The 282051-nt window shown below is 45.4% G+C and overlaps 3 protein-coding genes and 1 long non-coding RNA gene across 10 annotated transcripts; 1 reads left to right on the top strand and 3 right to left on the bottom strand.

Moving 5' to 3' along the window:
• Nucleotides 1–38877: 38877 nt before the first annotated feature.
• On the bottom strand, nucleotides 38878–152098 carry PSD3 (pleckstrin and Sec7 domain containing 3). 5 transcript variants are annotated; one of them, XM_040540102.1, is made up of 17 exons: nucleotides 148148–148305; nucleotides 134935–135043; nucleotides 121287–122352; nucleotides 120064–120456; nucleotides 106975–107178; nucleotides 106779–106859; nucleotides 103947–104059; nucleotides 101270–101328; nucleotides 97370–97459; nucleotides 75611–75654; nucleotides 68500–68693; nucleotides 65907–65977; nucleotides 59440–59597; nucleotides 58463–58607; nucleotides 55146–55289; nucleotides 48565–48705; nucleotides 38878–45333 (listed from the first exon to the last, which is right to left on the bottom strand). In XM_040540102.1, exons 1-17 carry the CDS (start codon nucleotides 148166–148168, stop codon nucleotides 45313–45315), a joined length of 3054 nt encoding a protein of 1017 aa, XP_040396036.1. In that variant the 5' UTR covers nucleotides 148169–148305; the 3' UTR covers nucleotides 38878–45312. The 5 variants fall into 5 exon arrangements, with proteins under 5 accessions (XP_040396036.1, XP_040396037.1, XP_040396034.1 ...); XM_040540103.1 differs by lacking the exon at nucleotides 148148–148305 and adding an exon at nucleotides 148617–152098 and having other exon boundaries at nucleotides 38878–48705; XM_040540100.1 differs by having other exon boundaries at nucleotides 38878–48705.
• Nucleotides 152099–153701: 1603 nt separating this feature from the next.
• Nucleotides 153702–168444, bottom strand: LOC121062168. The gene is made up of 3 exons (XR_005815442.1): nucleotides 168434–168444; nucleotides 157830–157833; nucleotides 153702–153924 (listed from the first exon to the last, which is right to left on the bottom strand). It is a non-coding gene; the product is annotated as an uncharacterized LOC121062168 (long non-coding RNA).
• A 796-nt stretch (nucleotides 168445–169240) lies between these two features.
• On the top strand, nucleotides 169241–175157 carry NIPSNAP3A (nipsnap homolog 3A). Of its 2 annotated transcripts, none has more exons than XM_040540136.1 (6): nucleotides 169241–169420; nucleotides 170670–170877; nucleotides 171896–172057; nucleotides 173578–173727; nucleotides 174147–174233; nucleotides 174336–175157. In XM_040540136.1, the coding sequence occupies exons 1-6, from the start codon at nucleotides 169256–169258 to the stop codon at nucleotides 174410–174412; spliced, it is 849 nt and encodes a 282-aa protein (XP_040396070.1). In that variant the 5' UTR covers nucleotides 169241–169255; the 3' UTR covers nucleotides 174413–175157. The 2 variants fall into 2 exon arrangements, with proteins under 2 accessions (XP_040396070.1, XP_040396071.1); XM_040540137.1 differs by lacking the exon at nucleotides 169241–169420 and adding an exon at nucleotides 170436–170483.
• A 1681-nt stretch (nucleotides 175158–176838) lies between these two features.
• On the bottom strand, nucleotides 176839–269815 carry ABCA1 (ATP binding cassette subfamily A member 1). Of its 2 annotated transcripts, none has more exons than XM_040540133.1 (50): nucleotides 269678–269815; nucleotides 254264–254418; nucleotides 249084–249177; nucleotides 245022–245163; nucleotides 244054–244175; nucleotides 225364–225485; nucleotides 221564–221755; nucleotides 214842–214928; nucleotides 210021–210261; nucleotides 209267–209406; nucleotides 208467–208583; nucleotides 204931–205119; nucleotides 203832–204037; nucleotides 203564–203740; nucleotides 202731–202953; nucleotides 202160–202381; nucleotides 201375–201579; nucleotides 200698–200811; nucleotides 200079–200250; nucleotides 199410–199541; nucleotides 198740–198879; nucleotides 197497–197634; nucleotides 196733–196953; nucleotides 196210–196282; nucleotides 195504–195706; nucleotides 194730–194778; nucleotides 193692–193805; nucleotides 193204–193355; nucleotides 192619–192743; nucleotides 192145–192243; nucleotides 191256–191442; nucleotides 191009–191103; nucleotides 190542–190574; nucleotides 189847–189952; nucleotides 189047–189121; nucleotides 188431–188600; nucleotides 187094–187271; nucleotides 186447–186562; nucleotides 186215–186359; nucleotides 185134–185257; nucleotides 184368–184497; nucleotides 184114–184234; nucleotides 183876–183938; nucleotides 183303–183409; nucleotides 182752–182893; nucleotides 181840–181974; nucleotides 180971–181074; nucleotides 180751–180843; nucleotides 180326–180569; nucleotides 176839–180128 (listed from the first exon to the last, which is right to left on the bottom strand). In XM_040540133.1, exons 2-50 carry the CDS (start codon nucleotides 254327–254329, stop codon nucleotides 179988–179990), a joined length of 6786 nt encoding a protein of 2261 aa, XP_040396067.1. In that variant the 5' UTR covers nucleotides 254330–254418; nucleotides 269678–269815; the 3' UTR covers nucleotides 176839–179987. The 2 variants fall into 2 exon arrangements, with proteins under 2 accessions (XP_040396067.1, XP_040396069.1); XM_040540135.1 differs by having other exon boundaries at nucleotides 193204–193352.
• Nucleotides 269816–282051: the final 12236 nt, after the last annotated feature.

Raw genomic sequence — 282051 nt, 5'->3', positions numbered from 1 at the left:
ATTTTGAAAGCATCGCACTGACTTTATGTATTCTAACTCAATATAAATGCATGGTTACACACTAATCAAGAGAAGTCATCCTCAAATTTGCTTCATGAGAAGCCTACAGCAACCCATCAACTGTTTTGGATGAAGGAAAGTACCAATGGTCAGCTGGGTGGAAAATGTGAGTTTGAAGATATATCAGCATCTGGAATGTGAATCATAAAATAAACTGCCAGCATCAGATGCAGGATGCAAAATATAGTAACAATACACGTGCAAGAATCAGTGCATCTGAACTACAGTTTAAACAGGAATCTTTGGTAAACAACAATTTCCTGGTGTTGTGTACACAGAAGTGGGAATACTACTAGCTGGGTGCAAAGATCACTAGAAGTCGTACTGCTAGCCTGAGTAAACTTAAGTCCACGCACACATACAGAGGCAAACATCTGCACACAACATCAAACATTTACACAACCTGCTGGAGTTAACTGGAACTCATCCTCCACCTGATAACCAGCACCGGGATAAGGCATCCATCAGTCACACTGAGTCCCTAAAAGCGCTCTGAAGCACACTGATGGTCAGCTGTGCTACATCCCCAAGTACGATTGTTTAATTGTAGCTACACTATAAACTGAAAGCAGACTACTGCACGTTGCAATCCGACAAAGCCTACCCCGTAAGTCAGGTTACTGTTTAACTTTGCTGTGAAAGAAATTCCATCTCCCATTCTGTGAGTTTCCTCATGGCAGAACCCTGAGGTTAAGTCCTCCCTCGCTTCTCAATGGGAAGAGCAACACCTCTGAAGCCCAGCTTGGCCAGAGAGCAGATACTGAGCATGGCCCTGGATTGCTCAAGCCCTGCAGCTGGCGAGGTGAGGGCACACTGAGGCTCCCACGCTGTGCACACGGGTGCTCACCCCTCTCCGAGGCGCTCCCTGTCAAAGAGGTGCTTATTCAGCTGCAGCTGGCAGGCCTGTAACTCAATCCAGCAGCAGAGATCTTGCCATCCATTAGTCCCTCTGCAATATCTGCAATTAGCCCAAGACAATAAAATGCAATCACCGCCAAACTTTACAGTAATACAGAGGAAAGGGTACATGAGAAAGCCACACCATGCAAGTGCTTCCTGCACAGAAGAGGTTCCAGCAGACTTTCTTAGGAGTGCCAGTGCCCGTGCTATTCTACAGCACACTTGTGATGCCCAGGAGCCTCCTCCCCAGAAAGGCATTGTTTCTGGAAAGGCCATACCACAGCTGCCCTGGCAGGTCTGTCCAAACACAGCCACAGCAAACACCAGCAGGTCACATCACACAGAGGTGTAAATCTGGTGTAACCCCTGACTCTGGATTTACACTGGTAAAAATAGAGATCAGCATGCATTCCTAGTAGTGTATTATCTTTTCCTGGAACACCAATGTTATCTCCACCTACAATATCTTTTTCTATGTTGTTTATTAAATACTCTGAATTCCTGTAGGGATGGATCATGTATTTTCCATGGCTCCAAAACATCTTTTTACTGTGGTGTGGAAGAAATAGTGCAAGGCTCAAGACTGGGATAATTTTAGGATGATCACACAACCTGTTTACATATAACCTGTTCCTATGGAGAAATAATGCAATCAGTATGCCTAGGGCAAATCAATTCCTAGAGGGATGAAAGCTCTCTCTGGGAAGATAGTTATTTTACTGTATGAAATTTGGGTACTGTGATGGAAACTGCTTTTGATTGCCTCTGATGGCACAAGATTGGATTCAAAATGAGAACACATTCCTCTGGCTATGCTCTAGCACCCCATGCTCTTAGTTTCGAATACTTCCCTCCAGCTTCCTTACACACAAAGGAAATAACAAAGGCATCTGCAGTGGAAGAAAAAAAAAAAAAGTAGCATTATTCATTTTAGCTTCACCTAGCAGCTGTAGGAGATTCATCTAAATTTTCTTCTAAGGATATAGACTTTTAAAGGATACGCTAAACTCTCACACAATGTCTGAAAAGTAATGCCATGACAGGGCACCACTAAAAAGTTTAAAGAGTAGCGGTCTATTAAAACCAATCTCTTCGCTTGTCAAAGCTGTGATCATGTTGTGGCTTAAACAGGAGCACTAGGGAACATTGAGTAGTCAACACACACACGTGTCCTACTTTCCCTACCCTGGAGAGTGCCCACGCACAAATGTAAGTACAATAGGTGTGGTGTAAGTACAATTGTATGTGTATATATAGACACTGTGGGGGTACACTCCTCTGTTAACATTTTTCCTAACAGATTCCGTTACATTAACTGCAGCCCAAATGCATTGTTATGACAGTGATGAAATTCCGCCTTGCCTTAGACGAAACGGACCAAGAACTGCATCCAGCTGGGATGCGGGACTCCCACTGGACAGGTGAATGCCCTCAGAACAGAGGGTCCTGGTCCTGCACGGAGCTGAGGACCCTACCATGATGCTACGGCAGTGCCATCCTGCCTCCAGAAAGGGATTCTTAGGAGACACCTCGCTCCTGGGGGGAAAAAACCCAAGCACATCCCAAGCCTCCGCAGGCCATACCATCCCTGAGCTGAGACCCTGCCTGAGCTCCGAGCAAAGGAACCGTGCCCGGATCTGTCCCAGCAGGACGCAGGTCCTCCAGCAGCCCTCTCCAGCCCCCATTTCCCCCCGTGCAGCAGCAGTGCGCCCCGCAGCCCGCTCCCCATCGCACCGGGCATGCCCCGCGGCTCTCCCAGCCCGCCCCGTCCACGCTCCGGGCTCGGTCCAAGGCTCTCCCGCCCCGTGCCCCGCCCAGAGCCCCCTCCCCATGTCGGGACCGGTCGGGACTTACCGGGGTCATCGCCGACAGCGGCGGCCCATGGCAGGCAGAGGCAGAGCGCGGCCAGCAGCGCCTTCCTCCCCATCTCCCCTCCTCTCTGCGTGCGCGCTGCCGCGGCGGAAAAGTTTCTTTCGGCGAGGGAGCAAAACAAAAACAACCGGACGAATAGGAAGAAGAGTTAAGTTTTTGGGCTTGAAAAAAAAAAAAAATGAAGAAAGAAAGAAAAAAAGCTAAAAGGACGAAGTGTTGATGGGTCACTTGGGGAAGAAGCCCGCCGCAGGCACAGCCGCCCCCCTCTGCCGGCGCCGCTCCCTCCCGGCCCCTTATGTCCCCGCCAATATGCAAATATGCAAATGAGGCCCCACGCCCATTGGCGCACGCCGCGGGGCGGGGCCGATGCTGCCGGCCGGGGACGGGCGGAGGGGGGGCAGAGCAGCTCCCGCGGGGCCCCGCGACCCCCGCTGCCCCGGTACGGCCCGGTACGGCACGGCACGGCACGGCACGGCACGGCACGGCCCCCCCGCCCCAGCTCCGTCCCCTCCCCGAGGTCCCGCTCCGCTGTGCCGGCACCGCCGGGATGCCCTCGGTTTTCCCTGCCTCCCCCGTCCCTGCTCCCCGTTCCAAAGGGGATGAGATCTTCCTTCTTATCCATGCTTCTGCACCGAGAACCGACTCAACTGCTAATTGCGTTTTCGGTTCGGTGCCTGCAAGGCACCTTTCGCTGTTCCCTTGAAAGACCTCTGCCAAAACCTTGTTTTGCCAGCGCTCAAGGGGATGCAAGCTTGGAGCGCAAATTAATTTGCTGGAGATTGCATCCGTACTCTGGAGAAATGCAAAGTTGCCTTTTTGAGCTTTTCAGCTCTCTCTGCCCTTCTCTCAGCAATGGGGTTTGCAAGCAGCTAGGCTGTCATCGCCGGCCACGGGGTGAAAGATCAGTTATGTGAGGACATGTAACAGAAATATTAAATTAATAACAAGACCTGTTTTTATTTCGCAGCATGTTGTCAAAGGCCCAGCTTCATAAAGGGCTTCTGACGCTTACAGGGAATGAGGACTCCCTGTTTTTTGCGATGTGAAGCAAATGTTATTCACTTTGAGGGCAGCAGCTTCTTCTCAGACCAGGCACCTTAGGAGACTAAAATATACCTGGTTCATATTAGCGAGGCTATTCAGTAAGAGGTCGCTCAAGTGTAGCAGAACTGGGTCACCTTTGCAGACGTAGATTTCATAAAAAGTGAATTTCTAAATGTGAGAGCACATCTTCCCCGGGGCCCAACTTGAAGTTCCTTCGCTCCCAGCCCCTATTTATACCCAAAAGGCATCTCAGAAGAATCTAACGAGGGTGCAACTGATCATGCTGGGACTTTCTTTCCAGTTGAGACAACTGAGGCGGTGGGGTCGGGGGGGTGAAGCAGTATGTGAGCCGGTGGGAGTCAGAGGCAGGGCACAGGAGGTAGGGAGGCTGAGGGTAAGGAGAGAGAAAGGAAAGACACTGGAGGATGGAAGTGGTGTGAGCAGGGAAAAACATGGCTTGCACTCACGGCAGCTTGCTCTTGATAAGTATCAAGTATATCTTCTGTGTGTTTGAGACCCTCTCATCAAAACAATAGCAAGAATTTTCTCGTCTTTTTTTTTTTTTCTTTTTTTTTTCAAGTGTGGGCTAAACAATACATTTTCTCTTGATCTAATTTAGTTGAACCTCAATAGTGTAATTTCCCCCCTACAAATTAACCTGACTCCGTCTAGGTGCAGACATCCTTCCTAGAAAATTCCAGTCCCTGTAGCCAACATTTGGCAAACTAAAAGAACAAACAATTTAAAGCAAGCTGCCGTAACAGGGACTGTCAGGTTACCTTACTCACAGGTGATGCTACTGACCCAGTCAGAGCAAAAGAGGGCATGAAGGGTGTCTCTCTCCTGTTTTGCACAGCTACATCCATGGCTACTGCACCAAAAACTTATGTTAGAATACGACTGTGGGAAGACGACTGATGTAATTTTAGCATCTGGTGGATCAGGTACAAAAGAGCAGTTGCAACGCCTGGCAGGCTAGCCCTGGCAGACTGCTGGCCCCACTAACCTCTGCTAATCCGCAGGCTGTAATCAGAATTTCAGCTCATTCCCAGTACAGATCGTGGAACCTGTGAACAGCAAGGGCTGGCAGCGGATTTGAAGTCTATTTGGAATAAGATCTACTTTGCTACACTGAAAATGCTCGTTTGCATAATTTTTGGTGCCTTCTCATGCCCATGCAGCACTTGAAGACATAAACTGAGAGAGTTGTGCAAAGTTTCCACCTAAAAAAAAAAAAAAAAAGGAAAATTGCAAACAAAGCACTAAAAGAAAACTTTCATGTGATCAAAGAGAAGTTGTGGGGCAAGGGTTGGGGGGCAAGTAATTCTGTTTTCTCAGATCTTGAACAAGTTGCCTCAGTCTGTGATCTGTGTATACCCATCTGCAAAACAGCCTGAAATACATGGCCCTTCCTGAAGGCAGAATGTGTCCCTGACCACTAAGCAATGTGCAGTTGCACTACCCTGACACAGAACATCTTCTAGCACTTAAAATTGCTCTTCCCCTTGCAGGTAATCATGATCAGGCTGCGAAGAAGCTTCACAGCATCAACTCAACATGCTTCAGCGCAGTCATTAACCGGATTTAAGTTTCGCTTCCTCCGTAAAATACATAATCCTATAGGGGAAAGCAAAACTCCATCTGCAAAACGGAGCCTGATTTAACGTAGTCAGGGGTTCCAAACTGGGTGTAGGGTAACAGAGTGAGAGCTAAAACACATTATTTCCAACAGGGAAGGGTGGGGAGTCTGGAGGAACGGAGACAGGGGTTGCATAACAGGGCTGGTACTTGCACCCACAGACCATGTGCAAGGTTAAAGTCAAAGCAAGCCCACGAGTGTCCCCAGCACAACGTGGGCAGTGCTGGTCTGTGTGGTGCAGCTGTGTTAAACCCTGAGCAGATTCATTGGCCTCACACAATGGCAGGCAAGAGGAAGTCAACCCCAACATTTTATTTCCACTGCAATACTCCAAAGGGAGCTTGAAACACAGCACAGAAATGTGTTTGTGTGTGTGTGTAAGAGAGAGAGAGCTAACCCTGTAACTTTGAAAATTCCTGTGCCGCTTTCTTTCTCCTCATACAGGATGTTAGATAGCTGAGGACAAGAGGGCTTCCACCAAATATATATATATATATTCTTAGATACAAGAAAAAAAAAAACCTGTTCTGCTTTCCTCCTGGCTAGAAGATGCAAATAAGCAAGAGGTCTTTGTTTTTGCCCTATGGATATTTAAATTTTTGATGGAAGAGAAAAGGGGAAATTAAATTTAAAAAGTCAGAGTGAGCTTCCATGTGATTTCTCCTCTAGTAAATCCAAACAAACAAACAAATAGAATACTTTTCTCCTATGTTAAGTTTGTTCAAAGGTTGCAAAAGAGGTATTTTTGAAAACTGGCTGGCAGCAGGGACAGCCCAGTGACAGGCGGGCACGTGCTGCAGGTGGGAGCAAGGGGGAAGCCTGAACGTTGTGGCTCTCCCAAACCCCCTAAGTGTGCAGCAGTGGTAAAGGTGACGGCAGGAACTATGGGAGTGTCTGTTTGGCAACGCAGTCCTGGTGGCTGGAAGAGCTCAGCTGTAGGCACAGAGCTACAGGGAGCTGTGCAGTGTTTGCAGCTCTGGCTGCAACAGACAGGGCACCTGTTCTTCCTGCGACTCTCTGAACTGCAGGGAGGCTCCTTCAGTCCCCAGCGCCGCACATGCGACAGGAGAAGGGAGTCCTCCCTGTGTGAGACACCCTTTAGTAGCCTTCACTTGCTTACCCTCTCTGCTACTGTGGTACAACTTGCTGCTCCATTCGCAGGTTGCCTTGTCTTGCTAACGAGGTCCTCGCTCACTGATTAGCGCAAGGAGCCGTTCCTCTCCATCCCGCTCTCTTATTTTCGGAGCAAAATGCAGGCTGCCCACCCCCTCACACGAAGAGGTGTGGGCTCCAGCAAGATGCCACGCTCTGCCACAGAGCTGCAGGCCTGGCTGCGGGGTAAGCTTGCACTGTGATTTTCTCAACTGTGCTTTAATTAATTACCACGCTGCCGGCGATGCCTGCCAAAGTCAGCTCGCTGTCTCGCCAGACACATCTTTCAAAACGCAATGCCAGGGGAGAGACATTCCTGCAGCCCTTTTGGGGTGGCGGGCAGGGGAGTGTAGGCCAGCTCCCCACTCATTGGCCGTGGGGCTGGTGTGCTGACCACGTGCGGCCCCCCTCGCTGCCCCTCACGTGGCTCCCGAGCCCTGCCTGCAGTAGGTTAAAGATGACGTTGTCTGAAACTTTTGCAAGGTTACGAAAATGTGCAAGGGCAGGGGGGAGAAGGAGAGGGAAGAGATCTTGTCTGGGGGTAGTGCTCAGTCCCAGTGGCACTTGGGTGCCCGTAGGGACATGAGCAAGCCCACAGGTCTTGCCAGCAAGGTGCCTGTTGTTCCTCTCACGCTATTTCCTAAACCAGTCTCTTTAACCATGAGAACAGAGCCCTCTTGCTCAGGTCCCAGCACAGCAGTCTGCATCCCTGGCTCGCCACAGGGAGAGTGAGTAGGACAAGAGGGAATGCACGGCATAGCTAGTGGGAGTAAATGCGTGTGTCATGTCCGTCTCAAGAAGTGTAGCAGGGAAGAGAAGCCACTTCTCTGGCCTCTGGGCTCCCCAGCAAGGGAGAGGATAATTGCACACTTTCTGCTCTTCCTTTAGTTTGCTCTGCAACGCTGACAGATGGTGTGTGGTGCAGCCAAGGCTGGATTCCAGCTTGTATCTCCTTCGGTCGCTTGCAACTTACTCAGAACATATTCCTCCTTGGGCTGACATTTCCATCTCATCCCAAAGGGGATTTGTTTTAAATTTTCATTTAAAGTTTAGGCTGAGCTAGCATTGCTGCTCTGGGGTTTCGCAAGCAGTAAGTAAAAACTCCCTCCTGGCCCAACACCCCTGATGTGGACATCCAGCCCAAGCGCTTGTGGAGAGAGGAGTGTGCTCCCACAGGACAGGTCAGCCTGCCTGCAGTCACAGCACACTTGTGCAGTGCCTCTGGGGACTACAGAGGGATCTTTCAGTGTTTTTGTGCTCCCAGGTTTTATTTGCCTCAGTTCCAAGCCCGAAGTTACAGGGTTTTGTTCCTCCTTGCATGCATGTGTGGACACTTATGTTCATGCATGTGCTCTCCCCATTTTTCTGTGCCTGCAGGGTTTGCATATAACTAGCTCTAACTTGGTGTGGGCTTAGGGCTCTGATGTTGGCTCTCAGTTCCTCTGCTCAGTATCAGACTGTCAACAAGAATATGCCAAAGGAAGAGGGGGAGTTAAACATGAAAACTTTAGAAAACGTCCTCAGAGTTGTAGTGCAAAGCAGAGGAGAAAAGTGGCTGAGCACGTAGTTCTCCAGCTCCCCTCCAATTAGGTGAAATCAGGATTTAGCTCAGGGAAGCTTGGAGCTAAAACAGATACTGATACAAATTTTTAGGCCTTATGGAAATTTAAATGATTTCAAGCAAAGCTTAAACTCAGTGAGCTGTCTTCAAACTATTAGCAGGAAGCAAGCCAAGTTTGTATATGCAAAATTCCCTTGTCAGGTCTATTCTGTTTGTCACATGTAAGTAGCCAATAAATAGTATTTATTGCCACCCACTTCTTTATTCGCATTACTTCACTGTCGCAAGCATGCTGACACTCTGTAGGAATGCATACCGATCCCCGTACCAGAGGTATTCCTGCCAAAAGCCAGACATGGGAACAAAGAGGAGATACAAACAAGCCAGGGAAGGGGAGAGGAAGGGCAGGGGCTGCGATATCAAGATCCCACCACTCTTCAGGTGACCCCAGTCGCCATGCAGACTATGGGAGGAACATGAGAAATGGCAAACCTGGTTCCATTATCATGGAGGGTTTCAGACCCTGCAGACAGGTTCTCCAAGCTGGAAAGGGATATTTTCCCTAGGGACACTTCATTACGCGAGAACCTGTGAGAGAAGTATATCATCTTTGCCTTCACGGCACCAGATGATGCCAGCATTACCGTGTGCTGAAGGCAGCCACTAATCCAGGGGACCTCTGCCTGTTTTTAAAGCCTCAAAGGGCTCAGTCTGTCACTTTTTATGTGGAAGTCCTGTGCGTGTCACTGAAGGCACTGCCAGGTGGCACGCCAGAGAGGAGGCATGTTCCAGCTCCTTCTAGGGCCTGGGTCCTGAGGGCAGCCCCCAGAGCAGAAAACACAGCCAGGCCTCATCAAGGTGCTCTTCACCAGCCAGGTGAAGGACTCCTCACCAGCCAGCCACACAAAGCAGATGGAAATTTGGCTGTTTGAGGGTCTCCAACACCATCTCCCTCCTGACTCAATCCTTTTGTGTCCCAGTGCTGAGGCTTGTAGGAGACACCAGTGAGGCCCAGTTGCTGCTGCAGTGGAAACCACTGTCAGTGACCCCGCCACCTGGGCAACCCTTGTCCTCTGCAGCTCCTGAGGCCATGTGTGGCCTCACATCTCCCAGGGCATCCGTGAGGTCTGTGGGGGGATTTCTGTTTTCAAGGTCCAGTGTTAAAGAAAGTAGCCTTGTGTGTGTGTTTATACACAAGTTTGCAGTTGTGTGGCTGGAAGGATGCCAAACAAAAAATGGCTATTCTTACAAACCTTCCTGTTTACTTAGTATGGCAGCTACCTCAGTAAATGTTCCTGTGTTTAAAGCTATAAAGAGGCCATTCAAAGAACCACTAAAAGGCTTAGAAATCTCTGAGGATCAGACTCCAGGCATGAATTAGGTAATAGTGGTATTAGCATAGCCTGTTTCTCCAGGCAGCTGATAACATTGTAACTAACCAAACTATGACATAAATTTGCCCCAGGAAACAGGCAAAATAGCTTTGTGGGTTGTTTCAAATTACTTATCCTGCAGGAATCTTAAGAATTCCTGTTAAATAATTAGGGACATGTGAATTTGATTTCCAATAGTCCTGATGCTATGAGAACTCTGGGGGAAGGTGGCTTTTTTAAGGAATATCGGCTTCTTTGTTGTTAGGTGAACTTCTTCCTCTAATTTTCTGGGGTTGTGACGTTTAAACTCATTTACATCCTTAAGGACTATTTTGTGTTACAGTAAGAACTAAGGGCTACAGGCCTTCGTGTGTAGGAACATAACTAGAAGGCTTTTGACCAAAAATCTTGGGAAAATAAAATCAGCCAGAGAAGTTCCTAGCACATAAACCATTCTCAACTCACACAGACGAGGCAGGGATACGGATACAGTGAAAATTCCCTCTGGCAAGAGTAAAGGTCCCAGGAAGGTGTTTCCCTGGCTGGCAGCAGTGGGTCCCCATGCCAGCCAGCCAGCCGACTGTCCCCTGGCCACGGGACAGGCTGAGCTTCCTCTGGGCAGAGCTCACCATCAGCACGTCCATGCTGCACCAGGGCTCCAGGGAAAACAAATTATTAACGCTCCACAGCTGTTCTATATTTTCCTCAAGCACTGAGACTTTCCACAGGCCATTTTGATGACAAAAGCTGTTTTGGACAGCTGTTTTTTCCCACGCAGCACGGAAGGGCCTCAGTCTTGTGAGAGCTCAGCCTTGCCACCCAGCTCCTCCTGGCTGCCCTGCCTGCCTCCAGCTCAGGACCAAACAGCGCTTTTCCACCGAGCAGCTGTAGCACAGGCATGCAAAAGGCAGTTTCCATCTCTTCTGCATCCTCAGACTACTGGCTGAGATGCCTTTTCCCAAGGACATCTGCATTTACCGGTCATGGGCTGCTTCTGGACATGCTTGGCTGCATGGTGCTTAGGCACTCTGGAGGACAAAATGCAGGACTGTCTGTGGCAGCAGCCTTGAGCTTGGTGTGATCTTGGATTTAGGTCTTAGAAAAGCCACCTAAACCTGTCATAAGTGCCACTGTAGAAAGTATGAGGAGATGCTGTTGCTGCAGAGCCTGGTCATCCAATTGCATAGATATTTTTTAACCTTGTGGTTTTCTACAAATGATCTGGTTGAGGTACAGGGCTGAGGAGACAGCAGAAGCTGAGAAAGTACATGCAGCAGAAAAATGAACACTACTCAGCCTAGCTTAAAAAAATGCTAGGCTTTCTTTGTTTTGTTTCAAAAGACAAATGGTGAGGTATTTTTTATTTGCCTTCTGGTTTTTGAGGTTTAACATTCTCGTCCTCAAACTCTTCTCTGTGGCCATGAAGGCTAAACATTTACTCTTCTGTAATGCAAGCTGTGAGTCGTAGGCAATTGCAGGACTGGAGGGGGATCTTACATAAACTACCTGCTTCCACAAGGCTTGCCATCATTCCTGAGAGCTTCCAACCCTTTTGGGATTAGTTAACAAACTGTCCCTGGTTTTCTCTTGCTTGTTAATCTATAATCAGATTTACTGAATAATTCTTTTATCATTATTTATTTATGTTTGTCAACAAACTGATGAAAAGGCACTCTCCCATCTCCTTCAACAGCTCATATCTGAATGTTGAGGTTTGTCATCTCAGCCAAGCAAGAGTTTTGTTGTTACTGTTTTGGTCTGTGTATTTCTTTTCCTTAATATCCTGAAGAGAAGAAAGCTTTGTAAAGGAGAGAATCAGGCTCAAAGGAAGTTCCACCTGTGGACATGGAAAAAACAGCTCCTACTTAAAAATTTCCCTCACAGATGGGAGAGCTAAACAGATTTTTCCCTTGTGTTTTCAGGACTCTGATCAGAGGGGAGAACCACCCTGTGAGCTGCTTTGCAGGCAATCGAAGAGGACAGTCTCTGCCCTGTTTGGTGCTAGGCTGTCACCTTTATTCTCTCCCAAGATAAAGCAGAGACAGACAACAGAGCAAACAAAGCTAATGGGATAAGGCAAATTTGGGGCTGATTAGGCATGCTAAAGGAAGGAGTCAGTGCTCCATGGATAATTCACTAGGAAACAGCTGCAGGCTTCTCTTTCGAGGCAGAAGTAGAGCTCAGCAAAGTATTTCCAACCTAAGTAATTCTTGGCTTTGAAAACTTATGTTATGACTCAGTCACAATATTTTGCAGCTTTGTGCTGAATTAAACAAATTGCTGAGGATTAAAAAATAATGTCACCCAAACTTTCTGTTTTGACATTTTTAAAGCAAAACACTGCCTTTTAAAACTTTTGGGGCTGACACCTTTCAAATTTGTTTTAAAAAATGAAAAAAGGAAAACAACCACCCATCTCTTGAAAACAAATTTGAATATCGATCCTGGTTTCAGTGAGCAGTTGTGTTTGCCTCGGACAGCTATTTCATCTGCAAGTTTTTTTGTTTCTCTGTCTCCTCCTGCATGCAGCTACTTTCCATCCAAATATCCCATGTAAATCCACAAGGACAGACTCAGCTGTTTTGTGCCAGTTTCAGAGGTGTTAAGCAGCTATAAACTGTCCAGCTGGCAGGGCCAGAAATATAACATCTCCTTTGCTTCTGCTGGGACCACACTAGCCAGAGGAGTACACTACACACATGCCAGCTTGACTGACCCTGGCAGAAAAGTATAACTCAGTGATAACCCACTTCCATATTTCTTGGTCTGTGTTTTGGGGATCTCTGTGAAAGCTCAGTTGTGCTTATGCAGGGAAGCTCAGAATCACAACCATCATAAATCAGACATGATACCTGGGACCTGCTGCAGGCAGGACATGGCAGAGCTGCTACTGTTGGACTTGCCCCCACTGGCAGGTCTGGGTACAGATCTGTGCGTGTAGGTGTGTGATTCGTACTCTGAACAAACGCAGGACCAACCCTCCTGATTTGCCTTGCAATACACTAGAACAAAAAGTGTTCAGTTGTCCACTTTCCTACCAAGTGAGGCTAGAACGGATCTGTAAGAATATGATATATTTAGTCTTAAATTTACCCAGACATATTAAATATCTACTTCTGAGCTTCCAATTTCCTTTCCATTTCCAATTTCCATTTTTTTCTGGAGGAAAAAGACTTAACATTTTAAAATGACATTTTTTGTTCTAAATGAAACAATTCCACCCCCCCAAAAAAAGTAATTTTCAAAGCTTTGTAATTACAGCACAAATCTAAAAATCTGGAAACCGAATCTGAAAACATATGAAAAATACAGATGACTTTTTTGTAATTTGACATCTGTGTAATTGTTGGATTTGCTCTGGCTGGGAAGGTATTTTCTTCTGGAACAGCAGACTAGATGCTGTAAATAATCTCAAAGCAGCTACTAGAAACTTTGCAATAGCTGGCTGTCAAGTGTAAGGTTTCCTTACAGTGATACAAGACCTATTAGATGGTCGGATGACCCTCCTTCTGTGATGCAGGGTTTATGTATGTGGGAACAAAACCTGGTACCTCTTCAAGGAGCAGAGCCACTGTGTATCCCAACAGGGTTTGGGAAGGAACTGGCTCATTCTTGCCAGCACAACCCTGCTGGCAGATCTTGGTCCCATTGAGGCACAGGGCTGGGAGCACTGATTGACTTGAGCAGGGGACAGTATTATTTTCCTTCCAGGGAGCAGCTGAAGTATGTCGGCGTGTGTATCTGTGCTTAGTTACTCCTGCTGCTGCGCTCCCTGTCGCTCGGTGAGAAATCCCCTTCCCCAAGCTTTTTGCCATGGTTGGACGCCAGCATGGAGAGAGAGCTTTACAGCGATGATGTATTACCTTGCCACCTGTCATCTGATGATTGCGGTGTGCATTGCAAAAGAGTTTCCAAACCCCCTGCAGGCTGGCTCACCCCAGGCAGGGGGGCAAGGGAACAAGTTAGTAGGTTGGAGGAAGAGGAGTCTTGTAACCCAAAACTGCATATGAAGTTTGCATGTACAGACCTTGAGGAAGCCAAAGCATCAGGGAACAGTGTGCAGTGCCTAGCAGCTGATGAGTGCAGTAGGCAATGGCTGGATGCAGGTATTTCTCAGTGTCAGCTGGCTAACTGGCTTTAGTCACATGGACTGGTGTATCTGTCAGCCTTCCCTTAAGCACCTGTTGCTGAGGCAAAATCTGGAGCCAGAAGGACAGTGGTCTGGCCTGGTGCAGCCACTGGTGCACAATGCTTGTAGCACTGCTGTAAGATCCAACAAAAATTTCATCTAAAGGATGAAAGCCCTTATGAAAAGAGCTCTGAAAAGAGACTCTGAAGTTCCAGTAACTCTAGAGCCCCAGCAACTCAGCAAAAATGCTCCAGGTTCATACAGAAGTTTGCTATTTTCCATGTCAGGTAATACTTGCAGCTTCTGCATAGCATGAAGGAGGCCTCCCATTTACCTGATGTTAATTCAAGCAAAATCAGTTCACTAGCTTCGTGTGACTGCTTCTGGCCTTTCAAAACATTTAAGGTCCATGGTAAAGCAACAAGATGGAGTGTTTTCATGAAAATAAACTGTTTCTTACTGAAATCCAAAATCCTGCTGAGAATAAAAGCCTGTAAAATGCAATTTCCAGTTATTAATTTCTTTTTCTGACCAGTTCTTATTTTTATTCCTGCTCTTTGTTCTCACACCACTACCCACCTACCAAACACATTGGCAAACTGTAGAGCTGAAGTAGATTCAGCTAGTGCTTTTCTACTGGTAAGGTCTCATGTGACAATTCCCTTCTTTCAGCTCCCCTCATACAGCTCTGCATTGCATGAACACACCCTTTTTCTAAATATTTTTCCTGTGTTGATCAATTGTCTGTCTTGTTCTCACTTGAGGACGTAGCATTCTCTTTCACCCCACTGAAATCGAACCTGAGCCCAGGGGTCCTTCTTGCACTTGGGTAAACCATCTCAATAAATCAATGCCTAACAACCCAAGAGGAGAACCAGGCCTATTCCCCTCTAGCCTCAAACTTGCTTAAACCCCAGCCTGATGTTTTGTTCCAAGACCTTACACCATCCTTTCTCTCTCTACACCCACATGAACCCATTGGAAAATTAACCTCTTCCCCAAGGATAGAGAAGGGCAATCTAAGTCCCATGAGAGTCCAGCCATGACCTTTTTAAAACTTAGAGGCCCTTCCTGTCTGACACAATCCCCTGGAGGGAGTACACAGCTGAAATTGCATGAACTGAGCTTGCTTTCAAACTGCCCTAGCCAAGTGATTGCTAAATGCAACTCAACATCTACGGCTGATGGCTATCTACAACCTGCAAACACCATCTCTTTGCAGTTAATCTAGGGGTTAGTCCAGCTTTAGGGATAGTGCTTGATGCAAGGCTGCTGTGCACTGAGAACTGGAAACCCTCCTTGAACGCCAAATGTGTGGTGTCCTCAGCACCTTCTAGACTTCCCATTCATTACTTGGGTTTGTGCGTTTTGGTTTGCATCAGGTGCACATATCTCGCTACCCATATGAAAATATAAATGAAAGAGGGTGTTATGGTGGGAACTAATTTGGTTGAGGGCGACGAAGATGGTGAAGGGCCTAGAGGGGAAGACGTATGAGGAGCAGCTGAGGTCACTTGGCCTGTTCAGCCTGGAAAAGAGGGGGCTGAGGGGGGACCTCATCGCAGTCTACAACTTCCTCACGAGGGGGAGTGGAGAGGCAGGGGACCTATTCTCCTTAATCACCAGTGATAGGACCCATGGGAATGGTGTCAAGCTGAGGCAGGGGAGGTTTAGGCTAGACATCAGGAAGAGGTTCTTCACCGAGAGGGTGGTCGCACACTGGAATGGGCTCCCCAGTGAAGTAGTCACTGCACCAAGCCTGTCTGAATTTAAGAAGCAATTGGACTGTGGACTTAGTCACATGGTCTAAAACTTTGGGTAGACCTGTGTGGTGCCAGGAGTTCGACTCGATGATCTTTATGGGTCCCTTCCAACTTGGGATATTCTATGATTACACGATTCCATGGTTATCTGATACCTTCACTGTGAAACCTTATCATGGATTTCAAGCAGGGCCTCCAAGGTGCACTAAGCTTTTACATGGAAATGCCCTGATGCAGCATACAGTTCTCACAGTGAAGCATTTACCTGCATGCCAACTGCAAACTCATCACACTTGTAAGTAAGACTTTAGTTGACTAAAAACCCAGCACACAGTTTGGTCTGAGAGAAACAAGAAGGAAAAGAGAGTCTGAGTATCGCATCTTGTGTGGTTGCATGGTTCACTGTCCCCCTGGTAAAGGAGCAGTACTCACCACTTTAATCCCCGTCAGGCCCCAGAGAGTGCCATGGCAGACAGCCAGCTTTGCAGCCCTTCCCACTCACATGTTTAGCCCTGTAAACCCCAAGAGAGTCAAATCGAACAACTCTCTGGGACAAAGATGATACTGTTGCTATTCCTCCACCTACTCAAGTCCATACCACCAACTTGTGGCCATCACTTATTACATTTTCCCTTGCTCCTTATCCCTTGAGAATACAATTCGGCCCCCAGAAAGACAAACACGGGCTCTAAGAACTGTTCAGTTAATTCTGTCAGAGGAAAGTTCCAGTTATGTCTCTTGGATGACACATGACATTCAATGAACAAGAAAACAAAGCAATTTCAGGGCCCAGTCCAACTCAGAGAGTGCTCCTGCTGCATGAACAAGGGTGTCAAGACACAGATCTCATGCCATGGCCAAGAGATTTCAAATTTTCTTAGAGAGTCTGAACACTTAACATCCATTTATTGCAAAACTATTCACCTAAATATGTTAACCATTCTGGAAGAACTCAGCATTAGTAGACAATATCAGAAGCAGGCAACGACTCATTAAAGAGGGAACTGTCAGCAGGAAAAGTATTTGAGTCCCTTCACGTTCCAGGTTGGGTCTAAAGACATATGAGTTAAAAATACACACAGCTCTGGGAGATCCATTACTGATTTTCCATGCGCTCGACAAAGAGCCCAAGGATATTTCTGGTACATCAGGTGAAGTTGGGGGAAATGCTTAAAAAGGAAAAAGAATCTGCAGCTCCAACACACATATCATTTGATATGAAAGATAAAGGAGCAAGCCTCTTGGTTGCTACTGACAGGAAAGAGAAAGTCAAAATTAAGGAATTGGTGTTATTCCTGTAAGTCCCTATCACAAGCAGTGATGTGCAAAAAAGGAAGAAAAATCTCCAAGCAGAAGACCATCATTGTTCTGCAGAACTCTCCAAACTCATGAAAAATCAGGAAAGAACAGCATGAATTGGTTAATTATGCAATAGAACACAAATTTCTACCATTCATCCCTAGTGTACAGTTAGGAAAAAGACAATATTACGCAAATTATGAAACATATTGCTATTCCTGAGCTATTTTAAATTTTCTTCATTATTTGCTGAAATTAATGCAAGCTAAGAAGTTCAGAAATATTTCTTAATATGCTTTTGCCTCAGAAAAGGTCACTTGCTGCAGGAGAGCTTATTCCAATGGGGACAATCAATACCTTTAACCTGTACCTCTCCCTCAGCCACCAAGATCTCATCATCAGCCAACTAACTACAGACAGCTTATTATACTGGAGATAAAACACAGCTTAAGTCTTAAAGATACCTGAAGAAAGAAATCCCTATCTTAAAGCGAGTAACCCCCATTCCTACCTTTAGCTCAGACACCACATTCAATATTGAGATTGCAAACCTATCTGGAATAACTTTGTTTTATTTCTTTTCTCGGACACTTGCCATGCAGGCCTCAGGAACTGGCACATCAGGTCTGCAGGTCTGTGAGTCAATACCTATTTGTGGTGAGCTGTTAAAGAAATGGTGACCCCCAAATCTGAAATACAATTATGCAGTCCTAAATCGGTGCTATAAGGATTATACGATGTGACCCCTGGAAGAAGAAAGGAAAGCAGGGGACAGACCCCAATTTCAAACTTCATCCAGAAGACGTCAGTCACTCAAAACTCTGGTGCACTGAGGTCAGCTAGTATTTGTTATGGACAAAATATCTTGTAAGAGTTTCTCCTGTTCTGGTACTCTAAACACCCTTTTAAAAGCCTAAACAGTTTGCTATGCTTCAGTTTCATCCCTTGGGTCTTTCATCTGCCAAACACTGTAGAAGACACATTTTGGTCTGCAGCACTGCACAGCTGAGGATCTTGGCCAATTGTTTTTTCTAGGAGAGCAATCTCAGGGATATAACATGTGCACTCTCACACACCCCTGAAAGCACACAGCTCCTTGAAAAAGAGTGATGGCTACCCCTAACCAATAACTAACACGGTCTTGGAAAGATTCGCTCCTGAATTGAAGGAGAAAGCCCTGAAGCCCAATTTAAACCCATTCAAGGCATGGTTTGATAGGAAGCTGGGTGGCTGGTTTTGTGCCCAAGGAACACTGGGCTTCGTGCAGGCTGCAGAAGCCCTTCACTGCGTGCTGGGAACGTGCCTAGAAAGCAGGACCCCAGCCTCAGATGGCGCCTCCAGGTTCCAGCCCCACACAGCGAGCAGCATCCGGCACACCTCAGGCTGACGCCGGTGCTCGCTCACAGGATATAAATAGAAGAGCTCTGGGATTCATTGACTAGACCTGCAAGGAAACACACGGCCACTCTCTCTGTGGCCTGTTCCGACCAGCTTATTACTCTGTCTCCTCGTTAATGAAGAGATATCCGCTGGCTGCTAATCCAATTGTCGCACAGCGTTTCAGGGATGTGTGCAGAACATCTCAGAACAATTTGTCATTTTACGCCCTCTTGTGCTCCTGGGTTGTTTTTTTTGTTTGTTTTTGTTTGTTTGTTTGTTTGTTTTGTTTGTTTTTGCTTTTTGTTTTGTTTTGTTTTTGTTTTCACTGTCAGGTACCAAGCACAGTCCTAAAGTCCTGTATATCCTCAGTTCTTTCTCCTGCTCCTGGTGGTGCTTTGCAGGCAGCACAGTCACTTGGAAACAAATAAAGAGCCTGAAACTTGCTTACACACCTTCTCTCTCCTCATGGCAGGAAAGATGTTCAAGCCACAGCAAAGCACCAACAAGCCTCTCCAGCACTGCCATCCTTCAGAGGCTTTGCATTGCCAGTTCTTCCTCTGTGGCCTTCCTTTTCATGACAGTAACATGCTCCAACCACATCTGAGACACAATCCAAAATCTCCCAAAGCTTGTGGACAGGTGATCAGTTTTGACCCTAAATCCTAGGCTTAGTTTGTCTTGAACAGGAGGAAAGACTGCAGAGTGTATTTTTCTTTCAAAAAGTTATTTTTAATTTATTCAGGAAGAATCATTCTCTGAATTCACAAAACACAGGCTTGCACGGTATGAGCAAGTAAAGAGCCCTCTTTTCTTCCTTTGTTGTTATCTCCACCCTATACCACAGTCAACACAAACGTGGCTTCTGTTAGCAGAGGCTGACCACTACTAGAAGCTGTACAACTGGGGCTGCATGGTACACAACCAGGACTGGGATCTCCGCATGCTGCAGCAACTCAGCACTACGGCACCTGAACTCTTCTCAGCTCCTCACTACTTCAGGGCTAATTTTGTCCCAGCAAGTGTACATCACACCAGTGAAGACAGACCCTGCAAGACTAAAAGCTGAGTTGAGAAAGGGCTGCCAACAGCAGAGCAGGGCCCCAGACATGTCCATGGAGGAGGCGCCATGTGTTTTGTGCCTCCACAGCTGGTCTGTGCTCCCTGGAGGATGCTCTCAGTCAGAGGAACTGGCCAGCCAGGGTCAGTCTGACCTGTGAAATTTGCAGCCAAAGCCGTCATGGCCACAGGTGGAGGAGTGGAATTTCCTAATTGCAGGGAAGGGAGGGAGAAGGGGGGAGGAAGGGATGGAGGGGAGAAAGGAGAGGCAGAAAAAGAGAGAGAGGGGGAAGAATGCAGAGGTATCTTTTGGAAAAAAAAAAAAAAGTTCTGCTGAAGCATGGTCTGCCCTTTACTTGGCTGTCAGCTCCTTGATTGCACAAGTGAAACAGAGGTTTATGTTATTTCTTATTGTCAAAGCAGACAACATGTACATTCATTGATTTATTTAAACCAATTGTTTGTTTTTTGTTTTTTGGTTTTTTTGTTTTTTTGTTTTTTTTTTTTTTTTTACCATACAAGCCTTTCTTGTTCCCCGTTCTTCTTCTTATGCAAGTCCATCCTGGCTGAGATGCTGTGGGCATGACATGAGCTGACAATTAGCCCAAGGGACTAATTTCCACTAAGCTGTTCCAGTATTAGAGAACAACCCTGACACATGAATATGCAAGAAATAATCTGTATTGCATTGCAGAGGAGCCAGCTACTAAAGCCATGCCTTGCAGTCAGTAACTCATGAACCCTGTGGACCTATAGGTGCCGTACTAGACTTACCTGTTCTGGATAGAGGGTTTGAACACTCCAGAATATCTAAAATGGTGTTTGAGAACCTGAATCATCCTCATATTTTCCGTAAGATACTGCAACCAAAAATGGTAAAGCCGCTACGTGAGAAGACAACCTGACGCCCTCTGTGAGAACATCTCACATCTAGTCATACGTCACTTTCCAAGAAGAATAAGTTCCAGTGCTTTGCAGCAATTTAAAAATAAATCATGAAAGAGTAATCTAAGTAGGCTCTATAGAATTAATATACAATGGAATTGAAAGTCTTTTAATTCACAGTGAGCATTGTCTGATGCTAATTATATTCTTCATTCAGGAGTCTTCTGTCTGGGACAAAGGGATATTATGATACAAACTGAAAGGTATTTAGCAGAGGTCATCTGATCAGGAAATGTATTCTCCAGGCCTTGCTCTTGTTGCATAGCTGGTGTTCAGAGGCCAACATCTCCAGCTCCAGTCAGCAGCATGAGGGATGAGGTAGAACAGAAGACCTTTCAGATGTGGGTATTGAGAGAAGTGGCCTAGAGTCACTGTATGTGCCCTACGGTCTTGGCGATGGGGTGCTTTCCATGTGGCTCAGCCTCCTGCACCAGACAAACTCCACTCCTATGGCATCAAGGCCTAGGGTGGCCTCTCTTTGCTCCACCTGTACAGGAGGGACCATACAGGCTTTGGTCCATTATGTCTGTTCCAACTCCTGAAACAGTAGACCCTTCAACTAGTCTTTTCTAATCAGAAGATGGGTGCAGCACATGGTGGGAGAGGGAGATCACTACAGAACCAAGAGCAGCCTGTTTGCTTTGCCATGGCTAGCATGTTATGAGGCATCAAATGCATCCCATATTTGTGTCAGATGCCATGCATAGCTGAGAAAATAGTGGTCTGCCTGCCATGCAAAGAAAGGCAGAGTCATCTTGGTTACTGGAGCCAGATCAATGGTATGTGCAGTACATCATCCTGACAGCAAGAAGCAGAGAGCATTAACAGATAGCAAAACATTGGGCTTTGACCAGCTTGTCAAAATTTCCCCATGCCCCATGATTGTGCTGTTCTCCAGGGCTGACTTGAGCTTGTTTCCCTTTCTGCTACAGGCTGTTCTCTGCCCAGAGAGTCCCCTCAGAGCAAGCCAGTGAACTGCACAATCTCTCATCAGCACGTTCGAGGCACACCAGATGTTGCAATGGGATACCTTATCCTGTTGATCTGGGTGATGGTACAGACACAGTTGGTTAAAAAGTTGTGCTTTGACCGTCACTTCCCTGTGTCAGGATGAGAGACACAACAGTTAGCCCCTTGTTTCAGAGACGGGTGTCCAGGGCAATCTCAGGCATTACATTTAATGTATTCTGTCAACTTCAGTAGGCCCCTCATGCGTGGGCTGAGGATACATCTTCTGCTCATAAATCTAATCCAGTGGTGCTGGCTGCCGGTGAAGTCCTCCGGGATACTCCCTGCCAGCAAAGAGTCAGGAGACCCTGAAGCTTTCCCTGGAATAATGTATATGTCTGAGTGTTTTTTTCCTGGATGCGGGACAACAGTTGGAAGTTTCACCACTCCGACTTCCAATTGCCTTTGTGCTGCTTGCCTTTCTCCTCATATGCCCCTTCTCTCCCAACAGCCTGTAGACACTCGTCTCCTGCGATGGCACCATCGCCGTCCCTGCCCTGCCAAGTTCCCTTTCCTGGAGTGCTGATTCTCAGCAAAGTTGCGTTCGCAGTGTCAAAACCAGGAACTTTCAACATCCACTTGGAAACCTCCCCCTAGTCTATTTATGATAGAGAAACGGTGTCCTATGTGCTTTATTTCCAGGACAGGAAATGGCTGTCCATTGGGAAGAGAGATGGCACAGTCACATCTTTGGCAGTCTGTGCCATGGAGTAACACAGGACAGGATTGCAACCACAATTGCAGCCCAGCGCAGGACGGCGCTGTAATTGCTGGCACCCAGCTCCATTGAGCAGACTGCCTTCATTCTTAGTGAGCCACCATAGAAGTGACAAGGTCGTGGACTGCAGCTCTTTAACAACACAAGTAACCACACCATGCCACCCAAGTTCATAAGTTTACCTGCAGCATAAAACTACCTAGTTTTTCTGCCCCTGTAATTCCAGCAGGAAGATGCTCATGGGACTTCGTTCCTGGTGGTTAGAAACCAACCTGACATCCAGCTTGACTTCAGACATAGGGTTCCGATGCTGTTGCAGTGTTGGGAACGGCTGTATGACTTTCCAGCAAGGTACCTGCGAAGGCGAGGCCGAAAGTTTGCTAAACTTTTAGGCGTTTAAGAGAGTAAGCAATGCCACCTACTGGCACGGAAATGGAAGGCGTATCTGCTCCACTGGATTGGCGCGATGGAAAGGTCGTAAAGGAGATATCCTAAGTGAGATGCTGTCACTGTTCTTCAGATGGACTTTTGTGGCTTCAGAAGAAAGTGAGGTAGAGACAAACAGGCGCTTTTGTCCTCACAGGTGTTACTTGGCTGAGCTCTGTAGGAAACCCTGGGCAGCTAACTCACCACTGGAGAGTGAACAGCAAGGAAAGCAGCAGCTAGACCTGGTGTTGTTGATGTGCTATGTGCCAGGGTAGCACCTGAACTTCCCAGAAGGTGAATGTGCAGTGATGAGGTGAAATTAACACCCTTGCCCAGAAATATTTGTGGGTGCAGACTGCCTCTGAGAAAGGGAAGAGGATCAGACCTCCATTTCAGAACGAGCAGTCACCAACAGGGCTTACGGCTATGCCTCCAACACTGAATGGCTTGGTGGATGGGCAGCTGGGTGATTCCGCCTTCATAATAACACATGGGTGTGGAAACATTTGCAAATAATAGGCTTAAAGCACATAAAAGGAAATAACAAAGCCTGTAACCAAACTAAGGAAGTCCCTAGAACAGGATATTCTTGAGGCGACCGCCACTGTTTGTTTGGGTTCCCCTATCCCGTTTCCAAAGCTGGAGCGCACGCTGAGGTAAGTGCTTACACAAAAGGTAATGCATCAGCCGAGAGCTTTTCCAGGGTGTTGATCATTTATTTCCCAGCCCTGCTCCCTCAGCCGGTGAGTTTGCTCACCAGCCATTTCCAGCAGAGGGAATGCAGGGTGCTGCCCTTCAGCGCTGTCAGAGGGTAAGGCTTTCAGGAGGCAGATTGAAAGAGGGGATATTTGTGCTCTCTAGTAATAACCCTGACTGTGCCCTGTGCTCCAGCAGTGGCAGGCAGCAGTCTGCAGCTTCCAAGCACTTAAAACAGACAGAAGGAGAGACGGAGACCCCCAGAGCCACGACCCTGCTGTAGTGGAGGTGGCCACAGACACTGAGCAGCATCCTCCAGCTCCCAGCAGGACCAGCCTGCTGGATGCATTTGTGAGCCTCCTCCTTCCCAACAGTGGTCACCATCTTCCAGCCCCTTCTATTACCATCACCAGGAGGGTACCAGAGCCATGGGAACCCAAGGCAGCTGCTAAGAGGCAATGCAGTGTCATATCCCTGGTAATTTTCACTCGGGACTCACAGACTTACCAAGATTTCCTCCACTTTTAGTCCCCACTGTTCCTATGCTCATGATGGAGGCTTCTTCTAAGGCAACGTGACAATAACTGTGGGAAAGGTCTTAGGTGACAAGACTCCCTTGCGGCTGTGAGCAACTTTCTCATGTGCTTTCCATCAGAATCTACAAGTAGCACTCAGCTGGGAGAGAAGATAAAAGTCCTGTGCCCTTTTACAGTCAGCACTTCTGGAGGGGGTACAAAACTTCCTCACATACGTTAAACGCTGCTTCTGCTTTGAGCCCAGGACAAAGAAGGTGGTGGAAAGGGCCACAAAGGTTAAGATACGTCAGCAAAGTGCATTGGCAGTGAGAAATCTGTGTCCCAGTAAACATCATCAAGGATGTCTAAAATGGATGGACTAAGGCAGCAACCAACAATGGTGTACTACCACCAAGAGTGGGGTCTCACTCCCTAAACATTTTCCACATGGTGAGCACTGAAATCCCACGGACCGAATGCCAGTGCTGGTGAAACTTATGAATCACGTATCTTTCAGGTCTGCTCCATCTTTTAGATTATCTCCCCCACATACCCTCCTTGCCCCATTTTTGTGGCTAGTCATTAGTGCAGATAAAAAAATCAATAAAGGTGCTTCTAGGTCCTTGGAAAATTCTTCCTGTTACATTTAGGACATCTGTATAGAAGCACCAGCCCAGCAGCATCTCGAATGGTTGCTGGCATCCATACGTAGCAGGAAAAAACAGAGTTAATTGCAAGAAGAAAGACCAGAAATGCCCAAAGAAAGGTGCTGAGCAGTGGTGAGGAGGTAGTACCATGCAGGCAGAGCAGAGCAGAGCAGCACGTGTGGTACGTGAGACCTTACCAGGTGCTGTAAGTCCTTGTATCCAGTGTGTACATCTGACTGCCTGTGTCCCTTCTGAGCCCTGTCCTGCAAACCTAAGGACAGAATTAGACCCTGCTGGTTCATAGTTACATGTCTTCCTCCTCCAGGGCCCTGGCTGGATCCTGCCCTGTGCTTCTCCACGTTTTTCTGCCTGCCACTAGCACAAGAAATCAATACCTCACACCTGAGCTGTGAAGTGAAAATGGTCCCAAAAGAACAAAAAAATGGTCCCAAAAGTGAAAATGGTCCCAAAGAACAAAAAGGAAGTACAGAGAGTCCCCAGTGACAATAAAGCCAGAGTAAAATAGGTGAGGTCACATCAGTTTACATAGCAGAGTGTCTTCAAATTGTACTACCACTACAATCTAATAAGATGAATCAGCTGGGAGAGAAGTTCAATTAAAAGCATACAGATAGACTGTTGCCAATGAATTCCCTGTCCAGCTCTTATTAATATTTTGTGATACCAGACCCTGTACAAGTTAATAAATTAGGAGAGATTACAACTAATTGCTGCTTAAATGACTGAGATAGAACATGTCTCTACAGATGTATTCACCCTCTCCCCTACCACCTGTTCTTGGAATAATTAGCTGCACGGGAAGAAAAAAAATAACAAACAAACAAAACCATAATATCTGAAAGAGTACAAGTCAGAGCTTTGCTAAGATTTTTATATTTTATACTGGTCTCGGAATACATCCAGGCATAGGCTCCATAATTGTTTTTGCTTTGGCCAGTGCTAAAATTGCTTTGGAGCCAACGAAACTGAAATCACTCAAAATCAGTGCAGCTGACGCACTGTAATGAAATATTTTCTCTAAGAGAAAAGTGGATCTAGGCAGTGATTTGGAAGAGACTGGTTCATTTTCCTTCTCTGCCAAATACTTCCTGCATGATCTAACACTCCGGGACATAATAAGGTGTGTACCTGATAGCCTGGTTGTTTTAATGCAGCTTCAGGTGCGTCGGTGGTGCAAGCTGAACTGTGAATGCTCCAGTGAAATATGGATGTGCTGCGTCATTTCAGGTGTAGCAACTCCTCGTCAAGAGACAGGACAGGCAGCTGACTTCAGTGATATCTTAAGTCAGCTAAACAAACCACATCGTATCATCCAGAGATCACACAATAGCAAGGTGTTTGCATACTGCCACAATGAGGACTAAGCTAGTACTGTACAGGAAGATCCTCAGACCAAGACCTCCGTGGGCAATAGAGACAGCGCTGCACCTGAGAGGGAGCAGAAGCTCTCCCTGGACACAGGTGGGAGAGGAGCAGGATGACCCCCATTTTCACTCCCCACATTGCAGCCTAGAGGGGCTGCTGCTCACCTAAGCTACACCAAAGCGCTCCCAGCCACCAGCCGGCACCCGGTGTGATTTACACGTGGTGCACCTGTCCCAGCACAGGGACTGAATCTTACCTGCATTTAGACACAAGCTGCAGACACGTACGTGCTGTCTGCTTCATCAGAGCACCACGTGGATGAAAACCCAGGGTATTACCTCTGCGCAGCTGTCGCACTCAACAGCTTACTGCTCCCTGCTCACCGGTGAGACTTCCCAATAGATCACCTTGTTATGGGTACATTGTGCTGCTGCACTCTGAGCACAACGCCTACTGTGATCGCCCACGGTCCTGCCCAGCTTAGGAACTTGCTGTAGATGTGTCAACCCCTAATTACTTCCAGGAGGGCGATGGCATTAACTGCAAACTATCAAGGGTACACTGACCACAGAGAGACTGAAAACCATGCATGTAGAGAACTCTCCAGGCACAGCTGGCAAGGTGTGCTCCAGCGTGGCAGTGTTGTGGCTGGATGCGAGCAGCCTGTAGTGGTGCCAAGGGCAGTCAAAACCAATCATTTCATCACCAACTTGTTGAGCTCACTCCTCCTTTCTGGGCTTTCTCCTGTCTGTTTTGTCTTGTTTTCCAAGACAGCACGCGTCTCCCACAATACAATACAGTGTGGATGCTGGGAGCCCTGATTTTGGCCAGGGTCATTATGCTCTGCTATTAGGCAGATAATAAATGACACAGAGCGACTCGTCCAGTTTTTACAAACAGCCAAGTGTAGGCTTATACCAATTGTTTCACCACCGTGTTTTTCATGGGTTTGGGAGAAGATTTTGGCTACGATGCAAGAACCAGGTCTTCCTACAAGAACCAGACCTTCCACAGTGCTCGGGTGGCCAGCAGTGAACAACTTATTTCAACTTGGTGCCAGCAGAAATAACACAACCCCTTATCTTCATAGCCCGTGGTGAAAAGAACCTCAGGGAACTCAAAGTCCATCAGGCCATCCGTCCTTGGAGGTGTGGAGCCCACAAGAAGTGCAATCCTCTGTTCTGGCTGTGAAGGAAACCAAAGGTGTAATACTGCATCTGAGTTCACAGTCCTGTAAAGGTGATTGAAATGTCCCTGAGCAGGGACACTGAGAGAACTAGAAGGGACTTTTGATGCCAGGATCAGAGCAGATGCCCAGCACTGAGAGAAGTGGAGAGCTCAATCTGTGTAGCTGTTCAAGAAGGAACTAAAGAGGCCATGACTGCCGTGTAAAGCTGCCTCTCAGGGAGAGAAAACTCTGGATCCTGAAGGGCTGCTTAATCAAGCAGAGGAAGGTACAATGGGAACCAACAGCTATAAATTGAAGTCAGATGTTTACACCGAGATTAGAAAGATTTGTAAAATTAAAGGAGAATTAGCCATTTGGTTGGAGGTTCAACAGCAGCATCTTTAGATTCCTTCTGGGAGGGCAAAGCCTGGCTCTATCCACTGTGCTGACATGAACACTCCTGGGGCAGCACTGGGGAGCTTCCAGACGTAATGCAAAGCTAAATGGTATAACAGCACCTCCTGACACTGTGGATGGAGGTGAGTGAGGCTGTTCAGTACCACCGCTACCAGCAAGCCTTCGTCGGGCCACTCAGCCTGGTAGAAGACTTTTCGGTTATACCATGTTATCTCCTGGGGGAAATTTTTGTTTCTACATTCTCTCCTTTTTTTTTTTTTTTTAAACAAACAAAAACCAAACCAAACCAAACCAAACCAAAACCAAACCAACCAACCAAAAAAAAAAAAAACACATCCTGAAAGCACTGGAATCTTAGACTTATTTTTTCCTCACGGCTCTTACTATGCTCTCCACACTTCTGCCCTTAGGAGATCAAACCTTCATTCCCAATTCAGCCCTACAACATGAGAGAAGGACACCTTCAGCTAATTTACATCTAAGTGAGCATTTGTCAGAGTAAAGAATAAAGGTCTTACTGTGCAAAATGGCTCCTGTGGCAGTACTAATCAATACTTGTTTGATGGATTGCCTGCCAGGAGTCTTTCAGGCACATCATTTCAGCTGCTAGACTTTCTGCTTGCTCACTGCTTAACAAAATAAATAGAGATGAATCACGGTATTTAACATAAAACTCCAGCTCAGAATCAAAGCTGTTTAAAATGCACAGTGGTTTGCCCTGCTCCATCCTTCCTCTCCCTTTGCTCAGAATGCATGCTAAGTCCTGGCTCTTCTGGACCAGGCACAAGGCTTGAATGATAACCACTCCACCAAGGACTGCCCTTTCCTCTGCAATCAGTGATTGCAGTCCCGGCACAGAGCTTCATTCCTCATAGCCCCCTGAAGCAGGAGCTGGCTGGGAAAGAAAGAATCGAGATGTATTCCTGCGTGGCTGACGGGAGGGTGATATTTCACAGATGCCTTTCTTAGTTGCTGTGATGCAATGCACAACCTGTTCCCTCTGCTCCTGCGCCTATTGTGCTACTAATCCATGTGAAAGCTCCCACCACTGAACTGTCCCCACCTGCAACTGCATCAGACTCAGAACTACAAGCAGTAACAAAGAGGCAGGTTTTCAGAAGTACTTGGTTTCTCAGTAATAATAAATACATGTTTAGCTCGCCAAAAATTCACATTTCTATTCAGAAGCGTAGCTAGTTCCTGATTTCATTATCTGGCTTGAAAATGGATGATGCATTTCTTGAAGCCCTATATGCCTACAAGCCACTAATAGCCTGGGAAAGGGTGAATAATCCTAGCCACGACTTTTTTGGCCAAAGAGGAACACCAAGCTTCATCTAGCAGGTTCTGTGCCCTCTCATATTTTGCCAATGCCATCACCACACTGCAGGAAAACTCAGTCAACCACGTGAGGAGCCTGAAGGGGTGGGTGCAGGAGCTCTGCTACGGTGTGTATTGCCACTGCTCCCTCGTGGCTTCTGTGCCAGACAGGTGGTGCAGACGCCCAGATGGGACCTTAGCTGCCCCCTGCCTCTGGGTCATAACCTGGGGACTGGTATCTGGAGAAACAAGGAGGATGCACCCCAGTAATCCGGGCTCAGATGGGAGCAGGCAACCTCTTGTCAAGGGAGCACTGCAGAGATACACCATCAGAGAGTCCCAGCAGCCAGGAAAGCCAGGAGGCAAATGGCGAGGAGTGTGCCAGCAAGGAGGAGCAGCACTTTGTGCTCTCAGAGCAGTTACAGGACTGGGGTGCCATGGGATAGGAGGAGCACACAGGGCCTGGGGCTTCTTGGGGGCAAGGGTGCACAGAGCCAGGGCCAGGGGCATTTGGGGAGGAGTCAGAGAGGGTGCTTGACTTGGAGCAGCTGGTGGGTTTCAGATTTAGTGTAGCTGCAAGGAGGAGCAAGGGGAGCTTCGAGCTCGAAGGCTCTTCCTTTGCAGCCCCGCCCCATCGTCCTCTTCATCCTATGTGAGCTCTGGTGCTCTTTGTGACAACGGTACAATGGCACATTTTTTCCAAGCAAAAAGCAGTTTATTGAGGCACAAAGTGGAACCCTTCAGATCTTTCCATTGGGGCTTTCCTACCTCGAAGGTGTGGGAACCATGGGGTGACATTTTTGGGATCACCCTTGTATGAAGGCTGGGATGCACTGCATTAAAGCACAGGGAGGTCAGGCAGCTCACCTGGTGCAAGGACAGCCTCATGCCAGTAATAACAACCCCACCCAGGGCTTTGCAGACTGTCTCTAGCAAATTATCAACAAGGTCCTTTCTGGCCTTAAAATCAGGGACTAGTTCTTGTTTTCATTATCCAAGGAAAAATCTTCACTCAAAATATTTTGTTACAGTTTAGGTAACTCCTTCAGTTTTCAGTATCCTTCTCCCTCCTCCTTAGCTTTCTCATAATCTGACGTATCTATAGTTAATAATTTCTGCAGTAGTGAATTATTTGAATTATACATAAAGGATTCAAAAACAATCAGAGAAGAACTTGAATATTTCATACTAAAACTAAATGTTTTATGATTGCTTAGAGAGTGAAATTAATAAGGAGACTTGGCCAATGCTGTATAATTTATGCTGTGCTTAAGCAGGAAAACTACAGAATCGGAATCACAGAATAGTAAAAATTGGAGAGGATCTCTGGAGGTCACCTAGTCCAAGGACCATTTCCAGGTGGCTTCTGGAGATCTCCAAGGAGGGAGACCCCACAGCCTCTCTGGGCAGCCTGTGCCAGTGCTCCATCACCCACACAGCACAGACATGCTGCCTGGTGTTCAGAGGGAGCCTCCTGTGTTTCAGCTTGTGCCCCTCATCTCTCATCCTGTCACCTGACAGTACTGAAAAGAGCCTGGCTCCATCCTCTTTGCACTCCCCCTGCCCGTGCATTTGTACACATCGATGAGACCCTCTGAGCCTTCTCTTCTCCAAGATACACTGTCCCAGTTCTCTCAGCCTTTCCTCACAGGAGAGGTGCTCAAGTCCCTTCATCTACTTCAAGGACCTTTGCTGGACTCTCTCCAGTAGCTCCATGTCTCTCCTGTAGTGGAAAGCCCAGCACTGGCCCCAGCACTCCAAGTGTGAACTACCACAAGCTTACAAAAAATCTTTGATGTTCTTTCATGCTGGGCAGACGAATGTTTCTGTTAAGTGAGGGATGTCCTGCATCTGGATTTGTAATTAAAACTTTCTTCCAAGCTCACTGAAAAAAACAGAATTTGGATTCTTTTTTTTGTGTCTGTTTGTGTGTGAAATTGTGTTTTACTTCTCTCACCTGGAAGGTGAAAGTCACTGACAGGGCAGCACCAACCTCTACCCTCGACCCAAACTACTGCTATTTATGTTTATTGTCCATAACAAGAGCTTTAAGAACAGTTATCAATAACAGTGTCTGACCATGGGCAAAACGATCACAGTGTGCCTGTTTCTTTGTCTCTGTTATCTGTCTTTTCTAACTATTTTGTCTGCTAATCTTTATGCTCTGCAGCCAGCCAGTGCATCCTGACCCTATTAGCATTAACAGCACAAAGTCCAGTAAACCACTTACCTCTGAATTTCAGCTTGGATATAAATCTTTTGAGAGCAAACAGATCAAAGCCATAGTGTGGAGCCATGGGGGGGCTTACACATTGCTTAACATAAGAGTACTCTGAACTCGGGTGACGACTGCAGTACAAGCGACCATGAATAAATCTGTACAGTGCTACTGCTTGATCTTTAGCTGGCACTTTGCCCTGAGATAAGAGAGGTGCCGATATGGTGGAGGCATTGTAATGGCAGTGATTTTATGAGGTTTTCTCTACTGCGAATTCAGAATTAAACAAGCCAAGAGCAGCAATGAAGGGTAAGGCCAGGATGGGATGGTCTTTGTAAAGGAGGTGAAGCTGTCAAAGTACTCGAGGCAGCTGAAAAGGAAGAGTGACCCAGAAGTAGGAGATGGGAATTCACCTTTCATATAAGCTCACAAATTCCCAGGTGAGCAAATTGCTTGGGCTTTTTGTGTTTCATTTTCCACCTAGAGGCAATTGCATGAGGAGAAGATTAAAAATACAGTGCAGTCAGTTAGCACAACAATAAAAGCATTGAGGGGGGAAATATAAGCAAGGGATGACAAACTCCAGCAAGGAAATGCCACAGGTAACACAGGCAGCCAAAAAAATGCAGTGTTTCCTCACACCCATCACAGCCAAAACAGAAACAGCAATGGGCATAGTAGCCTTTCATCGTTCGATGTGGGACAGTCCAAGGGCTGCAGAAACCCACTGGGACTCAAAGCATACCTGCTGAGGAAATGTGGAATAAAAACTGTACTGCAACAGGAAGGATCTGAATGAATAAATAGGGACATTTTTCCCTTTCTCCTTAACCCTTGTAAAGTTCTTTGGCAAAATCAGAACTCCCAGGAGTGGAACGGTAAACCTGAAAAGCCCACTGCAGAGGGTTTGCTGGTGTTTTGTTTGCTTGTTTGGCTGTTTGTGTTTGGTTTTGTTCGGTTTTGTTTGTTTGCTTTTGAAAGCCATTTTGATGAAAGATCAGAGGAAATTTACAGAGTGAATTTTACATGTTTGGCACCCCAGCAAATCTGCACTTCATGGCCCACAAAGCTCAGTTCTTAGTGGAGGAAAGCCAAGGACATGTCCTCTACCTTTAGCACCTGAGTCATCTTTATTTGACCTTGCCAGAGCTAGGGTCAGTTACTGCAACTGTGGCTTCATTATCCAGAATTTTTCAAACTCCTTAAAGCTTGAGTCGAGTCAAGTGGATATTTAAACCCCTCAAATTCACGGAATCAGCCTCGGTGAGTCACAGGGAATGGACTGCTCCTTTGATTGATTGCATCTGTGACTCAAATCCAAGCATGCATTCGAATGAGTTAAACCATCCCCAGGGCTCACAAAACACTGTGCCAGGCCTTCTGTGTTTTGCATTAAAGTCATACCAGCCTCCAAAAGCCTCGCAGTTCGCAAATCATGGAGATTAATATTTATTACTATTGAACGTATGTGGTTGAGGTCCCTGCCCTGGAGGGTTTGCAGTTTAAATAGTACAGGAAGAACAGGCACACGCACTCAGCTCTGGTCTTCGTTCTGCTCCCAGGGAAGCTGGTGGTGAAACTTGCCTTGCTGCTGGGCACAGAGATCAGGGCTGGGGTGGGCTGGAGCCTGAGCTCGTAAGAGCAAAGAGCTCTTGCCTGGGGGAGAGGACTGTGCTCTGAAATGAGGCGAGGCTGAGCCCCAGACCTCACGGTGGGTCAGCATATGTGAGCCCCCGAAGGACTTCTGCAGCTCCTGATGCTTGGCAAGGAGGCCCTGTCAGTCAGGCTGCGCAACGAGCTAAACATCAAGAGACATCTGATGAATCACAAGCACAGCAACAGCCCGGAGGGCTGCAAAATACCTCTAGGGACTTGTTTGTGCCAGATCTCTTAGAAAGTTCAAGAGGAATTAGCTGAAGATGTGAATCAAATCGCTGAGGGGAACATGTTCAGGTTTAAAGGAGGCCCTCATGGGACTCCTATTGCCGCGCTCCAGAAGCTTGCCAGTGTCGAGGCCACCCTGCCTCTGGATCAGGATGCCCACACAGGTGTTTAATGCAGTGCATCCCACACATTTTGAAGCAGAGTTACCTCGCTTCAGATGTAGCTATCCAGTTAAGCCCTTTGTGGTGGCATCAGCTCCCATACAGTGAGTGTTACAGTGGAGCTCAGCCATTGTGTTCCTGAAAAGAGTATCCACACCACACATGCTACGGTCACAAAGGCTTCCTCATCTCATCTTACCTTTCTGACAGAGTGCAGACAAGTCCTAAGAGAAATGATGAGAGAACACACAAAAGGTTAGTGAATGAGCAAGCCTCTCTAAACCAGGGGATCCCACCTTGACAGATAGATAGATGTCCTGGGAACGGTGCAAAGGCTTCACACGCAAGGGTGTGGAAAAGCCACGGCTATGAGATGTACGCAGCGGAGAGACTACAAAGCTGATTTCCGAAATTCCCCAGCCCTAATGCTTCCAGGGCAGCTGCCTGTGGTGGCAGGGAGCCCAGGGCACTGGGATGGAGAAGGGCAGCGTAGCTCACCCAAGCACAACCACACTCCCATGCCAAGCCGCCTCCGCGCTCCTCAGAGGAGTCCTTGTGAATGGAGCTCCCCAGCAAGCTGAAGCTGGATCAGGAGCACAAGCACATGCCTTGCTGTTCAGATGGGCCATTTGCAGAAGGGAGTTCCCCATCCACCTGTAAAAATGTCCTTTATATTGCTGCAGTCTGGTATTTTGGGTCTCTCCAGCAGCTTCACTGCACTTGGAGGTTTACCTGCTCGCCTGCAGGTGGACAAACAGGCAGGGGTTATTAGCCATGAGCAGCTGCTGCTCTAGGTCCACGGTCCTCAACTCCCAAAGTCAGAGGTTCAAGACCCAAAGCAGAGCCAATGAGGGACGGTCAGAAAACTAGCCTGGAAGGAATGTAGAGAGAAGAAGAAAGCAGCAAGGAAAACAAAGCTCTCTGAGGTTTCACTGTACCAGGTCCCCATCATCTGCCTACATTTTGCCCACACACAGTTTAATCAGCGTGCCAGGGAGCCTGGCTCTCTGCCAACGGGAATGTGGATTCTGACAATTTGTCTAAAGTGCAGTCAGAAATTGCAGCTAAACAGAAAGAGCTCTTCTTTTTTCGTGTCTTTTCTTTTTTCTTTTTTTTTTTTCCTCCAGAAACAATTACAACCTCTAACTGCCACCCACACCTCAGTTGCCTGAGAAACGCAGCGTGGGTATGGTGGTGGTAATAGAGATTTGGGTTTTACACCATGCTTGCTATCACTGGCTAGCTGCAAGGCCCCCACAGAAGCGTCCCAGCAGGATGCTTTAGTCCATACAGAGAGAGCATTCCCACCCCAGGCACAGCCCACTGCAAGCACCTGCCATAGCAAGCACCACTCAGGGAGAAGCCAGGGGTGCAGTAACTGGTGTCTACGTTACTCTGGTAATTATTCTGGTAATGACCCTGGCTCCGTCCATCCCAGTTCAGTACTTCATGTACCAGCACAGTTCAGTTCTGGATGGGATGGAGGGCAGCGTGCACCAAGAGCTGGGTGTCATACGTGCACTTCTGCTTGACAGGAATGCTATCCGCAACCATCCTCAGTCATGCCCCAGTCATTATCCATAGAAATGGTTTGGGTTGGAAGGGACCTCAAAGATCACCCAGTTCCAGCCCCCTGCCATGGGCTCCTTGGACACCTCCCACCAGACCAGGTTGCCCAAAGCCCCATCCAGCCTGGCCTTGAACACCTCCAGGGATGGGGCATCCACAGCTTCTCTGGGCAGCCTGTGCCAGGGCCTCACCATCCTCTGAGTGAAGAATTTCCTCCTAACCTCTAGTCTAAATCTCCCCTCTTTTAGTTTAAAGCCATGCCCCCTTGTCCTGGCAAAGCACTTCTCAAGTGACAGGGCACATCATGTACCTATACTGCAGGCTGCATCTACTACAAGTTTTCAGAGACATGCATCCTTGCTAACAAGCCCTGATTGGAATTCACTTGAAAATTGAAAAGTTTTTTGGTGTTGTTGTTTTGTTTGTTTGTTTTTTTGTTCATTTACTCTAGACACCTGAGCAGAGGGAAGAAGCTTGTTCAAGCCAACGAAAAATATTCACCTTCCCAAAAAGATGACAGAGCATCTCTACTGAGCACTTCTGAGCTTAGAGTCACAAGGTGAGGAGATCAGAAAGATGATTTATTCCTGAACAAAGGCAGTTCCTTCAGGGAGAAAAACAAGCAAAAACCCCATACATTTTTAGTTTGAACAATCTCTGTATGTGATGGAGGGGGAAGGGGCTTCAGCTTGGCATTGGTTTTTTTTTTTTTTTTTTTTTTTTTTTTGCTTTTCTTCCTTGCAAAGCCATTCCCACTCCAGCAGACAGTGCACAGACACAAGGATGCTGCTGTCTTCCAGGCTACAAAGCATAGACAGAAGTATTTATCTTGGCTAACTGAGCAGTTTTCTCTGAAGGTCAGCACACAGCACCCTCTTCTGACCTCATGGCAGCCCTGACAGTGTTAAAATCTCCTCTGTAAACAATGGGGGAACATGAACTTTTCATCAAAAGACAAAGGAAGGTGTCACGCAACCTTCACAGGTGGCAGATCCTTTCTTATTAATTGATTTTTTTTCCAAGTGATAGCTGAGTCTGTATGCATTTCAGTCGCCTCCCATGCTTTTTCTTTACAGTTTTGCTCAGTTTTCTCCTTGCCTCCGGCTTTCAAACAGCTCTTTGTTGCTCTCCCCTCAGGCAAACTCTCCTTGCCATCTTCTTCTCCCCAGAGATTTCAGTCCCTGGTGCTATATTCTGCATTCTTCTGCAGTCTTCCAGCCATCTGTACAATACATTTCACCTACATTTCAATACTGCACAGATAATGGCCCACCAGTGCCTTTACATGTGCAGACAAGTAGTGTTTGTTCTTGCAGAAAACACGATGCTTCCACACTATAGATGTCTGTCCCTGAAATTTTAACTCACAGACCCTGCTTTCCTAAAATGTCCTTTTTTTACTGTTATTTTTGCATTCTCCAGACTCACCCTTCTTAGCTTGTGGTCACTGGCAGAGCTCCTGCATAATTCATTATTTTCAAATATTCTTACAAACATCCTTGCAGTTGTCTACGTCATTAAACTTGTTGTGACTGAACCAAGTTTAAATGAGGTAGGAACTGTCCTGAAGCCTTTCTTCGATGAAACTGTTATTTCAGGAACCAACTCTCTCCATTCAGACTGCAAGATCGAGATGCCACTGATTTAGGAAACTACAGTGTCTAGTGATTAAGTAAGCCATTACTAAGAAAATGGTCTATCTATTAAAGAATCAATATACTGAATACCCAGTAAACACACCCTCTTACTAATCTGCAATTATACCACTTTCCACATTATCACACAATTATAAAGCTGTTAATCAGCTCTTTTACATATCATGAATCACACAGCCATTATTTAGTTACTGATCCTCCACCTTTTCCTCTCCACATGACCTGTTACAAGCGTGCAAATCTGTCCCTCTGCAGCCTACCCTCTCACACCAAGTTTTTCAGACAGAGCTGATGAAGTCCAATGGGTTGTCCCACAGAACTCCCTCTGGTTTGGGTTTGTTAGTCAGTATCCCTATTATCTGCAGGCACCTGCACTCCTCCCTTCAGAACATTCCCCCATCCGTTGCTCTTCACCTGATTTTCTACCTTATTCATTATTGTTTCTATTTCTGGAACAACTTTTTTTGCCACCCTTTTGCCTCCCTTTCTCTACCCTAAATGATCTCTAAGACATGTCCCTTGTTAATTCTTTCTGGCTGGCCCAGTTCTGCTACCTCTATACCCAAGTCTGCTATTTCCAAAGTTGTTGCTGGGGCACTGTCAGCTTTATACAGTACTACTGATACACCTGTCTGGGCACAGGGCAACAAAACTCCCCTACAATTTTCCAGTTCACATTGTTAGCTTTGTATCTTCTCTATGACACATCAGTGTGCTTTGGCCTTGATTCCTCCACCTCAAGCAAGTTAAGCTCCTTGTTTTTGTCTTTTTACCATACGACCAACAAAACAAAGACACACACCATCTCTGTACCTGATCCACCCAAAAATTAGCTGTGTAATGGTGACTAGAAGAGAGACCCTAGAACAAATATGACCAAATAATCCTGGAGTGGTGGCAAGCTGCTGTGCAGTAGTTCATCTTCTCTAGGATGGCCCATTTTTTAGGGAAAGTGTTTATAATAGTGGGTGGCATAATTTTTTTCTGAAAAACATCTATTTAGCACCAAACAGACAGAGCTGGACACTGTGATGGCCTGACAAATGAAAACCTGGGCCATCATCATATCATTCCTCTTCATGATGTACCAGGCTCCGTGTTAAAAGCCACAAGGTGTTTTTGCCTTTGCCTTGCCATTTAGGAGGCCACTGCAATAAATCAATGTTCTGCTGGGTAAGAACTCTTCCAATTTCTAATCTAGAGATATCCATGACAACTTCAGACCAATGTGTGCTTTACTTTTGGGCTAAGTCACTCTGTCATGCTAGATTATTCGTAAATAGCCAGAGATGTGTAGTTTCTGTGCACTGTGGATATTTCACCTTTATATTCAAGCTAGCCCTTTCGGGCTCCCTTGGTAATTATAGTCCTTACTTGGAAATGTAAACTGAAAACGGACAATGAAGAATGCAGAGAATATAAATGCATCTGTCTTTCACTTCGCGGCTGTCCTGTCATTTTGTTCTAGTTTAGTGCATTGTGAGCAACGTGACGTGACTTACGATTCCAGGCAGAAAGGGATCACCAGAAGATGCTCGGAGTTGACTTTGTCAGCTCGGAAGACAAAATAGGAAAAGATGCGTCGAGCAGCACTGACCTTAACATTCACACATAGTTAAAGCATTCATCTGGGCATTAGAGGAAGCATTTAATATTTCTTCCTAAGTACAACTCCCACTCCTCACCATCGCTTTGTTTAGTCCTTTCATAAAAGAAATACTAATCCAGGAGCATGTACTGGAAACAAAAACTTCCAGTGCTTTGAAGTAACCAGGATGGCCAATCCACAGGAACAGCAAAGAAGAAGCTTGACTTCCCATAGCATAACGTGGAAAAGAAAGCAATCTCAAGTGCCAGAGGTCTTGCTGTTCATCTAAAAGTAACAAGCTGAGTTTCTAGGAGGAAGAAAAATGCAAAGAAACAATCATCTCAAGATGGTCAAACATTCAGAGATCTTGGTAAGAAAAAATATCTTCCCTACTATCGTTTCCAAATACAAGCTCCCAGCCCTGTTGTGTAGCTTCCCTGTGCCCTACCTGCTCTTAGAGACATCCTGTTAATTTGCCCTGTAACCCATTCAGCAGACAGCCTCCTACATTTCCACACTGAGCCACATCCAATGCAGGAAGAGCAAACACAAAGTTGTTTGCTTTCTGTGTATTGTGCAGTCTGTTTCCCTTCACTTAGCCACTGTTTCTTACCCACTCCCACCTCTTCTTTCTGTGCTTCCCCTTTTCTTTAGTGTCCCGCTTTTCTGTCTGTCATGGATCCTTGCTTCCTCCCATTCACTACGCCAGCAGCAATTCCCAACCTTGACAGTGCTCCCAAACGAACTGTCTTGTAAAAATGCTGAGGTCAACTCCCAATCGTTTCTGAATAGCTGATCGCTGCAGCCTCCCTCTACCAACCCATCTGCTGGCAAAACCATTTTTAATCAGTTAATTCTCTTCTTGGCGTCTCTTCACAGCTAAGCGGTGGTAACTTCACAGTCCTGTAACAGCCCATAGGTAAGGCCACCTCTTGCAGAGCTGCAAGGAGAGAGATGCTCCAGCTGTCCTCACACTGGACTAGTGTGCATGCCCAAACCATGCAGCCTGCTCAAGGTTTCTGTGATAAATAAGGAGTGTTTACTGTACATTTGTGTCGGGCCACACTGGTTTCTGCTCTGGCAGAGGTACGCTGGTCCAGGCTGTGTTTCTGTCTCTCTCCAGCTCAGGAAACTTTGAAGCCACTGACTGCCAGAGGTCAGCAACGTGCACTGGGAAAAGCGTTGTGCCAGCTAGTGGGTGCATATCTTCCCTGAGCAGGGCTGCAGACCCACCAGAGGCTGCTGTGAGCTGGTAGTGCCACCTTCATGTTCTTATGCATAAGAAATAAAAGTAAGGGCTCCAATAAAAAACATTCAGCTGCAGAAGATGAAATACATTTGGTTTATTTCTTTCTAAAGTTTGTACATATACATATATCATTATACATATGTGAGATCCTTCACTAGGGTTGCTTGAGTTCAATTACATAAAAATTATTGGGAAGCTTGCAGGCTCTCTGTTGCCCGTAAGCAACATTTATTCCAACTTATAAAAACACAGAGGAACAGAGTAATAGTCAGGAACATGGACACAAGAGAGAAGTCTACTTTATATCTCACAGTTTCAATACATCAAAGGCAAATTATTTGTCTGTATACCGTAGGCTTACTTTATCAGCAATGATAAAATAGAGGAAAATATTTATATACAGTCACCTCAAGTGAAAAATAAAGCAATGTAAACTTAAATTCCAAAATATTATTTTAAATGATATAACAATATCCCCAAAAGTCCTTCTTCCAAGGGGAAGAGGACTGATTAAGTGCCTTCATTTATCAGGAAATGATCATTCTAGTACCAGTTACATGAAGCAGAATAAGGGAGGGCATCCTGTGGTACCTGTAGAAAAGAGTGACAACTCTGCTTCAGGAAAGCATCTCTGTGTACGCAAGTATTTGTTTGAGTCCTTATGGACATCAGCAGCACGTGGAAACACCTCCCATGAACCAGGGTTTGATTTAAGTCGGCACAGCTCTGACTCTGACCACCGAGAAGCAATATGCTTTTCTGACCGTGCATGCACCCGGGGACAGGAAGGAGCGCCCTGGTGGTAGGACAGCCTCAGACATGAGACAATTACCACACCAAGAGTCAGAGCAGCAAGTTTCATGCTGCTGGAAAAGACTTAGTGATTACCTCAATGCTGCTTCAGAGCAGACCAAGAAGTTACCACAAAGCAGTGAGACCGGGACCGCGTCTCTAGTGTGTTGCATGAAAAACACTCCAGTGAGTCAGTGACGAGAATAAACTGAGTTCAAGGTTATTAGGAAGAAGGTTCCTACACTTGGCAAAAGGGACAGGAGGCTGCCCAGAGGAAAAGTCTTGCAAGGACTGCTGTTGGGCCCAGTAAGGTTAAGTCTGCACAGAAGAGATCCACAGGGTGTGTGTACACGCGTGTGCAAAATGGTTTTTGCACTGCTGCTGCCAGGGGCTACTATTCCCATAGGGGTACCACACAACAGTAACTGAAAATTCAGTGCTCTTTCTCAACCTAAGGGAAAACAACACTGCATCATCTCGGGCGGAGGGCAAGTGCCAGTTCCTAACTGCAACTCTGAACACAACAGTGCTGACCCTCATCTTCCCACTTTATCACCAAGGGAGGCAGGTAACCCAAGGGAGAAGCTCAGCGCCTGAAAAAGGATTACAAGACCACAACTGACCCAACGTAAGGTGATGGGGATGTCCCTCTTCATCTCACCCTGAGCTAAAGTCCACTTGCGTCTCAGTCTTCCAAGATGTGATCACTCTGGCCAGGGTCCAGTGAAGCACACAGCCTTGACTTCACTGAGGTTGCTCAAGTGCTTCAAGTTACCTGCAACCTTAAGCATTTTATGACTCCAGGTAAGAATTCCATCTTTAGGCTTTGCTCCCCCTTTCCTGGGATAATGCAGATAGTGCTAGTGTTGCACTAACTAGATAGAGCATAATAGGAAAACCCACTGGGCTTCCTCATCCCTTTACTTAGCACACCAACTTGTTAAAAGGTCGTTTAAACCTCACAAGGGAAACCTCCGGGAGGCAAACGAGACGCCCTATAGAGATATTCGTCCTGCTGCTCTTCTTTTCCACTCTGATGAGCCAAACATTCTTCTGGAAATCTGTGCAGTTGCAGAAAGAAACCCTCACTACTGCTGTACGGCTGTATCTGCAGGAGACATCACAGGCACCTGTCCTGCTTGGACACTTTTGGACATGATGTCCCCTTGCTGAATTTTCACAGAGCGAGGTCAACATTTTCAGAAGTAAAGCTGTATATTAGATCCCCAGAGTGATTTTCAGAAGAATCAGGCATGGATGCTCGTGGAGCAGGCATCAGCTGACACCACCAGGGAGACAGCCCAGTGTCGAGCTAGCAGAAAATACCACCCAGTGATCCTCGCTTAGACTCTCAGACACGTGCCTTTGCTTTCAACATGCAGAACAACAGGCAGCCCCTGGTGGACAACACACGGAGATCAAGGCAGCTCAAGGGATACCCTAAATCTGCAAAAGCTCTGATGACTGTTTAACCTAATTTGAGAACTAGAACAACAAGCATCCTAACAAAGTTTGCAGCTGTTTAAGTGCTTCGACAAAAATAAGCTTCAGAAAAGAATAGCAGGCTTTGGAGTGCTGAGCCACAGAAGCCATACTATACCTATGAAACACATACACACATCTATAGGCATCACTTAAACACGTTCACCAAGTACTGTAAGCCTCAGATTGTACCTCACGCAGAGAGTATTGATTTTAAAGTTTTCAAACTGCCAAAAAACTCTGTTCTTTTAGCCAAGGTTTTATCCTAGCCTCAAATAAGAGGACATAGTTGTCATGAATATGTACACACAAAACAAGAAACAACAACAAAAAAAGACCCATCCCTGTTCTCATCCTACAGTTTTTCAGAACTCAACAGCACTGAGCATGAGGTTTTCACAAGTGTGTAAGTGACTTCAGACTTTCACCATCGATAGCATTTGCCTGGTGAAGTGACAGACTGGGTACCGCAGACCGCCCTATTCCCAGCAAGAGGCTCCAGGGAGTCAGAGGACTTTATGTCAAACACATCTCCATAGCAGTTGGCTAGCTGCTACAAAGGATATTCATTCGGCACAAGGCAAAGCTGAAACCTTCCTTGCTTGCTTGAACAAAAGCTATCTTGTTGTGTTGGTTTAGTTTAGGTGAATTACACACAGGACCGTCACTGCAAAGTGACTGCTAATTGCAAAGGTTTATGTCAGAGAAAAGTCGTGCCCTTGTAATTTGTAGCACTTTTAGCACATGCACTGCTAAGTGATGTACTTCTCCTCAGTCCAAATAAACCTCAGGCCTGTACCCTAGCTGATTCCTGGCACAGACGTAACAGCAGATGCCATGGTAGGTCCCTCATTGTTTAAAAATTTATAACTTTTACAGAATACTTCACTGCTCAAAGGGGGATGACAGAAGCTCTGCGGGCTGACCTATATTTGCTCCTTTTGACCATGGCAGCAAAGTCAGGTCAACTGTGCAGCCTTTGGGAAAGCTGTTGCTTGCGCTTGTTAAGGAAGTGCTCTCATAAATAATTAACCTAAAGCCTCAGTGCAGCTCACACAACAAATGAGCAAGGTACCTCCACTCAGGCAGGGCTGAGCTGGCCTCCTTTCACTGCTCAGCTGGATGTTGCCAACGGGAGAGCCGACTTTCACAGAAGGCCTCCAGACACAGCTCCCCAGGACCACCTCTCCTCCTTGCTTGAATTTAAACGAGCCTCTTCACACTGAGGCCGTGACACCCCTGGATGAGGGTGCTGCAGTCGCAAGGGAGAGAAGCAGCTGGCGACACAGATCGGGGCTAGTTCCCTAAGCAGCAGAGCGTACGTGGAAAAGGAAGCTGGCATTTCTAATTTCCCCCAGCACTGAGGGCAATGATGGAGAACGCTATTGCCCAGGTCCCAGAAGGTGACCAGACATGGAGGGTGGCACTGGCTTTCCGAGTGTCTTCTTATGGTATCACTGGCCGTATGGGAGATGGCCCCATGCACTGGTGCTCAGCTTGGGGAATGTAGCTTCTCTGGAGGCTGACAAAGCCTCTTCTTGCCGGAGCAAATGCTCAGAAACTCCAAGTAAAGCAGTTCACTGTACTACACTTATGCTGCTGGGAGAGATCACAGAGAGAGGAGAGGAGAGGCCAGGCATACTGCGTGAGCATGCACTAAAAATACCCTCCATAAAGCACAAGCTGGCAACCAGCTCTTTCAAAGAAATTTCTGAGACAGCTTCTTTGGCTTGCCCCCCTCGGCAGCCTAGGCAGCTGACACCAGGACACAAGCTGAGGAGCTTCAGTCATGCTCTGGGGAGACTGGTGAAACGTGGACTGCAGAATTGCCCTCTCAGAGCAGACATGACACCCCAGAGCTCGGGGAGAGCCACACTGGGTAAAGTTCGAACAAGCAGCAACCTGTGAGACTGCTGCAGATAAGGTGTTTATACTGCCTATGCCTCTGCAAAAGCAGATGGTGTTTCTGGATACCATCTCTCTGTGCTTGGGGGGCACTGATTGAAAATGGCATCTTTTTTTTTTTTTTCTCCTTTTTTTACACAGCTCCCTGAAAGGTTGCAAAATGTATGATCTGATTTGGAAAGTACCCAAATCCTTGCAAAACAGCGTGTCAAAGTTTCCCCACAGCACAGCACAGGCTGCCTCTGCCTCTGAGATTTTTGGAAAGGAGACTAGGAATGTCACAAGTGTCTGGTCTGAGTGTGGGAGGAGGACCTTGCATCCATGCAGCACAACACACAAGGATCACAGAAGTCTGAAACTCTGTCTCACACTTCCCAGCTATAACCGTGGCTGGAAATACAAGCTACAAACGAGCAGAATGAGAAAGCTGTTCAAAAGGTTATCCATTCAACACAGTACTGCCTCGGAGCAGGTTTTCTCAAGGCAAGATGGGACAGTCAAATTTTCTGGATTTCTGCAAGCATGGAAGGAAAGAGACCTGTTACACAGAAGCAGCTGAGGTGCTAAGATGACAGACAGGAGCAGCTTGACAGAAAAGGAGGAGGAGCTGTCAGACTAACTGCGATAAGGCCAAAATTGATTTAGGGATGGAGAATGCAGACATGGGTAAGCTGTAAGCTGTCTGCAGAGAAAAGCCTTCCCCGCTTTCAAGAAGAACACTGCAGTGCAATCCCTCCAGAAAGGCAGTGATAATCCTGCCACCTCTGACTTTCTCCACTGCCGCAACAACCTCCTCACCAAAGAGATGCTCTAACCAAGTGGGAACCCAGCCCCACTCGGGTGAGACAAAAAAGCCTGATGGTTTCTAGGCAGAAGAACAACCGGCCTATTATGGGAAGGCACTGGAGCTGTGAAAAGTCACCCATCAATCCAGGTCACAAGGGGCCTCTGGAGGTCAGCTAGCTCAAACTGCTGCTTAGAGCAGGGCTCTGCTGCACACCGTGCTCCAGAAGAGCCCCTGAAGTTGGACAGGCTGCACCCTGGGAGCAGGCAGGATCAAAGAGAAAGCACCTAAGGGATGAGCTGTTACAGCCCTTAGAAAGCTTCTGGTAACCATTTACAAGTGGCTGGCTATAGATGAAAAAGTGTCTGAGTCGGAGTCACAGATGAACAGCGTTCCCCCACAGCTCCGCTACGTTAATCACCCGGCTGGCTGACTTATCTCTCTACATCAATTAAAGACACAACATAAATACTGGATTAAAAAGCTGCAGTCATGTTCACTGGTCCGTGCATGATTTATCTGCAAGACGCATACAAACACACAGCCAGCCCAGAGATTTTCTTTCACGATGCTGCTGAACAAAAATCCCAGCATCCTACCGGCTTACGAAGGAGAGCGCAGTTTTGGCATTGGGAGAGTATCTCACCTGCTTTGGTTGCTGAGCGGAGGGAGGGAAGGCATCTTTGTGCTTCTCCCTCCCCTCCCTGCTGTCATGTCCAGACCCTCCTGCCGCTCCTCCTTCAGCTGGGAGAGGAGTCCACACAGAAGGTGAGCAATCAGCAGTGCTTCGGAGCAGGACGGGTCTCTCCTGGCCCAGCCCAGCTCCCCTCCTCGCATCCCCCCTCTCAAGACGTGGGGGCAGAGCTTCTGCCTGAGCAGAGGCTTCCAGGTGCCAGGCTGCAGCAGGGAGGATGACAAGGAAGGGCGATACCTCCCCAGCAGCACCAACGCAAAGGCTGGCTTGGGGGCTGCATGCTCACACACACACTTGCAGTGGCCTGCCAGCTGCAGCTGAGCGAGCAGGCACTGCAAGATCTTATCACTGAGCATCCAGACACAGCTCTGCCTGGGCTGAAGGTGTCCCAAAACAAGCCTCAGGTAACTCCTGCTCACGTTTAGCATCCCCAGAAAGCCACAGGCTGCTCAGATGATACCAAGATCGGGTGCACGGTGGGGACAGCCAGGCATGCAGGGGTCCAGGGGAGGGCTGGAAATCAGCAGAGTATCCTTACACGCTGCAACGGGAGCTCCTGAGTCACTGAGGTCAAACACTGATCTCTAATAAAGGCAAACATTCGGCAAAGAAAGGCAGGGCACTGGGTACCATGCAAAGCCATCTGGCCAGACTCTCCGTGGCGCCACCCAACAAGATGCACCGCTGACACCCCTGGAGAATCTGCACCCACCCTTTACAATAGCATCGGGGAAAAAAAAAAAAAAAAACAAATGACAGTACTGCTCAGCAGATGATCCTGTTCCTAAGGGAGTCCAGGAGGCTTAGGCATTCACGACAGGATCTCCTTTTTCTCTTGGCCTCTGAAATGTGCATATTCACATGGGTGCCTGGGATGCCTAGAATTTGTAAAGCAATGGAGCAAAATGACATTAATTAAAACTTGAGCAGAACCTGACATTCTCAGTAAACTAATCTGCACGCCTCAACAGTCTCACCGAGGGTGCTCCAAGTTCAACAAATGTTTAATTGCTAAAAAATGCAGTGAAAAATTGCATTTGCTAAGCACAGATGAGACTTAAAAATTATACCCCAATCCATTTGCAAGTACACCTGGTAATGGAGAATAAATAACAAAAACTGAAAAAAAATCATTTTTGCAGCTTACTTTTTGACTTTTCCTGTTATTTCAAATCATCTCCTCTGCAGTGACTTTGAAAAGGAATTAACCAGTTTCTGTGTCAAAGCTGGGAAATGCATTTCACAGGAATTTTTTTTTTTTTTGAGTTCAGCAATTTAACTCCAGTCTACAGCAGCAGAGCGTTTTAAAAGCTGAGAAAAAAGTTAAATGTCACCTCTTCGCCTTTTAAAGCACTGCACTCAATATCACAAGAGGTTTGCTGGGTGTGTTCCAGGATGCCTCTGAAAAGCTCATCCAGACAACCCCGCCCTGACATCCAAGCAAGGCCCATTTACACATCTGCACCTTTTCTTTTTTTTTTTTTGTTTCTGCTGCATGCTTTCTGTGAAATGCCGTTATCTAAGACTGGACAAGTTTTCTTCTCAAATATGCACTCGGCATTCCCCATGTGTCTTTTTCCCTCCCAGTATAACCTCTCTCTTCTGATTGTTTGTTTAAAACCACCAGAGTACGATGAACAGCTGCAGGGATCTCCTGGCTCTGTTTCCCCTCCACGAGCTGTTTATCTACCACACACAATTAATTCAAACAATCCCCTCCGATAAGCACTGCCATGCACCTGTCTGCACGGAGTCTCCCAGTGCAGCATGCCCCAGTAAAAGAAGGCATCTCTCTCCTTCAGCAGGAGGACTGAAGGCTTGCTCCACCAAAACCACACGCAACTTCTAAAGCCGCAGCGCTTAGTAAGCGCTGACAGTTTCTGTTCAGATCTCTGCAGTTTTTAGGGTTAGGTGCTGGCCTCCTGACTCCAAGTGGCAGATGCCAAACGCATGTGCGTGTGTCCCATCACCACGCGCGGAATCAGTCCCATCCGATTCTGTTGCCGGGCTGCAACTGCAAGGATCGATTCGCTTCAACACCTCCTGGCATCTGAGTGCACGACATCTTTGTTACAGCCCGTGGTGAGCACAACATCGGGAGAGACGTTGCATGGTGGTCCTCAGCGGGGGAGGCAAGTCACGCGGTGCCTGTTCGGGTCCCTCTGTCTTTGATTGCTCCCTTTTCTGCCCACTGAGCTGGCAGTTCAATAAGCTAGACTAATTGACTTGGACCCTTTGGGAAGTCTGGCAGAGCACAAATCCCGTCAGATGGTAATTTTTTTTTGATGTGTGGCCCTATCAGGCTGGAAATACCAGCACATTTCTAAACAGTCCTTGCATTGATCTGGACATTTCTCTACACATTAAGAATTACTTCTATCAGGACGGCTACCCTGCACCAGGCCCAACAAAAATAATAGCAACAAACGTTTTTCAGTTGGCCCTGAACACCACCTCTCAAGGTGCTTTGTGAGAAAAGCCAGAATGCTTATACTATGCTGCAAAGGGGATGGGTGAGGCAAAGAGGGAGAGACCTGTCCGAGCTCACACAGCAGGCCAGTGTCAAATCAGAGATTAAAACTGAGCGTGGAAAGTACCAGGTGAGCCAGTGTTCTCTGCAGTGCCAAGCTGCCCCAAGTTGAGAGGGGCTGGGAAACAGAAAAACGATCTCTGCGTCATCTTTGTACTCCCCTGACCCCTGTGACTCAAGACTGCCAAACACCCCAAGGATCTGCGGACCAAGCACGGCTTTGAGGTATGGAAAGCTCTGCCCGTGGTGGCCTCTCCCTGGCCTCTGCCTCCCTCTGAAAGCCTGAAGTGGGACATGCTGGAGCTGCAGGGCAGGCTGGCTCCCCGCAGGTGGAGGATAGGATCTGCCAAAGCTGAGGCAGCCCTGTGCTGGCCTCCAGGCGTGGAGGAGCCAGGATGGCATCAAACCCTGGCCCAGAGCAACGACACGTCTATACCATTCTCCAGTCTGCACCAGCCTCTTCCACCTCTATACGAACTAAAGCAGAAAAACAAGTAGCTGAGGAGAATCCCTTTCTGAAGAGAAAAGGCAAAGTGCACTGTCACTATCAGAGAAATTGCATACATCTGCACATACCAACAAGGGAACTCCTGGAAAGGGGAGCATCGGGGGACAACGTATCATAAGGCTCTATATAGCAGCTAAGTGAAGAGTGTATAGTTAAAAACTACACAGAGGCCCTTTGTCTTTAAAACACAATGCTAGTGGCTGACACCCGCAGCAGCCACCTCTGCAACCCAGGTTCATCCCAACCGGGTAACTCCTCATCTCCCTGACCACAGAGACACGACAGGTTTGGATACCCCCCAGCCTGCTAACTCGGGAGAAGACTTTTTGCTTGGAAAGAAGCAAACAAATGATTCCAATGCTGTCATCCCAGCATTGCCAGAGATTTCCAGGTTGCATTCCTTTGCCTTTGTGGGTCCAGGGTCAACGTAGTAACAATAAGCAACAGCGACTATTTACCGTAGCACCCACTGCTAATTGCCAGTACCAACACGCTCTGCGTCGTCAGGAAACCAATGTTCCCAGCACCCTAGATTCTATCCAGCCTTCTGCAGCTGCCCGTTTGCACAAATTTCTCACAGCTACAGCTCACATTCACAACACCGCAGCATTTGTCCAGTTACTTTTCCCACCCACCACGTAAATAAAGTGACAAGTGACTTGAGAGATGAAAGCCACGTGCCGATGGGAGGAGATAAATGGGGAAGAGACAGAATATACGTCACAGCGCTCTACCCCTCCCCCAGCTCCTTTAAAAACAGAACACAAAAAAGTCCCGATGCTTCAATTGCTAAATGATAAATTAACAAAGCAAAGCAAAGCAGGAGCAAAGACATCTCCCACAATCTGCACAGAAACAGCAAAATATACAATAGAAAATGTCACTAACACCCCATTCAGGCAGATGCACTTAATTTTGTGAATGACAGGTTATTAAATGGAAAAATTTTGACCACCGGTACTTTGCTGCATGGCTGTTCCCCTAGCTATCACTTCCACCCTAAGTGACCTTCTGCTTAATGCTGGGTGTTTCTGGCCTGTAGTCCTTCCTCTCCGAGACATTGCGTTTCACCTTGGCACTAACTGGAGACTCCTGATTGAGCGACGGACTCGAGTGGGATTTCTTCAATCCTGGTGCGTCGTTCTCGCCTCCGCTCAGCAGCTCCTTCACCCCTTCTTTCAGGAGGCCAACGTAAATCTCATAGCGATTTTTCTGGGAAATGAAAAGAAAGGCCCGAATCAGTCTAGGAGAAATTCTGCAGAAGCATTTGAGAGACCGTCTAGGTAACATAATGGTTTCAACGGGCCTTGAAAGCTAGGAGTCTAATATGGATGTGAACAATGGTGGCTAATGTAAATTACACTGTGCAAAAAGGATTTCAGTCAGGCTGTGCCTAGGGATGCTGTGCAATTTAAGGCACTCAGTTCTGCAGCACACAAATCCCAGTGCTCTGCTGAATGGTGGCTCTCGCCTAGCGGGAGTGCATGGTGATTTCTGAGTAACAACACCAAGCAAGAGCTTGCTGACCTTAGTCATGCTGAGTCACCTCCTATGCTCACATATATTGAGACATTACGTGCCTGAAGAAAGCATGGAGTTAATGTGCAGCAAAATGGACTAAGGGACAACAAGAATCATGCTCTGGATGGCTACATCTCCCCCCTGCAACCCTCCATTCCCATCAGCGGGTCCTGCTTTTCTGAATTCAGCCCAAGGGGTAGAAACCAAAGCAGGGTCCTTTTAATCTCAAACTGTTCCAGCTCAGCCACCGCTGAGCCCTTGAGAAGATGCCACGCTTTGAGAAGGAGAAGCAGATGAGAGGGATGTGAGAGCAGCAGGGAATATTCATTCCCCTGACAGGACAGCTAATGATGAATGATAAAGGGTGCTCTCTGTCCAGACGTTTTCATTTTCTTCACTTTACCATGCCCCATTCCTGCTTGCTCCAGTTCCTTCTCTGGAGTGGAGCTTTCCTGTTCCAATGGGAAGACTTTGCTCTATTGTGTCACGGTAACACCTTTCCGCACAGAACATCTCAGCAAACAACAAATTGAAAGTAGATTAACAAAAGAGCACCACGGGGCCTCAAAACCATTACCTGGAGCAGGAGGTGTTGGGAACAGAGCAACCCACCCCTTGGCATTTGTTCAATAACCCGACCGTGACATAACCACTAAAGACATAATGCAGGCATTGTAATGAAGGTGATCTCAGTAGGATAGGGGCCGGCGAAATGAAGTATAAATATTTCCACTGAAAACAGCTGCCAAACTGTTATGTTCCTGACTAAGCAAAAAGTGCTTAGCGAAAATTCTTCCAATTTGTAATAAAATAAAAAATACCAGGTAATAATACTTATTTACAGGCAAAAAAAAATAAAATCTTTGCAACTACTTTGAAGAGTAGAATATAAAGCAAAAAAAAAGAAAATGTGATTGTGTTTCCAAAGAGTCCTTTGAATAAACAAAACCACATAGAGGAGGATCATAAAAGAATACACCTAAAAAAATAAAAAAAGCATTCTTATCAATTCCGTATTTGGAGCTCCAGAGACAAAGACAGTAAGCAGGTAAGATGTGTCATTCAATATGAAAGGAAATGGAGAAACAGCAAGCAGAAATCTGACAATGCACTGGGCTGATGAATGATTCATCACACAACGAATGGGCCGCCACTGCAAAAAAAAAAAAAAGAAGCCAAGACAGTGCTCTAACCCCGGTATCAGCATAATATTCATCAAGGGAGAGGAGAACATTACTGCCATATGGAATTTTAGTTGTTGTTGGTCCAGTAAACACCACTGGGGTCACAAGACCTGGCAATAAGAACAGAAATCCAGGACCAGTTTCTTCCCTGCACTTCTGTCAGTGGCCATTTTACCATGGACTCTGTGGGCTCATGATTTCTGTCTTAAATAAGCAATGCACCTGAAAGTTTCTCAATTGATTTCAGCTGCAAACTTGCTCTTTTAATGGTCTGACATTTGAAGCTATGTATTCAATTTGGTGGGAATTTTTCCTTAAAAGAAAGCAATCTGAAAAATTCTGTCAAGAAAATAAGACAGATTAAAAATGTTCTAAAGCTTTTGCAATTTGAAGACAATGTATGTACTGTACATATTTCTGAAGACTGAATGTATGTAACGAAGATGAGATGAGACAGCCATCCATCAGATTTCTGACTTCACCTCTCACTGACGGTGCTTGAAACATCTCTCGCTCATAACTTTGCCATTCTGAGCAATCATAACCTGGAGTAGCACTTTTTCAGACAACAAACAAAGAGGAAACATTCTTTGCTTGGTTTTTACAAGCAAAAGCACCAGCAAGGAAAAATGATCAAGGACACACCCCTGAGCAAGGACCAGGCAACTCCTTGTTCACCTCCCCTCACAAGGAAATGCCATCTCTTGTATTACATCAGGAATAAGAACTCAGGTGGTTGAATGAAAAGAAATTACAAGAGCCTACTGAAAAGGAATCTTGCTTCTTCCTCCCTAATGGGACTATGCTGCTTCCTTTGGAACTAACAGGTCCTTTTTGCTGTGCTTGGGGATGTACGAGTCTGGACCTTTGTACACTGATGAAAGGTCTGGCCTGCAGGTTCTGCTTGAAAGAGACAAGTACAAAATACTGCCTCACCTGCCTCTTGTCCTTTTGCTGTAACCTCATGCAGCAAAGTCCATCACCAGTTCCTGACTGACTTTGTCACTTTGTTCTGAAGGAAAGGTGTGGAAATCCCAAAACTGGTGGAAAGTTTCCATTCAGGATTTTTGTATAGCTCGTTTTTTTTTTTTCTCTCCAAACTGCTGAACTGATACTTGAACATGGTCTGTGAAATCTGTGCCAAGTGTGAAGGTAATTCAGCACTGCACAGCTGCACCTTGAATCACTGTCTCACACCCAGCTGAAGTTGGTACCACCGTTTACCTGCTTAGACAGGCATTCTTGCAGTGCTGGTCACAGATTTGAACCATGCAGTTTGACTGCTGTTCAAGGGTCTCACTAGGGGAGAAGATATCTTTTGTTTCCTGTGCTATACTGGTTCTGCTTTGTACTGAGGAATCTGAGACATAATTCTCTAAATAAAATTGACAGAAAACACAAAACGAACACACACACACACACAACAACCTCTTTCTCTATCAGTCCTTCCAAACCATCAGACACTATAGCCTATGTTTCATCCTAACTCATCGTGCTTCCAGGAGTGATAGAAAATAAACTTTGAGTCAAGGGCCCAAACCCAAGAAACTCTTTTGCTCTCCTAAATTGCACAGCACCCCTATGGAGGGTAAGTGTGTGGCTTAAATGTGCACACCTGAGTGCTGTGTTCAAAACTGACTATGCCATTGATCACAACCCTTTGATCACTGCTGTTCAACCAGCTATCACATTGGTCAGGCACAATTTCACCTTCATAAATCCATACTGATTATTGCTAGTCACCTTCTTGTCTGTAATGCTTTTGGAAAAGATTTCCAGGAGAATTTGCTCTACCACCTATTACCTGGATGGGGAAGAATCTAGCCACCCTGTAGTTCCCTGTACCTCGCCCTTGCTGAAGATAGGAATTTATTTTCCTCCATTCCTCAGGAATCTCCCCTGATCACCAGGACCTTTCAAAGGCAAACAAGAATGGCCTGCCAATGACATTATCCAACTCCCTCAGAGCTCCACTCATGGGCGCGACCCATCAGATCCCATGGATGTGTGCGTATCCAGCTTAAACTATTGCCTGACTTTATCCTCATCCCCCAAGGGTATAAGTCTTGCTCCAGATTTTCCCATTGGGCTCATGGTCTTGCAATTGCTGAAGGCTAGTCTTACCAGTAGAGACCTACACAAAGACGACATTGACTACCTTGGCCTTTCCCTGTCCTTTGTGACCAGGTCCCCCTACTTCATCACAGGCTCCAGCTAGGACACATTTTCCCTGTTTGTTCTGCTGCTAATGTACCCGTTGAAACCTTTCTTCGTGACCTTCACACCTTCTGACAAATTCAACTTCACTTGGGCTTTGACTTCCTTAAACTCAACCTCACGTGCTTGGACAGTACCTCTATATTCCTCCTATGTCATTTGCCACTGCTTCCACTTCTGTACATTTTTATGGTTGATTTTTTTTTCAGGAGCTCCCTGTTGATCCATGAAGGCTTTCTGCCACTTCTGCTTGGTTTCTGGCTCATCAGGGTAGAGCATTCCTGAGCTTGAAGGAGATGATACTTGAAAACTGACCAGCTCTCCTAGAGCCCTCTTTCCCCCAAAGCTATATCCCATAGGATTCTTCCAAGCAGTTCCCTGAACACGCCAAAGTCAGCTCTCCTGAAGTTCACAGCTGTGACCCTACTCTTTAATCTGACATCTCCTTACAGGACCCTGAAGTCCACATCTCATAGTCACTTGCTGCCATGGTTGTCCCTGACTTTCATATGCCCAACCACTGCTTCCTTACTCATAAATAAGAGGTCCGGCGAAGTGCCTTTCCTTGTCTGCTCCTCGACCACCTGTGTTAAGAGGTTGTTGTTGCTCTCCAGAAACCTCCTGGATTGCTTGCACTCTGCTGTGTTGTCTCTCCAGCAGATATCATGGTGGTTGAAATTGCCCAGGAGACCAGGGCCTGCAAACACAAGGCTTCTTCCAGAAATTTGAAATGGCCTACCAGACAACCAACACAATATCACCGGTCTTGGTGTGCACACTAATCTTGACCCACACGATCTCAGCTGGCTCGTTACCCTTCCCTGCGCAAAGCTTCATGTGATCCTGCTGCTCACCCACATAAAGTGTGACTCCCCCTCCACTCCATCCATGTCTGTCCTTCCTAAAAAGCCTGTATCCATTCATGGCAGCACTCATGTTGTGTGAACTATCCAATCAAATATCTGTGGTCCCAATGAGATTGTAGCCTGCAACTGCACACAGATCTCTAATTTATTCTGTTCATTTCCCATGCTGTATGCATTAGTGCACTGGCACTTCAGAGGCATCTAGCTGTACTGATTTCTCAAAAAGGGTATGGGAGCTTTCCCTATAATGTTGTCCTGTGGGCACTTCCTTAATTATGTACTATGTGTGAGATGAACCTGCTTTAGCCCTGTTTTGTTGATTATGAAGTTTTTCTTCTTCACATCATTGTGTACCCTTCGCTTACCAGCCCTTTCCACCACCTCCTCATTTGACTGTTTATCAGATCATTTCATATATGTGGGATGTGGAAAATCAAACTGGCCAACTGTGCTCCCATTACAAAACATCAGGAACACATCTCAAGCTCACCATATGCAACAACAGCAGCCCAGAGCTACAGCAAAATCAAACTCAAAACAAGGGGCTACAACCTTCCTCTGCAACAGCAAAAGTACACAGCCAGTCAACCCAGGAGCAAAAAGAGGCCCTCCAAAACAATAATAATACATATAATACATGGTGAGAGGCTTACTTCAGCTCTGAAGGCTTGTGTTACCTCCACCATCTCTTTTGGTGGTCCCCTGACTTCTTACCTGGATGGAGTTTCACTAAGCCACAGCCTTAGTCAGAACTGTTCGTATGTCTGGGGAATACAGGAGAGAGCTCTGAGCTTTTCAGTCCACTAAAATACACACCCTTTGCCCGAGATAGAGAAGAGAATATCAGTTACAGCCTGAACGAAAACCAGGAGCCACAGAAGTCCCTGCTCCAGGACTCCTCTACTCCACTGTCAAATTGGTATGCTCATTCCCATGAAGAATTCTCTCCTTCCAGGCAGAAGGCAGCTGTCTCTGTCAGCAGTTGATTAAGGGACCTTTCTCTCTGCAAACACAGCCAATAAACTTTAATCTCTTGGAACCTCTATGGATCATAACAGAAAATACCTTTGCTCTTTCTTCAGTATGCGGATATTCCTTGTAAGGCAGTGCCTGCCTTAAGATCCTTTCAGATCCAAGGCAACAATGACTTGCAGTTCTGTGGGAAAACGCTCAAAGGTGCAGCCATGAAAAGCACCAGCCATCTGCTGGGCTGCCCAACCCTTCCCACATAGTCCTACGATGTGACAGACGCAGTAAAAGATAAAAGCTGCTGTCAGAATCTCAGAACAATGTCCCCGTACAGCTGCCTAAATTGCATCAGTCACTCCTATGATCTTTAATTCTACCCTTCACCTGCTCATCCTGATGTCTAGCTCACTGGTAGACAACACAAATAGCTCTCAAGAGGCACGCCTATAACATAAGTTTTAGAAGAGCTATTCCTTCAGAACATACAAGATATGCAAGATAATCATTATGATCTGCATTACTCCACAATGCAGTAACTCCAGGTAACGACTGGAGTCCCACCACAGCGCACAACATGTAGTCCTACAACATATGACAAGCTTTTCAGGCAGGAACTGTCTCGTCTTCGAAGAGATAAAACAGGCAGGGACAGAGGGTCATGTTTTTCCATTTTATAGATAAGGAGTTAAGCCCACAGCCAAATTCACAGGATGTCTTTATCAAAAGAAAGAACCACATCCCAACTTCTGGGATTGCTGTGACATATCTGTCAAAAAAGAATATCCTCCTCGGTGGGTAAAGGTGAAAAATGAAGAACTCCTGGATTGTATCACAAATATGAGACCAGCTCCATCCACACCTAAAAAGTAAAAGTAATAATGTTTCCCATACATACCTCAAACTCCAGATAGTGGTCTTTCAGTTTGTAATCATCTACTTCCTTTCCTTTCAGCTTCTTGTCAGGAGGATAAGAGCGATGTTCAGCAAGCTCAGTGGAGATCTGCTTCAGCTTAGCTTCATGGGATTTCAGCTGTTCATCCTTCAGAAACACATGAGGCACATAAATTACAGAATATAAAATATTCTATAAGCAAAGGAAAGTAAAGAGAGATCCTTGTACAATAACAAGTAATTTCTTTCTTTCTTTCTCTCTTTCCCTTAACTGATTTTAATTAGATTGATCAGGACTGTTTTCCCAATCCCCTGTCCCCAGTAGCTCTCTCAAAGGCATCCAAGCAAAGTGGCCAACTTTGCAGAAAAACTCAGCAGTGAGCAGATGCCACTGGGAAGGATAGCAAACCTGTCATCTCTTGCCTTGCTGAGAGCAACGGAAGCAGCTTGCTGTAGAGCATTACTGACAACATGACACTTCTGCTCTAATACATTTTTGGCAAATTAATTAAGGCTGTTAATACAGAGTCAGACCGAGGGCAGAACGAGACACGCAGAGACCCTGCCTCAGGTCTTTGCAATATAAAAGTAGCTCCTTACAGGACAGAGAGGACAGGGTCCTCACTTCCATTTCTATACTACCAAATGCTCTCCAGTCTGTGTTTTCCATTTGTTCAGAACAATGCAATGAATCCAGGAAAGGAAGGGTTGTCCTCTCCTAAAAAGGTATCTCATTTTGCTAAGCTGCTACCAGCTTTTTTCCCACTGTGCAGTTGGAGAGAGCGAGGAGCTGCTACTCCCTCTTTCTAGGCAATTTCCTTTATCATAATCCCAGGCCCACTCACTTCCTCCAGTCCATCTGTCAGCTAACCTTCCATCAGCTCAGAAGGTTTCCAGCTCCTGCTGCATGGCCTTCTGGCCATCTCTAGGCTTGGATCTAAAATTATGTTTGATTTAGGTAAGTCCAAAATATAGACACAATCATGCAAACCTCAATGACTTAGGCAGAGTCAAAACAGCAGGTAGCACCCAGCTCAGATAACAAATATTTACCTAGCCTCAGAAGAGGGGACTGCTGCCAGTAGCTGTCCCCCAGTGGTGTGGATGTGCAGCTTGCAGCTTCAAGCCTCTATCAGACATGTCTGCAGCGCACTGAGTCACACCAAGGACTGAGCCTTTTAGCTCACTGAATTAGAGCTGCAGAAAAGAGCAGAAAGGGGAAAACTTCTACAGAGGACAACAGCTGATTCCCAGCTAATCTTGTGTTTCACCTTTCTTTTTGCAAGAGGACCATAGAAGGAAATATGTGGGATAATTTGCCTCCGCCTATACATGGGTGGGCTCGAACTGATCTCTATTGACTGCCAAAAATCCTTGTTGCTGTTAGTAACTACCCTGGATCTGCTGTTTTTTCTTTAAGTATCCAATCACTTCTTGCTTCATGCTAAATTGCTGGTCTCAGTGACATCCTGTTGCAGTGAGTTCTCCAGTATGATGACAGGAGGTCTTTGAGAAGCCATTAATTTGGCACTTGTAATTTCCAGGGCAGCAGCCCTTTGGTGTTTTTGTGTGTGCATGCACGCCCTCAGAAAGAAGGCAAACAAAGCTACGAGATCCTTTCTACGCTGGTTGTTCCTTTACATATAGTTTTGTCACATCCCTCTGGACTAACCAAGATCAGAGACTGAAAGCAAACTTGTTACAATGATCTTGTGCAACCTGTCATGTCCACCCTCTCTCCCTTGCCCATGTTATGTTCTCAAGGCATCCTGACTTTTGTCTGACTGTGAAAAAGCCCCCTGAAGAAGTACTGTGCATCATGATTCAGTCCACGAAATCCTAAACAGCAACCAGAGGGATTTGACAATTCATATTTTTTGGTCTGCCAAATGAGAAGCAGCCTGCTGGCAGCTTTTCCGCACTGACAGATAAAAGCAGACATGTTTCTGCTTGTCTTTGAATTTATCTGCTTTGAACACTTAACATTCTTCCGCCTTTAGCTAAAACAGCTTATCTTATTTCACTTTTTCTGTCTCCTCTTCTTCAACATGCAAACCACAGGGCTATATTCTATTTTTTCCCTTTCCAGATTAAACAGAAACAGTGAGACTAGGAAACAATGTGCTAAATGGAACAATCACACAGAACAATGATGAGTAAAAAGGCTTTTTTTGGTGACTGGGGGTAAATTATTGAAACCCCATAACAGTATATAAAAAGTATATATGAGTAAAAGGACAAGTTATTATTATCCTGTATGAGACATGTTTTAAACTTTAACCCAGAATAGAAGATAGAAAGTCGGTCACCACATCACAAGGAAAACGGCTATTGCCACAGAGAGGGAAAAAGCAGGGGCGACATAAAAACACCCTCTTAGGGAAATGCAGATTATGAGATAATGGTTTCTAAGGAGTGTTGCTAAGCTATGAAGATGGCGAAGATGCATTTAAGAAGCAATCCAGCATGAGGAGATGACTAAAAGTTACAGGATTTTATTTGTAAAATTATATACCTAGGACTGGGATCTATCCCCTCTGCCATTCTGTCAATCTGATTGACACAATCAATAGTGGGTTCCTGTCAATGCAGGAGGAACAGCAGGCATTCATCACATCGGAGTACACAGAGCTATAGGTGCAAGCACCAGGCACAGCCAGTTTGAAAACAGCAGAAGCAGGTGTTTGTTCATGCAAGAAGTAATAGATGTGTGAAACTCCCTGCCACAGGTTGTTGCGGAAAATAAAAGGTTATATGATCACAAGGGAAAACCATGGATGCTCATGTAAGAGACAGTTGATAAATAGACATAAAAGAAGAAATCCCTCAGCTGATAAGGATTGGAGTCCGGAAAAGTATTATAGGAAAAATATAATTCATGTTTAACTGATGAAATCAGCTTTCGCCCTTTATCACCCCAATAACCCAAACACCCAGGAATATATCCATTTCTTCTGAAACAAGTGGCAATAAACTCTCAAATTCATAAAATCACCAGTCTGACAGTATTTGAAATGTACTCTGCAGAGCTATACCCTTGGGATAAAAATCCTATATCTAGTACTAGGTATAGTAGTGGTTGTTTCTTTCCTTTGGAAATATAAAAGAATTATACTCAAGTCTTCTCCTTCTCTCCCCCTACTTAAAATCTTGGCTCAGGAAATGAGCAGAGATTTACCCTGCTAGCAGATGTCCATGCAAGCCTATTTATCCTACAAATACCAGCATTGACAGGAACAAAACAAAGTTAAGAACCACCCTCCAGGCCCCAGCCAGTCAGAGAAATCTCCATCACCTACCCTCCATATAAAAACAGCTCACCTGAGATAGCTTCGTTGTGGTAGCTGGCAGGAGTGGGCGACTGAACTTCTTCTGAGAGCCAATTGCTGCTGGAAATGGTGGTGCAGAGAAGACAGCAGCCACACAGTTAATCTTGTTGATCCAGGCCTGCATTTCTTCTTGGCTCCTGGGGAAGAAACACATACTGAGAACCTGTTGACTCAGCCTCCTCTCCATCTTCCCTACCCCTTCAATGGCACTTTTAAAGTGAGAACATGAACAAGTTTTAGTCTGATGAGTCTTTTGGCTCTTGTGAGCAGTTAGCGTCCATAACTCACCCTAACGTGCATCTTTTCCTAATCCAAACCAAGTGACACAGGAAACAGAGGCAGAGAATGCCCTAATTCAGATGTGTGTCCTAAGGTCTTAGTTGTTCTGTACCCAGCAGATCTCTAGGAGGTTTCATGTGTATCTCAGTAGAAATAGGCTAATGTAGAAAACTGATGCACAGGTTTTTAATGCCAGAAGCAAAAGGCAGGTCATCTGTTCTGTCTGGATATCACAGCCTGAAGAACTTAATCAAATTAATCTTGTAATAAGTAGTAACTTTGTTTCTGACCAAAGTGTATCTTCTAGAAAGACATCCGGCTGGGTCCTGATGACATCAGGAGCCAGAATCCAAGACTGCCTTCGGTCATTTGTTAAAATGATTAATCACCCTGACTGTTAAAAGTTTGTGCCTTGTTTCCAAATTGAATTTCCTGCAGCTTCAGCTTCCAGCTGCTGCATCTTGTTATTCCTTTCTCAGCTAGATTAAAAAGGTTCTTAAAACCTGATCTTTCTTTCTCATGAACTACTTGTGCACTTTAATCAAATCACTACTTAATCTTATTTCTGATCAAATAAACAGATTGAACCTCTTAAGCCTCTGCTTTAACTTGTCCAGGCATGAATTTATCCCTTCTAAAGAACCGCTTTCTTTCCTGAACTATTGGCACAAATCAAAAGAGAGCACTTACTGGGCTTGGAAAAGCAGGACCCTCCAATCTGCTGTTTTAAGCTTGAGGACATTGGGTTTCTTCTCATAGTCTGTTGCCTTGGATGCCAGCGCATGATGCACGCTAACTGCATTCTTCAGATCTTCCTCCGACAAAGCCTTTTCTGGCTTGTACTCATCCTACAGGAATTAACAAGATAAAAAATGGCATCTTATTTCTCCATGTGCTACTCCTCTTTCCTTAACCTAAGAAAAAACCTTGTTGCATAGTCATGAGAAGTACTGAAGTATGTGAACTGAATGCAGTATGACTTGAGCACTTGCAGTTCCCACTGCTTTTTAAATCTCCTTTTTTGTTTTTGGGTGTCTTTTTTTTTTTGGCCTCTTTGTAAGGGAGAGAAGTAGTTCTACTACCTGCCCGACAGAAAAGAGGTGAACAAGGAATATTTGATTATCACAGTAGCTATGGACTATTTGTCTTCACTTCAGGAATCCTTCATGGACAGTCCTCCAACTCCACTACTCAGCTGCTAGTTCCTGCTTGAGTTCTTAGCTCCCACTACTCAATTTTTATTTTTCTCAATTATCTTTGTACTTCTTTCTAGATAGGCCCTCAACAGCACAGAAGCCTTCCTATCAATCTCCACAAAGTAAATATAGCAACATCATCTAAATCTCGCTTTTGCTATGATACCAAGGAGGCATAGTGCTAGCAGTGACTGGTCTGCCAATGCACTGACAGTCTTACGACCCAGCACCATCACATCTTCTTTGCACATCATCTTCGATCTGTACCCATCTGCAGCCTTTATTGCAGAAACAAAAAGGAACCATCCTGGGTGACCGGTCAGCTCCCAGTTACATCACATTACGCAGTCTCTTTGGAAGCACAGAGCTGTATGTCCTGCAGGAGGGGACAGCTTCTCTGGGCAGGGTCTGCAAGTGACAACCACAGTATGGTCCTGACACGACAACGGTACCACTCCTAATAGCAAGTATCGAAAACAGGGACACAAACTCCTCTACGTTGCCGTTATCAGCCTGGAAGCAGTCTTTGATCTCCTGAGCAACAGGAGCTGGGTGAGTGCACAACCATGGTGTAGCCACAATTTCAGTTTAAGGCCCACCTGACTATAAATGGTTTTCTGAATATAAGGAAAGCCAGCAGCTTTTTTAAGGAAAAAAATCACTTATCAGCAATGCTGCACCTGTAAAAATAATCACAAAGTTTATTAGGGAGAGGCCAAAGCAGCCTGCAACTGACTCTACTGCTCTCCTTTGATGTATCACAGAAATCAGTCTCATCTGAAACACCCACCAAGGGAGTGGGTATGATGGCTGCAACACTCAACAGTAATTCCCTGCAGGTGTCATAATTATTGATCCCTTCACTTGAACACAAGAGTGATGAGGCCAGGTTTAGCACACAACAGACTGCAGAACACAAAACATGCGCAGGGCCAAAATTAACTTTAACACCCAGAGAGGTACTCATCCTGTGGAAGAGCTGTTTAACATGCATGAATTGATTCAGAGGGCTTATCTGGTGGTACACAGACAGAGGCTGCAATTAGGCCACTGCTAAGGGCATCTGTGCTCTCACCAGTGAGAAACTGCATTTGCCAAGGCCTCTCCAGGATGTGTTTCAGGGGATGGGGGTCACCAGCCATGGTGACCACCACTTCCCAGAACGGAGGGCAAAGTATCCTGCTGCTCTGTGATCTTCTCATCCTCCCCTGCAGAGGTCCAGCTAGTGCCAGACCACAACATGATGCTTGGACATTTTGCCAACACACCAAGGAAAAGGCAGCTTATCAGCAATATCATCACAACAACCACTCCACTGAGGGCCAGACAAGGGCACCACCCACCACAGATCTGTGGCAGGACTAATGGAAAGGCACCGTTCTACAGATGGCCAAAGCACAGCCTTCAATCTTATCGCCTGTGACAAATTAGGTTTTCAAGGTATGGTAGAGAGCTAAGCCAAATACCTCTCCTCTCTCATAGATGGGTCCCAGCAAGTTGTGGAGGGATCTTCAGATCATGATGTACTTTGCCTGCTTCCATTCAGGGCACACCCTAAACCTTCTTCATGGAAAATTTGGGAAAGTCCCTAGCCAAAGGGCAAGAACTGCAGGAAGCTGTCCAACACCTGGCCCAGCCCTATCTTGAAGATGAAGGAAGCAAACCCCGAGGCCAAGCCCCCTACATCATGGGTACAAAAGCTGATTTATTTGGTAGTAGCTTTGGGGTAAATGACTGGCTTCCCTATCCAGGGGCACTGACAAAATTCAAGGCCAGGAAGTGAACTTAGATCCCAAAAGCATGATGTTCTGGCTTTCCTCAAATAACTGCTGTGAGACATTGACAGCTATTGCCTTGCTTGGTGCCTCCCAGCCTTCTCTGTGAGATGAATTCAATGATCACAACTTGCTCTGGTGCCTAAACCTGTTCCAGAACAACTCCACATTTGGGCAGCCCCAGAAGCAATCCTGACTCAAACCCCTCCTTATCAAGGGAAAGAGTCCATGATAATCCTTGCTAATCCTCCTGGATCAGCTGGCTGCCGTCTACCTTGACAGCTGGGGCTCTGCCAGGTTCCCCAAAAGCACTGATCAGCATACCGGAAATGTCTCCAAGTAGTTGGCCAGCCTCAGAGAAAGTTGGAGGGATGCGAATGCGCTGTCAAAATTCCTCCCCTAAGGCCTTCAACTCTTCTTAACTGCCAGGGAATGCTAAGGGCGCAGGAACATCCGTATCTCATATGCCATCAAGGACAGCACATGCTCTGAAGTGCTGGTGTCAGCACGGAGGTGGAGCTGAAATGAGAGGCAGCTCACTAAAGTTAGACCACGACAGCGGCAAGAAATATATGAGGAGCCAGAAAGGAAATGCGACCTCTGCATTGACTGAGGGCTGCTACGAATGCTGCACACAACTACAGGCTGAATTCATCTGTCTCAGACTCCTAACGAATGACTTTCCCGTATTCTGCTGACCCAGAGTCAATGTGTTTCTATATTTTTGATAGACCAAAGAACAGCAATGGGCTTTTTATCAGCCAATGTACCCGTGGGTGGATATCTCTGCTCAGTTGCATGTGACAGATGCAAAATTCCTTCTTTCAGAAAGTCTTGTCACTGATCACTTTACATCATTATGGCTTTTTTTTTCCTCTCTCTCTCTCTAATTTGATTTAATGGAGGAAACACGTTTGAGGAAAGTTACATAAAAATACCTGAAATCCCAGAACATTATAAAGTGCCACATCAAAGAGCCAAGATGTTACAAACCTCAGAGCAGAGTCAAAACATGAAGACCCATGTCATGCCCTGCCTGCCCATAAGCAATTTCAAGCAAGGAAGTGAGGTCAGCCTCATGTCCTCTCTGTACAAACCTCTTTTCTGTATGCACATCACATCCCATGTCAGTCTAGCGAACAGACATTCTGTCAAGCTCCTACTTTCCAATTTCCTCTTGCTATAAACAGGGGGCAGGAAATTAACCTTGGCCTGAGGATGTCCAGAGTCAGGGCCAATATCCCGAACATGTCAAACTTCTCATTTTATATAATATTGTGCAGGCATGTTTAGCTGGCTAATTGTGATAGCTTCCACTGAGCCCCTCCGGTGGCTTCTGTGCTCACTAATTCAGAAACCATCTCTCTCAAATCACTCATTAAAAAAGAGAAACAATATGCAGCACAGTAATTAGCACTGGAGCACTTCCAATTGAGGAAAAAAAAGAGTGAGCACGGAGACCAGACTGCCCAGATAAACTCACCTGTAAATCTCAAATGACCACCATTTAAGGAACCACTCTTGTCTATGGACTTTGACAGCAAAACAAGGAGATGTAGACAGGGATGCAAACAGAATGAAAAGAGAATCAGGCCCACACTACCCAATGGGGAAATCACAGCTGTTAATATTTATATTAGAGTAGTGTCTTGAGGAAACAGCTGAGCTACAGATGAATACAGAAAGCAATAGTGCAGAGGCTTGTATGTTTGTGTGCGTACAGCACCTAGAACAGTGAGATTTCTCCCTCCTCTGCTTGAATAGCACTCAGTGCAATGAAACTATCATCACAGCTGTTTCCTCCACAGACGTATAGATAATGAGAGAAAGAGGGAAAACCTGTGTGTGCACGCACCATACCCAGTAGCACCACATAATCAGGAGAGAAGAGAAACAGAGCCATGGAAATCCCTTGCCCATGACAACCACCAGAGTTCGGGATTTCTACAAAGAAAACAAGCTGTTCTAAAATGCTCCTGAACTTTATGAAATTAGGAAAATTTCCGTCTCCTGGTATATGTTTACTCCAGGAGTAAACAACAGTTCAGCGACTTTTACTATAACTAAGGTTAGTCTAGCTGTATGTTTTAAAACCCTGTCATCCTCAACTTCTGTGACAGCACGTCACAGCTTAACAGAGCAAAGATTGTTTCAGGGTTGAAGCAAAGCCCTGTTGGACCTTCTGGAGCTGAAGAGAAACCAGATTATGTTTCACTGCTGTAGTACAAGGCACTGATGCTGAGCAGGGGTTACAGGCACCTCAGGGAGTCCCACAGCTGCCCCATCACTCTTGGAGTGAGCCATTTACCATCAGACCCCTCTGTCAACATTTTTGGCACTAAACTAAAAGTCTTCCTTGTCACTGTGGTGCAGCTTCAGAGAAAGAGGTTTCAGAGCTAGGTGGGAAAGTGCAGCTTTGCAGAGTAACTACCCTGTAATCACTGAATTCAAGTGCTGTGACAAGTGCAGGATACACAAATAACAAACAAGCAAACGAGAACAAGAACTCCACCAATGCATTTTGTTCTGCAAATGTGCAGTCAGATGTGAAACTACTCTCTTGTTTTCCAAGGGATGGAGGGTGACAGTGGCGAGAACAAACTTCTGAAGAAAATTTGCATGGTACATCAGCATCTGTACATGTTGTCAAAGGAAAAGTGTTTTTAACTAGTATTCCAGTGATACATGCAGAAGTTTTTAATTAAGACTCTAAGATAGATAGCATCTCCAGTTCTTTCCCTTGAATAATTACTAAACAACCCTCAAGGATCAAATAAGAAATTAATTCATGTGCTATGGACACAGAACCTTCTTACTTCTTAGGGAGCCATGTAGCCTTTTCAGACAACTGCTAAATATGACTTCTTTCAGAAATCAAAGCGGCTGATAAGAATTTACACAGGAAAGGGCAAACACAAGCCTGCCAGGCAGGCCACTTTACTAAAATCTGAACATACTGCCACCAACAGGACCAGAGAGAGGGAAGGGTCAGCTGCAATTTGGGAGACTTCGTTCAAGTCTCTTGCACTGGCTTTGAGCATGTCATGCCCAACTTTCAGCCCAAACCTTTTCCTCCTGCCTGCAGATTGTTTTGTCTGCTTCAGCATTTCAGCCCTCTCAAACAGGCACCGAGTGCAGACCATCCACCTCATAAACCACATGCTGCAAGAATTTGATCCAAACTATTCTAATTTCTCTTGAAGATCATACACCATACTGCCTCCAAAGAAACCAACATCTTCAGAAAACCAGAGCAGGGGAGGAAGAAACAACAGTATGCACTTGAACTTGCACTCCTGACAGTCGCAAAACACATTGGAAATGTAAAAATGCTTTCAATGGAGCAAAATTCTACAATGCAGGGCAACGTGGACAGACACCACCTATTTCAAGAAAATTTCACTTACACTGGGGGTCCAAAAGCCTTAAAAATCTACCTAGCTGCTACCATTTATTTGATTTTGTCAGTTCTCACTCATATAATACATCTCACTTTCCAAAAGAAGTTACGGTTTAAGAATTTTATAGTTAAAACTGTATTATAATACATTTAAGCTTGCACCAAAAGACTTGAAGGGTTTGAGCTGACTTTTTTTTTTTTAGACTTCTTGCTGGCAGGGAATAAAATTTGTTAGAAATAAGTGTTTCTATCTTGATTTAGAAAAAAAAATGGTATCCTCCAGTTTTGCTATGGAGCAGATTCCTACCAAGACAGAGCTGCTGTTAAACTGATTTGCAGCTGCTCTTGCAGGCATTGCAGAAAAGTATACTGAGAAAAGGCTGGAAAGGAGGACAGCCTTACAGGAGGGTGAAGTCATACATATCAACTGCAGTGTTAAAAGCAGCCCAGAGGAATGTATGCAAGACACAGAGAGATGATACCGTCTTTGCTGATGAAGCTGGCTGTTTTGTCAGTCATGAGTGACAGCAATGGTATAAACTAAAATTGACAGGGTGCACATGTGGATGGGGACAATGGGACTGAACTTGAAACTGTGAAATAAGGGAGGGTGTCAATGAGAGGATTCACATCTGAATGTGTGTGTAAACAGGATGGGAGACAGAGAGAAGAGCTATACTGTGTGTCAGAGAGAAAGGAACCTGGAGGTGGGCTGTGAGAGTGGAGAAGATGCCTGCTGCTTTATCCCTCTTTAATTACTTTCCAAAAGACAGTGATTTCTCCTACCTTCTGCAAGTACAGGACCGTTCCCTTCAGCACAGCATAAAAGGTTTTCCAGCCTCGCTTTCCCCGGGGAGCTGCAAAGAAAACAAATGAAAACCCATTTAACTCAGATCCATTTTTACACTTTGTCTAGGCAACAGGAGAGCTACATTAGTCCTGTGTTAAACCTCCTTTGTACTCTCCTTTTCAAAGGACAATGCAACTCAGCACAGTGCCTGCACATACCTGCTGTGAGATAAAGTAATAAAACAACCCTGACGACAGCCCTGGACTGGATCAGAAAGGAACAGGAGCAATGCAGAAAACAGGCCAGAGAGATCTGGTCTTTGTGCTCTTGCAGGAGGGTGTACGCTGCCCTTGTACAGCTATGTCAGAGCTCTGTGCAGTGGCGGTGTTTTCAGTAGGAAACACCCTTTCTCCATGCCAAAACAGGCTGGCAGTCACTGCTCAGACAGCTTGAAAATCAACACCTCCCAAGAGCATCCTTCCCTCTTGCAGCTGCTGCACACCCAAGTGGGCACTGAGTGGTCAGATGGCTGCTTCACCCCTCTTCCTGCAGCCACTGGGGAAGCCAAAGAATTGGATGGAGAGGAGAGCCAAATGAAATCCTAAGGAAAAAAAAAAAATCACCCCTCAAGAAACCTGAACTAGCACTGAAGAGCATAACAGAGACAACATAACCATCCCACAAATTCCCAGGAACAAGCAGTGGAAAAAAAGGCCGGGGGGAGCAGGGAGGTGAATTCAGCATGAAAGCTCCAGTCTGAAATTCAGCTCTGGTACACGGCGAGAAGGCACAGGCTGTACAGTCACAGAGACCAGAAGCATCTAACTTCACTCTCCACTCACCACTGACCAGCATCCGCTGACCTCTATGCTGAGATTAATACACGACTAAAGCATCACCCTCAAAAAAGCATCTCATTCTGATCTGAAGACACCAAGTGGCAGTGAAGAAATTATTAGTCCCTTGCTCCAGAGGTTAACCGTTCTCATCTTACACAATGGGCATTATTCTTAATTGGCATTTGTTCATCTCAGCTTCCAACCATTGGCCCCTGTTACGTCCTTCTCCTCTAGACTCGTTAAGTGCTTTAGCCCTCAGTAATCCTTTCTTAAGAAAATATGTATAGCATGTAATCACACCACCTCATTAGCAATCCCACACAAGCTGATCTTGGCCCTGCAACAATTACAATAAGAAATGAAATATGAAAAGCCCTGACTTTAGAAATTAGTTTCATTTTACTTGCGACTAGAAAGTCTGAATGTAACTTTTTCGAGAGTTGCATGAAAATGAGAGACAAGCCTCTGATGTATATAGGAAATTCTAAAAGCACAGCCCTAATTACATTACTCATTAAAGGATTATCCCAAAAATGCCAATATCCAGTGCACTGAATAATGAGTGATTCTGAATATTTATAATTAAGTTAATAATGGTAACCATATACAATTACTTAAGGTTAAATAAACAGATGTCTAATAAAGAAGAACCTATTCAGAACATCCAGTCATCACAAAGAATCTGATCGGTTTGATTACGACATCTCTGCTTGGATTAAGTTGTCCAGCTGCCAGTCTTCAGGTTGAAAACAGTGACCTCCAAACGTACCTTCTAAAATATACTAGCACAATATGCAAATGCAAAAGAGCTTAGCCTAACTACAGAGAGTTGCAGTTAGTGGAAACCAATCACAAAGTTCACTTTTGCCTTCAGAATTCAACCCAACAGTACGAACCATTAGTAGGTGATCTTCAATAACAACTGGGAAAAATACAGATGTTCTGAGTAGCCTCTGCTGTTTCCAAGACCATGAACTGAAAACAAACTGTAGATAAAATCACAAAATCATAGAATATCCTGAGTTGGAAGGGACCAAAAGGATCATTGAGTCCTACTCCTAACTGAAGATAACTGAACAACAAAAGACACACCCAGTCAAATCAAAGGCCTTTGATAATTAGTGCACTAGGAACGGAAGTAGGACAAGAAGGAAAGAGGATAATTAAAGTAAATAATAGACACAGCAAGATTATTACAAAGAAGGGGTAGGGATAAATTGCATGGCATAATTCTGGCTGTTACCAAAAGCTGTTGAACTTGTCAGCTATGTGACCCAAGAGTGGGAAAGAAGGGAAGGGAACACTTAAAGGATTATCCAAGCAGAGATCAAAACCAGCCTTTCTTTAAAGACAGACCTAGAGGGGAAGGAATATTTGAAACAATCTGGTATAACATAAGGAAAAGGAGAATTATCAAACTACTACAGAAGAGTTGTAATTCACTAGAAATTATCTTCTCTTCTGTAAACCACGCGCTTCATTTTCTTTTAGCACAAAAGAATCACACTGCTTTGCTGTATCATATTACTCATTATGCACATGCATTAGAGTAGCTACAAATGGGATCGAACAAAGTAAATCCTGGCCTGATAGCGAGAGTGCGATAATCCAATTGCTTTGTTGTTTGTTATTGCTGCAATTTCCCCTAATGAAGCAGTACTATTCACCTTGAGAACCACACAGTCTCATCATAAGTGGCTCTGTGCAGAGATAACGAGGAAGAGAGATGTTAAGTGTGAAAGATACTTACTTTTCTTTCCATCCATATCTGCATGGATTTTCCTAGCCAGAAATCCAGTTTTATACACAGCAGCATTGGGGTCATGAGGGATGTCCAGAAATGGGTTGTTTGAGTTGCCAATTCGACTTACAGCCTTCGTCTGGTTCCCATTATCTTTTTCATCTGTACCTTCCAAATGAGATTTTTTTTTCTCTTCGTCATCGCTTAACAAATAACGAAAAACAAGAATGAGTGAGCAACTGACCAGCAAGGTTTCATTTCAGTAATTCTTGCACAGTCCTTGTTAAAACATACTTCCCACTCCATACGGGACCCTATGCAGTGAGAAACCTAGACATGCACCAAAACAGAGAGATTATAGCAAAGCTACAGGTCACCTACTTCACCAGCACAGGCCATTGGAGCTGGATTTTAAAGAAAGCCAAAGTTTGCCTTTTATATTCCCAAAAGGCAGCCTTTCAAGAGTGTTCTCTGTCCTCCAGCTACGCCTATTTTTATTTCCACTTATCTGAGTGCTAAAATAGGAAATATTTGCCTGCTGCGCTCTCCTGAAAAATCTCCAATTTCTCCATGAATTCACATGTAGATGAAAAGAATTAGATTACTACAGATCGCTGCAGTTTACTCCTTAACTTAGCATATGAAACACAGACTCTACCTCCTTTTCTTTATTTTCCTCCATAGACTAGCATAAAAGTAGTAATTTAAAAATAAAAACTACAGTAGGTGAATTATGTTATCTGTATTTTAGAAACAAAATGCTGCTCAAAATGTTACTTATTAGTACAATGTATTCAACACAGCTCTTGGGAACAACAATGCAACCCTTTCAGCAAGTCTCAAGCATTGCCTACCTAATGAATGCCTTCTTGCTCGTCACAGCCAAAAGCAAAAAGGATAAGGCAACTTAGAAAATAAAGGGTGTCCTTCTCTGAAAACTATTGTTTTCAGAGAAACAACGGGCCACCGAATCTGGCTGGATGGCACATCTGTAGGAATCATAGTTAGTGTCAGACTACAAAGCAGCCTTGTCTCTTTTGAAGTCCCCACACATTCCTCTCCCGGTGACTGCCCAAGGTATGACAGGGAGGCTGAAGGCTGCCATTTGAAGGATATGGTAGAAATGCTTCTCCTAAAACCACCACCTGACAAAAAAAAATCGTTAACACTTCAGTGCAATGATGGCTACTTGTGGGGAGAAGGTGAAACTTCAAACTGCTGCATTTCACTGGACCCAGATGATCAGCACAGGCGGCAAACTTCATCACCCAAAGCAAAACTTCCAAACATGCATACATTCACAGGTGTTTATCAGACAAGGACTAGCAAGGCATACATCAATACAAAAGTTCCTCTTACAACATGCTGCAACCACATCTGCTTATGCAAATTATGACCCACAGAAAGATCCTCCAAGAACTGCAGGCTATAGGGACAATCAGGTAACATCCCAACCTTTGCTAGCTTCCTGGGAAATTTAGTCTGACGAGATACCAGGGCAATGACCTGATGTGACAACAAGGAAACCAAACCCAGAGACACGGAGGCCAAATCAGTGAACACAGCAGTGCCAGGGAATGTTCCCGACTACCTGAACTTGATCACCTCTCATGTTACCTCATGCTTGACATGGTCTAAGCCCAGCAGGCTCCCAAATAACTTCCAGCCTTGGACTCGGAATCAGTATAGTCAAGGACCACTCCGACAGCACCTTCTTTTGGAAGGTAAAACTTTTTGGCAGTATGGGTGCTAAGTATTGACAACCATTCTGAGAGCCACAGAAAGGTGCCAGACACTTCATTCAGTTGTAGAGATGTAGCTACGGTGGTGCAACATATCATCATGGTGTGGTCTGGAAAGGTCTTCTGATTAATAAAGGGGGTCAAACTCTTACTGGAAGATCTGATTCCTGCACGGGAGACCAGTCCTTGCATCTTCCAGACCACCAGTCTGTGTTTTTCCACTTAAGAACATAGATACATGCAATAAACTTTCTGCTGGTCAAAGCAATAAGGATATCCTTGTGCACAGTTTGGTTGAAGCCCTCTCCGAAGCTAAAAAGGGTAGGAATTACCGACAATTTTGGTTGTTCACCGCCTTTCCAGTGCACTGCTCTGACTAGCTGGTGGCCAGGCCAGACCACTGTGTGGCACATACTTCTTAAATGTGTCCATTCCAGGAGCACATTCTTTCCACCCAATTCTCTGTGTATTTCATGGTGCCTAATCCAGACTAAAATCTTTCTTAGGGCACTAAGCACTCAAGCTGATTTGTCACATTTAAGTGCCTTGTGAATTCTGGGATCTCAGCCAAGGACACAGTGGATTTCTCCTTGTCAGCAGAGACCTACTGCAGTAAATGGCTTAGGATTTTTTGGAGTGTGCTATCTTCTTTGAATCCATGGGAGCAAGTTATCCAATACTGATCCTGTCCTCCGGGAACATCCCTGTGCCCTTATCCAAGCAGTCACAAGAGTTGTGATGAGCAGTTCTGGGATCCTGGACAGCCCTAGTGCTGGGGGTGGTGCTCTCAAATTCAGCAACTCTGGGACAGCTAAATTGTCTTCAAAAGACAATTGCAGACAGGGCAGACAAGTATATAATAGCATCTGCTGTCCTGACAACTGGTAGCAGAAAACAGGCCTTTAAATAGCCCTTTAAACTAAGAGTGGAAATGGGACATCCTTGAGACTCAGAAGCCTCATGCACTTGTTAGACCTGGACACTGACAGTTTGGATGTCAAGATGCATAAGCATTACAGAGAACATGAAGGAATGGATGAACAGCTGAGGAGCCTCTATCTCCCTCTGACCTTGAATACCTAGCAGTAGCAGAGAGAAAATCAGGGGCTCTGGGACCCACTTCTTAAAATGCTTCATTTTACTTTGGCAGTCAAGAATAAGAAGAAAGAAGGAGGATTGGGAGGAGTTTCAAAGCAGCAAAACAGTTCAGGTAATGGTCTTTGGTTGATGAATAATACTGGTCATGAATGGAGTCAGGTGGGGACCGATAAAAAAGTACATAAATGCTTCTTTGCATTTATTCGAACAGAAAACTTACATGACATGACAAGAAAAAAGACTGGGTTCATCAATTTAAAAGAAATGGCATTTAAAAATATTCCTATGTGTAACATATAATTATACAAATCTGTGGGACAGACAGCATTTTTATCAGGAATGTGACTTGAGAAGCCAATGGAAAGAAGTTCCCCTTGGCATCTTTCCCAAAGGGAGGAGAGAAGAAAGGAGAGCCAGGTGACTACCAGCCAACCCCTCTCTAAAACTAATCATTAAGCTGCAAGCAGGAAACATCCTAGAATTTGAGAAAAGAAATGGTAATTATAATGGAGAGAGATTTCTGGATTTGACCTAGAAAAGGGTGAGATTCAGCACAGATGTCATTATAACCAGCTCAGTCTCAGCATCCCAGGTACTACTGACTCAAATACAGCCATTTAGTTTCTACAATTTTGTAAACAGCAATTTGGGATTTCATATTATTAATTCCAAAATACTATTCAGTTTATTTTAAGATGATTATTTTATTACTCTTATCACCTGCAGCAGGAGGCAGACATAATATTACAAGCAATGAAGAACAATAAAGTTCACCATCACATTTCCATGTAGACATCGTGCAAACAAAACATTTAGCTCTGGCACCTTTGAAATCAAGCTCATTTTTCTTATTCACTTGAAAGCTGACAAAGACTGATGCAAAAGCCAAAGGAGGAGGAACACCTACAAAACCTGGGATGTAAAATTATAGACAATGAGACTGAAGGGATGTTAAAAAGTCACCTAACCCATCTCTTAATATTCATAGCTGGATCCATTCTTCGTGATCCATTCTAGACAGATACTTGTAAAAACAGTTCATTAAAACCTCCAGTGAAAGGACTTTCATAGCTTGTCCTGGTAAAGCTACTTCCTGGTTTACAAGAATTATTGCTAGAAAGTTTTTTTTTTTTTTTTAACGTTTAACATCAAATTCCCTTGTTTCAAATATAAGCCCATCCATAATGGGTGTGAAGAATAATTCACACCCTTCTCTGCAACAGCCATTATACCCTGAAAAGAATACACCCAGGTCCCTCTCATCAGTGTTATCTTTTCTCAACATTCATATTCACAGGATCTTGAATTCATTTAGTCTTCCAGGTGATGTCAGGGCAGAACAAGACGTTCCCATTCAAGTATGAAAAAAATCTCATGAAAAAATCAAGTCCCTTGGGGGAAGTTTAAGAAGCATGAGAAATTATTACACAATTATCATGGCTAAATGCACCAAACTGGGGTAGTTCCAGTGACCTCAGCACACTGAAAACAAGGTGGATTGGACTAGCTGGACGAAACAGTGCCTGGCTTCACTGCAGTCAGTAGGAATTTCTGCCAACAACTTCAGTGAGGCCTCATTGCTACTTCGTGCTTGACCAGTGATTCAAGGAAATGAACTACAGTCCAACAGAGAGGAGAGATCTACAGTGGTATGCAGTGCAGAGGAAACATGGAATGGGATAAGAGACAGAGAAGTCATACATATGATGGTCAGTTTTCCCACATTGCTTTTCACAAGGCAGACAGGCAAGAGGAAACGACCAGTAAATGGCAGAACACTTCCTGGTAGTTCTGTTGTGAAAATTAATCAAAAACCTGGGGGGGTAGGTGGAAGTTTGCACTCAAGAGCTACATTTACCAGTTATCCATGGATTCTGGGCCAGATTTGTTTATTTTATAGATCATGGCATGTGATTCGCTTTTAACCTTTTAGGGAAATGGAACCTGCAAGTACTGCAGAAGAAGGAATTCTAGTGTAAATTCTCTTCTGGAGCTGTACTCATGTTTCCTTGTTCATAAAGCATAAACGAATATTTGTCCTACTGAATGCCTACAGAAATAGATGAGGAGCACATCTGCTGATTAAGGTGCCACTTCTTTTGACTACAAATTTGGAATCATGGTAGCCTTTCCTCTCATAGGGCTTAGGACTAGACTGTAATTCTACTGGAAGTGGACAGCAACCTACCTAGTATGATGACGTGCTATCTCGTAATTACTGTGATAAGGATCAGGTAGCAATCTTCCCCATCTCACTCATCACTGTTAGCCGTCCCTGCCTAAGGACTTACAGACAGCCATTAATCCACCAATAATGCATTGCCAGAGAAGCTCCTAAACTGCTTCTTAGCTCATAAAAAACAGCTTTAGATCCTCAAGGGGATTTTAGCTATAAGAAAGGTGTTCCTTCATCTTAACAGCACCATGAGGGAGGTTACGCTGGGTTTTGCGGCCATACTTCCACATTGCCTTACCTCCCAATTCTTCCACAGCCAACTCCATCAGGGGAAGCAAAGAAATACTCTTTGGAAAGGACAGAGAGGACCATTCTCAGTCCTCTCACAGCAAAACTGACCACAACTCCTTCCCATTCATCTTTCTCTGCAGCAGATCAAGAGACAGTGATTTGCCTTCTCCCTCCAGCTCTGGCAGTCCTGAGGCTGCTTGGGGTTACTTTACACCAACCCGCAGCAGTGTAACAGTGAGGAGAAACGTCTTCATGCTCCCTCTTCCAGTCATCCCTCTCAGGCCTAAACTAAAGGTACTACCTCTTCAGCTTTGTCCGGAACGAGCTTTGTTTCTCAGCGCAGAAAGTAATTTGCACGCAAGTCCCAGCTATCTTCCTGAGTTGCATTACAACCTCATCCCAAAGCCTTATTTAAGATTCTGGTTTCCCCCTCTTCCAGCCTGCTTGCATTTTTTTTCCCCCCAAACAATTCATTAGCAATGGATATAGTCTGGACTACGTAAATGCCAAAGAAGTTATTACCTATACAGGACCAGGTCATCTCATAAATCACCTTGACTGAAGCTCATGGGAGCAGAGCCAGGCATGAGCCAGTTCCCACCTGGAGGCTGCCCAAATCGATTAAACACAATATGGTCTCTTGCCAAGAGAAAAATTCTGACATGAAAGTCATAACAGATTCTGCTGGGTCTAAAGTACCTCTGAGAAAGTATCCTGCAAAGCGCTCTGATCTTGTGACATGTGAGATTCACACAGCATATTCCAGACCCAACACATGGTTTGGGAGAATGTCTCACCCTGCTTCTTATAAGACTCATCAGAGGTTGCACTTCCTGGTGATTCTCATTGCCAGCACACCTTCCTCACTACTCTGACATTACCTGACACACTTCCAAACAGGGGCTGAAATCCCAGTTGGGATAACCAGACCCTGTAAGCAGGGTTTTATGCCTTGACAAGATATTCACTTGCAGAATGTAAACTTAAGGACGATCAGAAGCCAGTGGGCCTGCAAGACCTATGGCAGTGGTTAGGACTGCTAGCACAAAAGATGCAGTAGCATGCAGTCTTAGGAAATTGAAGTTTCAGATAAGTAAATCCATGAAGATAAAGACATCATTCTATTTTACACCAAAATCCACTGTTCTGCAAGAGGCAAGATCTAAAGCAGACCCTTCTACTCTTTGCTGGCATACCTTAACCACATTAAACCTAAGCACAGAGAAACGTCAATTTAACATGATTAGAAATGGAAGCTCTCTCTTCTTCATTGTTTCAGTAGTTAACAAGCGTTAGTCTGTCAAAAGCAGCTAAGGATAGGGGGATATCAGACTTTGTCCTATTTATCATCTTTCATATTAGGTTGTTGTCAAGTTATCCATAGTTAATCAGGAGACAAACCAAGACAATAAACCAACAGCAGGAAACTCAATCCAAGATGTGTGTTTCTATTCAGTGGTTCTGACACAATGTACTGAAAGATAAAGGGAGAAGTCAACATCTGTTTTATTTATGCAGTCACAGAACAAGAGAGGATTTAATTTCTCTCTTTTCAGGCTGAAGTTTCCTACAAAATGAAATGTCCTCTTTCCTTACAAATGCAATTGGCTCTTGTCACTAACAACTCCCCTTACTGGATAAACAGATGAGGCAGTATTGCCAGGTCATTCATTAACAGAAAAGCAAACTCATTACACACACTGGCTATCTTCTACAGGCTTTGGAGCCCACTCAGATGGTGACACAGGAATTATAAACAGGTTACTACTCAGGTACTATTTTTAAACTCCTAAATCCCATGCAGTATACTTACACTGCCCATTCAAGCTTCTCATTCTTGATTGAATTGTAGAGAGCCTGCAAAGGGAAAGAAAAGAGATGTGGTTATTTTTACCCCTGCTACATATACATTAATATGCTAATGAAAATTAGTAAACTACTACAAGCAAGTGAGCTGTCTCTGATCAAGAAAGTACCATATCTGCTTAGGGTAACAAAAAAGTCTTGAGAATAAATCTCATCTAAAAAGAAAATACCAGAATTTTAGAGTAGAGTCATTTTCTGGAACACGATTTTTTCTGTATTTATTTTTAAATAACTCCACAAGTTTGCAAAATGCACAAGACTACAACCCTACATGTCACTCTGAAATTCAAGCTCAAATTTCATTGCAGCTACAGTCAGTGAGATTTTTTGCTACTGGCTTTAACGGGGCCAAGATTTCATCACACAGGCTTACCAATAGAAGTACACCAGGATAGCTATCCAAAGCCTTTGAGCATCACAGACACCTGAATGCCTCCCCCAGTTACACATTCAGACATAAATAAATTCCATTTAAGTGCAAACCAGAAAAATAACTATAAGTAACTTTTGTGTTTGAAGATCAATGTCTTAGATTGCTATCTGCTAATGTAGTTATTATTTCACTTCACGGGACAAAAGCTAGTAGGCTTGACACCAAGGGTCCCAATTCTGTTGTTGATACCAGCCTGCAATAAAAAGGGTCTGGAGGGTGACTTTAGCCTGGATAGATATCAGACACTTGGGATGAATTTCTTTTGACAGGAAGCACTTGGATAAGAGCATCTGATTTGTGCTGATATATACAATGGATAAAAGCCTTCTATTACTACAAGCTAATGGAGTTCTTCAAATAGGCCACTTGACTCAAGTGAGGTATTTTGGTATGGAACGTCCCTGATTCTCGCACTTATAATCCACATTTGTAATTTACTTTATATACATAGCTAGATTTACTCCCTCTGGCACATAACTCCTACACAGCCTTGAAATATGTTAACGTGTAGAAGAACTGTTGATGCACATGATTACCAAAAAGTAGCACATCAAGGATGAACAAATCTGAAAGTCACACACTATAGAAGCTATGACATGCTCAACAGAAACATTAGCATTTAAATAGTCTTAAGTCTGCCCCAAAACAAAAATAATTTGGAAGACTATAGAGTTGAAACTAGTCTTGTGCATATGTCACCATTGAACTTGCAATGGGAATCCCATGAGTATATCCCACTGCTCATCCTGTGATCCACAGACTTCTTTCTGAATCTTGCATAGTCTATTTGAAGATCCGTAATATTTAGCTCTGTGAAAGTCTGGTTTCACCAAACCATACACAAGGAGGTCAAACACACTAGTACAACTTGCCTCATGCTGATGCTACACATTCAGCAACTTTTAGGCACCATGTACCATAAAAGTAGGTTTCTCAGAGCAACAGAACAGATATGATCACCAGAAGGAATCATCCCACAACATACTTCTACTGGCAGAGAGAACTCCCCACCACTAAGAGGGCTTTGCTGTGCTACTCACAGAAATATGATGAAATATTTCCAACTCTGGAGTGTTCTCTGTCTATTTGTATTTAATCTATCTTCTCCAAATTTGTATGAGAAGCTCTGATCCAAAGGCAAACAGCCAGACAAAGGTGAAGGAAAGGGCACTGCTGGCAGTTTGTAGGCAATTTGCTTAATTTTCAGATGAGAGCTAGTAAGAGATTTTAAGAATACCCTGCAGGAAGAAAAGAAAACAAAGGGCTAACATTTGTCCTACCACGCAGCCAGCAGTCCTGCAGAATTAGATGTACCTTCATTCTTCTGCACATGCAGAAAAGCAGCACTGATTGCCTCGGGTTGCCCAACACTTCCTGTTAGAAGCCACTATATTTCTAACGATTTGGTCAAAGCCCCATTATTATTCTTTGACTTGGCCTCTTCTTCCTACTATTATTAAAATATTCTCCTACAGTTTTAAGCCAAAAATCTACTTCAAAATATAACGTGAAGGGATAGAATCTTTTTCCCCAGTTGGTTGGAAGAGCTTTTGAAACTTGGCCTGCCCTCAGGCATCAGAAATGCCTCTTGTTCTTCTCTGGCCCAAGCACCAGATTGGGTCGCGATGTCTGAAAGTGAACACCTGCCCTGTGCAGTACTGCTTTTTATGGATCTTGCTGCTAAGGAAATCTCTAAGGATCACTACAGCCAAAGAGCAGGACACATAAAAGCAGAACTCCAGATTGGTGAAGGAACAACAAATGCCACAGGCTTTTGCCTTGTGGAAAGTGACATGTGTTTGTCCCAATCCTTGCGAGTGAGCCAGACCCTTCTTTAGGGAGTAACAGACACCAACCCAGTCATATGGCATAAATCCGACAAAGGACACTGTGTCCCCCATGGAGCACCAAATACAGCCTCTCAGAAAGTCTCTGTTATTTACAAAAGTGGAACAGCAAATCCTAGAGAATATCCATAGCCCAGGCAGCTGTATACAGAGTACGGTCAGTGTGCCCACCGAGTATGTTCATCGAGACCTCAGCGAGCAGACCACTTAAGGGATGCTGATATATCAGCTCCCACCCTTGCCCCCCTGCCCACCTCTCACGCAGAGACTGCTGTGCACTGGCCACTGGACGCACTGGCCTTTTAGAGATGCTTTGCATTCCTTCTCCAACACTGTTTATACTGTAGCATTCTCCCAGTTTCTACTGGGCTCCCGCATGATCGGAAGAAAATTTTTCTCCTCCTTTATTTTACAGCCCAGCACCTGCTCTGTCATTTCATGGCTGTTTCCCAAGGCCCTGATTCAGACAGCAGCTCTTTTCAGCAGACATCTCTCCAGAGTATGATTAAATCAAACTCGAAGACAAACACTTAAATGCTTCGCTAAATTGTAACAAAACTGATCAGAGATTACAGCAGGAACATGACTTTAACTGTACTTGGCTAGCTGCAAGGATGGGTTTTACTAATTCATGCTTTTTGTCTAGCAAATGAAAAAAGGGCCTGGTTTCTGGCATATTCACAGTTTGACAAAAATCAGAGTTTCTTACCTGTTAGCCTGGGAAGTGCTTGGCCAATTTACTATCTAAGTCAGAAAACCTCAGGCTGGACCACGGCAGGGAATGCCAGAATTAGTATTTCACTGGTCTCATCTTCCAAGCTGGACTGATACCACTTGGAAAGGAGAGACTCTTTCTCTCTCTCTTGTCACCCAAGGCTACTGTAAACAGTATATAAACAGCTACTTGGCAGTGTCCAGTTTCACCATTTTAACTTAAGAGCACTATCACCCAGACCCCCAAAACCTACTTCCTGGAGCTTTTCCTTGTCTGGAAACTGCTGATCTCTGGGTCCACTACACATGAGGCCCAGTACTCCTCTGGGCTTCCTGAAGAAAAAAACATAGTTTTTAAGGGAGAACAAAAGAAAATAACTGGTGTACGAAACAGAAAAGAAAGCACCATCCTGAACACCTTTCTTAACTCCAGCGTTGTTTCCTATAGCTCCAATTTGACCCTTAACAGCCTGCAGTATAAAAAGAGCAAATTGGTATTTGTTTGCATTTGTTCATAAACAGGAAAACAAATGTGTGCTTCCTTTTCTAAAAGGAAGCCTGCAATTCTGTGAGAAGCCACTGAATTCCATCTGTTTTCCCTTTGGTAAGCAGGTAAACTAGAAATCTAGATTTTGACAATCTCTCACCAGTTGGCAATTCTATTGCAATTGGAAAGAGAAGCAAAACCACGCAGAAAGTGCTTCTGAAAACTCCTGTTTATTTACAAAGCTGCCAAAAAAAAAGAGATCACTTGCCATCCTCACCTCCCTCAAAACCCTGTCACATGCAAAAACCACTGGACCCATCTAGATAGGCTGCTCTCAGCACCTGCCGACTGCCTGCTATGCTGTGAGTCAGCCTCTGCATGCAGAAGCAGCAGACAAAGGAAAGGCACAAGCAGGTGTGAATACAGGGGTAGAGATGCAGGGAAATACCAGGGTACTCATCCAGGTAAATAGTTCAGGTAACAAGAAGGCACAGGCTCCCCAAATCCTGGCCAGCAGAGCACAAGGAGCTGAAGAGCTCCTGGAGCACGGCGTGAGCCCTTCGTTTGAAAGGCAACACAGGACAGGTTCTTGAAGCAGACTTCCTCTTAGTGCCAGTTTACGGTCACATTTGCACACATGGGTCCTTCCAGAAAAGCTTGGCCAAGAAGGAAGGAAATGTGCCACAGGTATTTCTCATACCTGCTCTGTGCACAAAAGGGAAGGTGCCAGAAATGCTTGTCATGAACAGGTAAACGGGCAAAACCAAAACCAACTTTGGAGAGCTGGGATCACCCAGCCAGCCTTCGCTGGTATTTCTTTCTCAGGCTCTCTGCCAACACCCAGTTTTGTCCTGATTTCTGAAGTCACTGTTGGGGGAATGACCATCTGACCACTACAGGAGATGCAGCAAGTGACCTCTGCAGCTCCCACCAGATGCTCCGGCTGGACAGGAAAGGGAGGAGAGGGATGCACTTGTGCTCTCAGAGCCGGGCCCCTGCCAGCCTCCCCCCGGCAGCCGCTGTCAGAAGGAGCCCTGCCTCAGGATGTCTTCTTCTTCCAGCTGGTTGCGGCACAGTTGAGCTCAGGAAGCCAAGGAAGCCCCAGACACACCCCTGGACAGAGATGCGCTCCTCCTGTCCACCAGCCCAGAGACAGGGAAGCTTGCAGGTCACGGGAGGAAGCAGGCTGGCACTGGAAAGAACAATCCGTGTACATCTTGAAACAAGGCAAAGTCAGGAACATCTCTGCCACCTGTCTGCTTTGTGGGAACAGAGCGAACCACACGCTCCTCTCCCGACCAGCCTGCGTGCTGATGCAGCTCTGCACTTCAGTCTCCCATTCAGTTCAGCTCCAGTCCACCAGCTCTGCCCCCAGGACCGTGGCAGCTAGCCAGGCACCAGCCCAGCTCCCACCATGCAGGATTTACTGGAGGGAGGACACACAGCGTAAGAAACAGAGCCCTACAGGAATAAAACAGATTACAGAAGCAACAAATACCAGACATCAGATGCCTGCACACAGTTCTGATAGGTGTTGTACTTAGCATGCAGGTCCTTCGAACCAGGATGTCTCTCTCTGTCACGACCTTCTCTCATGTTGGAATGGAGTGGGATGCATTGCTATAAACCACCCTTGGTTTGCTGCTTAAGCATTTACCCTGAAGGCTGACCCTCCCCTAGAACTGTTACTTGCATAGATCAGTTACATTGCCATCTCCTATTCACCACCCTCCCTCAAAACTCAGATTTCGAAATTTTCTCCTCTCCCCATGCATGGATCTGTAACACCTGGTGAGGCGAGTATACGGGCTCTGAACACCAAGTGCCTGTAGCATCTTGCCAGTCTCAAAATCCGCTCACGCCCAGTGCCTTACCCTTTTTTCTCTTTCTGACAGGGGTGCAGCAAGGATGCCAGAGCAGTACCCCAAGAAGGCCATGGGTTAGTATGTGGCATGGCACATCTGCTGATACCTCGCTCAATTGCAAATTCCACTGGTTTGTACAACAAACATTCTTCTAACAAGCCGGCATACATTATTCATAAAACAGCACAGAGCTGTTCAGCAGCATATGGAACCGATGAATGTTGTTTTGGTGTGGGTGGAGATAGGGTTGATAGGAATGTTTTAGGGGGAAGGAAAAGAGATCATTTCACCCAGGGAATTTCAAGTGCGTCACCAACTGGAGGAGAACATTTCTAAGAGAAACTCCTCTGTTAAAAAATCTGGTTTGTATGGAGAGAAGGGGGGATGGGGAGGAAGGAAAAAAAAAGGAAGGAAAGATTGTGCCAGATACATCATCGTCACAAAACAGAAAAGGGTGGTTAGCCGGGGCTCCCAAGAGCCAAGAAATTAATGCCACACAAGAAATGCTTCCTCTGTAATCTTGATACATAGGGGTTGCTAGAAAGATTTGTTCTGTACTTGCTGGAGTGTTTCATCAATGTTATTGGTAAAGGCAGCACACTGAATTATTAAGAGTGAACAGAGAAAAAGGCTAGAGAAGTGTTTCTTGGTAGTGGAGCACCTGCACAGACTGTTTCAGAAACTGTTTTATTATCCTTACACATTTGCAGGCAGGACCTGTACAGGCACTATGCAATTCAGCCCATGGTTGCAGGAAAACAGTGTCTGTCGGGAGGAGAGACTGCTGAGCACGGCACATCACACGGAAGATCCTGAGATCCTCCAACTCACCTTGCCTGCAGCCTGGGTTTGAGACTACCCTCCTGAGAATAATGGCACATCAATTCACAACATCTTTTTCACAGGTTCTCCTGCTGCCCTAAGACTGTGACGTCTGCCTATAATACACCCAGGATATATTACATAGTGGACCCTGTACGTATAGAAGTGTACGTGTGTATATGGGTGTCCACAGAAGCACTTCCTGATGTTTTTAAAGGAGATGATGGGTCCCTGGGCTAACTTCTTTGACACAGGCAGCAGGTATATTGCATTTGCAGGCACCATGTTGGTGCCTCGTTCATACCAGCTACAGCACAAGAGTACATAATACTCTCCAGGTTAGCAAAATAGGCTGTGATATAAGTGCAAAACACCCATGGAACATGGTTCTGGGGCACAAATAGGTTAAATCCATCCCCTGCCCCACAACCACTGAAGCAGTCATGGAAACAGGTCTTGAGCATTGTAGTCCTTCTGTACGGGGAACAGAACTTAAAAAATAAAAAGCCTAGAACTGAAGACATTTTGGGAGAGGTGATGTACAGGCATGCACACATGGACTTCACTGATGAAAAGACATCCTTTGCAATGCTACACAGTGGCAATAACTTCTAGGTTTCCAGGCATCTGCCACCAATACAACAGTACTGAAGAGCTAAAACTCAAGCATAAACCAGATCTCTAAATCATAGATGGTCAGACACGGAACAGAAGAGGGAACAGACATATGGAAAGAATGGGGCTGCCTGTAATCATACGTCTCTGATCAATAGTAGAGCCAAAAATACAAATCTCACCCAAAATCCTGCCTACAAGAAAAGTTACAGACCGCAGTGGGGACAAAAGGGGAAAATAGGCAAGAGGAATACATAACCCATGCAGGCTTGTAGTCTTAGCTGGGCAGGTACCACTGATGGGCACACGTAAGGATCTTCTCAGCCCTCCATAATATACCCTTTACAAGTCCTATGTACTCGACAGATACAAATATCTTGATATGAAACAAGGATACAGCAGTATAAACAAAATCAAAGCTGCAGTACACTTCCCAACTGTTTGAGCTAGGCAGGTGAGAAGTGGCTTTCTCCCTCACCACAACCCACTGCACTCAGCACTCAGGAGGCAGAAATGGGAATCCCACAGAGGAATGAGCACAGAATGATCATCACTGCAGTAGCAGCTACCGGTGTCAGACATCACCCCTGGGAGTCCTGCTCTGAGGACGTTATACCATGTGCACACAGTGGACACAAAGCCTGGGAGGAGGAACAGAGGTGCAGAGACTAAGTGTTTCACTCAATGCCAGAAGACTCAAGTTTCTGCCATATGCGGAGACTTCACATGCATGCATCCTCCCACCAAATACACTGGAATTTTTTACATGCCTGAGGTGAAATTGCTTACAAGAGCAGGGTCCTAAAGCACTTGTAAGACCCACCCCTCACTTTGGCATTTGCCAGAGTAGCAGTATCAACGTAACAGACACTGCATCAGCAACAGCCCCAAAATAATGGCCATGCTATTTCTCTGCCACGACCTTACATATTTCCTAGTTATGGTGAAGTTAAGCCCTCAAAATGGAAATTCCTAGAACTAGAGCAAATAAAATATTTCATTTATTTCTGCTTGCAGTACTCTGATGAAAGCTCTGCAGTTGAGACTCTGAAATAGCACACAACTTGTAATCTGGCACAGGGTGATCTGCTAAGAACTACTGTGCAGCATAAGGACGTTTTCACCATACCGAAGGAGGCTTCTCTCAGGACAGATATGGGATTTAGCAAAGGGACAGCACAGGTTTATCCATGTGTGTGCCTGCTTGTTTGCATGCAGGCAGACACAAGACACGGTTGATTAAACACCTTTGGCTGTTGTTCTGAAATACCTCAGCCTCATTCAGCACACCTCAGCAAACGGTTATATCTTCTAATCCCAAGGCAAAATCAATTTGCAGCAGGAATGAAATTAGACGAATTAGAGGTCACTGCATAAAGTTCATCTAATCCTTGGAAACACAGAGCAGCTCTGGGAGGGAGACAGGTATTAAAGCTCTTGCCAGAGGTTCCCAGGTGCCTCTCAGGAGAGATGGAATGAGGAAAGATGCGATACTGCATGAAGTGGGGGTTGTTCGCCTAGGAACCGAACAACTGCACTGGGTGAGGAAATGCTGAACGCAGCCACCGTAGCAGCTGGGCATAGCCCGTGGTACCGACTGTTAGACAAACAATAATGTATTCCTGTAAGCGCACAAGTGATGCGTCCCTAATAAATACTTGATGGCAATATTTAATCACGCAAGCAAGTGAGATGATGTTTTTATCTAGCACCCACCTACTGAAACACCGAGCTGCAGAGAAAGAGCAAAAACTATTTTTTCTGTGGAACACAATTCCCGTTAGAGGGATAATCCCAAGGACATTACTTGCAAACTCAGGCACCTTTCCTGGGAGCAGAGCTCCAAATAGCATTCTCACTAGCAAGTTTTCACTGTTTACTACTGCATCAAGCACAGTGACAGGCATTCCTGTAAAACCTGATCACTATCATACACACCAAACCTTTTCCACCTTCAGCCTCTCCTTAAGCCTAAAGATCTTTTCTGACTTGACAGCAACTCCGTGATCACTGCAGGTTATCCAGAGCCTGCAGAGAATAATCTTTTCAACATCACCACCTCCATTCTTAGCAGAGAGAAACACTGAATATTTAGCCATTTACCTTGCTTTCTTTAGTAGAGAACTCAGAGGAGTTGGAGATTTTCATAGATTTTGACCGATGGGACTGCCGCCAGAGAGATTCTTCTCGGGAGTATTTCACTGAACCTGTGGCTCTCACCCGGACTTTGCTGGTGCTCTGAACACTGTTAACTCCAATCATTTCCAAAAAGTGACGGTATGGGATGGGGGAGAAGAAAGCTAATGGCACTTCCCAATCCCCTTCAGAGGAATTGGAAAAGGTCAAGTCTGGAGAGCCCAGGCTCAAGCAATCAGTGTTTGCTTAAAACGCACTAGGCTGTTTCCTCCAGCATCTTCAGGCACACTGTTTGGAGCCAGCCTGATTGTTCCAGGCATTGCTCACGTCACTGGATAGGAAAAAAAAAAAGGAAAAGAAAAAGAAGAGGACGACAGAAACTCCACCCCTGCTCCACTCCCCTCTCTAGCTTAGACGCCCCCTTCATACACACACCGACGGTGAGAGGCAGAGAGGAGGAGAGAAAGATGCTGGAACAAATGCCAGCAGATCAAGCAAGAGATTCATTTTCAGTTCACACGGCCACACTTCCCTGCCTGCAGTGGCCTGCCACGCTCATTACTGTCTGCAGTAACAAAGGACACTGTAAAGAGAATCTTCAATCACCTGCCAGCTACAGGCTCCTGGGTGTTAGAAATACTGACGGATTCCCAAAGCACCGGAGAAACAAGTGAAAGCCCACAACATCACGACAAAGTTCTGGGAAGCACTCAAGCCCCACAGAGGTGCCATCTCAGAGACGCCCGCTGTCCATCCTCAGAGAATTTCAGCAACTCTGAGCGCTCGCAGTGTTTCGCCAGAGCCCTCAGGGTGCCCTCCTGGGGTAAGGGAGTGGACCACCACTCTCAGACTCTCAGAGGGACTGGAGGAAAAGGGATGACTTTCACAAGGTGACCAGGGCAGGGCTGCGAGCAAGCAGCTGGGGGCCCAGCTCCCCCTTTGGCATCACGGGCAGCCACGACCACGCCACCCCGCAAGCAAATCACATCCTCCGGCGGCCAGCCTCGCTGAGGAGCTGCACTCTGCTCCCCCCCAGCAGGAACCCCACGCCTCCCCGTGGCCGCAGGGCGGCTGCCAGGGCTTCGAGCCCACACATGCCGGAGGCTGGGCTCGAAGCCCTCGGTGGGTCAGGCGCGCTGCCGGTGCCTGGAGCTGCTCTCCCCCGCGCAGGGGGCGAGGGGAGGCCCGCGCCAATCACTGCCGGCGCTGTCACCAGGGGTGGGTGCGCTATGTGAGGGAAAAGAGAGATGTTTACCTCAATGTTGCAAAAGCACCATCATTTCTGGTTCCTGGAGACCCAGAGCGCAGCAGACTGTGCATCGCCATGGCAACATGCTACGATGAGAGAGATCTACTATGCTCAGCACGGGGTCGTGGCAGCTGATGGCACACGCTGGGACAGGTGGAGCAGCTCGTGCCAGCGCCAAGACAGGAGGACACAACGCAGACGTGGCCCCTGAACTCAGAAGAGGGAAGCAGGTTGCCCAAGGCAGCACGAGGAGCCGGGGGATTGAACGGCTAGGGGACCTCGGCCTGCCCCGTGCCACCAGCCCACCGGGCAAGGCAAGGCCAGCAGTAGGGTCACCAGCCATGGGGACCCCATAGCCCCGTGTCCCACTCCTATGTGGCACAGGACAACATATGCCCAGGCCCCTCGGAGGAGGGGAAGCCCCTTGAGACTCCCCACCCCTGACAGCCGGCTGGAGGGGCTCCAGCCCCATCCCATGCCCAAGTCACATTTGGTGTCAGCAGAGCCACGTCAAGGCAGAGCCAGAGCTTGTTTAGCCTCTGTCATGTGTGCTGCAGCACCCAGGAGTAAACAAGAAACAGATGAACCGAGTGGGCGTTTTCCCTAGATACACCTGCCAAGCCTCTTGCAATCTGGGATTTACAGCCTCAGCGGACAAGTGACTAGACAGCCACGTTATGCTCCGAGGTGCATTTCTGCTTGTAGAAAACACCGCTCCCCCCCCCAGCACCCCTCAGCAGCCACCCTTTGCTTGCATTACCCCCAGGGATACTGCAGACACCAATCCTGCCCACAGACCATGATCACTGCAGGCAATGCTGAAGGACAACACTCAGTGAAGAGGGGAATGAAGAACCCCACTGAATGGGGTTCTGATTCTGCACAGATCCTGCCTCTGTCCAGCTTGACTACTGACTTCTTCCCACCTGGCAAAGAAGCAAAATGCATTCCTATTTCCATGACAGTCTTACAAGCTCACCCCCACCTCACACATTGGGATCAAATTGCAGGTGCGCTCCAGCCTCTGTACACAAACCCGACATTGTCAGGGGATACCTGAAGGAACAGAAGACCATTCTGCTCTGGCAACAATCAACTGCATGCTCAAAGCTATTTGCACCATTTCCCAGAAACCATTACTTAACCCAACTGAAATTATCCACTGCTGGTGGAAAAGCTTTTCAAAGAAAATATCATCTTAGTGGAAATTTTCATTGCAATCAAACAGCTCCAGATGAGCTAAGCAGCAGGTCCCGACAGGTGCTACGTAAATGGCCACAAATCACTCCCTAACCTACCAACCCCCTGCCTAGGCAGATTATTCTTGCTCTCAGATTTATAAGGCCACCTCCCCAAGCACCCTCAACACATCTGAAATAATTATATTCCTTAAATACCACACACAGACCTAGGCCACCGTGCATTATGCAGAGCAATTTCATTATTAAACACAAGCTATATTGAATCACAGCAACATTTCTCTTCCCTTACCCACAACACAGTACCATCAACACTGCCCAAGTGTCGCAGCTCACCATCTATCATCCTCCAAGCCAAGGTTAGCAGATCCTCAGGCAGGATGGGAACCTTAATTCACAAGGGATCTGGTCTGGTTCAGCTGTAACCAAGCAGCAGTCCAAAACATCAAGGGTGACAGGTCACATCTGGTTCAATTTTATTTTCCCCCCCAACCAGAGGATGGAAAACACCTGTCAGCTCACCCTCTCCAATAGAGAAAACACCCTGGGATCATGCTTTATGAAGCCTTAAATGTCTTCAGCCCAGGGATTCTTCTATTTCTCCATTGTCCCTAATTTTTGTCTGTAAGTTATAATACAGTCTTGTAGTTCTGACTGAGCAAGTAGATCTATGTACACAGTGACTGCTCGTCCTCTTCAGAAAGACCACTTTTGAACATTAGAGAGGTTCTACCATTTTAGAAATTAACATGCATAAAGGATTGATTTGTGTCTGTAACTGAGCAACAGAATTTCTGAGGGAGAAGGGAAGTGGGTTGTTGACAGAGAAGGGGACAGAAGGAATTTCTTTAACAAGGGGCTGATATGACTATGCAATACCGGAAAAAAAAAAAAATCAAAGCCATCTGCACCCAGGGGAATCTCCAGTTGTGGCAAGAAGCCACAATCTTCCTCTTGATCAGAGGCCAGCAAAGAGGTAGTAGGAAAGGAGCAAGATGGAGATATTCAGCTGGCATTTAGTTGGAACAGTTCAGTGACACCACTAGGGTGACCTAAAGGATGGTGACCCTATTTATGGACACTTCCTACCAGCACCTCCAAGAGCAAGCCATAAATCAGCAGGAGAATTTGAAACTTTATGCCAAAGAAGATGAAGGGAGGGGGGAGCAGAGTCTCTACTATTCTTTCCATCTCACCCTTGAAAAGCTATCCAGGAGCTTTTCACCTGTCACAGGCACAGTGGCAGGCTACATCACCCATACAGGTACCAGGCAGCCGTTCCAACTTACTATGCAATAAGCTCCTTTCCATCTTTTCCTCCCACCAGGTTTCACTGACTCAGTCAGGGCCAAATATACTCAGTCCTCGCTTTGTCCTCCTAATGTTATCAGCAAATAACAACAAAAGAAGAAAACCTGAGGAATTCAAAATGAAATTCAATACTGGCTTTTAGCTACCAAACCCAAGGACCAAGTTATTGTGTCTGAAGAACTTCAGTGTCCTCAGACAAAGCCACAAGAATCCATTAGTATCATTTAAGCCTGATCCTAGTGACAACAATATCACCAACAAAAGCTAACAAAATACATACACACATCAATTACCTAAAATGTACTCTCAAGAGCCAGTAATAACATATTTGTGCAGCACAGGAAAGCAGCAGTATTTAATACCACTATTAAATACTGTTGTTTGTTAAATAAACAGCATTAAATCTTTCATAAGATTGCTTTCCTTCTTCCTTCATCCCTGTTTTTTTCTTCTCCCCAAAGCAGACATGCAGTTAATTCTGCTGGATAAAATACTAATACATGATGGCTACAGAACTACAGCTCAACAACTGATCAACAGTGTGACATTATTGAACTGACATTACTGTGATATTAAGATAATGATTTCTGAGGTCTGCTAACCAGGGGGAGCTGACAACCAAGATTAAATCTTAGTGTCTCCCAACAGCCATCCCTGTAAATAGCAGAAATACGAGAGCAACCACTTTGTTTCTACATACATAAGCAATCACATCAACAAGGAACCCTAACAGGGTAACAGCAAGTTTCGTGTATGGTGGGAGAAAAACAGATATTGATGGGAAATTTCAAAGTTAATCACCAAATTATCCACCTAGCTTTTCCCAAGAGATGCTCTTGTTTTCCACTGACCACAGTAAATCATTATAACGACATTTATGGAGATGCTGGGTTTTACCCCAATCTCAGTGAATTTACCAGCAAAAAACCACTCATTGATGTCCTCAAGAAAGAATCTTTTGCTTTCTTACAACTTATGTAGTAGTGCATACACCTTTGCTATAGATTCTGAAGGAATCCCTGGAGATTACTCTGATTTCTTTTACAATATGGAAAATAATCCTTACAATGGAAAGCAGTCACACTACTACAGCCTAGAAAGCTATCCCATTTCACCTAAGCTATTCAAACTGCAAGAGCATGTGCTTTTAGACCACCTCAACCACGAAGCAAAGCACATCAACTCACAGTACGAGGAAAATACAAGCCTTGTTCCCAAGAGGGTAAAGTTTTACTCTACACAAGAAGCAGGCTAAAAGCACATCCATGATCAGCTGACTTGTAGGCACAGACACTAGTCTTTACAACTGACTTTTTACATCAGTAAGTCACTAAAAAGCAAGCTGAGTGACAAAACCACGTCGGCTGGTGGAAGACCAAATCAATCCTGCTATCTCTGTATCTCTCCAGGATCCCTGCTGTATCTTGAGCCAAAAGAAATCAGTCCCAATATGAAGTGCCCTGCTGAGAATGATGGGAGACCAGAAGTTTAGTGAAAACAACCTTCTGGATAAAAACAGTGGTGCAAAGGAACCACACTTCCCTTATCCTGATCAGCATTACAAGTGAAGAGATGCAGTTACCTAACTTGATTTTCCTTATAGCATATCCCAAAACAGCTCAGTGTCACAGACTGGGCCCCACTGCGTTTCCTGGCTAAGCAGTATAGTCTCCAAAAGAAAAAAAAATGTCTCCTCTTGCATCCCCCTTTTGGGAGCTATTGTCTATTGTAAATTGGGCTGGCAGAAACGAATGGAGCCATACAACAAGCATCAACTATCAGAGACCACCAAGTTCCTTAAGTTAAAGATAACAGATGTAGCTACATAAAAGAGCAGCAACCCAAGCAAATCTATAAAACCATGAAAAAACACTACCGTCCTAAGTAGATGTGACAGAAACCTGCAGTGAGGCAAATCAAACATGGTTGCAAAGCCAACAGACTCTCTCTGTCAGCTGCAAACAAACCATGCCTCTGTACCTGCAGCGAGCGTGCTTACAGCCAACAACATTTAAATAAACCCTCCACCACCCAGCACTCCCCAAAACGTTGCATAAAAAGAAAAACAACCACCCCTTAATGCTTCCCTCTGATTCAGACAGCAAACACAACAATAGCAAAAAATAAAAAATAAAAAAAAATTGAGGCCACTCTGAGAGCCACAAAAGTTTGACGTGGGTGTTGCCAGCACTGCAAGCCTTGCACTGGAAGGAGCAGCCCAAGGGTGTTAAATAGGCACGGCCTCTGGCATCCCTGTCCTCCACAAATGCATACGGCTATGGAGGGGCGTCTGGCTGCCTCGCCCCAGCCGCAGGAGAAATCCAATGTAGTCCTCATGACTCCTGCCAAACACCATCTGTCAGCAGGGCAGGAAAGAGTCACCTTGGATTTGTCCTGTATTTTTACCAGGATCTTATGAATATTTTGTCACACAAGGAAGCATGACCTCAGAAGGAAACTAAGTGCTCCATTTAACATCAGAAAAATAAATATATATATACACACACATAAAAATTCAAGCAGCAACACAGTGCTCTTGCTTGGAAAGAAAGAGTGTAACTGGGTCAGAGAGAGAGTAATCCAATGTCATTTGAAAAGTGAGATGACTAACAGGAGGCAGGAGTACCAGAGATTTATATGGCAATAATTCCAAAACTGGTGGAAGTAATGTTTTCTCCCCTTCTTTTTCTTCCTTTTTTTTTTTTTAAATATGGTATAAATTATATTCCTACTCCTCCTTCTCTCGAGTTGCAGTACAGAACTAAAATTTCAAGCAGATCAGTGGGTGGAAGATCAAAGAATGTTTTTCAGAATTTGTTTTCTACCTACATGGAGGTGGGAGTAATATGTCATAGGGACCAAAACGTACGTGTGACATTGTATTAGAGATTTCCCAGCTCGAAAAGAGCCTAGAACTCCTTCTTTAAGGTGGCAGAGAGCAGCACTGCTGAAGACTAGCATTCTGTATCCTTCACACTGACAGCACAAGAAATGGGAAGCTCTACACAGAGACATTCGTCCTCGGGAGCTGCTAAGCATTTTGGCTAAACCAGAGAATAACTGACAGCCTTGGCCATCTGACAGGATGGAGAAGCTAAACATCATATGATTCACTTGCCTGATCAACTTGGACAAGACACTACTGAGACTTTGCCTCCACAGATGAAAATTAACCCCCCAAACGCTCATTAGGAGCCTGGTATTAAGCCACAAATTGCAGCTAGTACTAATGGAAATTCTTAGCTGACTCTGCTTGGGTTTCACTTCTTGCTGACACAAAAGCCTGATGGGCTAGGTTAGATCTTTTGAATAACTATCTGAAAGCACAGAAATAAAAGGCTGGAGAAGGAAAAATAATTCAGAGAAATGCAGGCAATGAAAGCAGAAACATGCCCATCCTGAAATGCCTGCTTCCTAGCAAGATAAGCAATCCCTTGCACCTCCCCTACACCACGGAGAAGAATTATTATTCCCAGATCACCATCACACAATCTTGCATTTAAGCTCTTTCAAGAGTTCCACTTTCCCTGTTCAGAGACAAAGTCAGTGGAGAGCATTAGACTTTTGCTGTTATCTTATATTGCTTTCCTAGACATAATACTTAGGCTTGTTTGACTTCAGAGGGTGCGCAGATTTCAGATTTTTCTCTTTATATGAATTGAGCCAAATTCCTGGAATACAAATAGAAAATAGATGTGTATGTCACCCAGGCAGAGAGGTGTCAGGACCTCTGTTACTAGTGGATCCCAAAGCGATGCACGCATCACCATAACCTGGCGTAATTCACAGTTCTGCATGGGCATGCTTTAGCTGGTTATTATCCCTACAGAGGATAAGCTACAACATCCAGTATCGTAAGCCAAAGGAAACGAAGGTGATCGCAGAAGAAAAGTCCTTGCTGAGGATGGAGGAGACCGAAAGCAATCCGGGTGTTCCCTTCAGTCACTGTTACTGTGGCTCTTTGGTGACTGAAAGGAAAGTATGTTTTCACAAACAACTGTTAAAGACATGGATTAATGGTTTTATCCCGCATTCCCTGACTTTTAGACTGCTGGATTAGACTCAGTTGTTTCCTAGCAGCTGAAAGAGGCCTTCAGCAGCAGATCTTTCATTTCAAACAGATAAGAAATGGCTGCCCCAGAAACATTATCCCAGCAGAAACATTTTAAAAAGGAAAAACTTCATTGTGGAGGCGAACCAAGGAGGTAAGTCCTGATTCCTGCCAAGCAGAATTCTGACTCTCCTAGCAGAGCACAGACATTTTGTCCCCTACGCCCCCCTGCTTTGCCCACAGCTGCACAGTCCTCCAGCAATAAACGCTATCCTTCTGGGGCCCTTCTGGCACGCTGTTACAAACTCCCTTCTCTGTGAATTCATCAGGCTCGCTTTTCCATTCAGCAATAGCAGGAAGGTGGAAATTCCGTGCCGAAGAGCCTCAGACACAAAAGGAAGAAGTGCAGAGACTACAGATGAGAGCAATTACAGTGTACACAGCAGTCTGGTAAGTGTGACTACTTCTGGGTAAATAAGAGGGGAGAAAAAAAGTTAGCTACCTGATATTCAACCCCCTTCTCTCCACTAGACACCTGAAATGATGGAAACAGATCAAGAATGATACTAGCAATTCTCTTTTAATGGAGTGGTTGCTTTGGAGGGCTTTTTTGGGAGGGGAGATGGGGAGCAGGGAAGAAGGCGAAATAGGAGACAAAAACAGCAGCAAAAAAAAATAAATACAACAATCATTGATTGAAGTGCAAGGAACTGACAGCAAAATGAGATAAACTCTACCTTGCAGCTTCTATAGGAAATTGCATATCCCAGGAGTCTTGATCAAGAATTCAAATCATTTAGGAAATTAAGGGGGACTGGTTCTTCAGGAGAGTTCAGCAGCAGCAACTCCCACTTAATTTGGTCACTTCATTACAGTGCTTCTCCAGGAGATACAGCAGATCTTTCATGCAGGAATGGAGTCTTATCTCCACAGCAGCCCCTCCTGGGACAGCTCTATCCAAGTCACTGCAGAGCATCCCAGCTCCCTCAGGTTGGTGAGGCTGCCTGACACCACTCTGGGTAAGAGCCACCACCTTCCACCAGTAGGCATGTGGCTGGGCCAAGCCCATGTGCAGTGCTCATGCTGGGGGGCAATGCAGCCACCAGTCAGCCAGCAGCTGTTAGGAGGTGGTGCAGAGGCAAAGAAATTAAGCTCATTGTGGCTTCTTCCAGCACAACACATGCGCTTGTGCCACAACACCCATGATTCTCCATCCTTATTTAAGGTACCTTAGATGCTGCAGAAGCCAAGCACATTTAGACATATGCAAGACAGCGTGGGCAGGTGGAATCTTAGCACATGGCCTAACAACAAAGTACCCTTCCTACCATGGATAGCATTGCACAATCTGTGTACTGCCTAACGTACGTGGAGATCCATCTCTTCAGAGGTGACTCCTGGCACACTCTGTGGGATTGGGCTGACTTCTTCCCTCCTTGTGTAAGAAAGGCCTTGTCACTGTCTCCTTGCGGGAACTGAATATCATACACCTTGCCAGAAGGTGACAAGAGAACGACACAGTGGCCACCATTTTATCAGCCCAGCATTTAGGAGAACCACACTGCCTGCATGAAAAGAAGCAAGAGAGCACAGACAAAATAAGATTCTTTTCAAGCCAATCTCATGAAGCCCAGCGTTGAAAAAGACAATGGCTATGTAACAGACTATCATCAGTGGAGATGGTACGGCTACACCAGATTAAAGCTCACAAGCCTTGGCACTCCTTCCAAGGCTTCGACTCATCACAATGAAGGGATCTTTGCAACAGACCAAAGCTGAAAGGAAAACATCACTAGTAATTCAGGATTCACCTTGCACAGCTTGATACAATAGAAAACTATTTGTACGCTTGGAGTGTGACAGTTCAGAGTCAAAGGGCAGGAGTTCCACAAAGTTTTCTTGCCTTTGAAAAACTTCACTCTCAATAACGTTAATCTGTCTGGGTTTAACAGGCCTCAATCACTTTATACACCAGTCAGCCCCACAGAGATACTACTGATTTACACTGAAGAGATTCACAGCTTGGGATGCTGGTTCTCATTTACAAGGAGTTGTTCCAGTCTGAAGGCATATGGGAACCCTGGAGTAAATATAAACTACCATTCTCAGGCCTGTATGCACTGACAGTACATAATGGAAATCAAGCCACTGTCTCCACTTCTGGTCTTTACTAGCAGCTGATGGCAGATTAATGGGATGCGTGACAGACGGTCAAACCAGAGCTAAGATGGAATAAAAGGGAAGGTGCATATATCTGTCTGCCTGGCAAAGAACTGCATATATGAATACTGCAAGCAGATCCCATGGGGAGAACCACGCTGTTAATCAGCTTGGCATATTTGCCATTGTGGGTCCCAACTTTAAAAGCAACCTCAGATCTAACAGGAGGAGGGAGGAAGACAAAAAAAAAAAGAGAGAAACCATTGTATAGATGAATGTACAAAGTGAAACTCTTTTCACTACTAAAGAACAGACAAAAAGACACAGAGCAAGTGATGTTGCATTAGCATTTCTCATTTCCCTTCTAGCCAGAATAAAATCCCTGTTCCCTAAGCACTATCAATGACACACAGAATCAAGGCCTGAACTACACGGCCTTATGGTGTTTACCAAAGTGCCTTTATTGTTGGGAAAAAAAAATAATAATACAACAAAGGTCTGGTTCCTTCATGGGAGTGGGAGGGGGGGGGGAGCAATCAGATCTCACATCCAAAGTTTTCAGAGGCTGATTAGACAGAATAGGCAACTGTCTCTCCTCACACGTTCATGTCTGCCCACTGAAAGTCTATTTTCCTACCCAAACAAAACAAACACTCGGGGCTGCACTCCGCACTCAGTGGAACTAAGGGTAATAGGAGTGACTGAAGACATTTGATTTCTGCCTGTGTGTTTACTGTTTTGTACATCTCAAGCATGATTTGCACCTCTGATTCTGTACTGAGCCCATGGCAAGTGTTACAGAGAGCTTCCCAAGTCCTGCGTGAAGCGCTTGTTTAAGATTTCCTCCCTTTTCTTTCAGCTCCAACACTGCTCAGGTTTGCACTGGGGCTTGGCTATGCACAGTTTCATTCAGTGATGCAATGCCCACCTCAGTGCTACAAGGGGAACACAGAAAGACCGAAGAGGTAGAAAAGCACAACTCCTTCCCAACCACGTCTGCGCCACTCGCCAGTGGGTGCTGAGCATCTCGCTCCCACAGGGACACACTGCCACCCTGTGGAAATGGTCCTTCCTCTCCCAAACAACTTCGGAAGGGCTGTGGGGAGTCAGCCTGCAGCCTCACATTAGCTCTCCTGCTAATGCACCAGCGAGCCAAACGCACTTCAGCACTGCACTGAAGCAGGGCTCCGTGAATTTAATTTATTGACGGTAATGCAAATTTAATTTCTGCTAAATCTTTGTAATCACATATCTAGTGTCAGGCTGGCTGCTGCGGACACAGTAATGTAGCTATTGAAACGCACATTTACTGCCACTCACTCGACTTCCCTCCACTGATAAATTAAAACAGTGAGTAGCAGAACGTCTGCAAATCTTCAGACAAGCCATATGAAAGACCAGTGTTGGTTGCCACCTCTGTCCCCAGAGCATTAGGGTAGCATGCGGAAAAGGGCAGAACGCCTCAAACGAAGCAGAACACTGGCACCAGGTTTCTTCCATCCCACTGCTTCCAGAACATCCAGAGCCCCAGTCCCTTGCTTTCAGTGGGCTGGCGAAGAGCCAGACAGTCTTAGCATTAGACTGAAGGTCAGCAATAAACACCAAGATTCAGCCCCGACTGTGTACTTCTGTCGGCATGAAAATAAACAGCAGGTGAGCACCAGTGGAAATCTTTCCTCAGTACGCTCAGAAGGTTATTTAAACACAGCCTGGAGACCTATTTATTCAATAAGGGCTGCAATTAGCCTGCAAATTAATCTCAACACCTCTCTCTACGGCAGACTGAGAAACGAACTTCCTTGGAAAAAAAAAAAATTAAGTGATGCTGCTGATAGACAAGCACTCTGCACCCACATTTTAAAAATAAATACATTAAATCTAAAATCAAGGGGTTTGAGTTTACATTCCTAACTAATAAACTGAGGTAGGAGGGACCAACAAAAAGCTCCTGAAAAAGCTGGAGAAACTGAAGAAACTGCCAATAGCAGAAAACAAAGTCTGCCACTTGTAATTGTGCAGGTGCATCTGCATTTCACAATAGTCCTGAAAAAACAAAACAAAACAACACAGAACAGGAGGAACTCTTTTGATTTACTTCATTAGGCTTTGGGTCAGATCTCAGATGCAGCAAGCTCTCATTTCTATTTCCATTACCAAAAAAATTATGAACTCTAGTATATGCGCTCCTCTCCTCATTCAAACAGACTGCTGTTTCATGCCAACAATCACACAAAAGAGAAATGAAACAGTCTCATTATTATTGACAATGAAGCAAGATTTGTCCTGCTCAGCCTCTTTCACAGTTCTTCAGATTTAACTCCTGCCATAAACTTAATGAACAAAACCTGAAGCAAAGCAGTCTGTACCAGACAGCACATTGTAATCTGAAATTACATCTGCTCTAATGTGAAAACCCCAAAGCACCTTTGATGAAAAAACACACGCCCTCCAGATATGCAGTTCAGGATTAGTCCTCACGTATTCAATAGTCAGAACCAACAGGCCGCCTTCTCTCTGATTTAATCAGGAGACAGAAACCTGGGACTGCCTGACCACCCGACCTTACAGAACGTATGGCTCTGGAGATGGTTCCACTGAAGTTTAGTCCTGCCAGTTCATGATGCATATGGTCTCAGCCACATTCAAGCGAAGGCAGAGGGCAAACAGAATGAACACTGCACGTATTGTATATGCTCTGGGAGGAGAAGTGTGCCCACAGCCTGTCCTGCTTTACAATTAAGGTTCAGAAAATGCAAGCAAGGCTTGAACCATCTCTCACTGAAACTGAAATACATGTTCTGCAGTTCATTTTCTTACCTTCAACAGCCCTTTTGGGAAGTCTTTACCATCGTTCATCCCCTGGAGGTTAGCAATGAACTCTTGGCAGGTCATCTTTTTCCCAATGTTCTGGAAAGGATGACAGAGAAACAAAGCATCACATTCATGCTGCTTTTGAAAATTACATAAATAAGCGATGTTACAGATGAATTCCATCTCCCTGCTTTCATTCAAGCCCAAGGCAAGCAATACTAAGAAGACATTCCCAAGATCACTCACAGGCAAGCATCCCTGCGTGAACGCAGTTGGAAAAGGCAAAGTGTACTTGGACCCCACATACTCATCTGAAAAAAAAAAAAAAGCTGAATAATGGAGGATAACGAAGAGGGTGGTGCTGAAGCTCACTGGTATGTGCATGGTGCCTTCCACCCCCATGTCTCCAAAGGCTCTACCAGCCTCTGAGAGAAAAATCTTTACTTGATCCTCCTGTGGGGCACAGGGAAACAACCAATGGAGACCCTTTCCAGACCTTTTTCTTATTCCTTCCAATCCTTCCCTCCAGTAGCAACTGCCTTGCAAGAGCAGGACGCTCAGGAGCCACCATCTTCTGATTCACAGATTCTGATTCTGCCTCCACATTTCCAGAGGATTCTCTTTCCTCTCTTCCTGTGTAATTCAGTCTCAAAGTTGCCCAACAGAGCCACAGTCAGAAGTGGGATAGCTATATTCATGTAGGACCCAAACCATTCCATATTTTGAGGTTTGATGCTGCCTTTAAATTGTTCTCAGATCCCAGTGAAGGCTCAGAGAAGGTGTCTGTGTTAGGTCACCCTGGTGCCCTGGGTGTTAGAAACCCCGAGCCTCACATGCAGGAAGCCTTGTGGCAGGTGGGCAGCAATGGTGACACTGAACTGGTGAAAAAAGGAGCCCAGAGAGAACTGAGGAAAGGGAAGCAGCCTGGAAGTAGCCATAAAACGTGACAAAAGCAAAGGGAAAACAGGGCTTTCTGATGGCCACAGTTGTCTTTAGGGATGCCAGACAGGAAAAGGTCTGGTAAGACTATCCCATGGTCAGGGTATGCTGTGGCTGCAGGATGACACTGGGCTGTAAACTCCTCTGTTGGGTCAGAGCTAGCCACGGTGCGCAGGCTTACCACACTGCGAACCTCCACCTGCAGCACGGTGTCCCCACAAGCCGCACAGCACTTGCTCCCTCTGACTAATGAGGGCGTTACAAGGTACCAGCCTTGTTTCTGCATGCAAAATGGACTGCTTACTATCCTCCTGGGGATGCAGCCTTTTAGCTTTAAGCCCTCCTCCCTGCCTTGCCAGTAAAACATGAAGTATTCGCAACCTACAGTGGAAGAGCTTTGCATACAGACAGAAGGGAAGTCCCAAGAAAGGGAGTCAATAATATAGGTTATTCAATGTTACAGCTACATGATGGCTTGGGCTGCACTTCTCCTACTCCCCTTCTGTAACAAAAGATCAGGGAAAGACAGAAAACCACCAAACCCTAACCATCAGCCTCTTCTAGCCACAAAGGAAGATCCCACAGCCATTGGCCACACAGGCCAGCAAAAAGCAGACAGACAGGAACACTCCCCCACAAGAAAGGAGATGGAGAGGCAGACGGTACACCACTTCCTACATCAGGAAGGCTCCTAACAACACAGTCAGGCTGCAGCCCTGGCTCCTCTGGTTGCTAAGCTTGTGGAACAGCAGTTGCAAGTGCAGTTTGAGGGCATTCTGGAGCTGTTCTCATAGACTTGCAAATGCTTTCCTTCTTCCCCGTGATAGACTTCAGCCTGCTTCTGTTTGTTTCCTCCACACAGCAGTTTGCAGTTTCCACGTGTTGACCAAACCCAACAGCAGCTTGGCTCATTTCACTTACTGAGATAATTAGCATTGCAGAGGAATGGCTGTTTTGCTCCAGGACCAAAGCTAACATCACCACACAGGTTGCAGAAGATGTGCCTTGCAGTCTAGAGATACCTTGAACAGAGTTACCACTCTAGCATGGCATCACAGTCCAAGAAATAACCTGACTGCAGAGAAGCAAGCATGCATCTTCAAGACACAGCTAGCAAAAATGATTTAGTTACAAAGAAAATGAAATGCGGCAGGGCAGGGGCAAATAAAGGGATAAGTAAGAGTTTGTCTACAAGACTTAAGGGAAAGCATGGACTGAAGGCACAGCAGTTGCCCTACAGCCCTACATGCACGTGAGCTTACCGTGAAATAAAAGCATCCGCACTTATCATTAGCTTGTCAGCAACAGAGCTCAGTGTAGACAAGCCCTATGACTCATTTGTTTCCTGCTCTAGCAGAATCATGCTAAGGGATGGGTTGGAGCATTGTATCTTTGTTAGGAAACAGGCAATTAGTACATTTGTGCAAGGGGCTGCATTCCAAGTCAGAAATGCCCAACTTACCACCTATGTGGAAAAAGGCAAAGCAGTAAGAAGAAAACCAAAATTACAGGAAATCCCAGAGAGAAGTGACACACGTGCAGGAGCCTGGCAAACATTACAGCTCCACACAGGTAGCAACACATGAGTAATGGCTGCCAGCAGGATAATCCTCCAAAGTTACACAGTGCACCAGTCATTCTAACTTCAGCTGCAAATCAACAGCAGTAACGAAGGGCCAGAGCCATATCCCTTACTCCAGTACCTAAAATCACTTGGTCTCCCTCCCCAGACAGCGAGGTTAGGCAGGCTGGAGAGCAGGTGTGCTCACGGCTCTGCAGAGAACAGGATACCTGCACAAGCGCCTGCCCGCCATACACAGCCTCACGTGTGCTCAAGGGAAGAGGAGCAGGCTGAGAGCACACCAGGGCACACTCCTCTACCTCCGCTCACCCTCCTGTACAACTGACACACTCCTCAATCGGGGAAGGCCCAGCCCACAGAGAAAAAAAAAAAAGTCTTTACAACTCCCTTCCCCCTCCTGCTCCTACAATTTTCAGACAAAGATCTTCAATTAATGTGAGGTGGGCGTCAAAACCCCTGGGGAAGCAGGCAGAAGCCTTGGCTTCATTACCTGCAACCACTGCAGAGCTGTGCACCCGCAGGGGTTGAGCAACCCCTGGAGACAGAGCCATGGTGCTGCAGCTGGGGCTCTTGGGGCTGTGCCCGCCCCCAGGGGTTAAGCCTCCATCCCTTGCTGCCTGGCCCACCGTCCTTGCTGTGCATGGACGCAGAAAGCCTCAGGAATACCGTGCATGGCAGCCTATTGCACCACAGGTGCTCAAATACATGTCCTAGGGCTGCTGGCACCCTGCTGCACCAATGTGACTAAGAGGACTCGAACTGGAAAATTATTTCCCCCAGGCAGCCACAGGAGAGAGGCGTGTACTAGGGGAATGCCGGGCTCCTGCTCAGGACACCCACGCCCCTCCTCTGCTCTCTGTCCTCTGGGCACACCCATCATTACCTGGCTGAGCAGAACTCTGGTCCCACCAGATCTTCTCCCTGCGGTGGGGATACCTGCAAGTACCACCTTCCCCTTGTGACTTTCCCAGTTTCTCCTCACCTCTCTTCTTTCCTCTGCCTTCCTGAATGTTTCTATGTAATGGAAAGCAGAAGCCAATCCCAACTACAGTTCCATGGCCAGGGTCACCTGCTATCACTAGGGAAAGGATGAGAAGCCCACCAGAAAGAAAGGGGCCTGAGGACAAGGAGCATCTTCACACATAATGGCAAAACCACGCGCAATGCCAGGCCTAAACATGCCTGCTCCTGGGCACACTGGACAGCCCTGCCCAGGACAACAGCAATTCCCGGAGTGTGATCTCCTCACGGTCTCCTGCCTGCAAAGGAAATGCTCATGGTGCTCCAGGATCAGGCCATCAGCAGGGGCACTCTGTCATCAGAAGACCACCCCCTCCAAGCACAGTGTTGGCAAGAACAATCTACACGAAGCTGTAAAAACTCACGTGTCCATGCAGGTCAGTGTTCAGCAGCATCATGGCACATGTGAGACAGTGAACTCCATCTGCAGAAAGACATAAAACAAGTCACATGCAAACCCAAGTCTGTACCTTTAAGAGCAGCTGAAATGAAGCCTTGTAGCCTAACCGAGTCTGTTCTCTTAATGAGAATCTGTATATCAAGAAATACACATAATTAAGTAAATGAACAGTGAGGTCATTCCACAGCTGCCAAGACAGAACAGCCTTTCTTTCATCTTTTAATGACTGTCAAAACTATCTTGCAGCACACACGGATGATGCAAACTAGACAGGAAACCATGCTGCCACCCTTTGCCTGCTAATACCAGTACAGCTTGAATCAGCTCCCACTTTTTTTTATTCGTTTTAGGACAGAAAGGGAAGAATAAAATACACACATTCTCGCATACAGTGCACATACAACACGATAGTATGCTGGTTTTGTCCCACTCTAGCCCCCTCCTCATTCAGGGCTCAATTAGACTAAATTTTGAAGAATTCTCCTCAGCTCTTTAGACAGCCTATGCTTCATGTTGGCTAGTGAACAATCCATCGATGCCTAAACAGTCCTGTAGCAGAGGTCCTCAACGTGGAGCCAGAAGAAAAGGGCTGCATTGCTTACTCCATCCCTAAAGTCACTGTGGTAGACCTGGGAAGGTCAGTGCAGACCAGTATTTGCAAAAATGGCTATCACTTTAATACTGTTTATTTTCCAGGCACCCCTTTTAAAACCCTAAGTGTAGCAGCTGAGCACAATCCAAACACAGGTGATGATGCCCATGGTGCTATTTATCACCTTGGAAAATTCAGTTTCTAAATGCCTTCATCCAGCTTTCAACCTTAAAAAGTGCACTAAGAAAAATATTTTCTCCATTCTCCTGTTTGTAAACACCTGATAATGTCTTCCCTTCTCTCACAGAGGTGTCATAAAGATACAGAATCATTTATAAGACATGGACACGCTGCAGTGAGATGCAAGTAAAAACCTTTGTAGCCAGGTACAGGATTACAACCATGCACTGATCCCCATGTGCTGTAAAAGAGGAGAAATGGGGGATGGGGATACATGTATCTTAAAAGTCAGCATGACTATAACAGGCTTAAATCTGTGAAAAATGAAGTCATTACAAAAAGACATGCTCCAAGGTAAATACCATGTTTTCTTACAATGTTTGTACGTGGCCTGGCACCCAAGCAATGTGGCAGAACTCTAGCAGAGCATGGAATAAAAGAAGCACTATTATAATCAGTAACAGCGTCAAGTCTGAAGCAGCTTGAATCTGGGACAGCGGTGCTCTAGTTCAGGTCTATACATTTCTCTAGAGCAACCTGCCCTCTCAATCCCAAATCCCAAATACAATCGGAGAACTAAAAAGGGAAATTGGAAAGACAAAAGCAAATGCAACCCTAGATTTCCACCAAAAGGAACAAACACCACATTTCTGCAGCGTACCACTTGACTACTGACAGTGGGAATCCAGCATCAAAATTATGCAAAATCCTAAGCAAAGTCTACAGGACTCACTTTAATTCAAATGCTTACTCATGCTCTTAAGTGGAAATGTCCCTAATGCAACCTGGAGTTCAAGTAAGGCAGCCAGATCAACATGGAAATCATTGTTTTAATCTAAAAATGACACACACCTATTCTACTTGACTGCCTGTGGTGTCTTAAAACAAGAAAGACATCAGGAAGGGGACAGAGATGGTGTGGGAGCAGACAACATCTTATTGCTACCTATTCCCTTCCCTGACAGGTCAGCCAGTAAAGCTGAACAGACACAGAGAAGGCAAACGCCACCTCACTCTAACAGGTTAATTACAAAGCAAGGGGCAAGAAGTGTGGAGGTTCCTCCAAATGCAGCAGCTCCTCCTTACTTACACTACAGACCAAAGGCACGTCTTAGCCCGTGCGTATTTTCTTTCTTCTCCTCCTCCCTTTCTCAGCTTTCCCAGCGTGTGATCAGCCGGCACTAGAATCACAGGGTCACATTCCTCTGCTGGCACGGATGACTGGATGCAGCAGCTATGCCAGCGGACAGTTCGTCCTCTTGAATGCCAACTTTCTTGGATTTGATCTGTGCGCTTGTTTGTTTCCCCCATCAGTTTCCAAAATGATGGAAAACATTGGCAAGGAGGCAGTACTCTCTGACTGATGTTAGTCAGTCAAGATGAAACCATGCCAGGGTCTGGATACAGCACCCAAAATTCACCCCCACAACTGGCAAGAACTGGCATGTGTGTTGCCAGTGCGTGCGGAGAGGCAAGCACTGAATTGAGTATGAGAAGTGAACAGTGTCTTTTCCACATGAGATAGTGACCGTTCCCATCCCTACACATGCAGCTAGAGTACAGGTACCCACACACACTGGAAATCAGCGAGACCAAAAACCACAACTGAGGACATTTAAATCTGGAGATGCTAAAACTAAGGATTTACACTAAGGAGGCCTAAAGACCTTGCCTGTGTGGGGATAAACACAATTTTTCACTGTCTTAACACAAATGTGTCGACAATGCAAAGGGTTTCCATGCTTGTGACAGGCAATCTCTGAAGTGTGGCACAGCAATTACAGCACGCCACCTTACGTGCCACCATACATACAAGGTGAGGATGAAGGAATAGGGAGACCAAAGACCTTATTATCAGAAGCAAAGTTACCTTGAGAAGAAATGGTGTTTGGGTTACACTGATAATATCTGCTGGAAAAGTGGACTAAAACTCTCTCTCGTTCCTGAGTTTCTCCAATAAGTGAAAAGGCTTTAAAGAAACTCCTAAAAGAAGTGCAGAAAAAGGAGAAATTAAAATCATAAATCCCTTTTTCCTCTCACACGGTGTGTGTGGAGGGAGCATATACAGCTGTACAGCACAGCACAAATCTTAACAGGAAATACATAAGCACACACCAGACATTTGGTTCTAAGAAGCCTGTCTAGGAAAATGAACCATTATCCCATGGGCAGTTAACCCAAATATTACAGTAAACTAACCAGACGGAGTTAAATTACCACTGGTTTCAACCACAGAATATATGAGCTAATAAGCAGTTTTTCTGTTTGAAATAGCTATTCTTAATTTTCAGTATTTTTCATTTCCTCAGGTAAGGAGCTGGAACAGGTGTTGTCTATGCACAGCATACATTCAAGGTGTTCTCTTCCAACTGTGCACATGCAAGCATACTTGCTGGACGCAGCAAGTGAGCCCGTGCAAAGAGCAGGGACATGCCTTCAACTGCCTCTTAACCACCCCACTATCCTTCCTGCTAGAAAAACTAGCCTTGCAGCCAACTCTCACGAAGAGCTTCTCTACTTCCTGAAATCCCCACATCCTGGAGCCAAGAGATGACCTCAACGGTATCAGCCTACACTCATTTGTCAAGATGCTTCTAAGAAAAGCTTGAAAACACAGACCTTCTGGGTCCCAAAGCAAGAAGGCATAGAAAATGAGTGCCTAATAGACAAATTTTAAATATCCCATGAGACTGAAACAAACACCAGATCTGAGAGGCGTGGAATATGCTGCTGGAACATTCAAGTCTATCTAGCCTGGAAGAATAACTATTAAATCTTTTTCTTTGATGTAAGGTCAGAGACAGACTGTACTTGCAGGGATCTCACACCCATACGGAGTGTGATCTGCCTGGTAATAACTTCATTTCACATGTACCGTATTGCAAATAACCAAACTCACAAGTAGATTAAACCGAGTCTTTGCAGGGTTTCTCTTCCCATCCTATTTCATGCCCTAGTGGGAAATTCTGACAGCCAGCCCTCCCTCCTCTTCCAGCTCAGGCTCCCTCCAGCAGCAGCCCCTGCTCCTGCTGGTCACCACAGACCTGCAGCCTCTCCTTGTCGTCAGCACACTGACCCACCTGCAAGTGCCCCTGGAGAGGGAGCCAGACAAACAGTATTTGGTAAATAAACAAGAGAGATGCACGAGTGAAGCATGCCCACGCACAGAGCCAGGGCCTGGGAGCAGAGCGGGGCAATGAATGCCTGTCCTCGTGCCCTGACTCTCCACGGACTGCAATACACCCTGCACAACAGCCTCACGCCGTCTGGGGGTAACGCAGGTCTGGGCTGCTGCCACAGGTTGTGGTATGCCGAGGCATCACCGTAGTTTAACAACTACAGCTCGCCAGCAAGCCAGCAGCAGTGGTGCAGATACCTCTCAGCGCTGCAGATGGGGAGCAATGCACCCCGTCCCCACTGAGGTTCAAGACGATGCCTTGTCCTCAGCCTGTGCTGCCAGCAGCCTCTGCAGTTCGGCTGGCAAGCGGGTGCTCACGAAGTCTCTGCAAGTCCCTTGTGTGTCTAAGCCCCATACCAACCAGAGCATATTTTAGAGAAGGTCACGACTATTAATATTAACAGGAGATCTACAGGGAGAAGAGGCCTCCTAGAAATGTGAGGCGAAGTAATTAGGTGTTGGATTTCACAATTTAAAAGATGGGTATATTTAGAATCGTGCTTCAGGGCTCCTAACACCCGGAACAAGGAGACAGCATCCCCCACCCTGCGCTGGGCTGGTGCTCTGGCACTGGAGCGTCCAGCATCCCAGCACTGCTTTAACCCTTCAGCAGGTGTCTCCCTGTTGTCTTTGGTGTGCAGGGCTCATTGTCCTTCCTTGTGGACAGGGGCAGGGCTCTGCCACGGTTTTCTGCAGCTGACCCCCTGGAAATGCATTTGCAAAGGGACTGACAAGAGCCCACAGCCTTCCTGGTTTCATATCATCGGGAAAAATAATAACCCTTTACAGTAACCTGAGCCAGACGATTTAAACTCACATTAAATCCCCCTCCCTTTCTGTCAGCATTTAATGGTCCAGCAACTGTGCCAACAGGCCACTGCTACACAAATTTAGTATTTTGCCTCCTAAAAAAATACTGAAAACAAACATCATTAAGACCTAACTCCATTGTAAAAAGGAACAAAAATTGAAGGGATGGGTTTTCAAACACCCACGCTGGCAGCTACCAAACTCTCAAAGGCGTTTTCCATGTGGAAGTTTTTGCTGTTCTGCACATTTTTAGGTGCCTCAGAGGGACGCAGCGAGGGGAGCTGCCAAGCCACGTGAAATCCTGGCCCCTGCCTTGCACAGTGCAGCCAGGCAGAGAAAGCTTCAAAAGGCAACAGCCAAAAAGATGGTGAGTACTGTGCGGCTCAACCGTGAGCAACACCTTCGTTCTTCAGCTGCACCTGGCAGACTACAAGCTCCCCATTTACTGACTTGTCGTTCTTCTCCCCTCTCCCCTGTGTCAAGGATCACATCTAAGCAAGTCCACCCGAAGATCTCTCCCTCCAGGAAATGCCACCACTCCAACAGAGCTAAGTACAGCAGCACGCCAAGCCAAACAGAAGAGAAATGCTCCATCCCAGAACACGCCACTTCCCTCTCTTCACGATCTTAAGCTCCCACTACTTCAATCAGGCCAACACAGCAAACAGCCCTGCTACTAAAACAAGAGCATCGGGTTTCCAAAGAGGCATGTACCTGAGCGAGTAGTCCAGCGTCATGCCTGTGAAATCAAAAAACTTAAGGTATTCTTCGGCCACAAGCTTGCTGAATTCGTTGCTTTAAAGAAAGAAAAAAAAAAAAGAAAAAGAAAGAAAAGTTAGTCATTCCAGATTGAACTCTCCTGAACCAGTAGTATGAACAACACAGCACAAGTCCCCACATCAGCACGTACTTTTTGCCCAAATGCTTTGCCACGTCGGAGCGCTTGAATCTGTCCAGATGGTAGAGGCGTTTAGCCAGGCGCCTGGCTGCGTCCAAATTGCTGCTGCTGCCATTGCTGAGATCATAGCCAAGGGCTCCAGTGGCATCTTTCTCCTTTAGTTCATTGCTCCCCATGGCAGCACTGGAGTCTAGCACATTCTGCAGTCCAGCATTGCTACGAGATGTAAGGAACGTGGAAAGAAGAAATAAGAATGACAACAACACAGCTTCGAGAAGGATTTAATTCCTCTTAGGATAGAGGGCAATTAATGGTACAGATGCAGTATTACGTGATATAGCAAATTCCACTTGATTGAAGGAGCTGTGTATAACAGGAACATTTATTTAACAGTCATCAGAGAATAACAGAATTAAACAGAGACCCAAATATGGGTTTTCCAGCCCAGAAACACACTGTGCTCTGCACTCACCTTTTGAATAAGCTGTGTCCAAAACCTTTGCTCACTGCACAGACAGCTGTTTGCTACAGTCAACCTACAACCGCACCTGACAATAACAACTTCTCATTTAATTTTTGTTCTAGTATTTTTTAACCCAAACATTTGCCAGCAGCATGTACCCAATGTGTTTGACAATAGCTTGAAAGGGTCCCCTGTAGATGCAAGCCGTAAGTCACTTTACGCAGGGAAATGCAGCCAGCAAGCCAGGGCAATCCGTAGCTCCGCGCTGGCTCAGCAGAAGTCCCTTCCTCATTCTTCCCCAGTTGTCCTGGAAACAATGCTACTCCCCAAATCTAAAATAACCTCCGCAGAATTCAGTAGCATCCATGCTGCCCACACGCAGCGGGCATCCCACTGGGTGGCACCACCAGGAAAAGCAGGACTCGGGGCAAGGAACCTGATTTGGGAGAACCGGAGAGAGGCACAAACCACTGCGCTAGCCTGAAGAACCACTTGCCTTCCTCCTGCTCCCTCGTGCCAGCTATGATTTCCCTCACCGGCTGCTCGAAGTCAGGATGTTCAGCATCGCAGTCCCAGGGCACTTTATATAAATCATGCATTTATAGATTCCTCCCACTTCTACTACAGCAGGAAAGTTCTGGCTAAACTCCGTATTTGCTTTCCTTCTCCCTTCAAAGAAGCAAAAGCCTTCCGCATAAGAAAGTGCACCCCCGCGTACACCTCCCTCCACATGGATAAATCTTTTTTAAAAAAAAAAAAAAAAGAAGTTTGGAAAAAAGCTTGTCTGACACTTGCATGAAAACCCTTACACAATCTCAGTTCTGCGTGTGACAGCATTTCTATTAAAAAAAAAGTACTATGCAGAAATTCTTTCCACTAAGTCTTAGTTTACACAGGGATAATGAGTGATCAGCAGAGGTCATATGCAGGGCAGATATGAGTGGAATGAGTTAAAGATGACTTTAAACACAACACTTCAGCATACCAGAGCTTCATATGCCACCATAATCTTCAGGCTTGACAAGCCACGATCAGAAAAACTGATCACTCCAACAATTATCTACCGATTTACTGGGATGTCTGTTAGATGTTTATCAACCTTTTCAAGCTGAGACTCTCATGTAATGTGAGCTAAAACCAAAGATCTCTGTTATCCTGCACACCTTCTTTAACACGTATCATCACCTGCGCCCTACCTTCTTCTCACATTTAAGAGGAGGTGTGCTGTGATCCTACAGGTAGAAAACTTACAGAAAACACCTAATGAAAGTATCAAACATCTGTACTTTGGGTATAACTTTTAATTTTTTTTAAAAGTATTTGGGGAAAACATCTGCCTGTTCTTACAAGTAATGGGGATTTTAGTTTGCATGTAAATGTAAATATTAAGATGCTATAATAAAAAGGCTTCATTCTCATCTATCGTGGGATTACTGAATATAAAGCATTAAGAACACTGCCCACCAGCCACCCTAGAAAGCAAACAAAAGAAGCTCCTCCTCATAACCATTGTTGTGGGAAACACCTCCTCAGCACTTTTCAAAAGCACTAGCCAAAGTCTTAGATTCTCTTAGAAATCATAAAAATCACTGAATTTGGTCTGCTCTGAACTTGTGAATAAAGCAGATTCCCAACTCTTCTGACACACGCCCAAAGCAACAGCTCATCCATTCACATCAGCCATGACTGGCTTCAAACACCCAGCCCTGGTATTTAACAAGAGCAAAGGATAACCAGGTGAGCTAACACATCTACCCTGCCTTCCACATGCAAATGCTGCTCCGAAAGCCATGCCAACTTGTGGAGCCTTGCTCATAAATCACAGCCCCGTTTCACCACTGCTCTTTATTAAAGGCGATATTTATAGCCCTGAACGATGGCCAACGCTGACAAGGAACATCTGCATTCTGCTAGAACCAGCACACTGCAAGAGTCAACGTTACCACAAACCACCACGAGTTTATAGAGAGAGGAAGTGCCAGCATTTGCCTCTTAGTGAAATAAACAGTGCAGGAGCCCTAGGCTTCTGTTTTGCCTCTCAGGGCTGCCGTTCGGATGTGGAGAAGGAACACACAGCAAGAAGAGAGTGCTAAAACTAGCCAACAGAGCTGCGTAAGAAACCTTAACTTCCAGCTTCCCTGATTGTAGGCTTCATCCTCATGGGGAGTCCCCATACACATTATTAGGTCATAGGCTTCCTTCAGTTATTCTGGCAATGAATTAACTTGTTACTCAATTAATGAGTGCACAAAGGTGGTCAAATCAATAATACAGGTCGTTTGTAACATAAGCCTCGTGTTCAGGGACAATGCCAGGCTGCTAAACTAAAGCAAGACTCCAATTCTCAAACTTTTTATGTGGTAAGAAGACAGTGCCCGTGTTGCTGAATGCTTATTAAATATAGACACCTTCTGATTACAGCATGACTACTGCAAGCTGCCTTTTCAATGTCCCCTCCTGGACAGGGGTCTGCAGGTCTTACAGGGGAAGGGCTGACATCTCTTCTTACCTCCAACCTCTGTGGGCGTACCATTTTCTATCTGTTCCCACCGCCAAACACAGGCATTAATACCTGCTTATTTCTGCAAAGTGCCTGTAATGGACTCAAACCAAAGGCTGGGAGTGACCAAGGCTGCAGACCCGCCTGTCTTCTGCAGTCTGCAATTTCTGCGAATAATCAGTCCACAGCAGCACTGCTAGCTACACGGAGCCAAAAGAGGGCTTTATGATGGAGAGCATGACTGGACGCAGATTTCTCATGCAGCTTTACTCTTTACCACATAAAAATGAGAAACCTTCACTGACAAAAGTAGGCTGAAAATGTAATAAATTATATCTGCCTAATCCTGGATTCAAGGCCAAAAGCGACTGTAACAATAGCACTGGTAATTGCCTGCACTGCAACGCTACTGTTTTTCACCCAGAGACTCTCATATTAATCTCTGCTATCAGAAAACAGAGAAAAGAGAAGCACAAAAAAAAAACACAACAAAAAAAACAAACACACAGGTCTCTTCAGTCTCACCATGCATGAGCTCCTCAGGTTCTCCGCTGAACGTGCACATGCTCTGGGCCACCACATCCAGCAGAAACTACAGCAATTTAATAAACAGCTGCTACAGTAAATTCAATACCTTCCAACAGCAGCAACCACCCCTCCACGCTCATGGATAAAACACATGCAGACTGTAACATCTGTAAAGCTGCTTTCCCATAACACACCTTAACAGCCAGGAAGGGCCTGAAACATTTAATACTGCTTTCTTTATTTATTCCATTATCGACCAGGTCTACAGGAACCTAACTCCCAATGCCAAGGTATCTCAAATGTATCATGCTCAGCACTTAGTACACTTTGTTCTATTTAAAAGTCTTCCAGATTAAGGTGATTTTTTGGTTGGTGGGTGTTTTTGTTCCCCACCACCACCCCGATGTATGCAAAACTCAAACCATTCACAACGATGCTGGAGATGGTCGGTGAATGGCTGCAACTTTCAGACAACAGCAGAGCAAGACCACTAACCTAGTGACAAGGATACAGCATGTTGTATCTCACAGAGGTTCGACCTCCCAGTCTATTAAACTGCAAAAGGGAAACTTTAGCATGAGTACCCGCAGTTTCAGGTGCATTAGACCTCAGCACGCTCTTCATTTTGAGCTAATCTGTCAGGAAAGAACTCTTTAAGGCAGACTAAGTCAGGCATTTGCCAGTGAAGTCCATCAGAGAAAAACACAGCAGTTATTAAAAATAAGGAAGGGTGGAGAAGAGTTCTGGCTCACTGAAACCAGGGCCAGAACAAATGTTGCCTTCAGCAGGAGCACGGCATCTGCTAGGGAACCAAACCAGGTCTGATAACACTGCAACACAGCACTGTCCCTGCTGTTTCAAATGCCTTCAGTCCAAGCCTTTTCCTTCTTTTGGTTCCAAACCAGCCCCCCACCAGCGGCTCTCATGTCGCAGCGCGGCGGGGACGTCAGAAACACAGGAGCAGTGGGATGCCACTGACACCAGCCCGGATTGCAGGGGGAGCTGGCTTTGCCCTGTGAAACATCCCGCCCTGAGGCGAGGAACCCCTGCCCTGCAAACTGCCAGGGCAAGGCTCAGGCTCAGCCAGAAATATGCTTCCACGCTTCAGAGCCGATCGGAAACAATCTGTGGCACCAGCCGAGTTGCGTTTCAAAGGAGCTGACAAGCAGTGCCTGGACAGGCGGGTTTCTGAAAGGAGTACCCCAGCCCCAGAAGGAAAGAAATCCCGGCAGCACAAGGACACGATGAGTCAGTTCCTGCTACAAGTGACCGATCACGCAGACCGGCTGGGAGCTGCTTCGCTGCAGCTTTGCTACACTCTGAACCAGGTTCTTCAGGGCCAGCAGCAAGCACAAAATTATGTCAAGCAACAATTCACCGTGCCAGTTACCTCCAGTTCCAGGGCTTTTCCAAAATTCAACCACAGGAGGGGAGGGGGGGGGGTATAATAAATATATAAATAAATAAAGCCTTTTCCTGGCAGATGACTCGCTATGCAATTCTACTCCGAATGGTTTAAACAGCTTTGAAGTCCTACGTACGGATTCTCTTCAAAGACACGTTTGAAGTAGATCACTCTTTGAGGACTGACACAGCTGCACTGTGCTGCAGCTGAGTTCAGTGGGTGTCTCACCAGCACAGCATCCATGAGTTCACATGACGGGAGGACGGCTTCCACAACCCAGAGCACCCGCTGAGGATCCATTAAAGAGCACCTAAGCTGTCTCACACTACGAGGAGAGGAGCAAAGAACAAATAAACAAGCAAACAAACCCTGTGATCTGTTATTGGTTATCAATAAACGCGTATGCAAAGCCATTTCCAGGAACTGAAACGAACGCTGCTGCTTAAAAATAACCTCTTGCTCCCTGTAATCATCTGCCTTTTTCTTTGATTGAAAAAATTCCTGCCGATCATAAATAGGGAGCTAACAGCTAATATGCTCAGGAAATGCCATTTCTGGTAGGCTTACACTGCAGCAAGTCCAAACTCTATCTTTACAGGACCGCAGCGCTAGGACACAAAGTCCCACCACACACGGGGACAGGATTACAATCCTTCCGAGAGACAGCATGTCCTTTATTACACAGACTTGCTGGCTCGTTGCCACCTGAAATACAAATGTTTTGCTAAAAATACTTTAGGTTTGATTCTCTTTCAACCTCAGGCTCCTTACATTGCTGTGGCAGGGGCTGCAGACGGTACAGAGGCTGCCACCACGTTAATGCCCCTCTGCATGGAAAGCGAAAACCTGTCCCACTCCACAGAGGGCGGCGTGCGCTCTAACAGCTCCCTCCACCAGAAGCATTTCTGTCAGCTGCATTCACACCTAGGCTGGGTTAAACCCCCTCCTGACAGGCACATCAGGACAGCCCCACGCTCATCCAGGGGATCCAGCCCACCTGACAGCGCACACGAGGAACACCAGACCCGATGCACTAAATACTGGCTGCCTCCACCCGAAAAAGCTCAGCACCGGCATGACATCTCTCCGTGCTGCTCCTGCAGGTTCCCCCGGCACAGGAGGACGCCTGGGAAGCCAGCGAGGTTCTCCCCGCTGCTCTGCCCGGTTGCCTCCAGCAGCCTCCCTCCACCAGACCCGCTTCACGGAGCTGCACGTGAGCCCCGTGTGTTCGGGCTGACTGCTTGGAGGTGGGTGCCAGGAGCAAGTGTGTTAACAGGGCAGCTGGCCCGGCCGGTCCCCTGGCAGGGAGGAAAATAGACTTGTAAAAATTCGGGTGCTGTGCCTTCCCCTGCAAGCTGCCGACGGAGCACTTAGGTGCGGGCAGCATCACTCCACAGCAGCTTTGCATTGCGACCATGCAGTGAAACGGGCTGCCCTTCTTCAACAAGAACAGCTAATAATAATAATTAAAAAAAAACAACAACAGACTTCAGCAATTAAAGTGTGTGTGTGGGGGGGGGGGAATAACAAAAAAAAAACCATCCCACAGCTCACCCAGCTGTGCTAACGAGGCGCCCGCATGCTACGTGCCCCGCTCTTCACCGGCGCTGCTGCATCGCCTCCGAAGCCCTGCATGCCTCCTCGCCGCCTCCCTCTCTCCCGGCAGAAACCCAGAGGAAGAGAGGCGACCCGCGGTAATTCGGAGGGGGCCTGACCGGCAGCCAGACGTGGCTAATGGATGAGACAACAGGCTGCGCCTCGGCACCGGCTCGGGGCTGGCAGAGGTTTCGGTGAATGGAGGCTTCCTGACCTACATGGCTTCGGCTTTAATGGAGACATGCCAACGCACGCCAGCTGAGAGGCTGAGCCGCCGACAGCTTTATACTGAGCGCTTTGTGCCGCGAACTTATCGGCTGCCACGCGTTTTTCTTTTCTGTCTCCGTCGGCTCTTGGATTTTTGTTTCGTTTGTTTTATTTCTGGAGGAGGCTGGGACCTGAAGAGGCGAGGAGTCAGCAGCCCTTTTTTTCCCTAAAACAACAGTTTATTTAGCAGCTAGAAGCAGTTTTACAAACTTTTACTAAACTTGTACCACAAGCACCATGTTAGCCAGAGCAAAGGCAAACTCATACTGTGCTTTCAGAGCCTGGATACCGATGCCACCCTCCTGCGGGGAATATGACGCCGATCAGAATGGCTCAACATTTTTGAAGTTACTGAGCTGTGACACAAATCCTCATCTGCCAAAATGCTGCCACCAGATTCGGAAGAGCTACAGAAATTTACCGCTGCAGATTACGCCTGGACTTTGTCTTTACCTGGATCTAACATGCCATATCCACGCTTCTGCATTTACCAACGGCAGATGCAGTAGCCCACATGCAGGCAAATGCACTCCAGCACGTGCTTGCTTGCTCTCTGGCTGCAGACACATTTGATGCATTCAATCGTCTGTGACAACAACCAGCAATACTACTCAGAATACATTTCCTTATTCTGGACATTTTTTTTGCATTTTGAAGGAAAAAAGATGGGGTGAGATACAGTTTCTGCACCTTTGAAGTGGCACCTGAGAACACAACAGCCTCGACCCACCGTCAGACAGGTTCAAGGGTGATTTCTGCTCCCCTCTCTCACTCTAAGCCCTTCCAGAGTACAGTCCCATTCACCACACTGTTGCATCACTCCTTCTTTATAAAAACGATGAGCTTATTTCCTAATTGCTGAAACTGCAGCTGCTGTTGCTGTCATTGTAGTGATTTGAGAAGTAGATCCCATTTTTCTAAACGGGTATTTTCAGGGGAGAGTTGGCAGAAAAAGACAACTACAGAGAGCTCCTCTTCTGTCACATGCTGCCAGCAGCAGGAGCAGCAAGAAGCGCGACTGACCCATCCATCACAGCAAGGCCAGCTCGCCAAAACATGCAGAACCAGGCAGCCAAAAAAGACACCAGCTTGAGAGGAAGTTGCAACTGCTCCCAACTACACTGCTTAAAGGCACACCCAGATGAGGAGATGGAAGAAACCAAACCCAGCAATGGGCTGTGGTGAACATTCAAGCGTCCAGCATTCATCTGAACACCGTTCACCACGTGCTTCTCCATACTTCCAAAGCAGAGGATGATGGATGGCAACACCTCCTGAGAGCCCCAGCTCCCCGGGGTCCCTGAGTTCATTCTGAAGCGAGGCGTTTACGAAGGACAAAAAGCAGCCACTTAGGAACATGCAGACCTTGGGCAGATTTCACGCTAAGTGAAAAAAAAAAAAATAATCAGCCAAGTCACAAGGGGAGTCTTCAAACAGGAAAAGTATCCTACCAGGCTGCTGCTAGAGAGACTAATAAAGTTAATTAATGAATAAAGGTTACACATTAAATACGCAAGTAATGAGTCTCACGTTTATATTGAAAATCAAATATAAGCTAACACGGAAAAAAACAAACAACACACGCACACACACAAAAAACCAAAACACACCAAAAAGTGAACTGAAAGCCAACAGTCTAACTGGCATACAGAATACTGATAAAATGGGAGGGAAATTAGGAGAATCAACCAGGAGAGTAGAATCAAAACTGATTTTTATCTATCGACAAAGTTTACTGTCTCCAAAAAGGAATACGCAGGGTACAAGTAAAGAAAGTACTGGAAATGACCTACATGCAGAAGAAGGAAAACAGCTGGAAACTACTACAAGAATTTGAGAGGCCCAAACACTCAGAGTTATCTGACAATCGCTGGGAAGTACTGCCTACATTCACGTGCATTTATTCTGAGAACTACCAGATTGCTTTAAGGAGTTTGTTCCCCACCACCACCCCTTGAACTACAGAAGAACACGTATGTGACTAAATTCGAGTTTACACTGGTAGGAAAAAAAAAAAAAAAAAGAAAAAAACACATAAGAGGACTTGCAAAATTTGCTGAGCAACAGCAGTTCTTTGAAGATGATGGCAGGTGGCAAATAGTTAGCATTTTTGAGGATTAGGAGTTGCAATACAGATTTTTTTTCTTTTCTCTCTGCATTTGCAAAAATCTTGGGCTATGTCCTACCAACAGAAACCACACCTTCCAAGACAACTCAGGAAGACAAATGACAGAAGTTGGATATTTTTTCTCCTTTCTTGTTCTGATACGATCAGAACATAGAAGGGAAGAGGGAACACAAAGTCTGCTACAAAGAATGCAGGAAAGTGACTAAAACAAATTCTCTGTTTAAAGTTAGAAAGTAGAAAGAAAGATTATCATCACAGAGAGAACTCCATGCTTTTAGACACACAGATGTTCTGTTGCTCACTGTGTATATAGCAAAGATACCTGAGGAGAAAGTGAGTTTTATCTTACTGCTTTGGAAATACCTTCTTCCCACTGTGATTTAGCGTGAATGATTACACCTACTTTGGACCGTGCAAATTCGAGCTCAGTAGCACCTTGCAAATACTCTTCTTTCCTGCCTCTCTGAGTAAGACTAAAACCCAGATGCTGAGCCTGAGCCCCTCTCCTTCTCAACATGACACACCAAACTGAGATAGGAGGAGTGCCGTATCCTGGCATACAGGTGCCTGCAGGGACTTGCACGCCTCTGTGTGGATAGTTTGGAGGTAACAGGACTAAATGCAGACCAAACACAATATTGTTATTGCCACTGCAAAGCTTCATTATTGGCACCTTCTGGCTCAGCATGCCCTATGAGGACCCCCATGGTGCTCTAATACACAGAGAGGCTATCAGTCAGGTCCAAAAACTCACGCACACTCCCCCTCCTCCCAGTTCTCCCACCCCCATCTGGGGAAACTTAAGCCCACCTCAGCAGCAAAAATTTGTTTTTCGCCAGAGGTGAGTAATACATAACCACAAAGGAAGTTAAACCCAAAATAATGACAAGAGCCGAAGTTGTTCCTGAAAGAACACAAACACCACACACAACTACCTCAAGCTTCCCCTTCTCCCTTCCTCTGAGCCAGACGCAAAAGGCAAATAAGCTCTGCTGGGAAAGGACTGCTTTCCAAAGCAAGCCAACCTGTCCTTCTGCAAGGACCTGCACGAAAAACCTGCAGGCCAGCTGGCATCCCACCTGCCCCAAGGAAGCACCACAGGTCCCCGTCAGAGGAGGCATGGTCAGCATCACACGACTTGCGTTGGGACTTACTGCATTTAACCATGGCTGGCAGCTGATAGGACAGCAGGGACGAAGTATCCGGACACGAAGAAGCCCATAGGAACTTGCAGCCCGCGAGCCTTTAATCATTTTTTTCCCTTTTTTTTTTTTCTAGTTCTGAAGGCATGTGACCGGCCTTCACATACCAGAGCTGACCCCTCCCAGAGCCAGTGATTTCCTAAGAGCTGAAAAGGATGTTACCCTCCCGCTTACTCATTAGAAGACTTGGTTATGCGTGTGCTGTGCTTTAAAACCTCACGCCATCTAGGGTCCGTGTGCCATTAATGCTCAGGATCCTTCCACAGAGACCCAAAAGGCCTGTGGTGCTGACTACCTGCTCCCAAGACAACCTCACCACACCTGCTTCTCCTTCTGCGATAGACACACTGCATGTAATTTCCAGGTGTAAGCCATTAACTCTCTTGCTTTCACATCCACCCTCTCCTCCTGTGCAGAACCAAGAAGAGCTGTCAGTATTTCACAGTCTGTTCCCCCATAAATTAGCGCTGGTCCCGGGATGTGTACTCCCCCCTACGCACTTTCCCACGCGCTTTTTACATCACTGAAATACCAGCACACAGGGAGCTGCACGGTGTTCGGTTTCAGTTTTTGTTTGCTTTCAGCTGGAAGCTGATTTCAGGAAGAAAAAAAAAAAAAGGTGGGGGGCAGGCTTATCATCGTGCCTGACTGCAGTTTTGCACCGTCCCCCTTGCAAGCACCCTCCCTCGCCAATCCCTCTGCTTCCCCTGCAGGGCTGGCTGCTGCCGCTGCTCCTGTGCCCGAGGAGCCCTCCGGTGGCTCGGGGCTGCGCTGCAGGACGGGAGCTTCAAGGAAAGCATACGATGCTCAGGCAGCAAGAGGCAGGCTCTCCGCTGAGGTTGTAACATCCCTGACACCGGTACGGTTTTGCAATGCAGTGGGAAAGGCTGTCCTGCAGCAGGAGTGAAGTGTCACGCGTGTGGACACGCGGGTGAGAAAAGCAGTTCAGGGTTGCTTCAGGCAACACGAACATGTACTGTTATTCCTCTTAGGAATAGTACCTGCAGTTCAGGCAGGTATTTCTGGTTCAGACGAAGAAGCATCACGGTGACAGTCCGCCTCAATCCCCCCATAAATAAATCCCATGCGACCCCCAGCACACACGCTGCACTCCTCAACAGCACACGACAATGCCGTGGCTCTCCTCCGGCTCCCAACAGTACAGCATACATGATCTGCCAGCCATCTGTGCCCTGGTGTAATACGATATAATACTAGAATATCGCCGTGGGGGTGTGGTTAATTGAGTTATTGTCTGGAGGATTATCCATTTGGGCACATCTGTGGCTGGCAGCTCTGCTGCAGCTACGCTCTTTATCCGTACCTGCCGTAAGAGAGCAAGCTCTCAGGGTTTGCTCTTACGGGCACCTTGCAGATTACAACAGTAGGGCTTTGTCACAAAACCACTGTTTTGAACATTTCTTTCTTCTTTTTATAATAAGGGAAGGGACTGGAAAGAATTTTTAAAGGCCTCTCTTGGTATTTCACTATGGTTGCAAATTTAAACTCAATCGAACTTCATTCTGCATGAAATTCATACTAAATAGGCAACCAACATGATCACAAGCATTACCTAAGCTCACCTTGTCTTCATTGTAACTTCTGCCTCAATAAGCCAATGTGGACCTTACTTGATGGTACTTTTCACTATGCGGGACACTTGAGGCTACAACTATGGGGTATCAGATCAGGGTTTGTATGTGCTGCTTGTCTTCCACTACTCCAGTCTTACGGCAATCTCAGGTTTTAGCAGAAGCAAGAGCTGCCAAGCATCAGGACTGACCTCAGTTTCTGGCTCTGAACTCCTCGTAGCAGATTAGCAGTCACTTTTTATTAATTGGCACCAAGCAGCTCAAAGTTGCACAAGATTTAAACACCCTTTTTCCTGTGAAATTAATGAAAAACACAAACTACTAAGTTCTGCCTGATCTTTTAAGGGCAAACTGTACCTTAATCCATGAAGCTGGCAAAACTCTCTGCTCAAAGGACTTCTTTCACGCTTGCACAAAAGGACTAAGACACATAAAAGACCTCCTGCCACTCATGCTCTGGAAAACTTCGACTAGACTAGTCCCGTCTAAGGGAACAGTCTAAGGGCTCTGAGATAACAGCCTGCCCCTGCAGGTTGGCAACCCGAGGCATCTTTGTCATTTGTGAGGTCTCTCACCCCTCATTACTGCTGAGTAATAAAAAAAACATTACTGCTTTTGGCAGTATCTCCCCCACTTTGTGTGTTGCTGCCTTTCAATATCCCCATCTCCCTTTGATCGACACATTATGAGGGAAGTTTGCTCATATAGCGAATTTATATAAAGACACAGTATCTTCTGACCACTTAGCCCAGTGTTTATTTCTCACATAACTCTTCTCTTACTAGGTTTCTCTGCCTCTCCCTTTACCTAAACAGAGGTCTTCAATATTTTCACAACACTCCTTCCTCTTTCAGTCAGTTGTTACTGCACTAGTAAAACAAATCAGTTAACTAGCGCAACTGCTAGGACGCAGTGGGAGCAAAACCTTGTCCCAGCTGAAGAAATCAACAAAATTCCTGCTGGTCTCACGAGAGAAAAAGCCATGCTGAAAGACACATCTATAACAACCAGATCATAAGCTGCATTTGGACAACTTGTCCATGTGCACAGGATTTTATTTCTCCTAAAATTGCTGTAAGCGAATTCAGGTGTAACTGGAGATGAAGAGTGTTTATTTATAGCAGGTAGCTAACTCCTCCAGGGACAAGTCCCACAGATGCTACAATACAGGCCAGCCTTTTATTGATACAACTATCACAGAGACACCTACAAAAAAACATGTAAATTTGTACTTTCTAATAAACGGCAGGTTTGGATGGCTCTTTTCTCTTCCACACCTGACTCTGTTACACTGAAAATCATTTGGTGTAGAAAACGTGCAGCGTGCAGAGTCATAACTACACTCTGAGATAGTCTGCTTAAGTACACAGGCATCAGAATAATTAAGCACACACACACAAAGATCATCCACTACTTTTACCTTTCCAAACGAGGAACTTCTGTGACATCTCCTCTGAAGAGCGTCTCGCTTACATCCCTTAAACCATTGGCGATCCCTTCACAGCAGCTCTTTGCTTCCCCGTCAGCGGGAAGCTGAAAGACATCCGTCTGTCCCGAGGCTGAAGTCCGTTCTAAAAACTGACTGCCCTCCTTCATGCGTTGCTGGATCATCGGAGTGAGTGGCATCTCGAAGCTGAAGTAGCTATCGGGCTCCGAGTATAGCGTCTCCAGTGACTCCGCGCTATAGTATAAAGAGGCATTGTCTAGGATGTTTTCAAACTGCGAGCTGTACAGATCAGTGGAGACATCAGAGTGCCTCTGTCCAAGGACATCTTCATATCCTCCCATGGCTGCTTCCCCCTCCTCCATGATCCTAGAAATTAAGCACAAACAGCTCTTTTCAGTTTGGCAGCTAGGTTTGGACCTTAGAGCAGACCTCCTTGTTTTCCGCCTTTCTGGACAGAAGGGTCTGTGCTTCGTGCAGAAGACCACACCATGGATGATCCACCAGCACCTTACACCACCTCCGCTCACAATGGGCACCATCTCCCTCTCCACTCTGTTACAGTCCTGGGGACATGAAAGAAAACAATCTTATGGGCAAAAGCACTGGGGGGGAAGGCATGATATTGCCTAACAGTTAACATCAGCTGCTAATGCATTCATGAAATCATAAACTCTCTGCCTGCACCATCCCTGATGGCCAGGCCAGAGCCACAAGCCCAGCCAGAGGCTCTGGGAGGCTGGAGGAGGCCTCTAAAATGAGAGGAAAGCAAGAGCCCGGCCCAGAAGCCCCATGGGCCTGGCCCTCATGTGGCACCAGGCGGGCAGAGCACTGTGTATGGTTACTGGCTATTTTTTTGAGCTTTCCTTCCAGCTGAGGGAAGCCAGCAGCTTTTCACATCATCCTAGCTACACCTGTCAGAGTTGCTTCATCACACAATCATTACTGGGCAGACTGGAAGAGACACTTTCACACTTCCAAACCTGAGTTTGATTTCCAACTCCAGCAGCACAGTGTGGACAGGACTCAGCCCACTGGCCACCATTGCACACTAGCCATTACCATTTCCACCATGCTGCAGACAAACATCAGTTGCCACTGATGGCAAACCAGCAGCTCCTAAAGGGGTAGGCAAAAGTCCCGCGCTCGCAGTAAGAGACACTCATCCGGCGCCCCACAACCCCCAGAAGCCATCTCACCTGCCCTGGCCTCTCACTAGCACAGTGGTCTCCTCCTCTCCGCGGTTCTTTTTGTCCTTCACAAAAACTTCATCCTCCCCACTTTCATCAAGCAACGCCAGAGGAGCAGCTCCACAGGCAGCTCCCAGCCTGGGGTCTTCCCAGACCTCGCTCCAAGCACTGTCCGGCGAGGTAACCAAGCCCGGGGAGACCATTGGTGGCACAGGGTGGCTGGATGTTTTGGGGAATGCCTTCCTCTCCACGGATGCGGTCTCCAGCAGCGAATGCTTCTTTCTGCTCTGCTCCTCTGCTTTTTGCAGCCATAAAATCTCCACCCCTTGAAATTCTACGTGTTTGCTCACAGCTGCCTCTTTAGAGAGCCTCCTCTCAGGACCGATTTGCATTTTGCCTTGACTGTACACTGAAAACTCCTCGAAATGCGCCCACCCCTCCACTCTGCTGGCTGCTTCCAGGTTTGTCACAGATGGTCTATGACAGCTTGTCTCCTCTGCTGCGTGGACCTCCTCAGTTTTATTACTGGTGGCTTGCAAGGACTCGGACTGCTTTTCTCCAGTCCATATTGCAGCCAGATCTTTCCCTATGATCAAATGCATTTTTTCCTCAGCTGTTCGCTCAGATGGAAGAAGCATGTCTGAGGTTTTTTCTTGGCCTGCTGGAACTGGTTCTCTGGCTGCCTGCACATTTTGGCTGCCAGGAACGTTCTTTTTTTCCATGTGCGTCTCTGAATCAAGAGAAGTATTTGCCCTCTCTTGCACCTTTGTTGCTTCTAGCCGTCGAGAGATTTTCATAATCTCTGGCACGTTACCCACAGGTTGTAAGCCTTCTTCTGCAGCATGCAGCTGCGCTGCCTTAGCGTGAGCTCTAGACTCGTCCACAGAAGCCGCAGGCTGAGGAGGCCTGCCGGGTACCTGGTGACCGTCCCGTCCTTCTGGGCTGCACGTCACAGGCTCTGCCTGGCCCTCTGATGATGTCCTCAGTGTGTCTCCACTTGGCTCTATAGTGCCGTACTCTGGAAATTCATTGATGATGGTGTGGGGGAGCAATGTATTACTTCCATGGCCACTACCTGCCAAATAAAAAAATTAAAAAAAAAAGAGTGTGGATTTATCTACTGTGTGCATAAGCAAAAAGCCTAACCACCCCATCCCAGCCTTCTCAGAACAGAGCAATTGTGTTTGTCCCTGCAGGGAAAATACCGTTCTGTTTAACTCATTTCTGCATGCTCTCACACTGCAGTTATCCACAACTGGTCCTCCTGCATATGAGTTTTTGGGCAGCCCTATGTTGGAAGCTTGCACTGCCGAGGAAGGAATGCCAAAAATGTCTGCTACACTTCAGAAAGGGTCCCTGTGGCCCATGAATAGTCTGAGGCCACACGCCAAACACAAAGGCTGAAGGAAGAAGATATTCAGAAATTTAACATCCATCCACAGCATGCACCATATTTAGTGGTTTCACTTAAAAAATACTTCTAGGTCATTTTCACTTATAAAGATGAAACACCAGGAAGGTAATCAGCCACACCCCATATATTCCACAAAACCAATTAGTTAAATTATACAGCAATTAATGGGCAATTAAACTTTCTGCCAGTACTACCCTCCTCCTTTAACAACTCAGGTAAGTGAAGGTCACGTTGCAGTAATACACGCATCCCGAGTAGCTCACATTTTCTGCTAAAAAAAGTAAATTCAGTGCTTCACAAAAAGCTCGCTACCCCTCCCTCCTCGTGCTGTTTTTCAAACCGATGTAAACAGAGAGGGAGAGAAAACTGATGGTGGCATTTTCAAAGGAGCCGAGCACCCAGTGGTTCCCATTGTTCTCGGGTAACACAGAATCAGCTGTTCTCAGAGGGACCCATGGATGGCACACTGACGCATATCTGGCCACCTGATATTACAGTCCAAGCTGGAGCTGAGCTTTTGGAAAAAAAGCAGAAGCAGCTGCGTTCACTGCACACTTCTAGAAAGACCTAGCCTGGAGTTTAAATTACTTTAAACCAAACAATGAGGGGGCAAGACCCAAACACCTAGTCCGAAAAATGTCAAGAGGGACAGCTCTGAAACCACACACCCACTTGCATCTGGACACTTTGCCCTGCTTGGGGTGCATCACTGGGTGCTCCTCTGCAAACCCATGCCCGTCTCCTCTCTGAGCTGGCCACAAGCCATTGCTGAGGGGGAAGTCATATCGCTGTGGTTAATGATTTTCAAGGTAAAATGGAGGCTAATTTAACGTGAGTTCAGCACCACACTAACATGGCTATATATCTGCCAGCGGTTTATGAAGACAAGGAGAAGCAGGTCACACCTGGCAGCTAACTAGCCAGTAGTTCTATCCACAGGGTAAATACCACACATAGTGTGTGTGTGCATGGGATCAAAATGGCAGACTCGGGCTACACCAAACCACAGCCTCTTCCCCAGTAGGTTCTCCAGAATCTCCATGCCTTTGATTTAATCACTCCAGAATGAAACTTCAGTGGGTCGGGTTTCACCTACATGACTCAGCTGCTGTTGAGGACAGTGCCTGGGCAAAGCAGGGACCTCTGCTGCAAAAGTCACACAGCCTCTGACCAAAGAGAAAGGTCCCATGGGGCCGTGAGGAGCAGGGATGCCCTGTCCACATCTGCAATGCTAGCCTGCCTCTGTCACAGAGCTTCCAAGCCCACAGGTGTGGGTGTACCAGATGAGTCTGAAGAAGACAGTGGTATCTTTTCTCCACACAAGCATCTCCAGGCACAGTGATTTTTCTAAGTGACTGGGAGCCCCAAATAAACAGCCCCCAATGTACATAAATTTGGTCACACATCCACACGATGCTAGGGTTAGGAATGCTGCAGCATTAATGCCAGTTGCTGCCCCATCACTGTAGATGTAAGTAAACCCTCCTTGGAGGGCTCAGCTCTACCTACAGCATCTCTTAGCTTGCAGACCCACCAGAGGGAATGCCCCCCATGGGAGATGCCCCTCCAGCCCCAAAACCCCGGCACCGTGGGGCAGCACATGGCCATGCCCCCACTTCGGCACATCCCGAAGGAAGGCAATGGGAAGTGCCCACACAAGTTGGACCCCCACGCCTCTCTCTGACCCACACGCCTCTCTGGGCCCCTTGGAAGGAAGCCCAGAGCATCGGTGTCCCCCCGGCCCCCCATGGGGCTGGGATGCAGCCAACACGCACTGGAGGCCAAGCCCCAACAAGGCACCGCGCACAGCTCCTGCCAAGGGGCCAGGCTCATCTCTGCTAATTGCTATCTTAGCTTCTGAACTGACAGGAGGGAAAACAGAGGAGGCCTTATTTCTGGCAGTGAATACCGCACACACTGCTGCATGCCCCATCCATCACCGATGGCCGCCGCTTGCAGCAGTGAACAGTCCCAAACAAGTTTCTGCTTTGCTTCTCCTCCTGAACGTCTTTCACAACCTACTCCGAAGCAAACACAACCCTCTGGCGAGCCTGGTACACTCAGGAAAAGCCATGAGTACAGAACACACAGGCACATAGAGACGTACAGGAGCTTGCCATACGTGCAAGCTGCAAGTGCTTCACCTGGGCACCTTCACAGTAGAAACTTAAGGCCTTTTCTACCCTGAGGTCGCAGCAGCAATGCTCTGGGAGGACTGCTGCTGCTGCAATATGTGACCGCAAGCAAATGGGATTCTCGCCTTCACAGCATCCTGGAGAAACATTGCCTAATTCGGTGCCTGATGAAAAAAAAATCAAATGTGGCACCAAAGCGACAGCCTGTTCCCCCTGCGTCAGGTAGCACCACACACCATGCTGCTGAGGCCTCTGCTCCTTGCAGCACACCACCACCACCACCTGCTCCTGGAAGGGGCAAAGCCTTCCCCGTGGCTCCGTGCACCGCTTCAGGTGCCCGAGTCTGGAGGAGCTTGAGCTCTTTAAGGGAAACTCCTCCCTTATTCCCATCCACCACCACAGCATCATGTCTTGCTGCAGCTACTGGCATATCCTGTGCAACCCCATCCCCCAATATGACTGCATTACAAACAAGGCTAGAAAGGCAACAACAAAATTTAAGGACCGCACTGAAGATGAGCAGGGAAAAAAATACCCACCACCAAACAAACAATGAAAGGACACACACTCTCAGGTAACACCAATTTCTACTTTGAATTGAAGGTGACTTCTTTCAACAAAGCAAAAAAATGAAAAGGAGAGAGAAAGAGCTAAAACAGCACGGGGGCGAGTGGCGAGAAAACGGGCAAATATAACCTAACAGCAGCTGTCAGCCTTTCTTATGACTAGAGGTTGAAAGAATTCATGACTTAAATCAGGCATAGATATGATATTTCATAGGTAAATAGCCACTCCATTTCAATCAAGCTTGTCTACAGCATAATAAAAGGAAATTCTAGGAAGCAAAACACAAGTTACAAGCATAGACAGACATTTTGTTTACAGGTACATTTTACAAAAGAATGGTGTGTGTCTCTCTCTCTATACAGTATATAGATAGATAGACAGATTAGCTAGCTAGAGAAATCAGATATATTTGCTTGAACAGTATCCTTACTCACAGAGGTTACTGTAGCTCCAGCAGTTACCCATTGGTCAAAGAAATAAAATGCACAGATCATCAGTTTATCTATAGCGATACCAGCTAATTCAATTGCTGCTGTTCTAGTCAACTGGAATCAAAATAGTTTCAAATTTCCTGGCAGCTGCTGCCCTGCACTGCACACAATGATGTAAATGGAAGCTTTCTGAGTATTATGAAACTGATGGGGGAACTGCAGTCTCATTCAGTCTATCGCCGGAGCTAAGGAGTCCACCTTGGCAGCTTGCAGGGGGAAAAAAAAAATCTCCTCCAGCACAGGCTGCCTGATGATATGCCAGGGCGATGTTTGTGCTTAACTGCCGGTTATTATAACCGTGTTCGTAGAGGAATAAAGGGGCAGAATGGTGATCCTGAGAGTGGCGTGCTGGTTTCAGAGCAGAAGGCGCCTGACGGCATTTCAGTGTTACTGAGCTGGAAGGTTTCACACAACAGTGCAGGCATCTTGCATTTTATTTCTCTGCAGCTCCTTGCGCTGATCACTAGCAGCACGTAGGTGAGACTGCATGCAGAATCATACCATTTATCTTCTCCTGTTGCGGGCATGTATTGCCTTTATTTGTAAATGGCAAATTAGGGCCGTAAAACAATGGGTGCACTGCAAGGAAATGATCTCTGGGTGACAAAGGTTAATGAACAGATCACAGCAGTTACGGCACGGTATCATTCCTGCACCTTTCTAGAGAGGGGGAGCCACAGGTATCGTGCACTCCCTCGGGCAGCAACTTCAGTGGTAACTAAAACTATTTGGATTTATAAAGCTGTGCCTGCGCAGGCTGAGCTGGAGCGGCCCCTGCCTGTGGGAGAGCAGGGATGCTGCCACACCACCGTCAGCAGCCCTTTTGCCAAATGATGTCATTCTCCGTGCCGTTGATAGTCCTGTGTTAGCCAAAGCTGAGTGATTTACACGATGCAAGCACTGAGGATTTCTAACCAGACTGCAAATGACCATATCTTGCTGCACGCACTGGGCGCACAGGTTTCTGCAGCTTGCAGCTGTTCTGGGCTTTTGGGCAGCTTGCTCACCTGGGGAAGCTGGAGCCAGGCCGCCACCGGGCCATCAGCATTACGCAAAAATCAGGTTGGTGGAAATACAGGAGCTGACAGAAGTAGGGAGAGCAGGGCGAAGGGGTAAGGGAGAGGTGCCTATAAAGTAAGCACAGGTTAAATGCCTGCCACCTCCACGCTTGCCTTAGCAAACACACAGTGGAGGTGAGGGGAGCCAAGGATACAGATGAGCCTATGCATAAGAAACGACCATGCAGACTGGGATCCCTCACCCCAAAAAGAGAGGACCAGAGAGGGTCACTGGTGAGCCCCAAGGGCGCAGACCCAGTGGTGGCTGACAGCTCAGAAGTTAAACTGACCGGCACAGGGCAGGACACCGTCCATCCAGTGCTAGGACGGACCAGGTCATCCCGTGCTGCTCAGGAAACCTCTGACCCGCAGGTTGCTGGAAGAAGTTACCAGAGAAGTGCTGCTCTGTGTAGTTCTTACTTAGTTCCCTAAATTCTGGTTTTTGGCCACAAGAGGCTGCATTAGGTGAACCTTCAGTCTGCCACAGGACAGCCACTCTCACACCAGGTACATTTACCAAGAGCATCTCCACCAGCTCCTTCAGCTCCAGCTCCTGCAGTCGGTGATGATGTGACAGGCAGGTTGTCACTGCTTGAGAAAGGAAGACGGAGGAGATATGAGTGTAAAGCCTGTCCACAAAGAAAGCAATGACGAGAGCAGCATGTAAAATATATGTGCGTATGCATGTGTGGTTTTTCACAATTGCAAGTCTTCTAGCTGTATTCCACATCATGTGCTTTCTGATGGAAAGCCTTAGGTAAATAACATTGAGACTCAGTTACATATTCCTTTTTACAGATTTTAGCCATTTCCCAGTGGTAAATGGGGTTTGGAAGCCTCCGGTGTAACTCAAACCACACTGAACTAAAAGCCCTCCACTGGGCACCTCATCGCTCCCCAAGCTGCAGGAAAGAAGGCATGCTGCCGCAGCAGCTCACAGGCCCACAGTGAGCTCAGAAGAGGACCCAGTCCAAAACTAACATACAGCACGTGCTGGGAGAGCTTAGTGTGAGGGATTATCCACTACAAATTGCTGCATGGGCCACAGATGGTCAGTGAGATAGCTTGGTCCCCAGAGTCATTACCCTGGAAAGCGAATGGGTAGACTGAAACAGCTGCTAGCACAAGGAGGAACGGGAGGGAATACAAAGGGAAAAACTGGGCTCACTACCCTGACGTCAGTGGGTCTTGTTATACGCAAAGCATTTCATTTCTTTAAAGGCACACCGCCTGCAGTGACAGAAAGAACCTTAAGTTTTGGTTTAAAACAGTTGGAAAATATACGCATTAAGCTCAAAATTCAAATGGCAAATCCAAAAAGAATCCTAAATTTATAATTTTTCCATTGCTGTGATTTAGAAAGGAAGCTCCTAACAGGTGATTTTCCAAGTGCAGATAGATACAGTGATATCAAGAAACATTTAAAAAGCTCCCTAAGAACCTCAAGCTGAAAGCACAAACTTTTGGAGCAGTGACAACCCACAGCTGCTTTGACACTCACTCACAGCGCCTATAAAGTGAAGACTTTGTAGCTCCCTGAACCCACTTGCATTTATGTATTTAAAATATTGTATTTTTAAAGAATCTTTTTAAAACCCTCGAAAAGCACTTTAAATGGAAAGATATTCTCAAATAAAGAAACCACTCCAGACTTCAAGGTAGAAATGACGGCTTAAAAACAAAAAAAGCAAAAACAAAACACACAATTGCTTACCAATCTGAGAAACCCTGCATCTTTGCAGCAGCTACTGAGGAAACTAGACACACCCCTGTGAGAGGATGTCATTTATTGCATTTTGAGATTCGGGATCAATTAGCTGGGCTAAGAGAAAGCTGGGTAAGCAGTCTTCAAAGCACCCCAGGAGCTGGATATTGAGTTATGCACACAGCTAAAATAAAAGTAGGGCATAGAGGGACGTGCACTTCCCAGGTTCAGAGTCTTTGCTGCTAAAGGTGCAGCTGGATGTTGCACGGGTACTCTTCAGCAAGCTAGCATGGTGAATGAGATTCCCTTCCTCAGTAAGCTGAATGGTGGTCAATAAACAACGCGGGGGTCCAGAGCAGAAGGCGCTCGTTAAAGTGTTGAACTGTGAATAGGAAAGATATTTGCTGTACCATGTTACGTTTTACAGTGTGGCAACAAGCCAGAATTTCATCTACCCATGTAATTTTAATTAGACGTCTTCTACATGTTCATTATCATGTCTCCTTTAGCAGCAGGAGAGTATACTGTTTCTCCAGAAGCCTTTAGAGATAAACCAAGGCTACAACATGATGGAAGGCTCCTGTCTGTGTGCTGCCTACCTCCTTTGTCTCAAAAGATGACAGGGCTGTAGCAAAGGAGAGAAGCGGAGCTGATGGCGAGGATAAGTGACGATGCAGCTGTGCCCCACCATATCCACATACGGCGGTCCATCAAGTCAGCCAGCTGAGCCCCTCCTTTTGTGCCTTGTGGACTTGGCTTTGTTGTTCTGGGAAAGCATTTCTGCTCAGCTGCTGCTGAGCTCGGCCTGCACCCCGTATGCTCCGGGTGCCCGAAGAAGGCCAGCCACCACCAAGGGGCTGCCAGCATCACCAGGCCCCCAAATATTTGTGCATTTGGTGTCAGGACGTTCCGCCGCTCCAGCCGGCAGCCCACAAATGGGGAGGTAATTACTGCCTCAACTCTGGCATTTCCTAGCTGCTGAGTGTTTAATTCTGCACCTTAAAAAAACAATAAACAAACAGCCCATGTTTTAACTATTATTTGTACTAAACCCTTGGCCTTCAAACAATTTTGTTGTTTACTGAGTCAAGGATGTGGTAATCTCCTCCCTGCAGCTGTAGGTTACGATAACTTGAACTACCCAGCTTTCAAGTGCAGGTCACAAGACATGCAATTTCCTCCTGCAGAGCCACGGACCTCGCGTAATGCCTCACTGCCAGCCAAAGAAGACAGCAAACATCAGGGACAATTAGGATAAAATGTGGTGATACCAAACCACCACTTAAAAACTCCTGCTGGTCTTCATTGTGTCAGAAATGGCAGTAGAGCCCCAGAAAGAACAAAAACTAAGCTTACAGATTCAAGAAGGCTCGACAGAACGATGGAATTTCAATTAAGAGCGTGTGGGCACCACAGATTTTAGCTATGCAGGAATCCAGTCTTGCATGTACCCCTGTTAAATGTTGCAGGACATACCTAAAACGAACATTTGACATACTCATCTTCACAGGCTCTGGTCACTGCAACGTGGATTTGCAATCAGCAGCCCTTCAACCCTCAGAAAACACTGTTTTGTACCTTTACAGGAAAGCAGAACTGCAGAGGAAAACAGCAGCCCAGGGTGCCTAGACCTTCAAGACTGCCTGGAAATGCGAAAGAGCAAGAAAGGAAAACATGACAAAGGGTGGTGTTATCGAAATGGACAGAGATGTGGTTAAAGTACTGGGGAAGACTGCAGTTAGCAATCCGTGCTAATATAAGAATGATGCAGTATGTGATCAAATTTGATGTAAGGGAAGTTTCAGAGTGGGAAGGTGTCACATTATGCAGTGCAAGGAGGATGCAGCAGAGCTGGACATGCATGACTGGAAGTGATGAAGAGAAAGAAAGCAAAGCAGAAGAGCAAAGGTCAACCTAGAAAGTCAGCAATATGTATTTTACAGAAAGGTAACGGGGTAACTTTCTCAAGGCTGCTTAAATCAGCAATATAGGGCCACCGTCTGGACACAATACTGGATAATGTTCTCAACGGGACCCTGCTTGAGCTGGGAGGTTGGACTAGATGATCTCCTGAGATCCCTTCCAACCTCAATTATTCTGTGATTTTGTGAAAAAGGGTGTACAAAAAAAAGAGCCACCATGTGCTTCCTTAGCTCCTGAAAGAAGCCAAAGAAATTCTAGAGCAAATGCACTCATTTCCATGATTCAGTTCAGGAATGGGTAATGTGGCATGGGTTAAAGTACATATTTCATTTTCTTCTGCATGTCAGCTCTGGCACTGTTTGACCATTGGAAAGGTGATTCAGCATGCACTGCCAGGAGAAACTAAACCTTTTTTTTAGACCTTTTTTTTTTTTTTTTTTACTCCATTTTTGCTGGCTTACACTTGCTAAGAAAACAGATGAGCACAAGAGCTAGCATGAGACAATCCGCGGCAGCATGCGGCTGGGACCATCTCTTTTGGCAGAAGCAAGCTGTTAAATGAGCTCAGTTGCCTCATGACACCTCACTGTACACAAAACAGCTACTGACAGGCTTTCCAAAAAGCTATTTGTTTCACCAGGAATTCAAAAACAAGCTCCTTCCAGCAGCTGTTGGGAAAGACCAGATTTGCATAGCAACCCGGGAACTACTTGTACAGGGTTTTTTTTGTGAAGAATGAGATTATACACTTAGTTACAGAGGAGGGGTGAAAGCTTTCCCCTCCTAGAAGTATCAGAGAAAAGACTGTTCATGAATCTTAAGAAGATATTTGCTTCTTAACAACTCCCTTGGATTTCTTTTGTCAAATAACAGGGATTAGGGAGGTCTTGGATTTCGTGTTTCTTTAAGCAATTATTTTGTAGGGTGTCCCCCCCCCTATTTTTCTTTCCCTGAGGAAGAACTTTTTCAACTCATTTTGTCAAAACTCTTTTTTTTTGGTATTTAAATGTATGAACTGCGAAGTCATAATAATCAGTACACTGCAGCCTGCCAAAGCCTAAGAGATAGAGCTGCTCAATAGAGACCACTGTTTGCATGGCCAGTTCCAGAGGAGGATATGTTTCCAGACCCATACAAGTGCCCTTTATGTTAACACGGCTGTGGAGACGTCTTGTCCGCTCCGGCTGAGTTCAGATTTTAGAAAATATTTTCTTTTGCTGGAGGCAGAAGGCTGGGGTTCCACCGAGGAGCAGGGCCGCGAGGCTGTGGAGGCGGCACGGTGCAGCCCCACGAGCAAGCTTCTGAAGGAAAATGCATGTCCCCTCATCCTCCCTGCACACAACGAGGGTCCGGGGGCCTGCTTCTGTGCTGATACATCTACCCCCCTGCCTCGAGGAGGATGACCAGGGACAGAGGAGAACCAGGGACAGAGGAGAAAGGAAAGCCAGACAGGAGAGTCACACGCTGAAGACGAAGAGGCGAGTACAGAGACAATCTGGGATTGCAAATCTCCCAAATAAAAACAGACTGAGGGCAGTGAAGGAGAAAAAAGAGGAATTGTTTGCAATGTGGTAGCTTTATTAGCACGTACATTTGAATATAGCAATGAAACACCTCTTCTACACACATTTAACCAGTTTTTTTTTTCTCCTCTCACCTGTGAAAATGACCACTAGCTTAAACCTGGAAGGCAAAAATCAGCACAGCAGCTTATTAACAGCCTGCTGTCTCCAGAGAGAGACCTAGGCAAAGAGAAGTGTTTGCTACACCATCCCCCAGTCATTGTCCCTCTCTGTGAAGTGTCTTCTCCAATGCAAGTATTTCACTACCCAATTAAAAAAATCATACTCTCAACAGCATCCAGCAGGGCTTCGGCAATATGGCTGTGTCTGAGAGAAAGGATAAACTGGGAGGCAGAACTAATTAAGCCATTCGGCAGCTTATGTATTATGTTCCCATTTTCTGAGGCCAGCCAAGGCACGAGTGAAACCTCTTTAGGTCAGATAAATGAAAGTTCAGCTTTACTGCCCACAGCGACAAGCTGTTCTCCTGATTAAGTTTAAACACCAGTGCTGCTCCTGGGCCCTATTGCTGTCACTCATTTGTTTGAAACCTTACATACTTTGACCCATGAAAACCATGTCGTCTTTATTTTAAAAGCAACTTCAGAAAGTAGCAGGTTGGTTTGGATTTTCAGTGGTGTTTTTTTCCCTTCCCCATCTAACAGAGAGAAGGACAGAAAGACTTTCAGGCATAGCTGCTTCCTCCGAAACAGTCTTCACCCCCTGCAGATATGCCATAACATCTTCAACATAGGTTAAATCAAAGGAAACTATGACTATGTGCACAGGGTCCTGGGTTTGTACTACTGTGATCTGAGCCAGCCCAGTCATCATTCACCTCCAGTAAATAAGCAACTGAAACCTTGAAGAAAACAAGTAGAAGGGGCAGCACCATTCTCATGCATCCATTTTGGCCAGGCATCTTCCAGGAGAAGGAGACTTCCTTTGCCTGTGATAGCAAGAAACCAGCCTGGGTAGGCACAATGCTGTGCAGCAGGGAACCTGAGTTTTGGGCAGGGGGAACAGGGGCCTTGAGGAGAGCACATATTCTCATCCTGGGAAAACACACAGCAGAAGCAGTACAGTTTGGCAGACCTTTATCACAGCCAAAGGGACAAAGGGGGCTGCAAATCCCAGGCTGGCCAAGTACAGGTCTAGCTGGCCAGGAGACAGGGCGAGAAGACTCTTCTAGGTCCCATCTGGATTTCGACTTCTGTGAATCTGCTAAAAGGAGAAGGACCAATCTGCCATACGGGAAGGGAAGTCTTTCTGAGACTGTGCTTGGTCTTTATCACAGTCATTAACTCTGTGGGCATAATGGTATAGAAAAAGCACCTTTACAACACAGTTGTGGGGTACAATTCACAGATGTGAGACGTTAACCACTTAAATATTTGGAAACTCTCCCTGGAATTCACTCCCTTTTCACTGACTGTTAGCCCCTACTGGTAGTTTCTGATTAATAAAGGTACAGAAGGAGATTCAGAAACAAGGCAAGAAGCATCGCAGGAAAAATATGGCAAAGTACACACTTAAGCCAATAAAGCCGCCCTTTATTTTAACTGTAAGTACCCATGCAGCACAGAATGCTCATCACATTTGATAATTGTTTTGGTTAGTAATGACAATAGATTCACTTGGATTTATTAGACACAGCATGCTTTATTTAATGCCAATCTCCGGAAATGTACTAATGCCTGCTGACGGTGCTCTCACATTGTCTCTCCCCAAACAAGAAATGAGGTCATTGTGATTCATGTAATAATGTGATATACATTTTTGTGGCAATTTGTAAGTTTTCAAAACTCCTAAACAGGAGCATCTGTGTGGTTTTGTTTTTCCCCCTGCTCTGCAACTACAATTTCCCAAGTGGAAGAAATAATTTAGAAAATCCAGGAGAAATTGTCACTTTCCAGAGCTCACTTCTGCTTTTTCTTTTTTTCTCTTTATTTTTTTTTCCTCTTGACTGAAGTGGAAGACCATACACAGCTTGTTTCTGTACAGAGTGCTGCCCTTCTCTGGCAGGAAGGGAATCTTCTTTAATTAAAAGTGACATTCCAGAAAGTTTGCAATTTAGAAAGGATCAAGGTGCAAAGAGAACAGCCTGAGGAAATGCTTTTGCAAAGAGGGCAGGGATTGGTGGTAATTAAAATGAAGCAAAAGAAATAGGTATAGTAACTACTATTTTTTTTTTCTTCTAAGCTTGGACTGGGAAAAGGTAGAAAACGCCCTCTGTTTACAAGAAAAACATAGAAACAAGATTGATCCTTAGGCATAAAATTAGATACTACGTCTGGATAACATGAATTACTAAATACAGAGGAGGGAGCAGTTCAGGTACCACCTCGAATATCTAAATTAAAATCTTATCTACCTCTAGCTGTAGGAACAGCAGTGTGCAGCTCACAAAGGACATTCCTGGAAGGACTGCCAGGCAGAGCCATGTTTTGGCATGCAGAGTGCAGACGCGTGGCTAAGATGGCTCCACTGCAGAGAAGGGCTGAGGTTTCCTCCGCCAGCCCCTTGGCTGAGTGTGACCGGCACCCAAGTCCCCACCATCACATCAAGGTGGCCCAGGTGAGCCAAAGAGACAGGTGGGGGCATAAGACAAGGAACTGCTACCATTTGCTGTGGCCAAACCACCAGGGTCCTTTGGTCTGGTACTTGCAATGCGTGCCAGCGAAGAGCAGCGTAGCACAGCGAGCAAGCCCTTGCGGGGTCATTCAGCAGCAGCTTCTGCAATTCCTTCCTGAGGGCCTTCAGAGGATGTTTTTGCACACATTAGTGATAAATAGCACTTACCCATTTCTGAAGGCTTCTCTTCTTCCAAGCCAAATAAAAATTCATATTTGGCCTTGGCAACAGTCTGGGCGTGAGCTGATACATCATTATCCCACACAAGTGCTTCTGCCTGCAGAGTCAAAATAAACAAAGCTTATTTATCTTTTAGCAAAAAAAAAAATGGCAGCAGGAACACGAAATCCATTCAGGTGGGCTGTCAGGAAGGATTTTCAAAGTGCTAACTGTTCACTTATCTCTATTAGCATCACACCGTTACCACCGCTAAGATCAAGAACAGCAGACCTGAGCGAACTCACACTGCCTTTGAAGGGCTCATCTCTGAGTCTTTGAACCCAAACATTTCAGTATCAGGCAATGATCGATAGAGCAGCCAACACCGCGCCCCTTTAGCAGTCTTAGGCACTGCAAGGCCAGCAGCATTGGCTAACCATATCAGTTACACCACGTAAGACTGAAAGTGCCTAGGCCATAGCACAGAATCACAGAATATTTGGAGTTGGAAAGGATCCACACGGGTCATCCAGGCCAACACCTGGATCTGCACAGGACCGTCAAAAAATCAGATATGTCTGACAACATTGTCCAAACATTTCTTGAATCCAAATATCAGTATCAGAAACAGTAAATTCAAGCAAGGATGTCACAAAACTGGGACCTATGGGGAAAAAAAAAATTGGAAAGGATGTTTTTTTTTGAGAAGAGACTGGGGTGAAGAAAGGGAGTAGATAGGACTACAACATGGAGGGTCAGAAATGTGAAAAAGGATAATAAGGCAAGCAAATACATGGCCAGTGATGTTTTACAATCCCTGTCCTCCCTGTCCTCAGGGTCCCAGGCCTGTGCCTGACCACCACCACCTAAATCAGGATGACAATCCATCCTGTTTTTATGATCCCACCACACAAGTGAGACCTGCTTGTGCAGTCATGAGGAGGCTCAGGGTGGTCCTCCTGGCTACCAGGGGAGCACCTGGGAGGACGGATGGACAGGCAGATAAAGCATCTTGGTGTCACGCGGGCCTGGTGCCACCAGCACATACCCGCTGCCTCCTACTCATACGAAGCAATTTGAAAGAAAAAGGTCCAGTTTCTCAGAGGAAAGAGAGGCTGCACGACTAACATGAAAATTACTTTTCTGCACAGGTGAGGACAAATCAAATCTCCACGATGAAGTATACACCAGCAATAAAGTGTAGTGCAAATACTGTCTGCAGTCAGCTTTAAGTTGCTATCCAGCTGGGCAAGACAGAGCCTGTAATTCTTCTGTCTGAAGTGACAGATGAAATAAATCATTAACTCTATAAATTCTTCGGTGACCTTTGTATTCACATCCTATGTCTTAGGCAGCCAGGCAGCCAGTTCTTACAGCTTATCAAGTCATTTCATGGTTCACGCTGGCAAAAGCCCTAGCTTACAAAAATACTTTAAAAAAAAAAAAAAAAAGTCAGATGGAACATTCTGCCCCCCAGGACAATAATAACTTTCATGCACTTCCAACAAATACCTTAGAGTAAGCGTCAGCTACAAACAGAAATTCAAAGTACAGGAGACATAATTCACAGCAACACACGGTCAAGGCTCTTTAATCAGAGATGGATGGAATCACAAATCTATACGTTCCCCCAAGGCCAGCTCTACAACAATTACATTTTCTTCTAAGACCACACTGACAAATAACCATCTTGCCCCGTGCCCTAGAACTGCTCCAGGCTTTCCTGGACTTTTTTCCCTATTACTTCTCCCACACCTCTGTGTTGAACCAGTTCTGCAGAATTGAGTCCAGCTCACATGTGTAATAACTGAGCAGTCATACATGAGGTTCTTGGATGTACTTATCATTCACTGGCCTAACTATCCATTACTAGGGCTCCAATAGCTACTTTGATGGACCTCCTAACTCTAGTTGGCCAAATACTTCAGGAAAAGCATGGAGAAATAGAGCAAAGACTTTCTAGCACAAAGACGAATTATATCATGACCATGATGATGTGTTCATTCACAGGATATGGGGCAGGAAGAACTGGGAAAGGAACGGGTACACACAGAGCACGCAGAAGAAGATTCAGTCTGAGATAACCTGGTCAAAAGCAGCTTATGGAGCCAGATGAAAATTCAGCCTACGCAGTTGATGCAATGGGATGCGATGGCTAAACTTCTGGCTGGTGCCAAATCCCACCTACACATGAATGAAATAGTAAATAAAATGCACAGAGCAGTCCAGTTCCTCAACAATCAGAAATTTCTGATCTACACACCTCTGAGATACAGCATCTCGATCCCTCAGCACTGCTCTTCAAGACTTAACAGACATCTGCTGCACTAAGCTTCCTTGTCAGCAAACACATTTTCCAAATGCCTGTGTTTGCCTATACCTTATCATGAAGCATTGAAAAAGATTTCAGTTCACAACACCCTCTGCACCACCCAGTAACAGGATGAAATGAACGATCTTTCAGTTTACAGGGCAGCATTTATCAGTTTGGTGCCTAGGCAAGGACTGCAAGACCTTCATCCTGGCACCTGAAAGAGACAACTTTATTTTCAGAAGTGCTCAGCGCTGCTGATGAGAATTCCATATAGTGGCTGGTGTATGGAAACAACTGAGCCTGACATTTATCTAGGCAGTCAGAGCAATGTAAGGATGTATAAAGGTAAAGCAGTTCACAGCCTCCAGATCCAGGCTTGAGGATAAGGTCATGGTATTTCATCCAAACAAAAAATATTAAAAACAAAAAGAGAGGGGGAGGGAGAGAATGTGAATGCTGTGAGGCATGAACTGATTTTAAGACCATTGCTTTACTGTGGTCCTTCCTTAGAGACAGAGGGAAGAAGAGTTAGAAAACAGAGAGAAAAAATTTGCTCTCCTTTTCTTATCTCAATCTGCCACTCGCCCAAATCTTGCTGAAGTTGTAATGCCCCTGAAACTGGGAGCTCAGAGGAGGGCTGGGCAAACATTCCCGGAGCTTTCCAGGCTGCATTAGCAAGGATTAAAAGAAAGCAAGATTGGAAAGGATAACGAAAAAACCTCCTGCTTAAGCCTTCTCCCTCAGCTCAAGAGCAAAGAAATCTGCATCCGGGCCATCTCATTTCATAATTGCTTCCCTCAGAGGGCTTTAACCACCACTTTTGATGCGTCTGGTGTTTGTCACCACCAGAGAGGGTGACGGTCACTCAGAGCATCAATCCCCTTAAATCAGCCCAGTTGTACATTCATTTCTCATGAGCCACATGCACACCGTTTTTCAGTCCGATTAAGCTCTGGGCAGAGTGGCAGTAAGCACCAGCCCATTTGTTCACCCCTCTTGCAGCCGTTTCTGCCTCCTGGATCATGTTTGACCAAGCCTGCTCCTCTGGGTCTCGGATCTTGGTTGGGAGTTGGGGAGCCTGCATTTGCCTCTTGGGAGAATTTCATTTAATGTTCGTGAGTCTGCGTTTGCTTGCATGTGCCATCCTCACCCCTCAGACCTCCTAGCACCACACTGGACCTTGCTGTTGATCCTGCACAAGGCGTTGGCATGAGCCAGCAGAGGTCCCACCTCGCCAGTGTTTCATCCTTTCCCTGAGGCACCTCCTTTTTTTCATCCTTTCCCTGAGGAGATTGCTTAGGAAGTGCCCACAGCACTTGTGTTTTAAGGCTATCACGGTAAGCAAAGCTGCTGAATGCATGTTTCAGCACCAAAGTGAGCAGCAGTAGGATGTTCAGACCTCAGGGGTCCTGCTCCTCCGGCGTAAGCTGCCACATCCAGATAAGTCAGGCGGCTGTGAATCACACGCAGCATCTCTGCCCAGCTCTGCTGCCTGAATGCTAACCGGAGCAGCAGGTCAGTAGCTGCAAGGAAAAACCATTGCCACAGTCTGTCCCTGAAAGGTGGCTTGATCCAGACTCAAAGCAAGAGCTGTTTGCCAGCTTTCCTGAAGCGCAACGTCTCTCGCTGGGTGAATTTGATTTCAGTTCCAGTTATGAGCTCCCCTCAAACTGCCCCAGATATTTAGATGGTATGGCTGAGTCATTAAAACCTGAAGGAAATGCTTCTCCTTTCTCCACGGAAAGAAAGCACCAAAGCATCGTCTTTTGAATTTAACTGAGGTTCCGGCCAGGACCTTTTGGGGACAGACTGTTTTCTTCTTGGGGACTTTTTTTTTTTTTTTCCCATTACATACCTACATTCCACACAGCATTAACTGAGGAACACCAAAGTCTGGTTCTCTCCCTGCCTTTTGGAGATGAACTGATAGGAGAGTTGGGCTCCATCTCCGTGGCTCTCAGCAGCAGGAAACAACATTGTCCACAGCTGCTGACACCAGAAACGGGCCAGTCTGAGCAAAAAGAGATGGTGTGAACCCATGACACTTGAAGCATTCACACTTACGGTTGTGTTCTGTCTGAAAATGCCTAACAAGGGGGAAGTGTTCAAAGGAGCAGATAATTAACTGAAAAAAAAATCAGCCTGGAGTCCCTTAGACCTTCTGACAGGACAGATGTTGTGAGACAGACCACGGTGACTCCATGCAGGAGACTTGATAACACGGTGCTCGGGAAAGAGCAGAACGGGATGGGTGCTCAAGCCTGAGCCTTCAGGAGCAGACAAAATGCTGGACAGCAGGAACCCTGGCATGTCTAAAACACATCAGCAGGAAGGTGTCTAAGGACCTGAGGGAACGGCATGGAGCTGGGACAGGGGAGGGTCAGGCTGGGTGTTAGGGAAAGGTTCTGCACCCAGAAGTGGTCGGGCACTGGCACAGGCTCCCCGGGGCAGCGCTCACGGCACTGAGCCTGCCGGAGTTCAAGGAGCATTTGAACAACGCTCTGAGGCATATGGCCTGATTTTTTGGGTGGTGCTTTGTATAGCCAGGAGTTCAAACCGATGATTCTTGAGGGTCCCTTCCAATCCAGGATATGCTGTGTTTCTGTGACCTCTCATGAAGGGCTGTGAGCCAGGACAGGGAAGTGAAATTGCCCTTGGGGGGACCACTGCAACCTTTCTTAATAAAACACTGCCACCCTACCCCCAGAAAAAAATTGTTAATCTAATTCTTCTAGGCTTACAGAAGGACCCGGAAGGAACTGGGTAGTTGGCACAGGGGTTTCCACAGCTAAGTCACACCACGAGGGAGCCTTGGGGGAGCCCTGTTTTTGCCCTCTCATAGCTTCACATCTCCTCCTTCCAGAGCTGACCACCTTCCCCTCGGCTGCACAGCTGGTGGGAACTAAGTATATTAGAAGTCAGCTGTGGAAGACTTCACAGACACACTCAGACCATTTCTAACTCCAGGACTGTCCTATCCTCACTTCTTCATCAGCATCCCTTGCAGCAAGAAGCCAAATGCCTCTCAGAAGCCTATCATACTCCCTGACCTGGTGAGTTTTAGCTCTCAGGAGGAGCTTAGGTATCTACCTTGATGTTCTCTTCCACAGCCCAGAAGCTTCCTCAGAGACTAGCTGAAACACAGTAACTGGTAAAGGAGCTAGCTTCAAAAAACATATGAAAAAACACGTAAGGGAGAGGCAAGAATGATGGACGGAAGGTTTCCAGAGATCTGCAGCCTTCTCCAGCAAGTTGCCAGAAGAGCAAATGGGAGAACATCTGAGCCAGGCTGCCGTGCTGTGGTCAGTTCTTCATGGAGACATGCAGCGAGAGCTTTGCCTCTGCTGTCGTGGATGGACAAGCCTCCCAAGGGCCTGGTACCATTAATGGTCAGCCCTTGTTTTTAAGCAGGGTTATCATTCCTGTGTGGGCGTGAACTTAGCAAGTCTTCATGCTTTTGACAGGTTGTGCTAATTGTTCTGAAAAGACTATTTCTGCTGAGCTTTTCTTAAGTCCCTTTCCTAAGTAACAGGATGAAATGGGGAAAGACGGAGTTAAAATAAACTTGCTAGCTGGTGAAAGCCAATGCAATGACAGCAGAGAGAGCTGAGAGAGTGCTGGTGCTCACAAAAAGACCGCTAAGAAGGTTTGTAGTTTTTATTTTTGTATGACCTCGAACACCATGTTCGTGTTTTCCTCACACACCCTCCCACATGCTAATATACATGTTCGCAATTTTTAAATTAAAGCATTAGTAAATAGATTAAGACTGAAAAGAACAGGAGTTTTGCATGGCTAAACCTCACCTGGGGCTGCTGAAGTCAATGCTAGCAAAGGTTCTGGAAGAAAAGAAAACTCAGCTTACGGTTTAAACTAATTTCTAACTATCAGGAGTTACAGGGAGATATCTGCAAAGAGACAGGAGGTAGGGGAGGAAGGAAAGGACTGGTGTGAGGGCACTCCCTACAACCATTCTCCAGCAGAAAAGCTTGAATTATACAAAGGGATAACAGATGCAGCTTTCCAACTAAAGGAAAGAGATGGCTGAGAGATATATAGCAGAGATGCATGCAGGCACAAGGGGTCTGGAAAAGCCTGTGAGAAGTGACCCACTACCTCTTTTAATACAACAGCCAGAGGACATCAGAAGAAGGTATTAGGAGTCAGCATCAGACCAAGCAGAAGGAGATGGTTCCCCATACAGTCTGTAGTCAAACCAGAGAGCTCCCTGCAAAGCAATGTCATGGAAACCAGAAGCCTACAGGAGCTGAAAAGGAAGGCAAACAATCTCAAGGGGTACAAATCCTCCACGCAGGTAGAAAACACGTCCACCTCACGATACTCCACACTGAGCTCCTCCCAGGCACCTGCGGACATCCATGACCAGCTACAGGCTGCTGGGCTGACCTGACCGTGGGTCTAACCCAGAAGAGCCATCTGCTCTTACCTGCTTACCAGGCTTTGGCATCTCCCTGCACGAGGCAGCCCTTGGGCTCTGCAGCCAGGCAGGCGGCTCCACTCCTCCGTCCCCACCGCAGGGCTCTCCGTGGCACACGCCCTGCACCCTCACTCGCCCCAGGAATTTGCCAAAAGGAACTGGGGCTCTGCAGGCTTTTCATCGCGCTCGGGACGCTGACGAATTTGTTTACCAGGAACAGCCTCCTGGGAAGCGTTCAGGACGAAGAGAGCAGAACTAACAGGGCGCAGATACTATCGAGGCTATTCTCTGTCCTCAAAGGCACACTTCACAAAAGTTCAGTGTCTGATGAGAGGCTCAATTCAGAAACTAGGCACAAGAGTCTCCTCTCAGAAAAAGCCATGGGAAACGTGACTAAAAATGCATTCCTTACCAGCAGAATCAAACAGCTGCAGGTAAACTTTGTTTTCGGTCTGTTAGTCTTGTTCTACACCTGTACTTCAGTTTTTCTCCCCTTAAAGAAATGTTTGCTTTGTTGTTTGGTCGAAGCTGTCAGGAAGCAGTCAGCTGCTATACTGAATTAAATGCTTTTTATTATGCAAAGGCTGACACTGTCTGAGCTGTAACTGCGTGAATGTGTACAGCATTTTAATTCAAAGTCTTTATGATTACACTTTACCTTTAAAGGTCACTCAGCATTTTCTATTTGCCGAGTCAGTGATTTTTGATGTGTGCTGTATAGACCTCTAGATGTCTATGCATTATTTCTAAGGTAAGCACACAGATCAAGTCAAAGCAAGCCCATCAAGAGGTAGGCTGCAGCTCACTGCATGAAGAACCACCTGCTTAAATATAAAGCCCAGATAGAGTAAAAAGATCCAAAACATTAAAAGTCACAATACAAGTCTTTTTTCTTAGTTATCTCAGACAGCATTGGGATGGAGTCCTGATCTAAGAAAAATAGCACAAAGCCTGCATTTCTTTACTCAGAGAATTCAGCAGTGCATGTACTAGACATCTTGCATTTACTTTTTTTTGTCCAATCTGTTCCAAGTATATTTAGCAAACTGACAGACTGCTTCTGTTCAGCAGGTATTGCACTTCCATGATATTTAGGTATCTCAGAAGGCAGAACAATGTTTAGACAGCTACAGTTGCCCCACATGGATTTCAGCTCCACAGAAGCTAAAATCTGGTGCCTCAGGAGGCTACCAGAAGTTACATCTGTATCTTTAAGCAACTTACTTTTTTTTCAAAACCCAAGCCAACATCTGCTGAGACTTGAGAACTTGCAAAGCTCATCCCTTCCCACATGCTGTACATTCCCTATGTTGAGCTAAAAACACTGTTTTTATGGATGGATGTAAAGAAAGAGAAGAGTTATCAGGAGAGTTCATCTGCCTTTTCCAAATCAGCGTTACAAACATGGTTGGTCTAAGACAGTAGCTTGAAGTGACTATAGTATTCTTTGCACCTCAAGTTCAGGGAACGGAACAGTGAGGGGGGGAAAAAAAAAAAAAAGCACTCTGCACAAGAGCGACTGGAAGAACCTACATTTGCAAAGGTGTAAAAACCTGCATTTCCTCTGAGGCAAAGACAAGCTGTAGAGCTACAACACAGCAAAAGAGCATGCAAAGATGTGTATATATCTGCCTCTAACTTAGAAACAGCTCTTTGACCCTGCATGATTATTTCATATCACGTATTTACATTAATTTTACAATGTTCACCTCCATTATTCTTTCCAAACCTTACCTAGATTTAACAGAAGTTATTCAGGTCAGCAACCTGATTGAAGTTTGAGTTGATCTGTCCTCCCCTGGCGGAACTGAGGCAGAAGTTAGGAGTCACACCGACTAAATTTATGTAAGCCTCCTGCTGTGCAGATACTGGAGGACTGAAAAGATGTTTTTGCAAGAGCAGACTGTTTGCCTGCTAAGAAAGCGTGAGTTAGGGAGTGCCAGCACTGGCACCCTCAGGCAGCCGTGGCCCCATAGATGGCCAGGAGCCACCAGGCAGTTCCAACCATGGCAGGAAGGCAGAAGAGAAGACACCAGAAGTTATATATTCCCTGCAAGCAGCACAAAGTAGGCCAGCTGGCACACGTGTCCCACTGGTGGAGAAGCTAATACACACTTCTTCCTTTTTTTTGTTGTTTTGTTTTCATTAGGCCACGGAGACTCCACACACAACCAAGCTGATGAAAACCAGAACTCACTGGTGCTAGAATTTGTCGTCTTCTGAAGGAAGTTCCTTCCTGGTACCAGTTCTTCTATTAGGGCCGAAATGCAGCCATATCCCAGGCTAAGTGCATCTTGCCATTGCATTTGGCATTTGTCCAGCCTGGGAGATGTGGTTATGACCCCAGTGACACTTCCTGTTTGAAAACTGTTGTGAAATAATAATGAGTACAATTTGGAGATAAGCCACCTCTTCCACTGTGGCATTTCACGCTAAGAAAGGAAAGGATGCCACATTCATCACTTCCGCAAAAAGTGAGGTCTCGACTGTTTAATCTTTGCCATTTGAGTTGTTTCCTTAGTCCTCCCAAACTACTGTGTCACAGACTCAAGAAAATGCCTTCTTGCTCAGCCCTTTTACCTGGCATCAAAAAAAATTGCTGTGGTCACAACATGAAGCCCTTGGTAAGCGTGACAGCTACCGGTGTGCCTTGGCAGCCCAGCCTCAAAAACCCACCTCAGCCTGGTCTCCTCAGGCTAATGACACCGGTCGTGGCACCGACAATCTTTTTGTACAGTGCACAGTTAGGAAAGCAAGCCGTGGCAAACACTGTGCGTTTCCAGCAGCTGGAGCTGGTGGCTGAGGCACTTGCTGGAGGTGCAGAGCTCCTGCTCTGACAGACAGCTTGATCCTGTGCCCCGGCAGGTTTGTTTGCTTACAGCATCCAGGAAGTACAGTCAATTCAGGAGCAATTCAAGCTTCAAGGGCTAGATAATACCTGAGCTATTCTCACTCCTCATTCAACCCCATGGCAACCTAGCCTCACCCGGAATCAGCTTCACTCCACCCTGCTTTTACACCCCATCCACGACCCATCGTGCTTGCATGAGACACAGAGCACGAATACCCGGATGCATTAGCATCCCAGGGGCCTGTGGTCTCCGGCAGGAGCCGGCGTGACAGCAAGAAAAGTCCCAGAGCACGGAGGGGGCGTGCTCACAAAAAGCATCTGGAAACACACTGCAAGAGCATACTTCAAATGGTGTAATTCCTGAGAGGAACAGGACACTTAGGGCTGGTCTGAAAGTGTCGGGCAGGCACTTACCACTGGGCTGAAATAGCTTTTTCATCCCACAGAAACATGCTATTTCAACGCCCCCGCCCAGCTTCATCTCAGCGCAAACGGGAAAAAAGGACTGGAAATAACCTCTGCTACCACGGGTGTCGGAGCATAGAAATCCCCTCAGAAGGAGATTCAGACTCTGAAGACACAAATTGCTCAAGACGTGCCTCGGTCCACCTGTGTCCCTGCTGCTCCGCATGGTGACGGCCTGGAGGAACTCTCTGATCACAGATACCCCTCTCAGCTGAACCTCCAGAGGAAGGACCCCCAGTTGTACGTCCCCCTGGAACATGGCAGCCACCCAGGCCACCGAGCAGATCTGTGCAGGACAGCAAGACAGAGAAATCCCCCCTCTGCCAGGATTCAGGCGCAGCTTTCCACCAAGGTGACAAAGCAGCCCTTCACGGCAAAAGGAGGATGCATGTCACTGAGTCCCAAGACTTCTCCCACCTCTTCAAGCCAGGCCTGCAAGCCTGGTGCCAGCCAAGGCCGCCAGATGCTGCAGCCCCGAGATCCCAGCAGCCACATGCGTTTCACCAGCCGCAGAGCCGACATGGGGTGGGATGCTCTGGCTGCCTCAAACTTTGAGCCTTGGCAACAGCTCGTTGGTTTTGCACAACCTTGCCCTCAGAAGCATGACAAGATTGCTACCAGGTACCCCAGAAACCCATCTACTTGCACTCACCAGACACTGTCTCCTTCATCCCTACTTTTTGCTTCCTCCCCAAACCACTACATTGTGCTACCTCTAAACAACCTTCGAACCACCAGTGCAGGGCACAGCTTCCAGAAGAACCCAAGGCACTAGCTCGCTCAAGACCCTTGTAACTAAACAGAGGTACTCCATAAAGCAGCAAGTTGAGCAACTCAAAAAACCATACCCTGGCTCCCAGGCCTGTCAGCCCATGTCCCCACCGAGCAGACATCCTTTCCAGTCACCATCAGTGCCTCATGCACGAGGACCGTTCACCAGCTGTGGCCAAAGGATCCTTCCCACATGCCGACAGCCACGTGTGGAGCACGACTTATGCCACCATGGCCACCAGCCCCAACATCAAAGCTCTCAGCAGTTGGGACGTTCGTTCCAAGCATAGCATGTTCGTCATGACAGCTGCTTGTCTGCATAGATGCTCTGTGGCACCAGTCCACAATCCTCATGCAGACCGGCTGCCTCTTCATCCCACAGGAAACAAACTCCAACCTGCCTCTTAAATCCAAGCTTGAAAACTAAAGGCCTAACTCTCCTGGTAACATGGGCAAGAACAGAAAGGATGAGGTGGGGAGGGGAATTGCTCTGAACTGCATTCAGGTCTTTTAGGCACCCAGTTTGACAACAGCAAAGGAATTCTTGCTCCCCCAGTTTCAGCAGCCTTCCTGGGAGGAGGAGGAAGAAAAAATATCTGTTGTGTTCACTAGGATCCTCACTGCTCTTCTTTTCAATCTGATGGCATTAGAAATGGCAAGAGTAATCCGCTCAAGCACCAGCAGCACAAGAGGACCTCCTTCATACAGGTACATTGTTCAAGAATTTTATCTATCAAGAAGTCCTATTTTTTTTGTGTATCAAGTTTAGAGGAGAGCAATGCATAACATTCTTGAAATTGTTTTTAACATCACCACTACCACAAAGGAATTTCTTACACTCTTTTCTACAGTGAACCAAGGCTATAACTGAATGGGAGCATTTACACAGGGATTCCTACATGGTTTAACCTCACCTTCTCTCCCACCAAAGGCATACTCCCAAAACCAACGACTGTATAGCCAAATTCTCAGCGTGTGCAAATCAACAGGGCTAGGTCAGACTTAGAGCTAGTGTTAAACTGGTAACATCTGCTAAAGCACATCAACTAAGGATGTGACCGATGAAAGTGCATTTTGAGTAGAAAGAGGTTCCTTTCTGCTAGCTAAACCAGAAAGGCCTGGATGATTATCAGCAGCCTATTACAACTGCTTTAAAAACTGTGTACGCAACCAGCAGTTTCATTAGAAATATTGCATTTGATTTTCACTCTCTGTTTTAATGGCCCTACGCACAGACAGAATTAAAGTGTGACTGAAGCTGCAAAAGCAGAAGTAATTGCAGTTACCTATTACACACCCAAATCACTTCAATAACACATAGATGTGCTCTGCCTGACAATATACTAACTGGCACCATGTGGGAGCCACGTAATTGTTGTTTATGGCACGGAAATACTGCGTCTATGTGAGAAGTTAGCATCTTCTGTGAGTTTGTGTGAAGTTCAAGCTCATTACAACTCTATGTTTATGTTTGCATTGAGAAGCTTGGCTTCTGAGCACGGCAGCAGGGCTTACGATAACACCCTAATAGTGCAGGAGTGTCCCTGTGCAAGTTCAATGTTGTAAAACTTTACACCTTTGGTGAATTCATCTCAACCCTACTCCTCCTCAGAAAGCACAATGCTATTAACTCAGCCAAAGATGCTGATTTTTGCACTACATCTCATTTAATTCAAGAATTTGGCATGATTAAGAGAGCCTGTCAGTGCAGCAACAGTGCTGATTTGTTACATTAGCACAGAGACAGAAGCAAAACCAACCATACAAGATGCAGGTTGGGGGTCCCAGCCCTGGGATGGGGGCTCCCAGCGCTGCCTCTCTGGTGACGTTGGTGCTTCTGGGGAGCTACCAGTAGTGAGTGCCTTAGTGGGCTCTGAGTTTTTGCCCCTTAGGGGTATGCACAAAGAGAGAGAGAGAAAAAATGAAAAAGGTAACGTTAAAAAGGAGAGGGGGGAAAGAAGAGGAGAGGGAGAAAAGAGGGGGAAAAGGGAAAAGAGGGGGGAAAGAGGGGGGAAAGGGAAAAGAAAAAAAAAATGAAAAGGAAAAAGAAAAAAAGAAGGAAGAGAAAAGGAGAAGCCAAAAGAAAAAGGAGAAGCTAAAAGAAAAGGAAAAGCTAAGAAAAAAAAAGAAAGGAAAATACAGAAAAAAAGCTACAAGAAAAAAAAAAAGCTAGAAGAAAGGAAAAGGTAAAAAAGGGAAAAGAGAAAGGTTAAAAAAAAAAAGGAAAACGAAGAGGAGATACGGGAGAAGACCGGAAAAAAAAAAAAAAAGTGTTAAGAAAGAAAAAGGGAAAGTAAAGGCAGGCGAGGAGGTGCCCCCGGCTGGGCGCGCCGCCCGCCCGGCTCCCGCTCGGCTCCCGCACGCCGGCACCCGCCGCCCTTACCGCACCGCCGCCTCCCTCCATCTTCCATCGCCGGCCGCGGCGGATCGCAGCCGCCCTCCCGCGAGGCCGCGCCGTGCCGTGCCGCGCCGCACCGTGCCGTGCCGGGCCGGGCCGGGCCGTGGCGCCCTGCCGGCCCCGCAGCGCCGGCGGCGGAGCCGGGCAGCGCGGCCGCGGGCGGCCCCAGCTTGGTGGGCGCGGCGGGTCCGGGCCGGGCCGGCGGCGGGGCCGGGCCGGGCCGGGCCGGGCCGGGCCGGGCGGGGCGGGGCCGGGCCGGGCCGGGCCGGGCCGGGAAGGGAAGGGAAGGGAAGGGGGCTGGAAGGGGAAGCGAGGAGTGGGGGTGGCCGTAAGGAAGGGGAAGAGGAACGGAATGCACCACGTGCTCGTCAAAAAAAGATTGAATTTAAAAAAATGAAGAAAGAGGGGGGCTTTCGGGATTACCGAAGAACAGGGCACAAAACAGGCTGCGTACCCATAACGACGGCGCTTGTGAGCGGCGTTCCCCAAAGCCCGCAGGCGTCAGGACGTGCTGTGCTCTGCTGCGCTCCTAAATCCCCTAAGTGCTTCTCGCAGTCGCTGGAAAAAGCAATAAATTTTTTTTTTTTAAATGCCCTTTTTCAGCCCAGGGGCTTCTCCCTGCAGCCTGGCTCCAGAAAGCGAAAGAGCGCAGATGTCTCCAGAGCAGCCCCGTCGTCTGTGCCTTCTGAGCCGATTTATGTTTCACAGTTCACTGGAAGTTCTCCACGATCTTCAGGTTTCCGAGCACGCCATCACGCGCCGGGGTTTCTCTAACCAGAAACTACAACCTGTCCCTTCTAGCAAGAGACGGGTTTCCCCGTCAGAAGCTGCAGTTAGAAAATACCCCAGGGTCTCGCGGCCCCCCTCGCAGCAGCTACGCCAAGTAGCTGACAGGCTGGCGGGAGGAGGATGTTAGCTGCCTCCTCGCTTGCTGCGAATTTGTGCTTTGCTCACTAGCCGTCAAACGCTTTAATTTCTTCAGCTGCAGCAAGGCTTTCTGCTGGGCACCCAGGATTGATCGGGGTGTTATCACACTGGAAACCCGATGGGAAGTCATTGCCATTTCAGAGTTGGCCACGTGCAGTTTTGCCAGAGCTCCTCCACAGCCAGTGGCACTTTATCACCTGAGGACAAGGCATGGGCTGTGGACAGGACAGCAGTGAAGGGGCCATCCACTCCTGGGGACATGCAGCCAGGAGAAACCTCCCGCACACAGCAAGGGGTGCAGTGTGATCCCACCACCCGTCAGAGCCTGCTTCCACAGCCTTGGTGCAGTCACCTCCGGGGGATTTATCCCCGGCAGATGGGCCACAGGTCTGCATTTGAGCTGAGGGTAGTTGGGCATTCAGAAAGTCCTCTTCCATAGCCACAGCTTGGTGGCAAGGAACAGGTTCCTGCCAAAGGCCTTTTTGACCAGCAAACTGACTCTCACAGATTGCAATCATGAGTCTTAGGACTCTCTGAACCCTTTAATTCTGCTCCTGCCCTTGCACTGGAAAACAGAGCTGTCAGGTGGAAGGCAGCGTTGCTCCAGTCGCTTTGCTGTGAGGAAGGGATTTGGGCAGTCCTGGCACTGGAGGTGCACCACCACAAAGCCACTGAGACAAGCGTAGCGTGCCCGGCCCCCATGCTCTGGACAACGTATCTCTGCGGCCGAGGGGAAAGCGCAGCGTTGCCTCATTCCCCATTGCTCCCTGCCAGCACCAGGGCGATCTCAGCCTTTCAGTTTTCCAGCACCAGAAACAACAAAGCAAAACAAATCCTGTCCTCGCAGTGGAAAGGTAAGTCCAGGCAAAAAGCATGATGTGTCCTGGCCTGGAGCTTTCTCCATCTGGCTGCCCTGATGGCAGTAAAGCAGAGGCGGCAGCACCAGCCAGCCTGGAGCCTCCATCCAGCAGCATCACCCCATGCTCCTCCCAGCAGGGCCGTGTCACGCGGAGCTCACAGCACTCTTCCTAGCCCAAACACCTCCTTTCTCACCACTTTCTGCTCCACATTCACCCAACCACTGCCACACTTGCTTTCCATCCGTGCCACCTGGCAGGAGAACGAGGCCCTGCCGGTGCCTCCACCACCTGGTCCCTCAGGCCGGGCTGAGCCCTGGCCCATCCGTCTCTGGATGCGCACCACAAAGCGTGGCAGCCCCGGCGGGGCAGGAAGGAGTGCTGGGGGGCTTCACCTTCTCCCAGCCTTGCTTGAGGAGCCAGGCGCTCGTCTGCCCCCGCGCTGTTTTGTCCCATCTGCTTCGTGTGCCTCTGAGGCCCCAGGAGCCAGCGCAGGGGCACGGTCTGCGGATTCCCCATCTGTGCCACATCTGAGCTGGCTAACGCAGCGGAAAAAAAACACCCAGTGTCTGGGTCTCCGAGGAGGTGATTTGCTCCGTCTGCCTCCTCCCAGGCAAGGCTGAGGTAATGTTGGTGCCGGCCAGGAGGCAGCTGAAAGCAAAGACACTTTTTGGGGGGTTTGTGGGGGCTGGTACCACTCTGTTCCACGCAAGTGCTTGCCGCACAGACCTGGGCACATAGGTGGCAGCTGCGGCTGCTGCACTTCAATTTGCCTTTTTTTCCTATTTGTGTTCAGTTGAGAAGAATTTGACATTTTCTCGCTGGCCCTGGCTTCTGGCCTGAGTCACCCAGATGTTTGGGCTGCCGGGAATACGCTCTGTGCCATAAGGCTAGGAGAGAAGAGTGTTTGCTGGCTTTGGGGAGGATGATCCACAAGCCTCCGCCACGCTGGCATCTAAGTGAGTTTGCTTCACTGCTAGGGAGGATGATGGGATTTGGCACCACCCGCCCCGAGGTTTGCACAAGGGAAGGCAATATTTCTTACACCATCAATCATCAATTCTTGCACCGGGGCCATATTAAATCCCAAAACATTACTATGAACAGGCACTCATCAGAGAAATGGGACGTTTATAGTGCTTTAATGAAGGAAATCTATGGTTTTTGTCCAAAAACTTGATATAAGTTTTCAGTTAGCTACATCAAAAGATGATTGCAGCAAAAGCTGGCACAAAAAAGCAGTTATGAGTGCTGTCATATCTACAGAGTGCTCTGAATTGCTTAAGGATTTAAGTTCGACCAAATGGCATGTATTTTAACACAGACCAATCTATGGGGAAAAACAAGAGAGAGAGAGAGGCGGAAACCCAGCAGCCAACCTTTGTGGAGGTGTCAAACAGTCAACTCAGCATGAATTTGCAGCCTGGTTTAGTGGGTAAGCTGCTGCAAATCCCGCAGCAAAGGGCACTGACACCACCCCCAGGTCCCCATGCCGCCAGCTACCAGTGGCAGCGGGAGCAGCGCGGGTGAGCTGGAGACGTGCAAAATGTGAGGGCAGGCAACCCGGCTGCCAGATGGGTGACCAGGACACAGGAAGCTGGAGTTGAGGCCAGGAGCTGCGGGATACGATGGATGGCAGCGTGAGAAGCTGATGAAAGCACCAGGAGGGACGGGATCGCACAGGAGCAGTCGTGCCAAACTGCACAAGGAGGTGCTGGGGGTGACTGTGGGTCTGGCATTGCTGTGACAGTGCCTGTTCTGGGCCTGCTGGCACCGTCCTCTTCCCATGACTTCCGAACACAAACATTGATCTTCTGGGTCAAAAATTCACTGCTGAAAATACCTTCTCTCACCACCCTACCCCCTCAGAAATTAAAAAAATGAAAAGAGTATTTCACAATAAGTGGTCTGTAAAGAATAACCAATGCATAACCTCTGTAATCTTTTGGCCATAAAGGTGCTCTCTTGCTCATTATTCCCCTCTCACAGGGAGATGAGAGGAGTACAGGAAACTCACTTCCAATTTATTCCTCCTCATTCAAAGGGGAAAAAACACATGTAAGCCATCATCCAGGTGCTCGCCAGAAAACAGCTCAGGACATTGCATTTCAAATCAAACGGAGATTGCCTCTTTCCATGGGGGAAAGAGAAGGCTAGCAATAAAATAATAATAACAATACAAAAAAATAATAATAAAAAAAGAAAACGCCACCAGAAACACCATTACCCACAGATGGAAATACTGAGTTAATCATTTATTGGATTTTCTCCTGTGTGTCTGGACTTCTCTGGAAACAGCTGCAAAAACATTTTTTTTCTTCTTTTACTCAGAAGAACAGAGTCACAACCCTTTCTTTCTGACTTAAGCCTGGAAAAGTAGCTGTAACGGCACAAGGGGAACAGCAGATACGGAGGTAAGGTCCACGCTGGGAAAGAGCTGGGCATGTGTAAAGAGAGTAACCTTTCTATTATTTTTAAGAAAAGACAGACAGTGGTAATAAATCATTACAGTAAAGCCCTGGGTGGCAGCCATGGCAGGGAAAGGGCCAGTGCACACACGGCAGGTTAGCTGGTGTTATTGTGGGGAGTGGTACTAAGATCTGTGCCAGCATCATCACACTTCACCCAGTTCTTTCCTTGCAGATGCTCCAGCTGAGCTGGCTTTTCACTCAAAACGCCTGGAAATTTCTCTTTCAGGGGTTAACTGATTCTTGCCTTGCTTCTTCCCCCATTGACAATTCCCTAGAGTCTTGCCATGCCCAGGACACTGGGAAATGTGATTTTTCCAGATCCTCCGTCTCTTCTCTCCAGAGATTTCACTTCCCTCCTTCCTCCATCTGACATGTTCCTTGGGAGAAAAGGAAATGACAGACATTCCCTGCCTGCGCAGCCAGATAGTGATATTTGCTCTTTAACTGGCCAAAATTAGAGCATTTGATGGGAAATCTCATCCATCCTCTTTGGAGATCTCCAATCTGACATTTCTCCCTGAAAAACCTCACAGCACAGGTACCTCCCCTGATGTGCCTGTCTCTGTCCTTCAGAAGTGTCCTTATTAGCCCCAGTAAAATTGGACGACACAGAAAATCCTGATGAATGCCCTGCTTTGTAAGGTTCGCGGTTACGTCCTGGGACTCTGCTGTTACTTCCTCTCTTAATCTCTTCCCTCCCTCACCTCTATCAAATCTCTCTTTCTGGCCTTCTCTTCAGTAAAAAGGGCTGCAGGGTCCCCCAATCAGCCTGTCAGCACTGGGTCTGTACTTCCTGAGCAGGCCACCAGTGACAGCCGAGAGCACCCTCCATTTCCTGGGCAGGCTGGAGAGCTGGTCGATGAGGAACCGCATGAAGTTCAACAAGGGCAAGTGCAGGGTCCTGCACCTAGGGAGGAATAACCCCAAACACCAGTACAGGCTGGGGGCTGACCTGCTGGAGAGCTGCTCTGCAGAGAGGGACCTGGGAGTCCTGGGGGAAAACATGGTGGCCATGAGCCAGCAGTGTGCTCTTGTGGCAAGAAGGCCAGTGAGATCCTGGGCTGCATTAGGGATAGTGTAGCCAGCAGGGAGGTGATCCTGCCCCTCTGCTCAGCCCCGGTGAGGCCACACCTGGAGCATTGGGTCCAGTTCTGGGCTCCCCAGTACAAGAGGGACATGGAGCTACCGGAGTGAGTCCAGAGGAGGGCTACAGAGATAATTAGAGGAATGGAGCACCTGTCGTACGAGGACAGGCTGAGAGAGCTGGGCCTGGTTAGCCTGGAGAGGAGTGAGAAGAAATCTTATCAATGTGTATAAACATCTGAAGGGAGTGTGTTAAGAGGATGGGGTCAGTCTCTTTTCAGTGGTACCCGGTGGTAGGATGAGAAGCAACGGGCACAAAATGAAACACAGAAATTCCCATCTGAATATGAAGAAAAGCTTCTTTACTGCGAGGGTGACAGAGCACTGGCACAGGTTGCACAGAGAAGTTGTGAAGTCTCCTTCTCTGGAGACACTCAAAACCCACCTGGACACGATCCTGTGCAACGTGCCCAGCTTGGCAGAGGGGTTGGACGAGATGATCTCCAGAGGTCCCTTCCAACCTCGGCCATCCTATGATTCTGTGATTCTAGCACTGATAATGCATCACACCAGCCCCACAAGTCAATCTGCCAAACGCAGCTGGACTAACAACCAAGAGAAGAGTGTTTTCCATGAACATCAACATCATCTTGAAAAGACCTTTGGCACTAAGGAAAGTCCAGAAGTATTCAAAAGTGCACTCAATCCAACACGCAGGGGAGGGGACCACACTGCATTTGAGCAGAACAGAAATGCTGCAGGTGGTCTCTTCCCTTCCAGAACAACATACAGGATTCTACAGAATGATATCCTTTCTAGGGAATCCTTAGCTAGTCTCACATAAATCATTTTGGTCTTGACCTCCAAAAGGAGATGCCAAAAACTGAAACTGCATGGTATGTTATGATCAAGGGAAACTTACATTTCAAGCCAAGGTACTGTGGCTTTGTGTTTTTGGTTTCCTGAGACACTGGGATCCTCCTGTAAAATCCCCTGTATGGTTTTCCCCAGCTCATGTGTGCCTTCTTTCTTCTGCCACAGATTATTCAGACTAGACTGGGACTGCACATCAGATGCCAAGCCACGGAGAGTGGAGGGGAAGAGAGGGATGTGCTCTGCTCAATGGCCTTTTTTTTTTTTTTTTTTTTTTTTTGGTAGGGTAAGTATCACCTTTTAACAGTGCTAACAGTGTGTGGAAAAACAGAGTCAGAGGAGGACTTCATTGGCATGCTACAAGCGGCTTTCAGAGTCAGGCAAGCATAAGACATATCACCCCACAGTCCTCCCAAAAATGGGATCATTATGTCCCACAACTCTGGGACAGTGATGCAGCAGCCACTACCTGAAATGCTACAGCTGCAGAGTGAATTAATACCATTGAAAATGAGACTATTAAAACCAACCAAATAAAGCAGCCTCACCGTGTTGGAAAGGTGACAAGGAGAGATGGGTTGGCCATCTATGTTTCTTCTCACTGTCTTTACTGCAAGCAGCAGGACTCTGCTAATTGGACATGAGAAATTCCTCCTCATGCAGGTATTGCGTCTCATTTTACTTCTTCAGTCCAACAAGCAGAATGGAGCCCTTTAGGCAAATGAGATGTCAAACAGCCATGTTCAGCTTTCCAGTGAGGGACATGATATTTCCTTGTCTCAGCCTGCATGCTTAGGAGAAAGGGCCAACTATTGACTTAGGTTTCAATAGTGTGTATAAAAAAGACCACTTTTACAGTGTTTTAAGTCCCCTGCACAGTTCTCATCCACTCTCCAGTTCCCAAATCTCTCTCCTCCTCCCATGTGATATTGCAATACATTTTCAGGAGTGCCATTTCCATACTGGAATGAAGCATGCAGTCACACTAACAAGATCTGTTTCCTCTCCTTAGACAAAACAGCCAAGGATGTGGGTAACAAACAGCTAGAAATGACCCTGTTCATCCACATCCCTCCTCGGATCTCTCCATACAGTGAACACACGAGTCACAAATGACGGATGCAAGGTTACAAATAGACAATTAAGCAAATTTCACTTGGACAGAGCAAGTCCAGCAAGTGTGGACAAATTGATAATGATTTTGGTTGGAAGGGAAAGGTTTCTGCAGACGGTTCTCTTGACAGGTTTTTCTAAACAAAGAAAGACACAGTTCCCACAGCAGAGAACAGAAGCCAAAGCCAAAGAAGACCTGAGCCGAAGATATTATGTGTTTCCGGTGGGAGAGTGACACCAGAGACAGATCACGGTACCAGGTACAACACCATGACAACAGCCTCCAGTTTGCAGCTCACGGGGCTCTGTTGTCAGCTGTGGGGTATAGCATTTTCTCCTATCCATAGCCCTTTTCCTGGAGGCAGTCTGCCAAACAAGGGGGCTGCACAGCCTCCTGAGTTAACATCATCTTTATAGGGTCATATAAAGAGATTAAAAGCCCTAGGGGAACAAGAGCCAATAAGTCCATTCCTGGGAGGATGTAGTAAGAAGCGAGGCATAGCTTCGCGTCAGATGATGGGAGTATATGCATAAATCACACACTGAAACTGTATGTAGAAAAGTAGCTACCAGGGGAAGACCCTGTCCTCTCTTTTCATGCAAATCCCCTACAGTGTTTACTGGTCCTCTCCAAAGTAAGACCCGAGACCTCCTTTCAAACCCTTCTATGCTCTTTCTTCCCTCCCCAAATGTCAAGCTCAGCATGTATCCACTAAATTTCTACCCTCTCATGTGCCTCCCCATTTCCTCACAACACCAGCCACCTCTTGCTCCTCACAGCCCTGGCCTTCTACAGCACTCAAACCCAGACCCCAGCACAGGAGCTCTCAACTCCTCTGTCCTCTTGCTTTGTACCACTGCTGCCTCCTCAAGGAAGGGTCCCAGCCCTACTGCCGTACATTTCCAGTTTCCCAATCCCTATCTCTCATGCAATCACTTATCTGCTTAATGTTGCTCTTTCCCTAGCTAGTTGTTCATTCCCACCCTGCCCCTGGCCAGAGGTCAACACTCCGTCAGTGAGATGGGTACACAGACTTGACATTCAACATCCCTTTCTGCATAAGCAGCAGAAAAGCTGTAGGAAGCTCCCACCCACCCCACTTTTAGTCCTGCCTGCCATCTGGAAGCTGTGCCAAATGCCAGATCTATCCAGGCCCACTCTGTGCAAACAGAATGCTCTACCCAAGAAGCATTACTTTCCATTTGAGCTTTTCTTTCTACATTTTCCCCCCAAATGAATGGCTGCCATCACCTTTAGTCCTACCTCATCCCCACCCTCCTGTAACTCAGCCTTTATTTTCCATCTGCAACTGGATGAAACAGCTCCTGCCTGTTCCTGGGCTAGCACTCAGGATTAGTTTTCACAATTTCCATACATCTTCCTCCACACCCTAGGTGGCTATACTGAAAGCCAGGCTAGTAGGCTATATAGCATCTACCTCTTTTTGTCTCCTTACTTTCAGGAAATTCTCACTTGGACTGCAGAAGGCATGAAATGGACTGACTATACAGTACTCTAGCATAGAGATCCAATCTCCTGTAAAGTGGGTTTTATCTCAACAACTGAGTGTGTTGGTGGACATTGTCTGTCATTTTCCATTCCATATCACTCACCATCTCCATGTGGATCCAGATGAAACTGATGTGCTGCTCCTGACTCCTTTGAATCCAGAAATCCTTCTTTACTCCATTTCTGAGAGTTTGAATTTTTCTCCTTTAACATCATACTGAGTCTTTACAGCTCCATAAAACCAACTTTACTACTCCATAACTATCCCAAGTTCAAATCCAAGTCCAAATTCAGCACAAGGGAAAAAGCCACTCACTCCCACAAGCATGTGTTCCTATCCTTCAAATTTTTTTTTCCATTTATATTTCAAATTAGGATACTAGATTTTTGATAGCTGGTGCAGAAGCAACATGCTGTTTTCCTCCTTTTCTTGGATTTCGGAAGGACTTGACTCCTTGCCTGAAGAACACATTAGATTCCTGTTTTCTGAGAGAAATAGAAATGAAGAGTTATGCATGGTGATGAAATGATAAGTATCTGAGACAGTTGCAGGAGATACAAACTTGGGTTGAAAGTCTGTTGGAGTCAGGGAAAGCTATCACTTACTGCATTGGCCTTTGGAGCCTCCTGTGGTTCAAAAAATGTTGGGTTCTTCCCAAATGTTAGATTTCTACTGGCTATCTTAAATTTAAATTTTTAGTCTGTTTCTGATCCTGCTGAGCACATCAACCTTCACTGCTTAGGGCAGCAGTGACAAACAGTCAGCACTGCTCAGGATCAGGCTGTTGTGCAAGACAAACAATTGTTAATTATAGTTTTTCATACTGGCAGACTTCTCTGAAGTCCAGGGCACACACTCATGAATTAATCCTCCTACATCACCTGGTAAAAAGGCAAACCTTAGCATTCTCACTTCTCAGATGAAACAACTGAGGTAGAGAAGTTAAATGATGTGAATGACATGATCAAACCACAGATGCAAGCAAGTGTTAGAGTCAATATGAAAGGTCTGCTCTCTGCATAGCAATAAACCAGATGTCTTTCTGTGTGGTGCCTCTCAGTCAGTCCCTACTAACCACATGCTTCAGTCCCACTGCAGATAGTTACTTACCTACATCAAGTTAACCAAGGCACACAAGTGCTTTATAAAACTGGAACCCAAATATCCCAGATCCATACGCACATTTTCAGACGTTGGTCAAGCGCAATGCTGAGGCAAGAGCTCCAGCACATTTACCACATCCATAGCCCCACAAAATTGTCAGACAGCACAGCTGTCTCAGGAGCCCGCCTTGCTCAACTGAGCCCTCAAGGAAGGCCTCAGTTTCCCTGTGTTGCCTGAGTCTGAGCTGTTGGAACTGGAAAAAGAAGAGAATGATCTACTGCAGCACTCAGATTTGTCTCTACTCCCTCCCTGCTTGAGTAAGTAATACTTTTCAATCAGTAAGCCCAAATAAATAAACCTAACTCACAACTTGGGTTTGAGTTTGAAGGGATTAGCTGAGTTGGATGAGAGATCTTTACCTCTTTTAGTAGGTCAGTATTTGTTGATGAGTTAGCAGCCCCCTTGGAACCAATAAAAGGTTGGTTTCCTATATGTAAAATAAAAAGCTCCACCTTTTCCGAAGAGTTCCTCATGCAGCAGTTCTTTAGACACACCTATGAAATTCAGACATATTTACATTGGAAGTTAGCAACAGCCAAGAGAACAATGGAAAACCCTTCTCCTTCTCATAATGGGAAAGTGATTATTGCCAAAATAACTTGCTTAAATAATGGACTAGCTTAATTAATAGCTTTGATCTCAAACAAACAAATGAAAACGAATACTGCAGGCTTATGATGATCCAAAATGTCCATATCATATGGTGGCATGACAGGAATCCTTCTACCTGCAAGAAATGCAGGGAATCTGTTTTTGAAATGCAACATGAGCATTTCAACAGGCAGTCTTTGTATAAAAGCTATGGGCCTCAAGCTATACAGCAGAACTTGATGCAGCCTGAGGATTTGCAGGTTCCTCACCAAGGATGTCTTCTGCATATAAAACATTCAAAGATATTAAAAAGACAAATTGTGCTATGTGCAGTAGGGTCACCTGGCAAAAAGAGACACCCAATGATCCTTTCTTTTTTACATTTAGAAAGACATGGTTGAATTTAATAAAGGATGGAAGTTCTCTGGGATCCAAATGATATTTTATAAGAGTAGGGAGTGCTTGGCATAGACCCCAAAAGTCTCCTTTGGCCAATGTGTGTTCATGGAGATCTGGTAGAGGACATTGGTGGAAGTGAATCGACTGACATCTTCTGTCGTAACAGCCACTGCCAGCATGAGTTTTCCTATGTATCAGACCCTGTAAAAGGTGTGGGTGATGGTGATATGGCAATATACATACCACGCGACCTGTTGCTTATGACTAATGCATCTGTAGCCACCAAGACCTTCTCTAAAGTTGACAAGACAATCCACTGGTCAAAAACTCCCTGCATGGAGTGGAATCATTCTCAGGGGTTGGGACCACGTAATTCAAACAATTTTGCTGTGACTGGCTGAACAAATATGCGGAAAACTCACACTCTTGGGATGGATTGGAGAATGAAAGCCACCCTGAAGAGGAACACAGTGGAATGCTTTCAAATATCAAAGCATATTGCAGTAAATAAGGTACACTAACAACCACCCAAAACTGTTCATACAGCTACAGTTTACCCTGTGGTACAGGGAAAAAAAAGAAAAAAAAAAAAAAAAAAAAAAAAAAAAAAAAAAAAAAAAAAAAGAAAAAAAAAAAAAAAAAAAAAAAAAAAAAAAAAAAAAAAAAAAAAAAAAAAAAAAAAAAAAAGAAAAAAAAAAAAAAAAAAAAAAAAAAAAAAAAAAAAAAAAAAAGTAAAGAATGCCTTCTAACCATTGCTTCTTAGCCAAAAAGGTCATAATTAGATGGGAATGACATTTTCAAGAGCTGTTGTTTTGCTATGAATCATACAAAAAGGAGACATTAGCTGTCCTGGAAGGCAGCACTTTTTACTGTGATTCTCCTGTTCTCCCCTTGCCATATCCTTCAACCCATTGCCTTAAATTCTCCTACGCCTACTCCCAAAAGAAGGCACTGTCACAGGCAGGAACCAAACCCAGTCCTTCTGAAATCAGTCCTGTCTTTCAGCCACAAGGCTGTTTTCAGCTCCTGTGCTCACAGACTGCTGCTGCAGTAGCAGCACCGAACATAGGACCAGAGAGGATTCAACCAGACCAGCCTGGGACAGAGTTTCATATTCACTGTGTGTCCCTGGGGAGTGTGCTGGATTTGGTCCCTTGGTTTTTGAGGTGAAGACTTTCTCTTGAGTGCCAGACTTGACCAACTCACAGGCAGCTGCAGCCTGATTAAACAGTGCTCTTTTTAGCCCAGTTTTCTAAGAAAACAGAGCTTACGGGGTTACGCTACCTGTTATCTGTTTGTTCATCTGCCCCGCCTCCTGTAGTATCTTTTGAACCAGTTAGCTAATTTCAAACAGAAGTAGGACAGAGGTCTCGGGGAAAGTTAGGTTAATGGAAATCAGCACTTGATCAGTGCTTGTTCTGCAGAAAAGACACAGAGAAGCACATCCCTTCTGGCAGCAGTCAGCATTTGCTAGTGGTATACACATTTAGGCAATTTTCTTGCCTGCTATAGGTGACCATGAAGACACAAATGGAAGACGGGAAACACTGATAGAATTGCATGAAGTAGGGCTATAAGAGCGAGTCCATGGGAATGGGACTTCACATGTCACACTCGTTATTACTGTTGGTTGAAGTTCCTCATGATTTGCGTGCACCGCTGTCACAGGTAATTATTGGTGATGCAACATCAGCAACACAGCAGGTCCCGTTGAAATGCTACTGGCTCTAACTAGAGGACTTCTAAGAAAAAGAAGTGGCTACCTGGCTACCTTCCCTGGTTACCAAAGTGCAACTTTTTGGTAAATACCCAGGTTGCTGCCCCAAAGTCTTGATGGTGCTTAGAGGGTTGGCTACGAGTAAATACGTTACTCAGCACTTGGTCAAAGTGTTACCATTTTACAGAATGCTGTGTTTACTGTTATTGCCCCAACATTTGGAGTAATTCATCAGAGCAGAGAAAAGAGATCTGCCACTTCCCTGCTGGCTGCAGAGTTTCTTAGATTGTCTTTCCATTGGCCGGGAAGAATGGACCCTGCATGCCTCGTGGACTACTACTCTTGTGTCCACAGTCCAGTTTAAAAAAGGTAATCTAGCTCATACTTGCTATGTAAATGCATGATCACCATTTCAGCCATTCCTAGTAATTCCAGGCCTGGATATCCTACTTTTTCCCAGCAATCTTTTCAAATGTTTCACTATCTTAACAAGTGGAAAACATCTAATCAAAATTTCCCTTCCTGTAATTTCAGCCTGTGGCTTTTATTTTATCCGCCATGGACAAAGAGAACAGATTACGCCTTTCTGTCCTGAAGCACTCTTGTAATTACCTGAATAGGGATCACATAACCATCAGTACTATCTTCTCTAAATTAAAACAACATTGTTTTTTGTTCAGCCTTTCCTGTACATCCTGCTGCCTGTGTTGAGACAGACCTGCCTGCTGGATAAAGCAAAAATGCAGAAGTCTACGTTCTCATTAGAGGTGAACAGTGATTACTGGAGCTGCCTGTCACCAAGTATGAGGAAAATGTTCCATGCTTACAGACCACACATTCTGGGGACCCGGAGCTAGAAATACCTGGTTTCAAAGCCAAGTTCTGCTTTTGCCAGTCTGTCTGGTCCTAGACAAATTGGCTCCCAGTTCACAACTCCTTCACTTGACAGACAGGTCTAGAAATAACAATTTGCTTAACTTAGCATATCATGACCAAGGTAATAAAGTTGGAGGCTGTGCAGATGTTGTAAAGTGTCGTGGAAGAGATGATTGTTATGACAGACTTCCATGTGTGTTCTCCCTTACAAGTTATTTTAAAAATTTTGTTCTGAAATACTACAGGTGTCTAAAAAAGATAGTTCTTCAAGACTGACTACATCAAACTGCTGGGATATCAATAGCTTCCAAGTAAACACAGTGACGTGCAGGACCTCAGAATACCAGGATCCTATTGGTAAGTATTGATATTTGAAGCCCTTCACATGAATGACTAAACTAATTTGCCTATCATTGCTGTGACTCATGGGTTTCCTAGTAGAAAGCCGATTCTGCTGGGAGGATTCTCTAAAATGGGTATATTCCTGCACCCTAAGGTGCTTATAACATAAGGTGCTTATGAGTATCAGAATGCTTTCTAGTTCAGGCTGTTCTTTATTTTATTTTATTTTATTTTATTTCATTTTATTTTATTTTATTTCATCACTGCAGTAGATATCTACCTGGAATCACTCAAATGTTTACTGCCATTCAAGACTTTCCCTCCAGATTGGAACTTCACATACAATCATTTTCCTTTAGCTGTATTGGTCAACAGATTCTTTATCAAAGCTTCTTGTGCAATTGTATTGACTTCCTAACAAAACAAAACAAAACAAAACAAAAAATATTTGGTTTGTTCTGTTTTTAATAGACTAAAATGTAAGAGAGATCAAGAGATCTATCTGCAATAACAATCATCTTCTGAAATATTGGCAATGGCATATTAGAACACATGGGTGTTTCTTGTTTTTACTGTTTATTGAAAGAATTTGTTCCACATGGCTTGATGTAAGCAGGTAAAAAGAAGTCTGTATTTTTTTATTTTTCTTTTTTTTAAGGAAGTGGGCACTGATGTATGTCACAGTGTCCAGGTGATCCAAGCCCACCTGCAACTGTTTTTCACATTGCATGCCCATTCAGTTTGTACCTGCCTACCTGCAGTTTGTTTGGGTGCTCTGTTCACTTCTGCATGGTACCAGGAGTGCTGAGGTATCTCACAGCTCTTGCTGCCTAATACCACTTTAGGGATTGCTTTGAGGAGCCTGGTGGCAGAACTTGTCTGTTCTGCTCCCAGTTTCCATCTCCTTAGCCTATCAGTTTATTTAGCCAAGTTATATCCTGCTCAGCATGTTCAACCTGTGCTCACCACAGGTCTCTCTCAGTTAGATGAGGTAGTCCAGCCTTCAGCTGTGCTCTCATTACACCAAGATACAGGTGGGAAGGAGAGATGTGGTGAACAGACCATGCTGGCCAGATGCAGAGGTAGCTGACGAGTTCTGCAACAGCTGCAAATTTCCCTTGTGTGATTAACAGACCTGCAGCTCATTACCATAAACAGTAACAGCACCTCCTGAATTTTGGCAAAAAAATTCAGGGGAACTTCTCATCGAGTGGTACCAAGAAAAGCAGTTTTCTAGGGTGTCAGGGAAGAACAACTAAGGCAGGAAGAGAAGCCTATTATCAGTACACATTTCAATCTAACTACAGGGAAAGGAAGCTACAAAAGAGGCTATTTACTGCAGACTGGAAGAGGGAGACAACTTTTCTAGGCATGGGGGACAAGACTGTGTTTCTCCTGGAAAGAGATCTTTATCTATGCAGGGCATCAAAAAATAGAAGAGAGAGGTGAATTATTGGAGTTGATAATTTAGCCTTGCTCAAAAATATAACCCATTATTTTGGGCTTTTTTGTACAAAGACTCTCCAGGCCTCACTCCCAAACTCAGGAGATGAATTAGAGCAGAGGAGCTTGCTCACAATAAAACGACTGGCTGCCTCTAACCCCAAGGTGGCCAAACACAGGCATCACAGAGTTCCTTTCATTGACTGGGACTTGTGCTGCAGGCTGTGTGGGGAATGCCATTAAGTACTATTACTGGTGTTAGAGAGAGACTGAGATAAAGAACAAAATACCTAGAAAGTGTGTGTTTGCTGTGTGTCACCGTGGATGGTCCTCCACCCAGGTTAACCAGGCCCGCGGTAAATCAGCAACCCTCTGGTGCTGCACTGGTGTCTGCTGGGGCCAGGCTGTGCTGGGCAACGTGAGGAGAAGTGGCCAGCTGCTGAGCCAAGGTGCCTCAGCAGCACAGACAGCAGCAAGACTGAGGGGATGCACTCGTCTGAGAGCAGCCTGCTTGCATTCATCTTGGATCCTTGTTGGGAGAGGCTGAAAGAAATCATCCAAGCAAGGAAAACTGGCCATATTCGCCTCCCACACCCTCTTAGGCCTGCGTAGGACCATGCCTGTTCTCCTCATCTGGGCCAGGTATGGGATTGCAAGAATACCTGAAAGGTGCTTTCCACAGCAAGCCTTCTTGTGTTGGAATCTATCTTCCTTTATCAAATCTGATGGAATGAGTGCTTTTGTTTGTCTCCTCCATCACATAAGGCCTGCTGTCAGGACTCAGGTTAGGAGGCACAATATTGTTTCACCCTCAGCTGAAAGAATCCTCGATTTCTTCAGGTTAAACGTGTCCAGCTTGCTTTTCTTGGCAAGCAAACATGACTTTAGATCACACGTGCAACCCATGTTTGGCCAAATCCTAGAGAAAAAAATTGCTTTGCACCTCCAGAAACGAGCTTATTGTATGCAGCAAATAACAGAAGGCAATAGAGAAGTGTAGCTTAGGAAAGTGAAACTGGGTATTTCATTTGCATCTTTTGTAGGCTTTAATTTTACTGGGGAAAATGTTAATTGAGCTAATACCTGTGAAGTAAAAAGTCAACCCAGCTGGGTATTCCCCACATAAACCTTCATCTGCATACTCATGTCAACTCCTTTCCGGCACAGACCTTACAGTTCTCAGCTGCATTATGCTTGAAATACCCACAGTGGCAGAAGCCACCATATGTCACCCCATCTGTGAACATGTGCAGGCACAGCATTGGTTTTTGCCTAATCAACTGAAAAGGGATTAACTAAAAGGAGTATTTAATTCTCAGATTTTAAAAATATCACTCATAAAATGCAAGGAGATATTCTGAGGCGAACAACTGCAATTACAGTGGTCAAGTAATAAGCACAACACATTAATAAAGTCCTTGAACTTAATACTTATGAGCTATTGACAGGGAAGACTTTTTTTTTTTTTTTTTTTTTAAATCAGAGGTCTGGAATAAAACTATTTTACTATACAAAAAAATTGAAGTGATTAGAGGATTTCAATATGTGTGTTATCTTTAACATGTCCCTTCTTCTAGAATCATTATGGATTTCCCAGGCGTTAAAAAAAGAAAAAGGAAAGGAAAAATCATTTAATCAAGCTTTTAAGAAGCATGCCTTCTATAAAAGAACTGGGAACATATCTGAGTGTTTTCTTCTGTACTTAATTCGAAGAAACAGAGTGGCCCATTCCATAGTTTGTGCTATAGGTACTTGCAAGATGAGTGGAGAACATCTGATACAGTAAAATTTGTCTCCTCCTGGTGCTGATACAAACAACGACAAAAGGCACTGTGACATCCAACATAAGGCCCAAATGTTTATAAAAATCTAGCAGCATAAAGCAGCTCTCTAATTTCTTTCGAGACAGCTGTGCAGCCCTGCTCTGCCCTCTATCTTCTTCCCAAAGATCTAAGAAGCCAAGACGGTGGTCAGGGGCTGTGTCAAATGTCAGCCCATATTCAGGGTGTGGAGTGGACAAATGCAGAGTGTGGACAGCAGGGGCCTGCTTCCCAGAGAGATAAAGCACCGTGTTGCCTTCTCCAGCAAAGGGAAAACATGACATCACTGACCAGAAACCTGAAGATGACTCTGTTTTGAACATGTCCTCAGGCCCTGGCCACAAGGTGCAGCACAGTGACTCTCACCAGTGGTAAGACAGGGATGGCACTGGTTTGGGTAGGTATTCCCATTGTTGCCACACAGCAATTAATTATATATGATGTAGATTGTTTTGATAGGATGAGGATTGCAAAGTGGCTGGGAAAACCACGGAGGAAAATACTGAGTTTGGTAAGCTGTTACTCAGATTTTCATATGGAACAGCTGAGAAGATGGAAATGAGAAACTATTTACATGTTCTGGCCTACTGGTAAGACACCAAGAGGCTACATTATATTCAGGAATGCTGTCTTGTGCACAAACCAGGAAATCGTTCACTGCTTGCTCATCCAGGATCAGAACCACCCAGACCATGGGCAGCACGTAGAAGGAGAGATTTGTAAAAATGTAACAGGGAAAGCCTGTGTGTTACACTCAGGCTAAATAAGCACATTGCATACCCTTCTCAAGTTCTACCAATGGCATGGAACTGTAACCAGCTGCAGTTGTAAAGGAGCCACAAGAAGACCTACTGCCTGAGCACTTGAAAACAGCCTTTCTGTGGAAAGAACTTAAGCAGAAGGTTTCATGGAGAAAGAGAAGGAAAGCTCCTTGTTTTATCCTTTACACAAAAGGAAGACGAAAGCTGTGATTCACAAATTGGAACATCCTGCCTAGTGTAATAAGGACAGGTATCGTGCTTTCTCAGTTTCCAGAAGAGCTTAGCACTGATTTGCTTTCTCTGCATTTGTTTAAGCAAACATCACAAATGAAGTTAAAGCTGCTCCTGCAAGTGTTAAAGCCTTTGGTACAGATGGTTACCTTTATCTATTATCACCACCTCCAATTAGAGTATGAGAGAGATAAAAGATACTACCCAGTGCTTGCCCACACTCACAGGTCATTTACATACAGATCAGACTAAAAATGTTTCCCTGTGCCATGGGAAAATGATAATCGATTAAAATGTTGCATGGAGGGAATACAACACATAAATGCAGTATAGCAACAAATCACTTTCTTGCGTTTTTCCTCCATGGAGCTTTGGCTTCCACTAGTAACAAACATTTTAATAAACCATTTCTGCCTGGGGATCACTGGCAGTCACAGCGGCATGAATAGAAAACAGTATTTGATTCATCAACTCTACCAAAATAAAACATTATGAACAGGGATTATGCAGCACTATTTCTTTCACAAGATCAACACTGTCATTCCCATGTGTCCAATACTATCTGTGAGCTGCGTTATGTCTGCAAAACACAGCTCCTATTCACCATTTTGTGGAATGGTAAACAGCCCCATAAGTAGCAAATGAGTTGGATATACAGTCCTCTCACTCTGCCACTGTGGCTCTAAGTCGTCTGTTTTGAAAGAAGAATATTCCCCTGGACTTCTAGAAGAACATAAATGAGAAAATATCAGGGAATGTGGCAAACTCATGTTTGAGGCAAAAATGTAGAGCTGAAAGAACTGCTTTCTTAACAAGCTTTTCTTAGCCACTTCATTAGCTGAACTCATAAACAGTTTTCTCAAAGTTATGTCTGTATAAAATCATCTGTCAAATAGTCTCAGGGAATCATTTTGGGCCTACAATGAGTTCCACTGCTGTTTGTTGTACATTTTCCCTCTGCACTACATTGAACTGTTTTGCTCAAATACAAAAACCACATTCTTCTTTCTATTCCCTGACTACGCCAAAGAGGTTTAAAATCAAAGCGTCTGTTTGACTGTTCAGGTTAACAAGAACAAAACCTGCTTTTTATGACTACTCGATTCAAATCCTGGTTTCATTCCTGACAAAGAAGCAAACACAGGCAAAGTTGAAATGATAAAACTTTTACAAATGTAAAGGAATCTCCCAGCACAACATGGCTATGAACAACATTTATGCATCCATATAGTAAGAAAAACAGAGGAAGACCTTAAATATTTTGGAATTTGCCACTCATTCCCTGCCCTCAGCTGAAATACAATTTGTTTGTAAGTGGAAAAGAAAATCTGAAACAGGCAATTACTGCATCAGCAATCACACTTCATATGTGCTTCTGCTATAGAAACTATCACAATGATTCATGCCATGCTGCAAAAATGCTTTATTGTGTATCAAGCTCAGTGCTTTTAACATAAAAATGTAACCATGGGTAACACTTGCACGTGTACCTACAATGTATAAACACACTGCAGATTCTTCATTCTTTCCACACCATTCTCTTAATGTGTCTGCTAAAACAACTTTTTCCTTTCTCATTTTAATTTAGACCATCTTTTTTTCCTGGGGTTGTTGTTAACAAAAACTGTCTGTAATCAAGAGAAAAATCATGAAAGCTCCACAGAGAGTAGCATAAACTAGGCACAAAGCCATCATTTCCCTCTTCACCTTAATTCCGTGCAGAGGCTAACAAAGTCAGTTACCTGAGAGGGGGGGATGGCAGAAGGAATGTTGTAATTCTGTTAAGACGAATCCTGAGAAGGTATTGCCTTGTTACGTTAGTTTATATTGTTATTATTATTGCTACTATTATTATTGTTGTTGATGTTATTGTTGTTGATGTTGTTGTCATTGCTGAAGTTGTTGTCATTGCTATTATTATTGGCTTCCACAGGCCACCCTTCACTATGAAGTGGGAGGTATCTTTATTTATTATTTATAATTTATATTTATTATCAGCTGCACTGACACCCCCTTTGGGCCAGCGTTTGACCCTACAGAGGCAGACCAAGTCAGTCATCTGCTGGAGGGTAGGAAGGTCTTGCAGAGGGACCTGGACAGGTTGGGTCGATGGGCTGAGGCCAATAGGATGAGTTTCACCATGGCTAAGTGCCGGGTCCTGCACTTTGGCCACAACAACCCCATGCAGCGCTACAGGCTTGGGGCAGAGTGGCTGGAAAGCTGTGCAGAGGAAAAGGATCTGGGGGTGCTGATTGATGCTCACCTGAACACGAGCTGGCAGTGTGCCCAGGTGGCCAAGAGGCCAACGGCATCTTGGCGTGTATCAGAAATAGTGTAGCCAGCAGGACCAGGGAGGTGATCGTCCCCCTGTACTCTGCTCTGGTGAGTCTGCACCTCGAGTACTGTGTTCATTTTTGGGCCCCTCGCTAGAAGAAGGACATTGAGGCCCTGGAGTGTTTCCAGAGCAGGGCTACAGAGCTGGTGAAGGGCCTGGAGCACAAGTCCTGTGAGGAGCGGCTGAGGGAACTGGGGTTGTTTAGTCTGGAGAAGAGGAGGCTCAGGGGAGACCTCATTGCTCTCTGCAGCTCCCTGAAAGGAAGGTGTGGGGAGCTGGGGGTCAGCCTCTTCTCACAGGTAACTAGTGATAGGACTGGAGGGAATGGCCTCAAGTTGCGCCAGGGGAGGTTCAGGTTGGGAATGAGGAGACATTTCTTCTCAGAAAGAGCAGTCAGGCGCTGGGACGGGTTGCCCAGGGAGGTGGTGGCGTCACCGTCCCTGGGGGTGTTCAAGGAAAGGTTGGACGTGGTGCTTAGGGACAGGGTTTAGTGGGTGACGGTGGTGGTAAAGGGATGGAGCAGAAGATCTGGGAGGTCTCATCCAACCTTTATGATTCTGTGACTCTCCGATTGTCTCTATGGTCCCACCCCCGCTCAACGGCCGCCCCGCTCCGGCCCAGGGGCCGCCCAAGGTCCCGCCCGCCGCCGCCGCCCCGCCGCCCGCCATGCTGCCCCCGGGGCTGCTCCGCCGACCCCTCGCCGCCGCCGCCGCCCGCCTGTGCGGGGCGCGGGGCCGCCCGCAGGTGAGGGCCGGGACGGGGCAGAGAAGGGCAGGGAAGGGAAGGGAAGGGGAGGCCGGGGCGCTGTTTTGGCCGTGGTTTTCCTAGGTGGGGGGGCGAGAGCCCCGTTCCTGGCTATTCAGTCAGACGAAAAAGCGAGCCTGTTGCGGGGCTGGGGAATATTTATGTGGCATGGATGGGAAAACTGTTCTCCAGCAGCACTTGGGAGGCTGCCAGCAAAAGGCAAGGAGGCAGGGTTTAACAGCCTCTTGCAAGAAGGAAGCAATCTCTCCCCAAGCGTTTGCTTCTTTCCGTTTCTTATGCCAGCAATCTATAAGTTGTCAATACCGATTTAAGGCTGTAATTAGGAAGCATATTGCAATAGTTGGTCGTGTTCCCTTAGTTCCCTTGGTAAAAATGTAATGTAATCTGGGGAAGTATTGGGCTAAACAGTGCCAGGAGAAGCAGTGTTTTAATGCAGAATTGTAAATTAGTAGTAGCTTTTTTTAATTATTATTATTTTATGCAGTTGCACACTGTAAGTTTCCTCAGCAAAATTAGTAATGGTTTCTGGTTTAGTCAGTACTCTGCATTAAACTGTTAAATGATATGAAGAGTTAGCCACCTTTTTTATTTTTTTTCTTTCTTTTTAGAATCATAAACTCTAAATTTACGTATTGAAAGCATATTAATAAGTGTATTGCAGGGGGTAATCATCAAGATGTCTGGTTCGCTTTTGTGTTCACAAGCAGCCAAGGCAAGAGCACGCCCTGCAGAGGGTAACGAATGAGTAACCTGGCAGGCAGCACTTCCCCTGCTCCCATTTCTGTCGAGCTGACCCTTGGCTCACGTGCCGTGGCATCTTTTCCATGGCAGAGGACTGGGTCATGCAGGCATAGCCTGGTGCCAGTGGTTCTCGGAAGACCCCCGTGAGACCCTGTTGAGGAAAGGAAACCCCTTCTTTTTTAATGGGTAATAATTAAACAGTTCATTTTGATAAAGGAAGCGTGACAGTCTGTTGCACTGCCAAAAGGAATTCCAGCAAATAGTGCACATGGGAAGTATTTCCAAAGGAAGAAGTCACAAGGTACTTTTGCAGTGGAGGTCATGAAGCATTCCCTCTCCCAGTCCCCAGTAAAAACAAAACAAACAAAACAACAACAACAACAAAACACCTGTGCCTCACTGTAAAACAGAATGTCTAGAAATGAGACAGAAGATGGTTTTCTGGCTTGAGAATTAGTTTGTTACTTTTCTTAACATTTTCTCTTAGGTACTCGCATCCCTTGCTACAGGCCCCAGACAAAATAATGGCATTTTCTATGAAATTCGCACATACGATATTAAGCCATCAAGGATGAAGGAGTTTGTGGAACTGGTCAATAAGTACTTCCACCTTCGCACAGCTCACTCAGAGCTGGTGGGACTCTGGACTGTGGAGCTGGGAGCGATGAATAAGGCTGTCCATGTGTGGAAGTATGGTACGCTCGGCATCCCTCTGTGTGCTCCGTGTGCCAGCGAGGGGACTGCTTACGTGGCTTTTGTTTGTTGCCCTTACGATAAGTAACCAAGCATCAGAAAAAGAAAAGATGTTACCATACTGATTACTGAAAAAAAACAAAACACTGTAGGACAATTTTGACGTGTTGGGATGAAAGAATTACAGCTGTTCCTACAGGGTGGTCTTTGTGCCTCGCAGGTGTATGAGATGAACTGCAGCTTTTGTCTGTGGTAGGTGTCTTGCTTAGGGCCAGCTCCTGAACCACAGATGTCTTCACAATCTCAAAATGGGTGGAAAAAAGACTGAGACCTCCTCAACAGGATAATGCAGATAACTGCAGACAATACATATGCAAGCATCTGTATGTGTTTATACAGAGTCACGCACGTATAATTCTTCCCAAATTTTAGTTGAGCATAGTTCAAGTTTAGCTCAGTCACTCCCCTAAAACAGAGCACACAGTTTGTGTGGTTAGGTTCCTGAAGCTACGCTGTGCTGAGCTGGAAAGCTGCTCCACCAGCTCTGTCATCCCACGTGCGTGAAGTGCTCTGTTGCTGCAGCGATGGTTGCAACAGGCTGCTGGTGCTGTAATCAGCTTTTTACATTGTTGGAGTCAGTGCTGTCTGCCACATGCATCTGTGGTTAAGAAATGTCCTGCTTCTTAGAATTTTCTGCCCTATTCTGTTGTTCCTTTTTCTAAAAAAAATTCTGAATAGTTTCTGAGAAACTTTTTAAATGGAAAACTAAGGAAAAATAAAATTATTTTTATTTCATAATTGTGTTTATATGTGTACGGTTCAACATCCTTTCTCCTTGTCTCATCAGCCCCCTTCTTAAATGTTGTTAAGTAATTAAGGAAAACTGTTACGTTTTTTCTCTCAATACCAAAATACTGATACTCTTCAAGGTTCTTTCCAGTCTGTCATGCTGCATCTTTCTTATGCTGGCTGATGTAGCAGTAAGTACGTTTTTTCATATTTTCTTCCGCTTTCTTACAGATAATTTTGCCCACAGAACAGCAGTCCGGAAGGCGCTAGCCAATGACAAGGACTGGCAGGGAAAATTCATCTCTCCAGCCCTTACCTGTATAGAGAAACAGCACAATGAAGTTGCTTATCTGGTACCCTGGTGTCAGCTTGGGAAACCTTCAAAAGAAGGGGGTGAGCTTACCTTCTCTTTTACTGATTAAAGTTACTGATGCCGACTGACCAACTAACAAAAAATGCCTTAAAGTTTAAACCAGGTATTACATGATTTTATATCCCTTTATGTAACAAGTGCATGTATGTACACTCGTGAAAGAGGTGACATAATACAGATGAGGTAGAAAGTTTTTAAGAATGGCTTTGTACTTATGTCAAAAGCTACAGCTCCAGTTGTAAGGCTGTAAAAAGTTGTGTGAGTCACATAAACAAACATGCGGGATGACAACTCCACACTGACATTCTGAGCAGTCATCCTGGGCTTGCTTTGTCCATCCGTCAGTGAGGGGATGTTTCCTGGAAACATTTAAAAAAAAAAAGATTGTTCTGTTTCACAGGAATTTTTCTCGTTTATCAATTTTTATATTACTGCTTCTTTTGCATAATTGTTTTTAAAACAACAGAGACCCCAAACCTACCTTTTAAAGTTACATATAAATCAAGCATACTTTGTAGATCATAGATTAGGTTTAGATGTCCTGTCTCTGTATATTTTCTTTCTTTCTGTCGTGAATGTGACTATACGCTTACTGAAGAAAATTCACAGACTTTAGTCTGTCAGTGGAGTGATGTCAAATAGGCCCTGCTTTACCCCTCAGAATGTGTATGCATACAGTAACCTTTGTTGCTTATTTCTGAGAGATGGTGAATTTTATGCTGTGTTACAATTGAATTTAAAAGCGGTCCAGTTTGCTGTTAAAATTGGATACCTGGCAATTCTAACACTCAATTCCCATTTTAATGTTTGTACTTTTTAAATCTCCAGCCTGTATTTGGAGAACAATACCAGACAGTACATTGCCATATGACAGTTGTCCAGATTTCTATTAAAGTGTTAGCAAGTGTGATTTAGAGTAACTATGTGAATGGAAAGGAGGCAGGTAACATGTCTTTTAGCAGGACTAGAGTTTTTTGGGATATCGTGCTGTTTGTCTGCAAGCAAGGCAGATTGTTTGGGAGAGCAGAGACTGTAATCTAGTCGTGGTCTGTTGTTTATGACTTCAAATCCTGATGCGACCAGCTGCCAAGATTCAAAGGGGTTTGTAATGTCATAAACCAGCTCCAGAAAACATCACTAGTCTTAGAAGAGGCCAACTTGCATAGTTCAATCAGCCATCGCAAACTTACCAAGTATAAGTATTTGTGATTTCTGCAAAGTACACTGAACTGCTGTGAATGTTCATGCGACCGTTTCCCTTTAAGCTGGGCTTTGTGGGAATCCTTCTGTACCTCTGGGTCCCAGCGCTTTTATGTAGACTTCAAACAGTTCCAGCTGAAGAGCCACTTCCCTGTGCTCCTCTGGAAGCTGTGAGATGATGTGTGGGCTGGGAGGAAGGAGGCAGTTTTGTGGGCTGCCCACCCCAAATGGCAGGGAATTGCAGTACTGCTTTCACAATGACTACATTGTGGCTGTGACTAAGAAACAGCAAATTACGTTTTATTTCCTTCCTCGAGGTCCTCTTTGTCTTTTCCTCCAGGTGTATACGAGTGGGTTACTTTCCAGATGAAACCTGGTGGGCCAGCTCTGTGGGGTGAATCGTTCCAGGCTGCAATCAATGCTCACATCAATACAGGCTACACTAAGCTGATTGGTGTTTTCCACACAGAGTATGGGTTACTTAACACAGGTACAAGTACTACTCACTTTCTGATAAAGATTTGGGAATGGTGACTGGGGGAGAAGGGGTGGGAAAAGTGGGAGAAACCCTTGTCCTGGCTCACGATTGGATGGCTCAATAAAAAAAAAAATGTTGGTATGGATCACAGAAGTCCTATAAACAGTCCTTGAACCCACCTTTGTGTATTGGGTTATATGCTTAAGCCAGGTGGTGCTCTTTTAAAAGGTTCTCAGATCTGATGTTCAAGAGTCAAACCTTTTAAAGGCTGAGCAACCGATTGTCTCTCCACATACTCGCCTGGTGATTGTCTCTCCACATACTCGCCTTGCTAGATGCAAGGCATCCAACATGAGAGGGTGGAAAACTGGGGCATGCATATTGTATTACAACAGTAACAATATTTAGCTGCCTTTATTTGAACTTTTCAGTCCATGTGATCTGGTGGAATGAGAACCCAGATCACCGGGCAGCAGGAAGGCACAGCGCCCATGAAGATGCCAGAGTGGTAGCAGCTGGTAAGAGATGTTGGCTCTCACTGCTGTTACTTGTATGCATGCTGAGAAAAGCATTACTCCTCATTGGATTTCTTTCTTAATCAAATGCGCGTTTCATTGCAGTACGGGACAGCGTCAGGTTCTTGGAGTCCCAGCACAACATGCTGATGATTCCTCTGGCATGCTCACCCCTGAAGTAACCTTCCCCTAAACGATGTGACTGATGGCAGAAAAGACAAGATGGAAGCACTGTCAGCAAGTACCGTCGCATGGATCGTCATACCCTCGTGAACTGCATGGTTTGTTCTTCAGTTTACAGTGAATGGATGAAAAATGCTGATACACCAAAGAAAATTAGTAAAATCCTGCACATGATAGTTTATGGTGATGTTTCTACATCTCCAGAAATAGAACATGAAAGTTAGCTTTGCAGATCTTTTATTTTAACATCTCACTTCTTAAAACTTTTCTGTGTTTACTAATAGGCCCCAGTAAGTAAAGTGTTGTTTTCCAAGGCTGCAATTCAGGGTGGTATCATTTTCATAATGCACATTGGCGACTCTTCTAATCATTGCATCATGGGTATTACATATTGTCTTAAGAATAAATGCCCCTATATCCTTGTAACACGGTTATGTTTCATCAGACATCTCATTGGGATGCTTTATATTAATTCTTTGTAATGTAAAATTTCAGTATGGCTACAGTTGTGCCATGGAGGTGCTACAGTGAAGCTGGTTAGGTGGCGTTCTGATGGAGTCTGCCCTGACTTCAGTCCTTTCATTTTGTATTCTGTAAGCTAGCTTTGAGGAAGTATTTTAATGCTTATTTAGGGTGCTAAAATTTACAATCTTGTATCTCAAATTCAGCGCATCTATACATGCTTACGTTCTTTGAAATACTGTCTGCCAGATTGTTAAAAGCCAAATAAATTTGCATAAAGAATGAAATTTTAGTGTTTGCATCTCCAGCTTGTTATGGGTTTGACCTGTGATAAACCCCACTCTCCCAAGTACAGCCTTCTGCAGATTTTGCATTTTGGTCATCAACAGGCCTGGTAATAGCTGCTCTGGAGTCACTAAGCTGCTTTGTGATTTGCTAGAGCAGCAGCAGGGCAGAGAGCATGCGGGGTGAGGTGTCACTTAGATTTTGTGTACAGTGAAAAGCACCCTCTGCTGAAATCTGAAGGTCGGTAATTGGCAGTGCACGCAGGAGGCCTTTCCACAGTTTATTCACTGACCTGCGATAAGGAACTGATTTCACTTTACCAAAGTATCTTTGTGCAATCTGCCTAATGATGATTATTGCTTCTGTCAAGTGCATTAAGGTCTCATGGAAAGCACTAGGAAAAAAAAAAAAACAAAAACGGCTGCAGGTAGTTGTGCTGGTGTCCAAGCTGAGTGGATGGGATCCAGCTGCTGTGTAATGGAGTGTTAACAGGTCACAGATTTTACTCCAGTCTTCATCCTGTCTCCCCGTGACAGAGGGACCTCTAGCGTTCTCAGGGTGGACAACGGACTAGTTCAGAGACCCCTGAGTTATATTTTACAAATAAACTTTTAAAGGTATAAATGACTGATAAACCATCACTAGCACATTGATTTAGAATGTGGTCTTGTAGCAGTTAAAAGGGGGCTGTTCATTTTTCTTGAACAAAAACATGGACTAAAATGGTACAAGGAAGTAATAAGACTTTTTGCACACAAATGCAACAAATTACTTATATTTATTAACTGACATGGAAAACAGCAAAGTATTACAAAAAGACTAAAATTTTGTAATAAAACTATTCTATCACAAACACTTAAAGTGATGAATACTCAGAATGTTGGAGATGTACTTTATTCCAAAGTTTGTATTTTTTGTGGCACAAAAAAAAATAAAGCACACTACCCAAATTGCAGGCTGAACACTGTATTAAGGCAGAAGAAACAGGTCATTTTAATTGGCTTCTTGAGAAGAATTTTTGTGAAGCGTCTAACTCAATGAATTCGTTGGATTCTGGAACTTTGATAGTGGGAGAAGAGGCAGTAAAAGCCAACATTTTTAAATCACTTTTCCTTTCAGCAATCGGATCATTGTTCTGCTTGCATTTCTAAATTGCTGTTCAAAATCAATACATTATTAACTTGAGGGATTGTCCTTTAATTTGATGTTAGCTAAGGTATTTCAGAGCCTTTATACACAAACACAACATTTTGCTTTGTCAGTGAAAACAGGTATAGAATAGAAAAGAGAACGAGCACTTATCAATATAGTTGCAACTTGCTGCACCACTGTGATGGAAATATTCTGGGGTGGGTGCCTGACAGATGATTTGGACATCCAGATGGGTCTGTGGTTCTTAGAAGCTCTGTAGCTGGATTTGACAGTTACACCAATTACTTTTATTTTTCATGATTTGTTGGAAACCTTTTTACTTAATAATTTTAGAAGCTTAAAGTAGCTCTTGTTTTTCAGATCTTGGACCACCTCACTTACTTACCTGAAAATAGCAGGTGCCTCATACTTGAACTTGCTCATCAATTATGCATGAAAGTAAAACCAGACCAAAACAGGGCACAATGAGCTTCTAAGTAGCACTTTTCAACAGTATATGCATAAATGACACTTTACAGACCAAAGGTGCCAGAACAGCTTTATTTTTTTTTACTTAATACAAGGCAATTAGAGTGCCTTTTAATACTTCACATAACAGTTATTAGCAAATACAAATATATATACTTTTTTTTTTTTTCGCTTTTAATGAAAATGTCCATTTAAGGATTTAACTCAGAAATTTCAGTTGTGAAATCTCACTAGATTTTTGCAAAGTTAATAGATATTCCAGTGCAAAAATAGATCCCATTACAGATAGCATAAAGTGCTTGGAATGAAGGACCAACTATAATTCAGGAGGCAAGGATAAGCGCAAAGTGGCGGTTTAACCATGGGGGAGAAGTATAACAACTCTTACTGAAATACAAGTGTACTACAAAGAGGGATGCAACATTTCAACAGTAATACAGTTTAAAATAAGTTAACACCTCAGTGCAGCTTCATTATAATGAGTGGTTCATAATCATACTGTATGTGACTAGAGTGATTTTTTCCCTATAAACTGTTAATAAGGGTAGACAAATTGTTGTCTGGATTTACTCCACGACAAATCTGCATGAGCGTTGTATTAAGCTGTCTGTTCAGTATGACTACAAACAAAACGGACTAGAGTTGTGAAACAGTTCAGTTAATATCCATGTTTACTGTAAGGTTTTCATCACAGATACCAGACTACCTGTGGCAGGTTAGAAGCACGACAGTCACAGGGCACAGGAACCAATAATGTCTTTTTGGCCAGCTAAGGGAAAAATAAACTGTTGTTTCCTGCTAAATTAATCATTTATATGAACAGTTACAAAGAGCAGACCCCAGCTCTTTTTTGACCAAATCTGAATCCTCCTAGAACTTGTAGTTTTCTATGTGCACTAGATCTGTGCAGTGCAAAACGTAAGCCCTTCACTTCAGTCTCTATGCTGAGATTTTGACTTAATTCTGATTTGTAATCACGATTTCTAGCAGTGGTAAGTCTTCAATACATGCTATTTGTTTAACTGATAAAATAACCTACCAGCAGCCTGCTATAGAAAAGTCATGGCTGTAGCTCAGCTGCTTAGTAGTTGTTCTGCACCTAGAAGTTTGGTGCAGACTCATCCTCATGGGGGCAAGGATGCCATAAAGGTAATAACAAAGCATGTTTTAAGTGAGGTATAACAATCCCCGTTACTCTCCTTTCTATCCCCTTAGCAATGTAATATACAGATAAAAAATAATTAGTATGAAAAAGGCACTTGAGCAGAACATGTAGTAAGCTATTAACTTTATCCCAAGGTAGAACACAGCAGGGACTGGGGACTTGTGCTAAATATTTAGCTGTCTATGTAAGAAAAATGCTGAATTGGTCAATGTTACCACGTACGCCTGGAAATACGTAATCAGCCTTAAGGCTCATTCCAGCCTCCTCACTGCTTGTTGGGCTGCTATGGGCATTCACAGAAGAAAGTGGTCCGTGGCTCGTTCGTGGCAGAGTAGCGTTAAAAACTAGTTCAGAACTTGTATAGGTATTTAAGGCAGAGGCACGACATACAGGAATAGCCCAGGAACTACTACACTTGGGTTCAAACCACATACTGAACCTATTTCTGAACTTTGTAAAAGCAAGACGGAACGGCCCGTAAGTTTATTAACAAAAGCATACTCTCCCACAACTGTTGTACAGGATGAGCAAGAATTGCTTGTTCTCACCACATAATCTCCCCTCTATTATTAATCTTTGTAAAACTTTAAAAATTGACTGATGTAATTTGTAGCACTACTACTTTGAACTATCTTGTTCAAGATGAATTTTTAATGAAGCAGTTTCTTGCATGAACAAGGGTGTGTTCTCCAGTTAGGGATCACCTAATGACTGAAACTATACTGCACAACAGAAGTACAAACTTGCACATTAATCTAACATTATATTAGCTTCCAACAGGGAAAACTTCAGGTGAACAACTTGCATTAATTCCAGATACAGGTTGATTGCAAGAACGTGGAACTCGCCAAGATCGTGAATATAGCTATCGCTGAATGGAGAACAAGAGCACAGCATTGCAGGCATAATGTAAAGAAATACTGTGGCTACAAAGATCAAGTGAAAGCACTTTCAATCCCTAATTATGCTACCTACTTATTTAAAGTCATATAAATAATACTGTTAAAAAAAAAAAAAATGACCTACATTTCTAGTTTTATCTGGCAAAGCCAGAAATGGCAACACTTGTGCTAAGCAATAACTTTAGTTGATGGGTACCTTTCTGGTGCAAAGCAGGGGTTAAAGAGCAGACGTTACGTATCTGAGTGACGTATCACGATTTAGAATTTGCTCTTGGTATTAGCAGCTGGTACAACTACTGAGTTTGCTGCTGTGGTCAGAACCCTGCTTCTCACCCACTCCCTTCTGCTAGGTGTTCATGCAGCTGCTGCAGTACCTCGAAGGAGCAGGAGAGTACTCAGCTACACAAAAACCTAGTTGGAGTAGGTTACTGGTTGTGATGCTGGTGGGACAATCCTGTGCATTTGTAGGGTTCACAGTTCTACATATCCCCACCCTCTAAAATAGATGTATGGATATGATGGCCCATCTCTTGCCATCCCATCTGCACAGCACTGCTTTGTGGCCCCAGATTTGTCACTGACAGACCTACAGCAGTCTAGGAAAAGAAGCTGGTCAGGTAAGTTTTTACAAACTCAGGCCACAAGGCTGGTGACTTTTCTTGCCACTGACTGTCCCGGTGCATTCATTGCCAGCAATGGATGTAGCACCAGGGAATTCCCACTCCGGACATGCATGTTTTCAAGAGTGAAACATGCACGTCTTTAGAATATCAATAAATAACCACTGGCCATGATTCCTCAATGAACTGTTTTTTGCAACCCTAGTAAAACATACTGTACAGGACAAGATACAGTATGGATGAAAGCCCGCAGCATCTGGTGGGTGCTTTACCACAGCTTCACAGAGTTGTACTGTAAATGAGCTAAATTCAAGTCTTTCACTTAAGAACAGTACAAGACGACTCCACGAGGCACTGCCCCTAAAATGGAATTTTGTTTTCATTGCATTGAATTGCATTGCATTGAATGGTTATCAGTAGAGTGTCCAGTTTCTCTCCCTCTAGCTTCTTCTTTGGGAGTAACCTATCCCCAGGCAAAGGAAGTTTGCATTCTGCTCATCACTTCTTGGCTGAAATTGGCTCACACGCAACTTTCTTTTACCTTCTCATCTTGCAGAAAGGAATTAAGGATTGCAATGTCTACCACAGTTTGGTTTTTGTGCAATGACAGGTCCTTAGTGTGGTCGTCGTCACTTTGGTCCTTAGCAAAATTTACAAATACCTGCAAGGAAAAAGGCCATGTGTAACATCAGTCTAGATTTTCATTAGTTCAGGGCACTTCATGCACTGGGCTTTCTGGACTAAACCTGGGATTCAGTGCTCCAGCTTGCTGAAATGCCCTTACAAGACAGGACTGGAAGATTGGTGGATTTATTCCTACCTCTGCTAGTTTTGGCGCACTGGCTACTAGAAACTTACTTGGTCAAGTGTGGTCTGAGAAACGGAGTAGTCTTCTATGTGGAGTCTCTTTTTGTTCTGGGAGAGAATACTGAATATTCTGGCCAGGGACGATGGTGAGGAGGGAAGCTGGTACTGCAGCATATTCCGATGCTTTTCCTTTAGGACACTTCCAGGGAAAGCATGCCCAAAGAATTCCTCAACAGGCTTCAGGTCTGGGTTTGCCCCTGCAATTCGCACCACGATAGTGTAACCGTCTCCAAACCTGTAAACAGGAGGGCCAGCAGAGGAATTCACGTCAGCGGCTTTGAAACAGATGTGCAGCTTAAAATTCATCAGCTGTTCCCATAGCCAGAAAAGCAATGGGAATGCTGCATGAGGGATTAAATCTAACTGTATCTCCCTAAAAATGCATGCTGTGGTGGCAGTGAAAAGAAAATAGCTACCTGTTCTTTAGATGCTGGACGCTGCCCAGGCACCTGAATCGCCCATTGACCATTATCGCCATTCGAGTGCACAAGGCCTCGCATTCTTCCATGCTGCAGAAAGAATTAACTTCCTTAGCACTGTGAGAAGTGCTGCAGGGCAGAGCAGCTGAGCGCAGCTTTGCATCCAGCCCCAGCAGATGCAGTAGCACTGGTATGGTACAATTGCGTTGCTACTTGCCTGTGAGATGTAAGCACCACTGATCTCCCCTCTTTGATTACACTCAGAGCACAGTTCCACAGGAAACGACGTGCTTTGGGATCCATCCCTGTTGTCGGCTCATCCTGCAAAATACATAAAAAAGTAGGTTATGCTGTTCCATTCCACCAACAAACGCCTCATGTCTGACATGACCTGGCCATTCTGATTATGCTTATTGGAAAAGCTGAAAATAACCAAGTTTGACTCATTTTTTAAAATGAGAAAACAATTTATACTCAAAAAGATGGTTGCTAACTTAAAATTTGAAGAACTAAGTGCTGTTTATTTTGCAATTATAATATGTTGAAATAGCCAGTTCTAAACAAGTTAAACTCAACCAGTCCAAATTTAAATAGAGCAGTAGACTACTTCTTTCTATACTATGAACTTTACTAATCCTGAGGTTTATTCTTCATTTTAATCTAAAGAATCTTAAAACATTTATTTCCAACTTTCATTGAATTATTAAAAACACAGGACTGATTCTCCCAGACAGAAAGATTTGCTTGTGCCCAAAAACTAGAAAGTGCTGGAAAGCACTCATAATTTTTTGTAGGTATAGAAATCTCTGCAGCAGTGGTGAAGGTGCTACAGCAGTCAGTAGTCTGGCATCATGTTTGAGACCCACATTTCCCCAGTGATTTTTCAGAAACAGAAGCCAGGAGGCACATTATAGTTTGAGCCTACAGTCAAATAGGGAAATGAAGTTTCCTTGTGTTCTTTGCTTACATTTAAGTGACTGATGACATATTCAGACATTAGGTGGTCATGAAATATCCAGCCTTCATCTAAGCCCGATTTCTTTGTTTTCAAAGGAAAATGTTAACAAGCAAAGTTTGCAAACTCACCAGGAATACCACAGGTGGCCCTCCAATGAGGGCAATTGCTGTGGAGAGCTTGCGCCTGTTCCCTCCACTGTAATTGCCTGCGTATTTCTCTCCATATTTCACAAGGCCCAGTTTCCGAATTGCCCATTCGCCAACCTAAAAGAGACAGCACAACACCCTCTTGAACTGAGCACAGCTACATTTACACAGTGGGAGTTTCTTTACAAGCTTTAGCTTTAGAGTGATTTTTCAGAAGGGCCCCTTATCTGATGCTCCAGTCTGGCACAGATCTAGGTTTTGGAACACCGGGTTCACCTTCAGATCAGAACATATAAAACCCTGCCCCTAGAGGCCCAGAAAATCCAATGGCTGCATCTTAGTTATCGCAGAATCATGGAATATTCTGAGTTGGAAGGGACCCTCAAAGATCATTGCGTCCAACTCCTGGCTCCACACAGGACAACTGAAAACCAAACCATATGTCTGAGAGCATTGTCCAAATGCTTTTTGAACTCCAGCAGACTCAGTGCCATGACCACTACCCTGGGGAGCCTGTCCGAGTGCATGAAGTAAGCACGCACTTCAGCATCAGCTGAGCATCGGCACAGCATCAGGTGATGCTGCCCAAACCATCAGGTACAGATGTCCTGCAGCAGTGCATATTCTGCAGAACCCAGGACACAAATGGTGAAAGCTGCTGATAACCCAATGAGGCAGTATTAAACAGGGTGCTGTACAGTACTGGCAGCTGTCATTATTTGCCTAGACTGTTAGCATAAGCCTATATGTGAACGCTGAAACAGGAGCAGTGTAATGATATGGTGTGATGACTCAAAAAGATGCAGACCACCATGATACTGTGTGTGTTGTCGGGAGTGTGCATGCAAGCAGGAACAGTTAGTCACGGGGGTGGTCCTATGGTGTTTCATTTACCTTGCAGACTTCTTTCTCTGGAACACCTCTGAGGAGCGCAAAGAACTCCAAGTGCTCTCGCCCTGTCAGCAGCTCATTAATAGCATCAAACTGCGGGCAGTATCCCATGTTCTGATGAACTTCTTGGATGTTGGACAGAATGCTGTAAAAGAAGAACTCCCTTTGTTAGGATTTTACAAATACACACCATTTAGACAATAAAAAGAGGAAGGTGCATCAGTGGGTTTGGAATCATTGGACTAACAAAAATACAGGATCCTAAAAGTCTGTCTTTGCCCAATTCTTTTTCTTTTCTTTTTATAGATGTGACATTTAACCATGGTAGGACAGGTATTTAGAAGTGACTAGCAGATTAAATACACCTTCATAAGTCGCTGAAGTACTTTAGGAAACTCAATAAGGGGCTGAAGCAGACACCAAGAGCTCAAAATTGAAAAGCGTGGCAGCATTTAGACTTGCTGGAAGTGAAACAAAGACTGTGAAAGTTGAAGGAGGAAGCAGCAAAGTATTTTCTTTAACACAGAGCAGTGAAAAGATGCACGGTCTTTCACCTGTTCCCTTTGAGGAAAGCTTCTCCTCCTGTCACATCTGTATCACCAGTTAGCATCTTGAAAGTAGATGATTTGCCAGCACCATTTACTCCCAGGAGCCCAAAGCACTGGGGATATAAAAAGAGCAAATGAGCACAGAATCTGAGAACAGGGTTCAGTCACATAATTTTCACCACTGACAAGATTGGAGGTGACAAACTTGACTCTCAAGACAACCTGAAGGGAGACTTCAGTGCTTTTTCTGAATAAACTTCTAGGCTTTCATTTCAAGCATAAATCTTCAGGCTGGGGAAAGGAATGAACTGTGGTGTCACCTCGGTGCAGTGCCACCACAGCGTATCTGTGCTAAACCTTGGAGGGTGCCATCGTTTGGCCTCTGGTCCTAGAGGTAGCAGAGTTCACTATTATGTTGAAAGGCAGGGAAAGCCTGAGTCACGAACTGCTTCAACTTCAAGGCAATTGCACCCTTTGGTGCAATTTGAACATTATCTGCTTCTAATATCATCCTACTCTGTGCTGTGCTTTTAAATACTCCAGTAATACCAAAGCAATGACTTTGACAAATAAGCTTACCTCTCCAGGGGGGATTCCAACACAGATTCTGTCAACTGCTGGCTTTCGCTTCATTCTGTAAATCTGAAAACAGAAAAAAACAAAGGAACAACAATGTAAAAGAGAACTATAACTACAGCCATACATATTCAACACTTCAATATTCTCTGGTTCTGATTCCATTAATCTTTGAGTGAGGATGCTGGTGAACTGCACAGCTTTGCTCCAACATGTCTCAGAAACACAAAACTTTTGTTACCTTGGTCAGCTCCTTGATTTCTAGGATGTCACTCTGTCCTCCTCCACTAATTATTCTCTGTCTCTCTCTGTTTACATCTTCATCTTCATCGTTCACAGGAGGCAGCTTGGCATAGACAGGCCTGGAGAGAGCAACATGGTAAAGCCTCAACAGAATGTGACAGAACCTCAATAGTTCACCTTCTCCCCAGTTCACAGCAGACACCAAGAAAAACTTCACCTGCCTGCTGTGGCGAAGTGGAGCAGACAACCTACCTGGGTTTGATGAAGAACCTGTATTGGATGAGCACGGTGATGAGGAAGAACACTACACCCTCCACGGCCATGGCAAAGAGGTTTCTTCCCACCAAGTCCCATGACAGAGGGGACACAAAGCGATTCTCACCTGTGAAGGTAAGAAGAGCACAGTCACTTTTCCAGAGCATTGGGAGCAGGCCATCATTTCTTCCTGCAAAGCTCACCAGGTCAGGCAGTGGGGGAACTGGAGAGCAACCAGTGAGAGGAGGGAGGGGATAGGCTACACAAATTCTGGCTGCATGCACATTTCTTGCTGCAGCAAAGTTGGGGGTGGGCAATTGCTCTTAGTTGAAGGTGACGTGGGCCCTGAGAATCCAGTCTGATGAAGAATTGCTGGCCCACCTTCTGATGAAGCACAAGACAACTGACTCAGGCCTGGCATTTGCATCCCAGAAAAAAATAAAATAAAATCCAGCTCTCCAGAATCTCTGCGACTCCTTTCACTTGGCCTAATGATCTTCTCCATGCATACTGACCTCACGTATTTTCAATTAAGGCTCCCAGTAACTCAAAGTACTGGGGATCTATCTGCCAGACCTCCTCAATGCTCAAAGCCTGAACAGGACAGCTGAGGAGACCTACCAGCTTTGGTCAGCTCTGCACTGCAAACTGTACACTTTCAGTTCCTGAAAACTCAGAAGAGCAAAGGGTGCTCGTTTGCAGCAGACTCAAGCGTTCCCTCTCCAGTTCATGACACTGTGCCTCCATACACAATTTCACTTACCAAACCTCTCCAGAGCATCAGCCATGGCCTGGTTTTTCACCATGTCGATAAGTCCCCGCCCCAGGCAGAAGTGAGGGAAGATGAGGAAGACGGACTTCAGGATGTCATTGATGTTGTTCAGCTTCTGTTAAGACAAAAATGAAGTGCCAGTGAGCCATCTGAGTAGAGAGCAGCCACCACCTGCTGAGTGTGACACCATATTGTGAGTGAACATCCACAGCCCACTAGCAGCACTGCAACCCCACAAAAAAACAAGGATTAGAAACATTCTGCCAAGAGCCAGTCCCATGGCTCCTCTGGATAGTCAATGTTGTGCTTTCTTTGCTCAAGATGCTATTAATACTAGCAAACTATACCAAAGGACAGATTCCTCCAAATGCTCACAGTCTCAAAGGCAGGGCCTGCAAATAGCAACATACAGAAGGGTTACAGGTCGTGGAGACAGGACTTGTGGTGGCACAGCCTGGTTATCTCAAGTGGCTGTGGGTAGCCACTCCCCAGTCAATATTGGATGCTGTAATCCTTTGCTTTTGCTGTTTTCCATTTGGCTTAACCCACAGGTCAGACTGACAGCAGCCTCAAGAGAGGTTTCTGTTCTGCCAGGCACTTATCTTCAAGCAAGTGCATGTCTTTACTGAGATAAAATAGGCCTTACAACAAAAAGGATCATCCTCAAGGACTGCTGCCTTGTGCCTACAGGCAGTGCAAAAGTACCACAGGCAATGGTACAATCAACAGGTTAATCCCACAAGGTCCCTTCCCTCAAGGAGTACTTCCCACCAATATGTGCCACAGGGCCTGCTAAGAAGTCTGGTGTTGTATAATGGCATGAGGGAAAATTGCACCTCCCCCAGTAGGCATCTGGCTGTGCAAAAACTTATGTGAGGTGCACAACTTCCCAATATAGTCAGAGAATTTACCACTGGAGGAAAAACCAAGGACAACCAAACTGAGTGCTTGAAATGGCCTCTAGTAGACAGTAACTGCCCCTTAGGAGGAACATGAGGGAATTCCATTTAAACATAAGAAATGCCCATGTTTAAAACCCTGCTGTAACTAAGGAGATTCTGCAGGGGCTTACATTGTTGGTGAAGAGCTCCAGGACAAAGGTGGCCACGCTACCATTGATGCCAATGAAGAGGTTCACACTAGTCAGCACAACGTATGCTGTGCTGGGGATTTTGAACACAAAGGAGGCTGGATACATGAGAGGGGTGATAGACCACCTGCAAGAGGAAAGACAGCAACATCAGATAAGGGTCTTCCAAATCTATGTTCCTTCCTGGTCATTATTCTGAGAAGAAATCCCTTACCCATAGAGAAGCAGAAGAAGAGCCAGCACAGGCAAGTTGGAGGAGGATACATATGATTTCTGCTGGAAGCAGATGAAGATGATGATGACTAGCGTGGCCGGAACAATGTAGTTGCACTGGAAGGTGAAAAAAACAGCTTTAGATTTGTTTCTAGATGACAAAAAATGAAGGTGTCTTTCTGCTCTGAAACTATGATTTTCAACATCCTGTAGTGTTCCCAAGGCTACTTGAGATGGGAGACTCTTAGGAGTGTCACATATGTAAGCTGCAATGTAGTACATATGAATTTAGACTTCTTGATCCCCTTTGAAGTAGTTGATAGAGTCTCAGGGGTTCTGGACACCATGGGTTAAAAAGCCTTCTTTGAATAAGCAGAACAAGTGGCAAACAAACATTCTGGGGCAAGAATTCTGAAGTGACATTAAAAATGCCAATGCTGGAGCTTATGGTTGTCCTCCTATCTTCTGTTCAGTGTTCTTTGTCCCACCATAGCCCCAAGAGCATAAAGACAGAAGTCACAGTTGTTATTCACTGAACTAATATTGTGCCCACTGGCCCCAGCTACATTTTACATTTCAGTGGACACCCTGCAAACACAGGATTGAGGACAGATTAAGCACAGTCACAAAGCACAGTTCAGCCCTTACCATATCCCAGACAAAGTTGGCCAGCCAGTAGATCACAGGCTTCACACCACTGATGAACTGCAAGTGCTTAGCCTTGCTGACGCGTTCCTGGATAAGGAAGACCACAAAGCTGGCAGGAACAAAGGACATGGCAAAGATCACACAGATGGAGACTAGGACATCCACAGAGGTGGTCATCCTGGACAAAAAAAAAAGAACGAAAGCAAAGTGTTTGTATGTTGGTACTGGCTTCCTTGAGATGAGGTTAGGCAGCTCATTCAGGGCAGTACAGAAACTGGTTCTCCTTCTGCTGTCCTTGTTTTGCAGGGTTACCACAGGATTACCACACCAGGACATGTTAACTACAGGGTTGTATGATCAAAGGAGTACCTACGGCTTGTAAGCGCCTCAAAGACAGCACCAAAACCTGGAGACAGGTTGGTAACTTCAGCACGATAGCCTACTTTCTGCTTTCCTCATCATCACCCTACATAACTTTGTTTCTCACTTAATGCACTTACTGGGGTTGGGATTTTTTCACTTTCGTTTTTTAAGTTCAAAGGTATCTCTGACTGTCACCTGCCATTGCTGTGCTGTAAGATTTGACGGATGTATCTGCATACAGCTTAGGAGTCCTGATTCAACTTGTGAACTCATCAATGCCTCAGTGATACTGAGTAAGCCCTGTGCATTACTGCATGCCCCAGAGGCTGAGGTGGTGGGCAAAACTGAACAGGATCTATCAATTTGTCAAGTGGTGGCACTCTGGGACAAACAAATGGTATGGCAAGTCACCCTTCTGGCTGAGAAAGGAAAGGGGGAGTTATACTGTTGAAATTCCCCAAGCAGCAGTGGATCAGAGGATTTCATTGGTTCTTGGAAGTTACAGCTTCAAGGAACCATACACACAGCTTGCTCAGCACTGAGAAACAGGGAACTACATTCACACAACAAAGAGGTTCCCTTTCATTTCGTGACCCCTACATATGCAGCTGCCTAGGGAGGATCTATCCTAGTTTGGAGATAAACCACTAAAGCTTTGAGAACATAACAGTGTGAAAACAGTGGTGACAGGTTGTTTGACTATTTACACCAGCTACAGAAAAAGAGTAAGTGACTTACAAAATCCTTACAAAACCACTGCTGTCATTTGTGTTTTGGTTATTCATCTTCCTTGAGAGGTGAGGGGTTAAACTAGCCTGCCCAGACCACAGAAAATTAGGGCAAGTATGGCAGAACCTCATTGCCACAAGCCACTGACTGCCCATCAATGATGCTACAGCATTGCACATGTTGCCAGCTTCCAGTAATCATCAGCTGATGATCCCAAACCCATCTGTATTCACATTAGGACTTACAGAGCCACTTCAGAGAGCTGCTGCTTGGTGAGGTTGAGTGGGTGATTGAAGGCAGTGATCCCATAAGCACTAGGGTTTTTGCCCTGCTGCAGGTTGGCCCGAAGGATGGCATTGTTGATCACATTTAGGAAGGAGGCAATGGCATGCCAGCCCTTGTTGTTGAACCACACCTGCAAGAGACCACATCAGCATCAGAAACGCACCAGGTACATCAGCCACCGAACAGACTCCTGAGCCCTGCAGAATATCCCTTTCTTTGTTGAGGGTATGTGATTTCTTTCTGTCTTTTTCCAGACAGCTTGCTCAGGGACCAGACATACAGTTTGACCAGTAACCATTAGAGGCTGCTGGAAGCAAGAGCATGTGCCTTGAAACCAAGCCACTGATTCAGCGCAGAACTCGTTCTGAGCCTTAGGTCTGGACAGGGGCAAACAAATTTCAGTGAAAACTATAAGAATATAATCTGCATCTTCTCCACTAGAAAATGATTTAAATGCAGAGAGCTCTAGTCTGCACAGTTGTCCATGGCAAACAGCTGAGGCTTTGCTAACTAAAAATAACCCCGGGTTACCAAAGTTTCAAACAGCAGGCACAGCTGTGAGGATGCTTGACTTACCTTCACGTTGTTCTTTGTATCCAGGCCTTTCATGAAACTTGCCAAGCTGTTGAGAAATCGATCTCCAGAACTCCCCTGCAAACAGCAAAAAGAGAGTTACTTCCCCTCTGAGAGTTCCTTTTCTCACATCCTGGACTCTCGGGGTCACCCTATGTTTTTCATGGCTCTGACCGTTTTCCTTCTAGTCTGCAGACTGTATCCTCTGAGACAGAGGTGGTAAGAAGGTTAAAGGAAGTGCAGCTTTCCCCTCCCTCTTTTCCTTTCTGCAGTCCTACCAATAGGAGAGATCAGCCTTAGGCCTGTTTTAAATTTTTTTTTTTCCCCAGTGACAAGTATTAAACCAGGGTTGCAGAAAATCTTCGGTGACACCACAGCCCAGGGGCAGTCTCAGAAGAAACCGGTGGACCAAGTTCTCTTCTGAGCCAGGACAGACTCAGCACAGAAGAACTTAAGTGAGGTTTTACAGGAGCTGGCAACAGCTTGTTAATTCCCTGAGACAGCCTGCTCTGCCCTGCCACAAAATTCTCAGAGGTGGCTGTAATCCCCATTGACTTGCAGATGGTGTTGGGTAGAACCCGCATCAGCAATGAGGGCTGTGCAAATGTCAGCTGAGTGCATTCCCAAGCCTTCTGCTGCTGCCCAACACCAGCCTGGAAAACCCCACCTCAGAAGCAATGGGAAGAAGCCACTGGAAAGCTAACATACACACTCTTCTCACTTTACAGTTTCCAAGTCATCTCCCAAATAACAGAACTCTGTTACATGAACACTATCTGGGTTTATGGGAGACAGCCACTCACCTGCGCTAGCTCCAAGATTTTCTTCACCTGCTTAATGGCATCAGTGACTTCATGGCTTGGAGGAAGCATGAGGGAACTGCTGGCTCCCAAAGAAAAGCCACCATACCTGGGGGTACAGATGAGAGTGAAGCACACATCTGACTACACACCTTCAGAAAACACCACTTCTTCTTTCCCAGATGTCTCCTTTTCTTGCACTACAACCAAGGCACGTGTCCCCACTCTTACATAAAGGGCAAACTTTGACCCTTCCACATTGCTACTTAGCCCTGCTGTCTCCCACCCCTTATTTCTGGGGTTAAATAACCAGCTTATGACTACAGTGTGCTGTTTGTGAAGACACAGACTGTGTTTAATGAATGCAGCTGTCCTCTGCTGCCTGTGCAGGCAGAGCAGGACCCATCTCTGCTTCCCCTGCTTGGAAAAACAGCACCTCCCGTGAGACAGTATTGTTGGCTGCGCCTGTGAACCTTCTCAAGCCAGTACTGCTCTCTATATAAGCCAGGCAGGTTTTCCAGCAGTGTGCTCTAGGGTTGTCCCAAGTGTATCCTTTGAAGTGTTCCCTGGACACTTGGCCGTTAAGAGCCACATACAATAAACTATGAAACTGGGTGGATCTGTCCTGAGAACCTTGCTCAACACAGTGCACAGGGGGCAGTGGAAACAAACAAACTAGAGAAAAGGTACAAACTCACCTGAACTCATTCACCCAGATCTTATTCTTTAAGCTGCAAAGACAGAAAAGAAAGCAGATGTGTTATATACGGAAAAAGAGGAGACAACCCCTACCAGTGCTTCAGGCACCCAGCCAGGGAAAAGGATGCAATACCCCCTCACATCTGCTATATGATCTTTAAGGTCCCTTCCAACCCAAACCATTCAACGATTCCATGTTCCACCACTCCTCTCTGGTAAAACGCCTGGGGTTTGCACCCCATCTTTTCCATTATTTTACCCACAATGCTCAGAACATGCCTGCCTCTCCTCCCCAGAACTGCCATGGCATCACTATAAAGCAGAAACACCTGAACTGTGGATCAGGACAGTCAGAGGAGCTAAGAGTTTGGGTTGCCAAGACCAATTCGTCTGAGCTATGCAGCATCCCGTTGACAGCACACTGTGTTTGGTGGGGAGGTATGGGACAGGGCATGTTAACAGCTACCTTTTTCCAATGATCTGCGCGTAGGTCTTCACTAGATAGTCTGATATATTGCGGCCTGTCAGATTCTGGAGGATATCAGCAGTGTCTTGTTCTCGCTGGTGTCACCGGGGAAACAGATGAATATCCATTAGAAAACGCAAGTGCCAAGTCAGATAAACTGTGCTGAGTACTGCATACAGTAATCACACCCAGCCACTCCGCTCTCTAGGACCATCCCTCACTGCAGGACCCCTCAAATCCCTCCTACCTGTGGGGGTGGCAGCCCGCCTGCACCAGGGGGACACACAGGCAGCATCTTCTTGATCTTCTCATTGCTGCACTCGCATGATGGTGAAGGGTTCTCCATACTCCAGTTGCCTTTCAAGATGTCCAGGACTGACTCTGGGACTGAAGCAGTGGTCCATTCCGTCTGCCCCACGGTGCAAGGAGTGTCTCTGTGTCAGGACAGAGGCAAGGCAACCGTCACCCCCTTTCCCATCATCCAGTGAAGATGAGCTGCAGTTCTTCCAGCCTAGGCACAAACCAGCCTGGACTCTGTATATCCCTTCTGCACAAGTGGCCTGGATTCTTCAGTGATTTGCCCAAGGCCATGCAGCAAGACAGCAAGAGCTAGGAAATACCACCAATGCTGCCTGGCTCTCCATCCTGTCTGCTGGTGTTTGTGGGGGTGCTAACCAGGATTTTTTTAGTGCAGCTGGAAACAGAGGATTGTGTGAATAGGTACAGTAAATAGTAGAAGGCGTTCCTGCCCGTGGCAGGGGTGCTGAAATTAGATGAACTTTAAGGCCACTTCCAAGCCAAAACATTCTATGATTCTATGACTAAGTCCCTTTTTTTTTTTTCTTTTTTCTTTTTTTTTTGGTTCAGAACTGAACAGTAGTTTGAGGGAGAGACTACAGTCTCCCTTCCAGCTCCGTCAGTAAGGACTTGCATTCAGACCCTGCTCCCTTACTATGCCAGGTGCTGGCATTTTCTAGAAGGTCCTAAGCGTAAAAAAAGTTAATGTAATTACAACCCTTTTGGTTTAAATCCTGCCCTGGCCATGTGTACGTATCATTCCCTGAAGCTGACTAAATCTACTGAGTGACCAGAAGCCAGGGCTGGGCTTCCTCTTCCCAGCACTGAGTTCTACTTACGGGATGGAGTGTCCTTGCATACAGCGTGTCCCAAAGCCAGGCTTATTGAGAAGGGCATCCAAAAGCCTCTGAGTGCCTGCATCTTCTGGAGCATCATTGCTATGGATACAGAAGACAAACACCACCGGGTCAGTGGGTTAACACACATGCAGGAAAAACAGCAGCAGAGTACGGCTGAGAACACTGTGAAAAAGCTCAGGAAAAGGATATGGGTGGAGGTTTCCCTTTGAAAAACACTTGGCCTAGGAGCACAAACACACTTCTGCTTTTCATTTATTTCTCTGCACAGCATTACTAGTCATAACACCGTTCAGAAATGGATATGGCCTTGCTAGTAGTTAAGGATGGCAGTTAAAGGTTTAAAAAGAAAACACCAGCATTCCCTTCAAATGTACCTCTGAGCTAACCACAGAAAACAAATTTAAACAATCCAGTAAGGAATTCAGTACTACTTCTGTGCCACGAAGAACATACCTAATAAAAGTATACTGCTCATCATACATCCAGGGCTGCAATTCTAGGCTGGGATACTTCCCAAAGGGAGGAACGATCAGGCTGAACATGAGAGCAATACACACAAAGACAGCTGGCAGCACAATCTGAAATTGCAACAAAAGAGTGAGCATTTTTGAAGTGAATGTTCCAGTGGTATCATCAGCTCCAGGTGAGTCGATAGATCAAGACTTTTTCCAAGTTTCCCAGGAAGGTCTTTGTTAATTACCAAGGCACCTCTAGACACCAAGACAAGGCCTATCCTGACATGCAATCATGTCACTCACGAGGCATGCAGAGGACTCAGCCCCCACTTGCTTCTCTCAAGGCAGAATTTGGATCTGAATCTCATTTGCACCCTTCCTGTGCAAGAATACGTGGTAACCACTCGGTTATCATCTACCTCCTTTCACTCGCACAAGCCCCCTTTTGCTCAGATCTGCAGAGCAGACTAGTTTGGGTAATCTGGATTCTCCTGAAGGTTCCTCTCTGCCTTCAACCCTAGACGCATCATGTGGACCAGCCTTTCCCTTGATGAGGGACCCTGCACATGCTGGATGCTCTCACCTGAGCGAAGAAGCCTTTCCGGCTTCGCTTGGCAATAAGCAGCCTCTTCCACAACAGAGCCACGAACTGCTGCTGGGAGAGCTTCCAGCCCTTCATCTGGTAGGAGCCTTTCCCATCCATGCCACTGAGAAGGTCTGTCTCTCTGGATTCTGCTGGCAAGAAGCAAGAAACAATTAATTACAAGCTCACAAAGATATTCCCTGGACAATTCTGTACTGGAGAAACAAGGTGATGGCTGGACCAGTTACTCTCACTCATCAAAAAAAGAGAGCAACAGGTTGAGAAAGCAACAGAAATTCACATGAACGCATTTACACCTTTATCTCTTTGAGCCTTGACAGAAGGTTGGAATAGGGTATGGATACTGCACTGCCTACTAAAGGCAAATAAGCCACTAATCCTTTGGCACTCTCAGCCTTGTAGTCTGCACGATTTATAATGTGAAAGAGTGTCCACAAGAAGAAAACAGGCTTGGGAACCCGCAATACCTGGATCTATGTCTGAATCATTAGGGTCAAATGCATCATCTTCTGTAAATGGACGAAGGCAGCTCTGTCTGTCTCCAAACGCACGCCTGTTTCTTCTGGCTGGCAGCGTCCCATCTGAAAATAATGCAGTTATGGTTAGCTGAACTGCTTCCATTGATCTCCAGTTAGCACCAGAGAAAGCAAAGCAATGTCATTTTCATTTTACATGACGCCCATCGGTAAACTGAGCAGCTGAGTTGGAGTGATTCCGGTGCAGAAAAACCTAAAACCATGACTGTCACTCTGCAAGGTCATACGGTTTATGCACTATTCTGCACGTGCTGTCCTAGAAGCTTCTTCCAGTGCACTGGACATTTAATTTTAATTTTTAATTTTTCACTTAGCCATAGAAACTGCAGGCTTCTCTCACCGAAGAAAATTCTCATTTAATGTGCACATGACACCAAGCACAATTTGCTAGCGTTAGTTTATCAGGAAACACTGACAGAAGCACTTAGTGCAGTGAGCTGTTCTCAGGAAAAGAGAAAGTCAGAGGGTACTGTGGTCTGACCCTGTAAAAAGTTCTTCCTACTCCTCAGAGTAGACAGCAGTGTCACTCAACGTCACAATACACTCAGAAACTTGAAACTCTGCACTTTTCCAAAATGAGGGTGCTGTTACTGAGTAGACAGAAAGTAACAGTAAACAAGCATACTTTAAGCATACTACGAACAGCTTCTTTAGGTCATAAAAGCTCTCACCGTAGAAGAGCTCTGCTTCAGCCTGAAATAGGGACAAACACACCTGGGTATGTCACTGTATATCTGGACACATCGCCATACACACAGGTCACCCACCTGTCCAAGACTAACAACTGAGAACAGGAACACTCTTCATTTGATATATCCACTACATCCTTTCTTCCCCTGGAAGCTAAGCCCTGCACTGAAATGTTACTCCTGAAACATCTAGGCTCCGTCAGCCATGTTCTTAAATAACACAAATAGGGTAACCCTCCCTGAAGTCTCCTTCAACACCGTAGGAGACAACTACACTCACCTGAGGTTTCTGCATCCACACCGCTATCATCAGCCACTTTGAGGAAGATCTGAAAGGCAATGGTAAGTGTCAGTGAAAATTAGAAGGGATGCAATATTGTGGGGACTCCTTCAGGAAATGCCACGACAGAGCATAAGACTGACATTTGTATCATGAGAACAGAGGATATAGGCTCTCGTCCATTGGGTGATGGGAGCATGGACTTTCTCTTAGCTTCCCCAGAAGCATAGGCTGTAACCACATAGCAGTAGTTCCCCCTTTCCAACATCAGTTCTCAGTATGTCTTAAATGAAAGTTTTTTCCTATGTCTGAGAGAAACACCTTGGTACTAAATGTATCAGAACACAATCACAAGGATCAGCCCCAAAACCCTGACAAGGACATATGGCCATAGGGTTTCTGTAAACAACAATCTCCAGTATTGAAAATGCATGTTTTCAGTTAAGTGCAGCACAAAGCATCCCTAAAAACACCTCAAAGGTGTTTACACAGTCATTAGAAGCCAATCTGGGGCCAAACTTCACATGACAGACATCTCAGTGAAGTGCAACTGAGTACAAAGGACCTAGCTTGCTTGTATTACATTTCCATTTTTAACACAAAGACTATAATTGTATGGAAGAGAATCAATTTTGGAGAGGAGAATAGAGCTACTTGCTCCACAATAAACAGACAAATATTTACAGGAAGAAGAGACAAGACTGCCTTGCTCTTATTTCTGACATAATTCATTTTCCCTGGTTTAAATCAAAAAAGAAGTTTTAGCTCACTCACCTCCTCCAGGGTAGTTTCAGAAATGCCATAGCTGGAAATGCCAAGGTCAGAGAGACGGTCGTCAATCTCATGGAACAGCTCCACAAAAGCTCCTTCTTTAGCAGCTTTGTATGGCAAGACATAGGTTAACTCATGGCCAATGTCCTCCACCAGCCTGGCCTCAGGAACATGTTTTGTAATGAGATTTGAAATTGCAGACACATCTAGATAAACCAAAAAAAAAGGTAGTATTCATCTTTTGACTTTGTTCACCATGCAGAAAAAACAGCTCAGTCTAAAATAATCCTGTCAGAAGCAAAGGAAGGAATATGGGACATCTCTGGAAAGCAGCTCATTTCCAAGGAAAATCTGACTTCCATTTATTTTTAGCAAATACTTGGACCTAAGTCTGGTTATTCCTTTTATTTGTAGAATGTGGGAGACCTATTACATGCTACCAGCAGCTCTGCAAGTAGTATTGCTAACAGGCCTAGCAACTATATCACCTTTGGCTATTAAATCTCAAGACAACATAAACTCAAATTGGCTCACAGGAGAAAAATGTTCCTGTATTTATGAATTTAAAAATGCTGTGTCTGTGAACTTGATAACTGTCCCAAGACTGTAGCTACACAGGGACACAAAGTTAAGGTAGTTGTTCAAGGTCAAAGTATGAGCAATGTTAGCACTGGAACTGAATGTTATATACTCTTTTTCCAAGTCTCACCTATTGTCAAGGTGTCACTTTCATGGTCACTGCCAAGGCCAGCATCAGAGCTGCTCTGGGAGACACTGTCATCCTAGTCACAAAAGAGAAGACAACCATTAAACAATGCTTAGTTAGAAAAGTGGTCTGCCCAGACGCTGCACTCTTTATAACTCCAAACAGATGCTGCATCATGCTGGATACTCCACAGAGGAGTCAAAGTAAAGGTGACATACCACTGCAAAGGGCTAAAATACAAGCAAGAAGTACGCAAGTATCACAGAAGGGTGCATTTAATCTATCCTGTCTCTCTCCAACCAGCTTTGGAAACAGTGGCATTGAAAGAAACTATAATAGAGGCATATATCCCATGCAACAATTTAACTAGATGTAGTCTGCCACAGCACCTACAAAAGCAAGCAACCCTTCTTTTAAAGAATAAGGGATTTCTCTTCAATATATTCTGTCATATAAAATTTTAAGTGCTGTAAGCCTAAAATGTCATGCAGGAAGAAAGAACATAAGCAGGAAGGGTCAGTTGTACCTTTTTCAGATAGGACACTGTGCTGCTGCTGTTTCGACAGGAGCTCAGAGAGGAATCCACATCCTTCTTGACCAGAGTCAAGTAATAGCCTGTTCCCAGTTGGTTCTTCAGGAAGAGAGAAGAACCAACACAGCAGAGCTTGCCATGAGAAATGATGGCAATCCTGTCCCCCAGAATGTCTGCCTCATCCATGTGGTGTGTGGAGAGAATGATAGTGCGGCCTGGAAGAAAGCAAAGGAAGACACTGCATAAAACAACCATACCCAAGCTCCCAAAACGAGAAAGGCCATGATCACCTGGATTTTTCCATGAAGTTGAATGGGAGGTTTGGACCCAGGTTGAAGCTCGTTTGAACAAGGATAGCAGTATGAAAAAAGTTCACAATTGCTGTCACAGTTATATTCTCCCCATTCTCTGCACACCATTGCCCTGCTTAGCTGAAGTGGGTTAATTTCACGTCAGCAAGCATGGCTGCACTATGACAGGACACTGCTGCAAGAAAAGGGTGAATTTTTGCCTTTACTATTCTCACAATACATCAAGGAGCTTTGTTCATGAGCTCTGACATGAATGGGATGAGAAATGAGGACAGGTGAAAGATCAGAACATGCTTGTCCCACATGCTCTTTGTTCCTTCCTCAGTGCAGGCAACAACAGAGTTGCAAAGACTCATTGCTATTTTGGGAACAGTCACGAATCAGAGATTGATTTTCTTTTGCTTTCCACGACACATTTCATTGGGAGTACAGAAAAAGACCACCTACCTTGCCGATATTTCAGAAGCAGTTCCCATATCCCTCTGCGGGAATAAGGATCCACCCCAGCTGTGGGTTCATCCAGAATGACAACCTTGGAGCCACCCACAAAGGCTAAGGCAACTGAGAGCTTCCTCTGCATGCCACCTGACAGGCACAACAAGAAAGAGGAATTCAGGCTGACACAGAGAGCAGGAGAACAACAACAAACCAACACAGCGGAAACTGAGCTCTCCAAGAGAAAGCAGAATTGAATACTGAGAAGACAGTGCTGCTACTGTTTCAGGCTTTCTGGGTCCCATAAACTGCAGGACAGGGGATAATTCATAGGGATGGTTTTCCCCCAGCGCTGCCCAATTCTTCTTCTACAGCAAACCACATCTTGCAACCCCCTCTATAAGTGAATTATGTGTATCTTTGCTACATCAGCAGTAGCAAATTTCCTGCTTGGAGGCCTAACTGTGTTTGAGGATACGGAGCACAGGTCTTTAGAAGCCTGAGCTACAGCAGTAGGTCCCCAAGAGACTCCTCTCCTGTGTAAGTGCATCAGAGGCAGCAGTGAGGAATTACTATATACCCTTCAACCTCTCTTATGTTACACTCTTTTCAGTGAAGCCAACCTGAGGCCATCTACACTCCCTTTCCGAGGACAAATGTGCAGTCTGTGAACATGTTGACTCCGAGACAAAGCAGTCTCAGTCCTCAAGTATCTGGTACAGAATGATACAGGAATCCTGGCATTCTGGAAAAAAGGGGAAGGACACTCCAGGATGTCAACTGAAGAAGCATAAGTTGATATAAAAAGGGCATGTGCTGTTCAAAAACAGCACATGACTTGGAGGTTAGGTTACGGTCTGAGCCACCCTCACCTAACCCCATAAAACCCAAACATACTAGTAAGCACTTGGGAGAACAAATATCACATGTAGCTTTATCACAGGTACGCAAATTCCATGGCTAGAGTGGATGCCTGTGTCATGATGGAAACAAGTACAAAACACTCATAGAACGTGATTGACTTTTTATGGTATCAGCATGAAATACTGTAAGATTGTTATGTTTCCTAATATAGATGATAATTAGGTACTTAGTAAATAACTAATATTTTAAGTGTCAAGTTGTGTGGTAGCCTGTGGAGGATCCAGCCTTAACTGGAAGATCCAGACGAGATCTGCGATGCAGCCTCTGCCAAGCTCTGCTGAGAGGGAGGGCTGAGGGAGCTACTCAGAAATGTAAAAGCTGCTGAACCTACCAGAGAGTTTGCTTGTCCTGGCTTTCAGTTTGTGAGGCAAACCAACATCCATTGCCATCTGCTCCATTTCCTCTTTCACCTGCTTTTCCGGCAGCCCTTTGAGCCGAGCATAGAACCAGATGTGCTCCTCCACAGTGAGCCTAGGGAACAAGAACAAACTCAGGGCACAGCTGAGAGCACCATGCTGGGATACATCCCTTGCATTAGTGTTACAGCAAGCGCATTTGTTTGCTTGGGAAAACATCTCTTAAGGCTGACGTTTTAGACAGCAGCTACAGATTGGGTGTGCTCAGCTTGGGTCTGATTTCAGAGTGTGGCTGATCAGCACCGACGCAAATAATCCTCCTTTAGAGGAGCTTGACAATGCTTAACCATAACACCCCAAACCAGTAGGCACTGTGGCAACATTTAGCCTCAGTAAGTTTAGTGTAGCAGATCTCCTCAGAGAGGACAAAGATGAAAGTGTAGGCTCTTCCTGATAATACATAAGCATGCATGAACACACTAATAATCAGAATGTCCTTGTACCACTCTCACACCATCCTGTTGTCTGTCACCATCCACACAGCTGAAGATACATTCATCCTAGCTGAAAGCACAATAGTGTCTCAAAAGGAACCCAAACACCAGATGGATAACAATAGCCCTGCATCTCAGGGATGCTACTCACAAGTCAAACAGCACATTGTGTTGTGGACAGACACCCAAGTTTTGCCTGATGGTGCTGAGCTCGGAGCGGATATCTTTGCCCAGGATGAAGGCAGTACCCGAGGTTGGAGGGAACAAGCCAGTCAAGATGGACCTGAAGAACAGACGAAACAGATATGCAGGTTCTACCACTAATAAGTGGCTGCTGTACATGCTAGGATGGATCAATGAAGAGCGGGTGAAAGCCCTTGGGAACTCCCACATTAGGGAAGTAGTCTGACAAACATCTCACTAATGGATGAAGAATTGGCTCCAGTGGTTTTAACACAGTGATCAAAGCATACCCACATGACATTGCTTGAAGGAAATATCTTCTCCTCTAAAAGCTTCCCATCCTTTCAAGCTCAACTCATTTCCTTATACTGATAAGTCAGAATCACAAATGGGATTACTAAAAATATGCTGCCAGTAGATGCATTCAGTCACAGTCTGAACTCCCTCCACTTTCAGTCCCCTTTATCTGTGCATCTTCTGAGGCAGATGGAGTAAATGAACAAAGCTGCACTAAAATCAGTGGAGCACCATCAGCAGAGCCCCATTGCAGTTGTACAGCCACCTGCACCATATTGATAGGTACAGCAGTATTCAGAGCCACTTCCCCCACTTCCCAAAAGTATTGTGTTGATCTTACATGGTAGTGGTTTTTCCTGCTCCATTATGTCCCAGAAAGGATGTGATCTGCCCTTCATAGAAGTTCAGTGTGAGACCATCCACAGCAACTTTCTTGCCGTCACGATAAACCTTTACCAGGTTCTGGATGGAAACACCAAGGCTCAGATGCACAGGCTCTTCCTCCTTGCAGACTGGAAGGAAAACAGAGCAAAGTAGAGGCAGATTATTTAACTGTGTGAGAACTCTAACAACACATTCCTCCAAATTTGTGGAGATCCATGGAGAAATGAGCTATACAAATAACTGGCCACATTTCTTTCCTGGTGACAGGAACCTTCCATAGAGATTGCCCTTTAGCTCTCTTCACTCTCGTGGCTTCGTCTGGAGGTTAGAAATCTACAGTGTCACCAGGGTCAGCAAAAATGAGAGAAATTCTCAACTCAAGGCTGATGTACCCTTCTGGATAAGTACCTTGGGTTTACCTAGACACACACAGCTGATCAGTCTACCCAAACTGAGAACAAATGGAAGACCAATTTCACCTCATCCATGCAGTCCTGCTGCCTGTGAACTCTGCTTTCAAAGAGGGAGACCCCAACACTGCACTGCAGAAGGGCTCCTTTATTTCCAACACTTACCTTCTGAAGGCCCCTTCTGGTCAGGATGAAGGGGCTGCCTGTCCTGTTGTTCTTCGCCAAACCAATAGGACTTTGTGAAAGGAAAGTACCAGGGTCTGGGAATTCCATACTGGCCTAAAGAGGAAAAAAAAAAAAAAAAAAAAAAAAAATTACATGAGCCCAACTGCAGCAGACCATTTTCCCAAGCTAGCTTTCATAACATGAAGGGAAGTATTTTACCCCTGTAGTAAGCCTCTAGGATAGGCAGGACTAAGAAGATCTTTACTGATGAAGACACTGCCAGTCTTCAGGGTGAGAACAATCTCTTTTCTAAAATTCCATTTTAGAGTTAGAGGTCCTATGCTGGAAGGCATTAAGCATCCACATGTGGTGCTGATATTCTCAATGCCTCCCATTCAGTATGGTCTGTGGAATTAGCAGTCCAGAGAAGGGAACAGCTGAAGTGCACCAAAGCTTCTGGGGCTACCTTAGCCACCACCACAATGGGGCACTGCCCTTGTGCTGGGAAACATTCACTGCTAATAGCCACAACAGCCTCCCTGTAGTGCTGGTATGGAGTATTCCTCCATGACTTTTCTGCAGCTCTTCTTAAAAATGGGCCCATTTTACACCCTGTGAAAGGAGTAAGGCAAGAGGATCCATGTGAAAGTGTGAAGGTATACAGAAGCAGACCTCACCTGGGAAGACAGACTCAATGTACCAGGTCATGACCCCATACAGGAACGTGTCAAACAACATCATGACGGCAGATGTGGTGATGCTAAAGCCATCTTCTTCCAGTGGGCTCTCAAAGAAGTTGTCCCATTGAACACCGACTCCCTGCTCTTCAAACAGTGCAAAGTACTCGCAGCCAAAGCCAAAAGCAACTGGAGACAACAGGCTCTGCAAATGGGAGGCATGAACACATATCAAGTTTTTCACAACTACTCAGCTCTGGGCAGCTCGGCTTTAATGCAAGGCTAAGGCAACCTAGTTCAGAGACCTTGCAGGAAAAGTTAAAGGTCCAAGGAGCATGACCAGACCTGCAGAGAGGGAGTGGCACACACCGTTTTAGTTACATTCAAACAAGTAAAGCCTGCAATCTCTGCTGGCCCACCACCCAGAAATCAGTTTGCTTCCCTATTCCTTCCATTATTCTTTGGACTTTTATGTGAGGGAAGACACCACTAGGACACCCTTTCCAGGCAGATGAGAAGTGCTATGGAGGAGAAAATCAAATGGTTCCTACAGCCCTGCCTATCTGGTGGTACAGCACCACAGCATACAAAGATGAAAAGAGCTTCATGTAGCTGAATTACTCCTCCTACCAAAGCCAACAAAAGCTCAGCCCTAGTAGCTTCTTACGATGGAAAATTATCCTCTCATTGTCCCCTCCCTGCTAATTATCAGTGTCCAGCTAGAGTGCTGTTGGGTTTCATAGCAGTGGAGGCCCGGTTCCCCAGACAGTATCCTTGAGACTTACCGCAAAGATCTTGAGTGAGAAGCTGACATAGTCCTGCCAGGCAACACACAGCACATAGGGTAGGTACAGTGTGAAATACACAATACCCCCGCAGGCAGCTGCCAGGTTGGCCCTGGAGAACACAGTACTGATGAGGAAGCACTGGAGGATGGTCACAACGGCGAAGATCGAGAGGAAAACAAACACCACACTCGGGTCGCTGTAAGGTAGCAGATTCCCCATCTAGAAAGTGAACAACAGGCACATCAAGCTTTGAAGGGGCTCTCTAAAATGGCTCTAGTAGAAGCAGATTCTCAGCGATGCTGCTGAGGGGACACTGGGCTGGCTGCGATTTGCACAGCAGCATTCCCAGAAGTGAGGTGGTACCAGAGGTACGTTTTGAAGGGCACTGAACCTATCACAGCACCTCCTGCTGTTTTTGGCAATTCATCTCTGTTTTGTTTCCAAATCCCTGCTCCCAAAGAGCTTCTGATCAGCCAACAGCCACTACCTCCTTCCCAGTGTGCCAGTGTAGGCCACTACACATCAAAGCTCTGGATTCTGCTGCCACAGACCAAACCAGTAAGCTCACCTTGAGGATCAGCACCAGCAGACCTGCACTCATTAGGAGAGGAATGAGGCTGCTAATGAACCAGCTTAGCCAAAGGATGCCATTGTCGAGGCCCATAATCCTCATTGTCTCCTTCAGCCGGGCTTCCTTCTCATACACGATGCCCTTAATTATCACAGCTACTGAGTAGATCCAGGCTAGAGTCATGAAGAGAGGCATGGAGCGACTCATGACGCGCAGAAATCTGAGAGCAGGAAGAAAAGGGACAGAAGAACAAAGTGAGAAACATTAGTGTGACTTTGGCTACCGCTCAATGGCTAGCAGAGCATGGTGATGGCTAAGGCTTCACTGCACAAAGCAGCCCAAGTGCAAACCATGACACAGCGTCAGCGTCTCACCACAAGGTGAGGCTGATGGGTCTAAAGCACATCACCAGCCCTGAGAGGCAGCTGGAGTTCTTGCTCAATTGAAGAGTAGGTGCAAAGAGCTGTTTTTCCTGGGGACTGCTCTCAGCTGTTCTCCTTCCTCTCTCCTGTGCTAAGGTCTCTGCTTTTTTTCCCAGTGCTAGTTTTGCCTGTATCAGGTTTGGGGATATTGGCCCATCTCAGGAATGCACTCTTGCTACCATCTACTCTGCATGTGGAAGTCCTGTACAGATCTGGAAAGGGTTCCACAAGTCATTACATATCCTAAATTACATACATGAGCCCTAATTCAGAGAACAGGGAGGCTAACGAGATCTGCTCCCACATTGATAATAGGGACACAGTAAGCCATGCCTGAGGGGCTAGAAAAGCCCATGCCTCCTAAGACAGAATGCTCCTGGTAGCTTTTGAAGCAGCCTGTATACGTACATGTCATCCACATAACACGGGTAGGGCATCTGCTGCACATAAACTCCCGTCTTCTTCTCTGTGCCTGTTTGCACCCTGATGATGGCCTGTTCCACCACATCCTGCAGGTAGGCAAAGCCACCCCAAACATAGCGCATGTCCTCAAAGGGGTCAGCACGGGGACCAGGATCCCAGTACCTGCCAAGGGAACAAGATGTTTCTGTTAGAAATCCTCAGTCAGCTCAACCCCAGTAAGAAATTGTTCATAAAGCAGTATGTCAGGCCTCACCCATCCTTGATCTTGTTGGTCCTTTCCACGTTGTCAATGTCCATCCGTATCTTGTATTTCACATGTTGAGGGAGCTCTGTGCTGTTAGGAGCTATTTCAGTGAAGACAATACCAGCCCAGAACCTCCTTTCATCCAGAAGCTCCAAGGACTTGTTTATAAGACGGACTTCTGTGGCCACAGGCTCCAGTTTGTCCAGGTTGACACACTAGACAGGGACAGATTTGGAAGTGTTTATGGGATCAGATCAAACCAGAACATACTTTAAGTTCAGGAGGGACAAAAAAGGTTAACTCTACAATACTAATGTGAGGCCCATGAAAAGGCTGTAGCACTGGAATACTTTGCAATGTCTCACAGTAGCCCAGCAAGTTGCTAGAGATGTCTCTCTCTCTTTTTTTTTTTTTTTTCCAGCTTACTGGTTATCTGCAAGACAAACAGGTGTCCCTGAGAAATAACCCAAAGGTATTTTCTGTACAAGAGGTTAGGAAGCATTGCAGTGGTAGCTGTAGGATTCCATCCAAGCATCAATTTTTATAGACGATGTTTTATTTTTGCTGTTACCAATAAGCTAGGTCTGACTGAAAGCCTCTAAAAATCTGTGGATAACTCCCAAAAGTTTTGGAGCAGGCCCCCAAAAGGCCAAGACCTGCTTCTGTTTGCACTCATCTGCCAAGGTAAGTGAGTAACGTGTAGAACAAGTTTCATTATTTGCTTCATCTTTCTCAGCTTAAAGAAGCTGCTAGCTTCACTGCTATCCTCAGCTAAAACCCCAAACAGAAATATGAGCTGCGACATGGCTGCAGTGAGCAGCCACTTTCAGTCGCCCAGTAACAACAGGGTGAAAAACCACATGCAATGGCCAAAGCAAGAGATTCAAGAACAAGGCCTACAGTTAGGTTCCCACATCTATATTTAGATTCCTGAATAAATAGCATTTTCTAACATACTTTGCACTCGGCCCCACCAAAGCGTGGTAATTCACAGAACAGGGACTGAAGAACGTTGACCTTCCCTTCCCAGGAACCATCCCACCATGTGAGTGGAGTCCAAGTTGCTGCTGTCCCCCAGCTCCCTGCCCACACTATAGCGCGATCTCACCTCCATGAAGCGGGAGATGGTCTGAATAGCCCTGTCTGTCTCATTGAAGGCATCCATCCAGGTGTACACCGACCCGTTATCTGTCTCAAACTCTTCCGGATGCTTTGAGAGGAAGCGGGCAACGTCCTCCACCGTCCAGTTGGAAGCTGGCAAGTGCAGGTCCCAGAGAGCTTTGCCTTTCAGCAGCGTCTGTGGATATTTTAATCAAAGAGGAAATAGTTACATTGAGAATTGCAGTTGGATCACCGCCTTGTCATGAAAATTAGTATTACCGGGGAAAACGTCTTAAAAATGCACTGATGGAAGCACTGATGTTAAACCAGAGCTCCCTTCAAGACCCTCAACCACCTGCACACAAGGCAGCTGCAGGATGGGGATGATGCCCGTGTTTCAGGTGGCAGCGAGCAGCAGCCCTCCATAAATGCTCACCTCCAAGCCCCAGCCACTTCGTCTGGCTGTCAGGAGGTCTCATTTCTGTCGTCTGCTGCCGAGTGCCAAGCAAGTCGCTTTGTCTCCCTGCGCTGATGCTCCCTCTGCCACTCACACCCTCTTTTAACTGTGCGAGTCGTATTTCCCCAGGGAGAAGCACTCTGCCGTACTGAGAAGCTCAGCCTGGGGGTGCTCCTGACAGCTCTGGGCACCTCTCCTACCGAAATGACGCACCTCTCCCAGCGCAGCAGCTGTGCTATCGGGCACACTTCGCTGGCTGGCTTGCTGTCTCCTTGTCCTGCCAGATCTTTTCCGTGGAGAGGGCAGCAGAGAGCCACGCACAGCCCTGCACCCTGGGAAAACTCAGCAAGTGCTGCCCAGCCCCGGCTCAGCCCTAGATGGCAGCCACGAACCGGACTCCTCGGGCAGGAGAGAGATGAAGCAGACAACAAAACCCATCCACGCCTTCCCTCCTCCCCACAAACCAAGGGGTTTTACACCAGCAAGATACGGAGCAGGAAGAAACGTGCTCAGAAGAAATGCATCTGGCTCCGAACAAGTCTCTGCTCCCCGCTGGGATGGAGAGGGCGTAAGGCGCAGCCAGAGGCTGAGTTCTGCAGGTAATAAACAGAAATACCAGCACCAAAAGCCGGGTGGCTTTGTTACGTGCTTTTCTGTTGTGTCACTGGGGCTGGCTGAAACAGCCTTGTACAGCAATGATGTCCTGCCTCTCTGCTCTCCCACCGGAGACAGTGCTGTTTTCACGTGGCTTAGCTCCAAGTTTTTGGAGGGTGGGCTGTGGACCCACTAGGTATATGTGCAACACCCTGCACAAGTGCAGTCCAGGTAGGAGCACCTGGCAAGGACTGAGCAGAACTGAGATCTGTGGGCAGTAATGTAAGGGCAGGTAGGAAGGCAGCATTAATTGTAAGAGATACAGCTAACCTGAAGGGGAGGAAAAAACAGCCAGCACAAGAGAGAAAACTAAAAATCATAACCAATAAAAACAGGAAATGGAATTTCTGCCAGAACAAAGAATGAAGCTGAGAGGTGCAGAGAGGAGCGTCCCCATGTGCAGCTGTCAGCAACAAACCCAAAAGCAACGGGTCACATGAGTTACAAAAACAGAATCACAAACTGGGAGAACAGAACAAGCCAAGCTGACAAAGGAGAACATGCAAAAGGGAAATCCGAACAAACAGGGATCGGCTGCACGATGCTGCCTTTGCGCGCTCGGTCTCCCGAGGCTGGCCACCCCACCCTCGCTCGCAGGAAGGGCACCACGCCTGCAGGCACGGGGCTCAGCCTCATCACGTCCAGCAGCAGCATTAACAGACAGTAACTCGTGGGGGCACGTCTCGTCCTCCCTGGAGTAGCAGCTGCGTTAGCATCAGGCTGCAAGTGCCAGCAGTGAGTGAGAAAAGCAGTTTTCCTCTACCACAGACGGAAATACACCAAACATGTTCCACACCAAAGGAAGCTGGGAGGTGACAACCCATCTCCCGACACCACAGCAGTCTCAGGGACTTGAAAACAGCAGAGTAGAACAGCCCCAAACAGGCAGCTGTATGTTTTAGCCTACCGCTGTGAGCTGTGCTGCATTGCTAAGCCCAACAGGATGCTGCGTGAGAGCTGCCCAGGTGTTCACAATGCAGTACTGCTGCAAACATGAACCGCTGCAGGTGACCGCAAAGGAACTTCTGCTACTGCACCAGTACAGGGGAAGAGACCAGACTGTTGGGAAGATCAAGAAGTAAACACCAGAGCCAGCAGAGTTAACAGGATGCATAAAATAAAGAATCAGTAAAGCCTAGGGCTCATTTAAGAACAAAAGCAAACAAAAAAAGCCAGCAACATTCACCTTTCAAAAGACAAAACTGCAAACCAAACCAATAGCCAAATCCTGGCTTTGTCAGCACTCCCTGCAGCAAACAGTTCAATTTACAATTGGTGGGCCTGATTCTCATCTCTCTGCTGCCAGTATCTGCAGAAGTAATTTTAATAAAGCCAACAGAGGCACAGGAGTAATAAAAATGATGTCTCCATCGTCTCTGGTATGTCATGTTCTTGAGAAGTGCAACAGGATAGGTCAGGGACTGTTCTGCACATCATTGCATTGGGATCAACAAGGAATGAACTTCAAGGCTTAACAAACCCGAGGAGATCTCTGTGTAACACCCGTGCTATGACACCCACCCAGCTGCCAGCAGGAAAAGCTCCTCTACAACTGATTTTCTGTTCTGCTGTTACAGTTTTACATCACTGCGTTTCCAAAGACATCAGTGCAGAGGTGCAAGACCCACCCCTGAACTACACCTGAGGGAAGCAAAGTGAACTAAGCCTCTTGTACTTTTAATAAGCAGATAATGCCCGAATAATGCAGGTCTTACACTGGGCACAATGCTCTGGGGAGCCAACAGAATAGCACAGTGTGTCAAATCCAAACAAGGCTCCCAACCCTTTCTTCATGGTCTCGTACGCATAACGTGTTATGAAGTGATCAGCTGCAGGGTGATGTTCCCTCTTCCCCCCAGAATACTCAACTATTACTAAATTAAGCATACCATACAAGCCAAAATTAAGTTTTTACAAGGTTTGTGCCAGGTGACCACCAGGCATCTAGGTTCAGCTCTAACACAATAACCATTTAAATCTTACTGTACTCAATGGGGCCTGAGGCCACCTGGCACGTTCCAGGATCTGATGTAGGTATATGGTGGCTCATGAAAGCAGCTACTCCAGAGAGCACTTTCACAGAGGAGTGCACAGCACAGGCAGCTGAATATGTCACCAACTCCACAAAAATACCACCAGCCAGATATTTGTACAGAACTAGGGCAACAGTGTGGAAGAAGCGGCACACTTTCCCACAGAGGTAGATTAGAAGCAGCTGACAAACATGGTCTGCTCCTGTACATGGCAGGATGTTACATGAAGGAGCGTCCAGCACAATGCAAGACTGGTACAACCACAACATGTTTCAAAAAGGGGGTCACATCCATACTATTTATCTGCCCAGACTAGCGCTGAAGCACTATCTAAACAAGTATTTCATGACTTATCGCAGAAGACGATGGCAGTGGTTCTGGCAAGAACAGCATACTGACCCGAATCAGATCCATTTCCTGACTGCTTTCCATAAATGTCCAGATCTTCGGGCTTATCTCCTCCCACATCCCCCCGAGGTCACGAAACACACCCAGCTCCTGGAACGTCCTGTTCACCTGTCGGCAAAGAGAGGAGGAAGGTTATTCCCAAAACCTGGCTCAGATCCACTGTGGGCTGAGAGGGTGCATTGACCTGTCAAGTGAAGTACTGAGCATTGCTTATATTCAAACAGCAACAGCTTCCGCAAGGACAGGAATAAGGAAAGGCATGTGCATATGGAAGGAAAATTAGAAGAGGGAGTGAGGATGGCTGTGGCTGAGCGGGGCCTACTTGGAGAACTGCCCTTAAGGCTTGGTGGAATTTGGAGATGAAGGGCACACAGAGGCAGCCCCTCCCCACGTGCTAGAAGAGTCTATTGAGGGGAACTAGAGAGCACATTAGGTAAATCGCTATCAGAAATGGTTAAGGATCAGCTGATCAGCCTGCAGTGGGGGAGAGGAAAGACACCTGAAGGCATATCAAGGTCTTTCCCAGTCCCATATCCCACATCACAGCTGCAAATACTGTGGGTAATCATAAAGCACCACCACAAATGTCTCCAGCAAGGTGTAGAAATGGAGTTCAGATTGGCCTTTTCTCTTTGAGCCTTTGGCATGGGAAGTGAGCGACTATGGAGGCTGTGCTTTGTGGACAATCATTTCTAGGCTTGCATTTGGACCCAATTTAACACAGAGAAGCTTAGCTGTACAGCCGGAGCACATACCTCACACTGCATATCAGAGGATAGGGTTAGAGTTACCTCAGTCATGACCTTCCTTATGGCTGGTGTGTCTGGAGTGTACAAGACCTTCCCAATCAGCAAGGGTTTCAAAGCCCTCCAAATAATTCTGGAAAGCGGGCTGGATTCCAGGTTCTTCATCAGCTCATTGCAGTAGGGTGCTGAGGAGGAGAGGACGGGGTGAGTGGCTGAATAGCACTGTGACAACTGCAGAAGGCACATGACCCACTCGCACGCACTTTAAGGACGGTCACAGCTGAAAGCAGGGCAGCTGTCACAAAACAAAAACCCTCCTCTGCTGCAAAGCTCCACAAAATGCCCTTTTCAGCCTAAGCCTTCACCGTCTGCCCAGCAAGCATGGAGTACCTGCACAGCTTCCAGCATGAATGGGATATTCTATGATTAACAGTCACACTTATCTGCACAGCCCATGCAACCCACTTCATGCCAAAATTTGCACAGAAAAGGCCAGATTTCCAAAGACTGCACGTGACCGTGCTCTCCATGCCCTTCAAGGAGGTCCACATAGCCTTCAGTGGACCTTCTACATGCGGCCCATGGGAATCCCTTGCATCTTGACACCCTCGCTGGCCCTAAAGGCACATGCAGGAGACAGCAGATGGCTGTTCAGACAGCATGTGTGTACTTTTCTGAAACAGTAGTAGGTATGCTGATCCTCAGGACCACTTGCTTTCATCCATGGAAGTTTGGAATACAGCAGCCATTACAGCCATGCAGTGGATGGGACCTTAGACCACGACAGGGTTACACTTACTTGTGGAGTTATCATAGAAGTTGGTTACATCATCTTCAGTGTTGTTGCCTCCGAACAGTGCTTTGTAATTGTTGTCCTCATACCAGTTGAGGGATTTGATTTTGAGCCCTCCACCTTCAGGATGGCCACACACAATACGTGACACAGCCTGGTAGATCTGCGTAGAGGAGTTTGATGCATTCACATTGGTCAAGAACATCACCTCTTGCCTCATGTCGCTCCAGCTCTTCATGCTCAGCAACTGGAGGGGAGTGGGAGAAGAATGGAGACAGGGGTAGGAACTAGATTAGTGAAGGGAAAAGATCCTGCCATTCCCCTTCAAACCACACATCTGTTTTCAGACAGATGAGAATCCCACTGGATGCGCAACTAACCGGAGAGACCAGGGGAAGTGTGTTTCCCCCCACCACTGTGGGAAAACGTAGAGACCACGTACTTATCGAGCTCTTATCCTAAGTTGTCTCCTTCAGTATTGTGGTGGTTCCTGCCTTTCCTGCCCTCTCACATGGAAACCACTTCTCTGGTTGCACAATAGCTCACATTCCAGCAGTCCCCTCACTCCGGGGTGGAGCGACTCAGAAGAGGGAATAAGGAAACAACACGGAGTGGGAGCAGCTAATCAGACCCAGCCTTGGAGAGCTGCAGGCCCCAGCGCTCTGGCAGTGTCACCCGGCACAGCTCCACCAGGGTCAGCAAGCCTCCTCAGATTTACACCAGGCAGAAATTTCGACCTCCTAGACCAGCAACACTGTGCCTGCCCTAGCACCTCCCTGCCCCTTTGTCAACAGCATTGTTGAAAGCCCGTGAAAACAAGCCCAGCTGCAGCCTCAGGCCTGACCACAGTGTGTGCCTTTACTCCACAGAACATGAAGCCAGCCACAGTGAGAAGCCTTCTCCTGCCCTGCTTGCTCGACACCAGGCACAGAGATGCAACGCTCACAGCTGGAGGGGAGGTTCTGTACAGCAAGACACATTCACTTGCTGTGGCAGCTACCTGCAGGATCTGTCACGAACAAAAGCAGCAGGTGCGCAGCCTAAGACACTGCACCAACGTCTCCACACTCAGAGACATGGCCAGGCTCACCACGAGGAGAAAAACGATGCACATCCATGAGCGCTGCTTTCGTGCTACACTGGACCACTACTCTCAGGCTCTCTGGCTGGAGACGCGAGAAAACAGAGGTGTGTCCGTACACACTAAAAGTCTGTTTAGCTCAGTAACCTCTGTGATGGTGACAGTAAGTGGATGTTAGGAAACAAAAAAGCAAGGCCAAGAACAGACTTCCCCCAAGTAACCTTCCAGATTCCAATTATTTTCAGCTCAGGGAACTTCTGTCTATTTGCTAACTCACAATGAATGTCTTCCATGGTATTTGAACATCTGCAAATATTTAGCATACAACATATCACTGGAAAGAACCTCCTCTCCCTCTCCTAAACTTGGCTACTGTTAGCTTCACTTGGTGCCACACTTTTTGCACAGTGAACATTCAGTCCCTATCTCTTTTTCTCTAGGCCGTTCAACAGACCTCTGTCATATCCCCAGCTCATCTCCTTACCAGACTGTCAGGTCCCAGACTGCTCTCTTGTTCCTTATGTGAAAGTCACTCCACTTCTAAATGTCCCCACTGCCCTTCCCTGAACTTTTTCCAGTTCTGCTACTGCTTTTTGGAGACAAAGTGCCTAGATCTGTACTCCCTATCAAACAGGAGGGCAAACTACAGATTTACATAGAGTCGTGGTAACATCTTCCACAGTTGGTCCCCTATCCTTTTCTAAATCTTTTCTAGCATTTGACCTGATTTCTTGTCTGCTACTGAATATCAGGTGACATGAACTGTGATGCTCTTGCTCTGCTGCCCAGAATAGCGACATGCACTAATAAGGGCAAGCAGAGCTGCTGAGACACCTATTTGTAATTGCTCATCAGACGCATCTCAGAAATAACAATAGGTGGCCCCAATTACTCTGTTTTCAGAGTCAGTCAAAGCCTTGCTGCCACTTCTGCTATGTCTTAGTTCTGTCACCTTTGTTTAAATAAAATGGCAGGTATTCAAAGTCTAGGACAGTTGGCAACAACAGTCAACAGCCAACCCCAAAGCCAGCCAACAACAACCCCAGAAAGCAATGGTGTTCCATAACAACTCAATGCCAATTCAACCAAGGCAGGCACACCCAGGGTCTCTGGCCCTACACTGTAGGTAAACCTGGCCCTTTGTGTTCATTTGTAGTTCTGTGCATGCTCTAGAAGTGCCAACATCTGGACAAAAAAAATCTTGATGCTAAACAAGAGCTATTTTGTGTCACATACACAAGGAGCCTCTATTTTTAGCTGCCTGAAAACACATGACACATTGATATGACGGAAGACAGCTGTGAGAACAGCTAAAACCTGGGGATTCAGTACTTGTATCCAGACTTGCTTCAAGAGTACTTTCATTTTCTCACTACTCGCTGGTGCCTTTGTCTGCACCCTGGTGTCAATCAATCAGGCTCCACAGATTCAGCGTGACTGACAGGACGCTAATGTCGTAGGACGTGAATGAAAAAAAGAATGTAAGACAACAACTGTAGTTGGTTAAATACACTCATGTGGATTTTGGATTTGATGTCTCCTAACCCAAAAGGCCAAGGCTGCACTTCAGGCGTGACAGTGTGAGTCTCCAATTCAAAGGGATGCCTTTGGGAGGTTTTGGTACCTTAGGTAAGACGGTTGAATTTTCTTTGGTAAATGTCAACTGCTTTAGCTAAAGTACCATCAGCTCCTTAGGATAAGCAAAGGTACAGAATCAGAAGGGGTAGCTAGCTAATTGCCACAAACTAACTTGCAGAGGGATTGCATTAACAAAAGTATTTTTATTTGTTATTTTAAAAACAAAGTTTGAGCAAGCAGCTTTGTTTCATCTTTGGCACCAGCAGTTTTACAATAGATGTGCAGAGCTGCTCTGTTCACACCACTGGAAGCAAATATCTCACATGTCTGAAGTGTTACTGAACTACTTCTCCCAGACATCAGACCTGGCTCCGTGCTTCTTAATAGTTGCCCTCACTCTCAGAGTTTAATCTGCCCTCCTGGGTTGATTTAAAGAGGACAGGGACAGAGACCCAATCAATCCCCACACTAAGAGACAAATATTTTGTTCAGACTATTCTCTAATTAAAATTCCTTGCTAGAAAGGCTTCTAGACGTGGCACAAACAATAGCTCTCTCCACCCCCTCAAGCTGCTGCCCTGTGAAACAAGGGAGCAAGTCCCTCCTTTTCACACAGAAATCAGCCTGCCAGACAATAAGAAGTAACTTTCGGTCAAGCCATCTGGAGCAGCTCACGCTGTACGCAAAGGAAAATGCTGCCTTTGTTTGCACAGTAATAAGGCAGCATAAAAGGTAGTCCTACCCAAAACAGCTGCCAAGCAAAAGGCACGCTACCCTGGGACATTTTCAGCCACATCAGCAAACTGAATGTCACATGGTTTCAATTATTTTTATCCCAGACAAAAAAGAAGGAAAAAAAAAGAAAAGAAGAAAAAAGAAGAAAAAAAAAAAAGGCAAGCTTAAGTGACGTAACGGGAAACAGCTGTAACCAAACTCTTAAGGGCAGCCTCCCTGCTAGCAGCGAGAGCTCTGCCACCGTCTTAACTGCAGCTGATCCGGGAATCATCTTAATTTCCCTGTAAAAGGGAGCCAGTGGCAGGTTCTGGGGCTCGGTGAGGGACGCGTGCCAGGGGCTGCTGGCTGGCACGGCGCTGGCTCCCGGCGGGGCGGCCGCCCCGGGCTCGGTGGGAGGGGAGCGCACGCTGCTAACCCCGAGTGACCCGCTCCTCCGCGCGCTCCACGGGGTTACTGCCGTTCACCGCTCTGCTCTGCGGCTGCCTCCTTGCTCGCTGCACGGACAGACGGACGGAAAGCTCGAGGAGGGGAGGAGGAGGAGGTATTGTTTAGTTTAGATGGTTGTGATTTCTGCTAGAGGGAGAGAATGTTTTTGCCTGGTAGCAGCACTTCAAAGTCGGAGCCGGGCAGAAAGCGGCTAAGATGTTTCTGGCTCCAAAAATCAAAATTAAAAAAAAAAGGGGGTTGGGTTTCTGACTGAAGCTAGGCATGCAGGGCTTTTTTCTTAATCCACTGTCTCACCTGCAAAAACAAATACTCATGGCCTCTACAATGTCACTTTGCCTCTGCAAATCACTACGTTTTGCCAGAGCCTTTCTCAGCTGCCGCTGTGATACGACTGCATTGGGTGCCCCACAAAGATCAGAAAACAATCTCTGCCCCAAAAAGCTGTTTATTCAAAGATGAAGAGCAAACAGTACCCTGTAGTTGCTCAGTTGTAACACACACCTCTTCCACATGCCATGCCCTCACCAAACATAAGGGCCAGTACCTACAACACAGAAACACACCTGGCACAGTTGGCAACTGAGTGAAAAAGCTAAAAAGGAGGCAAACCTCCACAGGCAGTTTGCGAGCTGCTGCTAGTCAGTAGATATATTGCAAAGGTAACTATTGGGCCACTGCTGACAAAGTAAACCCCACAGAAAATTTAACTCTTGCACCTCCCAGAGGTACCCAATCTTTAGCCACATGCCTAAAGAACTCCTATGGTGTCCATGATCTGAAGTTTTGTGCACCAAGGGGTTGCGTTGCAGGTGCTGCCTGTCAACATAGGGACAATGGTGGTAGGATGGTGGAGAAATTTCAAAAACAGCAAGGGGTTTGACTTTGAGTTGCACCAAGGAAACTTGTGCTCCTTGTACTCGACCACAGGCTCGGGCAGCTGCCGCCACCACACCAATGTATTCTTCTGACACAAAGGACATACTTACCTCTTTAACAAGCTTTCCCAGGCTCTCTTTCAAAGCCTCCACAGTTTCTGACAGATCCCGCAAGGAAGAATTAAAAGAAATGTGTCTCTGCAAGAGAGAAAAAGAAACAGGGAGTCACTACCAGGCACCAACCAATGTGGAAATTAAACCATTTTAGACATCCTTGTAAAGAAGGGTAGATAGGACTGTTTACAAGGCAAAGTGATTGATGGGGAAGTCTGTGCAACCTTGAGCTCAAGCTACCCCAGGCTTCAGCACCCCATAATGCAATGGAGACTCCACAGCTTCCAGCTCAGAAATCCTGCTGCACAGTACATCTCACCTTCAGGTGATCTTCATTACCTGAGTCCTCCCATCAGACCTTTACGTTTTCAGACTAAACTAATGGTGCATTTTAAAGGAACCAGGTTCCATAAAGCAACAGCACCACAAGAGAAATAGTGACAGGTTTCTAGAAGTGGAAGGCACAGCTTCTTTCTGGAAATCCCATTTGCTCTAGCAGTTGCTTGACCTGGGAGTCCCACTGAAGACAACTCCTTGTTTATAGCTGCCCTCCATGTAACTGGTGGGGGGCCTGGATTTTTCTTTTGTTTCTTCTGTTTTATTTCTGGATAGTTAAAGAGCTACCTTGCATGGGAAACATTTCTTGAAAGAAAAGCATCAAGACTCTTTAGCCTAATGCTTTGGACACAATCCTTCTTTCAGAGGAATGAGGATTAAAATCATTTCCTAAGATTTTACATTCATAACTACATGTTACAGCATTGTGACACAAAGAGGAACAGTCAAGACCCTCGATTTTAGTACAAATCTTTTGGGCTGAAGCCTTTCATTTTTACATCTTTCCCAAGGCAATTGCTGGAAGCAAAGTCTGGGGTCTTTCACATGCTCTAGCTGACTTGCTGAAGGGTAGTAAGAGTTCGTCGGTGTCAGCTGGTGTAACTGGGCACCATTCCACTGATCTGCTGCTGGGATATTTACACCTAGCTAACTTTGCTGAGTGCTCAGTTCATGCCTGCTCCAAAGCCAGCTGTAAATTCAGGGAGGCTTTCTAGCGTCTATGAATTTCTACTGAACACAGACCTTAAGGTTCAGATAAAACAAAACACATCAGAGCTAGATGAAAAGCAATTAAAACTCCCCACAGGCTAAGACCTTCAAGCCATTTTAAAGGAATACAGTTAGCAAGTATCAAAGCTACATAGCTGCACTACCACTGCAGCACGGAGATGAAGCAGAAAGTCCTTGATTCGTGCATACTGTAAGACAAGCCCAGTCAGCTCGATTATGCTTCATCAAGCTCTACGCAGATTTGCGTTGTTCGGTGTATTCAGAAGTGATTCAGGGACAAGGTGGATGAGGAAGAGTTTTCTGATGATACTAATCGGTTCAGAATAGTGAAAGTCGAAAGCCAATTGCAAAGGATTAGTGAAAGACCTCATGTTGACACACTGTTATAAAGTGCCAGATGAAATTCACTGCTGCAAAGTAAAGTACACAGGGAGAAGACAGTTCTACCTTAAGATACCCCTGGATGGTTCTGAACTACCTAACACCACACAGAGAAAAGATCACAGAATTACAATAGGACAGGCCACCATCAATATACATTCATGGTGCTTTCTTGTTTCTCAAGTACTATGTGCAATTTTGGATCCTCCACCTCCAAAAGAACACAAGTACAGAAGAAGGGCACAAGTATCATTTTAAGAGACAAATGGCTTCTGAAGGAAGAACAACAGACCACAGTTCTTCAACAGAAATCTTACTGACAAGCAGAGGATATGACAGGGGTCTGTAGAATTAATAGTGGGATAGAGAACATGAATAGGTGGTGATTGTTCACTGCACCTCATCATAGAAGAACAGAGGGCTTCCATTGTAAAGATAGGTTTAATACAAACCAAAGGAGATATTCCACATACAACCCAGTCAAAATGGAGAAATTTTGTACATACTATGCAATGCTGAAGGTAAAAGTTAACATGGGCTTGAAAAAGGCTAAGAAGAAGTCATGAAAGAAAAAAAATTACCAAGATTCCAGGCTTAGCTGAAGAAGTAGTGCTGCTGGAGAAGCACTCAAGGGACGCTGAGCTGAATAGGACTTTGGTCTGAACAAGTATGTAAGCCTTATGAGATTCAGGTTTTCAAATCTGACCCTGAAATGTCTTCAGTTTCCCTGGAAAAGAACTTTTTGCAGTGTCTCTGTGCAGCTCTTTACATTCATGAGCGTCCTCTATATTCAGCACTTCTCAAGCAGGATTGGTCCCACTGTGACAGTGTATTTTGCAGGTGTCTGCACTAGAACAAGGTGGGGATAATGGCTCATTTGCTGGTGAAATACTGGAAGACAACACCTGTCTTTTCCTGGCACATGGTGGAAAGAGAAAGTTCTAGCAGGTTTTGAACAGAGCTGCCCTGTACAATTACTGTGCTCGTGGCTGGTAAGTTATGCCTTCATCTAGTCTTGCCTCTTAGGGCATGCAAACGTCCTAATATTCTGCAGCTACACATTGCACTAAGCACACGCTGTGTGCTTGCATGTGCGCCCTTATGGGACACAAAATAGAGAAATATTTGAGCTAACTAGAGTTGACTGCCCAGTCAAGACAAGCCTTAAATAAACCCACCTGTCAGCTCCTGCTAGAAGGGATGGAAAACTCTTTAACATACACGAGAACACATCTGTATTTGAAGTGCTGGGAGGTCATAACAAAACTGTCACTTGCTGCAACGTAACAGCTAATTGCTTCTGCTTAAGAGACCACTCTGCCATGTTTGCTTTGAAACAGTTATTACAATTTTACACTGATCTTAGTGGAAACTGAGCACTGAACTATGCAGAAAAATCACATGCTTTGTGTTTCTGCTTTTGTTTCCTGGGAGTGGAAGTCCCAAAGTACAGCTGCTTGAAATCACGATATCATTGTGCTTGACCGAAAACACTCAAAAGAGCAAGGAAAGCCACAAGTTTAGTTGCAGCATGTATTTACATTAAGAGACCTTTTCTAAAGCCATTTCTTTCAACTGGAATGCATTCAACATTCAATGCTTAGTTCATGCTAACCATTTGACAAAATACCAGCTGCATTATGAAGGGAAAAGAACAATTGGATTTTCATGTGCTTACCCACACTCCTTCAAGTACCACTACAGTACAGAAGCCACAACATATTTATGGCTTATTATAGACCCACACCACTGGAAGTGAATGTGGCAAAGCCCTTCTTAAGCAGCACTGCAGAGATGAAATCCCACAAGGCCAATTTGAATCGTCTCTGTCACTTAGCAGTCTCCCCCAAGTTATTTTCAAAACTGGGGAGATTTGCAGAGGTAAAAGTTGTTGCACAGACATGTAATTTTATGCTATAAGACAGTCCCTACCCATCAACACCAGTCTGTTGGGACATCTCTGACTTAATGCCATTGCTCTTGATAACCTTCCCCAGCCTGTACAGTTCTTCCACGGGACAACTCCTGACCTAGCACAGAGAGAAAGCTGAAATGAAAACTTGTCTGCATGGAATTAGAGGTTCTGTTTCCATATTTTTCTCCAACCAGCTTCTCCTGCCTCTCTTTAGTTTCACTGAATACACCCAGTAGAAGGCAAACCTTCCACTGAAGACAAGCTGTGCCTGCAACTGGCTTGAACAAAATGTACTACAGCCCATTGTTCTTATTGTTGGCCAAAAAGGCTTCAGGGAATGGATGAAGATTGAGATGTGGGACCTAGAAAAAAGAATCTGACTTTTATAAACATTTAGTGCTTCTAGGAGAGTGAATACTCCCTTCAAGAAGGAAAGCTGATCCTCTACCATGGCACCCTGTGATCGCTCCCAGATTTTCTTCTGCATTTCCATCTAAACAGCGCCCCCCCAAATAGGTTCTTATGAAGGAGGGAACAAGGAGGCCTACCTGAACTTCCCCACCATGCCTCTACCATCTTGGCTCTGTTTTCTCACCCTACAGGAGTAGGGTAAATGAAAGTCACACAAAGGATCAGTGGCAGAGCTAGAAAGGCATATGTAAAATTTTAATTGGAAATCCTTTATCTTAACTGTACTAATCCACTTTGTGCAACATCCAGTGTCTGTTTGGGATAGAACAGATGAGCGGATATGCAAAGACAAGTATTGAGTTTTTGCCTTCTTTTTCAAACTTCCTTTACAGTGCTGTGACATTCAGAGCTCACACATTTCACCGTGCACCTGTTTTAATTTCCTTTTTAGAACTCTGCTCTCTTCATAATTCACAAAAAACTACCGTTTTGTTGTGAGTTACCTGAAACATTTATTGTTTCCCTCAGGCTACAAAGGCACAGACGCTTTAAGCTGATAGAAGCAGGTGTTGACACAGGGGTCTCATGCCCCCTCCCCATACACTCTGACCACTCGGTTCCCAGTCGTGTAACAATCCCCCTCCATCTTTCTGCACAAATGTTTGTGTAACCATACAATTACATTAGTCCATTCTAATCCAGATCAATTCCCTAACACAATTTGCTTATGGTCTTGCAGAGGGAACAACAAACAGGGATGTACAAGGGCAAGAGCAAGCAGGTGGATGGTGGCCGGAATCTTCCATATGCAGCACACCAGAAATTACAGCCACTTGAATGGCAAAAACTTCCATTTTACTGTTCAAGACTTTAGGTGTTGAACTTATACAGTTCTTGCACATTGTTCCAAGTCCTTTTCATTCCAGTTATATCTACCTAATTATATTAAGATGTTTTTTCTCTGCCTCCCCAAAAACCAGCAGAGCTTAGGTCTCATCATGTGAGCCAAATACCTGCCTCTAAATTTCTGTTGTACCTGCATCTGACTTGGCCCTTACTTTTACTTACTGACATCAAGGGGATTAAGCCAAAAATTAAAAATAAATCTCTGGGACAGTCAACTTGTTGGCATTGGTTTGCCTGCTCTGTAGTGGATAGGGTGCACGCTAGCTTCAGCATGCTTGTCCAAGATTTGACCCCCAGTGCCTTTAATGATAAGCTACTTGTCAAAAGCCTTCTTTGTTTAAGAACAGAAAGTTCTCTCTTTGTTCCAATATGTTACTACAGGTCATGGCATATTTTTTTTTTAGCCTTTAAAGCCACTAAGTTTCAAATGTATTGGTCATGATCCTGGTGTTATTTTAATCATTTTGCCTGGACATACTGAAGCAACTTGGTTTTATTTCACTCACCAAAGCGTTACAGCAGCTTTTACTAGTGGGTAGCATGCAACATTTTTCTGAAGAAACCCATGCACCTTTACAGGGTGGTGTACAACATACAGCAGGTTTAGAACTTCTGGCTTCAGGGCTCGGGCTTCTCCGAAGCCAGGATCGTGAGCAAACTTCTCAGAAGTCACCCAAAATTGCTCTTAATGTCTCTATCTACTTTGCTGTTGCCAAGTAGCACTATCAGAGTGGCTTATGACTGCTTTCTTTCACCAGTAAACAATACAGATGTAACAACAGAGGCATAGTATCTGCTTCTGTCAGCTAAATTGCAGAGACTTTCAAACATGAGAAAAAACAACGTGGAGTCTCCAGAGGGCCCAGAAGGACGATGCTGAGTGGTGTTAGCTGGTTAGTTTCATCCCACTCAGTCCAAAAATTCTAGAGACACTGAATGAGATAAAGTGAATGCATACATATACATCTAACTGCACACAAGAAATTGCTTATAGCCATTCATTTTCAAAATATCTCATTTTTGTTATGGGGATGATTTCAGTACTGTTACCTCATTTCTTAGTGCTTATGATTAGCTTGCTCTTACAGCAAGAAAGAAAAAATGCAGATGGAGGACACATGGAAAACAGAAAATGATCTGCGAGAGAACTGTCCACTGTGCACTGCACTGAAGAGTAACATGATTCCAGTACTTGTTAATGACTGTCTTTGACTGGGGACAAAGCCAAACAAGTGGTACATGACTTTCTGTCCTGAAAGGCTCATCAAATCTGGAAACACACACAGCCGAAGTGTTTATTTCTTCCAGTGCACACAAGAGAGTGTTTGTTTTACTGGGTAACAGAGTGGGTTCTGTGGTCCCTTCTCTCTGATATTTCCAGCACTAACTTCCTCAAACTTTTGCTCTTTATCCAGATATTGTGGGCATATAACAACAAAGCATCACTGGTGTTTCTTAGAATAAACAGCTAAGTCTGCCCCAGACTGCAATCACCCCCTAACTGACACATTTCCCTTAAGTTCAATGAGTTTTGGAGCACTTGCTCCAAAATCTATTGAGTTGGTCAGCCTTTCAAACAAGGTCTTTAACAGTTGACTCCTCTACATATGAATTAAACCTGCTACTGGCTAGGAACTTCCGCACTCTACAGCCCCTTGCTAAGTGCAGAGAATGATGGTTTTAGCACCCAGCATGGGCCAGTCTAACATCTGGGCTCATTTCAGCTGCGATACAGCTGACCAAAGCACAGGGACAACCCATCATCTGTTTGTTATTACACTGCATAAATATTTTCCTCTTGACAAACTAAATCATAGCCCACACACATTTACACTATGCAAGCAACGCTGCAATGGAAAGGGTAGGAATGACAGGAAGAAGCAACTTTGTTCAAGCTTCAATGACAAAGACCATCTTCTTTCTCAATGCCAATAAACAATTCACTCTAGAAACACAGAGATAAATTTCCATATTGAAACCCCTTGAAAACATCACAATGTCAATGATAGCTTCTCACAGGTGCAACCATTAGACTCACCTGAAGAGGCTTCAAAGGATTCAGGTTAGCACGGAAGGCTTGTTCAGCTGCAAGGAGTTTTTCCTTTGGTAAGGCGCAAAGGAAGGCTTCAGAGTCCATGGCCACTGACTGATTGTGGATTGTAAGAAATTCAGACAGCATTGAGCTATTGCAGAGATCTCGCAGCCGCATTCGGTAACCAGACACTATGACCTAGAAAAGTGAGAAAAGCATATAAATCTCTCTACGTTTAAGAGTCATAGAACAAAACTGGTTATCACCTAGACAAAACTAACCATTCACAACATTTCCAGATAGAGGGAAGAGGGCATTTTTCTTTACAAGTTGCATGGTCCCGACCTATACGCAACTCTGAATTCCAAGAAAAATATGTTTCCCTGCAGAGTACATGGGGGAAAAGTCCTGGGGGACACGGGTCTCTCTCCACTTCCCTGCACACGTGCTCAGAGCAGCGGTAATCTTGTCCTCCATAGCAGCCATTTTCTCCAACCAAGGGTACACACATTGCCCAATATTCAGTCTTCTGGGAACTGTGCCATAGAGACAAAACAAGGCTTGTGACCAGACACAAGTCTGGCAAATATATGTGAAGGGCAAAAGAACTATGTCCCAAACTCCTTAGTTATATCTGCCAGCTACGTTCTCTGTATGGTTCTGGATCAGGATCACCTTCTCCTGTAGCTCTTGATGCATCTCTTTACCAGCAGCCAAGATAAACATTTTGCAATGTTTTGGGGGCAGATAATGTACCAGTGAAATAAAGAATAATCTTACTTACTGCAACAAACAAGAGATAAGATCCTTGAGTCTTCTTTTACAGGCATATTTTTACTTAAGGTGATTGTTTGCTTGTGGATGAGGTTTACTCATCCACAAACAATCACTTTGTTTGTGAAGGAAATGCATAAAATTGCTCTGATTGATCATGAACACCTTTCAGCCCTGGTAGGCAAGTTTCTTTCTTTAATGAAGTCAATAAAGCATCTAGGTTTGTTCAACAAGAAACAGGTGCACAGCAAACAGGTACACACTTCATAAAAGCGAAAAACACAAGGAAAATTTGGAATCTTTTTGGAAAGGATTTTTTTTTTTGCCTTGGGGCTAGAGAGAGTGAACAATTTTATTGTGAATACATAGTGAACAAGAGCTTTACAGTTCATGCTTTCTGTTCTTTTGCAATACCCAATATGCATTGCCCAACTTCCAGCAAAAAATAAAGAGGATTGATCTACATCCCAGAAGAGTTAACAGTTTCTGCATAACGCTGGTAATCCTGAGAATATTCTTGTCTTTCAAAACCAAAAGGGCATCAACAATCCATGGGGAAAAAAGCGCACTATGTTCAGAAAACAAGCAGATGGAAATGATATGAGAGGGAAGTGATATATAATGCAACACTTACGCAAACCTTTAACTTTAGTCTGCATCCATATGCCAAAAATAGGATGTTTCTATGCTGCACACTCGGCTGAATACACAGAATAGCTCCTGCATCAAGAAGTCAAGACTTTTGAGAAAGATTTTTTTTTGCCAGCAGCATTACTACCACATCATAGCCATGCTGTAAAAGGGATATTCCTGTGACACTGGAATGACACTCAGGAATTGTGGGCTCAGTCAAAAATAGTTTCCCTGGGTGGATATACAGAAAACCAGTGTCTCTCAGTGCTCACTTAAAAAATAAGGATGAACAAATCTCTAGTGTCTGACCATCTATTTTACTCAGATTTCAAGCTCCTTTGGATAAAAGATGCTCCTATCAAACACAGCCCATCCAAGGCACATGACCCTAACACAAAGGCCCTACCTACCCCTCCAACCTGAACACCCAGTCACACCTAGCCAATTCTCTTCAACAGTTTTGAGCCACCTGAAGCCACGGTGTCTTCAATAAGCAAATAAATGGCAGGTTAGTTCCCTAAGACTCCCAAAATGCCAAGCTCATTTCCAAGAAAGCAGTCACAGGTGACTGTTTTAGGTTCACGGGTCACACTGTCCTCTCCTGGGACTGTCCCTGTTGTATGAAACAGGGAGATTTATGCCAGGCAGCATACACCCTGGCCACTGTTATTTACTCCTCACTGCCATTGAATGGGTCATGCTGCAGCCCAGACCAGGACCTCAGCCATTTTCCCACGGATATGGCCCTACTCCTGCCATCCAAGCCATGATCCAGCATGTGATCACACAGCTGCCTGCCCACTGGTGGTCTGGGCTCCTTCCAAACCCCACAACCCCCTCAGCATGCCTACCACTGTCAGAGAAACACGAGGGCGAGCTTCTCTGCCCCAGGAAGCAACGTCCACACCTGGACAAGGCTTTGGCCATTTTTATGCATCTGTACCGTACGTGGTGCACTGGATACATGACCCTGCTTAGGACACTGGATTACATTACAGTAACATCAGTGAACTTTCTCCTCAGAAATTCCAGTTCCCTACTTGCTTACAAACTGTAATTCTGGGCTTATTACGCAACTATAGGACACCAACAGATTGCAGGAGAAGTCTGCATTTGCAGACTGCATTTGCTGTGAGAGGTTTGCATACTCTGAATAGGCCTTTCTGTACAACCTTATATGAATGAAGCTGTCACCCATTTATAGATACGTCACCGATTTTTTCCACCTTTTTTTTCTTAGTACAACTTAACTCGTAGGAATAATTATCAAACTGCACTGAAAAAGATGGCTTGAGAGAATTCACTGAAGAATGAGACACTATGTGGAAGAGGGGCAGCAACTGTAACTAGAATCATAGAATGGCTTGGGTTGGAAGGGGCCTTCAAGATCATCTAACTCCAATCTCCCTGGCATAGGCGGGGATGCCACCCACTAGATCAGGCTGGGCAAGGTACCATCCAGCCTGGCCTTAAACGCCTTCAGGGATGGGGCATCCACAGCTTCTCTGGGCAACCTGTGCTGGTGCCTCACAACCCTTACAGTGAAGAATTTCCTCCTAGTGTCTAATCTAAATCTATCCTCTTTTAGTTTAAGACCATTCCCCCTTGTCCTTTCATTATCTACCCAAGTAAAGAGTCCTTTATAAGCCCCCTTTAAGTATTGAAAGGCCGCAATGAGGTCTCCCGGAGCCTTCTCTTCTCCAGGCTGAACATCCCCAGCTCTCTCAACCTTTCTTCGTAGAAGAGGTGCTCCAGCCCTCTGATCACCTTTGTAGCCCTCCTCTGGACTCACTCTTACAGGTCCACATCTTTCTTGTGCTGGGGGCCTCAAACCTGGATGCAGTACTCCAGGTGGAGCCTCATGAGGGCATAATCCTCTCCCTCCATCTGCTGGCCACCCCTCTGTTGATGCAGCCCAGGATGCAGTTGGCCTTCCGGGCTGCGAGCGCGCACTGCTGCCCCATGTCAAGCCTTTTGTCCACCAGAACCACCAAGTCTCTCTCCGCAGGGCTGCTCTGAACAAGTTCTTCTCCCAGTCTGTACTCCTGTCTGGGATTGCCCAGACCCAGGTGCAGCACTAGCAACCTAATTAATGTTTCACTGGGTGGAAAAAAAAAAAAAAGATGGGAAATAGGAAATTCCATTTAGCCTGAAGGGTACAAAGGCTAGTTTCTTATGCTAATTAAAACATTTCCATGTGGGTCTTAGTGTCTTTTTACAGCTTACAACCAAATAAGACAGTAAGTTGAGGGTAAGGAGGAAGAGAGAAGCAGGGATTACATTTTCCTCTCTGTTTGTACAACACCTAGCATAGAGGGGTCCTGCACTGTGGATCTTGGCACTACAGTTAAACAAACAATAGACTGACCATTATATTAGTGGTCGAAAGCGCTCTTTACCTGCTGGAGCTTGACCTCTGCGTTCAGTAGCTCCTCTACTGCAGATGATGGCATGGACACATTATGATAGAGGAAGTCTGAGAATGTCTCGTTGTCAACCAGGAAATCCCGAAGTTTCAAGTCTGAAAAGTGACAAAACCAGCAACATTTTGGTCAGGGCAAAGCCAAAAGGAAATTCATGTGAGAGCTCTGAACAGGAAAAGCAACAGCTGACAAATAGGGGAGAGGGGATTACACAAACAATAGCATAAAGAAAGCAGGAGATGCTAGCAAAATGCTCTGAAGCATGGCAGCTTTGAGAGATGTCAAACTATGATGTCTCGATCTCAAAAAAAGGGGGGGGAAGGGGGTTAAAAACAACTTAATTTAATACTTAAACTCAATTTGCACACACTATCCATTAGTCAGACACAGAAGCAGCAAGGGAGACCAAGCTATTCCCCTGCTCTGGGGTGAAATATGCTCCAGCATTAGCCCTGCACAAAGATTCAGCTTCTCTTAATCCCTGTGCCCTTACTGAATGCAGGACTCAGCTGGTACATGGACCATGCAGGGATTTAGTAGTCCATATTTAATTATGCTAATAGTAACTACAAGATGTACTCTACAAAACTACTATATTTACTCTACCACAAAGTATTTCAAAGTCTGATGTGCGCAGACAAAAAGAGATCAGGTCATACAGAACTGCATGAAAACATAGGAAGCAACCTTAACCACTCTGGCAAAATTTCTGCAAACACTTTTATTCCATTTTCTTCTCCCAAAGCTTCACCTTCACCTTCAGCTCCCCGCTTTAAACAAATGTGTATCTCCCTCACAGCAGACGCGAGCCATCTGAAAATTATAACCCATGTACAATATTAAAGTTCACAAACCCGGAGCTTAAGCAACTGACTGACCCTCATGCTGTTTCTTTCTTTCGAGAGGCCAACTCGCATTTCACTATGCTTAAATAAGTGGGGATGAGGAAAGCAGCTATGCCAGGGAGAGCTGAGAGAGGAGGCCTGACGGGATTTACTGGGGTGAAGGTTTCCAGGTGACACTGAGCCCACCAGCAGGGCATCATGCTGCTTTGTCTACTCGAGGAAGAAGAGGACATGAGTGCCCACGGCAAAGATCGAGCCCTGACAGGAACGTCCCGCAGGCAGCCCTAGGAGTAACAGGCGGAGTAACAGCAGCTGCTGCTACCCCCAACCTTTTATTTTTTCGCTTCACCAGGCTGGTCGTCCCTCCTAGAAAACCCACCCTGGGGAAGAAAAAAAGAGCCTGGCTCCCATCAGGAGCCGGCTGCTGCCCACGGTGCCAGGTCCGGCCCGAGCAGGCTGCGGGCGCCCAGGCAGCAGGCCGCAGGCGCTGCTCCTGTGGCACGAAGCGCGCCGGGTTACTGTCGGTCGTCGCTCCCTCGTCCACATATCCAGTTACAAACGCCCTGTCGCCTTCTGGTTCCGCGCGAGCAGCCGCCGCCACCACCACCACCCTCGGCTGAGGCGATGCGGAGGTTACTTCGGGACGAAGGCTGCTCCCTCGCCCTCTGCGCTCTGCTGCTCGCGGCAGGAAACCTCGCAAGGAAACCACCCGCCGCTGCTGCCATAACGTGCGGCCGCCTCGTGCTGTCCTCCTCCCCAGCAGAGGCTAAAGCAGCCTGCCTCAATGCTGCTGAAGGAAAACCTCCCCAGCCCCATTCCTTGGCTGATCCTGAAAGGCGCGAGCTCCCTGAACGCTCCTGCAGCTTGTTCGTTTTTTTCGGTGAGATCATCAATGGTTCAGAAACTCGGATGGACAAAAGGGTAGCTGGCTGAAGGTGCCCTAGCATGCAAAGTTCAGATGTTTGCAAGCTTTTTCATGTAGTCTGTCCCTGTTCGGAGGATTTTTCAAGCTCCTCTTAAAGGGGACGTACACCTTTTTTTTTATAAAAAAAAAGTAACCACGCAATAATTCTCCTACTTTTCTGAATCCTCATTGTTGTTTGTTTGAGGGGGGAAGAGGAGATGCACTAGGTCTGCCATGCGAAAGTAGGATTCTCTTGGTCAGGAGAAGACTCTGTACATAGTTGCAGGAAAGCAACCTGAGCAACGCTTGGACTCCTCCTGGCCCCTCTGTAATCACCATGGGAGGAACAGCCTGCTGTCCTTCACAACTGTAATTAACCAGTCCAGGGTTAACAGGGTATTTCTCCCCTTCCTTTTTATCATGCTGAGTATTTTCAGACTTGTTCAGCACTAGAATTTGCTGAAAATCAAAGCTGACTTCTAAGGCAACTCCTACAAATGCCTGAAGGGGTTTTCATCATCACTTGGAAGAAAACATGATGGGAACAGAACATAAAGTTACCAGCACGTGAAGTTACCAGAACTGCTTGTGGGATAATACTTAGCTTCCAACTGGCTGGGCACGAACCTATGCTTACTTGGCCATATCCTTTGTGTGCCTGAGACCACATGTGGAAGCTCTGTGAGACCAAGGGGCCAAATCCAAACATCATGGTCCCACTGCAACACCCTAAGCAAACAGCCAGCCTCTCTCACTGTTCGTTTTCTCCCCCACCCTGTCTGGTCCTACTTCTAGCACTCACAGCTCAGTGTCTCATGTCACACCCCCAGTCATGGAGGCACGCGTAACAACTTGCACATGAAGCCACAGAAAAGCACTGCACACTGCAATCAGTCTAAATTCCTGCCCTGGGTATTTCAAGAAGATGAAAGTTAATAGATCTTTCCTCTTGAAAACAGCCATTCTCCTCCAAGGTTGCTTGCCCACAAGGGTATATGAAATACAAGGGCATTAGTTGAAAGAACCACCCCAAAAATAGAAAACAAAAGAAACAGACAGGTCTTTTGAAGGCTAGTATCAAGCTTACCTAATAATGCAAACATTTGGAGTAGAAGAACACATTTTACAACCAGAGGCCAACTACTGTAATATTTTCCTGCCATAAAAGCTCAGACACACTATCAAGTTACTCAAAAAACGTGAGGCAAAATGTCAGCTCAAATGTTATTTAACTCATGCGTCTTCTCTCACACTTGAGACTGACGAAAAGCACTGGTACGGTCAGCTATTGCAACCCAGCTGACACTGAGCAATGCAGCTGCAGCATCCGCAGAGCACGTCAGAAAGACGTCCCTCTGTGTTTTGCTGATGTGGACGGACAGACTCTCTTCCCCTCTCCCTTTGCCTCCAACAGAAAGCCAGGACTGCAGGCTCCCCTCACCACTACCACAGCAGGGAACAGCTTCCCAGTCAGAAACTCAGGTACCACAAGTCAAGATGAGCCCCAGGCACAAACGTGAGGTCAGACTGAGCCACCACACTGGAAGATGATTAGATCTGACGTCAGCCTCTGCCATGATTTGGAGGTGAGATGTACATGTGAAGTTACTGTCTCACAGCAGAAGAAATACTAAGGTAGATGGTGTTCATGGTAGCCTACCTTTGTAATTTCAGTCATGACCCCAAAGGAACAAAAGCAGAGCAACAACAAACACAAACAGGGGCTGTGCTTATAAACCATGCAACTAGCACCCCCACCTCAGCAGGCCCAGCAGGACTGATGTGCTGAGCCTTGTTCTGCTGAGCTCCAGCTTGGGCACTGTATAGCAACAGAGCAGGAGACAGTCCCCATCCGTACGAAGCAAGCAGAAGTCCACTTCCCCTGTGTGGCAGGGAGAAATGTCCTCCCTTACAGTCACGCAAGGAAGTCTCCAGCAGAACCAAGAGCTCCCAGAACTGGCCATCTTGTGCCTTAACCGCAAAACCACCCTTCCTCTCTGAAATGACAGGTCAGGATTGAACAATCACACATGGCAGCATTTCACGGACACTGACTTCATGAAAGACATGGCTTTCCTGTTGCTTCAAACTGACGCAGGGGGCTGAGCTCTGGGCAGGAAAAATAGAAATTTGGGATTTTCATGTTGAAGACTATCTCCTTCAGGACTGTTTTAAATCTGTTCAAGATTCAGAGTTTCCTGACAGCTCAGCCCTTCCAGCACCTTCGCCCCTGAGCACAGAGCCAGACTGGTCACTTCTGGCTTGAGAATCAAATCATTGTGACAATAATAGCAAAAAAGTCTACTCAAGGGGCTCAAGACATCCATATGAATTAGCAAGAAAAACAGAAACTCCATGCTTGCTATGTTATTGGTTAGTCGAAGTGCAGAACAAAATATGTCCACTATAAATAATAGCAAGTCATTGCTATGTGGGGTCATGAGAAACACTACAGATAAACTAGTCTACTTTCCCTCTAGATCTGGACTGAAACACTGATTGTGCAGTGAAGAAAGTGTCCATGGTTCATATGTTCTCCACAGCTGGAGTTTTTTACTGTCATCACTCTGGAAACACATCACCGGTTACTTTCACAGGCTCTAAAGGCAGCTCAATGCGGGAAAGAGCTAGAGAACCCACAGTGAGGAACCTGTTTTAATTTGCGGCTCTTACTATTAGTACGACCATGAGTGCTCCCAGAGCAAGCAGTGACAATTTCCAGCAAAACTGAGGATCCACAGACAAGTGCGAAGATAAAAATTGTGCAGGTTAGAGAGCAGGACTGTTCTCCTAAACATCCCTCCCATTCTTTCTTGCTTCACTTGGAAGCACAATTGGCTCATACCTTCCTTTCAAAATTTAATTATGCGGCGTCTTTTAAAAATGAAACAATAGGCTAGAAAAACAAAACCCCACGGAAATTGTGGCTACAGTTTTCATATCCTGAGCACTGCCTTCTAAAAATAAAAGGCATGCAAATGTTAGTTGAACATATCTCAGTGTACCATAGAATACAAAGCTCACCAGGTCTGACTTCAATTTGCGGGGTTTGTGCTCAAAGGATTTGTTCTCCATAAACTATAGTAAACCAGACTTTCAACCAGTTTAAAACTAACTTAGGCTGACTGAAAACAATCTGACAGGCTGATGTACTGTTTATTTCCCAGCCTCACATGCCGTAACTCCCTACAAGGAACTTGGTGAAGGAAGGGGGAGAAGGTGATTCATGCCATGCTAATTTAGAAGCTAGGAGGAAAACAGGGCAGTGTGTCCCATCTATAAGTGTGACTATTTATCTTCAGGGAATTTCAGTCGCTACTTACGGAACATTCAGGGCAGAAAACAATTATGTTATTTTCTGGATATCCATTGTGGTTAGCAGATTTGCTACCCTTTGGCTAAGCCTGTGTTCCTCACAGCCAAGCATCAAGACAACAGAGAAGCTGTTGTTAAATTATGACCCTTAATTTCTCATCACAGACTGCTAATAGGGCAACCCGATCATTTTCATAGCAGCTGCATAAAAGCATCACTGCAAGATGAACCAGTGAGACAAGATTGGGCATACGAAGCTGTAGCTTTGTTAGAATGAGCAGGCTTCCATAAATGCCCAAAGGAGATACCAGTGAGGGAACTGGGATTCATTGTACCTGGTTCCCTGCTGCGACAAAACTGCACTTCTGCAGAACGGGAGGTAGGTGCAGAGTGCCTCCTCAGAGCTTTCATGTGAAGGCAGTAATTCACATTCACCCACACCAGCCTGATTATACACCTGCCTGTCATGCCTGTGCAACCCTGCTCCACAGTGCCTTTGCATGACCAGAAGACATGATGAGAAGGCTCCCTGGCCACAGAGCCCTGCTTCACCCAGGGCATTGCTTCTTTACCAGTCATACCCCCAGCAACAGGACGTTTTGCAAGATACCAAGTGCACGAATGGGCTACCAGCAGACCAAGAGCTGGTCTCAGTTCCTGCAGCTGAAACCATTTACAAGTGGCACGTTACCACCAAGAGGACGCTGGCTGGAGACTTACCTTAACAATTAGCAACTCCTCACATAGGAAAAGGACCAGGGCAGACAAACCAAATGTGCTTGCAGGATTAACACTTACACTGGAATTTTGTGCTAATTTTTCAGTGGAGATTATGGGAAGTATTCCTCAAAAATACATGACAGGTGCACTTAAATGACTCAACTGATTTCACACTCAATACCCGTCACTGATTTATAGACGAAAGGAGCCTGAGGCTACGTCCCATAAAAAGAGGCTTTCAAACAAAGTAACAGTGGAACAGAAGGACTCACGAATTGACACTTACTCTGAGGAAATAGAGGCCTCCTAATGTTGGAGTCTGTTACAGTGTTGTACCACTCTGAGCCAACAGCCCACATCTACAGGGTGAAAAGCAAACCTTCCAGATGACCCACTGCTGGGCTTTGGCAAGGGGGCAAATTTTCATTTGCCCTCATTATATCCCTAACTTCAAGCAACACATCTGGAGAGCATGATCAAGTGACGTATGATACATACATACAAATATTTATTTAAAAAAAAAGGCAGTTACTAGGGTTTAATATTCCTTTTCCTGTAGGCACCCTTGCCCCTGTATGGTGGGAATAGCTCTCAGAGCTGCCTGTATCCCTGCTGATACTGACAAGTGCAAAACTGTTCTCTGAACAAGTTAGACGGCTGTGCCCTGATTTGTTGACAAGAAATCAAGCAGCTCAGCAGGCCTGTTGTGCAGGACCTGCTCATGTGAAAACACAAGCCTAATTTGCTTGCAATCGAAGTGCTGTTCCTTCTACAGCCATAGCTTGATGTGTTTTCATGGCAGGCTATAGGTCTATGCTGTGTCCATCAGTGCTGTCTGTGGAGACATTAGATGACACCCAAGTTACCACCATTTAACTAGAGCCTGTAATCTTGACAAATTTTGCTATGTCAAATTTCCCTGGTGAAGTGTGTAGTGAGGAGGCAGCCTCCTGCCTTTCTCCAGCAGCTAGGATTTCTCCTGGATAAAGGTACGTATTGTGCAACAGGTCCTCTCTTTCCACCGTGGAGAACTCACTTCTCTTGTCCTTCCCACTTGTTGTGCTGGGAGCTATGAGTTAGGAGGTGAGTCTGAGGTACCAAGCAGTGCTTGGATAGCCACAACATACAGGCACATCAGAGAGATCCCCCTTGTCCAAGGTCATTTTACTGTCATCGCCATGGTCTCAAGAGACGAGCCCAAACGCTCCAGAATCAGGAGAGAGTGTCTGGCACAGAAAAGTGACCTCAAACTCATCTGCATGGTGTGGTATGGTACAACACTCACAATGTTTAGAACATGAAAAGCAGGAGGAACAGTGATAAAAAGAACAGCTCCTCAGGAGGCGTAAGACATGGGCAGGAGGACCTCTTGGTCCTCTGAACTTCCCTGCCCAGTAGTTCCCAAAACATTACTCTTTCAGGCACTTGCACCTTAACCATAATGTCATTGCTTTGGTTGCTTTGGTTTGTGAGCCAGCAAAGATTAACGCTGGACAAAACACTGTGCTGCATCTTAAGAGAAGTGCTAGGACATAAGCCTGCAACATGGGCCTGCAGGCTTTGGTTCCTCCATTCCTCTTTAAGTCAGCACTTTTGCTTAGAAGGGCTTTAAAAGCAGCAGACAGCATAATCACTCTAGTTGAAAGCACAGCTGACGTTGCTGGTTGCACAGAGAAGAGAGCAGTCCTCAGCTTTTACTGGAGGCGTGTTGGCTTCAAGAATGTAGAGCCAATTTAAGCCAGCTGAGATCCCACCTCCAACCTGCATGGAAAGTCAGCAAGGAACACGAGGCTCATACCTCTGTTTGGGTACTACATGAAGACTCAAATGTCATCAGGTCCCCTCCTGTGTGACAAACATGCCAACAGATAGCTTCTGCATCAAAAAGCATAGGCACAGGACACAAAAGTGAAAGCCACATGGCGGTCAGCAGCAGTTCTACGAACAAACGCAGCCTCCAGAGCTTCGGTCTGCGAAGGAACACATCCACCCACACCCACACCCGCTGGTCTTGTATAACACCATAAAAAAGATATTCTCGCCTTTTCCCCTGCTGCAAACCAAATACTGTTATCAGCACAGACAACTGTGAAATACAGTTGGACAGTTTAAAATAAAAAATGTCACTTGTATTCAGGCTTTGTACAGTACAATAAATGAAGCAGGCCTTCAGAAAAAAATTCAAATACCTCCACTGTATTGTTTTAAGAAGCAAATTCTGAGCAGGGTTCCAGAGTTCACAAGGCAGTTACAACTGGTTGAGAATTCTCCTGCTACTTTTCACAAAATAACAATAAACTGCTACACTGCACATCTTCCAACCCATGAATTGGCTTGTCAGCTATACTGATGACAGACCTCAGATCTGACCAGATAATGATACTTCATTATTACAAAAAAATGATTTTCAGGAGTGGTATGTAGAAAGTTTTTGAGGCTAGTACAGACTATGGAAGGTCTCTGTTTGTCAAATCCAGCTCAGAAGAAAAAAATACATACTTGGCAATACTTGAGAAGTGTTTCTAAAGAGCCTGAAGGTAAGGGTTGGTTGCTAAAAATAAGGTTTGGATTTTAACTGCACTAAGAACATTATGCCCTAGGTAACATGCAGATTTTGGATATGCCAAAACATCAACTCAGAAATACAGTAAAATATATTAAAAATCAATAGACTGGAAAACAAACGGCATGGTCACATCCAGCCACAAACCACTATTCCAATGGCAAAGATTGCTGTGAGAATACACGGCGTGACACTATGCTATCAAAAAGTATGGACCTAAGCAGAAGTTGACAGGAGGAGCTGTGGCCAATGAAGACCCAGGCCAGCGTTGCTTGCGCTTGGACAAGTGACTTTATATTCAGTGGAAATTCAAGTCACAGGAAAAGGCGGGACTGGTCATTTTAATCAAATGACCATTACTAATAGCGGAAGCGCTTTCATGAGCTGGAGATGTGAGCAAACATCTGGGAGACTGCTGGTTCAAATGCAGACAGAAAATACCTATATCAGAATAGCTTCAGAGGCCTGAAACAAGCAGGCAGAACCACCCCAGCAACACCAGGCTTCTTCTGACTTACAGCTGCAGCCCAGCACCAGGTATCAGGAAGAAAGACTTCCCTCACAAAACCAGTAGGGGTAATGATGAACTGTAAGCAAAACAACAGGCAGAGATGCCCAGAATCAAGGGACCCTGACTGTCCTGCACTTGCATTGTTTAGCTTTGCACAGAAAGATGAAAAAAGAAATAGCCACACCTTCCTTGGGTGTGAAGCCTCATTCTGCCTTGGCTCCCTTCCTCTCTCTCAACAAGGATTCGTAGAACTCAGCTCACATCTGGCTCAACATGATACCGGGTCTGCAGTCAGCAGATCACAGTGCATCTTGTTTCCCCGCCTGTCAGGAAGAAGTGTCACTTCTGGACTTAGTGCCAAGTCCTAACGCTCCCTCATCTAGTGCACAACAGCAAAAGCCAGCTCTGGAACAAGGAGCTTCCCAGGGTCAAACCAATCCAAAAGGTGGCAAAACTGCTAAGGATTCACAAGAATCAGACAATCACTATAGTCCAACTAGCTTAAACGGGAACTCTGCCTACTTATTCTGAACATATACCTATATCTAAATGATTTCAAATCCTCGTGACTGCTTCTTATGTTTGAATTTGGTTGGATGTTGGAAAGTTATCCATAATGTAGTTCATTTTTGCTTTTGAGCTTCAAGTCCAAAGGAAAGAAAAAAATCAAGCTTCAGCACTGGAACAACAGAATGTGCTCTGTCTTGCTCAGGGAAACCTTTGCAACCATTCAGCCCCGCTACTAACATTAATCAGACTGTTGAGCAACAGCACTTCAAAATAGTTAAAGAACTTTCTCAATCTTTGAGAAATGTGGTTTGAAAAGCAGATACTTAGCGAATATGTCTTGCCCAAATTCACGTAACAAAAGTTTTGGGTACAGATCACGTCTCTTGCTTCCTAAGTACTACGCTGTGCTGCTGTTTACACCAGGAAGCTCCCAAAAGACCTTCCCTTGGTAGTCTGAAGAGCTCATCCTTCTGTTTGGCGTCACTCTGGACTGGCAATATACTAACCCTTCTTTCCCTTCAGTACTGGCAGAGCTTGCCAGCTGAAAATACACCTTGGAGTACTTGTGGCAGCATTAGTGCCTCCTATTTCACACAGAGGTCAGGAGCACTACTAGGAGATGCAGCAAAGAGCAGTGCCGCTTGCTGCTTGAGGAACAGGGTCCTGAGTACTTCAGAGTCCCAGACCAGTGCAGTTTAATGGAAGAAACAGTGTGTACTGCTGAAGGAGGCTTGTGCATTACTTATATGGACACCCTGGTACCACTCTTTTGACTTTCTTCAGGTAGCACTACCATACAACTTGAAAAGGAAGTAAATGAACTGTGTAGCTAAAGATAATTGTGGACTTAAAGAATTGTTTTGTCTTGATTTCTGTTCTCTGGCTTTACAGCACTACAGTTAATGCTTTCCCTACCTGCTGGGCAGTGGACAAGTGTGTGAGTAGAGCAGGAAAGAGCATAGGCGAGCAGAGAGATCTGATGGACATTGATTATGTCACAGATCTGTGGCATTATTGTAAGGACAATTGTTGGGACAACGTGCTTTCATCTTGACTCAAGTGATTATTTTTTCCAGTTTTTATTTTTTTTAATGTTCTGAAGTGCCATTTTGTCGGGTAGATGACAGCTGGTTCTTTCCTAAGGCTCAGATATGGTCCAACTAGGTTCTAGCAGCACTTGCTAAAATATGTAGAGAACTGCACGGAAAGGCCTCCTGAGATGGAACAGGTTATGTTTGGTGAGTTCTGTCTGGCTGCAGTCATGCAAGCCTTCCACCAGCATCGACAGAAAATGCATCTAACTTAGAAGTAGTATTAACTCCAGAAAGTTGCCTTTTTAGAAGAACAGTAAGGCTAAGAAACGAACAGGAAAGGATCTGTACTAAAAATCCCTTAAAATGCAGTCTTCTATTGCACCACCCTTAAAATTAAAACTAAATAGGGGATGAACCTTGAGCTGTTTATAGAGATGTATGTCACATATCAGCTTCAGTCTCCCTCATATATACCTCAGTATGGACAGGTCAGCATAAAAATGCCTGAGCAAGATCTTCAGCTGAGCTATGTTCCACAAACTTTTCACAGCTATACCAATTTTTCATCAGCCAAGAATCTCATCAGAGGCATAAGCAATATTAAGTTTTAACAAGCTGGGTTAATTATTACAACTCGGTTAATACTTAAAAATGTGCAACACTTTTGTATTCCGGAGCATTTTCATTTATCTCAAAAGGATTTTTCCATAACTTTGCATGTTTCTTGTTTACAAAGTCTGATTCAAGCACAAAACCTACAATCTGAAATAAAAATTTATCTCTTAAACAAGACATAACCACTACTTGATAATACACAGCAACACTACAAAAACAGGACTGCAAGTAAAGAATGTTGCAGTCTGTTGAAGCAGCAACAAAATTTAGCAACAGGAGGTAGAAAATGTTGTTTGATTTTAGCCAGGATCCTGACATTGACAGTCACTTATTTTATGACCAAAAATACTTAAATAGAACAGCATGTGTTCCCTGTGAAAATGGCAGCCTACAAAAATTGAATTTTTATGGTTTTCAAAGAAATTGGTCAAGCAGTGTTCTTGCCTGGATAAAAATGAACTTTGATTCAACATCAACAATATTTCAAAGCCATCATCTTTTATTGCATCCTGACTACATTTAAAACTATGTCACATCCTACTGTGTTGTAGAAGGAGGACTCCAGTTCCTTGGCAGCTGTTTATTTAGCTCACAGGGATGCTGTAAAATTGGGGAATAAATAAATGTTTGTAATGATGAAAAAAAAAAAAAAAAAGATGAAAAGTATTATTACTGGAGAAGGCTCCAAAGCTCAATATTAACTTTGGAGATATGGTAGGTCGGATCAAAATTATGTACTCCAGCCTCAGTACCAAGTCAGATACAGAGGTGGACGGGGCTTTTTCCAGCTGTGGCCATTTCCTAATAGCTGCTCTCATGAGAGCACAAACACAAGGAAATCCCCTGGGAACAGCTGCACTCTTCACCAGAGGACAGTGGTACAAGTTTTCTAGGAGACTGTTTTCACATCGAGATTGGTGCTAGCAGCCTGTGACTCTCCCCTCTCATCCAATCTCAGCCTGTACCTTAGATAAACCAAATGTGATCTTCCACAAATCAGGCAATTTATTGAGATTCTGAGATTAGAAGTCACTGAGAACAAACCCAGAAATCGTGTCAGAATGAGGAATGGAGAAAATAAATGCAAATTGAAGTTAACACTGAGAATATGTTTTCAGCAACATAATGCTGGTATTAGCAAGCTCTGCTGATAAGGTTGCATAAAAAAAAAAGAGTGAGATAAGAGGAGAATCTGAAAGGTGTAACTGTTCATTTAATGCTTGGTTTTACTTGGTGATTCAGAACAAAAGTCGGTGTTGACAGACCAGACTGAAGAGAGTTTTAGGAGACAAAAGGAAGGACCCAGAACTCTCCCACTGCGTCCTGTTTTGGCAGCTGATATTATTCATGCTGCAACAAGCACAATAAGCAATTCTTGTTTTCTTTATCTTTGTGTCTTTCTCTAGACAAATTAACATCAAGATAAAGGCAGTGCGCCTCTAAGGTACAGTGATTTTCTAAAATTTGTTGTAGTAGCTGTGTTGCATATTTTAACTATGGGCACTGTTGGTTGCCCTGCAAGTGGTCAAATTGTTTGGTGGCATCGTCAGGTAAGATGGTCTTAAAGTAACCGAACTGTCAGCACTGCTCTTCACCAATACAGACCAATGGTGACATCCTTGTGATTCCCCTTGCATGTCTTTAACATGATACACACAGTCGTTTATCATGGGAATCCTAGATGTCTTTCTCAAGCTCTCATCGCTTACAGTGCAAACACTAAAGCAAGGCCAGATGTAACGTGATGCTGAATGGATGTTCTGAACTCCGCTTTCAAAGGTACTTCAGTCTTTCCCTCCTACATCCACATGCATGCATATTCTACCTAGAGTGCAAGCTAGAATAAATGTAAACCTCCCACTTCAAAAGCAGAAGGGAAGTTCAGCTACAAACACACAGGCACCAAAGCCCAGTTCTGCAGAATCACAAGACAGTGATGCACATTATGCTGCTTCTGTTTACCCATCCCAGCCTCTAAGTACAGTCATGTAATAACAATGCCGTTACCAACAAAAATCTCTGAAAGTTCATGGACACCCCCACAGGAAGCAAGGATGATTTTCCTGGTAAAAGATTTAAAAGTGCAGCAGACCTTGGTGCCTAAACCTCTAACAGACTTATTTTATTACTTTAATCTTACTTTCAGCTTCCAAATAGCAAGGAAAGCACAAGCAGACTCCAATGGAAGTGGTAAGTGTACAAGTGTGTAGTTCAGCAAATACTGTGCCACGTCACTAAAAGTGGTATAGCTAACTGCACAACACATAATTTGGGCTGAATGCCACCATAAGAAGTCTTCTTAATATTGGTACCCCTCTTGACTGTCAGTCTACCTGCTGGAGTTTATGACAAAAGCATAATGAACCCTCTGGATTCACAGACACGCTGCTCCCTACTTGTAGTAAGGGGCCTGAACTTCCAAGAACGTACTGGAAATGTTTTCTACCTGTGCTGGCTCAGAGACTCAGTGCTTTCAAGAAAATTAGGCAGATGTGGGAAAACTGTGCATACCCGAGTCTCCTGTCTGACTGACACAGCTCACAACAATGTAAATCCCTTTCTGCAATCTGACTGCCCAGTGTTGGCAGCTTCTTCCACGGGCTCCATCCTGACAGACCATATCTGACCAAAGCAGAATTACGGCTGTTCATACACAGTCCTGGATTCCCCTTCCTGGGGCTGGACACTTTGGGCTGGGAGGGGACAGCAGCCTGGAGACCTCCAAGAACCCCACTGCTGAAGGTTAATGCAACAAAATACATGAATCACGCTCAACAACTGGCCTTCCTAGATGCCCCCAAGAGTAAAGATCTCACCCCTGTTACCACAGAGCAGTGGTTTTGGCGCCATTTTCCCCAGACTGAAGGAAAGGCAAGGCCTTGTGCGTCATTATGGAGCACGGTATCAGAGAACCCAGACGTGTATTTACTTGCTACCATGAGATGCCAGGAATGCCACCCTGCAACCACTGGTGTATGCAGGTGTTTCCGGGGATGAAGGCCACCTGGACATATGGTTTGTTAGTCCTCGTTCTAGCCTGGCTGGTTTTTGCTAGGATCCTTCCCAAGGTAAGTCAGGGAGGAAACCAGCTTAATTAGGGAGATGTAGGCAGGTATAAGAACCGATTCAAATGTTTAGCTTGAGGGTGTGGGGCCATTTTTATTAGGGAGAAGACACTCAGGAGGGAGCTATCTATCACCTCAAAGTCATCTAGTAGATAATGCAGAACATCCTGTTTCCCTGAGCACCCTAATAATCATCCAGCAGGTCACATACCACCACAAAGCCTCTCCCAAGGCCATTGTTCAGCCCTAGCCCTCCACCATTCTTGAAATAAAAAAGTAGCCCTACTATCTCTGACTGGACAGGCTGCAAACTCCTTCAGCCCCAACACCTGTCTGTGCAGGACCTAGAGCCACCAAGGTGCAACACTGGCAGAGGATGCTATCCAGCTGATGTTTCTCCTACACCATGGGTAATACTAATCTAGCAAACAAGCAGGAAAGGGAGGGCATGTATAGAACAACAGCCTGAGATATGATGCAACTTCTTAGGCGATGTTTGTTTCCCTCTGCCTATTTCATTGCTCCCTTTTTGTTTAGTTGGGTTGGTTTCAAGGAAAATAAAAACATGCCCTTTGGGATCACTGAAAACTAAGAGCAATGAAGTAAATACCAGCTAGACTGGCTTACATGTGCAACTGTTAGCAACAACAGAGAAGGTGGCTTTAGTTTTACTTGTTGATTTTTATTACCCCATGGCACTGCAAAGCAAAACATTTGGGATCCTTTTAGAGAGAAGGAAACAAAGAATGGATGCCTCAGAGCAAAAAGGAAGGTGTACCTCCACCTTCCAAAACAGAAGAAAAGCTTATTTCTTGTAAGTATTTTATCCTTAGCACTGAGGCCAGTTGCAAAGCCAGCACCTACAACCAATGAGCCAAGCCTATGGTAAGGAGCAGTCACAGCAGCCATGTCTTGCTCTTGGAAGTGCTGTCACCAAGGTCTTTGACTCTCTGTTCTGATTTGTACTCTGCCTTATCATATGAATGTTGAAGACCTTGGTGACATTGTTGGACAGAGATGTAACAAGTGCTGGGAAGGAGAGGGCACCTGGCACCTGCCTGCAAAATCGATTGCGTTGCAATGTGTGTGTGCATGCACGTAGATTTCACTGCTCAGGGCTTGCTGGAAGCTGCCATAAACAGCAGCTCCCATACAGCATGACAGCCACTGGTGCTGATCTCCCTCTCCCCACCAGCCAGAGCTTCATCCTGGCTAGAAAAGGTGCCACATCGAAAGAGGGTGGGCTGCTCTCTAATGGCCACATCCCCCACTTTCAGCTGGACAGCAGTTCTGGAGCTAGAAGCAGCAGAGAACAGGAGACACTTCTCTAGCTCCTGGAAAACCATCCCTGTTCTTCACAAGATAAGAGGTGATCCCTCAGAAGTGATGGAGGCACAAAGCCTGTTGTCATGAGTTTAAAGTACTCCCTGAGCAAAATCTCAGGGTCCTGCCTTGTGTCTTTAACCAAGACTCCTGACTTAGTGGCACCTGTGTAAGTACCTGGACATCTTAGGCATGCATCCCTTCCCCAAGGTTCAGAATGTGCTTAATTTCAGATCAGATAACACCAGCAATCCCACCTTGGACATTAGTTTGTCAAGGCTCTTTTTAAAAACAAGTTTGAAGTCAAAGGGCTTTGGCAAATGATCTCTTAACTGATTCAAACATCTGGAGTCAAACACAGACATGCATACTCTGCATAATATTAGAACAAACCATACCGTAGCTCTAGCTTTTACGCTAGTAACAGAAGGTCATCCTGAAGCCTGTTTTAAAGCCATCAGACAGCAGTGGGAAGTGTGTATGGAAGAGGGACATCACACCAGCTGGAGAGAGGAAGAAGGAGCTGCAGAGACCCCAGCTGAGCCCGTAACACAAGGTAAGGAGCATACAGTTACTCCCAGTGGGGAAATGTGAGCTGCAAAGCTGTATTTGTCTGCATCACTGCTTGAAGAGGAGTCAGATCCAGGCCAGAACTGGAATGGATGAGGTATTACTTTTTTTTTTTTAATTATTAACTCATCAGGTAATTAGCCCTCCTGCTAATTGCGGGAAATGCCTGTACTAAGGCAGGCAAAGGAGCTTTCTTCCTGTAGACCACAGGGGCTGTATTTACTCAGAACATCCTTTCAGTTTGGGAGGCTCTCTCACATCTGACCTCTCTCTCTTACGGTCTTAGGTTCCCAGAGTCACTGAAATAACCCAGAGACAGAGAGATTTAAGCTACTCCTCACACCTCTGTCAACAGCAGCTGAAGGGTTCATCTGTAGTTCCCTTCATTGTACAGGGATCTAAGCATTGCTAAGGATAAATACACAAATACTTGTAAGATTAGAGGATGCAGTTTTATTCATGCTGTCAGAGAATGAATCAGGCAGCCAAAGAGTGGGCAGCAGGGACCCCCAAGTTGGTGGCTTTGTAAATGAGCATATCGTAAGAAGGACAAACAAGCACAAGCTTTGTTCCCTACAAGCCATATTAACAATGGACAGTCTGTCATTCTAATGACATGGAGGCTTGATTATTTTTTTTCACTACACATTTGAAATACTTTATTACAGAAATACAATCTTTGATGACTTGTCTGATGCTTATTTTTTGCAATCAGTCCAGTAGTCTTTGTAGTGTAGAGAAACATGAGACTTCTGACTAGACTCGCACAATACTCCCTATGCAAAATGTTTCTTGGAATCACTCCTCCCCCGCAAACCTTCCCAACAATGATGCTTCAGCTTATGGCTTCAGTCATATTCTTGTAAATGTTCACATTTGATGCTCTCTGCATGTTTCAATACAAAACACAAGTATCTACTCTCTTTGGTACAGTTAACTTGCCGATAGTACTGCAGAAATTAGATGTAAAACCTGGTGACAACTTATGCTGTTCCCACAGGAAAGGCTTGTTCCCACAACACTGAGTTAAAACAAGGTGTTTAATGAGTTCCCTTCAATGTGTTTTTAATCTCTCCTTGAGGAATATAGTCATCTTAGCTCATTTTGGCTCTGTTCATTATCTGTCCCTCTCTGCACAAAGGGTTCACCATATACCCACTCCCCCTTAACTACTACAGATTTCAGTAAAAGGATGGTGGTGCCACTTACCAGCTGTCAAGAGTAAAGAGAAGGGAGCCTGGCAATATGGATGGACATTGAGCCTAGGAATAAAGGGTGTCCCTTATACATAAGGATACATGTCAACTAACGTAAAAGGAAGGGCAGCAGGCTGCACTAACACCTGCAGATCTGATCACATTGGGATTCTGGACAGCCCTGAAGGGGAGAGAGGAAGGTTATTTACCCAAGACAAACCCCTTTGCATCTACCAACCCGCCAGTAACAATATAGATTATTTCAAAGTGACCTGCAATGTACTGAGCAACACAAGAAAGAATATTAAAATGTTACCTCTGCCTTAGAAGTATGCTCAGGCCACATCAGACTTGTGAAACTATTCACATCCCACCAGGCCAGGTATTCTTCTTCCTGGAGCCTACCTAAACCATACTCATATGAAAAGAGCTGGGAACACTACAACTGTGAAACCAGGGACAACTTTCACAAAACACTAAAATACCGTCAGGTGCTTGTAGGTGAAGGCACTCAACAGCTGCATTCCCAGCCCTGCAAATATTTCTTCCTAAACTGTTACTTTCCAATAATATCCAACTATTGTTTGCAATAGAAGCATGCAGTATCAACAAAGCAGCCAAGAGAAATAATCTTTCAGAGAAGAGTACCCCAAAAAACTCTAACAAGTTGCCATGTCAGAGAGGCTTGGCAATATATCCCCCAAGACTGGACAAAGATGTTGCAAGTCCCAGCTCTGCATCAAGCTTCCTATGTGATCTCACACTAGTTAGTTATTCATTTCCATGGAACAGGAAGCCATGCCGGGCATTCCCACATCAGCTAAAAGTGGCAGGATCCTCAGTTGTTGGTGGGTTTTTTTTGTTTGTTTTCCACTAACAGGGCAGTAAGAGCCCGTAAGACAAAACATTTTCTTCTGGAGCTTGTCACTGAAAATCCTGCTGGACAATAGCAGAGAATACAGTACCCTACACCAAACAGTCACAGGGAAACTAAAAACCAAGAAGGGAAATGAAGACTTCATTGTCAGATAATAATCACCTCTGAGTTTGTAAACTCGAGGCCAACATCAGCTTTTCTTTATCTGTTTTCCTTCAGCTCACTTCCTTTTGCAGCTTGTAGGGTAGAGAGGTAAATTCAAGCCGTAATGGGTTCATTGCTTCACTGGCAAAATAACTACTGTTTTCCAAACACACACCACCTAAACTCCTTTGAGAAAGTCAGCATTTTAAATCACTTCAGTGGGCTGAGCATTGTAATTTCGCATCCAAAACAGCTGCTATTCTTGGCATTCAGACCTCCTCTTTCTCTTCCACAGAAGAATCTGAAGAGCACACAAAGCTTTGACATGGAGAGGCTTAAGTTACTTCTGTAGGACTGGAAAAGGTCTGATGAGCAGCAAGTGGTAACCATGCAGCTTCCTTTTATCATATATGTCAGAAGTTCACACATGCAGAATTAACCAAATGTAGGTGGCTCTTTCCGCCATGCCATTACCTGACACAGAGGAGTTTCCCAACTTCCGCAGTTTTCCCAAGACCTTCTGGACATCCTTTATGCTCGTGTCCTGTTGGCTGTACAAGAGTAACCTCTTGGCATCTGAGAACAGGCGGGAAACACTGGTGGAAGAGACGGGAAAAACAAACAAAAAAGCAGTCATCAGCTCTGTGAGCCAGCATCCACAGACACAGTTTTACATCCCAATTTCAAACTTCGGTCCTTCCAGTTATCCCACTGCCCTCTTCCGTACAATGAGCCCTTTCTTTGGTGGCCACCCTCGGGACAATTAAGGAGCCTAATAAAAGTTGTCTGCTAAAGCAGGGTCAAACAAAGTGACACTGGTAACCTCCAAGCGTTTGAAAGCAGTTCAGACTTGGATGGAGAGGGCCTCCTGGTGCTTGTAAACTGCTCCCTCTTAGAACTCAGTAATTTAAGTGTGCCCTTGCTCCTTTTCAAATGCTTTTCCAGGTTGCAGACACCTTTTATTCTGCTTTAAGCCTAGCTAGCCTGACAGTAAAAATGCAGCAAGCGAGGCAGGGCACAAGGATGCTGGCCACAAATGGAGCTTCCTGCAACACATTAGCCAGTAATAACTGACAAGGAGAATCACCCAGACCCTGCTCTTAAGCTGCTCTTAGTCTCTCACTCTACACTGTCCATCTCGGAGCTACATTAGCCAGGTAATGGGGGTTCCCTGGGGAACAGTTTACACCTCGCCTTTTTATGGGCTGAATATCCTGAGCACTCAGGGAGAGAACAGACCCAGCCCTTGCCCCAGCAAAGCTCTATTCAACAAGAGCTTCAATTGCTTGGATGCGGGGATACACCACAGGCCCTCTGAACTGGAAGCTGGAGAGCTTGGTCCTTGAGGTGGCAGCAGAATTAACTGGTGACTTCAAAATATCCTCTTTCCATACGTTCCCCCAAGAACAGAGATTAGGAAAAAGCAGTCAGATTAGACTCACATGGAGGCATTGAAGTTTCCAACAATACCAGGGGATTCCCCAGGAGTTGGGTAGCGGAAACAAGGGTTGTTGGCGTTGCAGATGATCCCCTGTATCCAAGGCAAGGTTCCGGCTGAAGGCATAGCTTTGTTTGGGAAGTGACCTAAAACCAAAACACAAGAGTTAGGAGACAGACACAAGACAAGCCAGATGTAATGCCATGTAGCAGCAGAGGGCAACGGCAACCCTGTCCTGGTTATTGCCTCAAATTGTTTACAACAGAGCAGAAAGGCCAACACCAAGAGGGCTGAGTAGATGTTAACTTGTCCATGCAGCTCTGGCCTCCTCCACTTAAAAACTACACCTTGTTAAGCCTGTAAAAGCTTGCACTATTGTTTTTGGCCATGCTGAAGGGGACATACTACTTGAGGAACACCCAAAAATAGGCAGCTCCAAAGCCTGGCAATATTGACCACATGTGCACACATTACTTTCTAGCCAGCCAGGTTGCTCTGGATTAACATGGTTATCCAACACAAGGGACTGTCCACAACGACAGCCCAGGTCAGGATCTTGGTTCTGGAGACCCTTGATACTCAGACCTTTTGGTTTTCGAAATTGTCTCCCACTTACAAGCACCGTAAGCTCCAACCAAAAGGTCAGCACATGTGGGGTGCCTACACTGGTTTACCTGAGATAAATGTCATTGTTCTCCCATAATAGCTAATTTCCAGACAATTTTAAGATTTCAGAGTTCCTGAAACACTAAGGCATCTGCCAATTTCAAGTCTTTCCAATAAAATTCAACTCTTGCACTTAAAGAGCTACTTAAGGCATACCTTAACATTAGCATCCTGTTTATGTTATGAATTCTGGTTGAGTGTTAAAGCAGAAAAAAACTGCCCATGGCGGAGCTCCACCAGTATGCCACCCAGGTACTTGTGAATCCCTCAGCCTTCAAAGAAAGGCTTCCCTCATACAATCCCGTAACTGAGAAGGCTCGTCACTCTGCTTTCTGCACATGAATTCACTTCCTTACCCCAACCCTAGGGAGGTAACCAACCCTCCCTTGCATAAGGTTTTGACAATGAGACCCACAATCTGCTGTGCACTGCTCTCCAAACCTCACTTCTTGGTGCCTTCCTCATCTGGCCTGGCTACCTCGACAGCCACAATAGGGGTACCAAGCCCCTAGAAGTCAAAGCTGCTCAGATCCAACAAGTCCAGTTGGTACAGGTGGTGGAAAGACAGGGTGCTTACTAGACCTCCCTGCAGAAAGCCAAGGACTCTGTCCAGGAGAAAGGTGAGGGAACCAAAGGTTCATTGTTTCCAGTACCCAGGGGACTACTTGTTCCTAGTGTTCTTTTAAAAATAGAAAAGCTATTTACCTGAGCTCTCTGGCTTTTGTTTCATTTCTGGTTTTTGTTCTTCTTGGCAGAGGGGTATAGGGGAGGATAAAAGAAGAAAAGCGCTAAGATGTTCAAATTATTTTCCTAAAATTTCTAAAAGAAACACCTTCTCCACCATGCCTTCTATTTTACATGGATAAAAAGTAAAATATAAAAAATAAAGCAAAAAGTAAAATATAAAAAAATAAAGTAAAAAGTAAAATATAAAAATAAAGAGCAGTATGAAAACAGGAAGAGTGCACAGGAATTCACAGTAATTTTCTACATACATGTGAAGCATGTAATGGCAGTTTCTCAAAGAGTAAAGTGGAATCATCCAGTTTTAAGACAGCAGAGTTACTCAGAAAACACAATATATCAGCACTCCCTTTTCAATGGTATTGCTGCAAACATCTAGCTTTTCAACAGATCATTTTTTTCTACTGGGCTTTTTTCTTACAAATGAAGCCCATTTTGAATACCTCAAAAGACCACAGGAATGGAAAAAAAAAGTCAAGCTCTACAAGACAAAGTCAGCAATTTTGCTCAATGCTTCTTCTGGATAAAGATATTTAATTACATTAAAATAAAATGCTAATGATATGAAAGAAATACCAGAGAGCTCTCATAGTCTGAGATGCCTTCTCTGGCTGGTCTGGTGAAAGCCATGCAGCTATCATTGAAGAGTTAGCAAAATTTTCCCCTGTGTTTTCAGAAAAAGGTTCCCCACACCAGACCAAGCTGCTGGAAATAAAAGTCCTGTCTGGAAAGTCTGATCACACAAACAGTCCGATCCTGGTTCTTCTCCTTTGCCTCAAACAGAAAGAGAGCTGAAAATCTTATTTGTTTATTAAAAACATTATGCCATCAAAATAACGAGGGTATTTGGAGGTTGCAAAGCACCTGCACGCAGCTCTGTTACTGCTATCATCAGGCATTACCTGCAAGTCATTTCAGAACAGCAGACAGTGCTGCCATTACAGATAACAATCCTGTTTCCCTAAAGGCATCCACAGGTTGCCACAGAGTTCACCACGAACTCAAGGTTTCCTTCCAGTATCTCTGCCCACAGTTCAGCAAAAAATGTTCCACTACAGAACGCACCAGTATCTGTCAGCATACGAGTAAACAGGCAGTGAAACCAATCCAGACTTCAATTAAAGGACTTAGCTTTCATTTTGCTGAAAGCTTCTCAAAACAGGAGAGGAATTAACCATAGTGTGAATTTAAAAGTTACCAGATGCTCTACACTCTGTGAATCCTGATGCCAACAGTGGGAGAAGGCAGACAAAACAACATTAGTCAACAAAAATGGGGAGGAAAAAGGGCTGCAGGTGAAAGACTGGATTAAAATTCTGCTTCTGACACCAGGGTGCCAGACCAAAGGACATAAAAGGAGGCTAATGAATAACAAAACCAATATGAGCAGCTATGCAAAAGCAGCTCTTTCTGGGTTTGAGTCTATACACAACACTGCTACAGCTGGGAAGAATCACCATTGAGGCAGTTATTTATACCAGCTGAGTAGACTGCCTATTGCTTGTCTTGCTTCTCTCCAGTTCCATGTCCATATTGCAGGTATTTCTCCTAATGCCACTGTAATACTTGGTTAGGAAATGCAACTCAAATGTCATGCAGCAAAGTACGAGATGGCATTTAGAGAAGCTTCAATTATCCTGCCAGCCACAGTAGAAAGTGACTTAGGCAGTGCATGAGACCAGCAGTGTCCAATGCATATAGGGAAACTGCAGACATCAGCACTTCAACCTCGAAAGGCTCCTTGCTAGCTTGAAAGCCTAGCAAGCATTATAAAATGCCCCAGCCGCTGCAAAGAACCACAGGGTAAGTGCTGTAAGAGCTAGTTCTTCACCTATTTTAAGAACAAAATACTTCAGATTGCCCTCCAGAAACATGTTGTGCTGACCCTTAACCCTTACCTTGTAGTAATCAGGCAAAGGAAAGATAAACAAAGAGCTCTTCCATCGTCAGCTGATTGCAGCATGAGGTCGCCACCAATCACGGTAAGATGAAGCATAATGCTAATAAACAAGATATGCTTCCTAAATCAAACGGCAACCAACACAGAGGCCTAATGACAGCCATCCGCAGGGCAAGAATAAGCTTCCTCTGAAGGAAAAGCTGACGTGTGCCCATTTATGATATGAAGAGAAAAATACAACAGTTTTCTTCGCAAGCGTATGGCTGCCGAATCTACTGAGTACGGAGCTGACGGTGTGCAGTTAGAAGGAATGGAATTGCTCCTCTGTTGTTTTATGTAATACATTAGCCCACATTACTGCCTGAAAATGAGATTGCTTTCCTACAGATCTGAACACTGCTTTCTTTTTATGCTAAGTCACATACAGATCAAGGATGAGAAATAAGACTTAGGTTCTGTGTGGGTTTTGCAGACTTGTCACGCTCCCACAGCAAATTCTCAGCTAATAGATTGTAACTGCAGAAACTAAGGAACATCAAGAAAAGCAGGAGCAATGTACGGTAATGAAGCAACATTAACGTGTCAGAACAGGCTGCAGACCCCAAGATGGAAGGAAAGCAGCCACTAAAGCTTCCCTGAAGATTACTGAGAGGTATGCAACCACTACCCCTGTTCTTTGTCTCTTGCCAGTTGGCATTGCTGCCTCCTAGCTATGGAACAACTGCTCTGGGTGCAGCTGCTGCATTCAGTACTTACATTCATGCTGTTCGTAGGGCGGATATGAAAGTCTTACAGAGATCAGGATGAAGAAGATAAACAGAGGCCAAGCAACTTCGATCAGCAGCTGGAACTGGAAACAATAAAGACAAAGTATTAAGACGTCATATGCAAAATACAGGACAGAACAGAGTTTCCAGTACAATCCACTTGTAAGTCAGGACAGCTTTCCAAGCACAGTCTCGTGTACTTTTGGTTATGCATTCCAGAACCAAAAAGTTTGTTCCTACTACTTCAGAAGACACTCTGTGAAGAATTAGTCTTTTCTCGTTGATATGTGACAGTTACAGGCCTAAACTGGATGTGCTTAAGAAGGGTTATTTTTGGCTTTTTTATAGCTCTTTTCGTCTCTTGCCTGCAAGAAACTGCCCAATTAATCTTCCCAGCAATTAGCTGAATTTTTGGCCTCATATTTTAGAGTTAGTGGGAAGTACTTACATCTCATCCTCACAATAAATCACTCAGCTTCTACCCTAACATCAGGGATGAAAATTGTGCCAGTGCATAGCTGTGCCAAATCTTTCAGTTTCTCTGTTATAGATGTATATTGTTATCACGAGAGCAAAACTACTAAGCTTATACCTAGTTACTGTTTTGTTCTGGTGTATTTACGTTCCCAAAGGCAGGCAAACACTGGTCTCGGGTACTTACATATACACAGTGAGTGTCAGGTAAAGATAGAAAGAACTCAGTTATTTAGAGGAATGAGGTGAGGATAGAAGAAAAGGGTACAATTAAATGCAGAGCATTTTTTAAGGAATTGAAGCACAGCAAAATTCACTGGTATGTGCTACATCCCACAGAAGCACATATAGAAAGCAACACTTCAACACAGAGCTCCTGGAACACAAGCAAAAGAGTTCCAGGCTTGAGCTTCACCAGCTATTCCCTCCTTTCCCCATTCCAGAAAGGCTGCCTAAACATGCATCTCGGGTAAACCACAAGACAAGGAAAACGGAAAGCTTTTTATACTGCTACTTCTATGCTTTGGGGAATGGAAACGAGAGTGCTTTCTTGGTCAAGAGAAATCTTTTCTCCTTTGCAGGAATAAAACATCTTTCCTAATAAGACATCTACGTCACTCTTACAGGCCGGACGGGATAAGACCTGCACTCCAGTGGAGGAGATAATCCCCACATAAATGTGTTTTTCCTGTATTACACCATTAACAGCTAAAATTAGGCTCTTGACATTCAACACAGAGCACTCCAATCAAACTTGGAGGTGAGATTTCTTGACTACTGTACCTTGAAAAAAAGTCTCACGCTGTAAAATCAGTATGTTAAAACAAATGCCATGATCCAGCAGAGGAACCATCTAGGATGCCTCTTCACAGATACCACTAATGGCTGACATGCAACCACATGGTAACTGTACCCGGAAGTGAAAACGGAGCAGAGTCTCCCAGGCATTTCTGGTAACAATGCCCGGCTCTGCAGGATGAGTTTTGAATACTGTTTCCCCTCCCCGTTATTCACATGCACATATTATATAGCCATCGGATAAGGGAATGCACTGAAACCACGCTAACAAAGGTGCCACAAAAATGCCTTGGTAGTCTAATTGCACAGTCCAGAAGGTAACCACGTGCAGGCTGCATGCAAGGTGCTGTATGCTTCTGCATATGTATGTGCACGCATGTTTCTGGCTTTCCAGATTCACAACCCAGGGAAGAACAAAGAGAAAAGAAGGAGGCCATTTGGACCGACTGAACTGTATGTTAGCAGCTGAAGGCTGCTACATCACAGCTGTAAATGAAATGCTACTCCATGAGATGTGGCTGGCAATTGAGGCTTGCATGGGGTCAAAGCATCTGCAGATTTTCAGTAGAGAGTTTGGACTCCTTGGGCAGCCTCTTATGCTATTCAACAAAAAAACAAATTATTTTCCTTTTGCTCCTAGAGTTCAATAGGTTCCTTCCCATGCTGTTTCCTGACCTTCATGTGACAGCAATTATACCAGAGCTTTTCATCTGCTGGGGCTTTTGCAGAAGAGGACACACGGATACTAAAAGGGACATGCCTCTCCCAGGTTCCTGCTAAGAAGACACTGAAGAACCAAGTCTCCTCTCCCACTGTTTCATGCTGCAGCGACCAGACCAGCCTGGTGAACAGTAAAATGAAGCTCCAAGCTCCCAACCCCGGCTGCCACCCCTGCCCCATCTGGAACTGAGGAAGGAACATCCCGTTTGCACACAGAAGGTGAGTTCAGAGGCAGCACAAACTGTTCATAGTTTTACTAGGCTAGTTCCCAAAGCATGCCCAATTTATACCAGTTGGCTGACAATGCTGGCTACTATTAAATATTGAAATCAAAGCTGTGTCAACAGGAAATCTATTGAGCAAGAACTAACCAAACTACCACCCTGTCTCACTGTCAACCACCGTCCCCATCTTCATGGTCCAGTTTCCATGGGGGGAGCTTCCAGTGCTAACCAGTCTCTCCATGCCAGTTTGAGATGACTCCTAATTTGCAAGACAGCAGGGAGAGATAGCGCTTTTACACAACAGTGACCCCTGAACATGATTTTTTTTTCCCCCCCTGCTCTCCCCCTGTGCGCTCCTTCCCCCCACTCCAATGCTGTTGGAAGTTATCCAGTACAAAGTAACGCTTGAATTGCACACGTCAGGCTGAGCTTTGAACCCAGCTTTCGCAACGCAGCCCAAACTCACAGCACCAGAGGAGAGAGTTCAGTGGGAAGAAAAGGCTAGCCCACGCTTCTTGCAGGGAAAAAAAAAAATCAAATTATTTCTGGGCTACATCTTCAGTAGGTACAAACGGGTGAGCACCACTGCCAGCAAACATAGGTGAAGGACAGTGGTCTTCTAACAGTAGAGCAAACAGATGAATGACTGTGCAGACGTGAGAGCACCATGGTGAGAAGAGAGGTTCTGCCATCTCCTTTCCATTTTTTCAAGTGGCCTTCCCCTCAGTATCTGCAGTTAAAGCCTGAACTGAAACCATTAATGAGCAAAACCATGGAGATATATGCAGAATGTGTGATGAAGGAATGACTGGGGACTTCACTGGGTATTGACTAATAATATTGCTATGGAATAGACTATAAAGCAGTAGTCTTTGGGCTATGCAATGGGAAATTGATACAGAAGCTGGTGAAAGGTACCAAGAAATAGCTGAACAGATTCAAGATCGCGACAAAATTACAAGCAGGAAAGTCTTTTTCCACCAACATGCAGACATCTTTTGCGTTTTTGTGGCATTGCCAAAAGACCTGTATGAACTTGTGCTGCCTGGCACTCTAGCCTACAGTTACTTGATAGGACATGCCATGCTAGACTCAGACCTCTTCAAGTAACCTTCAGACCTGACGCATTAATTTCAGAAGGTCCAGCCAAAACAGCCATCATCCTCAGCATAAAACTCAGCTCTTCTGAAGTCTCCTCCTAGTTGAACCAGTTTAAGCATTGTTCCAGAGGATACAATCTCCTACAGTTCCCCCAGGTTCATAAAGCCAGTTTGGGAGAGAACGGGAGTAAGATTTCTAGTAGCAAGGGAGGAAGAGACTATTTTCAGTTCTGAGAGCCTAGTTTACTTTGGTGGTAGTTGAGAACAGCCTGCTCTTTTAGGAGCTGCAGCTACTACTGAGACTACTTTCCCCCCAGCTCCATTGCAACATTTTTCTAAATTATGAGGCAGTTCACAAGGTTAGGATGCTGACCCATACGTACTTCCAGAGAGCAGGCAATGTCATTCCTTAGGGCTGGCACAGCCCACAGCTTATCAGCTGGGCTGTCTTGTCATGGAAGATCAAGGCTCTTGGGTAAGCACAAAAACATGCAACTTGCACGGAAATTCTTGCCACCTTGATAGCACTGCAACCATGGAGCTTACAGGAAAAGTCTAATCTGGCAGGAGTCCCCTTTGTCTGATTTTATTTAAGCACTGTAAGAATAGGATACATTCAGCTCTGAATTCACTGGACACCGGTCCTATGACAAGACCCAGACATTTGAGCAAAGACCTCATGGACTGTTTCCATCTCCCCTAGTGAAAATGATAGCTGCCTGTCTCTCCCGTGTGACACTGAGTTTCTAAAACGACCCAGCCCCAGCCAGCTGGCAAACACCCTGACATTTGCAGGGTTCAGAAAGCTTATCAGAGAGGCCACTTTCCACTCACCACCTTGGTAACTCGTGTTCCCTTTGCATTCCCTACTCATACCTCCTCAAGGTCAGTCCTAATGGGACAGTTCCTCTGTACAGCCCTGTTCTACAGAACATGCCCCAGTCCAACATGGCTACCTCCAAAATTCCTGGAGGAGAAACAACACGCTTTCTGTGGCTTTTAGCTGTCTGCAGGAGTTACAGCATGCTGTGAGGTCTCATTGATGTTAAGACAAAAAGCCTTGAGAAGAATATGCTGAATTCACGCTCTTGTGCCCCTGTCGCCACAAAGAGAGACTCCTCTTGCATACAAGTAGATTTGGTAGCATGGTTTAGTGGTGGACTTTAGTGCTAGGTTAAAGGTTGGACTAGATGATTGTAGAGGTCTTTTCCAACCTGAATGACTCTATGATACTGTCTACCCAAGCAGGTATGATTCCACACTGCTAACAGATGGTGGGGCCAGCACTGAAACCGATCAGAACATGCCTTGGTAGAAAAGCATCAGTTGCCTGGATTCCTCTCCACAAGAATCTGAGAACACGTCTCTTGTCAGCCACGTAAACTACAACACCTGTCGGAAAGGTACACAGCAGGTTTGTGTTTCTCTCCTTGATTACAGATTGAAAATGCCCGCTATTGCCTCTAACAGAGGTCCCAACATTGCTGGTGTTGGGAAGTGGCTGAATTTCTCTGCTGTTGTTGCAGCTTACAGAAGTCAAAAGCTTTTAGACCCCAGGGGATGTTTACATCCCTCCCTGCTGCACGCAGCAGACATGCATCCTCTCTGCCCGGTCTGATGAGTGTTTCAGTCTCCATATTCTCCTGCTGGGATTCAGGACCTCCAAGCCCCCACAGTTGCGTGCACCCACACTTTTGGGATTTGAATCAGCCCTCTGCAAAGGAAGACCAGTTGTTCTTCCAGAATCCACTAAGATTTGAGACACACAGATACAGGAATTTTTCTCTATGTTGCTTTACAAGTAAGCTAAAGGCTACAACTTAAGACCAAAAAACCGTTTGGCTAATACTTACAGTCTGTCTTCTCCTATAGGTGAAGTTCTTCCATAGCAGCAATCCCAGCTGCGTCCAAAAAGCCATTGCTCTTCAGCAACGCCTTGCTCCTCTTGTGCAGCAACAGCAGTACACAGCAAGGAGGTTGTGGCTGGGCATTAACTAGAAAACAAGAGCTGAAAGGGAAAACCTGTGTTAATACAGGAAATGCAACAAGACACAGAAAGCCAGAGACTGTGCCCTGTGAACCCATATAACCTTGCAGCACCCCGGTGCATTCCCCATCTCTTCCTTCTTACCCCGTGCACTCCACTCGAGACTCGTGGGCCCAAGTAAACTCAGATTTAGAATCACTGCCTATTACTTCAGAGCTCCAAGATACAGAAGAATGAAACACCTGCAAGAAAGCAATTTCCCTGCTTCCTCCCCCCTCCAAAAAAAAATGAAAGCAAAGACAGCCCTGAAGGGGGAAGAAACCATAGGCTTTGAAAGCTGATTTAGAGACTCTCTGAATGAGGTTGAACCATACAATTCTGACAACTGTTGTTTTTTTTTTTCCCCTTAAGCGTCTTTCCATATTTATTTTTATAATGGTGAAGAATGTAACACCAAATCAGGAATCCCTTTGTTTGGAAGTCCAATCAGCACCACAGCTTGTAGGACAAAATGCTATGCAATTAACAGGCGAGGGAGAAACATTCATCTCCTTGAAACGAAGAGACTAAGAATGACCCTACCACCATTTACATTTGGATAAAGTGAATGGAAAATCGCTGTTGAGTCAGTGTCAGGTCTTGCAGCCACCTGGCCTCCACATCTGTTGTGAATACTGTACATTCATTATGCACCTTGTAAGACTATGAGAAAGTATAAAGGATTTAAAAACGCATTCGTTTCTTTGGTGGCTTTTAATAATTACATGGTATAGGCTTGGGTACACAGAGACTTCCAGGAAGGCTCAGATGGAAAGGTGAGCTTATAGCAGATTGAATGTCATTAAACTTTTTTTGTTTTAAGAATTAATTTAGCATAGCTTAATTTACTTCTGACTTTAAGCCACTTCAGCGTAAGAGCATTTTCATTCCAAATAAGTGTCCATGCAGGAATTTGGCTAAATCCACATCAAATTAACTCTGATTTATGTTCCTGAATACACTCTGTTGACAGGCTCAGTGTTAACAGGACAGCTAGCAACTGATCCAAACACACTATGAGATAACCATCCACTCTAACATCTGTTAGAGTGGGAACACACATGCTTTTGATTCTAACATCCCACATACCAGTATCCGAGCCTTATGATTCAGAGTTGCATGCTTGATTGCAAACTGCATTGAAAACATTTTGAAAATCTGTAAATGTGCTAGGAAGATAAGACTTCAAGAAATGCTCTGACCAGTCCTATACTGGACCAAGACTGGATTAGAAATGGTAATTCAGGATGTGAGTTTTGAGTTAATGCATATCTGCAGCCTTTAAGACTTGCCCACAACTAAATCCATTATTACAATGACTTGCAGATTAAAAAGTTGTTTTACAGTATAGGTCTGTGCTACAAAAAAGTTTCCCTATCATGGCTAATGAAACAAAGTCATGCTAGTGCTACAGACAATTACACTGTAGAATCACTACAGGACAACAGTGCTTCTTTATGCCAGTTTAGGGAAGCAAGAATGATAACAGACGCCTACAAAAACCTACAAATTGAACCTCATGTCAGTACCCAGGCAGCCGAGCATACAGGCAGCATGGGTTCGTTAACTACTGCTATAACTCACTGAAATGACCTGTGCCCACAGATGCTCCTCTTCACAGGTAGATGCCCAGCGGATCTGGCAGGACAGCCTTCCTCCCCCAGCACTGTGGTTTCCTCTATTCAGAGCACCCAGACACTAACACATTCCAGATGCGTGCACATCTGGCTGGCAGGTAGTGAATTCCCAGACGTGCTCAGAGCGAGGCACTACAATAGCTAATAGCACATACACAGCATTAAAAAAATCCCACTGTACCATCCGATCAACACTCTGCAACAAACTACTTCCCAGTGTTTTCCAACAACTATAAAACCCCACAAGTATAAGTGCCACAAGAAGGATCAAGAGAGCTGGAAGGATCCTGAGGAAAGCCAGAGAGACCTGTCATTCTGAATGGAAATGCACACAGTTCATGAAATCATAGAATGTCTTTGCTTTAATAACCTGCATAAAGGTAGAGTAAAATTTGAAGCCATCCAGAGGATGTTTGAGCTAGTCACTGTATATCTGGTTTAGTCCATGCCAGTGAGAATCCAGATGTTGGTGCCTAGCGATTGCAGGCAGCCCCCAGGATTCAAAATACAGAACTACTGCTTTATAGAGGTTGGAGGGTTCGCATTGCATTAGCACTCTGTAGTGAGATAAGGACATATATGAGCTCACTTAACACACATCTCTGCTGATCAGCAGAAACCTGTGCAACTAGAAAGACTCGGCTATGTCTGCTTGGATTGCAGCTCTCCAGAGTTTAGGTAAACTTTATGGGGAACAGAGCAAATGCGAAGGCTTTCAGATCAGGCTAGTAAGTCTGGATACAAGTTTCAAGTTAGGAAAAAGATATTGATTTGTTACAACTGTACTGGAAGATTGGAAAACTTCTTCCAGATGTTGACACAACTAGCTAAGTCTCTACATTAAGCCAAGGGGCAGGTCCTAACACTGGATACTTGTCAACTGCACAAAACCTGAAGCTGAAGTGTCCCCACTTGTACTTCTTCCAGCCATGTTGAGATGACAGCTTCAGAGACATACTTTTGCCCCAATCTCTCTCACAGAGTGGGCAAGACAGGTTTTGTTGGTGCCTAGAGCTGTCTCTGATTTTGATCCACAGAGGCTGGCATATTTGGTTCACTGCTGATACAAGTTAACTAGGTCCACCTGAATTACTAATACATCAAAATGCTCTGCAAGCTAAGAAACTCAGATGAAAATGGGTTACCTCTCTTTCAGATGTTCTAGCTGTCAGAAGGCAAGAACTATAAAGCAGCAACACAGAAAACTGTGACAGACCCAACACTTCCAGCTCAAGGAGCTGAAGTCCACCTGTATTTCCACTTCAGACTAGCCTGGGAAGTTCAACACAGCTGGGAAACCCAACTTGCCATTTAGTACCACAGTGCCAAATGCACATATACCAGCCAGTTTCCCTTTTGTGTCGCACCTAAGGAAAACTTTGTGAGTCAACAGTATGCATCAGTGACCACTCCTGACACTTACCCAGAACCCTCTAAAAAAGCAACACCATTTCTGTCTAGAACAGCAGGGATTTAAGACTGCCAAGACTGGGCCTACCCTTTTAAAATGCAATCTCTTGCTTCTGTAAAGCTCTGCTCCATGACAGCAGGAACAATTTCCCCAACTGTAACAAGCAGCGCAACCTGGTTGTGTAGAGGTCTTTGCTGTAGACGTACACCTTGCACATCCAATCTCCTCATTGTGTGAACACTGCAAGTTTTCCAGCAGAGGTAGGTACCCATACACAGCAGTTTTAAGCCTAAGGGCAATAAATAGGCTTACTTCTCTTAATCACCCAGCAATCTGTTTTTGTCTAGCTCTGCTTCAGCATTTCTCCACCTCTTCGCCAAGACATGCAACACCACTGCATAGCTTAGGCAACATGGAGCACGCCAAGGGAGGCTCAAATTGCCTACAGCTTTGGGATACACCTGGCGGCTGTCTGGTACCTCAGGTGCAAACTCTATCCACCACGTTACTACAAATAAACAGATACCATCAGAAAGGGCTGTCTGATAACTGAAACAAGCAAATGGTGTTTGGAGTAACGTCCCGAATCCCACCACGTGCCCTATGCAACACAGATAAAGCAATGAGCATTCAGATAACCATACAGCCAGTCAAACGGATCAAAGGGTTACCCTACATTTAACCAGCAAATAAATTCTGGGTATCCAGTATACAGACCTCCTCGAATGCCTTACCAATGTGCCACTCAGACTTGCATACACTTAACATGCTATTTACTAAGCATTCCAAAATTTTCGCAATTCATGACAAAAAAAAACACACAGGAGGGATGAAGCAAAGGCATCTAGATATTCCCCCCCATCTTTTGATAGTCTTCTGCATAGTCTCTTCCCTGAGAGAAGCTTACCCTTCCAATTACAAAACAGCTGTTCAACCCACAGAAATTTGTGGGCATCAGAGACAGAGGCAGGGCAGATCAGCCTGCGTGTACCTTCTGATCCAGTCCGGGGTTCCTGCTTATGCTGGGTCAGGACCCTCTCCACCAGCTCAGACCAAGCAGCCACAACAGCTACCTGCACAATTAAAGCATGAGGGTCCACACACTTGTCCCAGGGGCTGCCTTTGTATATGGCACTTCTGCCCACTGCAGAAACCCTGCAGAGGTTCCAGACCTGTAAGGCTGCAATTCCATCTCAGTGTGCAATTCAGAAAATTACTCCTAAGAAATAATTACACTATGGGGCAAGCTCTGAAAATGCTGACAACAAAATACACACTTTGACCAACCCTTTCTTTCTAGATCGGTGCTACCCCACTCTTTGGGAGTAGAATGGCTGTTGAAAAGTCCATTAGCTGGTATGCCTAGAGTTTCCAGGTCCAATCAGTCTTAAACACAAAGCTATGTATTTTTACAGCTGTAGATTTTAAGAGGGGAAAAAAGCTCAAGTGGCAGAGAACCAATTCCCCACCCCCATGCCTGGTGTCTGTACTAAATAAACATAAAACAGCCTTCAAAAGCAGCTTTCTGCAAACAATGCAGCTGTTTGCTTTCTTTTGGGGGCGAAAAAACCTTTTCCCTAGAGAAGAAATCACTATTTAGACAGTGAACAAAGCGAACTTATCAAACCTTATGAGACTGGAACATTTCAGGATTCCGGCAGCAGGCTACCTTCAAGCCTCCAGCAACGACTTAAACCCAGCCCTGGTCAGCAGAGCTAAAAGCTTTTTTACCAGTTGATGAAGGTTCAGAGGCCTCCATGAAAGCAGTCAGTGGCTTCTGTCCCGCCCTCTTGGTCAGGTCTCCACATCATAAAAGCTACCATCATTGGCAGCACTCCACAGACCAACCAGCCAGGGAGCATATCAATCTAATATCTAGAGATGATGCCCTCTGAGAGAAAAGAAAATATTAGCTGCTGTACTACTACAGCCAGTACTGTTCCTCTACTATGAGCAAACATGGTCTAGCACATTACACAGTCCATCTCAGATTAAAAGCTGTACATCTGCTTAACACCATTAGCTTTTTTATAAGTATCTATCAAATCAAACAGCCGCTCTTTGAAAGAAATGGGGCAAGGGAAGAAAAAACGGCAGTTTTGAGCTGAAACAGTCATTTTGGGGAATGCTGAGAAATGACTTAACATTTCATTTCCTTTAGGTAGGTCAAGCTGCATTTCGTGGAGCAAACACTATCATGAGCCACGTCAACCCTGCAAAGCCCAGACCCAAAAGCAAAGTCCCCCAGTACTCCATATGCCACCAAGTGTGAGCAGGTCCCCATGACGGCCATGAACAACGATGGCAAGAGAGAAGTGCATGTCTCAAGAACTGACATTTTGATTTAAACAGGACAAGCCATCAGAGAACTAGTAGCCCTTCTGTTCATTTGGGGAATAGAGGTGCAGATTAAGTCAAGAGACTAGAACGAAGTCCACGTCTCCCAAATCAGGGTCTAACATCCTGGCCATTTCTCTGCAGGACACCTAGACCTAAGCTTCTGGTTTCTTCCAGCATAGTAGCTACAGCCAAGAGACTTACACAACCACATCCACCTCGTACAACCTGTGACTGCGCGAAGCAATAAGCAACTCTCAAGACACAAGTATTAAGTACCCCTTCACCATAACTTCCATGATTTCCAGAAAGGGATAAGCATTTTGCTTCTACACAACTTCAACAAGACTAAAGGAATTGGAAAAGCAGCATTAGTTACAATGCTGTTGAGATTAGGCTCAACAAAGAGCAGCTGAGGACAAATGCAAACAATTACTTATCCCACTATTAGGGATCTAACTGGAGATAATCTCCACAGTAGAAACAGACAGTGCATGAAGAATCAGGAGTAAATGTCCATTCTAAAACCAAAGCAACTCATGCGAAGTTTGCAAGACTAATAGGAGCAAATCTGACATTCACATCTCTAAAACCTTCAAGAAGTCAAGAAAACTCATTAACTCTTGACTATGAAGTCAAAAAGCTCACGACTATGAGTTAAAAAACACATAGGCAAGAAGGGAAACTGCACCCAAACAATAACACTCTTCTAGGAATAACACCATTGCTCTTTTAAAGTCACACTTTAACTCAAACAGCCTGAACTACATTACAAAAAGATGCCTTCAAAAACGTTAGCAGCATGGTCAGTTCCAGCAACTCACCCCGGGCCACAACCAAAGCACAAGCAGAGATGAGAATACAACTACCAGATGCCACAGGTCTGTCTCCCAGTTTAAGCACTGCTAGACTCTGTAGCAATAACGAGCAATGCAGGGTCAGCAGAGGAGGTGTGAGCTTTGAACCTGCAGCCTGCTCTCTGGGACACAGGATCATTATCAGTGGAGCCACACAGACACCAAAAAGCAAGTCTTTCGTAACATCCCCACAGAGGACTTCCATTTATTTCCCATTTGCCAGAGGAATATCGGACAAAATTTCCTATTCCATCGAAAAATTCATTCAATGAGAAGTGCTTTCCTTCTCAAAATGGCCCAGATCACATCACAGGGTTTAATCTGACTGCTTATTGTTAACAATGTGATTGGCGAGCTTCTGGGTCAGCAGGCAAGGACTTAATTAGGACCACAAACAACATTTGGGTGGTGATTCTTGGCAAGATCCTCCACTAGTTTACATCACTTTACACATACTGACTACCTGGCTTTATGTTTGGTAATAAACAGGTGCTGGCCTTGTTCTCCAGCACTTACTAACCCTGTAAGCAACTAGAACATTGTTTCCAACTTGGCCATCTGTCTGCCGTCTGAATAACAATGATGCATATGACTGAGGCACTTTAAGATCTAGCTTCATGGTAATAATCCACAACCAGTTTGACTCATTTCCCCCTGAGGAGCATGTCAAGTTTCCTAAAACCCTCTAAGGATAGTGTCAAAGTATCAGTAGGCTGACTAAACATTCTCATGGAATTCGACCAGTGTCCAAACAAAACCAATACACTGCATTTCACTTATCCACAGGATCCTTACTGCAGCATACACACAGCTACAAAAGACCAAGTAAATGACTTCCCTTTGTTTAAGAGGGCTGAACCTCACCGAAGAGAAGAGACAGCTGGTAGAAAAGAACTGCTCCTTTTAAGAACAGCAGGACAAGAAAATAACTACTCTCAACCTGCTTTAACTGCTGCTATTAAAACAATTAGTCCTGTAAAAGAGACCGGTACTGGGTTCTGCCTGTCACTGTATGAATTACAGGAGGAGAGGAAACCCCAGACCTTGCTCTGGCAGGAACTGTAACAAATACGGTGTGATGTTAGGGGCAGAAATCCAGCACCCCAAATATTTAGGCAAAATTGAAAGGGGCTTCTAAAAGGTACCTAGCCTTGACACTAGGAATAAACAGCTGGATTTTTAAAAAGCCAGCATATTAAGTGCTGAGTAGCTCAAAAAGACCAGCTATGAATCGCTGAGCAGAGATCATTATGAAAGCCTGAGACCAGAATGAATATTACAAGCACAGAAACTGCTGGCCATGAACTCTTCAGATGGTCTTGCTTCCTCTTTCTGGCAAAGCTGAAGTCCCAAGAGGTATTTTTAGGGCACAGGTGGGCCCATGCCTACCAACGAGAAATAAACCATATGAGATAGTTTGAGAAAGACCTGAGCACTAGCTTACAAAGTATTCCATAATATAAATTGAACTAGATTTTCCAAAGTTTGCAGTGCCTCCTTAGGCATTTATATGAAGCCATGTTTTTAGACATGGCTGGTGTTTAGAAGCCTCCCTTGTGACAGAGCATAACAAGTTCCTTTGAAAACCTGTCCCAGGTCACATAGGAGCAATGTCCTCCTACCAGACTGACCACAACAACTGGTTCTCCTTACTGCTAGCACATTCAGGAGGCTCACTGGTGAAAACAAGTGTGTTTCCAATGCAATGGAAGAAGTCAGGCTTGCACATGCCACAGCTGGACTGGCCCAGAGAAAGGCACGTGCAGGAGATTGTGTCACACAATTCAGCAAGAGCAATTGCTTAAGTGTCAAGTATAACACTCAAATACAGTTGTCTGTTTTACCAAAAAAAACTTCCACTGGAACATTGTGAAACACATGAAATATTTTAACTTTCCTATTACACTGGACATCCGAACTCTCCCCATACAAAAAAAAAGAGGCCGAAATATAGTCCATTCTCTGGTGAAAACAAACACAAAGACGATTTGCTTTATCACGGCCAATGTCCAAAAATCCATAGTCCATATTAGCTGATTTTTTTTTTTTTGGCTCTCAAAGAATGAGCTCCTCTCTGTAGTGGGATCTAGAAATAATAGAACATCCTGCTAAAATAATAATTGCGACATTTGAGCTCAATTCATGCCATTAAGCTTTGATCTCTGAGCAACTATAGCATTGTCAGTACACAGTCTGCAAAAAGCTGTGTAACACAGCCTCAGTCAGTTTTTCCAGCTGATGACGCATCCTGTTTAAGGACGTTATCTCCTCAAATGGGAAAAAGGAGGAAGCATTTCACATTGCAAAAGGTACCGTTTTCTGCATGACAGACACCTTCAGGGTGAGAGGAAAGACATGGCACCCCCCAAGAAAGTCATCAGCCTACTCAACTTTTGGGAACAGAAATCTGTGAGCTCAGGGGGTCTTAGGCAAGAAAACCTCTTCAGCACCACTCCCTGCTCACTGAATCACTTTATCCAAACAAAGCAGCTAGAGATCTGTCTTAAGAAAGTGTACACTGGATAAGTGCTCCACATTCCTACCCTGGATTGGCTGGAGCACCACTGGGGTACTTGTATCTTCTCTTGAGCAAAGTCACCACGCCTTGCCGCGTTGCCATCACCTTCATAAGGACTTTTTTGGAAGGCAATGTCTTCAAAGTCTTGTTTCTGTAGCTTGCTCTTGATCTTGGGAGAAGAGAAGGTTACAAACAGCCCAGCACAAGATTAAACTGCAATTTGAGATGTTTGTCTGCCCTGTATGCCCTGTAACATCCAAATAAACTTTACTGTTATTTTCTTCTTGATCTTTGCCATCTGGGAGCAGCATGTCGTGAACCAGCATATGTCCGGTAACAAAGCAGAATGCAACGTGGCTCATACTGTGGGAAACATCCCAGAGGTTTCTTTGGGATTCACTGGCGCAAGGAATAAGCTGTCTGTGAAGCCTGGTACCTACACAACTGCACTGATATCTGTCACACAGGTATAGGTTACAGCAGAAGAAACAAAAAAAAAATTCTCTGAACTATGCAGAAAAGAATCAGCCAAGAAAAAGCCTCTAGCACAATGCAAGGAAATGACATTGTCAAAAAAAAAAACAGGTGGCAAAGGCAGTATTTTGCAACAGATGTCAGTTTGAACTGTTTGATCCTTGAAACCCTACAACAGATCATCCCACAACACGACTTCAGCTCCTACATCACGAGCCACCCAACAATATGGACGTAGAAACTAGTAATTCACTAGAGATAATAAACGTCTCCAAATGCTTTCAAAAGTAATGAGCTTCAGCTATGAAGAGGAATGAATTTCTGCTCAATCTTTGCAACTGATACGGCTTTCAATAACCACTTATCTCTAAGGTTATTCATAGAGGAATAAAAAATAATTGGCATAGATGATAAGAATGGAGGTAGCATGCCTGTTGCGGCAGGTGTGGCACCAGGCACCTTGCCGGGAGTGCTGCCAGAAAGTTGTGTGCAAAGCTTCCCCTTTTTGCCTGGTTCACAGAAACAAGTCGTTCCGCACATTTACGTTCTTTAGCTCCAGCTGTACAACTCACACTCCTGCAGCTAAAGCTCCAATCCTTAGGGTCAACAAGACAGTTAGCAGGCATGTAAAATACACAAAAGTATGTTTATTTTAATATAATGCACATACTGATGTAACAGAGACAAGGATGACCGAATTTGTTCATATCCTAAGTTACAAATCTTCACGCAAGATTTGGGACAAAGATCCACTAGTTTACTTGCACAATTTCAAGGGACTAAATCCAGCAGTGAAGAGCTGTGGTCTACTCAATTTGAAGCAAAGGACTAACAATTCAAGAAACTTCAGCTAGGTGCAGAAGTGACATTAAATGCTGAAAGGGAGAGAGTGAGCTCGTAAAAGAAATGTAAAACAAAATAGTTTGGCAAGTTGTTAATGGAAATGGGATCCAAGCCATACATTTTCTGTTGAGCTTAGGATATTCTTAATGATGCTGAGAAATTTCCACTGGAGTCAAAGCATACTCCCACAGACAATCCAATTGACTGCAATTATGTCTGGTTTTATATGTGAATGCAACTGGGAAGAAAAGATACGGCTTTCTTTAGGATGAATATTTCAATATTGGTTTGTTAAAGCTGGTAAACAAGGTGGTAAGAATTGCTACTCTAATTTAATAGGGTAAAAAAGATCAAGAATACTTTAAAACAAGTAATTTTGATAAAAAGCACATCGTGCAGTGATAGCATAAAGACTGAAATGCAAGATTAATTTAGTTTCATAAACAGAAAATGCTTTAAGAAAGGACTAGATTTTGAACTTGGGCTCCACTGCTGCTACTAGAAAGAAATGTCTATGCTTCTGCACATACAAAAGGTTGCTGCCATTTCATTGTTTGAGTGAGGGGAGGTTTTTGGTTTTGTTTTGTTTCATTTTTTAATACATTCAAATTTGGTCCTAACTCTGCTTAAACCAGCAGCCACAACAAAATTCCTGTTATGGGAGCATAATCACAACATGGGTAAGAGGAGAAAAAGACATCAACATATCCTAAGAATATAAACTTATCGCCCATGAATACATCTCTCAGACAAAACATGTGTTTGATAATTTCTGCTTGTTTCTTTTGAACGCACAAGAACTCACCTGCGAAAGCACAAGCCATGTCTGAAAACATGGGCTTTACAGCTTGGTTGCTGACACAAGCAACACAGCCAAAAGTCTTTAAAAACAGATGCATTACAGTGCTGCAGCTGAGCAAAAATACACTTTTGCTTTTACCTTGCAGAATATAAGGTTTTGTGATCTCATTTTTATAATGACATTAAAATCAGTTAAGGGGAAACGGGAGCATGTCATCACAAGACAGGCACTGTTGCTGGAAACCAGGTTATCCTGGTCCTGCTGTTGTCACCTAGACCGCCACCACTGTTGCCCTGAGACCTTACACATGGCTTAATTTTGGCTTTTACTTACAGCCAAGAATGCTAATGAACATTAATTGCATAGCTTACGTTCCAGCTCCCAGTGACAGCCTTTCAATGGGACATGGGCTAGTAAAACTGCAGAATGTTTCAGGGAGCCAAGCAAGTAGGCTGGTAGCTGGTTTTGGCCACTTCTTTACCTTCCACGCAGCCCTGCCTGCTAGAAAGGAAGCCAGATCTCCAGAACGATCTCTGAACCATGTGGTCAGAGGCTCTGACTTTGTTTGCTCTTTCCCAAAGAACGACCTTGCTATCTAGCCCAAGCCAGAGCAGTCTTGGAAAGGCTCTTCTGCTCTCCTCTTTTTGCCTAACGCCAATTGTTCCCTAACAAAGTTAACACAACACAAACGGATCTCTTATTGGATTAGATGGAGCTCTGCTAAGCAACACTCCTCCAGAAAATAACAGAAGAGGAAAAAGGTCAGCTTGTATATGGATATTTATGCCTTTCAGACTGATGTACATTCTTCTTATAATCCATGATCAAGCCTTTTCACTAATAACCCAATAAATCTTAAGATCTGAATGCTCCTATTTTTCCTACAGTGTTAGCTTGTTGTGTCAGGAAAGCTGCATCAACAGTTTTCCATCCTACTCTGTCTCTCCCTCAGTCCTTGAGGCAAGCTCACATGTCTTCTGCCCTATGACAAGTGCTAAAAAAGACAGGTCTTGCTTTGCTGTTTTTTGTTAGTTTGTTTGTTTTATTAGAAAAACAGATCTAAAAATAGGTAAGAGGGTACTCTGCTCAGTAGTTCAAATCATAGTAATTCTTATGAGTTGCTCTGTATGACTTTCCTACAGCCAGTAGAAATAGAGGAGTATTTCCTACATAACAGGAAATATTTTATTTTTTTTTAATAATAGCAATCATCTTCTACAAGTAAGAATTTTACCATAGTATTTATGATCTTTATTCTTAATATCAGTAATTGTAACTGTGCTGGATAACTACACAGTAAGCTTTCAAGAACTAAGGATTCAAATCTTCCGCAGACATAAAAACTTCTACACTGTCAGCCCCTAGCTGCCTCAGATGAACTAGGAAAATATGGCATATATATATGTGTGTGTGTGTTTTATTAAACAGCAAGTCCTGACTCTGGCCAGTCACAGCAGGAGTCATCAAGAATAAGCAGCCTAATAGAAACATGCTGGTGTTTGGTCAGCCATGGCCTCCGGACTTATTTCAGGATTTGGTGTGTTGCCCAGCCTAAGAGACCTATATAAACACCAAGGGTGCTTGCTCCAAGGTTACTTAAACAAAGGGGTAGTCTGGTTCCCCTTCTGCCCTGCTCCTGTCATTATCTCTGTGCTGGCACCAGCAGCGTGCACAAGCCCACACTAAAACCCTGAAGACAGGATGCTAAAGCTAAAAAAAGTTTTCATCCCTTCCATCCCTCCGTGAAAGCACCCCCAGACCCGAAAGCTCAGAGGAAAAAATTAATTTCAAGTTTGTTCACTCTGGGTAGGTGAACTCCCAACACCAGCCCAGAGGGTGAAACAGATGGGGAGAGCCGAGAGAACGGGCACTTGGGGGGAAGTGAACTGGGTCCATTACTAGCGCAGCTGCAACCTTCAATTACTTTGGATTAAAGTTCTCAAGAAACCACACCCTAGGAAATGTTGTGCCTGCGTGGTGCAACACACGTGATAAACACTAGCAGCACTGATCCCATTCTGCCATGGAGGGATGGGTTTGGGACCGATCCTCCTCCTGTTCTGGTTTTGTGGGCACAATTTATTCACGTGAACTACTAGTGAGAAAACAGGCTCGCAGAGAGGAAGGCAAGGGAGGACTCGCTTCCTGAGTTGAGTACACTAGATTAATCTTTGAGAATTTGCTTTTTTAATACTCATGCCTTTTCAACTTCTGTAGTTCAGCACTTCACCAGGAACTACTCTCACCTGCACTGCAATGGCAGGTGCTGAATTTGGTGCTAGACCAGGTCTCTGCTCATGTCAACAGAGCCGAGCCACACAGGTTTTTGAAAACAAATTTGGCATGACAAAAAAGGTTAGCCAGCAGCTGCCTGTGGCAAACCCATTTATAAACACGCCTCAGTCTCGCTGGGTGAAAGGGACATTAAGAGATTTTCAATATACTTGCTTACACTACAGTCCAGCTGAATTTGGAAGAAATCTGGAATTTATATCCAAAGATTGCCATAACTCCTGTAAACACCAAAACCTCACACATAGCTGCACCCAAGGTGCTTGTTTCACACAAATATCATATGGCTAATTGAACTTCAACAGTAATTTCTCAAGGGAAAGTTACTCTGAATGGCTGCAATGCTTGACCACTACACTGTAACAGCAGATGAGAGCCACTGCGATCTCTGGCAGCCCAGAGCCAGCACATACCCACCCATCGCCGCAGAACAACTGTGGTGACCATACTCTTGCTGTCTTCTAAAGTGAGATATTCTCGACTTCAAAAGTTCAATTTAAGCTCTACCACACTGCTCTTGTTTTCCAGGCTGCAAACCTTTTATCCACAGTTTGGAAAGGGCCGACTTCCAATTCTTACCATGATCAGCCCTACTGCACTATGACAACACGATCAACACGGCACATGTTGCAAGTGAAGGCATCAGACTCCTGCCCGTAGCTGTCCAGACCACACCAGATATATATAACTCCTGCCCAGACCACACCAGGTACAGACTGAGGAACCACTTTTACACACCTGAAGGTTCAGATGGACGTGATGAAGGGTGATGACCCAGGAGCAGCATTTACAGCTGACACATCAGTAATGCTGCAGCCCCAGACAGCTCCCTGCATGATGCTATGGGAGAGCCTGGGCACATGCTGCCACCCATCCCTGCTCATGAGGAAGGAAACCTGTGCCAACCAGGACCAGACCAAAAACATACTCACACCGTGTGTTTATTACCCTAACCCCTTTCAAAACCGAGCGAGACTGCTCAGTTAGGAAAGCCTCAAGGCAGCAAGCCGGACCATCTGTTGTTAATGGAACATCCCCAAGACATGGCTGTTCCCTGCTGTACCAGCATCGACCTATTTCCAACGGCCACCTCCTAACGGGTTTGTAATGCATTAATCTACACTAGTAATCTTCAAGATGGGCACCAATTCAGCAAAAAGTGTGAGCATGTGTTTATATCCCCCTAGCTTTAGTAAGGTCTACTCCAACACACTGGAGATCAACTTTGACCCTCCAAGTAAGTTGATTGCCCTTAAAATCTCCAAGCACAACAGCTGGGGATGGCGGGACAAACACCTTATGTTCAAAACAGACAAAAATACTGTTTACTATAAACTTTCAATTTACAGTCAGAGTACCTTTCCTCTGACAGACTTTATGCATCTGAGCAGTCACGCGCGTCCCGAACTAAGCAGCAGTGTTTTGTAGGAGGCTGATGGCAGCCTGTAACATAGCAGGGCACAGACTTCACAACAGCCTGGCACACAGAAGCGGGATATGCTGCCTGCAAGCGAACCTCCTGCCCATCACAAAAGCTGCGGGATCGATTTTTTATTTTTACACTCCCGCTCATCCCAAGGCCCTCCCCGCCCCCGGCGTTTTATGGATTTCCCGTAGGTGTGAAGGGGATGGAAACCCTTCCCGTTATCTTCTAGCAGCCCACCGGGGCTGGAAGCGGTGGCGAGGCGAGCCCCCCTCCGAGAGCGCAGCCAACCCAGAGTCGCTTCGCTCAGAACGAGCTATAATAAAGTGATTACAAAAAAAAAAAAAAAAAAAGTAATAATAATAAACAAACACACAGGGAGGGAAAAAGAAAAAACAAGCAGCACTGTCCCCTTCCCAGTCCCTTGCCGTCCCGCAAGCCATCCTCCGCGCCTCACTCTAGACACGCTGCGCGCAGCGAGAAACAAAAAGACCAAAAAAAAGGAAAAAAAAGGGGGGGGGTGGGAAAAAAGGACACATTCGCTTTTTCTCCCCCTCGCTCTGTGCCGGGGCCGCCTCCCCCGACAGCAGCCCGCATCACGGCTCGGCACGGCGCGGCGCATCCCCCCGGCCACCCTCCTCGCCTACCTCCCGGGCCGGGGGGGCCCTGGGCAGCCGCCGTCGGTCCCGCCGGGAGCCGAGCCGAGCCGAGCCGAGCCGCCTTGCCCCTCCGCTCCACCTCGCTCCACCTCGCTCCGCTCCGGCCCCGACGCCGGCCCCGCTCCCGGGCGGCCGCGGCCCCGCAGCGCCTCTTATAGGGCGGCGGCGACCGCCCCTTCCAAGGCCGGGCAGCGCCGGGGCGTCTTTCTCCCTTCCCCTTTTCTCTTTTTTTCCCCTTTTACTAGTTTTTTTTGTTTGTTTGTTTTCCTTGCATTTTTTTTTTATTTTGCTTCTCTTCTTTTCTTTTTTTTTTTTTTAATTTTATTTTTCCCCACTTTTTCCCTCTCGGGGGGGGGGGGGGGAGGGTGAAGGGGAGGCGGGGACGCGGCGATTTGCATGAGGGCGTGCACGTTGCAGCCAAAAACAAACCTCGAGGCTCCGCCCGCACCACACGGGACCGCACAGCGCGTGGTGGGTCGGGACGGGAGGGTAACTGTGGGACGCGGGTGGCGTGGGACCCCTAGGCGACAAGGGTGGAGGGTGGCCCGGGGACCGCCGAGGAGCGTTGTCGCCGGCGGTGCCAGCTCCAAGAACACCGGGACACCCCCCGCACCGTGTTGCTTCGTGGTGAGGAAGTGGGTGAGGAGCTGTGAAAGTTAGTGCGCTGCTACCTACCCAGAGACAACGAAAAATTAGGCCGAAATGGTTCGTGGTGAGACTGGGAACCACTCCCAAAACCTTAAAAAAGCCCCTTCTTCACAGTGCCCAACTTCACCAGGTTGGGACAAGCACAAAGGGGAGCATGTTGGAGCCACCTGAGGAATGGCCTGTGCTCGTCGTCCTCCCCAATGGGCTCCTCTCCCAGAAACACCAACCTGCACATCACCCTTTCCAAAATTTTTGTCAGGAGCACCCAGAAGCGCTGCAGTTCAGTCTACAGAAGTGTAGCAGTGCATTTCCAATGTGCATGAAAACATGTAATGTGCAAAAGACAGGCAACTCTAAATTATGGTTCCCACTACAGACATAATGCACTGCCATTGCTCATCTGCAGTGAAGTCATTGATGTTATTGTGCATGCTGTTAAAACTTTGCCTTATTATGAGCAACCTGGATGATACATGGTTACTGAGGGAACTGTACGTTCCAGTTTCTTCGGTAGTGTTTCGATTCTCAGCCTACAACCATTGTATTTCTTCGAGGCGCGCAGAAATACAAGGACCTGAAAGCAAAACTCCAGAGAGCTCAGACTGACTGTGATCTGAAATAATATTATCCACCGGAGTGTCATATATAGTAGTAAATATTCAGATTAATGGTGCAGACCCTTCTGCACTGAATAAACGCAGACACATTTGTTTCGGCAATGACCCAAGCTCCTTTGGTCAGTCACCATCCCACAGAGCAGCTCAGGGATGAACAAAATAAAAACAGACTCGGTTTCTGATTCCAGGCTCCCCTGGAATCACTGCTACATATCTCCACTGACTCACATGGACTCAGTCTGTACATTCATCTGGTCACAAAACTGAAATAAAAATTAGGTCCTTGATGTAAAAAATAGAGCCATGTGTTCTTCATTATATACTACACCTTTCAATTTTTACACATTTCCAAACATTTACTAGATCACAATTTTAAATTGTCATATAAATAACTTCAGCATGCTTGCTCAAATACAGCGAGGAAGAGTACATTTAATTTATTATCAGCAGGGTGTAAGGACTCATCCCATGCAATAAAGTCTGAATAGAGTGGGATGTACTGGGCAGGGTTTTCAAAATAATTAGCGACCTGCCATCAGTGGAAATGGTGCTATCTGAGTACTGAATAGGGGCTGGAAATTGCCCTGCTGCTGGTGTCTCCTTAAATCAGATTCCTCTGAGGAAAGAGGCTTGTTTTTCAAAACATCATCAGAAAACTAGACTTTTTTAATTTTGGAAATCAGCATCTGTGTCAACTGTTAAAGCATTTGGATATCATCTTCCAGTAAAGCACTTCATACACAGCTGTTCATCAGAAACAAATGGAGTATTTGATTTAGTTTGCTAAATACCTGTAAGATGGTGAGAAATATCTTTGTGCACTAGCAATTTATAGCATTTTCCACATTTACAATTTCTTGTTTGCATGACAGCACAGTCAGGTTACTGAGAGGCAAGCCGTGGCGAATCATCCAAGAAGATGAACAAGGAAAGGGAGCATTGATAGATCCCATGGCTAGCCTGTACACACACCAAGTCCGCAGCTAAACCAGGAATAGATTTTAATAAAAACTCAGTCTCCTGGACTGACTATTTATATTTGGTTGGCTTGAGTTTTCAGAGTGGATGAGCACGTGCAGTTCCTATAGATTTCTCAGAGAAATTTGTACCTCCCAAGTCTCACACCCACAGCAAGCATTATGTTGGCTTTTGTGTCCCGTGGAAGGTGGGATAGGTTAGTTGCAGGCAAAAGAGTTTCAGTCAGGGAATTGTGCTCAGTTTTGTTTATTGCCAATTAACACAAACTTCCAGGTACTGATTCGGAATATTGAGGGGAAAAAAAGAGATAAACAACTGAACACCTAGGGCAACACCTTTCGGATATTGAGAGGGAAAAAAAAAAAAAGACGTAGACAGTCAAGCCCTTAGGGAAACACCTTTCTGTCCCTTCCCCAAGCTCTCTTCCAGTTAAACACCTCTTCTACCTCTTCCCTAGTCTCAACATCCCTTGTTTTCAGTGGGTGTTATGCCCAGTCCTTTCCAATTCCTTCTGCGGCACTGGGTGGTGAGGGAGGTTGGAGGCAGAGTGTAGTGGTTTCTTGCTGCTGTTCCTCCCTTCTTATTCAATACCCTCCACTGCTCCTCACCTCTTACTGCTGCTCTGTGGGTCCTCCATGGGCCACAGTCCCCTCGGGGAAATCTCTGCTCTGGCACAATGTCTCCTTTCAATATTATGTCTCCAGCCATGTCCCTGACCTAACCCCCTTCCATACGTCCCCTCCACTTACTCCTCCAGTGTCTCCTGCTCCCAGTGGCTGTTGCCCTTCCTCAGATACACATGAGCAGAGGTGCCACGTGCTGTTCCCATTGGTTGAGGTTTGGGTATGCAGTGGGTCATTTTCATCCATTTCAGAGCTGGCTGGAAGCAGCTGCCTGTGGCTGTCACAGCACCTCCTGGTCTCCTCCCTTGCGGCCCCCTGCTACTGAAAGCCTCCAGGAACAGCCAATACACAGCTCCTGTGACATGCACTTCCAGACTAGACTCAATCTGTTCTGCTTTTCCAAAGGATAATCCTCTTCCTCAGCCTGCACCCACACCACAACCTCATTTTCGCAAGTGTGGAAGATGCAGCCCACACTGGGGTCCAAGGCTGGGTGCAAGGGAAGACTTAGAGAGCTGCCAAAGGGACCACAACTACTGCAGACGGTTACAGTGAGAGGTCCCAGAAGGTGTGAATTGCTGTTCATGGAAAAGACTTTATGTAGTGGAATACAGGGGCTGGGTTCTTGTTCAGGAGGAAGTTGTTTCTCTGTGCTTGTAACTTGTACAAGGCATGGCACACCATTGTTGAGCCTCCAAGATCAATGGCTCCTGACATCAGGATGCTAGAGAAGACCCTGGGCTTAGTCAGTCACACCAAGAAATGCCTTGGTGTAAACAGAAGAGCTCTAAGACAGACTTCAGCTATAAAGAATGCCACAGTTTGCAGTCAGCTGTTGAGATGAAATATTTCATCTGGAAATCCAAACTCTTTTTAACCCTAAGTGAGCTAGTTTGGACTTAGTTCAGGAAGCAGGAAAGATAACAGATTAGTAATACTTCTGTTTAGAAATTACTTTTCAAAGAGTTTTGATCAACTCTTCTTTGATTACTTGGCAGTTTTGCAGCACTTTGGGACTCTTTTCTATTGCATTGTGGGGTACACAGTGAAGGTTAATCAGCATTTCAAGCATCTGCTCAGTATTGTTTTACTTTCTCCCTTGATTTGCAATATCTGAGTCAGCTGAGGTGACAACTTTCTTAAGGCTTTCCTGGAAGGAACTTCCTAACTTTTAGTAAGAAATAATTGCATCGTTATTATTTTATAGCAACCTAAACTCTCACTGAGCATCCCGTCTTCAGTTTGTATTTCCTAACATGGGAGTGAGTTAGTCACTCCAGCCCGGTTTACAACACGGTAAGTACAAATGACAGCACCACGCTGTTTACTGCAGCCTGCCACACTCACTCTCTTTTTTTTTCTCCCTATCCTATTCACAGAAAAACAGGTAACACCCATTTGCTCTTTAAAAGATGGCGTTCCAGTTGGAGAGAAAGAGAAGAAGTGGTTGAGGCTTAACGACCCCTAGGTCTTCCACTGTGCCCTGCAGTGGGGGAAGCTTCAAGGTGCCTGTCTGTGCCATGTCAAGTACTGAACCTAGGAAGTTGCTGCCCTTGGGCCCAAGAACATTGCTGGCCTGTCCCAGCACCTAATGAAGGCAAAGAAGCTTGCTTAGTTCTCTGCGTCCTTCGGTATAAGCATCAAACTGCCTCTAGTCATCAATAAGATACTTCTAAATCTTTTTAACGAAACAATATATTGAAGCTCAGACATGAGCAAGTAACAATTCAAGCGGTATGGGTAATGTTCCTTAACGTAACATATATTTTGTTTAAAAAGGATGATTTAAAAACTTCATCTCTTGTGAAGCTGCCAAATTACTACTGTTATTTTAAGAAGAGGGCCCATTACCACAAGCATAGCCTTGTCATTTCTCACAAATGCTTAGCATTAAATGTAAGCACAAATGCCAAATTACGTCTGCAGTTATTATAGATAAGGTGGTGTGAGGCTCCCTGTTAACAAAATTACTACATTTTGGATGTAAAATATACATGCAGCCAAATACTTAGCTGGTAAAAATCCTTCAGCTTGCCAGAAATAAGCTGATTTTCCCAACCATGAGTCTAACCTATAGTTTGAAGAGCAAAGAGCATATGTAGAGTTGCCAACTAAAATACACCTAAGGTAGCAATTCTAATTTTACACTAAGTTTATGCCTTCCCCAGAGTCCCCAGAGGTATACCTTATAATGGCATGCAACATGTATAAATTTTTGTGGTAACATTTCCATCTTCCTCTGTGCAATTGTCTACTGTTCAAAAATTATCCCACACCAGGGCTCCTTTAGAAATGTTTCAGTGCACATTACGTGTACTCTGCCATTCAACTTTTACAGGGACAGCCTGGCCTGCACAAACTAGGGTTTCTGTGCCATTAATGTGATTGAATGGTTAGCAGTGGAGAGAGTAAAATGTCAGTGTGAAAAAAGCACATGCTTTAAAAAATTGGCACTTGTTCCCCAGTGAAAAATGATTATTCTAATAACATCCCCAGTGGGTGGGACAAGGAAGAAAGGCTTCATCACAAAGCAGAAGTGGTCTGGTAGACACAGGATCCAATCAAATGCAAATAAAGCCAAATAAAAGGATGCAATTTGGCTTTATATAACCTCAATTTAGGTACTGATGGACAAATCTTTACTTGTGTAAAATGGACTGACCAGGAGGTAAACTTCACCAACTTAACCCTTGAGGTGTGAGCTAGAATGGCTAGCATTCCCTCATGGCCAGCCAAATGCCATTTCATATTAGTTGTAGTTGCCCGTTTTCTTAAACAATTATTTAAGAGAGATCAAAAATCGACTGATCAAAGATCCTTATTCAATCAATTCCTTGTGAAACTCAGTGTGATGTTTACCTGAATAAGGACTCCTGCACTGGAGCTGTTACTACAAAAGATTCGGCCTTTTATGTATGGAGGACGTGTTAGAGTAGCTCCTTAAGTCGGTGGAGACATGCACTTGGGAATCAGGCCACATATACTGGCAGTGAAACTGCAGACCCAGTCAGTCCCTGATCAGCAAATCTTCCTTCACCCACAGCTCTGGAGCTGTAGACTACAGCACTCAGTACAAATCTTACTGACGAGGGAGCTTGTTTTAGGAGGAAATGTTCTTCCTTTAGTAGATAACGACATTCAAGAAGGGAAGGAAGTGCACTCAAGTGTACAAAACCAGCTTCTGAACCAGAAGGAAAGGGAGGTGGGGACGGCTCCCAAACCGTACAGCCTGTTTCAGTGCCAGTATGACCAGAGGCCACGGGGGAAAGCACTCCGTGCCTTACCTCTGAACTTAACACAGGAGTCACACTCGGGTAACCAGGGCCATCCTCCGGCCCTGGGAGGTTTTGCTTACTTAGCTGCACTGCAGTGCACGGGCCAGCCAGCCCCCTGGCCTCCACCCCAGCAAAGGTGTGCTTTTGGGCTCTTCAGCTTCCTCTGCACTCATCAAACCTGCAGTGTGGAACTGGGAAAGTGCCTCTGTCCTTCTGACAGCATCTCCATGTCTATGAGAAGGGAAAATATAGGACTCGTCTGCCATTAAGTATAGTGCCCTAAAAGAAAAAGTCATACTTTTTTTTTTTTTTGTCAGAACACTTTCCTCCTCTTTTCCCACCTCTGCCTTTACTGAGCATCCATGCCACCCAACAGGGACTTGCTTTCCAGGAGGCAAAAGAGACCTCTTCTACCCCTCTTTTTCCAGGCATGACTGTTTACAGAGATAGGTCTGAGGCTACATTTTGCTGCTCTTTCATCCACCTGGAGAAGCACCTTGTGCAGTCGAGCTTTAAAGGTGTCTCTTCAAATCAGGAGCTTCCCTGGACACCAAGACGAACTCACACTGGAAAAGGAAGGATCTCTTATTCAAGCCCAAATCTTTCCAGAGCTGCTCGGAATTGGCAGCTGACTTCCACGCTTATTTACACTGCAGTCTGCTCTGTAGAGCCTAACATTTTTTCCTCATGATAGGTTAAATGCTTGCTCAGTTTGGGGTCTGCTTTGCACTGTGCTTCTACACAAACACACACATGCACACACAGAAAAAGCAGCTTTTGAGTTCTGATATTCCTCCCTTTGGAAATAGCTTCACTTTCTGAATGTTCCCAGCTCTTTTATCAAGGCAGCAGGCTTGACCTCTACATTCTCTAGCTACTTGCGGGCATCCGGGGCCGGATCTAGGGTGTAGCCAACTTGTGCTGCAGACACACTCTTCTTCTTGGCTCCGAGATGGGCCAGTTCCTGCTTCTGCTCATTTTGTCTTGATCTAAAGAACAGGTATCTCCTCGTGCCTGTTAATTCTCTCCCTAGCAGCTGTAGCAAGGGGAGATAATTGAGCTTAACCTTGTCTTGTGCACCCCCATCCATTTCTGTGTGGTTGGGTAGCTGCTGCAAACGCTGCCTTTAACTTGCCTTCAGTGTTGGTGCCAGAGACTGTGCAGTCACTGGTCAGGATATTAACAACCTCCCTGGAGGTTCAGTGGGCTCACAATCTATTGTATGTTTCCAAGGAGAATCCAGTACCTTAGCCATGTCCTTTCTTATCATTCCCAGCCTGTTTTCCTCTTTATCCTCATGTGGCATGCCCAAGTGTGAAACGCTGTCTCTTTATTGCCCAGCATCAATGCTGTCTGACTTCTGTGTCCCAGATCCTTCTTTTCCTTCAGAAGAGGTTCTCTCTCTTTTCCCTTCAGCTTAGAGGATCTCCTTCTCACTTTGATGTTCCTCAGTCAGCACATTCCCACCTGCCCCTGTAACAAGATTAACCCAACATTTTTGACACACTCTGCTTTTATAGAAGAAGAAAAAGACCATCAACCTCTTTCTCTCTCTGTCCTCGAGTCTTTACACACTCACTCATTCTGTCCAGCTTCATTTGGTTCCTGGCCATTTTAGCCAGATTTTGCATAAAAACTAATAACTCTGGGGCTTCTTCCTTCTGCTGTTAGCTGTCTCCTTCATTCTAGAGCCTCAGAGTATTCCACAGAATTCTTTTCCTTCAGAAAAGCAGTGTTGCCGTCAGCAGCCCCATCAGAATTACAGAGCAATATGATATCTGCTTGTGTTGTTTTTCTTGGTATATGTAAAAACTTGTTCTCTTTCTTCTTCGGCATGCAGGAAAGTATCTTCTTATGATTGCTGTAACCCATGATCTTTGTCCAGGCTTCCTCCCTAAGCTGCTCATCGGTGTTGACTTTCATATCTTTCTAAGGGAAGTTATGACTGGGGATAATTTTTTTTAACTGAGATTTCCGCAACTCTTCTTTGGCCATCTGTGGAATAGTGAATGATTGTAAACTATCAGAAAGAAATCTTCAGGGCAAATGATTCCTAGCAATCAGCCTAAAAGTATTAGTTGCCAGAAGGGCTGTATAAAAAAATGAAAGACCAAGAAAACTGATATGTATCATCAAAGAAAAGGAGAGGATACAGGTAGATGCAAGACAAGTTTGACACATATGCTATCATTTAAAGCTCTCTCAATGTTTCTCACAAGATCAACAGGCATTTTAAGTTTTGGCAGGTTGTATTTTCTTTATTAAAATACATGAAGTATAGTCTTGCCAAATTCTTGCAGTCATAAGGTGTTAGGAGCTAACATAGCTTTGTAGATCTGCTTCAGTGTTCACATGCCATTATGTAAGCCTTCTGGTTGTGATCACTTTCAGAGATTAATTAGATGGGCTGTAGGTCTCAACCATTCATGCTGGATTGTATTCCCTGTAAGCGCAATGGGCTGATTAACAGGGTATAACTTCAGTATCTCACCTTCAAATCCACAGTCTCTCTGCAGAGTATTTTTCACTGTGAACCAGGCTTACTTGATCATTATTGTTTTCCTTTCCCCATCCCCTTTACATTTTTCGGTCTTGAAAGGCCAAGAAGCTATATGGATGCCTACTAATATACAGAAGAGACCTGGTCTGGAATAAATGCTTATCATCAACATATTCCTTCCACTGAGGGAATTTGTATTCCTGACACTGAAGTTCAGTCTCCTTCAGATTCAACCCTCCATTGATCAGGCTGTGTGTTTATCTCTGGCACAGAGATTCTGTGCACTCCATCTGCACGTTCTGCAGTCCCTTTGCTACACTGAGCTAAAGCTGCTCTCTGACTCTGAAATGTAATTTAAGGCTGGATTTTAAAAGCTGCCCAGTGACTTTAGTGCTCAATTAAATGGGAAGTGGTTGTCCCAAACTCTGAAGCAACTTTAAAGAACCCATTCGAAATGATAGGTTCATAATTCCACTTTTACTCTCCAGGACTGCTTTTGAAATGTTTGAGTTTATCCATTCAGGTTTACTTTTCCCAGTTTGTTTTCATTTTTAATGAACGAGCAGGTCAGCCTCCCACAGATGAGTACCTTCAAAGCCGTCAGCTATGTCTAGAATTTCTGTGGGACACAATGGAGTGTCAGCTCTGGAGTCACAATGCCTTACCTGTTTTCCTTGCCTACTTCTAAAGGTTGCACATGATAATTAGGGTACTGTCTAAAGGTAATATTAATGGTCTGTTTATACATGCTTCAGTATTCATGATAAATAAATCTCTGTTGGCAAAAAGCTTATGCAAAACTCCTCCCTGTGCAATTACAGTTCGGGCATATGAGCAGTGGGTAGGGTACTGAGATACATGCAAGTAACATTGCGTAAATAAGGTAACACTGTGCCCAGGATGGATTCCTGCATACGAGTCCATATGTAGCAACGTGAGCTGAAGGGCATTGCAGCTAGGAAATCTCAGACTGCATGGTTGGAAACAAGGTTGGAGAGCTAACTGGGAAATTCATTGGAACTTCTCTGTCTCCAGAACTGGCCTCTAAAATGGGAGATGGGTTTCCTATCGAACTAAGAATGAAAAATATCTGCTGTCTACAGAATAAAAAATATTTCTTATCCTAAACTCAGAAGGGACTCCACCTCTGTTCGTTCCTTCCCTTGTCCTTGCTGCCACCCTTTCCATGGAAGTTAAAAAAAAAAAAAAAGGAAGAAAATTCAGGAGGAGCTAGGAAAAAAAAGTGTAAGACAGCAAACAAACAGGAGGTGCCCCTGAAAAGTACAAACTTTTTGGTTTGTACCAACCACAGATAAGAGCTGTCAGAGAATAATTATCAATGTTTTCGTCAGTTCTGCCTGACCATAAAGCTCATTGCACGTGGACAAATAAAAACAGCAGTAATATGTGGATGCATTCCAACCCTGCCTACACAAGAACAAACTCCTTCCAGAGGGGAAAAAAAAAAAAAAAAAAAAAAAAAAAAAAAAAAAGTTCTTTCAGAGGTTTCTTTGGGTCATTTTTTAAGGAGAGTTGAGAATCCTCTCTGCATTAAGAAGCTTAGCTGCTCTTGCCCCAGTGCAGGTGTGTCCCTGAAGGGTACAGCTGGAACACAGCCTCTCTTACACACAGCCTCTCTGAAAAACTGACTGCAACCTACCAGTCAGTGGCAGCAAGAAGCAGGAATGCATCCTGATTTACACAATATCTTTACATTGAGATGTGGCCAACTATTTTCTTATGAAAAGTTTACATTTAGTCAACCCTACCTTGGGAAAAGAAGGCAGAAAAAAATGACTTCTTAAGGGATCTTCCCACCCATTTTTTTTTTTCCACGTTGGTCTCCCAGCAAAGGAAGGAGCCCAACTAGAAAATACACCTGCCTGCACGCGCTGCAGTGCACTGCCTCTGGGGAGCTGGAACAGGGGTCTGACCCCTACAGAGCCACGTCTGGCAGCCCCGTTCTCACAGGAAAACAAACAGTAAAAATCCCTTTATGCTGTAGCTGCTTAGAGGAAGACCGACCAGTGCCGAGGAATTTTGGAGCACTTCCTCCTTTTATATGATTTAAGCCACCTTGCTTAAATGCAAGCCTCTGCGTTTCAGGATTTGAAACTTCCCAGCAGCACAGGAGATATTGGCTCCCCTACCAACTGGAACAGACTCTGGGGACTTGAATGACTCAGTGCTGTCCACAGACGTGCTTCCTCCTTGAGAGGTTAATCTGCCACATGCAAAAAATTGTTTAAAGTATGGAATTTATCTGCTTGGAACCGGCAACTCATACAAGTGAAACAGACACAGTTAACACACCCCTTTGCCACTTAAATTGTGTCTTTTAGAGGAGAACATCCTTACCAACCACTTTTCTGGCATGTATCTAAGATTTGAGAATGCGTGGGCCTGCACACCTAAACCATTTGCTGAGGAAAAACAGTGAAGACATAGTTAATCAAAGGAAAAGCAAGGATGATTTTATGAAAAACAGAAACTAAACTCTAGCTTTAACCTGCACCTTCATATATCAACATGTGAGAAAAACCTCAATAATTTTCTCAGACAGGATCACCTTCAGGGACACCTTCTATTGCAAATACACAACTCTGTTTCTCACAAACAGTAATATACTTTGTACTTTACATGTTTTCTTGCATACAGTGAGTTATGAGAAACACATATGCAAATCTTGCATACATCTATTTTACTCATACTTTCCTGAGAATCTCAAAATCCTGGCTCTTCCAGCTTTTTGTTCCTGGGATTGATTTGCAGGGTCTTTTTTTTTTTTTTTTTTTTTTTTTTTTTTAATTTGCATCTTTTCACTTGTGCTCCCCGGTGCTTCTTAGACGGAGTCTGCTGGCAGCTAAGCTTTGTCTTGCTGTTAATATTCCATGGAGTTTTGGCAGCAGCAGCAGTACATAGCAGATGGCTGGCCTTTCTCCTTTCTTTAAGATGTACAAACTGACTTAGAGCTGTGTATGACCATGAAGTAGAGGCTGAATGCAACAGTACATCCAAATAATGGCACAGAAGAGAGGGGTTGCGAAGCAATACACAAAATGACCCCACGTCTGGCATGTCCACAAATCACTGTCACTCACCTTTGACTCAAGTTCCTCCCCACTGCTCTGGATAAGATGAGCAATCATTTTATATCGGTGGAGACCAGCTCCAGCCCAAGCCTTGTGCTCGGCTCCACATAAACAGGGAATAAAGGAGAGTCCCCAGTAATGGACAGGACAGAATCAGTCCTTGTCTCTCCTACAACGTCAGTTCAAGAGCAGCTGGTGAAGAGGGGTCACTTCACTGCAGCCTTTCATGCCATCACAGATCAAGGTGGCAGTGTTTTCTGCCAGCTAGAGATCCCAGTCTGATCAGCTCCAGTAATACTACTGATTTATGTGGATGGGCATGAGACAACCGGGGTCCCGCATGCACATACTAAAAGAAAAACCTTTTCAAACTCTTTTGTTGGGGCCAATCTATGTGAAAAACATCTTTCTGCCGCATACAAATAAGGTCCGATCCTGCACACCTGTGGCCAGGCTGCAAGACAGTGTCAGAGACGGTTAAGCAGGAGTCCCTCATAGCAAAGTTAGTGCTTTTCGAATTCTCACGAGCTTCATTAATTACTCACAAGTTTAATGAGCTTTAAACAAATGGGTGAATCCTCATCTGCTGGTGTTAATGTAGCTATGCAAATTATACAAGGGTGAGAGTC

Source organism: Cygnus olor, chromosome Z, assembly GCF_009769625.2.
Source record: "Cygnus olor isolate bCygOlo1 chromosome Z, bCygOlo1.pri.v2, whole genome shotgun sequence".
Taxonomy (NCBI): Eukaryota; Metazoa; Chordata; class Aves; order Anseriformes; family Anatidae; genus Cygnus; species Cygnus olor.
The sequence above is the reverse complement of the archived record's forward strand: the minus strand, read 5'-3'. Positions and strand labels throughout refer to the sequence as shown.

Bases quoted from the DNA above. Each gene is read 5' to 3' on its own strand.
- PSD3 (XM_040540100.1), bottom strand. From the start codon at position 148,168: ATGGAGGGAGGCGGCGGTGCG. The intron at 58,608-59,439 runs GTAAGTGCTCTC...TTTCTTCCCCAG, and splicing joins GTCCTGCTTTTCCAAGCCCA to GAGCCAAGAAGAAATGCAGG. The intron at 48,706-55,145 runs GTATGTATGGGA...TTCATTTCCCAG, and splicing joins ACCACTATCTGGAGTTTGAG to AAAAATCGCTATGAGATTTA.
- NIPSNAP3A (XM_040540136.1), top strand. From the start codon at position 169,256: ATGGTCCCACCCCCGCTCAACGGCCGCCCCGCTCCGGCCCAGGGGCCG. The intron at 170,878-171,895 runs GTACGCTCGGCA...GCTTTCTTACAG, and splicing joins TGTCCATGTGTGGAAGTATG to ATAATTTTGCCCACAGAACA. The intron at 172,058-173,577 runs GTGAGCTTACCT...CTTTTCCTCCAG, and splicing joins GAAACCTTCAAAAGAAGGGG to GTGTATACGAGTGGGTTACT.
- ABCA1 (XM_040540133.1), bottom strand. From the start codon at position 254,329: ATGGCTTTTTGGACGCAGCTGGGATTGCTGCTATGGAAGAACTTCACC. The intron at 244,176-245,021 runs GTGAGTCTAATC...CTCTTCCACCAG, and splicing joins GGAAACTTCAATGCCTCCAT to TGTTTCCCGCCTGTTCTCAG. The intron at 196,954-197,496 runs GTAGGTGGTCTT...GCTTTCTTCCAG, and splicing joins GCTTCTGAAATATCGGCAAG to GCCGCACTATCATTCTCTCC.